This window comes from Sciurus vulgaris (assembly GCF_902686455.1).
Source record: "Sciurus vulgaris genome assembly, chromosome: 14".
Lineage (NCBI taxonomy): Eukaryota > Metazoa > Chordata > Mammalia > Rodentia > Sciuridae > Sciurus > Sciurus vulgaris.
Genome location: NC_136475.1, coordinates 59958085 through 60246442, shown reverse-complemented (window position 1 = coordinate 60246442; position 288358 = coordinate 59958085). Strand labels below are relative to the sequence as shown.

Sequence of the window (288358 nt, the reverse complement as noted above, 5' to 3'; positions counted from 1 at the left end):
AGAGGGAGCCGGAGAGGGGAAGAAGAGGAGGAGGCATCATTATTTGCCATGGTAACAAAGGAACAAGGAAGGGGAGAAAAAGAACAAGGGAGGATCTCAGGGAAGAGCAGTATCTGCTGCTCCTCCTTACCCCTGCACCCTTGACCCTTACCAAGGATTCTGCAGCCCCTCTCGTACTTCCCCACCTGACTCTGCTCCTTGCTGACGTGGAGTACTTACTATGAAATTAAGTCAAAGATGTTAGTTCTTAACACAGCTGGGATGAATGGGCACCTATTTAGTGAGCCTCTGGGTCTCCAAAAGGCCTCCTGGATTTAAAATATTTTCTCCTCTGTCCTGCCACAAAGACTATGATTTCACCATTAAGATAATATTTATTGGACCAAGACTTTGTTCATGTTCAGTAATAAATCCTCATTAGGAGGTTTAATATCTTGGCCATCAAATTCAAATTTTACACTCCTAAGGAGGTTATCATATGTACTATGAATCTCAGTTGCAGTCTAGGAATGTCCATACCAGAGCTTAGGTATATTCGACTCTGTAAGATACACTGGTGAAGCAGACACCAGCTAGGCCAGTTCCTGGGTTGGTTCCAGTGACATCTGCTGTGTGTGTCCAACATTTATTTCCCCTTGATTTTGTTTTTCGGGAGCTCCTTCTTCCTTGATCTTAGTCCATGAGATTGTGGTGAACTGACTTCCAGTCAAGAGCTGGGCCCAGGACTCAGACATGGTCAATCAAAACATTCCATCTTCTGGCCAAAATGATTGGTTCTAGTGTGGACACATGACCTAAACCTGCCCAATATGTCTCAAACATGGGACTTATGCTGGAACTCCTGAGAAAAATGAACTCATAATCTGGTAAAAAAATATATGTCCAGAGCTACTTGTGGCAGTCCTGTTCCATCTGGGGAAAGCCTCGCTAAGAATAAAGCTGACATAGAGAAACACAGAGTCAAGAAATGGAAAGGCACAGGCAGGGGGAGAACGGGAGTCTTTACTGAGCCCCTGAATCCACCTAAAATAAGAGACATCTTATTTATTAGCTAAGTGTTTTAGCTTCCACTTTTTCAATCTTTGATTTGAATTGGGTTTCTGTCACTTGCAATCAAGAGCTCTGAGTCATACACATGGATTCTCCCATTACATGAGTTGTCACCTGGGCTCTACAATAGCTGATAGAGGAGATATCACGGCATTTGCTCCCAGATGGTTAAATGGAGAAAGATGTGAATTTGAACCTAAACAAGTGAGTTCCAGGGGTACAGGGAGAAGCAAAGTTATTAGGGGTACATGTGAGAACATGTACCCTTCTGTAGGGAAGAGAGCCATTTCCTCACTTCTTGAGAGAAAACAGGCCTGCTCTGGTTCCCTGAGGGATGGGGCATTGATGCTGGTGCCAAGGGAAATAGTGGCAGGGACTGGCTAAGAGGTGATTCCCAGTGGGAAACTCCACAGGCCAGTGTATGTGTACACTGCCAACACCCAGTCCACTGCGCTCACAAGAGTGTCCTAGAAAGGCCTAGAAGAAATCTAAAACATCCACCCCCTGGTGAATAGATAAACAATATGTGGAATGTCCATATTATAAAATAATATTCAGCAATAAAAAGGAATAAAGTACTGGTTCCTGGTAAAGCATGAATGAAACTTGAAAACAAGTTTTGACATAATGCTAAGCCAAAGGAACAAGACACACAGGGCCACGTATCCTATGGCTCCATTTATGAAATGCCTGGAAAATCTATAAGCAGAAAGTTATTAGTAGTTGCCTTGGACCAGGGTGACAGGAAGACTGGTTCCTGTGTGGGGCAGGGGCAGAAACAGCTAAAGGGTATGGAGTTTCCAATTCTAAAATTGATTGTAATGGCTGTTAGCTGTACAAGTCTGAATATACTAAAAGCCATTGAATTGTATACTTCAAGTGAAATCATATGGCATCTGAATTATTTTTTTTTGATTTGTTGTTTTTAGACATACATGACAGTAGGTGTGCTTTGACATATACATACATGGGGTATAACCCATTTCAATTTTGATCCCATTCTTGTGGTTGTACACAATGTGGAGTTTCACTGGTGGTGTATTAATATATGAACATAAATAATTTATGTCCAATTCATTCTACTGTCTTTCCTATTCCCATCCCTTCTCCCTTCCCTTCATCCCCCTTTGTCTAATCCAATGAACTTCTAAACTTCCCTCCCTCCCCTCCCTTGTTATAGGTTAGCATCCCATTCAGAGAGAACATTTGACCTTTGGATTTTTTGGGACTGTCTTTTTTTACTTATCATGACATTCTCCAGTTTCATCCATTTACCAGCAAGTGCCATAATTTCATTCTTCTTTATAACTGAGTAATATTCCATTGTGTATATATACCACATTTTCTTTTTCCATTCATCTGCTGAAGGGCACCTAGATTGAATCCATAGCTTGACTATTGTGAATTGAGCTGCATGACCAACATGATCCTATAATAGGTATAATCAGAAAAGAGAGAAATTACACTCCATTTATGTCTTATCTATCAAAATGTATAAATGCATCCTACTGTCATGTACAACTAATTAGAACAAATTAAAAAATTTTTAAAAAGATATTATGCAGAAGGAAAAAATTGGTGTGGCTGCATCACTGTAGTATGCTGATTTTAAGTTTTTTTGTGTATAAGTTGAGCAGTGGGACAACTGGATCAAATGGTGGTTCCATTCCAAGTTTCCTGAGGAATCTCCACACCGCTTTCCAGAGTGGTTGCACCAATTTGCAGTCCCACCAGCAAAGTTTGAGTGTACCTTTTTACCCACATCATCACCAACATTTATTGTTACTTGTATTCTGGATAATTGCCATTCTGACTGGAGTGGAATGGAATCTCAGTGTAGTTTTAATTTGCATTTCTCTAATTGCTAGAGATGAACATTTTTTCATATATTTGTTGACCATTTATATTTCTGAAAACTTCAGACCAATATCCCTGATGAACATAGATGCAGAAATTCTTAGTAAAATCCTGGCAAATCACATGCAAAAACATATTAAAAAGATAGTTCACCTACCATGATCAAGTAGGGTCATTTCAAGGATGCAAGGTTGGTTCAACATATGGAAATCAATAAATGTAACTCATCACATCAATAACCTTAAAGACAAGAACCACATTATTATCTCAATAGATACAGAAAAAGCATTTGACAAAATCCAGCATCCATTCATGTTCAAAACACTAGAAAAACTAGGGATAGTTGGAATATACCTCAACATTGTAAAAGCAAAATATGCTAAATCCAAGGCCATCATCATTCCAAAGGGAGAAAAATTGAAAGCATTCCCTCTAAAAACTGGAACAAGACAGGGATGCCCTCTTTCACCACTCCTATTCAACATAGTCCTTGAAACCTTAACCAGAGCAACTAGACAAAAGAAAGAAATTAAAGGGATACAAATAGAAAAAGAGCTCAAACTATCCCTATTTGACCACGACATGATTCTATATTTAGAAGACCCAAAAAACTCCACCAAAAAGCTTCTTGAACTCATAAACAAATTCAGCAAAATAGCAGGATGTAAAATTAACCCCCTTAAATCAATTGCATTCCTATTCCTCAATGACAAATCAGTTGAAAGAGAAATCCAGAAAGCTACCACAATAGAAAAAAAATACTTTGGAATCAATCTAACAAAAGAGGTGAAAGACATCTACCATGAAAACTATATAACACTAAAGAAAGAAATTGAAGAAGACCTTAGAAAATGGAAATTCCTCCCTTGTTCTTGGATAGGCAGAATTAATACTGTCAAAATGACCATACTACTAACAGTGCTATATAGATTCAGTGCAATTCCCATTAAAATTCCAATGACCTTCTTTACAGAAATAGAAAAAGTAGTAATAATATTCATTTGGAAAAATAATAGGCCCAGAATAGCCAAAACAATCCTAAGCAAGAAAATTAATGCTGAAGGCATCACAATACTGGACCTTAAATTATACTGCAGAGCTATAGTAACAAAAACTGCATGGTATTGGCACAAAAATGAAATTGAAGACAATGGAACAAAACAGAAGACACAGTCATACCTACATAAATACAGTTATGTCATACTAGACAAAAGCACCATAAACATACACTGGAGAAAAGATAGCCTCTTCAAGAAATGGTGCTGGGAAAACTGAAAATCCATATGTAGTAAATTGAAATTGAACCCCTATATCTCACCCTGCACAAAACTCAACTCCAAGTGGATCGAGGACCTTTGCATTAGACCAGAGACCCTGTATGTACTAGAAGAAAAAGTAGGCCCAAATCTCATGTCGGCTCAGGAAAAGACTTCCTCAATCAGACTCCTAAAGCACAACAAGTAAAATCAAGAATCAATAAATGGGATGGCATCAAACTAAAAAGCTTCTTCACAGCAAAGGAAAAAAACAATGAAGAACATGAACAGAGAGCCTACAGAGTGGGAAAAATCTTTACTCTGCACCTCAGATAGAGCATTAATCTCTAGGATACACAAAGAACTCAAAAAACTTCACACCAAAAAAACAAGTAACCCAATCAATAAATGGGCAAAGGAACTGAACAGTCACTTCACAGATTAATTATTTCTTAATAAAGCTGTTACCAAAAAAAAAAAGCAAGGTTTCTGAGGTTCCTGCCCAGTCTATGTGTGGTGTGGTGAAGGGAGGGTGTCAGCCTCCAAAAGGCCCAGGCACATCATATAGCGATTGCCACTCTGGAGGCAGTGCTGCCCTCAGACTTGAACAAGAGAGACCTCACTCTGGCACTTTAAGAAGATTTAAGAAGCCTCTGCTCTGGCTTCCTCTGCCATGCCCTAACTAAGGAACTCAGTGTATGTGTCCATCATGCCCACACTTCCTTCTTCCTAGGTCTTACTCTGAGCATACAGAACCCTGGAATTCCTCACCCAAAAGGCCTAGAGCCTGTTTCTAGGAACTGCCAGCCTCTCCCCCACCCCATCCTCCCCAGGGAAGACTAAATTGTTAGTGAGTAGACAAGTGGGGTGGCTGGAAGTTGGATATGTAGTCTGGAGTGCCTGGATCAAATGCCCCAGAGGAGGAGGCAGGGCTGGGGGCAAGAGGAGGAGGCAGGGCTGGGGGCAAGAGGAGAAGAAGGGCAGACCCCTGGCTGCCAGTGTAGGTGGGGAGCAGGCAGGAAGGGTCCTGGAGCTAGCTCTCCCCACAACCACCCTGTTCCAGCAAGGAACATGTGAAGTGTGAGAATTCTAAATTCAAACCTGACCTTCCAGGTCATTATGAAGACTAATTGGTCAAGACAGGAGGCTAGAACACTTGAGAGGTTTTTAGTTCATTTATGGTTGTAACATATTTAAACAAAAGGCTTATGGACCTCTCTTGGTCCTCTTGTTCTGGGGCCCCACAAATGTTAGGAGCTGACATGCCAGGGGGTGCTATGTTTAAGAGAGAAACCTATCCAAGCTTTTCTTTCTAGTGAATCATAGTGTGAGGTTTTCCCAGGCTGCACTTACAGATTTGGAAACAATTCGTAGATTCCTTGCTCTGGGCTAAAGAGAAGCTGACCGACACATGGCTGCCAGCCACCTTGAGGAGTAATTGTTCCTCTCATCCAGGTCTTCTCTCCTCTCAGCTGAGCCCAGGGATTTGGACGTATAGTAAGGCGCTGACTGAGACAGGGGTGGTTCTATGAGTTGTGCCAAGGAATTCTGTGTCTGTCGGGCTCTCCTGACTTCTCTTTCCTTTTTTAAAGATCTGATATAATAGAGTTCAGTTGGCAGGAAATTTCAATGAAAGTTCATGAGAATCGTCTGAGAGGGGCAGGCCAGAGAGTGTCTGTTAATCTTTTTCTACATCTATCCTGAGTATCCATAAACACCAGGGGATGTGGCACTCAAGTGCCCTTGTGGATAGAGACCTACAAAATTGTCTGGCCTCCAAGAAGTCATCATCTGGTTGAAGAATTAACACCAACACATTAAAACACAAAGTTTGAAACACACACTCACACACACACAAGTAATTTAAGGTAAACAGAAAGTGTTTTGAAGACTGGAGATATAATCCAGATTCAACTTGACATTTGGACCAGATAATTCTTTGTGGTGTGTGTGTTGGTGAAAGGAACCGAGGACTGCCCTGTGCTTAGGATGTTTGCAGCCTCTCCCTACTAGATGCCAGCGGAAGACTCCTTGCCCCAGAGGGACAACTAAAAATATCTCCAGACACTGCCCAATGCCCCCTGAGGTCAATTGCGCCCCTCCATTGGGAACCATTGCTCTAGAGCTCCCATCATTTCTAGGGTAATCAATGCCTATTGACTCAAAATACCGCAGGCAGGCCCAGAAGGGAGAGGTGACGTGGGCTGGGGAAGCCTGAACTGGACCTCAAAGGTTGGGGCAGGGTCAGTTAATCTAGCTAGAGGGACACACTCCAGATGTGGAACAGTGTGCTCCAAAGCAGAGCATCAGGGACGAGCAGCGTGTCCCAAGTGGTTTGCAGTTGTGCAATGCCAAAAGGTGTCCAGCTGAGGGGACAAGTGGGGGCTGAATACAGCCACCCTTCCTGGCCAGGCCATGTCCCCTGGCACTGGCTGCATCATCGACCAGCAAGAAGGGGAGCCTTTTTCTTAGTACAAAGGTGTCTTGTGCTCCCCATCCTGTGGGCTCATGGGACTGCATCTGCCTACAGGGGGCCTTTTTCTAATGGCACAATGGTGCCTCAGGCCAGCAAAGACCACCCCTGCCCCGATGGCAAGGAGAGGCAAACCAGCAAAGAAAGGAGGCCTGCACTCTGCGAGGGTCCAACAGGATTCTAGATTTCCTGGCTCTCGTTGACTGCTCTCTGCTGCTGTCTGACTGGTCGGCAGTGGACCGCACCCTGCCCTCCAGAGCCCACATGGAAGAACGAGAACTGCTTTCCAAGCTCAAATTGGTTGAACAGAAAGGAGAAGGAAGGCTCTGAGAGAAGTCTGGGGCTGAAGGGACAGACAGCAGCGAGGGTATCTGGGGTTCAGATCACCATTGCTTTTGCCCTCTCTGAAGAAAGACCCTGCGGAGATAGAGCCACACCTTGTAGGGAGGGGCACTTCTACCCAAAGCTCCTTCCCTCCTACAAACAGACCTTCAGAACCTGTAGCCCATCACCTCCCTCTCCTTACATTGGTAAACACCAATGTAGCAGTGGGTGCCCTGGGGGATACAGGATGATTTTCCAAAGGGTACAGGTTTGGCCCTGGCTCATTTTGAGAGTCTCATGACAAGTTCTTAACTTTCACAAGGGCCCTCTTGTACATAGGATGCATGCATGCGGATGAGGATGTGACTGGTTTTCTTCCTGCCTCCCTTTCATGATCCCCCTCCCTTCCCCTATTTCCTTAAAAGAAAAGCACAACTTACCCATCCCAAATCTTAGCCTGGTCCAGTGACTTGGGAACAAAATGTTTGGTGCAATGAAGGGACAGTCTAAATCCTGGTGTCATGAGAGTTACTGAGATGACCGGGCAAATCTAGTGGCTTCCAATTCTCTGCTGTCATTCAGAGTGAAGGACAATCATTCTAGTTGTTAGATGATGGGTTTTTAATTATCTACCCATATGGGTATATAATTCAAAAGGAGCTACACAAGTGAGTGGCATTGCTATCATGGAAGTCCTTGTATTCCTTTGTACTTATGTGAAAAAGGTTTCTGAGCTTGTCCCACACATCAGTTAAAACAGAGAGAAAAAGAGAAATAATGCTGAATCCTGACCCCTCCTAGGAATAAATGATTCATTCATGGATACATGAACTAACTGGGGTGGAGGAGAACTTCATCTCTTTAAGAGATGCACATTATTGCCAGGTGCAATGACACACACCTGCAATCCCAGCTACTCTGGAGGCTAAGGCAGGAGGATCCTAAGTTTGAGGCAAACCTCAGCAACTTAGCAAGATCCTGTCTCAAAATGAAAAATAAAAAGGGATAAGGATGTAGCTCCATGGTAGAGCACCCCTGGGTTCAATCCTCAGTACCACAATTTTAAAGAGAGAGAGAGAGAGAGAGAGATGATTTTTATTTCTATGCTTCCTTATTACTTATCAGAAATCAGGACTGGGCTTGTGGCTCGGTGTTAGAGTGCTTGCCTAGCATGTGTAAGGCACTGGGTTCCATCCTCAGCATCACATAAAAATAAATATATAAAATAAAAGTATTGTGTCCATCTACAACTAAAATTTTTTTAAAAATCATAATAGCACTTATTTTGGTTAGTTGTATACTAGTTATTATGATATAAGCCCAGACAAAATGTTTTTTTAACACTAGAGTCTATGGTCCCAGGAAATTTTAGAAATAAGTCTATCTTATATAGTTTTGTTGGAGAGAAGTATGATAGGATGGTACATGATTTTCAGCCATAAAAAATAGAATTATGCCAAAATTCTGTAAGAGAAGTAGAATGGAAATATAAATTCAGAGAGAAAAAAATGAAATGAAAAAAGTCCAACTTCTCATGTATTTTTTAAAAAGATGATGATAAGTATCCAATCACTATAGCATTACTTTAGAAACATTTCCAGAGTACTTTAACAGTTTTATTTTAAAATGTCAATATTTGCAATGCGCCAGATAGCAGCCTCTATGTAGCTATTTAAACTTATGAAAAATGTTTAAATGTTCTTGCCTAAAAATGTGCAAGGGGGTACATAGATTTTTTAAATTCTTTTAGGAGTCTGCAAGAAAAACATTTGAGAGGATGGGGTCTTGGAGCCTGGCACTTGCCTGCAAGGGGAAGGTGTCTAGAATGAATAGAAAACCAAGGACTTTGAGCAACCCTAAGCCTTGGAAGACAGGTTGGCACTGTCAAAGGGGCAGGGCCACAACTCTCACTGATGGTGGGGAAGGATGCAAGGGGCTGCCCCTTCATCCTATTAATACTTTGCTCTTTTTGGGTTTTTGTTTTATTTTAAGCTTTCCTCCAAAATTCCATTTTCGGACTCCAGGTGCTCTGTCAGGTCCTAGGGAGTTCTGTTCTGTCTTTTCCCATCCTCCTTCACCCCTCCCTTTCTTGCAGGAAGATCCCTCCCCCCAACAGTACACCCAGTTCACCTGGCCCCAGCCTGGCTGCCCCACTCTCATTGACTGTCACTTTGGACCAGCCTTCACTCCCCAGCTAGATTCTAAGTTTTCTCCTGTGTGTCTGTCCCCCAGTCTGTTTCCTCAGCAGTAAGATGTGGATAATCAGAAAGCACCTTTCCTGGCCTGCAACCAGTTGCATTTAGCAAATAGTTGCTAATGGTAGGTTAAATATCAGTTCCCAGCGATTAGAGAAGTGCTGCCCAGCGTCCCCCTTCTTCTGCTCCCAGAGAACCTAGAAGCATTCAAAAGTCCCCAGGTCTCCTTTTAAGTAACTGGCCAAGTTGGGGCAATAAAACACCCTCTCGCCACTCCTCTGAGGTCATGCTCAGGCCATGTGACCTCTGCTGCATCTATCAACCATGATACAATAACTAAGACAGTCAGTCAAGGCGCTTATGACATTCAGACCTGCTCCCTACTCCTCTTCCACCTGCCTCTCCCCTGAACTGGCCCCTTTGGCACCAAGGGACCGTCTCGAAAGTCTACTAGTCTCAGCTGCACAACTCTCAATGCTACAACTTAAGAAAGGAAGGGAGAGAAGATGAGGTGAAGTCCAAGATTGCAATTCTTATTGCTGCAGTTTGAAAACCATGTTCAAGTCCCTGTTCTTGAAAATCTTCTCGGCCAAAGTATTTAGGCATATGTATTAACATTCTTTGAAAAATCCTCATACTATCTTTAACCCATTGATTACAATTCTAGGATGCTTTTCTATGGAAATAACCCAAGCTGGGCACAGATGCGTGCAATTCACTGCCATATTATTGAAATGAACAAAATGCATGATGAGATTCAATAAATTAGTACATTAAAGAGCAACATAATACTAGGAAGAAATTAAAAATAATGATTTCCAAAAATTTTCCTTAACATGGAACATGCATGAAAAAAACGACAGAGGCGGTATTTATGGACCACTTGCTATGTGCCAGCGGTTCTCCTCAATGCTTTCTATGGATTGATTCTTACAACTTTCAGAGGCAGATACTATTATTATCCTTCTAAAAACTGTCACCTAGAGAAGAAAACTGACTAAGGTTGACCAGATTAATCAAGTGTGAAAATTGAGGCTTAGAGTTTATTCAAAGGGCTAAGTGGCAGAGGCTGGATTTGAACCAGGTCTTAACTGTCCTGTCACAATAGTTAACTAGTAAGAAATCACCACATGCCAGGCATGGTGGTGCACGCCTATAATCCCAGCTGCTCAGGAAGTTGAAGCAGGAGGATTGCGAGTTCAAAACTAGCCTCAGAGGGGTTTCAAGATGGCGGCCTAGAGGGTGGCTGCATTTCATGTTGCTCCATGACTCAGGATTCAAAAGAGGAGATATTGAGACATTTGGGACCAACTCAAAGCAGCCAGGTGACTCTCTCCCGTTGGGGAGGCGTCCCGGATGGGACGGTAGTCCCAGAACGCAGGGAACTTTGTGAAGTAGAGCTGCCGGCGAGACGCTCCTCCGCCCGCTGGAGCAGTGAACTCGGACAACTGGGAGCGTCGGAGAGGAGGCCACTCAGCACAGCGCTGGGACTCAGAGCAACCACTGGGGCTCCGGCGGCTGCCCAGGGGAGGAGCAGCGAGGAGAGCTGTGTGGATTCAGAACACCGGGGCCTGCCCTGAGGAGGAGGAGGAGGAGGAGCGTGGCCACTTGGATTCGGAGTGACTGCACCAGAGCTACAGGGGGCGGTTGCCAGAGGAGAAGCTGCGCGGCGAGCTGTTTGGACTCAGGGCGACTGCTTCTGAACACCGGGGCCTGCCCTGAGGACGAGGAGGAGGAAGAGGAGCGCGGCCGCTTGGATTCGGAGTGACTACACCAGAGCTACAGGCGGTTGCCAGAGGAGGGGCTGCGTGGCGAGCTGTTTGGACTCAGACCACTTCTGAACACCGGGGCCGGCCCGGAGGAGGAGGAGGAGGAGGAGGAGGAGCGTGGTGGGTCGTTTGGACTCGCAGTGACTGCATTAGAGCTCCAGGGGGCTGCTCAGAGGAGGCGGCGATTGGTGAGTTGTTTGGACTTAAAGTGACAGCTCCTGAACACAGGGGGGCTGCCTGGAGGAGAAGCGCGGTGGGTCACTTGGTCTCGAGTGGCCGCACCAGAGCTCCGGGCGGTTGCCCAGACGATGCGTGCAGTGGGTCACGTGGATTCAGAGCCACTCAGAGCGACCGCTCCTGAACACCCGGGGGGTTATCTGGAGAAGGAGGAGGAACGGGGAGGGTCACTTCGACTCGGAGTGATTGATTGCCCAGGGCTACAGGTGGTTGGTGGCAGGAGGAGGCACGCAGTGAGTTTCTTGGACTCCTAGTGACCGCACCAGAATACTGGGCGGCTGTCTGGAGGAAGAGGCGTGTGGCGGGTCTCTGGGACTCAGAGCGATTGTACGGGGCCCCAGGTGGCTGCTCAGAGGAGGGGCCGCATAGCCAGGCGATTAGGTGCAGAGCAGGGTCCCAGGATCTAGGAGGCTTCTTGGTGGAAGAGCCGCACAGAGACAGGCTTAGGGGCGGAGCAAAGGTTCCAGGACTGCGGGCGGATTCTCTGAGGAGGGGCAGCCTAAGGAGATTCATCTGCGAAGGGTGAAGCTCCCAGGCCCAGGAGGTAGGGCCGGGCCCCTGGGAACTTTGCAGAGGAAGGCAGCCCAGCCCAGGCGGTAGCTGTAAATTGAGGGGAACCTCTAGGAGGGAACTGACCAGCGAGACCTCCCCACTGGGTGAGTCTTCCCTGCCGGGTGAGGTTTCCCCACAAGGATGGTAAAACCAAGACTCAGACCCAAACAGGCCTTGCCTCAGCCCGCAGCCTAGGTCCCCTTTGGATGACCATTGGTCAACAAGTGGAGGCACCTCTGCCCACTAGCAGGGATTATACCCCACCTGAAGGCCACCACTCCTAGAGAGGCAGCTTCCTTGTGGAGCACCGCATTATCAACTTCCTCCAAGACTTCAGCTTACTGAAGGCTAAGGGGGATATATATAGAAATCTTCAGGGACATTGTAAGTCAATAGAGGAAATCTGCAATATCTCAGCGGTCCACTGATACCTGAACAATATGGGAAAACAAGGAAAGAAAATGCTGCAAACAAATCTAGATGTTACATCAATAAAACCCAATGACAGCATGGCAGAAGAAATGACAGAAAAGGAGTTCAGAATGTACATAATTAAAATGATCATAGAAGCAAACGATGAGATGAAAGAGCAAATGCAGGCATTGAATGATCGCACCAATCGACAATTAAAAGAGCAAATACAGGAAGCAAAAGATCATTTCAATAAAGAGTTAGAGATATTGAAAAAAAAACAAACAGAAATCCTTGACATGAAGGAAACAATAAACCAAATTAAGAACTCCATAGAAAGCATATCCAGTAGGATTGAACACCTGGAAGACAGAACCTCAGATATTGAAGACAAAATATTTAACCTTGAAAACTAAGTTGAACAAACAGAGAAGATGGTAAGAAATCATGAACAGAATCTACAAGAACTATGGGATATCATGAAAAGGCCAAATTTAAGAATTATTGGGAATGAGGAAGGCCTAGAGAAACAAGCCAAAGGAATGAACAATTTATTCAATGAAATAATATCAGAAAATTTCCCAAATCTGAAGAATGAAATGGAAAATCAAGTTCAAGAGGCTTATAGGACTCCAAATACACAAAATTACAACAGACCCACACCAAGGCACGTTATAATGAAAATACCGAACATACAAAATAAAGACAGAATTTTAAAGGCTGTGAGAGAAAAGAACCAAATTACATTCAGGGGGAAACCAATACGGATATCAGCAGATTTTTCAATCCAGACCCTAAAAGCTAGAAGGGCCTGGAACAACATTTCTCAAGCCCTGAAAGAAAATGGATGCCAACCAAGAATCTTATACCCAGCTTATACCCAGCAAAACTTACCTTCAAATTTGACGATGAAATAAAATCCTTCCATGATAAACAAAAGCTAAAAGAATTTACAAAAAGAAAGCCAGCATTACCGAACATTCTCAGCAAAATATTCCATGAGGAACAGATGAAAAACAAAGAAGCAAATCAGCAAAGGGAGGAATTATCCTAAAGGAATTGTCAAATAAAGGAGGAAACAAGTTGTGTCAAACAAATAAATAAATATAATTTAAAAAATGAACCAAATGACCGGGAAACCAAATCATATCTCTATAATAACCCTGAATGTTAATGGCCTGAATTCATCAATCAAAAGACATAGACTGGCAGATTGGATTAAAAAGAAAGATCCAACAATATGTTGCCTGCAAGAGACTCACCTCATAGAAAAAGATACCCATAGACTAAAGGTGAAAGGATGGGGAAAAACATACCATGCACATGGACTCAGCAAAAAAGCTGGAGTATCCATCCTCATTTCAGATAATGTGGACTTCAAGCCAAAGTTAGTCAGAAGGGATAAAGAAGGTCATTTCATACTGCTTAAGGGAAGCATAAATCAGCAAGATATAACAATCATAAACATCTATGCCCCAAACAGTGGCTCATCCATGTATGTCAAACAAATCCTTCTCAATTTCAGAAACCAAATAGACCATAACACAATAATACTAGGTGATTTTAACATGCCTCTCTCACCACTGGACAGATCTTCCAGACAAAAATTGAACAAAGAAACCATAGATCTCAATAACACAATCAATAATTTAGACTTAACGGACATTTATAGAATATACCATCCAACCAAGAGCGAATACACTTTCTTCTCAGCAGCTTCTCTTCTCTAAAATAGACCATATATTATGCCACAAAGCTAATGTTAGCAAATACAAGAAGATAGAGACACTAGCATGTATTCTATCAGATCATAATGGATTGAAGTTAGAAATAAATGAAAGAGTAAAACACAGAAACTATTCCAACATCTGGAGATTAAACAATATGCTATTATATGATGAATGGATAACAGAAGATATTAGGAAGGAAATTAAAAAATTCTTAGAGATAAATGAGAACAAAGAAACATCATATCAAAATCTCTGGGACACTATGAAAGCAGTACTTAGAGGGAAATTTATTTCATGGAGCGCATTTAATAAAAGAAGTAACTCAACAAATCAACGACCTAACACTACAGCTCAAAGCCCTAGAAAAAGAAGAACAGAAGAGCACCAAAAGTAGTAGAAGACAGGAAATAGTTAAACTCAGAGCTGAAATCAATGAAATTGAAACAAAAGAAACAATACAAAAAATTGACAAAATAAATAGTTGGTTCTTCGAAAAAATAAACAAAATTGATAAACCTTTAGCCACACTAACAAAGAGAAGATGAGAGAAAACCCAAATCACTAAAATTCAGAATGAACAAGGAAATATCACAACAGACACGAGTGAAATTCAAAACATAATTAGAAGCTATTTTGAAAATCTATACTCCAAAAAATAGAAAATTTCGAAGACATCAACAGGTTTCTAGAGACATATGAATTGCCTAAACTGGACGAGGAGGACATACACAATTTAAATAGACCAATTTCAAGTACTGAAATAGAAGAAGTCTTCAAAAGCCTACCAACAAAGAAAAGTCCGGGACCAGATGGGTTCTCAGCCGAGTTCTACAAAACCTTTAAAGAAGAGCTCATTCCAATACTTCTCAAAGTATTCCATAAAATAGAAGAGGAGGGAACCCTCCCAAACTCATTCTATGAAGCCAATATCACACTGATACCTAAACCAGACAGAGACTCATCAAGGAAAGAAAATTTCAGACCAATATCCTTAATGAACATTGACGCAAAAATTCTCAACAAAATTTTAGTAAATCACATACAAAAACATATTAAAAAGATAGTTCACCATGATCAAGTGGGTTTCATCCCAGGGATGCAAGGTGGGTTCAACATCAGGAAATCAATAAACGTAATTCACCATATTAATAGACTTAAAGTCAAGAATCACATGATTATTTCAATAGATGCAGAAAAAGCATTTGATAAAATACAGCACCCCTTCATGCTCAAAACACTAGAAAAAATAGGGATAGTGGGAACATTCCTTAACATTGTAAAGGCCATTTATGCTAAGCCCATGGCTAATATCATTCTAAATGGTGAAAAACTGAAAGTATTCCCCCTAAAAACTGGAACAAGGCAGGGATGCCCTCTTTCACCACTTCTATTCAACATCATTCTTGAGACTCTGGCCAGAGCAATTAGACAAACCAAAGAAATTAAAGGGATACAAATAGGAAAAGAAGAACTCAAACTATCCCTGTTCGCTGATGACATGATTATATATTTAGAGGAACCTGGAAATTCCACCAGAAAACTCTTAGAACTCATAAGTGATTTCAGTAAAGTAGCAGGTTACAAGATCAATGCCCATAAATCCAACGCATTTTTATACATAAGTGATGAATCTTCAGAAAGAGAAATTAGGAAAACTACCCCATTCACAATAGCCTCGAAAAAAATAAAATACTTGGGAATCAATCTCACAAAAGAGGTGAAAGACCTCTACAATGAGAACTATACAACACTAAAGAAAGAAATTAAAGAACACCTTAGAAGATGGAAAGATCTTCCATGTTCTTGGATAGGAAGAATTAATATTGTCAAAATGGCCATACTACCTAAAGTGCTATACAGATTCAATGCAATTCCAATTAAAATCCCAATGACGTACCTTACAGAAATAGAGCAAGCAATTATGAAATTCATCTGGAAGAATAAGAAACCCAGAATAGCTAAAGCAATCCTTAGCAGGAAGAGTGAAACAGGGGGTATTGCAATACCAGATCTTCAACTCTACTACAAAGCAATAGTAACAAAAATGGCATGGTATTGGTACCAAAATAGAAAGGTAGATCAATGGTACAGAATAGAGGACACGGACACAAACCCAAATAAATACAATTTTCTCATACTAGACAAAGGTGCCAAAAATATGCAATGGAGAAAAGATAGTCTCTTCAACAAATGGTGCTGGGAGAATTGGAAATCCATATGTAACAGAATGAAACTAAACCCATATCTCTCACCATGCACGAAACTAAACTCAAAATGGATTAAGGACCTCGGAATCAGACCAGAGACCCTGCAGATTATAGAAGAAAAAGTAGGTCCAAATCTTCACCTTGTTGGTCTAGGATCAGACTTCCTTAACAGGACTCCCATAGCACAAGAAATAAAAGCTAGAATCAATAACTGGGATAGATTCAAACTAAAAAGCTTTCTCTCAGCAAAGGAAACTATCAGCAATGTGAAGAAAGAGCCTACAGAGTGGGAGAATATCTTTGCCAATCATACTTCAGATAGAGCACTCATCTCCAGAATCTATAAAGAACTCAAAAAACTCTACTCCAAGAATTCAAATAATCCAGTCAACAAATGGGCTAAGGAAATGAATAGACACTTCACAGAAGAAGATCTACAAGCAATCAACAAACATATGGAAAAATGTTCAACATCTCTAGTAATAAGAGAAATGCAAAGCAAAACCACCCTAGATTCCATCTCACCCCAATTAGAATGGCGATTATCAAGAATACGAGCAACAACAGGTGTTGGCGAGGATGTGGGGAGAAAGGTACACTCATACATTGCTGGTGGGGCTGCAAATTAGTGCAGCCACTCTGGAAAGCAGTGTGGAGATTCCTTAGAAAAGTTGGAATGGACCCTCCATTTGACCCAGCTATCCCACTCCTTGGCCTATACCCAAAGGACTTAAAATCAGCATACTACAGAGATACAGCCACATCAATGTTCATAGCTGCTCAATTCACAATAGCCAGACTGTGGAACCAACCTAGATGTCCTTCAATTGATGAGTGGATAAAGAAACTGTGGTATATATATATACAATGGAATATTACTCAGCCATAAAGAATGATAAAATTATGGCATTTGCAGGCAAATGGATGAAATTGGAGAATATCATGCTAAGTGAGATAAGCCAATCTCAAAAAGCCAAAGGACGAATGATATCGCTAATAAGTGGAGGATGACACATAATGGGGGGGAGGGAAGTGTTAGTGTTAGGGTTAGAGTTAGGGTTAGGGAGGGGGACAAGTATGGAGGAAGGAAGGACTGTATAGAGGGTAAAGAGGGTGGGAGGGGTGGGGGGGGAGGGAAAAATAACAGAATGAATCAAACAACATTACTGTATGTAAATTTATGATTACACAAATGGTATGCCCTTATGCCATGTACAAACAGAGAAACAACATGTATCCCATTTGTTTACAATAAATAAAAAAAAAAAAAACCAGCCTTAGCAAGACCCTGTCTCTAAATAAAATATTTGAAACAAGCTGGGGGTGTGGCTGAGTGGTTAAGCACACCTGGGTTCAATCCCTTGTACCAAAAAAAAAAAAAAAATCACCATATAACATCAGGCCAGGGATGTGTGTGTGTTTATGTAGGTATACACACAAGCACAGGAAGAGAAAAAAAAAAAGGAGAGGCAGACTCCCACATGTTCACCATGTTATCTGTTAGTGGCACAATTACTAGGGGTTTAAATTTTCTACAATGAATAGGTATTAATTGAATAATTAGACAAAATGTTATATACAGATTGATTCCACCAAAAAGCCATGGGCTAATTACAGCTTTATTCATTGTAATGAAAACTTAAAAATAGCTTGAAAGTCAATAACTATTAGATTAGTTAAATTAGAAAACTAATTTGTTGCAATAGTTTGCAGATATTCGAAATGAAAATCACAAAGATCCAGTGATGCCGTTCTGTGAAACATCAAGGTACAAAATGGTAGGCACAACATGCATAATTATGTGAGGTCATCAATCCAAAACCTCTAAAGAGAGAGAAAAATGATAACTGTAACAAATGGTGAAATTTAAAACTTGAAATTTAAACATGTTTGAAAGTTTAAAAGTTAAAATTTTTAAAAAGCTCAGAGTTTTGAAACTCTCTGAGCTAATGCAACTTCTCTATGTCTTGTAATAAAAATAATTTCACTAAGTTCAGGTTTAGTATCAAAATTAGCATGGAACACATGGACTCTTGTTTTTTTTTTTAAAGAACTTTCTGTTTTATCTCATTTCATTGTCAAAATGTCCCAGTGAAAGTAAACATTTCTCTCGCATTTTACCGATAGGAAAGTCAAGGCAAAGAGAAGGTGAGTGAGTTACTTGGAGTCAACCAGCAGATGAATGCTGACCCTCGGCCATCTCCCGCCCCAGTTCCCTGACACACTGATCTAGACACACTGATCTTTTTATATAGGGGCTGCCTTGTGCTGCCTAGAGAACACCAACTGCTCTTATTGAGACCCCACACTCTGAGATCTAAGTGTGGATCTCTCCAGTGGGTGATCCTGGAGGCGGGAAGCCCGCCCTATTCATGCTCTTTGTCTTCTTGGGGGAACACATAAGGCCCGAAGCCTTCTGTCACCTTTCCCAATGCCACCACCCCCTCTCCACACACACACATAAACAGGCTTCCTGGGAACATGCCCTCCCCTAGGATGGAGGCAGAGGCCAGTTAAATGCAGTTCATCCTCCCCCACGCTCGTCAGGGTTCAGCACTTGCTGCCCACAACTCTAGGAAGAGGAGCAGAGACCCCACAGGCCACTGTGTGTCAAATGCCAGTAACAAACCAGGTAAACGCCAGTGACACAAGCCTGGACAGAGAGACCAGAAGTGGTCGATGTCAGTGACAGCTCACCAGCAAAGGCGGGGCAGGATCTGGTGAATCCAGGAGTTGAACCAGAACACACTGCTGATGTTGTATGGCACTAGGCCAAGGCTTATCAATCCTGCTGGCCAGCAGGGTCCCCAGTAAGGAGAAAAGGAGGCAGGAGTGTGGGGGCGATGGGGCTTACAGACCAGAGGATTCTGTAAATGGTGCATTGATGTGTTTGCTTCCACCCCAGCTGTGAGCACCAGATTATTGGCTACTGCAGACAAAGGTGAAGTTCATTTTCTTTTGTAAAGAAAAGGGGTACCATTGACCCCAAATGCTATTTGGCTTTCGGGGGGGGGGGTGTTGCCTATGAAGAGACCCATGTGTTGGTCTGGGCTAGCTGCTCAATGGGCACCAGCTTCCCAGTTCTGTGGAGTTGGTGAGATCTCTTTTGAATAGGAAGGTGAGGGGCCAATGCTGTGTTGGGCACACAGTAAAATGAGGTCACACTTACAAACTCTCAATGGCATCCCATCATATCTAGAACAAATTCAAAGGCCTTCAACACCACTCTCAAGACCCTGTGAGATCTGGCCCTGCTCCTTCCCTCTGTCCTCCACTCACTCAGGGAAGCCCTGCGAATCTTCTTTATGCTTCTCAAAACTGCAGAGCTTTCCTCGCCTTGATGCCTTTATAGTTCAAGTGTGGTTCAGGTGTCGCTATCATCTAAATGTTTGTGTCCCCCTAAAATTCTTATGTTGAATCCTAATCACCACGTGATTATGTTAGTCAGCTTTTCATCACTGTGATAAATACCTGAGGCAAACAACTTAGAGGTGGAAAGCGTTATTTTGGTTCATGGTTTCAAAGGTGTCAGTTCATGGTCAGCAAGCTCCAAGTCAGAAATATCATGGTGGAAGGGCATGTCAAAGGAAAGCTCTTCATCTCATGGCAACCATGAAGCAGAAAGAGAAAATATGAAGGGACAAGGACAAGATATAATCGCCAAGGGTGTGTCTCCAAGGACCCATTCCTTCAACTAGGTGCTACCTCCCTTAGCCTCCACCACCTTGCAGTAGTCCATCCAGCTATCAATAATAATAATACTCCACTCATGACGTCAGAACTCTCATGATACAATCAATTCCCCAAAGCACCACATGTGAACATTACTACACTGGGGACCAAGCCTTCAACACATGACTCTGGAGGACCTTCCAGACCCAAAATATAACACTGCTTGCAAGGGATTAAGAAATGGGGTCTTTGGGGGTTGGTTAGGTCAGGAGGACCCTTGCCTCATGAATGGAATTAGTGTCCTTCTAAAAGATAGCCAGGGAAGTGCTGGGGAATGACTTTGGCCAAATTTTATCATTATGTTGTGTGCATGTATGAATGTGTAACAAGAAATCCCACCATCACACACAAATGTAATGCACCAATAAAAAATGTGAAAAGAGAAAAAGTAAATAAATAAAAGGCAGCCAGGGGGAGCTCGTTGGCCTCTTCCACCACGTGGGAACCCATAGAAGGTACCATCTATGGAGAATGGGTCCTCACCATTCATCGGATCTGCTGGTGCCTTGATCTTGACTCTGAGAAATAAATTTGGTTTGTAAATCATCTTATTTGAGGTATATTTAGCAACCTGGACAGAGTCAGACGTGTGATGCACTTCCGGTTCCCTCTGCTGAGGGTGCCCTCCTCATCCCCAGCTCCCCCACCCTGATTTTTATAGCTGCCTCCTTTTCATCCTCTAGAGACAAGGGACAGTTAGGAAGGGTCCTCACCTGAGCTGGGGTCACAGAAAGCCTCTCCATCCATAAATTTTTACTTTTTCTTTAGATAGACCTCAAGTCATCCACTGCCTACGTGTTTAGTGACCCCTGGTGAACTCTGACCCCTCCCATTTGTGCCTGCCCCTTCCATATTGGAATGTATTAGAATGCTCTTTTGTGAAGTCTGGGAACTTAATCATCCTGTTCACTACAAAGGACGTAGTGCCTGACCGAATGCCTGGCACTTGGTGACAACTCAATAAATATTTGTAGAATGAATGAATGGATAAGAAGTCTGCCAATGGGGGTCTAATTGAGTGAGAGCTCAAAATCCAAAGGGGCCAAGACAAAAGCCTTCACATACCCCCTATTGTTCTCCTTCCACCAGCGAAACCCCAACCATCTTGCTTCTGCTCTTTCCTTTCCTCCTCTGCCCTTCCCCTCTCTGCCTCCTCCTTCCTTCTTCCTTCCTTCCTTCCTTCCTTCCTTCCTTCCTTCCTTCCTTCCTTCCTTCCTTCCTTCCGTCCTTCCATCCTTCCTCCCGTCTTTCTCTAAGGTTCATCCACACCTGGCTCTGAGCCAGTCTGCTGTATCCTGGGCTCAACTCCCCACCCAATCATCTCCCCAATGTGCTCCCAGCACTCTGACCTTGTATAGGAACACTGAACCCTCAAATCACATCCCTGTGCAGTCACACACAGGCACCCCCATCTCTGTGGGCCCTCATTGTGACCGAGCCCTGAGGTCAGTATACCCTGGGAAGGACAGAAGAAGCCTTCTCCAAGGACCCTCTGTGACCATGTATTGCTGTCATATCTGTCCTGCTGGCCAGCCAAAGTTCTTGAGCTTCTATATGGTAAGTTTTTCATAAAATGAATGATGATAACTGAAGTCTTTTCAGGCTTTTTGTTTGTTGTCCCATGAACCTTATTAGCTAACTATGACCCTGGGCTGCTTCCTTGCTTCCTCTGGGCTTTGGACTCAAACCAACATTTCTTAAGGTTCCTTTAAGTTCCAAACCTTCTGTGATCTCCAAGACACAAGGTCTGGTAGCAGCCAGGATGAGTCCAATATCACCTTCTGCAGACTCATCTCCCCATGATTAAGAATATGCTCAATTCTGTCCCTCCAATGAGGTTCTGAAGAGGGTGCTGGTCTGCCATGGCTGAATCTCAGAGTTTGGGGTTCCCTTTTGCTATGTCTGCAGAGAGAAGTTACTTGTCTTCCAATAAAAAGAGTGCTATCCTCTAGAACAAGTCCATTGGGTGAGCCATGCACTCACTCATGAAGCATGACAGCTTGAGAGCAAGGGTTTCTCGAACTTGAAACAGAGCACAGGAGGTGGTCAATAGCAGGTGTGACTTCAGGGATCATGAATCAGAAGGGGTACAGAGATGTAGTGGGGGAGATAAGGAGTAGGGTAGATTACAGTGTCCCAGAGAATGCAACAAGGGGCCACGGTTACTTCCCAGAGGTTGGAGGTAGGGGGTTGCAGTTGGTCTGAAGAGTAGATCTACTGACCCGCTTCTGAGGGTGCAATGACCCCAGGGTCAGAGGGGAAGCCCTGCATTTTTGTGCAGTTGGTCTGCTCTCCCCACCTTCTCTGAGGGTCTACCACGTGGTCAAAGCATCAGTTCCATCTCTGACTCCTCAGGAAGCTCCAGATCAAAACTCTTATCTATTCTCCCCTCCACCAAGGGACCCTGGCTGAGGGACTTGACCCACAGGTTGGCAGGTGCCTGAAAAGGGCAGGATCAAACTGCTGTGGGTTCCGGTTCTGTTCCCCCAGCTCCCCCGCAGCGCAGCAGGGAGTGTGTCTTCAACACCACGTTACCAAAAGCAGAGCCTGTGCAACAGCTTCCCTTGCACCTCGGGAGGAAGTGTTAATGAGGAGAGCGGATGGGAAGGGCTGTGCCTGGCTGCGGTTGTCACAGTTTGCTCCTTTTGGCTTTGGGGACTAAGGAGCTTACACAGGAACACGCCTTCTTCTTAAGAGTAGAGCATTAATGTGAATAAAGAACGCACTCGGGTTTGCACCAGTTGACTGAATTGCCCAGAGCAAGCATTTCTAAAGGAAGACCCTGACAGGATGCAGCTGTCCCAGCTCTGCAGCCTGGCAACAGCAGCCTACCCCAGATGGCAAGCCTAGAACTGAAGGCCACACAGATGCTGAAACCTCTGCCATGACTAAGCCCCCCTGACAGGACACAGTCCAGGCCCATCCCCCAGAGCGCCCTGCTTGTGCACCCTGCTCCACAGCAAAGCCCTCCCCTCTTGCTTTCCAGGGAGGAAAGGGGTGCTCTAACCCCTCAGGCACAGCCAGGCAATCATCCATCCAGGATTGAGGTGAGGCAGCCAGCATTTTCTTAGTTGGTTTTAGGGGCTGCTCCCAACCACAGCCTTTCCCAGGAGTAGTACAGAAGGATGTTCCTCTAGAAAGATGAGTGCCCAGGTCTGTGCAGATGCCTTTCCCTCAACCTCCATCTCACATCCTTGCCCCTTTTTATGGGCAAGAGGACGTGCAACACCCTGGAGTTCTCCATCTGGAAACTGGGGCCAGGCCCAGAAAGAAGACTAGCAACCAACATTGCTTGTCCAGAGCCTCCCATGTGCGCACCATAGCACCGACCTGCACACGGGTCCTCTGATATATTCTGCTTTTCACACCTCCGGGCCTTTGCACATGATTTCCCACCCTTGCTTGGAGCTCTTTCCCCACACTCATGACAGGCGCCAGAGCCACAAGGCTGCAGGGGCACAAAGAACAAAGACCATTCCCTGCCCAGGAGGCACTGTCCAGAAAGATCAGGTGGATAGAAAAGTAGCTAACAGCAAACAGAGGCAGCACATGGAAAGTCCTCCAGGATAGGCACAGTCCTTGTGCCCAGGGCCTGGGAGGTCAGGGCTTGATAGCCACCAGGTTATTGTTTTGAGGGGTCATGGTGAAGGAGGAACTGGGAAGTTGAGGAGGAAAAGGTCAGAGAGAGAATGTGTGGCAGCTCTACTGGGAAAACAGATGTTTCGATGGGGCTTAGGGGAAGGTTTGCCCCATAGTCCTCAACTTTCCACAAAACTTTCAAAAAACCTACATGACTGTCTGTTTTGGTAGGAGATGAATTGATAGCAGGGGCAGAGTAAGACTGGCTTAGAGGGCCAGACTGGGGCCAGCCAAGATGTTCACATGCTCCTGGGTTATAGCAGGAAGTAGGGCCCAATTCCTGGAAGGCAAGGCAGCTGGAGGCTTGGTCAATTGGGAAGGGGACACTTTGCTGGCCTGCCTGGGAGAGAAGGGATGACTCCAAGAATAGGAGGTCTCGTGAGAAAAAATTTAAGGTGATAAAACCTTAAGTCCTGCACAAGTAAAGAGATGTTTGGGGGAGAGAGAGGGTAGAAGGCCTCTCCTAAGAGACCTAAGTATCCCTGAGTTTCACTTGCCTCAGAAAGGAGCTGGAGGGATTCTTCATCAACTCTCACTGAGGCTGATAAATAGCCCCCCAGTAGGTCTCTGACTTCTAGTCTCTCCCCTCCTGTGATGTGTCCTCCACATATAGTAAACTAAAGCAATCATTATTAAAGTTCTCATTGTTTTGCTCTTAAAGTCCTTTTAGAGGCCCCTCATCCCTCACCCAAAAGAATTACAGCCAAAGGTCTGAGCAGGGCACAGACATCAGGCCCTGCCCATCCCTGCAGCCCCATGGTGGTCATGGCCTCCTCACTCCTCACCCCCATAGCAATGACCAGCCTCTGAGTATATCCTGCTTTTCACATCAGGACCTTTGCCCATGATTTCCCACCGTTGCCTAGAGCTGTTTCCCCAGCACAACTGCCAGCATCCAGGCAGTCTTCCTGTGATCCTCTCTGCCTGTCACATTATTCCCACGGTGTCTTGAATCAGTACTAGGCTGGCACTCACCACATTGTACCATTACCACAATCATCATCTGTTTCTACATATATGACCCATTAAAAGACGGGATTGGATCATCTTCTCTGCAGCCCAGCTCCATCACAGTGCCTAGCTCATTAATGACACTTAGCAAGTGGGCATTGAATGACTAAGTTTGAAACTCAAAAGGACCCACACATAAGACACTCTTTGGGGAGTCCATTTAGCTGATAAAGCCTCCTTTTTCCCCTCCGGGAACTGCTTCAGACAACTGCACCAGAGGGTCTGACCAACTGGACCAAATGACTTCCCTTTCAGGAAAGTGGAATTGGAAGAGAAGCAAGTTTGTTTCTGGAACTGTCACATGTAAACTTTGGAACTGTGGAACATGCACACTCCACCATTGACATAGGGCAGTAGAGAAAGTCACTCTTCGAAGAAAGAAAATAAAGTGGCCTGGCTTTCTGAGTCCCAGTTCCAGCCCTCTGCTGGCTGTGAGAGATTCCTGTGAGACCCCTGTTTACTAATAAGTTGTTCCCTACTTTGTGGTGAGTTTCGTGGGGTTTCTGATCCTTACAGTATCCTGATTACACAGGCCACAATCTTTGCCCTCAAGAGAGATGCTTGGGATTTCTTCAAAAATCTTTAACATATGAGGCATGTTCAGGCATGGAGTAGACCCAGGCAAACCAGCCATGTAATTTGCAGGGTCCACTACAAGATAAAAATGTGAGATCCTTTTTTCAAAAAGCAGAACAAGGTGCCAGTTAAGGTACTACAGTACGAAGCTCTTTCCTTTTTTCTGCACTCTCCCCACTCTTTATGGTGTTTATTTCCTATTTAATGTCTTCCTAAGTAGAGAAAAATTAAAATTGTAAATTATTAGGATGAATTTAACGATCTTATACTATGTAATGCCCATATGCAAAATCAGCAAAATAGCATGATCTGATACTTCACAGGTCATGCACAGACCCTCAAAAACTCCTGAGGGTCCTGTCTTGTCACTTGAGCCGGGATGTCCTTCTACCAGTCACCAGACCTATGCACTATCTGGGCCTAGGATAGGGATGGACACCATTTTGGCTGGCCTTGAGACTGCACAGCCCACTCCAATCTGCTCTGCATGCCCACTAGGCCCTCTCCAGAGAGTGGCAATGTTCACTGGACAAGGGAGGGAAGACTGGGCCTCAGGACTGCAGGGGGGCTGGAAGTAGGTAGCCAAGAACCCATTTTGGGGAGATAGGTAGGCTTCAGGAGTCAGTAGCATGCATGAGCTGAAGCTCCAAAACCCTGGTGCATGTTCCAGTGTCCCACTGGGGCTTCACTTTCCAAACACTATAGAGCTAAACTGCAGGTACTGGGCCCTTGTGACAGTACTGACCACATGTCTATGAAGTTGGCCCTTTGTGATGAGGAAGACCTCAAAACTTATCACATAACACAGTGCAGGTAATGAAGCTGAAACCAAAGAATGACAACAGATTATGTATGTATATTGAAAGAAGAGAGCACAGGAATGCAATTCACATCTCACCCAAAGCTAAGCAAACATGCAGGTGTCATTAGTTCCCTCATCCAAGACTACAGAATGGCCCAGAAGCTGTTGTATGTGTGGATGAACTTGAATTTGATTTATGAGTATCAATTTGAGCTTTATTCCAAAGTTAACAATACATAATACCTTTAGCTATTCAAAGCTTCATGAAAGAAGATAGGACAATATTGGAGCTTTCAAAGAAGAGGAAACATTATTAGTTTCCTTTGCCCAAATAACTTACTTTTAATGACTTAGCAGTTTAACCCAAGTTTCACTTTCCAGAGCATTTATATAAAGAACTTTCTATTGGGATTAGCTCCAAACAAAGTCATTCGTATTTCTGGCATCTTTTGCTGGGCTGAGAGATCCAGTCGACTTTCCAGGGTATTGGAAACCATTATTTTCCGATTGCTGCTATAGATCTCCACACCTCCAGCAGCATTCACACCCAGGTATTCTTCTTGATCTATGTGGATATCCACATTTTTTTGGGTTACCTTCTTGTACTCAGGGATAGCTTTTTGCACCGCAGTCTCCACCAGGGGGAAGTCCTGGGGCCTGCATCGCACAATCATCACGGGCTCCAGCAGCTGGAGCATAGCCTGGAACACTAGTTTATCCAGCAAATCCTGGTAGGTTTTTGGGTCCGCCACAATTCTACTGAGTTTCAACTTTGCATCACTGAGCAATTCTGAGATGAGGTCATCTCGGGCTCTCAGGACTTTCAGCCTTGCCTGGTTCCTCATGGTGGACAACTGAATTTTCTTCTGCTGCTCTATCTGCTTCTCCTTCTTCTCATAATACTCCATGATCTTCAGTCGTTGGGTTTGCACAAGACGTCCTTTCTCAATGTTGAACTCCTCCTCAGCCTTGGCATCTATTTCCTCTGCCTTCTCATTGGCTTCCTGCTCGATGAAAGCCATCATGTGCTTAATCTGCTTCTGTACGTCAACATCACTCAGTGACATGGTTGCTCCCAGAAAGGTAGACAGAGGGAGAGTTGGTGGGCCCTCTGGTTTCTTTGATTTAGGGCAGAGATTCAGAAGTGTCTCTGAAGTTCCACTTCCTCAGCTGTGGAATACACAGAGAATGAAAGAGAAAGTCAGAGCCTAAAGGAAAAGAGCAGAGGAACAATCTACATACCTCTCATCTTACGGATGAGGAAAGTAAGGTCCAGAGAGGGAAAGCAATTTGTTTGAGTCTATATCCTAGAAGCATTCTGAGTCTCCAGCGCTCCATTCATTGTCTTTTTCTCATCAAGAATGATTGACAGACCTAGTCCAAAAGTTCCCCAGGCAGTTATAGTCCAAGACTCGGGAAGCCAATGGAATGGAAATACCAAATTAATTCATAAATGGAAAGAAATGGCACATTTTGTGGTGGAAAGGACTAGGAAGAATCACAAGACACTGTGGTCAGACAGGATTCAATCTAGGAAGTCTGAACTGAAGTGAAAGGATTTCAAGAGCCTTCCAAGTGATACAAAGTATAGAGTCCTGCTAAGGAGGTCATACACCTTGGGAAAAGCTGGGAGGTGGAGAGGCTGAAAGCAGTCTTTTTACTGGGAATGAATTTCAAACCTGTACATACCTGAATCACCAGGGAAGGTCTGGAAAGCTGTATTTCTTAAAGGTTCCCCAGATGAGGGGTCAATAAGTGTGTTCAATAAATCCAGGAAAATGATGTATAAACAAAATGAAAATGTAAAAAAGAATCAAATTTTGGAACTGAAGAATACAATAATTGAATTAGTAAATTTGTTGGAGAAATACAATGGCAGATTTGATCAGGCAGAAGAAAGAATTAGTAAATTCAGTCAGGCCACTTGAAATTATCCAGTTAAAGGAGCAAAGAAGAAAAAAATAAAAAGTGGAAAAGCCTAAGCAACTCATGAGAAACCATTAAATGAACCAATATTTGCATTATGGAAGTCTCAGAAGGACAAGGGAGTAAGGAAAGAACAGGAAGCTTTTGAGGAAATAATATCCCAAGACTTCCCAAAACTGGGGAAAGAAATGTATATCTAGATTCAAGGCATACAACAGACTTCCTCTAAGATAAACCCAAAGAGGTGCACACAAAGACATAATCAAATTGTCAAAAGTCAAAGAGAAAGACTTTTAAAAGCAGCATGAGAAAGAGTCTAGTCACATAGTAGGGAAGTTTCTAAGACTACCAGTGGATTTCTCTGCAAAAACCTTGCAGGCCAGGAAGGAGTGGGATGATATATCCAGAGTGCTGAAAGAAAAACACTTTCAGATAAGAAATACTATATCCAACAAAACTGTCTTTCAAATAGGAAAAAAAGAGGGTCTGTAGTCCCAGCTATTTAGGAGGCTGAAGCAAGAGGATCACTTGAGTCTAGGAGTTGAGTCTAAGAGTTCAAGATCAGCATGGGCAAAATAGCAATACCCCATCTTAAAAAAAAAAAAAGAAAAAAGAAAAGAAAAAGAAAAAGATACAAAGACTTCCCTAGATAAAAACTGAGTAAGTTCACCATCACTGAAACCTAAACCTGGGTTGCAAGAAATGCTTAAAGAAATCCTTCAGTCTGAAGTAAAAGGACACTAGATAGCAACATGAAAACATATGAAAGTAAAAACTTCACTGGTAAAATTAAATATTTTGGCAAATATAGAATATTGTAATAATGAAGTACTGTAACAGTGGTGTGTGAATCATTTTTAATTCTGGTATAGAAGGTAAAAGACAAAAAGTATTTTTAAACTATAAAAACAATATAAAAAGATAATTTGTGATAACAACAGTGAGTGTCGGGTAAAAAATAGTTTTTCTATATGACTGAACTTAAGTTGTTATCAACTTAAAATTGATTATTATAAGGTGTTTTAATACACTTGATTTTAGTCAAAAGGCTGAGAAGGGACCCATAAAATGTTTTAGTAAGCCCATGGCTACCTTGAAAAAAACACCTGCAGAAGATACACAAAAGGACCCCAAATGGCCAAAATGATCTAGAGAAAGAATAACAAATCTAGAGATCTCACATTTCCCAACTTCAAGACATATTACAAAGCTTAAGTAATCAAAAGTTCTGGGAATAAAGACAGAATAATAGACTAAGGGAAGAGAATGAAGAACACAGAAATAAACCCACACATTTACAATCAAATGATCTTCCACAATTGCACCAAGACTACACAATGGAGAAAAGATAATCTCTTCAACAAATGGTGTTGGGAAAACTGGATATCCACATGCAAAAGAATGCAATGGACTTTTATCTTACATAAAATATCAACTCAAATGGATTAAAGACTTAATTAAACTTAAGACTTGAAATTATAGAACACCTAGAAGAAAACAGAGAAAATCTTTATGACATTGGTCTTGGCTATGATTTCTTAGCTATAACACCAAAAGGAAACGGAGGAGGAGGAGGAGGAGGAGGAGGAGGAGGAGGAGGAAGAAGGAAGAGGAGGAAAACAAATGGGATTTTATTGAATATAAAAACTGCAAAGCAGACATCAATAGAATGAAAAGGGAAACTCTGGAATGGGAAAAAATGCAAAGCACATATCCGACAAGATGTTAATATTCAAAATGTAGTGCTGACGATATAGCCCATCTCGTAGTGTACTTGCCTTGCATGCACAAGGCCCGGGTTCGAATCCCCAGCACCGTGGTATTGGGGAAAAAACAAACAAACAAACAAACAAAATGTGTAAGAAACCTCTCCAACTCAGTAACAAATAATTTTTAAATGGGCAAAGGACTGAGTGGACCTTTCTCCAAAGAATACATACAAATGACTAACATGTATATGAAAAGATGTTCAATATTACTAGTTATGAGGGAAATGAAGATCAAAATCACAATGAAAAAAATTTTTTAATTAAATTAAAAGAAAAACACAATGGCTATCATCACCTCACACCTGTAAGGATGGCCATTGTAAAAGAAAGGAAGGAGGCAGGGGCGGAGGTGTGGATATGTAATCCCAGCAGCTCAGGGGGCTGAGGCAGGATGATCGCGAGTTCAAAGCCAGCCTCAGCCAAAACAAGGTGCTAAGCAACTCAGTGAGACCCTGTCTCTAAATAAAGTACAAAATAGAGCTGGGGATGTGGCTCAGTGGTCGAGTACCCCTGAATTCAATCCCTGGTACCCACCCCACCCCCTACCAAAAAAAAAAAAAGAAAAGAAAAGAAAGGAAAAAAGAGAGAGTCAGGAGGGAAGAAAGATAGGGGAAGGAGAGAGAGGGACAGAGGGAGGGAGAAAAAGGAAAGTTACAAATTGGCAAGGATGTGTAGAACGGAATGCCCTCCTTACTGTGGTTGAGAAGGTAAGATGATGGAGCACTGTGGAAACCAGTATGGAGGTTCCTCAAAAATCAAAAATGGTGGGCTAAGGATATAGCTCAGTGGTAGAGTGCCTGCCAAGCATGCATTGAGGCCATGGGTTCAATTCCCTGTACTGTAAAATAAATAAATAACTATAAAGAGTTGTTTAAATTAAACATAGAATTACCATGTGATCCAGCAATCCCACTTCTAGGTATGTATCCAAAAGAATTGAAAACAGAATATCAAAGAGATACTTGCATACTCATGTTTATTGCTATCACAATAACCAAGAGTTGGGAACAGGCTAAATGTTCATTGAAGGATTGAAGGATATAGAAAATGTGCTATATTCATAAAATGAAATAGCGTTCAACCTTTAAAAGGAAGAAAATACTGAACATGGAATGAACCTTGGGGACATTCTGCTTAGTGGAATATGTCAGTTACAGTGGGGGAAATACTGCATTTTCTACTTACATGAGCTATTTGAATAATCAAACTCATAGAAGCAGAAAAACAGAATGACAGCTGCCAGGGTCCCGGGAGGAGGAGGAACTGGAGAGTTGCTGTTCAGTATGTGTAGTTTCCATCATGCAAGGTGAGGATGTTTTAGAGATCTGCTGTATAATAATGTTCATTCAACTAACAATGCTGTACTACACTTAAACATGTGTTAAAAGGGTCAATCTCCCATTGTTTTTTAACACACACAAAAAAAGTGTGCTGTTCCAGAAAGATACACCACTCACGCTGAGCTTCATGGAAAATCAACCCAGTCTCGTGGCAGTCTACTGCCCTTGGGTTCAACCTTACACACTGTCATTAGAAGCCAAAGAGAACTTTTTCAATCCCATCTATTCCCATTATCTTAGGAGGTACTTTTTAAAAAATTATATTTTTGTAAAAGGAGCAAAATATTCTCTGCTCTTCAATAAGTCGATTAAATGGTTTTTAAAAAAAAAAAAAAAAAAAAATACAACTCCCTGAGTAACCCTGCTGATCACCAGCTGTGGGAGCCACAATCAATGAAAGTAGAGAAAGTGCAATGCAGGAAGCCCCAGGTTATGTGTGTGGAGGAAAAAACATCCCCTTACCAATCCCCTGCCAAGGACAGCCTTTGCTCTGGCGCCGGGAGTCTGTGCACAGAATGTGGAACTTGGAATGCACCCTGGAACCTGGCACTGTCACTTCCTTCGTTGTACAGGCGACCCTCACAATCTGACCAGCAGTCTGAATCCACAGAGCCAGGCTGTCACTGGGAACTGAAGGCCAAGTCTGCCAAGAGGAGGCCAGGAGGGATTTCCTTGGCAACGAGGCCATGACCCCGGCTCATTCTTGTACACTCCAAATCTCAATTAAGTTAGCACACAGTGGGCTCCACTCTGGGGTGGGCTCACCTTAACAAACGTGTGTGGACCCAGGCAGCCAGTTTATTAATTTACTAATGAAAAATACAGCTGTCGGGCTGGCAGTGCATGGCTTCCTTTTTCAGAATGTGAGTCGCATGGGAAGCCGAATCTGAAGGTTGTTTAATGAGAAAACAGCACAAGCAAAATTCTCCAGATGGTCTTTAAGAGATTCACACCCACCACAGAGGTGTCATGCTCCAGTCCACAAGGGAGACACCTCTTCATGCCCAGACAGGGTTTAAACGGGCATGGCCAGCATCCATGGTGAGGGCTCTGGAGTCAGACTGAAGAATGTCTAATTCTGCACTGACCATTTGTATGACTTTGGCAGAGTAGCCCAGCCCTCAAAGCCTTAGTATCCTTATTTGTATGATGGAAATAATAATGGCAACCCACATCGTAGAGTTATTGTGAGGATTAAATGAAAGAAGTGAATGTTTATCAAAATACTAGGCACATAGTTAGTCTTCATGCTTGGTAGTTACCGACATCACTACTCTCAATGTTACGCCACTCTGTGTGTAACAAGTAACTAGGACAGATTGGATGTCCCCTTCCTAAGTGGAAATATATCCTAGTCTTGCCTCTGAATCTTAGTACCCTGCCTGGATTTTAAGGATACCCCAATTCTTCGTGGTACCTTCACCCACAGTCTCAGGCATCAGCTGCATCCGTGGTGGTGATGGTGGTTGAATTTCCTAAATTCCAGGGCTCTTAGCTGGGGCCAAGGTAGAGTCATCTCATGGCCTGTCACATAGCCCTGTCCCTGATTCTGCAGTCCCCAGTTCTTTTGCTCTCCCTGCACCCCCACTTCTAGACAGCTTATCGGTGCCAGGACTTGGAGGCAGCCGCAGGGTGGGGCAGAGTTAAAAGTCAGGCTGGAGCAAATGTGTCTGCAGGAATGCCAGTGCCCATGTAATGTGTCTGGCAGATGTAACTCCCAGGCTGTCTGGGATGGGGATTATGAGGCCACATGGGCCTGGGACTTGAGCAAAACAACAAATCAAACCAAAGATCACATGTCTGCTCTTACACACCAGCTCAAACCGCTCTACTCCACCGATGTAGGGGTCCCTCAAAGTGGCATCCCTCCCTGTTGCCTGCATTTGGGACTGGGGACAGCAGGTAGGTCCCTCCAAGCCAGATTTATCACCCACTATCTATTCAGTACCAGATTTCTTTGTGTGTGTGTGTGTGTGTGTGTGTGTGTGTGTGTGTGTATGCGCACACGCATGTGCACCAGGGATTGAACCCAGGGGTGCTTAGCCACTGAGCCAAATTCTCAGGCTTTTTTATATTTTATTTTGAGACAGGGTTTTGCTAAGTTGCTCAGGGTTTCATCAAGTGGCTGAGGCTGGCTTTGAACTTGTGATCCTCCCACTTCAACCACCTGAACCACTGGGATTACAGGCATGAGCTGCTGGGCCTAGCCAGTACCAGGATTTCTTTGTTGCCCCCCAACCACATCAGCCCTGTCCCACTTAACAGCTTTTGCTCACACTGTTCTCTTAGCTAAAATGCCCTGCTCTGCTTCCCTCCACCTGCTAAATCCCACCCTCGCTTTCAGGCCAGTTTAAGCCCCACCACTTCCTGGGCCTCTGAATTCCTTTCAAAATAATGACAGCATGGTCCATTTTCAGAGTTGAATCCAGTGCACTTTGTTGTCCCAACTAATTTTGCTTCCTCCACAAAACACCTGGAAAACAGGACATCCTTTCCAGCAGGAACTGGTGCAGATAGATGCTCAGCAACCACAGTTGATTGGATTAAGGATCTGGGAGTAGGGAGAGAAATCAATCTCTCTCTCTCTCTCTCTCTCTCTCTCTCTCTCTCTCTGTCTCTCTCTCTCTCTCTCTGTCTCTCTGTCTCTCTGTCTCTCTGTCTCTCTGTCTCTCTGTCTCTCTCTCTCTCTCTCTCTTTCTCTCTCTGCCTTGTTTTCAGGGGAAGGGATTTGGTTCTGCTCAGATTGTTATAATTTTATGTGTCAGCTTTAAATAGCAGTGTGTCCTCAGCACATCATTTAGCTCTCCAGGGCCTCAACATCCTTCTCAAAATGGAAATGGAAAAACTTTAAGTTGGAATAAAGGAAGAGGATGCTGATACTATGCCAGGCATATTGTTATTGGTGAATAAGTTGTATTGATTCCATTTTAGACAGCTGTTCTCAGTTGGGGGACATTTGGAAAATATCCGGCTAATATCTGGTTGGTTTGCACAACTGGGATTCCAGGGTGGGACTGTGCTACTGGTGTCCAGTGGGTAGAAGCCAGGAGTGCCACCTAACATCATGCAATGCACAGGACAGACCCTCAGAACAATGACAAAAAATTACTTGGTCAAATATTTCAATAGTGCTGAGATTGTGAAATAGTGGTTTACAACAGAACACAACCACCAGTATGTCACTGTGGTTCCCATTTTACAGATGAATCAGCCAGCGAGCCAGAGTTAGCAATGGTGCCAAATACATCTGGTGCTTTCACAAGATCTTGGAGTTGATGTATGTTGAATATAAAACCTGATCTTTCTGAAGCCAACCACCATCCACCCACTTCCTAAACATCACAGGTATTGCTGGGGACAACTTACCTCTCTCCTCTTCTTGCCCTTGTCTTTGGGATTTGCCGTCCTTTACCTTTTTATTGTGAAATGTAATGCACATTTAGAAAAGTTCACAGAATACAAATGTATGGCTTAATGAATTATTAAGAGGCAAATATCCCTGTAACCACCACGTAGGTCAAGGACCAGAATATTGCAGCCTCCTCTCCCTATAACCTTGGAGGGGACGTTTCAAAACTGGAAATTTTCGTGAGTGTAGAAGGGATCCTTAGAGGAACTGTGAGCTTGGAGATCTCTTTTGGGGGGATCCTAGCCCAAGTGAGGCTGGGTGCTGGGGAGGTAAGGGATCCACTGCACCATGGGAGGCAGCAGGAAGAGGAAGGAGTGCCTGTTGGGCACAAGGTATCTGCCAGCCCTAGCTCTACCCAGTCCAGCTGGGTTTGTAAGCAAGTCTGAGGTCAGATATGTCGGATGTGGGATCCCTCCTCCCCCAGCTCCAGACAAAAGGGAAGCAGCACCAAACTCGGGCCTCCAGACACTTTGAAACAGCCTGAGGAAAGGAAGGGGCTTTCCAGAGATTGGAGCACGGGGCAACTTGTAGGAAGTGGTGAAGAAATTTAGGAAATCTTTTTGGCAATTTCAAATATTAACTAGGTGGGAGGGGAGCACCCCCTTTTCTGTCTTTCAACAAATATGTGTTGAGCAGTGGGGTGGGTGCTGTGTAAGCACCAGAAATGACAACAAAGCCGATGCTAGCCCTGCCTCCAAAGCCCACTGTGATGGGAGAGAGGATTTCAGGAGCAGGTAATCCCATGTCAGGCTGGTGTGTTGGGAATCAGCAATTTCAAGAGCACTAAGTGAATGAAAGCCCCCCTTCTGAGCCCCATCATAGGCTCTTTTATAAGGTTTTATGTTGCAGACAGTTAAATCTTGCAGGGGATGGTTTGGGACACTCCACTGGTGACCATAAGATACCAATGGGGAAGCAAGGGAATGATGAGGAATAAGAGGATATACAGCAATTTAGGAAAACTCAATATGAAATGGAATTTCAGAAAGAACTCTGCCTCCTGATCTCTAGGGGGAAAGCTGGGGAGAAAGCAAGAGTGAGAAAGTTTATTTGGTTGGGAAGTAAAAGGAGACACCTAGAGAGGAATCAGAAGTGCCTGAGAAGCTTTACCTCTGTTCAGTGCTGATTATTCAATAAGGGCTACATAGAGGCAGTCCAGGAGGCAAAAAAGGCTTTGATCTGGGCTGGGGAAGGCTAATGCTTACAAGGCCAGGTGGGTAACATGGAGGGTCAAGCAGGCAAGGACACATTTTTCCCCAAACAATTTACATTAATGATTCACAACTTCTCTGAAAACATCTGCAGCTTCAAAGCGGTGGGGTTCTCCCCATGAGCAATTTCCTTCAAATGTGCATAGCTAAAAGTTTCCAGGGATAGCTTCTACTCCGCAAAAAACCCACTTCCATCTCTGTCTTAAGGAGCACACACTACCCAGGCCCAGCCTTCTGCCATGCTAGAAAATGTAGATTTGGAGGTCATAAGATCTGATATTTTAGAGAAACTGGGAATCTCATTTTAAAAGTAAAACCCAAAAAGTATTTGTTTGATTGTGTTAAAATATACATAACATAGATTGTGTCATTTTAACCATATTTTAGTGAACAGTTCTATAGCCTGTGCAAATACCATCACTGTTCATCTCCAGAACTTTTTCATCTCATACTGAAACTTTGTGCCTCTGAATTTCATGTGTTGAAACCTAACCTCTAACACAACTGAATTTAGAAGGGGCCTTGGAAGGTAAATAGGTTTTGAGGATGGAGCCCTCATGAACGGGATTAGTGCCCTTAGAAAAGAAATTCCAGGGAGCCTGTTTACACTTTCCATCACATGGGGATGCCCAGAAGCCACCACCTATGAGGAATGGGTCCTCACCAGACATTGAATCTGCTGAGATCTTGATGGTAGACTTCCCCACCTCCCAAACTGTGAGCAATAATTTCCCACTGTTTATAAATTTTCTAGTCTAGGCAGAGAACCACGATATGACTTAGCTATACCACTCCTCAGTATTTGTTCTGAAAAAATAAAGGCATCATACTATAATGATACATACACAACCATGTTTATAGCAGCGCAATTCACAATAGCCAAACTATAGAACCAGCCTAGGTGTCCACCAATGGATGAATGAATAAAGAAAATGTGGCATGTGTACACAATGGAATTTTATTCAGCCACAAAGAAAAATGAAATTGTTATTTGCAGGAAAATGGATGGAACTAGAAATTATATTAAGTTAAATAGGTCAAACTCAGAAGAAGGTCAGGGGTCATGTTTTCCCTCGTATGAAGAAGTTAGGAAAAAGGAAAAGAAACATGGCAGCAGATCTCATGGAAATCAAATGGAGATGAGTAGAATAGAGGAAAGGGACCAAGGCATGAGAGGAAACGAGAGAGGGGTGAAGCACCAGGGAGTGATATTCAAATTATATTATTACATTGTATGCATGGACTAATATGTAACAGCAAGTCCCACCATTATATACAACTATAATGCATCAATTAAAAAATGTGTAAAAATAAGTTACCTAATGTATTTTGCTATAGTAGCCTGAATGGACTAAAACAACATGTCATTTCCATGTTTAACTTTTTGAAGAACCTCCATGCCATTTCCCAGAGAGGCTGAAGTATTTCAATCACACCAATAATGCACCAGGGTTCCAATATCTCCACATTCTTGCCAAAACTTATTATCTTCCTGGTTCTTGTTTGTTTTTGCAGTGCTGGGAATTGAACCCAGGGTCTTGGGCTTACTAGGCCAGTGCTCTACAACTGAGCTATACACCCCTTGCCCTGGTATTTGCTTTTGCGAACATTCATTCTACTGAGTATGAAGTGGCTTTAATTTACATTTCTCTAACAACTCTGATATTAAGCATCTTTTGTGTACTTATCCGTCATCTGTATATCTTCTTTGGAAAATGTCCATTCAGGTTCTTTGCCCATCTTTTAATTCTTTTTATCATTTTTGTTTTTTCTGTTTCTTTTTTCTTTTCTTTTTTTCTTTTTTATTTTTTTTCTTTTTTATTCTTTCTGTTGAGTTGTAGGAGTTCTTTATTCCTCTGTGGTTTTGAGCACTCACTTTCAACTTCAAACTACTGTACTTATCCAGCAAACAGCCTTACAGCAGGGTTTCCCATTCAGGATCCTTTAGTGGACTGTGAAGTCATTTGTGGGTCACCACTGCAAAAAAAGAAATGAAGCCAAATAAATGGGAAAATCCAGAATTCACTGCGAGTAGAAAGATTAAGTAACATTTTGTTTCACTTTTGTTTGTTTTATGTGTCTGTATACACGAACATACGTCATGTATACTGGTTCACAATGAAAAACGAATTCATTCCTGTGATTTGCAGTATAAAATGTTTGAAAAACACTACTCTAAAAGTTATCAGAATCTGCCCTCCTGGAAAGCAGTTAAGCAACCATCTATTGTTATTAAGCATAACTCACCTTGAAAGTTCTCATGTATCCCTTCGATTCATTTATCAAAGTACTCACCCTAAAAATCAGGCCTTGGCTGAGGTGGGGGTGGGGCAGGGGGAGTGGCCTGAGATTTGGCCACATGGCATTCAAGCAGTTCATATGGAGGACAACAGCAAGTGTGCACTGTGCTGGGTGGATGCAGGCATCACAGGATGGTAACTCCTCTGAGGTAGGACTTGCCTCTGCCCCTTTGTGAGAGTAGGAACCAGGCTGCCCCTGAAATAGGAACTGTCTCTTTGCCTTGGATGCTGCATGGGAAGTAGCTTGTGTCCTGGGAAGAGCACTGGACTTGGATCAGAGGTTCGGATAGGTTGGACAACTTAGATCAAGGTGCACCATCTGCCCAAATCCTCTTTTGGATGAAGACACAAACCTACATCTGTTAAAACCAAGATGTTAATGAGGAGTTAACATCCACAATGAAACTGTCAAGGCCAAAGGGCAAAGGGGTGACCAATCTTTGGAAAGTGCCTGATGAGTGTCAGATGTTGTTATTCACCAAGTACCACACCCCTGACCCTAGCTCCTAGCTGAGGGTGGGGATGAGGTCTGCAGGGAGCCATGGGACCTAGCCCTTGTCTAACATCCCACCTGCAAGCTGTGGGCAGGGACAGTCCCAGAGGGAGTGCAATGCTCTGCCTGCTCAGGAACACATAGGAGCAATGTCTGCCCCAAGTCCTCCGCTGCTGGTGATATAGGCGGATGCCAAGTACTGCTTTAATAGCATTTTACTCTCAGCATGACAAGAACTGGCTGGCCTCACCTCTGCAGGGAGTCAGCTCTGCACCTGGATCAAGGGAGGTTCTCATCTCCAAGGCAGAGAATGTATGCATCCATTCTATGTTGTTCTTCCTTCACCAACTATGTCTAGGGACTTTCTTGGAGACCTTGTTGGAAAGAGTACTGTTTCCAACCTCCTCTGCATTCATCTCTACAACACCCACAGAATCCAACATGCAGAAGAGGCCTAATCATAACGCTCTTTGAGGCCCATGGATGAATGGATGAATGGTGAGGACATTCATCCTCACCTCCATAAACTGCTAACAATCTAACAACTCTTTCAAAAGGAAAGAAGGATGTGAAGATGAGGTGATGCAGTGGTCTGTCCCAAGGGTCACCCCTCCTGTCCTGCCCACATCGCTAGATCACAGAACTCCACAAGAACTTTTGAATGTAAGTTATATAAATGAATTTGCTTGGGATCTTCCAGTTAAGTCTATTCTACTCAAAAAGGTGACTTGAAGGTCCATAAATTTTCCAATGATTCTAAACTATGCCTTAATCAAGATGACACTCTATTATTAAAAACTCAGTTATCAACAACTGACAACCAACCAGAGTGATCCTGCCTCAGCTGGAACAGAGTCTTGAAAGACTCCTGATCAGCTGGATATTAACCCTTAGATGTTGAATCAGGAGGTCAGAGGGAGCCAGGCAATGACCTGGTGTGACTGGGACACCCAGAAAATTCAGGGCAAAGAGTGTTTACCATGCAAGACAAAATTATTTCAGTATTTTTACAGCCTGTTTGGTCACACTGTTGTAAAAGGGGTAAAGGTTAGCTCTGGCTCTGTGGCATCTGTTGGAAGTACTCACCTCTATCTGAAAGTCTCAGAAACACACATTGCAGGACACAGCCCCTCTGTCTCTCTCATCTCCAAAATGAAGATGCTCAGTCTCAGACCACCTATGCCAAGAACCTTCTCTCCCGATGAGTCCAGATTTCCCAGGATCCTTGAAGTGTGTGAGACCAGAGTGGCTCTAGGAGAGGAGAATGAGCTGAACAGAAGCTGAGGGACAGCCAGGCCCATACACAGTGTGGAGATGGAGGCGGTGGGCGGGGTAGTCAGTTATATCCCTTAATTCTGCCACTAACTCAGGGTAAGTCAATCACCCACCCTCCCACCCCTCTGGAACCCAGAATCAACAGCCTCCTCCCTTCCCCAGCCCTCATTCAGAGATCAAACAGCTTGTTTTTTCAAGTCCTCAAACACAAAAATTCACACACACCCTGTTTCCACGGACAGTAGGGCCAGTTGCCCTGGACCCCTCCCTAGTGTTACATAGGATGTAACTTTCAACAAGGCCAGCTCTAAGACTATCAGCTCGCCATTTGCTTTCTATTCATTCCAGCTGTTCTTTATTTCTTTTTTCCTCTTTTCCTGGCTTCTTGATTTTAGTGGTGGTGCTGGTGGTACAATTTTTTATTATGAATTTCACAATAACGTAAAGTTAACCATATTAAAATATACAGTTCATTGCATTCAGTATATTAACCACATCTCTCTAAAGTCAAAATATTTTTATCACCCCAAAAGGAAATCCTGTACTCATCAGGCAGTTGCTCTCCATTTTCCCCTCCCACCCAGCCCATAGCAACCACCAATTTGTATGCTGTCTCTATGAATTTACCTGTTCTGGATATTATACATAAATGGAAACATACAACATGTGATCTTTTGTGTCTGGCTACTTTTACCTAGCATAATGTTTTCAAGGTTCATCACATTGTAACATCTAGCTAGACTTCGTTACTTTTATTGTTGAATAATATTCCACTGTATGTATGTGCCACGATTTTTTTGTTCATTTATCCATTGGACTGTCTCCACTTTTTGGCTCTTAATAACACATCGATGAACAGGATGGGCACATAGATGTGTAAGTACCTGTTTTCAATTCTTTGGGCTGTATACCCAAGCAGCATCATTGTGTTATATAGTAATTCTATGATTAACTTTTTCAGGAACCTCCAAATTGTTTTCCATAGAGACGAGCCATTTTACATTTTAATCAGCAATATATTAGGTTCCAATTTAATATCTTCTCCAAATCTTAAATTCTTTTTCCTTCTTTCCCACCCCTAGTTATAGCTATCCTAGTGGGAGTAAAGTAGACCTCCTTGTGGTTTTTATTTGATTTACCTAAAGACAACAATGAAATCTTTTCATGTGTTTGTAGTTTATTTGTAGATCTTGTTTGGAAAAAGTGTATTCAAATCCTTTACCCTTTTTTTTTTTTTTTTTTTTTTTTTTTTGGTACTGGGGATCAAACCTACAGGTGCTTTACCACTGAGTTATATCCCCAGCCCTTTTAATTTTTTATTCTGGGACAGGATCTCACTAAATTGCTGAGGCTGGCCTTGAACTTGTGATCCTCCTGCCTCAGTCTTCTTAGTCACTGGGATTACAGGCATGCTCTCTCATGCCCAGCGAAGTCCTTTGCTTATTTAAAAAACTGGATTATATGCCTTTTTATTGTTGAGCAATAGTAGTTCTTTATTCTAGATGCCAGACCCTTATCAGCTATAGTACTTGTATTTTCTCCATTCTTAATATTGCCTTTTCATTTGCTACTCTCCTTTCATGCAGACAAGTTTTTTTTTTCATTTTGATAAAGTCATTTATTCCTCTTTGTTTATGTTTTTAATGTTATATCTAAGAAACTCTTGCCAAATGCAATATTATGAAAATTTATCCCTGTGTGTTTTCCCCTAAGAGTTTATTATTTCAGCTCTTTTATGTGGTTGCTGACCTGTTTTAATTTTTGCATATTTTGTGAGGTAAGGATCCAAATTCATTCCTTGAATGTGTGTATCTGGCTGTGTGGCACCATTTATTGAAGACACTGTGCTTTCCCCATTGAATGGTCTTGGCATCCTCCTGCATTTCTTATTTATTCATTCATTTATTTATTTTGTATTGTTTTATCATCATTAATGGCTTATTGGCTATACCTCTTTTATTATTTTTATACTAGTTGTTCTACATTTTACAGTGTGCATCTTTGATATTTCCTAGTCTACTTTTGCTATCATTTTCTATATTCCAAAATATATGCTGGAATTTACCCGATGGTATTAACAGATGAGTCCTCTGGGAGGTGATTTAGGAAAGCAGAGAACTCATGGATGGAGTTAATATCCTTATAAAAGTGCTTGCTGATTCATCCTTTTTCCTTTTTCTCTTTGTGCCTTTCCACCATGTGAGGACCTTGTGTTTGTTTCTTCTCCTGTGGAGGATGCAGCAGCAAGGCACCATCGCCATCTTGAAAGCAGAGTGAGCCCTTACCAGACACCACGTCTGCTGGTGCCTTGATCTTGGCCTTCCCAGACTCTAGAATGATAAGAAATACATTTCTATTATTTATAAATTACCCAGCCTAAGGCATTTTGTTATAACCTCAGGAACGGACAAACAGCACTTCAAATACTATTATATCACTAATGTACGATGTAAAGATTTTATAAGAATGTATTTCTACTCCTATTTTTCTATCCTTGTGTTGTTGTTGTAGATTTTATTTTATACATGTTAAAACCATGATATATATTGCTATTATTTTTGCTTTAGATTGTATTTTAAAGAAATATTTAAATAAATGCCTCATATATTACTGTTTCTAGTGCTTACTTTGCTGTGTATAGATCCAAGTTTCTAACTGGTATCATGTCCTTTCTGTCTCATGAACTTCCTTTAATATTTCCTATAGAGCAGATCTTCTGGTTAAAAAAAAAAAAAAATCTTCAAACTCTTTGTTGTCTGAGAAAAACATTTCTTTTTCCCTTTTTCCTCCCTGGTCCTGGGAATTGAGCTCAGGGCATTTTACCACTGAGCTACATTCTGGACCCTTTTGTATTTTATATTTTGAGACAAGGTTCAACCAAGTTGCTGCGGCTGGTGTCAAACTTAAATCCTCCTACCTTAGCTTCCTGAGTAGCTGGAAGTACAGGTGGATATAGAATTCTAGATTATAATGCTTTTTTCCTTCTTGTTTTCATCACTATAAAGATGTTATTCCATTAGGTTCTAATTTGCATCGTTCCTGATAAGATATCTGCAATTATTTCTCTGTTTTCCAGTATATAATGTGTATTTTTCTGCTTTTAATTTTATCTATTTGTTACTGGTTTCCAGTGATTTAATTATGAACTGCTTGTCTGATGTAGTTTACTTTTTTTTTTTTTTTTTTTTTTTTTTTTCTGCTTTGGGTGTGTTGAGCTTCTTGGATCTGTAAGTTTATGATTTTAATTAAATTTGAAATATTTTGGGCCATTTTGTCTTTAAGCCATTGTTTAATTATGTGCATAACTTTAAATCATTTGACATTGTTTCACAGGTCATTGAGACTATTTCTCCTCTCTCTCTCTCTCTCTCTATCTCTCTCTCTGTATGCACGCATTTCTGTGTGTGTGCTTTCCTTTGGATGGTTTCTATTGTTATGTCTTCTGTGTCACAGACATTTCCTTCTACAATACCCAAATTGCTGTTAAGCCTCGTCAGTGAATTATTCACTTCAGGTGTTGTATTTTTCAGATCTTGGAAGTACCATTTGGTTCTTTTTAAATATCCTAAATTTCACTCTTCACTATGTTCATGTTTTCCTTTAAATCTTTGTGCATATTTTAAGTTTCTTTTTACATTCTTGCCTGGTATCTTTATTATCTCTGTCATTTTTGGGCTTGTTTCTATCTACTGAGTTTTCTCCTAATTTTGGGTTACATTTCCCTACTTATTTGCATGTCCGGTAGTTTTGAACATTCTGAATTTTATGTTGTTGGATGCCTGTATTTTGTTGCCCTTTAAAAAATGATGCTTCTGCTCTGGCTGGCACATGGTAGTGGGAATGAACTTGCTCTTTCTGAGGTTTGTTTCTAAATTTTGTTGGGGGGATTTTAGAGTTTGCTCTACTTCAGGGCTAACTCTGTCCTTCTGCTTATACACAACACTTATGTGTTTTCTACTGAACTCTAGACATTCAACAAGGTCTCTTCACATTGACCAGTTGAAATTTAAATGTCTCCCAACTCTGTGTGAGCCCAGGAACCAAACAACTCCCAACCCTCGGGTAGTTCTTTGTCTAGCCAGGTGGAGTTTCACCCTCTGTATGTGCAACTTAGTATTCCGCAACTTAGCCCTCTCTGCTGTCATATTCCCTCCTCTAAGATATGCTGCCTAATGATCTTGTCAGCTGAGCAAGACTGCTGTGTTCTGCTTGGGTCCCCTCTCAGTGTGCTTCCATTTAGAAAGTCTCCCCAGAGGAAGTCAGGGTGATGATTTGGCTTGCCCCATTTGTTCCCTTCTTTCAGGAACCGCAGTCCTGTACTGCCTGCTGTCCAATATCTGAACATAGTGATTTCATACATTTTGTGCCATTTTTGAGTTGCCTCCATCAGGAAGATAAGTCCAGTGTCAGTTACTTGGGCATGGTAGAAGTAGAAATCTCTAGTCTCTCTATAAGAAGAGCCTTCAATATAGTGATCTGCTTCTCCAACCCCTTCTCAGGAGGCTGGGTGCAAGCAGCAGAGTTGTCTATGGCTGATTAAACAGAAAAGGAATCTTCAAAGGGTCATAGGTAGCACACAGGATTGCAGGAGAGTTAGGGAAGCCGCTCAAGACTGGAATGGTGTCCACAGGAATAGTTCTGAAGAGAAAAAACATTTCTGATACCATTGTTGTCACCAAACTCTAGACAATACATGTGTACAGTTGTCACTTCTGAACCAGAAACTCAATTTTACCACATCCACCACTGCTACCTTCCCTGATGTGCCACTTCCTGTGTAAGGAACTGAATTGTGTACCCACCACTGAAGCTGCACCAAGGCAAAGAGAGGTTGTCTTGTATTTAACTCCAGTTTTACTAGCTCTTGAGTCTGACAAAGAAATCAAGAATCTGAAATTTCCAGCTCTTATAAGAGCTATGATTTTTCTTCCCATAAAGACTTAAAAAGTACAAGATTCTCCAACTTGAATGGTAGTTCTGACATTTAGTGACCAAAACATCTACTGTAGGGGAATAGCCACAAGTAATGAACTAGAAAAAAGGGTCTAGATACATTCCAACTGGAAATGAAAACCAGGTGAGGCAATGTTGTTGGAGTTTTTTAAAATCATTTTGATCATAGTGACCATTGACCTCTAGGAAATTGCTACAGTGTTTAAGCCTAACATTAATACCTTAACTCAAAATATTGTGCGATGTACATTAAATCTGAGTCTGAAGAAAGAATGATGGAGAAGGGAGGTGTTAGTGGGAAGGGAAAGAGGATGGCATATGACACAATGCTATGAAGGAAATCCTGAAGGGAGTCGAGTCTGGGAGCCGTGGGGAGTGAAGAGGCTGTAGTTTGAAGATACAGAGGATACGTGGCAGAAATAAGCATCATGGACAAGCAAGGCAACACCAGGGTAAAATGATGACATTCATTTTACTTCCTTATCAATAATTTCTAAGAAGGAGAAGGGGGGGGGGGGGGAGAGGGAGAGAAGAGTTAGACCAAGAATGGGGGATGGGGGATTTGGAGAGAACACCGGTTCCAATATTGACAAACGAACTGACATCTAGAACAATCCATGGATTTGACATGGATCCTTCCTACCTTCCTTTTCCCTTGACATCTGCTTCTTTCCTCAGATCCTTTATTTTTATTTTAGCTTGGTGGTGGGGACATTAAAAGGTAAACAACAGCAAGGTATAATGGATATTGCTGGTTACCTCCCCAGCATAGGTGTCCCCCCAGACCCACACACACCTGCTACCCCATTTGCAAGAACCATAGAATCTGGATAGGAATGAAACCCATGGGTGGAAATGACTGATAAACCAAATCAGGGCCCCTTGTCATCACGATGATTTATTATAACCCTGATGATTTATTGTACCCCTGGCCTAAGGCAATAGCCACCTGACTTTGGCTGGCCACTATGATTGGTTTAGGGATGAACTAAGTTGTTCAGTGATTGGGTCAAGAAAACCATCCCCCTAGGAAGTGTGTTAAGTGAGCAATGATGCAAACCCTCTCCATGCTGTGGTCAGACCCTGTAAATTCTATCATCTAAATACCACTGAGACCCATGCTCTCCTCTTCATGTTCATGGTCATGCTTGGTTCAGACTCACACGATCTCTCTTCTCACTCTCTGCCTTCACTTTCCTACTCTCCAAATCCATACTTCAGTCCCAGACTGTTCTTAAATGACAGACATGAACTTGTTACCGTCCTACAAAAACTTTTGGATTTCTCATCGGTGTAGAACATGGCAAGCAGCATGAGCTTTGAAGACACATCATTTTAAGATAACCGAGTAATTTTGGGCAAGTTTCTTAATCTCTCTGCCCATCCCCTATCTCAGTTATAATGATAATAGTGTAATAATTAGGATTCCTTTGGTTACCAGTGACAGGAAAGGAGAGATTTATTAACTTGAGCCACCAGTTTAAGAACAGCAGTGCACCAGGGTTTCAGGACTAACTGGGATCAAGAATTCAAAAGTGGCCTATTTCCTCTTTTCTACCCTCCCCTATTTGAAGGCAGGAGATCATCTCTCCATCTTCTCTTTGTAATTTCATTTCATTTCTTGGATTGGCTATTTCATGAATGGCCAGCAGCTTCCAGGCTCACATTATCCAGTTTAGTGAGTAAAAGAGAGGAAACTCTTGTGAATCCCAAATTCAAAATGTTCAGGAAAGGGTTTTGCTTCTCTCATCTTTCATCAGTACTCTCTTAGGGCCAATCCACAGGTGTCAGGGCAAGAGGTGTAAAATGGCAGCTTCCATTTAAACCACACAATTACACAGATGAAATCAGAAAGAACACTGGGCAGAAGCAATGGTGCTGTTCTCGATGGACAAAACAATAGTTACCCAGGACAGTGCCTGGCTACAGGACAGGCAAATGCTCTGCAAATTCTTGTTTCATCCCTCCATTACATTTTTTCTTCTGGGGCCACTGCTTGCCTCAATACCGACTTCATCTCTTGCTATGTAGTGTCACCCCTCTAGGTAGATGAACCCCAATGGGCACAGGGTTTGACAAACAGAAGTCACACCTGTGAAAAGACAAAAGTGCTCCTTATTGTAATGGATGTAGCCTTGAGCTAGAGCTGTGGGCCAGATTTCTCCCTCAATGGTGTCCTTTGTCCTAGCTTTCACTTTTGTACAGTACACAGACTGTCCAACCTGATGGGGTCCTGCTTTCAGAAGGCTTTCACACGGTTTCCAGAAGTCCATGGACTGGCTACATCATATGGTACACGGTTACATATAAATGGTTCCCATGCATCACTAACCCTGCCCTCTGCTCACCTGAGATGGCTCACTATGACCAGGAGGTTGTATTTGCTTCTTCTTGCCCTGGAGCAGGACCCTCTGCCCTTCCAGGCATTTTTCCTTTTCTCTTTTTATACCCCAGACCAATGACACTACTTCTATGAATCCTTTAGCACACCCAGGATATGCATAACCGCCTCCTCTAAACTTCCAGAAGTCTGTTCTTTATTTTCTACCGCAGCACTGATCACATTATATAGTAATTATCTGTTTGCTCATCAGTTCCTTTCCGCTCCCCCTCCAGTGACTGTGGCTTGCCAGCTCTTCATCCCCTGTCCAGGAATAAAGCCTGGCTTCTAGTAGACCTCAATACATGCTTGTTAAATGGAATACTGAATGAATCAATGACGAAGAGGAAGGAGGGAGTAGGGGAAAAAGAGAAGGAGAAGGCTAAGTAGAAAAGTTCTCTGTTCTCACACAGACCTGTGTCTGTTTCAACACTTGCAGTTCAAACAAAAGGAAAAAAAGCAAGCAGAGATCCTAGGAGATGCTTAGAAACAGAATTACTTCCTGTTCCTCAAATCCTGACATTTGAGAACTGCCTTTGTTTTTTATTTACCACTTGGGGCATCGTCTTTTGGGCCCTGGGAAAGCAAGGTTCCTGCCCAGGGCTGTTTGGTCCTCCAGTTAAAACAATCAGGGGCTGACATGGGGGCATTCTGAATAACCACTTCTTCACTCCACAGCAACACCAAGGTAGGACTGGTCCCAGAGCTCTAAGTATTCCTGGCAGACCATTTGGCATTGCTGTGGGCCAAAGGAATGAGGTCACTGTCGCCAGTGAAATCACCGCTGCATGATTCATCCCACATCAGTTCCCCATTTGGAGTGCTCTGACATTCCCAGAGCTTTTCCCAGAGCACCCAGAGCCCAGGGTCCCTGTGAGATGAGCTTATATTTATAGAACAGAAAACTGAGGCCCAGAAAAGGGAAATGACATTCTAAAGGTAACACTATTAACTCATGTCAGAGCTGGGACCAAATTCAGCTCTTCTGACTGAGTACCCTCCAGAAGTTCCTTAACTTCTTCTGGTAGATCCTCCTTCTAGTACAATAGCCCTGGAAACGCTGTCTGAGCCTATGGTCCTGCAGACAAATAACAGGGCAAACTCTCCTCTCTTTCCCTTTAAAAGAAAGTGGCAACCCCTGAATTTGAGGCACTGTACTGTCTTTCTTATCCTGTCATTCAGTGCATACAAAGTTATCTTCCGAATTTGCTGCATTAAAGGTACTGCAAAACCTACATTCAGATGCAATGAGTGGGGTCTGGAGAGATGCTTAATATAGATCCACAGGGAACTTCCAATAACCCTTGAAGTCTTCCTGGGAGAGTGGAAATCAGAATTAAGGGTTTGAGAACTGGGAATTGAGAAATGAGGGCATAGAAATGAGCATTTCCTAAATTGTGCATCAAGTCCTTGAATGGCAAGAGTAGCTAGCAGCCTTTTGGATAACCACATCACCTCTCTTAGCAGTTTACTCACCTAAAACCTAAGGGCCATGGTCTATGTGACCTCCATGCTGCCTCTCAACACAGCTTTTTCTAATGCTGTGAATCGATGAAAGGAAGCAATTTCCCTCAAGTCAGCAAACTGGAGATAGGGGTGCGGTGCCGTGTCAGCGTGGAGTGCACTCTTGCCTCCATTTCCCAGTGTTCAAAGCAGCATTGTTGGCTCGAGAACCGGACCTGGCCAGACCGGTTTTTTTGCTTTGCCAGATAGAGGGGCGGGGGATGCTGCGTGGATCACAGGCACGTGAGGGTATCACTTCTCAGACATCAGAGTAGAACACCTAGGAGGGACACTTAGGACCGAAAGAGGGCCTAGGAGAATGTCGCCTCCAGGGGGAGCACCGGTACGTGTGCAGCAACCAAAGCCTATGGATGTCCCTTTTCTGGCTGTTTGGGGGGTGCTTTAACGGTTCAACACGCCGTATCTCTTAGTCACCAGTGTTATAGAAAATGATTCAAGCTCGTGCTGTTAAAGGTGTGGGGGGGGGGTGGAGGAGACTAAGCAATAAACCAGGAGTCCTGCCTTTCAGCTCAGGACCCCCACCCCCATCCCCACTCCGGGCGCCTCCTAAATTATTTTTTAATCCTCTTGGCCTTTCCGCTTGGTTTCTAGTTCTATTGTGCACTTAAGAGGCCGATAGGATGGCTCTTGCCTTCCGGGTGGAGTTTAAATATATATGTAGAATTTTGCATGACTCTTGCGTCATCGTTGAAGTCGTCGTGGTTCCCCGAGCGGCCTCCTTGTCTTCTCCCGGCACCGGGGCCTGTAGACGTTTCCGAGCGCAGCGGGCACTTTAGCGAGGAGCCCTCGGCTCCCGGCGAGCGCTTCCCTCCGGCCCCCTCCCCCGCCTCGCCCTCCTCCCGCTCCTCCCGGGCTCCTCCTCCTCGCCCCTCCGCGCTGTCCTCGCGGGGAGTCAAGCTAGGGTGAGCGGCAGGCCGCGCGGCGGCCGCGGCGGCAGGGCGGGGGCGCGGGGCGGGCGGCCGCACTCGGGGGAGGCGCCGGGGCCCGCCCTCCTCCGGGGCCGAGCAGGGCGGGGGCCGGGGCCGGCGCGGGGCGGGGAGAGCCGCCTGGCCCCTCCCCTCCCTCCGCCGCCCTCCCCAAAGTTGCCGTCTCCCCCGGGGCCGGACAGTCTTATGATCCAGCGGATCCTCCTGGGGAGGCCGGGCCGGGGAGAGGGCGCGGGCGCCGGGCGGTGGGGGCAGAGGGCGGGCGCGGCGACCGGGGCCGGGCCGGGGATCCGGGCAACGACCGAGGCGGCGGCAGCGTCCCGGGCCCGCCGCCCCCTCCCCTCCGGCGAGGGGAGCCGCTGCATGGGGCCGGGGGGGTGGCCCTGCTGCGCCGAGCGGCGGCGACGGCGGCGGACCCCCCAGGCGGGCTGGGGCTGAGCCCGGGGCCGGGGCGGGGGCTCCGGGGGGACCATGCCCGGAGGCCGGCCGGCCGCAGCATGGCTCACGGGCCCGGCGCGCTGATGCTCAAGTGCGTGGTGGTCGGCGACGGAGCGGTGGGCAAGACGTGCCTGCTCATGAGCTATGCCAACGACGCCTTCCCGGAGGAGTACGTGCCCACCGTCTTCGACCACTACGCAGGTAAGCCTCAGAACTGCTGACTAAGGGGCCGCTCCCCGGGCCGGGAACTTTAGAGCAACTTTCACGGAGCCCCCTGGCTGCCTCCCCTGAGCGCACTCCCCACCCCTCCCCCGCCGCGCCCTCCACCAGGCGAACTGCCCACCCCCGAGGCTGTGTGTCTCTGGCCACCCCCTAGCTGCAGCTCCCACCCCTCTTTCTCGACCCCTCGCCCGCCCCTGCTCCCCACACTCCCCAGTCCCCTCCGCGCCCTCCTTGACCTTCCCACAGTTGCCTCCCCTATTGCCCCAAGCCCCTGGGAGAAACATTTGAGGGTTCCTGGCAAAACGAGTCTTTGGGACTTGGGAGAAGGGGATGGATAGCTGGGGACCACATCACATCTCAACTCATGCCACTTCACAGCGATCCTTGCGCAAAGGAAAAGGGGGTGACATCTCCCGGGGAGTGCCCACATGCCAACAGCTGGGTTGGGAGAGGAGGGTTCTGGTGGGGAACGAAATTGCCTCAGAGTCCAGGTCATTGTGAGCTTCTCTCCCCACCCCCACTTCTGTCCTTGCAGTCAGCGTTACCGTGGGGGGCAAGCAGTACCTCCTGGGACTCTATGACACGGCCGGACAGGTGAGTGTCTTGGCCTCTGGCCGACATCTCCTTTTCCCTGATTCTTTGTGGCGCTTAAGGGCTTTTGGAAACTGAGGTGTGTAGGTGGGAGGGTGTGTCTGCCAGGATTCCCTCGGGATCAGGTCTTTTCTCAAGTCAGGACATTAGGGGAAAAAAATGCACACAGACTGGCCCACCCATGTGAACCCCTGGACTATGAAAGTTTTTGCCTGTGTGGGTCCTTCTGTGTGGGTCCCAACTCCTGTTGCAAAGTGGCAGTGGCCAATGGTGAAGAGCCCTTATTTTTAGTTGCAGATGACCAGGTCTCCCCCTCACAGCCTCCGTCTGGTCCCTCATTGGTGAGTGGTCTGCCTGCCGGAGGAGCCTGATTGGTGGGAAATGGCATCATCTAACATGATGGGAAGGCATTTGGTCCTGGTTATGTTTATTACAACATCATTGCACTCTGGGACTCCAGTCCCTGGAAACGTAATTTGTGGTGTTACCCGAGGACCACAGGGAAAAAGAAAAGAAACAACAACCATCCAGCCACTCCCTGGGGTGGGTGTGGGGGAGAAGGGTTAAGAGTTCAGTGTGTATCTTGGAGGAAGAGCATTTTCCCCTCAGGAGGGCCAGGTGACTTTGGGTTTTCTTTGGAGAGATTGCAGTGCAGAAAGAAAATGCACACTTCTTCAGCTGCAGCCTCTGGCCAGTGTTTGCAAATCAGACTGTGCTCCTAAAGGAGTAAGGCCTTTTCTCTCTCTTCCTTTCCCACTCCACCCTCTTCCCAGACCCTCTTTTGCTCTAAGCCTCAGCTGATTGTGTGATGAAGTTTTGCAGAATCCAGTTCTATGATTTACCTGAAGACTTAAGCAGAAGTTTTCTGGTGTCAGACTGACTTGAGTTGGTGAGGGTATGTGAGCAGCTGAAAGGCTTAGAGATCTTTCAGGGGAAGCCAGTGGTAGTTTCTTTATCTGTAAAATGGGGTTAAAAAGAAAAAAGACCATCCCCCTGTGCAGATACCGTGTGCCATATGCCAACTGATGAGCCCAGCACATACTTGGTACTCAGTTAGGAGTGCTGTTCTTTGTAACTTGTCTAGATTTGGCTTTCAGAGTTGTGGTACTCAGTTAGCTTCTGTGTTGGATTCTGAAAATGACATGGGGGAGTACCTTAATGTGGTCTTGGCTTCTAAAACTGAAGATGGAAAACTGCTGGCAGTTCAGGGTGCCAGAAGCCACCCCCTTTACTGGCCCATCACTGCACAACAATTCTTGGCTTCCCAGGGCTCCTTTTGGTTGCCTGCCTGTAGTTGTTGTTCCTTCTACCTTTGTGAGAAGGTATGGAGGACAAGAGGCAGAACTCATTTAATGAAAGAAGATCAACTCTTAAGAAGTATACTAAACAAGAGGTTGGCGTGATTGGTTGAAAAATGAGGTTTTAAAATTTTTTCTCCAATTTTAACTTCTTTCATTACCTCTTCTTCCCTTATCTCTTTTACCTGTCACTATGATCATATTTTGACCATATATCCCATTCAACTCAACATGGATATGTCAGGGCTGTTCTGTGCGCTCTCAGAGCCAACTGATATTTGCAGAGTGCCTTCTACATGTCACTCTGAGGCAACCACTTGCAAATATTACCTTATTTACTCTGTGAGACAACTTTCCCTTCTGCAGATGAGGACATGGGCTCAGAAAGGCTGAGTTGCTTGCCTAAGGTCACATAGCTATTGAGATGCTATAGGGATTAAGATTATGTCTGAATCCACACTCATTTGAGGTGATTGTGCACATAGGAAGTCATGGGAAATGCTGAGATGCGTCCCCATGTCAGTCAGATTGTGTGCACGTTGATTTGATACCTGGAGTCTTCACAGCCATTCTCAGAGTGGGGTTTGTATGCCATCTTGAACTTAAATCCAAAGAAACACCCCAAGTGAAGCCCACTCATAGAACCAGGGATCTCCATATGTCATTCTAATTGTTCTCTCCAGCAGAGGATTAGAATATATATACCAAGCTCAACATAAGGCTTGTTTTTACTTAGTTGTGGGACACCTACTCTGTTGGCCCAAATGTGTGTTAGTCCCCTTTAGTGTTTCTCCTAGTGGCCAAGACATCTGTTTTGGGATCAAAGTTAGTGATAATTCATCTCTTTAACTAATAAGCCAATGATGAGACCAAGTGATAAGTGCCTTCTGTACACCTACTACTATATTAAGCATCTGGGGAATGCAAAAGAGTAAATTTAAGGTAGGGATCTAATGTCAGCATAAATAGAAGTGTCTGGATCACATACCTGTTCATATCTCTTACGTAAGAGATTTCTGTGTTGTACTTGGTCATTGAGACCCCATGCCTCTAAGGATCACTGTCAGATGGATGTTATAAGAATTATTATAAACAAACACATATACAAACATAGGCACACATATATGTATGTATAGAAAATTTTAAGCCTGATGGGCAGCAGAGGAAAGCCCATGGTATTTGAAACCATTAGTCACGTGATTCTAACGATGCTATTTACCTTCTTTATAATAGTAAACACATGGATAATGAGACTCTACACTGCAGAGTTGTAGGCTATCTTAAATTCTTTAAGGTATGTAAAAGTAGTTGACACTGTTCTTCATGTGCAGTAGATGTATAAAAGATAGTACCAGAAATTATTGTACTCTGCTCTGGGAATTTCATGGGGGGAAGGAGCCACAGGTGGAAGAGGACAGTGCATTATGCCTGGAGTTGATAGAAGGTTCACTAGAAGGCCAGATCTAGAATCTTTTCAGTGGAGATATGGAGCCTCACCCCTGTTTATAATATGAGAAATATCTAAGAGTTCTGTGCAGAATTTGAGAAGCAAGGGGCATATGTAGGCTTTAGCAGGTTTATTTTTCAGGGAGGTAAGATGTGCTTATTTTTCAGAGAGGAAGCTCAGAGTGCTAGAAAGCAGTTGCTTTCTCTCCAAAATGTTCACTCGTGCACATGGGCACCTGCTGGACCTGTTTAAATAACAGCAGTAGCACTTCCCCCAGGTTGGCACCTCTAGTCTACTTGCTTACTCTTGACCTTCTCAATGACCCCAGTCAAGTTGAAAGCCATACACAATTTACATATTTGGAATCTACCAATCAAGGAATTATTGAAGTAAGGTGACCTTTTTCCTTCTAGAGAAGAGTGCTTTTCACTAGACCTGTGCTGCTATTAGGAGAGAGAGAGAGAGAGAAAGAGAGAGACAAAGAATGAGAGTATGAGAGTTTGTGGGATGTTAGTCCCCATCATTTGCTTTGCCTGAGGACATTCCTCAATGTCCCAGCTTATTCACTAGCATTGCTGCCAAAGGGAAGCCCTTTCTGCTCTTGACTGAGCCCATGGGTGGTCCAAAGGCAGTGTAACATTTGGACTGCCACACATTTGGAGTGAAAGTTAATGGAAGCATCTTCCTCCTCACCGGGGGCCTCGCAGGGAGGTCTGGCTTTCTGCCAGGGTCTGAGTGGAGTTTCTCCTTTTTTGCCCAGCATTTAGAACTTTGGCATGGGCTCTGTTCCATCCCCACTGTCTTCTTGGGGATTGGAGAGGTGGGATTTTCCCTTCTGCCTCTGCCCTACTTGGAACAAGCGGGAACTGGGAAGAATTCCCTCTATACAGACAAGTCAGTGGGGAGCTGCTTGGCAAGCTGCTCTCTAGCCTGGACTCCAGGCTGATCTCTTAATCCTTGGCAGGAAGGCAGAACTTGATACCCTGAAGAGAGAAGGACTGAAGTCCAGTTTATCCCAGGTCCCAGAATACCCATATTTAGGAGGATGTGTGTTGGGGGTGAGTATGGGATCCCTAGAATTCCAGATTTAGCCACTGTCTCCGTTTGTGGAATTCCATTTGTATGCCTTTGGACGTGTCGTTTCTATGTCTCTTAACTTAAACACACAAGTTCAGGGATGCATACATGAGAGCTATAAATATCCTTTACTCCAATGTCCCCTGGGGTAGCTTTTTCAATGACAGGGGAGGTTTGTTTCACACTTGACATAGCCCAGCAGCTGTGGCTGCCCTGCCAGCCCTCTGGGTGCGTAGGGAGGCACTTCCCCTAGAGAAGGGAATCTCCACTGAGGGAGCCTCGACAGGCCCCTCCTACATCTCATGGGGCAGCGCCCAAGGGCCCAGCATGATGGGAAAAGGGCACGAGGAAGAACGAGGGTATTGCCACGCATCAGGTTCCTCTTCCCTTCAAGCCAGGCATGCTCACAATACCCTTCACAAAAGTCCTCCTAAGACTTTTCCCTTAGGAGGAAATGGTAAATGAGTGGGCTTATAAAAACCACATAGAGATGGGAGACTGCCTTTTTTGAGAGGACCTGCATGGAACACAAGTAGGACCCAGGAAATGCCCACTGGTGGCTTTAGCCCCACATTTCATCCCTAAGGGACCCAAAGAGCAGAGTCTGGGAGGAGCCACAGGGTTCCTTCCAGACATTAGCCACAACAGGTGAGATGCTGTCACTAAGCATCCTGGTTTCCCTTAGTAACCTACTGTAGATTTCTCGTCATGCATTTTGCTAACCTTTTTAGAAGCTATTAATATTTCCAGGCTGCACCGAATAACACAGAAATGCTAGACTCCTCCTCTGAGTTGGAACAGTGAATGGCCTTTTTCAGCTCCAAAGCCTTTGCTGATTAGAATGCCCTGTGTTTCCTCCTTGGGACTCTGATATCAGTTTGGGATGTGACAGCTCAGACTGTGGACTGGCAGGCAGGGACCTTGAGGTTGGGGCAGTGGCCCATCAGCTCTGATTGGCTTCTTGTTTTATTCCATCTGTGTCCATCCACTTCCCAGACCCTTTGTCTGTCTTTTTCACTTCTATTATAATTTTCCTGAGGTTTCATGACACTTCTACTGTTTCAAAAAGAGCTTCCCAATAGATGTACCAGGCATGAGGGTTACAGGTGTACTGAGATGCTGTCCCATCAGCTCTGAGGCACTGAGGGAGTAGAGAGCCTCAAAGGGGCAGAGCATATGTTGTCATTTGTTGTGTGTACCATGGTATGACAAAAATGACTTTTTATTTATTTATTTTCCTGGTACTGGGGATCGAACACAGGGCCTCACATATGGTAGACAAGTGCTCTCCCTCTGGGCTACACCCCTGGTCCATGCCATGATCTCAGAAAGGTATGAAACCTTGTTTTAAAACTTGTGGGTCAGAGGTCTTCTGGAGAATTGGGCTTTTGTGGTTTTGTTGTGGAATTGGGGGTTTCAGGAGATGTGACCTAATGGTGTTAAAACAAAACAGAATAAAACAAAGCAACTCTCCATGGGGGTATCAGTTTCCAGCAAGAACACGTGTGTTGGCAGCAGTGGGTACTACTGAGCACCTCAGACAGACCAGCAGTTCTGCAGAGGAGGAGGAAGGAGAGGCAGTTACAAAGAAATCAAGTGAAAGACCATTAGCGACCTTTTAAAAACAGCTACAATTTTTGATCGTGGTAGGCTGACTTCTTTCACCGGAGGGGCTTGGTTTTGCCCTCATTTGGCCTGCTGGGTTTGGGGAGCAGCTTTCTGTGCCCTGAGCAGCTTGCTGTTCCTCTTTAGTGCCGGGCACAGCTGCTCTGCACACAGGCTGCAGGGTGGCAGCACAGCCCTCCCTGCTCCCCAGTGGAGATCTCGTGGACCACTGACTGTCATATTCTCCCGGGCCGGTTCTTGCTCTCTCTGACCTCCATGAGGAAGGGACTGTGCCTTTCTCCATCACATCCCAGTGCTGGTGTGTGTGAGACCTGCTGTGAATATGTCTTAAAAGGAATTCATTCTCATTCAGCTGTCAGCTCATTGTGCTAAAAGGCTAACCAGTAACTATGGGGATAGCTGTTAAATAATAGCAGCAGGCACAACCCCTTTCCTGAAAAAGCTTTGTTGATACAGTAGAAGTCTCCAAGGGTCCAAGTAGATGTGTAGCAAGCCACCAGTTTTATCCCTACACAGGGCCAGCAGCTTCCAGGTCCCCAGGCTCAGGCTTTTGTATCTTTCTTGAGACAACCTGCTCCTGGTCTTCTGAGCAGGAGGCAGTCTGGCAGTGGAAAGACTGCGGCTTTGAATCTGCAGATGGAGTTTGACTCCTGGGGTTTCCTTGTGGCTGTGTCTGTTGGTAACCAGCTCACCCCTGTGAGTCTCTTTGTCCTCTGTGTGAGTTGGGAAGATAGTTTCTACCTTGCAGGATCGCTGTAGGGATTAGAGATCGTGTGTAGTTATGGCATGGTGGCAACTGAGAGTGATGTCCTGGACCAGTTGGCAGGTGGATGCGTTGGGGGCTATTCCACACGTCTTCACTTCCAGTGGTGTCCATTCTGGTGCCTGCTCTGTGTTCAACCTTCTGGGGGGAGAGTATGATCAGACCACAGGAAGGTCCCCTGCACAACTGGGAATGTATGTGTGAACCTGGATGCTACAGGAGTCTAGATGGGAAGAAGCAGGTGGTAGAAAGAGCTGTTTGGAAGATCTGGACCTACAGGTATTGAGGCAGGCAGTGGAGCACTGACTGCCAGTCTGGGTCCCCACGTTGGACTGCCTCTGTTGGAGGGTTGGCTTCCACTTTCCAGTGAGGAGCTTGACCTCTGGACTCCTGTTTCCTTATTTGGAAATGGGATTTTAATAATACTTGCTTTTGGTTGTTGGATGAGAGCAGAGTTTCTCAGCTCCCAGAGGAAGAACTTCCTTAGCTCTCAGGGCAGCTGACCAGGGCCTAGGGCAGCCAGAGGCTCAGTTGTTCCTTCTGGTTTGAGCAGTCTCACCTCAGTTGCTTACCCATGGCCTCCTGTCCCCACCCCAAGTGCGCGGAACACAGTGTTCCATGGAGTGAAAGTCTGGGAAGGATTACAATTGATGAGACCATACAGGCAGAGAGTGTGGGGAATTCATATTCTGAGTAGGGGGAGCAGTTGGGGAAAGCAGTCATGGGGGTGTCCCACAAGTGTCTTTGTGGGCCTCAGATCCCTGCTATCAGTGTCAACATAGGGAGTAAGCTTGAGAGCTAAATTATGGAGTTATTCACCCTGTGACTGACAACTTAGTAATTAGAGAGATATTAATCTGGTGCTGCCTTGCTTGTTGATTTTAATTGAAGGAAAAGAAAGTGGGGGGAGGGGGCCTTTATTGTTGTCACTGTTTCTTTTCACGTGGCTGGTGGGAGAAGTGAATCTGCCTCTCCAGGTCCCTGGATTGCAGGTATTCCCAGGCTCAGGGTAGAGCTGGGGGCTGAAGGATGACGCACCATTGAATGGCATTTTCAGAGTGCAGAGCATGCAGCATCTGGTGCCTCCCTGGGGCCTTCACCTGCACCATCACAAATGGAAACCACTGGTGTTTGTAAGTTCAGGGAGGTTTAAGTGACTTGCTCTAGGCCACACAGCTGTTAAAAGTCAAAGCCAAGATTCCAGGCAGTCCCTGGGACTCCAGGTCCTGGGTCCTTTATGTTAACTTACACTAAGCTTGGCCAGAGCAAACGTTTCCTTCTGGGGCATATGACCTGTTGTTGAATATTTCGAGTGAGAAATACACTTGCAGCACATTGCTTTTCTGGAGAGAAGAGCTGGTGGAATGGTTTCTGTGGGTGGAACACAAAGGGGCTGCTGCCAAAATGGCTCCTAGAAACACTGTTACCCCCATGAAGTGGGGGCTGTTCTGTCATTTTGCCCATAAACCCCTTAACAGGGGCATATCTGTGGCAGTGCTTGTGTGCATTGCTGATGAGTGTGTGGAGGCACCTTGGTGCCATTTGCTTGAAGGCATGGCCCCATGTCCTACGTTGAACTGTAAGTGGACTTTCCTCAGACCAGGGACCCAGTGCTCTCTCTGCCTCTTCAGGCTCCCTGTGCCCTATTCTGTTCACTAGCCTTGACCTGACTGATGTAAGCATATTGTTTGGGAATTGTCTGCAAATGATAGGTGTCCACTGTCCCATGGAGGCTACCCCAGGCCTTTCTTTTCTCTCTGAAAATTTTCTTATTTAGGAGAAAGATGCATCTTCAAAAATGTTTGTCCCTTTCAACTGAATATTCCCAGAATATACCCAGAATCTTCCTCTGCCACCTGCTGCTCATATTGTCTGCCTCCCCACCATCCCTGTCACCACCCTCTTGTCATGTACTCCTGCCTGGGTCACTTCCTGTGGTGGCTGTCAAGACTGGATGAGAACATTCAGCCATTCGGCAAATATTTCCTGAGCACCAGATCTGGGCTGGGTCCTGTGCTAGGGGCAGAGTTTACAAGGTAGGTCAGGCACACTTCTTGCCACCAGGAGCTCACAGGGTAGTAGTGGGAGGGGAACTGGGACCTTTTCATGGGGGCAGGAGGAGGCTGGGGTCTGCCTTTTTGGAGAGACACGCTGCTAGCAAGAGCCGAGTAAGGGTTCTCCAGGTGCAGAGAGCATTAGATAAGATTCCCACACTCACTGGTGTCTCAGCAAGGGTTTGAAGACACTGGTTCTCAAAGTGTGGTCCGGAGTGTGTCTCCTGGGGAGTTGTTAGGCATGTGTATTCTTAGGCTCCACCCCAGATCTCCTGAATCAAAAGCTCTAGGAAATGTCTGTTACTACAGGTCCTCTGGGTGATTCTGCTGCATACAGACATGTCAAAGGGACTGAGGCAATGTTTGTGTGCTTATATGTCTTCTCTTACCAAGCCACCTGCACCCCTACCCCAGCACATACACACACCATCCCAAGAGTGCAGAAGAAAATTCAAGAGTGCAGAAGATTTATTTATTTTTTTAATCCTTTGCCCTCCCAACACTCCCACCCCGCCCCCACTCTCTCCTTCTTAGATCTTACCCATTTGGGGCTCTCCTTATTTGTTACAATGAATCAAATCCTTCAGTCATTCAGGCTGCCTATCCAGCCTGCCTGTGGAGATGGGCCCTGGCACTGTCAAGAGAAAACAGCAGGATTTCCTTGGTCCATTGGAGTGCCATCTGACTTAAGGTTGTGCACACATTAGGCTCTGCAGGTATTCCTTGATGAGGCCTAAATGCCAAACCATTTCATTAAGAGACCAAACATACACTCTGATCATGGAGGCTGAAGCTGGCACTCTGACTGGGGTCAGATCCTGTGCCCAAGAAGGATGGCAACTTGGTTTGTGCTGAATTAGTTCCAAAGCATCAGATGGGCCATGGCATACCCATGCAGGTCCCAAGGAATGGGTGGAGGACGAGGAAGGGCTTTGTTCCTCCAACACCCACCTTGGCAGTGACTGCTTTCTCAGTGACTGACAGATGCATTCTGTGCCATTCTCCTCCCTTCCTCTGTTCTCCTGACTCTTCTCTTTAAAATGTTTTCTTCCTTCCTTCTTTTCTTACTTTCCCTCCTTTTCTTTTCCTTTTCTCTCTTTCTCCTCTTTCAGTCTAAAGAAACCACCCTCTTTCAAATGGCATAATGGTTGGGATTATAAATGAGTTGGTTCAATGTAGGCTTCCTCCAGGAGAAAGAATTTAATTCTGACCATCCTGTTCAATTAAAATTCCATTACTCTAGCTTAATTTTCCAAGGGCTGTTCTCCCCAGTCAGCCAGATCAGGACTCACACTTATTACCTGAAGGTGTTTCCTTGCCCTGAAAAGAGAAGATGGGGATGGCAGTGGATGTGAGGAGGGGACAGAGGCCAGAGGCAGAATGCCTGCTTCCTTGGACTGAGTCTTTGTCTTCCAATAGGCAGAAGCCTCAGACCTTTAACTGTCTTTTATCTAGCAAGTGAGAAGGTCATTCTGAGGCTGAGGGACCCATGGCTTCCTCCCCTCTAGAGGTTGATTCCTTTTTTGAATTTCAACTGTGTCAGTTGTGTCTATGCCACAATCTGGCAGTTGGGTTTTTTTCATGCATAGATCTTTACTTCCATTAAGATAAGAACCCCTGAGGGCAGAGGGCAGGTGGCACATTGCACTGGGCATGGATTTGGGGCCTTGGTGGGAACTAGGTGAGTATTGGCAAGACTATTATGAGAAGAACCTTTCCCCTGACTTTATCACCTCTTTAGTGACTTTCCTATCAGCTCATTTGAAAGGGGGTTCCAACCTGTCTAGACATTATTGAAGAACTTTAAAATCAAGTTAGAGGGGGAGGTTTTAATGCGATTGTTCATTATGTTGTTCATTACCGTGGGGCTGGTTAGCAGAAAGGCTGTCAGGTCCATTTGAATAAAATATTGGTGGTGAGTGTGGTCTACTCCAGCAGGCCTTCCCCTGCGGGAATTCTTCTCTGTGCTTTATGTCAGGTGTGCCTCCAGAGAGGCCTGTGGCTGGCTGTGACAAGTGGGGAGGAGGGGAAAGTGGAGAGAGCTGATTTGCTCAGCACTGCCTTGCCAGGGAGGGAGACCTGTGATCCAGATGGGCACATGGAAGTATCAGCAGCTAGCAGGTGGTCTTATGAAGAAAATGATTACACAGGGGCATTCCTGGTAGATCAGATTGTTGATATATACATTTCCTCCTCCTCCCTTTTAACCATTAAGATATAACTTATAGAACATTTTCATTACCCCAAAAAGAAATCCCGTACCTGCTAGTAGTCACTCCCCATTTCCCCTTTGCCTATCTCCTGGCAGCCACTAATCTGTTTTCTGTTTCTATGGATTTGCCTATTCTGGACATTTCATGTAAGTGGATTCAAGCAATATTTTCTCTTTTGTGTCTGGCTTCTTTCATTCAGCTTAATGTTTTCAAGGTTCATCTGTGCTGTGGAGAATATCGATATTTCATTCCTTTTTGACTGAATTTTCCTTCTGATTCCTTCTCTCTCTCTCTCTCTCTCTCTCTCTCTCTCTCTCTCTCTTTGGTACTGTGAAAGGAACCCAGCCCTTAACCACTGAGCTGCATATCCAACCCTTTTTATTTTTTATTTTGAGTCAGGGTCTCACTGAGTTGCTTAAGTCCTTACTGAGTTGCAAGTTTGACCTCAAATTTGTGATTCTCCTGCCTCAGCCTCCCCAGTCACTGGGATTACAGGCATATACCACCATACCCAAAATGTCAGTCTTTCTTCCATAGTCATTGTACTGATCTGGGGACCATGTTCAGGGTTGTAAGGCTGAAAGCAAAGTTCTGCTATCCTGAACCTTGAGCTCTCCCCTCTTCCTTTCCAGTATTCTTGTTCCCTCTGTGCCTGTGTTCAAAGCCTGTCTCTCCCCCATCTACACCCTAATTCATTAGCTATACAAGAATCCGTTAAACATAGGTGAGGCAAGGATCACAAAAATCCATCCATTAGGGTTTGTTCCCTGTAGGATTGGTTTATAGAGTCCATTGGGAAGAGAAAGCATGTACAGCTGACCAAAATGCAAGTAGAAAATGGGAGATGTTATAAAAACGATAACGTGAGAAATGTCATAAAGGTGCCAATGGCTGCTGACTTGGCCAGGTACTCCCAGATACTCAGGGTCTCCGTAGGGCCACCTCAATTCTGAAATAGTTTTATTGGAGCATTCTTGGATTATTAGATACACGGGTCCAATTTATGTTATTTCATAAGAAATCCAAGAATAAATGAGGTTGCCAATGTGTGTGTGGCCCTGGTGGAAAAATGGACAAAAGTTGTTAACCTGTAGCTCACAAAAGAAGAAAAGCAAATAGTCAGTGAAGACACACTCTGCAAAGATATGCAAATAAAACCTTTTTTTTTCCCCTATCAAGTTGGACAAAATGGGAAAAATTAATACCCAGGAGACAGGAAAGTGGATGCTCTACACTATTGTAGGGAGTAAAAACTGACACAACCATTTGAAGGTTAATTTAGAAAAGGTTCTTGAATTTGCAGTGATCCATTTGTATAAATTTGTGCCAAGAAAACATTCAGAGTACACAAAGATTTACATAAAATTATATTCTTCACAGTATTGTTAATAATAGTGATAAATTATAAGCACATTGATGCATAGTAAAAAGGGAATTGTTAAATCACAAAATGATGTGTTTTAGAATAGCCATTGAAAACTGCTTTCAACAAATATTTAAAGAAATGTAAAAGGCTAATGATGTGTTAAGTGTGAAAAAGCATGAATCAGAACTATATATAGCATGATTACAACTTTGAAGAATATGTATAATATTCAGGGAATAAAATTGGGACAAAATAGTCAAAATGTTAAAGTTGTTGACTCTGGGTGGTGATATTAAATAATTCTAGAATATTACTTCTTTGTACTTCCTTCTGGTTTTCTCCCAACTGGAAAAAAAAAAAAAAAAAAGTCATCTTTTTTTTTTTTTTTTTTTATCAAAGTCATAATGCAGATGATTTAAAGAATCAGCAATTCTGTTAGGTCCTACTGTGAAGTCACAAAAGATCCCTTACTGAAAAGAGGTGACCCGCTCCCCTGAGACATCCACTTTTGACTGTTTATTTTGGTAAGAGACACCCTGTGTTGACTTTGTACCATGCACCAAGGATGAGGCTTTGGCTTTTTCATCGGTCCCTGCCACTTCCCATCCACACTCTTCCAGTAGCTGCGTGGTGTTTTCAGGCTGACCGATGGTCGGTATTTCTGTTTTTATGACTCCGTGGGCCCAGCTGGGCCATGTAGTATACTATGATGACTGTCCTTCTTGTACCACTCTTGTTGCTCTGGAGTTAATGATGACCTTATTTCCCCCCTTATTTTTCACTGTATGTTTCTCTGTCTCACCTTTGATTGTCCTTCCACGCAGTCAGGTGTGTCAAGTGCTCTTTCAGAGTCTTCTTCCTGGGGACATCCCCCTGACCTTCTAGTCTGCTCCCATCTGCCTCTCATCTGCTGCATGGCTACTTCCCCCTCATCTTTGTTAGGATTCTTTTTGCTGCCATCTCTTAATTAGATCTTTGTGTTCAAGATCTCTTGTTTTCTTGGTTTATTTCCTCACTTTGATGGACAGTTTATTCTTTCTAGTTCCCAGAGAAAATATTCCTGGTGGGCAAATTTTTTTGACACCTAGTCTGTTTTTATTTCTTTCATTTCTGATTGACAGTTGGAAAATAGATTGACTTTTTTTTTTTTTTTTTCCCAGAATTTCAAAGGTGTTGTTCCATTAAGTTTATGCTGTTGAGAATCCCATACCAACCTGATTCTTGACTTGTCTCAGAAACCTCTTTTCTTCTCTGGAAACTCTTTAAGATTTGCTATTTCATCCTCCTAAAATTTCACAATCATAGATTTTAGGGTGAGGTCTAACTGGCTTTGGTGGCCCTTGCAATATGGAAATTCATGTCTTTCGGTTCTGAGAAATTTTCTTGGTTCATTTCTCTGGTTTCTTCACTTCCTGTTACTTCACTTCTATTACCCAGACTTAGAGGCCGGAGTTCCTGTAGTGCTCTTCTAATTTCCTTACATTTTTGCTCACTCTGTCTCTTTTTGCTCTGTTTGGGGGAGATTTCCTCAATTTTGCCATCTATATCTTATATTCTTTTTTTTTTTTTAATGTGATTCTATTTTTAATGTACAAGAGGTTTTCCTGTTCTCTCGATGTTCCTTTCCCCCCCTTTTATATGGCTTATTTTTTTGATGGAATAACTTCTGTAATTTCTCTGTGGATATTGATAGTTCTTTCAAATTTCTTTAAATTCTAGTATATTGTCATAATTATTCTATTATTATTATTTTAATCTCTTTGTGTCTATTTTATAAGTTAAACTTTATTATGTGTGTGTGTAGGAAGAAGCATAGACTATGTAGGATTCAGAATTACACATAAACTCAGGTATCTTCTGGAGTTTTGGGATGTATCCCTTGCAGATAAGGGAGGACTATTAGATAAGTATAGAATGACTAAATCTAATTAAAGCCTTTTTTTTAACTAAGTCTAATGTCTGTGTTTCTTCAAGGATGGTCATGGTAGATATGTTTTGATCCTTTGAATGGACCTTGTTTTCTTGTTTCTTTGTCTTCAAAGTTTTTATTTCCCTGCATAGTCTCTCATTTTGATCTCTGCCTTTTATGAAAGGATGATTTGACATTTCCTCATATTTAGGAGTGATACTTCAGCCTGTGAGAAATGGTATGTGAGTGGCATGGTTGACTTTGGTCTTCCCTGTAGATCAGGGTTTCTCAACTCATCATTGTTGATGTTTTGGGATGGACTGTTCTTTAATGTGGGAGGTTGCCATGTTCACTGTAGGATGTGTAGTGACATCCTTAACCTCTTTTTCCTAAGTGCCATTAGCACCCCTCCTGCAGTTGTGACATTCATAAAATGTCTGCAGACATTGTCAAATCTATCTGTAGGGCCTATCACCTCATAACCTCCTCCACTCCCAGTTGAAAACCACTATTGTATTATGATCTGTCTAAACCTGTTAATTGGAGGAATCCGAAAGGTCAGTAGGTTTTGATCTTTCCTCTGGGGGTGATCATATTCCCCAGAAAAGAATCTTCTACTCTTCTGCCTCAGGGGTTTATGCTAGGCTGGCAGTGTCCAGGATAGCTGGAAGAAGTGGGATGGGAAATCTCCGTTTTCCTGGCCTGGTGTGTTCAGTGTGTTCAGCTGGGCTTTGTACCCTGCCTTCCATGTAGCCTTTGTTCTGTCCTTTACAGAGAATAAATATTCTCTGCCTTTTCCAGGGTTGGGGAGTTTACCATAATAGAAAATAGGATCTGGAATTAAACGGCTTCATAGGTAGACTTTGGGTCCACCCTTAGTTTATGTCTCTGCCTTTGTCCCTTGTCCAGAACATGCTGCTCCAGTCCCCTACCTTCAGACCCTTGGGGTGCCCTGTTTTGCAGAACGAGCTACTACTTGCCCTCATTGCTGGCTTGGGCCTGGCTCCTAGGTCTACCAAATCAGTTCATTCATTCTTTTGTCTTCTAGCTTCTAAACTTTTCTTGCTATTGTCTCTTTTCCTGTTTGTTTTGTCCTTGTGGCTTTATGCTTTAAAAAAAAAAAAAAAATACTGTACCCCTTAGAGGATTTTGGAGGGATCTGAGATAAATGTTCCTGTTCCATCAGCTGCGATTTAGCTGAAGTCTTCCCCATTTTATAATTAAAAACATAAATATGAAGAACATAGTTATAGTGATGGCTCTTCTTTTCAGTGCCTGCCTCGAGATATCTGGAAAAATGAATTTGTAAGTAAGAAACTTGCTTGGCTTTTGGACTTTGGAGCAAAAGTAGTTGGATGTCATGGAGGAGATTTGTTTCCTTCATGACCTGGAAATGCATGATGGCCTTTTCCTTCCATATGAGAGCATGACTTTCTGGTGACTTGGAACTCTGTCCACTAAGTCTAGCATCCTACCATTGGTCCACTGTGTGGACATCAGTATTCCAGTTATCCTGTGCTAGATTCTGTGTAGGGTCTGTATGGACAATGACCATTCAGTAGACATATTTTTCAGATAGGCCAAAACATACTCTATTAGCTTACAGCTTTCTTTGGTTGCATTTCAGTCACTTCGATTAGATTTGGGTATTCTCTTATGTCTTAGTCTCCTTAATATGACCTACGCTACAGATGACCAATAATGGTGTGGCTTGATTTTCATTAATATGATTCTCAAAATGTATGTAGTCTTGTCTCAAATGGTTAGGTGTCTTCCTGTACACTGCCCCCCAATACATGTTGACTCTGCCTGCAGTGCAGGGACACTGGGAGGCAGGAAAGAACACGTTCTGCTGTGATGCAGGGGCAGTTCTGAACAGTTTCCAAGGTGAGGACATGCCATGGCTATGTGGATTTGGGGTGAGGAGAAGCAAGTATTCTGGGCTAAGGACATAAAAGAGGTACACGGGAGAGGTTGGGGGTGGGAGAGGAGTACGGGAGAGCAGCCTGTGTCCATTTCAGCAGCAGAGTGGGTGGCATCAGGGAAGCCATCGATGCCAGGGTTGGCAAAGGAGCTTGAAGACAGCTGTGAGTGGCCTAGAACACCCAGCTAACAACTGTGCTTTCTGAAGGGTGCAGTTGGGAGCTACTGACTTCTGAAGATTGGTGCCATGAGGGCGGGTAACAGAGAGGCACATCATCAGGTGCTTTCTCTGTGTAGCCTTTTCTAGTCCTCAAGAGTGAATGTATTTTTTGCACTGAATTTCTGTGGCACGTAGCACTTTTATCTCCTGCTATTAATCTCTGCCTGCATTTGAGGCCTTCTTTGGACCTGTTTATCCCATTCAGTCATAACATGTGATCTATGAGGTTGGTAGTATCATCTACCCACCCTTTCCATTTTTCAATAAATGAAAAAAAAAAAAAGTCTCAGAGACACTGAAAAGACTTGTACAAGTTTACACACGTGGCCTTTGAGAGGCAATACTAGGCCTCAGGCCAGGCCTTCAACTCCGATTTGTATCCCCCTGTTGAGTGACTTCCCTTTGATGCCTGGATCCCACCAGATTCCTTATAGCCAGTGACTCCTTAAAGGGAGCCACTGTTTGATTTTCCATGCAGCACAGAACACAGACTCCAAATGGACTGCAGGCTTCCACAGTCTCCCTTACTGGGTAACACAGGGCGGGGCTCAGAGCCAGAGCTAGCAGGCTCCTGTGCAATTTGGCCAGGCCACAGGCTTCAGTCTCAAACTTGAATCTACCCCTGTAGGTGCAGCTGCTCCAGGGGCTGTTTTACCACCACTTCACCTAGTGCCTGGGCTCAGCTGTTGCCCTCACTGCCCTGGAGAGAGGATGGACACAGGGATTACTGCCCCTGTCCCGGTGCCAACACCATGAGTTTTACGAGAAAGCACAAAAGAGAACAGGCTTGAACCGCGGCATGAAAGCGCGGTCTGTCTGGTGCTTTTCCAATCAAGTGTTGTGGTTCCTGGTTTCCTCATCATCTGAGTGTTGCTTCCCTTTGATTTCACTTCATGGGTTCTTGGTTTGCTTTGGTCAGTGTAACTTGGTTCCCTAGCCAGGTCTTTAGAGTAGATGATCAGCTCCTGGATTGGCTGAATTTGAAACACAGAGGATGCTGGTGTAAATGAGTGTCCAGTTGTTATTTTAATGTCAGCCACTGAAAGCGGCTATGATTGTGTGCAGCAACAGCCAGGCAGGGCCCGTGGCCACACCACAGCCTGTGTGCACCTCGACTCTTCACTTTTCTGGGCCTCCTCACTAACTTTCATTTTCTGAACACACTTTTGAGATATTTTGGTTTTGCTGTTTTCTAGCTAGCCATGTAAATGTGCATATGTTTAAACCACCAAAACTTCTAGGTGTGTTTTTCTCAAAGTCAATGTAATTCTCAGTTCTCATTTTCTGCTTATTTATTCCATATCTGGAACTGAATGGAGAAGGAACACACCTGGGCAGGTGTGGTTATAAATTAACAGCCATCACATGGGCTAATTGCCTTCTGTGCCTCAGTTCAGTTACTCTTCCCAGTAGCTTAAGGGGAGGATCCGTCAGTAGTCCATTTGATAGATGAAAGGAGCAGGAAAGGTAACGTGCTGGAGGCCACACAGCTAGCAAGCCTGACTCAGATTCACAAGGTTCATGCCTGAAACCTATGGTACACTGCCTACTTAGAGCTGATAATTAGGAGAACTGCCAGCGGCTCAACTTCTGCCCAGTTGACTATGTGACTTTAGACAAGTGTTGAACCTTCTTGAGATTCAGTTTCCTCATCAATAAAGTGGAAGCCATCCTATCTCCTGGGCTAATAGTGAAGGCCCAGTAAGACAGTTGGGGTTCATGTGAAATCAGGAACCAGGTAGTCTCCTGGGGCTGTGAAGTTAACTAGGCTGTAGTAGTATGATGGAGTTTCTTGTTCCAGGGCGCAGGAGCTCTGCGGCGAACTCCTGTAGTACAGAGAAGCCAGAGCTGGAGAGGGAGAGAAGAAGGAAGCAATTCAGAACAGGCAGGGGCATGGGGGTGGATCAGACCTGTGCTGGAGGATCAGCCACACTCCTCAGCGTGGAGGTGTGTAATGGGGAGTTACGCAGGGCGTGAGGGGTCGATGTGGGGCTCCCGGGGCTTCCTACCGGGTGATTCTGCTGCATTCGGCACCTTTCTGAATTTCTAAAGAACTCTATATGAGCGTTTGGGGGAAGGTGCCTGCAATGTCACTCCTTGGTACACTTGTGTATCTGTACATTTTTTTAAGTTTGAGGTTAAAATTCATACAACAAAAATTTAACTATCTTGAAGTATATAATCCAATGTAGCCACCACCTCATCTAGTTCCAGAGCATCTTCACCACAACCCAAATTGCATGTAATTTGAAGGGTCTGTCCATGCAGAAGTGTCTGTGAGCTGTGTCAGTTCATCCCAGTCTTGCCTACCTGCTAGGAGCCCACCTCCCCCACAGACAAACTCATGGTTTGGTCTGCAGAGGGTGACTCATGTTCTTAGATCCCAAATGGGTTTGTTAGTCACAGTGTAACTCCTCCATGCAGTTTGGCTGCCTTATCTGGATGTGGAGAAAAGCAGCTTTTCAGGCTTAATCTGAGAGTACTATTGATCCATGGTCTCCTTGGGGCACCATTCCAGAACCTCCCAGATCCTCAAATCCATGGATGTTTAAGACCCTTATATAAAATGCTGTTGGATTTGCATATAACCTACGCACATCCTCCCTTATACTCTAAATCATCTCTGGATTACTTATAATATGTAATAAATGTTAATTGTCATTTTAGGGAATAATAAGGAAAAAAGTCTGTACATGTTGAATATAGACAATTTGGTGTGTGTGAATATTTTCTATCCACAGTTTGCTGAACCTGTGGATATAGAGCCCACGAATAAGGAGGGATGGCTGTTCCTGGGGTCCTCTCATGGCTGCTTGACTGCTTGTCTTCCCAGTGTAGTAAAAGGACAGGTACAAGTGTGGGAGACTTCAGTCTCTGCAGACTGGGTGTGGGTAAGGGTGAGAGAGCTGTCCCTGGGGAAGTGTCAGGCCTGGTACTTTCATTGCTAGTTCTGGAGATTGGTGTAGGTTCTGTGACTGAGCTGTTTTGCATATACCAGCAGTGAGACAGACCATAGTACTCACCTGTGAGAACTCTGACCAGTCTCCATGAGCTGCAGTAATGGGCCAGAGAATAACAAATCCTTGAATGCCAAGAAGAGTGGGAGAGAGATGAGGGAAGTATCAGCTGCATAAAAGGCAGAAGAGGCAGGGTCCTCTTTGGACTATCCAGGAATGCTTCATTCTGATTGGACAGTTTAGGTCGCATATCCACCCAAGAACCAATGCCTACTCTGGGAAGGATAGGGAATGGGTGCTGATTGGCTTAATCCAACCAGGAATTTTTCTATAGCCAAATGGTGGGTCAGAATCTCCAGGGCCATGTGTCTAGGTAGGCCCTGTACTAAGTCAGGACTTTGGAAAGAAGGAAGCAGGGTGCCAGGTAAAGAGCCAACAATTTTTCCTTCATACTAGGAAAAATAAATGTGAAAACAATGAAAAAAAAAATGCTGTGTTGAAAAATAGTTGCAGGAACTAAAATGTGAAATTAGTTCACAGTGGAGTGAGTTTACAGCTGACTTTATTCAGGCAGGTGGGTTGGATCCATTGGTGTGCACAGAAAAAATAACTGTGATCACAGGAACCAATTTGATTTCTCACTGAAAATGACAATAGCAACCTGAGAAATTAGCCTGTCACTGAAGAACTCAGACACTTAATCCATCCTCTCGAGCTTTGAAATGGTAAAGGAGTGTAGGCCAGCACAGTGCAAGCCACCCGTGACCTGGCTGCAGCCTCCCTTTCTGACTTAGTCTTCCAAATGCTACCCTCCTCCGTTCAGCAAGAATTTAATAAGCAGATGCCATAAGCCAGACTTTGAAGACTAGTCCCCTGGCCTTAGAGAGTGCTATGGAGGAAACAGGTGAGAAAATAGGCACTCAGAGTGTTGGAAATGGAGGAGAACCCACAGTGCTGTGGAAGTACTGGAAGTATGGAGCGTGGGGATGCTCAGTCTGAATTGGGGGTTCAGGTGAGATCTGTTTTAGTCAGGTTTTTCACCACTGTGACCAAAAGACCTGACAAAAGCAATTTTTGAGGAGGGAACGTTTATTTACCACTCCTGGTTTCCGAGGTCTCAGTGCATAGGCTGCCAACTCCATTGCTCTGGGCCCAGTGTGAGCCAGAACATCACGGTGGAAAGGAATGGTGGAAGAAAGCAGCTCAGGACACAACGATTGGGAAGCAGAGGGAGCTTAAGCAGGGCTCACCAGGAACAAAATATATAGCACATCCCCAATGACCAACCTCTTCCAGCCACACCCTACCTGTCTCAGTTACCACCCAGTTACTCCATTTGAGTGGATGCACGTACTGATTAGGTTAATACTCTCAAAACCCAATCTTTTCACCTCTAAACTTTCTTGCATTGTCTCACACATGGGCTTTTGGGAGACACCTCATATCTAAACCATAACACTGCTGGAAAAAGCGATTTCTAGACCAAAACCTGGAAGAAGAGTAGGAGCTACCAGGTAAGGAAGTGGGGAGTGGGAGAGGGATGTGAGGCTCGCTGGGCGGTTGGCCGGCGGGGTGTGCATGAGGGGCTCATGCTCCTAATCCACTTGGGGTTGCTTGAGGACTTCCAGGTTTCTGGCTTGGACTACCTGATTGGGTGGCGATATTATTCATCAAGATGGTCAACACAGGAGGAATTGCAGATCTGAGGGAAAGATGGAATTTAGTTCAGAGATGTGGAGTCTGAGATGTTCTGGTTCAGCCTGAAGGAGGCAGCGAGCAAAGAGCTGGGTCTGGAACTCAGGCATCCGGTCCTTCTCACTGCTTGACCTCTCAAACTTAATGTGTCCAGCATAGGCCTTGAGTGTTCTCCTGAATGTACTTCTCTCCACCTCTGTCTTTCACATCTCTGTAAAAGATTCTGCCAGCTGCACAAGCCAGAACCTGGATTATTCCTTTACCCCACCTCCAGTCCGTCCCCCAGGCTGAGTCTACTTCCCAAATAGGTCTAGAAACCACCATTTCTTTACCTGTCAGCTGCTTTCACATGGTCCAAGCCACTGCCTTCTGTCCCCCAAGTCCCTGTAGCAACTTCTCTTATGTTCCTGTCCACTTACAGTGCCTCCTCAAAGCATCCTGGATAGTCCTTACAAAGTCAAGTGATATGGGTCCCTTGTCTCACCTTGTGATGACTTCCATGGCAGGCTGGCTCCATCTCTAATCCTACCTGTTACCCTGTCCTTTCCCAGAGCCTTTAATGTCTGTCAGGACCTTTCTGTGTTGGGGCTTTTGCACACACTGCCCTGCATCTGGCCTCTTAAGGTCCCTGTCAGGTCTCAGGTTGGAGGTCTTACCCTTAGAAGAGTCTTTCTTGACTGTCCAGAGGCAGCTGGTCTTCCTGGTTTTCCTCTCCTAGTACCTGGCTCTTCCTTCACAACACCCATTCCACTTTGCAGATGGTCATTTCTGTCCCAATTTTGCCTACCTCAGGACCTCAGCTATTATCAGAAACACCCCCGTACCTTTTTCTTAACCTTTTTACCCTTATCCTGTTGTTTTTTCTTCCAAGTGGAATCTATATAACCTCCCTAGACACATAAAATCACTATAACATCCTAGCCATAACACAAAGTAGAATGAGGGAAAGTAATTCATTATAAAAATATTTATTTCAGTAGTAAATTTCTAAATTCCAAGGGCTTATTATTCCAGAAATCATAATGGAGCAATGAGTTGTCCATACCTATAGGTATAATAGTTACAATTCTGAATGCACCAGCCATAATGTTTTTTTGGGGGGGGATACTGAGATTGAACCCAGGGGTGCTTAACCACTGAGCCACATCCCCAGCCCTTTTTTATATTTTATTTAGAGACAGGGTCTCACTGAGTTGTTTAGGGCCTTGCTAAATTGCTGAGGCTGGCTTTGAACTCGTGATCCTCCTGCCTCAGCCTCCTGGACCGCTGGGATTACAGGCATGTGCCACCACTCCCGGCTCCAGCCATAAATGTTGACTGACATAATTGTGTTTTATTGGTGATTTGGATACTCAGAACAATATTGCCAGTAGCATGTGATTTTTTTTTTTTTTTTTTTTTTTTTTTTTTTTTTTTTTTGGTGATAGTAGCAATTCCTGAAATGTTTTGAACAAAACAGTCTCTCCTTCAATTTGGACTGAGATTACCTTTCTAGAAAATTCATTAAAGCCAAGCTAAAATAAATTGTTTATTGTTTTTATATATTCAACCGAGTCAGGCCCTAGATTCATGTAATTATAAAAGGGATTTTCATGTTTTTGAATGTCTAAGAATACATAGTAATCATGTAGGTTCCAGGACAATTTTTCATCATACAGGTTGTGTAGCCCCCTAGCTCCCACCCCTAAATGCCAGTAGAGTTCCACCATTCATCCTGGCAATCAAAAGCCCCTCCCAGATTTCTAGCATGGCCCTCAGACACAGAGCCCCTTTCCTACTCCCCCATTATGAGCTAAATTCCAGGAGAGGCAGAGTTCATGTCTGCTTTCCCACTAATGTGTACACCGTGCTCATCACCTTTGTGCCAGATATTTTTTTGAAATGAATAAATATGAATGACGATTTCATCAATGTGAAATTTGTGCCATAAAATTTAGAAAAGACGTATACCCGCTGGAAGTAGGACCTGGCGTTTACCTTCTTTCAGTGCGCCTTAGGCCAGATGACCTCTGTTTTAGTGAAAGAGACTTATAATTACAGCCCCAGACATTGTAGAATTTCAGCTGTAAGTCCTTTACAACCAGGGGAGTCACCTCGCTGTGCACAAAAGCAATCGCGCTGGCTCTGAAGCTGTGGCTTTTCTTTTTTTGGAAAGGCAGCCTTGTCTGCTAGAAGAGCTCAAAGCCCTTGACCAGCTCTCTTCTCTCAACATGTGTAAGCTATATTTATTCTCCCTTCACGGATGGGGAAATGAAGCTTGCCTGAGTGCCATATTTAGCTAGGTCTTGATCCTTTGCCGTGTGGGGGTCAGCTTCGATAAAACAGACTCCTGAGACTTGAGTTTTATCCAGGAGTTTAAACCTCCTCCCACATTCAATCTGTTACTAGTGCTGCTCACAGGGTAAAAAGTTAGTGTGAGCGTTTTCTGTGTGATATGTGGCGATCTGCTAGTTTATTCTCCCTTCACAGACGAGGAAGTGCTGGTTCCTGAAGACACACAGTAAGATGACGGCAAGTCCAGTCCCCTCCCTGGTTGTCTTCCTGCCTCATCAGATACACATTTCCTCTCCTTTTTCTCAGGCTGACCTAGACAGGAGTTATGATCAGTCAGGTAGCTGAAAGGAAGGTAGCAATGTAAACAGCCCACCATCTGGGTCCCCAACTCCTAAAGAATTGGTACAGTAATGGGGAGACTGACATTAAAAAATCATGTGAAGATGACAGTTGGTGAAAGAAGCTAAACCAATTTTGAGAATTCTGTTACTAAGAGCTAATCAGGCTTGTAACATATAAATACCATTTCTCAACCAAAATGAAGATTAAAAAGAAGAAAAAAGAGCAGATAAATGAAAAGTTTTGAAAAATAGTTACCTCCTAGGAATTTATAGCACATTAAAAAATTGTTTTTTAGCTGGGTGTGGTGGTGCATGCCTGTAATCCCAGTGGCTCAGAGGCTGAGGCAGGAGGATCTAGAGTTTAAAGCCAGCCTCTGAAACTTAGCGAGGCCCTAAGCAACTCAGTGAGACCCTGTCTCTAAAGTACTAAAAAGGGCTGGAACTGGGGCACAGTGGTAGAATGCCTCTGAGTTCAATCCCCCGTACCAAAAAATGAAAAAAAAAAAATGCTTTTCATACCCAAATGTTCTTTGATCCAACACTACTAGGAGGGAGTAGGAGGGAGTAGACAAAGTCAATAAATTCATCACCAATGAGCTCTGAACCAAACTTATCAAAATGGTCCCAAGGGGACTCAACTCAGCTTCTTTGAAAACAGATTTTTGTTGTTGTTTTGAGGTGCAGGGGATCAAGCCCAGGGTCTGCCAGTGGTGGGCAAGCATGCTACCACTTGGTTATATCCCCAGCCCTAGAGTTATTTTTAAGGAGGTAAAAAGTGATATCTTCATTTCACAAAGGTAAATATGAAATGAACTGAAAAGTGGCAAAGTGACTACACAGAGGAAATGAGATTTCACCGAGTACCATTACCACCAATTAATGTAGAAAGATCTTCAATATTAATTTAGATAGAACACTTTCCATCTTCAGGAACTAATTTCAACACGTGTCCCCTGTGAGGGCCGAGGTGTTTCAAGAGTTCTGCTTGGTACCTATTTTGGGCTTCTCACTGGAAACAGATGTTTTTTTAGATGTTGATTTCTACTGTGTGCCTTAGAAGTGACAGAGTTGCTACTATTCATATACCACAAAGCCACCAGTTGTCAGGGTATTCTTATTTAGTTGTCAGATATTTTATATCGTCTCTGAAAGTAACCAGCAACCTTTTTAGACTTTGGAATGCTAGGGCTTGTCTATGAAAGAGTTCTTTAATTGTGGTCCCACTTTTTCTCATGCTGGGTCATTATAGAGGAAGACTCTTAGAGGTTGTGATTGATGACTATTTCCTAAACCAGAGTAAGATCCTGGGTTATTTGGGAGTATACTACATTCCTATAGGACTTTCTGGATTTCCGAGCGTTTGTTAGTGACATCTTCCCACTTTATGACAGAGAAGCAAAGGCTTCAATAAAGAACGGACTTACCCAAGGCCACATTTGTTGAATATGTTCTAATCCTCTCCATTCTGCAAGGCCCAAATCAAATGATTCTTGAAGAAGTCTTTTCTTCACGTCTCCTAATTACCACTTTTGGTATATACCACATTCTAACTTGTAATACATGTTCACAAACATTTTTCTCTCTTATCATGCACTCCTAAGAGCAAAGACTGTTACACATTTGAGTATATCTCCCCACCAGTCAGAATTCTTCCTCGATGGTACTAGCCTTTTGTGTCTTTCCACACCAGCCTGCCATTTCTTCTAGGCTCTGGCTTTGTGGTCTGCAAAGCCCTGGAGAGGTGCACAGGCACATTGTGGGTACTGTTGCTCATAGGAGCTCCTTGCTTTATTTTTCACGGACAGATATCTTAGAGAGCTTTTTAATGTTTGCAAAGTGTTTTTCAAATTAGATATTTGTATCTTGCCCTTCCTTCATGTCCCTGATGACTACAGCACCATTCTGGGCACTTAGTAGGTGCTTAGTAATAATTCTCAGATTAAGCGTTTATCTGTTCACCTGCTCCCACCTCCACCTGTCTCTCCTGTTGTATGACTTTTTCTGTTTATGTCTTGAATTCCCAACTAAACTGTAAGCTCCAGACTGTGCAATTTTGTATTCTCTGTGTGTATGGAGTCTTATCTTCCATGAAGTATAATCTCAATAAATCCTTACTGATTGCTTCAAGTGGCCCATGCATGGTAGCACACCAGCTAACAAAGCATGGCCAAGGCTACCTTGTCCATCATAAATGCATGTCCTAGATGGGTATTTTAAATAGACATACACAACCTGAAACATGTATTTTAAACAAAGAGCAGCAAAGTAGGAAGGAGTACCCAGGTCCACACGAATTGGGTAAGAATAGTACATAAACATGCTCATGGGCCCTGCTGGCTCGCCATACATAAACAGGGGTCATGACTGATGGGCATCTGCTGGGTTTCTCCATTGTTCCTGAAGGTCTTTTGTTTCCTCTCAGAGTGCATTTCTTTGGTTCCTTGTTGGTGATTTTTGTCTGGTGGCAAGTGTGTAATGTTTTTAAGGGTTACAGTTATCATCATCCCAGATCAAGAGTGTCATCACTGAGCTACCAGAACTCATTCCTCTGCTACTTAGCCAGTTAGAAAGAAGCTCAAGAATTACTAACTGAGCAGTTGGTAAACACAATGACCAAACTCACTATTTTTTTTTCATGGTTTTGATGTCAGATAGTTGTCTTTCATACACTTTTCTGTACTCCTGACAATGTTCCAGTTAAGTGTTTAAATACCTACTTTTTAAATTAGAACTAAAATATCTAATTGGTTTGTTAATTAGGAGGACACTGGAGAGTTGGCTGGGAGAAGTTCTGACTATGATAAGTAGTCATCTAACAGTAAGGGCAGTTGTTCCATATTTAACTCTTTTTGTGTTGTCAGATTTAAAATATATAGCTCAAAATGAAAGATTCTGTAAGCTTCCATCCATTTATTCCCAAATCTGGCATTTCACATTAAGTTCACTCAAGATATGGTGTAGTGAGTATAAATAGTTTAATATGATGCTGGGCACAGTATGCATAGGGGATAATATATTTTTTAAATTTTCTGTCTATTATTAGATTTCTAATTACTCAGGCTGGATGGAAACAGAAAGGTCTTATTCTTATAATAACTGCCAGTTATTTAGCTGGAGGTGACAGGCAGGAGGAGTTCATTTAGGTAATTCAGACTTAGGAAGTAATGTTTTTTTCCAAGGAGTTCTAAACATGTTTTTGGTTTTGTTTGTAACCCCAGTTTTCCACATTTAATTATTTTAACAAATCTGCAGTTAAGCAATTTCCTGGAAATGGTTGGCCTAATCGCCTTCCTTTGTGCCCACATGTTTCTTAGCCAGGAGAGTCAGGATTCACTGTGGTTAGGAGAGGAAGCTGTATAACAGACATATGTTCTGTGGAATATTTGGATTAATATTATTAAGTATTAATACTTGGAGAACTTTGAATTCAGCTCCTTGAAATTTCTTGTCCTATCTCCATAGAGAAGAGAGTGCACAATTCTATTTCTCTCATGAGGTAAAGTTGCTTCAAAGGTAAAAATTTCATTAAAATATCTAATTTGGCATTCTTGAAAAATATAAATCTTCCTTGGAGGTATTTTAAGCAGTCTCAAAGCTGTTGAGTTCCAAAATGACTAATTAGTACAGTCATAATATATCATTCTCTTTTTATTAATCTGAAATTTTTATTTCTCACTAAAGGAGTTTCTTCTGGGATTGGAGGGAGATAAACAAAGCCAGGAAGGTGCAGGACTCTGTGACCCTGTGTGGATTTGCAGAGGAAGGGAGAGTCAGCTTGCCATGGGATAGAGAATCTATGTTAAAGCATTGGGCAGATTCTCTCATGTGCCACGGGTGATGCTGAGTGCTTTATAAAGTTGTATTATTTCATTGATCCCTCATAATCCTATGGGATAGTACCCTCATTTCTGTTTCTGCGAAAATTGGAAATCTAAATATGGATGAGGAGTGATGTTTAATGAGAACATCCCATTCTGGGACCAGGCCAAGCACAGGTTTGCTCAGAGCACAGGGCTGCTGGGTAGGATGCTGAGCCTGAATACTGTTCTTTTTATTCTTTTATGGATTTATAGTTTGAAAAAGGCAGTAGAGTGCAGAAAGTATATTCTTTACACCTGATCATACTACTTAACACTCAAACTGATATTCAAAACATGTTATATGTATTTTTTTAAAAGTTTTTTTAGTTGTCATTGGACCTTTATTTTATATATTTATATGTGGTACTGAGGATCAAAACCAGGGCCTCACACATGCCAGGCAAGTGCTCTACCACTGAGCCACAACCCCAACCCAAAACAATTTATATTTTTCATACTAGTTTTTTCATAGTAACTGGCTGGGGTGTGATGGGTTCCATAGCTATTCTACTTGATCTGTTCATTACTAATGTCTTAATACTAGGGCACAGCTTTAGTAAAAACCAACTTGAGGCCTCCACTTTTAAAAGTAAAGGGTACAGAAACTTGGGGAGGGTATTTCTCCATTGTCCCAAGACAGCCAGCACCTAAGAAACGTTTCAGTGCCCACAGCTCCAGGATATAGGTATAAAACTTTGCAATAATCCATAAGGGTTAACCTCAAAGAGTGCAAGATGAACACAGTCAGCACCCCCCCCCCCCCAATATCTGCAGGTTCTGTGTCTACAGATTCAACCAACAGAGGATTGAAAATATTTAGGGAAAAAAAGAGTCTGTATTGCATATGTGCGGACCTTATTCCGTCATTACTCCCCAAGCAATGCAGTATAATAGTGATTTACACAGCATTGGCATTGTACTGGGTATTATAAGCAATCTAGAGATAGTTTAAAGTGTATGGGAGGATTGAGGAGGTTATATGCAAATACTGTGCTATTTTATATAATGAGCTTGAATATCTGATAATCAGGATCTTGGAATCAATCTCCCACAGATACTCAGGGATTATTGTATGCTTGAGTTGAAAATGATAGTAAGAAATTGTCAGATGATAATATGAAAGGAGAACTGTTCTATGAGGGATAGAGTACTGCTAAACACTGAGTGGAAGATACTTTAAGGTTTTCTTAGTTTCATATTTGTGCTCTTTTGGTACTGAAGTGGGTCATTTGAAAGTGGAGGAATTGTAGGCCAAAAAGTTTGCTTGAAACCAAATGTGAGTCTAGTCAAGACAAAAGTAGAATTTTGATTCTGTTCCCTCACTAGAATGTAAAAGCAGAATTTTGTGCCACATAGAACAGTCCATGCAAAATGAGACATTCACTGCCTTTTGTGACAGAGACTAAAAATCCCACCAGGAAGATAGCCAAGAAGCAGCAGTTTAAAACAATACAGTGGTCTAGGGGGTTCTGATTAGAGAGCTCTCCAAGGACATACTCAGTAAGGGAGATGCAGTACATGTGTTCCATGATCTAGTTTATGTCTAGCTGTGTGAACATATGTAGTTGCAAGTGTATATATGCTTAGAAAAAGAACTGGATGGATACACATGAAAACATTTGGGAAAGGATATGAAAGGTGGAGAGAGAAGGGAGGTTTTGATGGATTTGCAGTAGATTTTTCTCTCTTTAAATTCTCTCTTATTCACACACAAATTAAGGAAACTACATGGAAAGCAAAAATTGTGGGTCTTAGTGGAGATGTATAGACACGATAAGGCTCTGGAGTCAAACTTGTGAGTTTGCATCCCAGTTCCTTTATTTACGACTGTACATCCTTAAAACAAGTTATTTGCTTTCTGTGCCTCTGTTTATACAGTTCTGTGACATACAGTTGTTATAAGGATTAAGTAATCCATAAAAGACCATATTGATCAGTACTTGACATATAAGTAAATATTCAGGATGTCGTTATTAAATTATGATACTTAGTGTCTAGTTCTCCTCAGTTCTTCCTGTAGACTTTTTAGTTAAAAAGGGTCCCAGTGACAGCTTTAGTAATCACAATGTATTTTCTTTTTTCATTGGAGTCTGTTAATGATACTTTCATAATTTTACCCCACTGGTTTTCAGGACTTCAAAAAGAGAAATAGTAAAAACAAGTGGAATAATCTTGCTTTATGTAGAGTGTCATACATTGCATCTATGGAGTACTCCTGAGTTGCCTCTTTGGCCGTGGGATCTGATGTACATGTCATTGTGGATTGTAGATATGTAAATGTGAACAGTGAGTTTTGTCTTTCTTTCCCTTAGGAAGACTATGATCGTCTGAGGCCTTTATCTTATCCAATGACTGATGTCTTCCTTATATGCTTCTCTGTGGTAAACCCAGCCTCGTTTCAAAATGTGAAAGAGGAATGGGTACCAGAACTTAAGGAATATGCACCAAATGTACCCTTTTTATTAATAGGAACTCAGGTATGTCTCCTTTGATTTTACCCATTTAAGAATAAGCTGTACAGCCAATCTTTGGGGGTTGCTCTCAAACTGTCCAGCATTACCAAATAACATATGTGTGTTTAATCTCAGTTGCAAGTTAATAAGTTATTTCTTATTTTTGGAAAAAGCAGTGCCAAAAGAAAACAATTATATTCATAGTTTTTAAAAGTTCAGTTCTTTTATTTTTATTGATTGATTCATTTGTTTTGTTATATGGGGATCAAATGGGAATATATGCATTGATTTCTCTCTAAAGACTTGTAATATTGTGGGACATTATTGACTTTTCTTAATTAGATTGATCTCCGAGATGACCCCAAAACTTTAGCAAGACTGAATGATATGAAAGAAAAACCTATATGTGTGGAACAAGGACAGAAACTAGCAAAAGAGGTAACGGAATATTTTCAGAATTTAGAAATAACTGTAAAGATAGTAGTAAAAGCTAACTCTTACTGGTATTTATGGTATGCTGGGCACTACCAAGTGCTTGACATGTGTGATCTCATTTAAATCTTGTGCCTACTCAGTGAGGCAGGTTTGTCTGTTCTCCTTGTTGTAAAGAAGAGAATGTAGAGGCTTGGATGGCAGGGAACTTGCCCAAGATCCCACAGCAGTGGTGGCAGAGTCAGGTTTCAGTCTAAAGCCTGACTTCAGGGCCCAGGCTCTTCCACCTATGCTACCCTGCCAACAGTATTTTCTTTAAAAGTCACCCAGAAAGAGGCATCAGAAGCAGGTGCTGAGACTTCAAGCCCCTCATAATTACCTAAATATTTGAACTGTGCAGATCAAGCTGTTTCCAGTTAAGATTCTGGAGTTAGATGGTAGAGTGACAGAGGAAGCCAGTTTAAACCTGTGGCTACAGTCAGAAAATTATGTCCAGGTTTCTAAAAAATATATAACATACATAAACCTCTTAACTTATATTCTTCCTCATCCTGAAGCTAGGTTTGCTTTTTTCTCCATTTGGCCCTAACATTATTGGGTTCTATTTGTTAAATGTTGTGACTTTAATAGGACTTCTGTGGAAACAGAATTTCATAAGGCCTTTGAAAATGTACTATTAGGAGATAAAAGAAAGCCGAAGAACTTTCTGGGGGATAGTTTTTTTTCCCAAAGAAAAATATAAATGGTATCACTAACAAATTATTTTAGGAATTCCTCGTATTCAATTTTGTAATCATGGGGAAAGAAAGAATTTCTAAATACCATAAAGGGAAAAGTCATAAATGAAGATATTGATGATTTAGCTACATAAAAATTTAATACCATATCAAATGCCAGAAATTAAAAATCACACAGCAAATCTCATACGTATAGCAGAAAAATACGTTAATACCCTTAGTATACAGAAGCCCCCGGCATAAAATTAATTCTTCAGAAGAGGAAATAAATCCTAGTAGAAAATAGGCTAAGAACAGCAATAGAATATTCACCAAAAAATGCAGATTACATTGAAGATTGACTCATTTAGGAGTCAGATACAAGTTCAATTTCCATATATAAAGTTGGCAACGAATGAAAATGTATTATATTCACTGTTCCAAGGGTGCAGGAAAATAGGCACTGGGTTATATTGGTGGTCACTGAATAAAAGCAGTCTTGGCAATATGCAGAAGCCTTAAAATCATGCACACTTTCTATCAAGTAATTCCTGACATAGTGATTTATCCTAAGAAAGCTGTTAGGATATTGGTCAAAGAGCACAAAGTTTCAGTCAGGAGGAATAAGTTTTTTGAGATTGTACAACACGATAACTATAGTTATTAAGTGTATTCTGTAATTCAAAATTGCTGAGAGTAAGTTTCAAATGTTCTTACCACCAAAAATAGTAAGAATTTGAGTTAATGGATACATTACTTAGCTTGATTTATTCCTTCAACAGTGTACATTATATCACTTTGTACCCTATAAATATATGCAATTACAATGCCAATTTATAGTTAAAATAACTATTAAAGAGATGACTACAGGTGCTCAGTGGTAGAGTGCTTGCTTAGCATATGTGAGGCACTGGGTTTGATCCCTAGCACCACATAAAAAGAATAAACAAAATAAAGATATTGTATCCATCTACAACTAAAAAAAAATATATATATATATATATTTATAAAGAGATGACTACAGAGATGCTGCCTTGTACATAATGATCAAAAAACCTTGCATCTATTAAAAATTCATTGTAGTTAAAGGACAAAAAATTAACTCCAAAACAATATATTCTCATTTATAGACCATCAGCAACATTAGGCATAGTTGGTTCCTTTTTCTTTTTCTTTAAAAAAAAAAAAATCTTTTTGTGGTGCTGGGGATGGAACCTAGAGTCTCCACATGTTAGGTGAGGTCTCTACCACCACTGGACCATCCTCATCCACCTCCAAGTTGGTTCTTTCCTAAAACACTTTCCTCATTCACTTCCTTGAGCACCCTCTCTTGGTTTCTCTCCTCTCTTGGCCCCTTCTCCATCTCTTCATCTGCCTGGGCCCCAGAGATCAGCACTTTCTATAGCCATAACCATTCCACAGGCCTAGGGAGCTTCTATCAGTCTTGTGACTTGCACAATGTGTAACTGAAGATTCCCACATTTCTATCACCAGTCTGCATCCCTTCCCTATACTCAGACGTGGACATCCAATTGTTGGCTTAACAAGTCTCTGTGGGTGGCCAAGCATCTTAAAATTAACATGTCCAAAACAGAATTCTTCATTTTACCCTTCAAGCCTGTCTTCCCAGTTACTTGAGTCATGCTTGACTTTGCTCTTTCTGTCATACTGTACATCTAGTCATTCAGCAAAATACATTTTTCTACTTTGAGAACAGATCCAGAACCAGACACGTCTCCTCACCTGTGGTCTGGATTACTGGAACAGCTTCTAGCTCACATTTCTGCTTCTGTCTCTGCCCCATGATAACCTGTTCTCAACACAGAGGCCAGAGTGAGTCTTAGGTGTTTAAGGTCAGTCAGGTCACTGCTCTGGCCGTCCCCGTGCACTCAGAGTAAAGGCGAAAGCCCCTCCCACGGCCCATAGGCCCCTTTCCCTCTCTACCCACTCATTGTATTCTAGCACACTGATGTCCTTGCTGTACCCCCTAAATTCTGCCATAGGGCCTTTGTACTCTGCTGTTCCCTCTGCCTGAAGTGGTCTTCCCTGTGTGGACATTATTCATTCTCTCACTCCTTTCAGGTCTCTGCTCAAATAGCACTTTCCCAGTGTGACCCTGCTTGATTTGTCCCTGCTCCCTACTTTATCTTCCTTCCCATTTTTCTCCAGACCACATATTACCTTTGGATATTCTCTATTCTTACTACTTCATGGTTGGTCTTCTCTAAAATGAAGTAAGTTGCATGAGAATAGGGACTTATTTTTCTCTGTTGTGTTCTCACATTTAGCAAGTGAGTGTTCAGTAACTTTTCAATGAATAGTTTCCCTCTCAGAGAAGCCCACAATTATGTCTTCGAAGCTGCCCCACTGACGGTACCTCTTACACTGCCTGATGCCATTTGCTGATACTCTGGCTCGCTCACTGTTCCGGAATACTCCAAGCCTGCTCCCACATCAGTCTTTATGTCTGTGGCCCATCTCTCTGGCGCTGTCTCCCTTGGAAGGCCTCACTGCTCAAACCTGGCCTGTTGAGAAGCCTTCCCTGACCACAGCCATGCTCAGCACTCCCACCTCCCTCACGCTGTTTTCTGCATTTACCACCATCTGCTCCATATTCCTTTCTTTGTGTGCTAGCTCTACTCCATGGAATGTAAGCAGATGTAGGTGCCTTAGAGCAGGGTACCTTTGCTCTTTGGTTCAGTTCACTGAAGTATCCCCAGCACCCAAAGTGTTTGACCATAGTAGGTACCCATAAATATTTGATAAATGAAAGAATTTTTCATAAAGAATGTCTAGAAGGACATACACTAGTATGCTACCTCTTGGTATTATAAATGTGGATAATGAGTTTATTCTTGTTGCATAGCTATATTTTACAGTTTCCTTATATTATGTGTCATACCAATTGTGTATAAAACAATTTTATATATTTATAATTTGTTTTTTCTCCCTTCCAGATAGGAGCATGCTGCTATGTGGAATGTTCAGCTTTAACCCAGAAGGGACTGAAGACTGTTTTCGATGAGGCTATCATAGCCATTTTAACTCCAAAGAAACACGCAGTTAAAAAAAGAATAGGATCAAGATGTATAAACTGTTGTTTGATTACGTGAGAAACATCTACAGTGGCCAAGGAAACTGTCAACTTCTCTCAGAAAGCGTGTGAAAATGGTACAGCTATACGAGACCTCTCTTAGATAATGAAGCAATTTAAAACTTGAAAGGAAAAACAAAACAAAACAAAACAAAACCTGTCCTCAGAATTCTATCAAGTTCATTAAGAATGTTTCTTAAAGGTCTAAGAAGCAGCAAACAGCATCTGAAGCCACAATCTATTATAAATACTTTATTTCAACTAGAAGGTACAATCTCTCAGGGGTTTCATAGTTTAAAAAGCTACAATCACATCATGTCGAAACTACATAAAAAAACAGTGCTGTAAATGGAACTGCTTGGCTTTGACCACACACATTTCTGCACAGCCCTTGTGGAATCTGCACAAAGAAATATCTTCTCCCTTTGCTCTAATTAATTGTTCTTGTACGTAAGTTGCTTTCTATTCCAGTATATCCAGAGTGGTGAAATAACAAGGCCAGCCACGTAGCCAAAGGTCGCTCCAAGCGTACAGGAGATGGGCCATACCTAAGGAGAGAATGTATGAGATCAAAAAAGAACAAACGTTTTATTACTACTTGAGCACAAGTTAAGTGTAACCTAAATATTTCTATATTAAAGCTTAATGTGCTTTCTTAAAGAATGCCAAAAGTGTAATAAGGTCATAACTGCATTTATCATGAACACTAAAAATGGACACATTTTAGTTAATGTGCATTAAACTGTAACAAGGCTTCTGACAATTGTAGATTTAGTTTGATGCTTCCCAAACTGCATGAGATACATGCTGAAATTACAAATTAAAATTTTGGGTCAGACTTTGCCATAATACTGGACTTAATTTAGCTCTCTGAACTAGCTGGTTATTTTTTTAAAATTCCCACATTAGCTGTGTATATCAAATGATGTATGCTGACCAAATCACAAGGAACTAAATTGTGTTAAAGAGGAAAGACGTAGAATCTAAGCATGTTACATGGAATTTATAATAGAGCAGCTGCTTCCACAAAATTGATATCACCTTTCAGATACAGATATTGGAACCATAGCAGAAGTTATAGAACCACTGCTTATGTACACACCTAGAGTGTAAATTAAACAGAATAGTACTGGCTTCCAAATACTCACTTTCTCCAGCTCTAGTACATTTCACAATATTACATTAAGCCAGTAGTAAATAATGTATTTAATTTATTTAATCTGCAGGCAGTGTGTTTTGGTCCCTAGGTGAAAGGCTCTGCTTGGAAAAAAAAAAAAAAAAAAAAAGTTGGAAACAGATTTTCATGTTCATCTGTAAAGCTTGGTGTACTGGAGCCATTTATAATCTTTCTCTGTGGTAACAGGCCAGAGAACTGTGTTAGAGGTGAACCATCTTATTAACTGATTCTGTTACCTAATTCAACTTCCTTGTTTGGTCTGCTCTGGATCTGCCTTATTCCAAATGCCATGCAACTGACAGTATGTTAGACACAGCTTCAGCACGAACCACCTAATGCAGTTTAGAGAAGCATAAGCTAATCTGTAATTTTTCCCCCTAGCCTTTACACATTTAAACTTGCTGTTGCCTAAACTATGCTTTCTTTGTCTTTGGTGAGCTTCTGTTAACTTCCATGATTTATGCTTAAAGCTCTGTCTAGCGCACCAATTGGGTAATGGAACACTAAACATTTATACTTGAAAATTACAGCCTTAAATGCTCATATCAGTCACAAATCTAGAATGTACTGTCTTGTATGTGAGCTTTGTAGAGATTTTTTTAAAGTATAAGCATCATCTTCCTCTTTGAAGAGTGGAGAGTCTATTGGATAACAGGTGTTTTCTTGTGGAATTGGGTATCAGATGTCTTCTTTCTTCCAAGAAAGAGTGGTTCACATTGTCATGGCCTTATGTATCAAATGGAATCTTCTGTAACTTTCTCATTTAATTTTCATCCTTTTAGTTAGAATTGAAAGGGATTGTATAAATCAATTAACATACTGAGTTGCTAGACACATGGTATGAAGGAATTAAGAAAGTAAAGTATTATACACTTCCAAGTTGCCTTTGGGGATTTGATGGGGAATTTTTCCCCCAAATTTACATCTCTGAAACCCTTCACACTTGGTTTACTTGGCATTGAAAGTTAAAGTCTAGAATACATTCTTCCCTAAGAGAAATGGATTAAGAATCTGGAAATGCAAGCTGGTGTGTCACCTATTTCTTGTCTGGGCCTCAGTTTCCTCATCTTGTAAATATGGGAGGTAAAAGATGATCTCCAGTGTCTCTCCCATTTATTAGCTCTTATCATTCTCTTCTTTCTAATTCACAATAATCTTTGTTGGACATCACCTTTTTCCACTTCACATTCTCCAGATGGTAAGAATCATGTATATAGATTATTAGAATTCTAAGCAGAGACGACTGCATCATCCGCACCTGAGGTGCCTTAGGTACTCTATTGACCTTGAAGGGGTTGGAGTTTCCCATTGCTTATTAAGAGCTTTTTAATTGTTTTGGGTTATTTAGTATTTCTTTTTGCAAAATCCTTCCTGCCACTTTAACCAAAAAACCAAAGATTTGTTTTCTATTCATAAGTGGATTGTAGAAGAATTGCCTTATTTTCAGAAGCATGTCTTCACTAAAGCATAGGTTTTCAAGAGAATTTGAGACAAATCTCTGGAGTGACTATTTCAAACTAGTGATCTGGGAAATAATTAAAAAATATTTTACTGACATGAATTTTACAAATGCATTATTGCTTCACATGAGGTCATGTATGAAATAAAAGAAATTTGTAGTTAATCAGTTTTTGCATATAGAGAACTAGTTTTAAAGTTCTTAAAAATAATTTTAGAGGCTCCCTGAAAACTTATTTAATACTTTGCTAACATATGCCCTTATTCTATCTCTATTGGTACATTTAAGTTACCCACATTGAATTATCATATTTCCAATAATTAGAGCATGAATTAATGGTATTTGTCATGAATTATCTTAGTTACTTTAAGCAGTGCTCAATTTGATTTTTAATTATTAATTTTAAATACCAAATTAAATGCTGGTTTGTTGACTGTTGCTTTCTAAGTGATTGTTACTTTAACAGTGTCCCTTCTTAACATATGGGGTTACAAATAAAATGATATGTATAGTTTACTCTCTATGTAAAGCACTGAACTTCTTACCCTAGTAGTTTTTAATACCCTGTGAAAACATTTAGAAGAATACTCTCTCCTCTCTTTTCTCTGCTGTGGGACTGCTCATCACTGGCAAAGTGTGAGCACCTGCATTCAGTTAAAAATCTCACTGTCACAGTGTATATAGAATAATAATTCCTCATGAATTCCAGCCAAATTCCAATTTGGGTTACTAAATTCTATTTTAATCATGTTGTAAGTTCAGTATGGCTCTTTGTTCTCAAACACATACATACACAAGCAGCATACATCCTTTGAACAGCTGCTATACTTCACCTCTAATGGAATGCCAAAAATGAAATCTGTTGGTTAGAAAGTTTTGCTAATGAGGGGTTAAGCTTTGGAACACTTGTGATTCAGTGTTAGGTCAATCTCAAGAAATCAATGCCATCAGCACATTAAAATGTGTACATGCTTTTAAGACAGCTAGTGATGGATCAGGCTTTGTACTTACAGGAGTACCTGTTTGACTTTCCTAAAATAAGTAGTCCTAAATTGTAACATAGTCCTTTTTTAAAGATACTTTTCTTATCTAAGGGCAATTTTCCTGGTTTTTATAGATGATGATAGGGAATGGTAGAAGGAGTAGTTGAGGGAGGTTGCCCACAAGTAAACACTCCTAAGCAATTTCTTCCTAACTCACTTATCATTGCTTTAAAATTTTAAAAACATTATGGCAATAGAATTCTTACACATTGATTATGTGTCAAAATAAGTGTCATCTTAAGCATCATCTTGGTTTGATTATGTATTTTAATAATTAGATCTTAAAGTTTTCTATTTAAAATTATTTCCTTGTCTTACATATAGATGTTTTTATTTAACACTGTTCATGCGATAATTAGGAATTAAAAAAAAACATGGTATCAAACAGTTCAGCTGCATAAGTACAAATATTTCTCCAAATTATGGTAATCTGGAATGGCTGTATATAATTATTTTGTTTTGGTTAAGGAAAATAGGAAACTGAGAACAAAGACATTCATGTAAAGAAAATCATTCACAAGTGCTAGCCACCAAAATGACAATCATTTTATTCAGTTCTTAGAAATTTAAAAATTTTTAATCACTATATAGAAGAAACAATTCATATTGCATAACAAACTATAATACAAGGCAATTGGTTAAAATTATTAAAATTGCCATTAAAAATAAAAACCTATTTTAAAAGGTAAGTGGCTAGATCATATGAAAAAAATACCCTGCCTAGGGCACCATTATTGTCCTTTCCACCTAATCTTTCTGTGCTTTGGTTTTCTCACCTGCAAAATGAGGACTTCCATAACTTACCTTAGGGTTTGATTCTGTAAATCAAATGACTCCTTATGTATTTTTCATCACTTAAACCAAAAAAAAGTACAGTGTTCTCTTAAAATAATCAACGATAATAAAGGTCTTATATTCCATAGAATATGGTCTGAGTACATGGTACCGGTAATGTTTTTTCTCTCAGAAATAAAATAATTTTACCTTCCTAAGCTAAAAAAAAAAAAAATCATATTACATCTTATTTGTTTTCTCTCTTATGCAGATCAGTATTATTGCTTATGGAAAAACACTTCAGAATTATAAAAGCGTATTTCTACCTGAAGACCATACTGCTTGTTTGTTGTTGTTTTGTGGGGTTCTTTGGTGGTGGTTCTTTTTGGTGGTGCTAGGGATTGAACCCAGGGGCATCCCTTTTTCATTTATTGATTTTAAGACAGGGTCTTGCTAAATTGCCCAGGCAGTCCCTTAACCTGCAATTCTCCTGCCTCAGCTTCCCAAGTAGCCGAGATTACAGGCATGTGCCACCAGGCTGAATCATACTTCTCTTTTTGATCAGACATTGCTACAGCACTCTCTGCTTACACTTTAGGTAAGGAATATGCACCAAAATATCTATACATTGTGTAATATTCCTCAAAGCATATTCTAAGTAGTACAGAATAGTAATTAAGAACACTGATTTGGTACCAGGCAGTGGATTTGAATTTTGGTGTTTACTATGTGACCCGGGGCAAGTCATTTAACTTTTCTGTTAAAGTCATTTAACAGAAAAAAGGTTAAACGACTTGTTAAATGGCTTTGATTTCCTCACCTGCAAAATGAAGATTGCCATAAAACTTACCTCAGAGTTGCTGTAATGATGAAATGAGGTAATGCACTACGCATTCTGTAACCATGATTATAACAGTATCTGGCATACAGCACAAGTGACCAGTACATCTGAACTCTAATTTATCATAATCTTTTAGTTCATAGTCCTTATAGGCACATATAACTTGCCACTACAATCCAGAGTAGCATCATCCCCCAAATATACCACTTCTAGAACTGCTCCTATAAGTACTTTAAAAAGATTTTTTACAATTACACTTAACAGAATTCTTGGTTCTTTATTGCCAAACATGAATCTCAGATAATAAATCTGCATATATTTTCAGGGGTTCACAGACCTCCAAAGCTCATCTATGGACTCTTGGTTAAGAATCCTTGCACTCTGCATTGCTCTATCATAACAACTACAAGTATTTTTTATTAATCGTGACCCTTTACCTTTTGGGTTTCAGAATTTTAAATCATGAAATTATATGACTTAAGAGGAAACCACTGAAATATACTTTATTATAATATGAACATTCTTTAGGTTCCTTTAATACATATTAAATACAAACAGATTTTTTAAAAATTATTTTAGTTGTAGATGGACATAATAGCTTTATTTTATTTATCTTTATGTGGCGCTGAGGATCGAACCCAGTGCCTCACATGTGCTAGGTAAACACTCTACCTCTGAGCTACAAGTCCAGCCCCTAAAGAGATTTGAAAACTTGTGATATCCACAACTTTTTGATCCTCTACATAACAGTTCTTTGGTATGTCATTACTGACTATGGCAGTTATAAGCTGTTACAGGTTTCCTATAAGGATGATCATTTGCAATTATGTAAGGATAATATTTTTGAAATTAGTTTAATGTGTTCAACAAAAAGTTTCTAAAAATAATTATTCTAAAATAATAAGCCATTTTTTCTTTTTTTGTGGTGCTGGGGCTAGGCAAACACTTTACTACTGACTACATCACCAGCCCCTATTAAGCTAACGTCTAAAATATATCATATTTTACTTTATTTTACATAAAGTTTAATATATCAACTTTACTTTGCTTTTCTTGGAAGCAGCATGAAACACTGGAGTGAATGATCTGAGTTTCAGGGCCAGTTCAGCCATATGATCTTGGCCAGATCACTTACTAAGAGACTTAATTTCCCAATCTGCAAAACAGATGCAATATTACCCATTGTACTTAAAATGTGGACTATTTTATCAGATGAATATACTACAATGTGTCATAAAAGTGTAAAGTACCATGTAACATGTACCACTATTATCCCATACATTATAACTCAAACAAATTGAACTTACATGAACACTAATGTATTTCTTATGTAATTGACACAGCTAGATAATAAGGAGAACCCGCGGTCTAAAGAAATAAAATAGTTCACTAGTAGTGTTATACTGTATAGTAGAACTATTCCCTTACCCTTTTATGCAATCTTGAATACATACTATTCTTCACATGAACTGTCTGAGGAGTACAAGGCTTACAAAATAAAGTTCTCAGGAACTATACAACATACTAGCATTTGTCAACCATTGTAGCCTCACTTCAGAAATAGAGAAATTACCTGCTCTTAGTTAACATTTTTCATACACTTGTCTTTTTTTTTTTTGAAACAGGGCACCACCAAACCCAGCTCATTTTTCATAAGTCTTAAGAAGCAAAATTAAGTATCAATATGGGGTTTAAACCAAATACTTATAGAAATTTGTATTCTTTTTTTTTTTTTGCTAATTGCCCAGGCTGGTTTTGAACTGTATTCAAGAGCTCTCTTGTCTCAGCTTCCTGAGTACCTGCAAATAAAGGCAGATACCACTGTTCTCAGCATTGGATTTTAAAAGTCTCATATGAAGGACTTTGTTCACTCAAAATTAAAATTATTTATTGAGCACCTACTATAATCCAAGCAACAAAGGTGAAAATTAATGTTAAAGCATTTAAATTGGGGGTAAATTTTAGTATAAATTCTTAACAATGTGTTTCAACATAATAAACGTACTTATGTGTATGGGAAGTGGCATATACCATCACAGATAACATGGAGAAACAGATAAGTCAGCTGATGAGAACATCTCAAAACATTTAGGACAACTCAACCATTAGGATTGATGATAAAGGAAGATAAAACCCAAGCAGCTAGTTCTAAATCTCACAAATCACTGGGTGTTTTGTTTATTGTGCTTGCCACAAACTTGTTTTACATTGAGTGATAGCATCATCTTTCAAAGCCTGTGACTTTCTACTGGCTTTTACCGATGATTTATATTTTCCTCAGAATTTGGTCTTGAACTAATAATGCTCAAGGAAATGATGTTGCCTCCCTGATGGAGAAACACACGTACAGATGAACCTGCTCACCTGGCTACATTTCTGTAGTTGTAAATCTGCTCTGTCCACAGATTTAGGAAGAATTATTTGTGGAGAGATATGTAGTTACTGGTCTGGAATTCTTGTTAAAGGCACACTAAATGGTCTTGGCCATGTTCATGTAAATGAGTTAACCTGGCCAGCATTATTCTCTTTCAGATGAGATTCCTACTATCAGAACATATCAACACAATTACCCTACAGTGAACACACTTTTTAAATCCAGAACCATCTCTGTCAGTTAAGTATTATATATTTTTCCACATGCATGAGGCATATAAATCATACTAATGAATATTTTATTTTGGTCTAAAATGGTATAATCCTTTGGGCAAAAAAAATACCAATTAACCTAAAAACATGCAATTCTTCAATCAAATCCATAATCTTAGTTTTATCCCTCCCTCTAGCATTTTGCAATAATTTATAGTTATAATCCCCTATGAGCTCTAGTTTCAAATTATAAAAGAATTATCTGTGACTTTAGAAAATGAATATATTTTTCACAAACATTACATTTTTAACCTGGTAAAACTGAAGGAAAAAAAGGATTTTTAAATATAACAGTGCCTCATTTATCTGTTATCTGCTGGGAAGAAGTGCAAATATTTTTAAATAATTGAAAACTGTTTCATTCTCCAGCATTTAAATTTTAAAAGGTTCAAATTCAATTGTTTAGAGTACATTTTGCTTTTAAGAAATAAGTATCTGGGCTGGGGATATAGCTCAGTTGGTAGAGTGCTTGCCTTGCAAGCACAAGGCCCTGGGTTCAATACCCAGCACCGCAAAAAAAATAAATAAATAAAAATAAATAATGATATAATAATAATAATATCTTACAGGAGACTTGATTATTTGGTTCAATTCCTTTTAGAGATGGTAGCACTGAAGTTCACAGTATAAAGGCATTTGTGGGGTTCTCAGGCACAAAGGCATTGTATATTAGCTTTGAATACTCTCCTACAAAACGTATTAAATTATGTTCTTTTTTCTGTAGGGTAATTTTTATCAGTGCATATTAATTATACCAGAACAGTGGGGTTTCATTGTGGCATATTCATACATGCATGTTTTGATCATTTCTAACCTGACCCTCCCCTCCATTTTGAATTCCCTTTTACACAGGGTAAGAGAGAGTGATCTAGTTCATTCCTCCATATATGGACAGCCAGTTTTCCCAGTGGCATTCTTTAAAAATTTTTATGTATTTTTATTTTTACAGACTGCATTCTGATTCATTGTACACAAATGGGGTACAACTTCTCATTTCTATGGTTGTACACGATGTAGACTCACAAATTATGTTCTAAAATAGATATCACCAAAGAGGTCATGGTATTTAGAGGAAACAATGTGGGGAAAGAAAGCTATTTAAAATTTCCAAAGACACCTCAACTATGACCATTCCAAAAAAGAAAAGTTGTTTCAGTCTCTAGCAATGAAGAGAATCATGCTTGTAGTAGGGCTTGTGTTTGAATCCTAAGTCTTCCTCTTACCAGCTTAGTAATGTCAAAAAGATGTTTACTCCTTCCCTCCACACCTGAACTTCCCAGTGTATAAAAATGGGACTCAACTCTACTTACACTACTGTTCTCTGGATTAAGTTATTCTGTGACAGTGCCAAGCCTCACGTCTAGTACAGAGAGATCTACAAATGTATGGTTTTCTTTCTACTGTCATCTGAAATGTCAGACAGGATTGAAAATTATGTGAAAACCAAATACCCTAAATTGGTTTAACAAGATACCAGAGAAATAAAAAGAGAACTTAATAGTCCATTCTAATAACTGTTAGACTGCTGGACAGGAAGAATAAGACAACAAATTGAGACAAGTGAGGCACTAACACGTGAGAACTCAATAAATAATGGAATTCACTTTTTTTTTTTTTTGGCTTGTCAAAGGAATAATCACTAAACTACTGCTTTTGTAAATCAGAAATGCCTACCATGTACAAATAGAGAAACAACATGTATCCCATTTGTTTAAATAATAATAAAAAAAGAATAAACGAATAAAAAAAAAAAGAAATGCCTAGAACATTAAGCAGTAACTATGTGTCAGATGCTGAACTAAGTATTTCAGAATTTTATTATTTAATCCTTACCAGCAAGTGATAGAGCCAGGATTTGAATCTAGTAATCTGATGCCAGAGCCCTTAATCATTATCTGCCTAACTATTAGTAAAATATGTGGATTTAAAAACCTCATAGTCAATTTTTTTTGCTGAGAATAACCAACATTTCTTAACCTCCCACTAATGTTTTATAACATAAAATACTAGCCATGCTTGATAAAGAATTAAGACATTTTCCAAATGAAAAACTCATAGCTACCTATTCTACAAAATATATAAAGCATATTAAATCTGAATCAAAATTATTGCTAACAAATCATTAAGTTCCAGTCCTGGATAATATTTAAGTATCTTATTATACTTACATAGACTATATGCTTTGCACATAGTAACATACTTATTGATTACTTAATTACCACAGATAAAGAATCAAATTATAATGTAGAAAGGTTTTCTGTAGTTTGAATATTTATCAGTAACTATAAGCTTTCTCTAGCAATGAAGAGGCTGACTCATTTTGAATATTACACAAAACAAAGATGGCCAGTGGTATAGTATATATCCACTCTACCAGTCTCTTTCACCAAACCCCAGTGCTATCTTCTATAAAGTGAAGGCCTCCTCCTCCTCCTTAAAAATACCTACTATCTTTCATCACTTGTTATTACCTAAAATTAGAGTTCATATTAAGTGAAAAAACATTTACATATTTTCAATGGGTCCAGTCACTTAATGAAGAAATAATTCTAAAATATAAACATGCTTGAAATTTCTCAATATAGAATTCATATTATAACCTTATGCCTGACCTCAGGAACATTACACCAGGTCAGATTTGAGTTTGAGGTAGAGTAAAGGGAATTAAAACATACAGCAGTTTTTGTGGGGTTCCAGTGTGTACATGTGTTTTTTTAAAGAAAGTGTAACTGATTAAATATTCCTGTTTCTTTGACTAGAATAAAACAGATCACAATCTAGAAAAGCTTGTTTACCACAAACATCAAACCTGTATTGGGCTACAAGGAACAAAGGACCAAGAACTCTTCTTAATACATGCTATACTTTAGATAATACACAGTATTATCTTCTCATAAAATTTTGCTCTAACAAAAACCTCCATTTTTAGGGAATGCCATATCAGCTTATCTGACTTATTGCTTCTCTGGCAGATTCTGTCAGGATCATGAGTTCTGTATAGTCAGAATTATTAAACACACCACACACACACACACACACACACACACACACCAAAAAAAAAAAAAAAAAACATTGTTTGCTGAAAATAAAGAGTGAAAGAAAAATGAAACTTCATTATTTCTTTTATTAGTAAATACTCCTACAAGGGGAGCAAGTGAGTATTACATGAATAAAAGATTTTTAATTACACATCAGTTCCATCATTCCCCCATCAGTATGTATCACAATTTAAAAGTCTGATGGTGAGTGAGTGGGTTGTTAACTTGGAATACTCTAAAAACAACCCAACAGTAATGAGAGCTAAACAGCCAGTAACATTCCAGCTGAAGGAAACTTCTTAAGGATGAAGACCAACAACTTGTTACATATTTAAATTGGCTAGCTAGAAAGTCTTCTTAAAGGTTAATACTTCAAGTGGAAATATGTTAATTTAAAAAAATCTGATAACATCAATTTGGATACAGCTTACTCCTTACTGAAAATAAGCAGTAAGGCTAAAATATGAGCCAATTGCTGAAAGCCTGAACAATTCAAAAATGAATAACTGGATTGTAAATAATTAACACATATTTTCTAAGCAAACCAAAACCCACATTTTACAGAGTGTATCTACTCCCCATGATTCAGTTTATACTTCCATAAGTCTTATAACAGAGAAGACTTAAACATGATGTGTGTAAAAACATTACGCTTTGACACTCTAAAATATTCCATGTATATACAGACTGATACATTAATCATATATTATTTTACCAGCTTATTAAAGCTGAAGACGCATGGTGCTTTTGTTTTTCAGTCCTTTGTACTTAGATTTAACTGCATTACCTGAAAGTAATCAAACTACTACAGTTCAAAACAATTTTCTATGTATACTTTTAAAATAATATCCTCTAATTTAGAAATCACTGACACTCTACTGAATAAAATCAAGCATGAATCATGCCAAGTTGATCAATGAGGTGGCCAAGGAAATATAAAGGAAACCTTTATTAGCATTAAAACCTTGGGAAGGTTATCAGCAACATTACTGTGCTATAGAAATCACCTCCAGTGATTTCTATAACATAGTGAATGAATGAATAATCAAAATAGGGCAAGTATACACACCAAAATTATTAAGCATGAAAAAAACAACTCAACTGGCAATACGACATCTGACTGACAGCATAAAGAATGGACCTAACAGTGAGCAGTCAGGAACAGGACACAGAATCCAGATCCCACAAATATGCACAGATGCATGGTTGAGTATGACAAAAACCACAATAATAATAAAATATTAACAGTGAAAACTGAAAACCACCTAAATGTTCATTCATTTGAAAATATGGCATATAATTTTACCCAAATAATGGAGTATTATTACATACGTATAGGTGTTCATTGACATGGAATGAGTTCCATAACATAGTGTTGAGGTGGGGGAAAAAGAAGAGTAAAAATAACATGTATATCATGAAGAGTTATACACACGGGGAGAGAGATGCAAAAATTACCACCAAGATACAAATAGGTGTATCCTTCAGGTACATGAAAAAAATTAAACAGTAATTTAAATTCTCTTCTTTATTAGTATTGCTTACATTTTAAAAATATATATTCTATTTGTAATCAGAAAAAAGTTATCTTCATGTTAGAAAAGAGTGTATTTATCTTTTAATAATATAATTCTATCTGGGAGAAATTACCCTAAGAAAATAATTAGAAAAATTCATGAAGCTATAGACTCAAAGATGTTTATCACAGCAGTGTTTATTATAGTAAAATATTAGCAATAATCTAAGTGATCAATGGTAAACAATAATTATAATTATAATGCTATAATAATTATAGCATACCAAAAAGTCACTAAAAATTAAAAATACATCCATCACCTTGTAGTTCAGTGACTTTTGTCTTCTACTGGTCGGTTTCCTTGTCAGTAAAAAGGGGATGTAAAGAGCTCTTCCCTGGTTCCATTTTCCCTAGCCTATCACCTTTATCCGATCATAATAGGAAATGAAAAATCTGATGTTTGTGAGTTTCCTCTGATATTACATATCTCTACTTTAAAAATTACTTTGCTATGTGCTTTTGAAATATATTTCAAGATCAACATTCAATTTGCCATCAAGCAAGATGGCCATCGAAATTTAGGCTTAAAGAGCAAATAAACTTATGCTAAAATGAATATAAAAGTTTAAAACAGAGCCCGTGTGGTAGCACACGCCTGTAATCCCAGCTGCTCGGGAGGCGGAGGCAGGAGGATCACAAGTTCAAAGCCATCCTCGGCAATTTACTGAGGTCCTAAGCAACTCAGTGAGACCCTGTCTCTAAATAAAAATATAAAAAGGGCTGGGGGTTTGGGTTTGGCTCAGTGGTTAACCTGGGTTCAATCTCTGATACCAAAAAAAAAAAAAAACTTGAAAATGGAATTTCTATAACTTCTAGCCTAATTGTAAAAACAAAAAACATATAAAAAACTTCCTATATATATTCACAAAATAAGTTTGTTTATTCACCTCTACATGTAGCAAAATAGTGTTGGAAGACTGTCCACCTGTCTTCCTTAATGATCAACTTAGATGCTTTGGTACTGGGACAGGCCCCAATAAGAGGTCACCTCGATTACACCAACAGAAAAACTGGTATCCCTACTTAAGTGAACAACAAAATTTATACATATGTACTAGTTTCCTTCATTACTTTTATTATCATCATACCAAAGTATATTTTGTTGCTTTAAATAATTAAAACCTACCTGCCATGGTCTTTCCCAATCCAGTGGAATAGGAAATGCTCCAAGCCATGCTCCTACAAAACTAGAAATTGTAGTGATCTGGAGACTATTCTCCCAAATGGATGTAACTCTGTAAAACACACAGATGCAAATCATGGGTGGTCTATATTTTAGCTGTTGAAGAATCAATTGGGTAGCACAAATTAACACTATACATATATTAAGTTCATTTAAAATGAGCATCTCAAATTGACAGATATTTACCATGAACTATTTATAACTAACTGGTAAAAAAAAAAATACAAATATATTTTCATTGGAAAGGTAATAATATATGCACAGAGTGAGAGTCCAAAAATACAGAAGAGCATTTTGCAGTGACAACAAAATCTTCTTCCCACCTGTTATCATCAATTCCTGGTTTCTTTCCCCAGAGGCAACTGCTATTTCCAAATTACTCCATAACCTTCAAGAGATATTTTCTACATGTACAAATAAACACACAATTTTGTTTGCATAAATGAATATTACAAATATACATACATGCATATTTGCATAAATGAAGTGTACATATGTATATAACCTTCAAAACAAAATTCAAATTCATCATGCTATAAACCCAGTTTATCTTTTTTTGTTTACCTTTGTTAACAGCTACAATAGTATTCCAGGCACATCACTTCCTGTATTCCAATATAGAAGAGTTGTGTATTACGTACAGGTTAGTCAACATTTGTCAGCTACACACAGTCAAAAATTACTAGTGAGTTTCTTCAACTAGCATTCAGCAGAACAGAAACTTCTTCCAAAATTAGAGGAAGAAGAAAATTAGCTGAGTTGAATGCAAAAAAAGAATTATACTACTCAGGCAATGTTAAGGATTCTCTAAGGTAATCTGACTATATGTGGCTGACAAACAGTGACTAGCTCCCATGTAACACATGACTATCACACACTTCAGTACAAAAAAAAAAAAAAAAAAAAGTGATGTGCCAGGAGACATAAAGCTGGGAGAGATTGAAAGCAAGATTCAGTTTCTGCTGGGAAGAGTTTATTTCTAATGTTTTATGAAAGAAGAGGAAGTTCAGCTGGATTTGAAAGAACAGGTAGGTTTACACCTTGAACCAGAGAAAGAGATGCAATGCAGAAAAGAGAATATAAGTAAAATTGGGAGAGGCCAAGTGGAAGAACAGGAAATGAGGCTGGAAAAGTAGGTTAGAGTTGGAAATTTTAAAAGAACACCTTTATTAAGTATAGTACACAAATGCTAGAAAATTTTTTTTCAGTCCTACTATTCACCCATTTAAAGTATACAATTCAATAGTTTTGAGTATATTCACGCAGTTGTGCATAACCATCACCACAGTCATTTTTAGAACATTTTAATCACTCCAAAAAGAAACCATTAGCAGTCACTCATTTCTTCTCTCTCCCCCGACGCACCTCTTATTCCCCAGGCCTAAGCAACCACTAAGCTACTTTCCAGCTCTGTGGATTTGCCTATTCTGGATATTTCAAATAAATAGAATCATACATGCAGTCTTTTGTGACTGGTTTTCTCTGACAGAATAATTTCAAAGTTCATCTAATGTTGTAGCAGACATCAGTGTCTCATTGCTTCAAACATTTTATGGCTCAATCGTATTGCCCTGTATAGATATTTTATTTATGCATTCAACAGCTGATGGACATCTGGGTTGTTTCTGCTTTGGGGCTATTATGAATAATGGGGCTATGAATATTCATGTGCAATATTCTGTGTGGATGTGTATTTAAATTTCACATCAGGTTATACTTAGGAGTGGAACTGCTGGGTCATCTGGTAATTCTGTTTAATCATTTGAGGAACTGCAGAACGTGTCCCAAAGCAGCTGAACCATTTTACATTCCCACCAGTGGTGTAAGAAGGTTCCAATTTTTCCACATCCTACCAGCACTTGATGTTATCTGTTTTGATTATAGTCATCCTAGTGAATGTGAAACAGTATCTCAATGCTTTAGGGTTAGGATTTAAGAAAAGGTTTACATGCCATTCTAAATGAGCCACTGAAGGTTTTAAAAGAAGGCAGCAATATGGTCAAGATGTTTCAATAAGATTTGTGCAGATATCTTCTTTAACCTCTAGGCTCCAAATTCATTGGACTAAGGGGCAAGAAACATGTTTTCATATTTTTCATTGTTTCAGCACACTTGTGGCAAACTTATGTTTATTTAAATAAAAATGCAAATATCCAAGAGGTTATCCTCTATTTAGGTTGCATGGTATATCCAAGAGTATTTATGATTCTGCATATAATGAATATAGAAAAAATAGAAGCAAGATCTAGTTTAAAAAATACAAAAACTCCAAAGGCTATCTTTTTAAAATTAAAAAAATTATATTTATCAAAGCAGTATATGTAATACCTTTAAAGTAAAGGACTACAATTAAACTAATAACAGAAACAGTCTCCCCTTTCATCTCTCCCCACTCCTGACTTCTGCACCCAAATACTTTCAATTCTTCTTGCTGTTTCTTCTATGTACCTCAAACTTTAAAAACGCATTTTAAGTGTTGATTTTTTTCAAGATTTAGTTACTTCCTGAATTTTACTACAGGAGATGGCTTAGCTCCTTTCGGCTACAAGCACCCCATCTCCACATACACACTTCTCCCTCTTTGTCCCCACTTCAATGGTAACATCTCTCCTTTTCAGCTAAATAGCAGTGTCTCCATGAACATGATTTTGTAAATGCTAATCACTGAACCACACAGCAAGCCACAATCACCTTTCTCTTCTCTTAGTAAACATGATTTTTAATTGTCTTTGAATGTTAAAAACTGCCTCTCCCCACTCCCAGCTGTTTATGTACCTGCAAAATCATCTTCAAATAGTCCAAAAAAAAAAAAAAAAATACCTCTGCTAAATGCTCTCTCCTCCCTTCCTTCACCTGTTCCTATATGAACTGGTTTCTCTAGGCCTGCTGACAGCTGGGGTCCTATGATGTCCCTACACTACCATCTTGAATTCCCTTTGCCTCTCAGTTCTGGTTCTCCTGGATTCCAAGTCTCCTTCTCTCCCTCCCTCCCTTCCTCCCCTCTTTCTCTCCTTCCTCACCCTCTCAGTTCCTTCAATGGATTACTAAGAAAAGGTACCTGGAAAATAGATTTTTAGCGATATTTTAAATCTGAAAATGACTACTCTAGTAGGTTGGAAATAATTTTTCCTGAGAATTTTGAAAGCATTGCTCCATTGTTTTCTGATTTCCACCTGAGAGGTTCAGTGCCATTCTAGTCCCCTGTCCTCTGTAGGTAACTTGTTCCTTATTTCAATCATTATGAGTGAAATATATGGGCCTTAGTCTAGAATTTCAGTTCTTTGGGTTCTTGAAATTTTCCTTAGACCAGGTGCAGTGCCACACACATCTGTAATCCCAGCAACTCAGAAGACAGGCAGAAAGATCACAAGTTCAAAGCCAGCCACAGCAATTTAGTGAGGCCCTAAGCAACTCAGCAAGACCATACATATCTCAAAATAAAAAATAAAAAGGGCTAAGGATGTGGCTCAGTGATTAAGCACCCCTGGGTTTAATCCCTGGTACCAAAAAAATTAAAATGGCCAGACACAGAGGCACACACCTGTAATCCCAACATCTGAGGAAGATAAGGAAGGAGAATCCTAAATTCAAGGACAGCCTCAACAACCTAGTGAGGCCCTGTCTCAAAAAATAAAAAGGGCTCGATGCAGCTCAATGGTAAAGTGATCTGGGTTCAATCCCCAGTACCAAAAACACAAAAACAAACTTTTTCTGCCCAAAATCTTAGAAATTTTGCTTTTCCTACTCTTTTGCTGGAAATACTATTATTTTGAACCAATCTCTGCTTTTCTTACCTTTCACTCATTTTTCACATCTTTCTCTTTTTATTTGAAGAATCTTTTCATCTCACTATAGTATTGTAGTGATAGTTGTACAACTGTGTCTATACTAAAAATCACTGAATTATAATACACTGAAACCAGGTGAATTTTATGGTAGGTAGTCACATCTAAAAAAAGCTACTTTAATACAACAACAAAGTAAAATCCTTAACAGCTGACAGGATGCTTACTCTATATGAGTAAGATGATTCATTGTTCAGTATGTAGAATTTCACTTAATCTATTCCCTAAAGAGTTTGAACAAATATCTCAGCTTCTAGGGATAACTAGACTAGTTGAGGATGTGAGGAATACAAATATGTTTTCTCTATCTTCTCCCATGGTATAATCTTTATTGCTTATATTATTTTTATAGAATTTACATTCTGTTCTGTGACCCTAATTCATTTGATTATTTTCTTAACATAGTGAGCCCCTTTAGTATATAAGCTGAATAATTCCTTCATTTGGAGAACTGTCTTCTATCACATCTGTGAATTTTTTGTTTTGTATTAGGAGCACTAACTGGTCTTATGTCTGAATCACCTTTGTCTCTTCTCTATATTCATCATATTTTCTCTAATTATTTTATTCCTTCCAACCCCTTCCCTACTCCTCATTCATTTTGATTAGCTCAAATCTCTCCTCCCTAGTAAGATTTAATTTTGCAATTTGTCCATATTTATTGATGTTTATAATCTATGATCTATAATAGGGTGGTTTGGATTTTCAATTTATCTCATCAATTTTGCAACCTCTTCCTCTCCCTCATTTTGTTTCATTTTTTCATCTTTGCTTTTATTTTATTGAATTCATCATATCTTCCATAACATATTTCTGTGGTAAACTGTGGGAGTTTCTGTTTTTTTTTTCCTTGGGTAGTATTTTCCCCCAAACTGGATTCTTTGTCTTCTGCATAACCTTCCTGGACCCTTCCTTCTTTCACAGTGTATTTTAAGGTTATTGTGTGATTTCTATTCATCTTGCTCACACTTCACGTTGGCAGGCTGTCTAGACTACCTATTTGCTCAGATGAGTGAATTATCTTTGAAGCTGTCTTTCCATTTAACTGGTGCCAATTTTTTCTGTCTCAAAGATGCATTTTGAGAACTGGATGCTATTTTCTGTCCGGTTTTCTGTAACATGAGGTAAGGGAGAGAATGGAGGCAGGGCAAGGTTAATGCTACCTCTGTAATTCAATCAGTAATATTTAGTTGACATTTAATAAATGGTGGCTCCATGAATCAAACTTTTAAAAACTAGTAGCCAGGGCTTTATGCCTCCTACTCAAAACCAGATGAAACTATTGTATCACATAGTCTGCCTTCTCAGTAGAGCCCCAGTAAGAAGATGCCCTGTTTTGTTAAAAAATAAACAGGTCTGATGGTCAGTGAGGGAACCAGCACACTGTTGGTAAGACTATCTACATAGATATATACACATTCTTCAAATTTAAACTTAAGTTTGGTAGTGTCTATGAACTTCCTTTGATCTCCTAACTCTACTCCAGGAATACAGTTGACAGAAATCTTTGCACAACTATACAAAATTACATAGAACAAGTATGTTCATGAAAAGATTATAATCATGAAAATCCAATAACATTCAATAGCAAATTAAATAATCGTGGTACATGGAATACTTGTAATGAAAATTAACTGCTCAACATTCATCTTACCCCTGATAATTAGACTAATTCAATCATGGAATCCCATTCTCCTTCCCAATGATGAGTTTAGGAATAAGTGAGAAAGATAAGCTGCTGCCATCTCCCTCCCAGCCTGAGGATCCAGGAGAATCCCTATGAAGCGTAGCTACACCCTATCTATATTTAGAACCACCCAAACTGTATGGACATAATTGGTTCAAAACGACATAGGCTGGACTTTTATTTTACTTAAGGACACACCAACTAATGGTACTATGCAAAAAGAGGTAGATTATACTCATACAAATAAAGATGTTCATAATATATGAATGGAACAAAAAGTTATAAAGCAGTGAATAAATTCCCCATTTTGTTTTAAAATTACATTTGTTTTATGCATGGATGAAATTAGAAGAACATATAAAATCTATTTGTAATCACTGACTCTTCAATAGAATTATTAGGATCTTTAACTTTCTATGTTTTATTATTATTATTTGAAATTTTCATTTGAAATACATAAAAATATGCATATTTTAAAATATGCAGTAAAAATAACATGCATTCTTTTGTAATAAAGAATGAAGATAAGATGAAATGAAACAGGTAAATTCAATTTGATTAACTAATTTCTTACAGCATTGACATTTGTTTATTCTCATTTCATTGGTTTCCATAAAAATGTCATCTAAATTCTATGGTTATTGGCTAATTTTATCGTAGTTAGAGAATTTGCATTGCATATAGAGTCAATAGGGCTGAGAATAGAAATGGCTTGCTGTTCTGTGAACAAACAAGAAGTGATCAAAATAATGTTACAGATCAATATTCATGCAGGGTCCAAGTACCTGTCCTAATTATTTGTCTCTGAAATTAATTAGACCAATACCAATTCAAATAGGCCATTCTGAGTACCTCCTATATGCCAGATGGCGTATCATGTATCTGAGAGTAGTTAATAGTAAATGCCTCATGAAAACAGTATCTGTTGAATGGATTCGATCTTCTTAACTGTTCATCTTTTCATCTGAAAAAGAAACTCTACAACTCCTCCTAGTGGCTAAAGATATTTGACACAATTCTAATAGAAATTTCTCTTTCCTACTTAATAAATATTAGAATCAATGCCTCTTTGCCACTAAATATCTAAATATTTGTATGTATATTCAGATTAAATTGCTTTTTTTTTTTTTGAGACAGGATCTTGCTACCTTGCTCAGGCTAGTCTCAAACTTGCAGGCTCAAGATACTGCTGGCCTCAGCCTCACAGGTGTGCCACCATACCCAGCTCTACATATTACATATTCTGTGTGTTTTTTTTTTTTTTTTTTTTTTTTTTTGGCAGTGCTGGGGATCGAACCCAGGGCCTTGTGCTTGCAAGGCAAGCACTCTACCGACTGAGCTATCTTTCCAGCCCCTATTCTGTGTATTTGTGTATTTGGTCATTCGCTATCTTTTCACTCTTATTGTCCACAGTGTTTTTTCAATACAAAGTGTGTTTTTCTCTATAGAAATGAATCTCAGTATTTCACCTTGCAAAATCACGGATTTGTGTTTAATTGTATTCAGAAATTTTCTCAGTTCACCAAAGGTAATCGGGTTCTAACTTACACAATCATAATAACAGCATAAAAAAACTAATGAAACCAAAAGCAAACTTCACTGAAAAACAGGTCTGTGGTAATCAGATTACTACTTTCCTTTATAAGACAGTCTACAAATGAAAAAAGAAAAAAACCCATGGTAATTGTTAACACTAGGAAAAAAAACCTGAATTAAACTAGTACAAATTAAGTATATTCAGTAAAAAATACACCAATAAGAAACTGGCAGAATATTTTAAGAAGCTGAATAATTTTCCTACCAATTTTCTTTATGATAGCATTCTTTTGTTCTCCTGGAATAACTTTATATTTGCTTTAAGGAAAAATCTTGTTAAAATAGTATCACTTAATTCTGTATTAAATGTCAAAAGTATCAGAATTGATCCTTTACTTTTACAATGTTAATTACTACAAACCTCAAAGTTTTTGTTTTCAGTCTTCATGATTATGATCTGCTCAATATTAAATTTCCTATAAATGTGCAAATAAATACATTAAAATAACACATTTATATTGATTCAACATTATGAGAGATGTCATGCCAATTCAAAATTAGTCTATTTCTACTGAAATCCCACTTAGTCTTATTTCAATATTGCAATACCGAAAGGGCCAGCTTTAAATTAAAAAAAACTACAAAACGCTACTGTGTTTTTTAAAATTAAACACAGGATGAATAATATTTAAGTCTCTAAAATCTTCAATATTTTAACATATTTAAAATACCTTCAAACCATAGCATAAGAACTTTTTAAATTAGAAATTAATTTCTGCTCTAAATCGTTTGGGGTAAGAAAAATCTATTTTGTATAACTTAACAATAGGATTCTTTAGAAATAGAATTCTTTGAAACTAAAGTTGAAGCTCAATATGAATAATGGTAATGGCATACTGGGACAACTGTAGTGTAGCACCTAATTAATTGGGTTTTGTAGATATTTCATTTTATCATTACAGAACCATCAGATCTTCAATTTTTTAAACATTTTTGCATAAAAATAAACATTTAAACAGAAACAAATCCACAAAAATACAGTCATCTGGTCCTTGACAAAGGTGCCAAAAGCATACACTGGAGAAACAACGAGAGCTAGGAAAACTGGATATCTCCATGCAGAAGAGTGAAACTAGATCCCTACCTCTCACCCTGCATGAAGATCAACTCAAAATGGATCAAAGACCTAGGAATTAGATCACAAACAGTGAAACGGCTGAAAGAAACACAGGGGCAACACTCCCAACATTGGTGACTCCTTAATAAGACTCCTAAATCTTAAGAAATAAAACCAAAAAGCAATAGATGAGGTAGTATTAAATTAAAAAATTTCTGCATAACAAATGAAATAATTAAGGGTGTGAAGACAGAGCCTAGAGAATGAGAGAAAATCTTTGTCAGTTACTTTCTGACAGGGATTTAATAACCCGAATATATAAAGAACTTAAAAAACTAATAAATCATTCAAAAAATGAACATAAGATCTAAAGAGACACTTCTCAAAAGAAGAAATATAAATAGTCAACGAATACATTTCAAAAGTCTCAACATCTTTAGTAATCAGGGAGATGCAAATCAAAACTACACTTAAAGTTCATCTCAACTCAGAATGGCAATCATCAAGAATACAAATAATGATAATTGTTGGCAAGGATATGTGGAAAAAGTTACCTTTACGTGTTGTTGGTGGGACTGTAAATTATTACAACCACTTTAAAAGCAAGACCAGAGTTACTATGAATATACTTGTTAAAAGAAAAAAAGCAAGACCAGGAATGGAATCATCATATGACTCAACTATCCTACTCCTTGATATTTATCCAAAATAACTAAAATCAGCATACTATAGTGATACATCATACTGATGTTTATGGAAGCACAAGCCACAAAAGTCAAGTTATGTTACAAGCATATGTGTCCATCAATAGACAAAGGGATAAAGAAAATGTGCTATATATACACAATGGAGTTCTACTCAGTCAAAAAGGAGAATGAAATTATGGCATTTACAGGTAAATGGACAGCACTGGAGAACATCATGCTAAGAACATTATGAAATAAATCAGACTCAGAAACTCAAGGGTCAAATGTCTTCTCTCATATGTAAAAGTTAGAGAGAAAAAAGGAACAAAACTGGGGGAAGTCACAAAAATAGAAGGGCAATCAGTAGAGAAGAAATAAGGGAATAAAGGGGCAGCAAGGACAGGAGGGAAAAGGGAAGAACAAGGAAATGAAGTTTACTAAATTATGCCATGTGCATGTAAGAATATACCACATTTCATTCCAATTTTATATATAACTATAATGCATCAATTTAAAAAATAAATAAATAGAAGGATGACCAAAAGAGTAGCAGGAAATCAGGGGAGGGAGAAGAAAAAATGGGTAGTACTGAGGATAGAAATGAAGAAAATTATGTTATATGCATTCATGAATATGTCAAAATGAATGCCACTGTTACATCTAACCACAGTGCATGCACTAAAAATTTTTATATACATTTTTTAAATGAAAAAAATATTGAAAAATCTAAAGAGAGAAAGAAAAACACCTGGCAATACCAAACACTGGTAAGGAACTCTCATGCACTGCTGTCGGGCATGCAAAATAGTATGGCCAACTCGAACAATAGTTTGGCAGTTCTTTACAAAGCCAAACATAATCTTAACATACCAGCCAGCAATTGCACTCCTAGGTATTTACTGAACTGAACTGGAAACTTATGCCCACACAAAATCTACACGAAAATGTTTAGAGCAGCTTTACTTAAAATAGCAGAAACCTAGAAGCTGCCAGGATGTCAATAGGTAAACGGATAAGCAAACTATATCCCATACAATGGAATATTATTCAGTGACAAAGAAATTAACTCTTGAGTCATGAAAAGACCTGAATAAAACTTAAATGCATACTTTAGGTGAAAGAAGCTAGTCTTAAAAGGTTATATGCATACAGTATGATTCCAACAAGATGCCATTCTGGAAAAGGAAAAACTACAGAGATATTAAAAAGATCAGTGGGCCAAGTGTAGTAGCATCTGTAATCCCAGCTTCACAGGAGGATTTCAAGTTCAAGGTCAGCTCTGGCAACTTAACAAGACTGTGTCTCAAAAAAAAAAAAAAAAAAAAAAAAATTAGCAGGGTGGCAGACACCTGTAATCACAGCAGCTCAGGAGGCTGAGACAGGAGGATCACAAGTTCAAAGCCAGCCTCGGCAAATTTGCAAGGCCCTAAGCAACTCAGGGAGACCCTGTCTTAAATAAAATACAAAAAAAAAAAAAAAAAAGGCTGGGGATGTTGCTCAGTGGTTAAGTATCCCCGAGTTCAATTTGTGGTACAAAAAAAAAAAAAAAAAATTAAATTTAAAGGGTTGGGGTATAGCTCAGTGATAGAGCACTTGCCTAGATGTGGAGACCCTGGGGTCAATCACCAGTACAGGAAAAGGTGATACACAAGTGAATACACAGGGTATTATTAGGTCAGTGAACCTACTCTGCATGGTACTGTAATGATGGATACATGACATGCATTTATAAAAATCCACAAAGCTGTACAGGAACTTTAGTTAACAATGTGTCAATATTGGTTCACTAATTATAACAAATATACTAATTAATGCATGAAGTTAATAAACTGCCAGTGGAGGAAGTATATGGAAACTCTGAACTATCTGCTCAATTCTATAAATCTACAACTGTGCTAAAAAATAAAGTTCAGAATTATTTAAAAAAAAAATGAACATTAAAGAAGGTCACTCAAAAGTTAAACTACCACATTAGTTATTTCCTAGATCATTAAAAAAAAGTGACATGTTTTCTACACTAAATTCTTGTAATAAAAGTGTTAGGAAGAAATTGAACTATCACTAGTTAAATTATGATGTATGATTGAGATATGAAGACTTAGGCTCCCATCTCACAACAAAGTTCAAATGAACTTCACACTAAATTAACTGCAAAAACCATTACTCCTCTGTGGTTGTCTAGGCGCTAGAGTCCTTGGTCTGTTATCTGACCTAAGAAGACTGAGACAAACCAGTCAGGATTAGAAGTATAATATATAAAGATGCTCCTTGACATTTGTTAATCCACTTGACAAACATTTCTTGAGCACCTACTATTGATTTCACTTATTAGCTTACTCAGGTCTGACAATAACCCTGCTAAGTACATATTAGTTTTATTCTAGTCATGTTATACATGAGGATCTATGAAGCTAAGTGCTTGTCTAAGATCATTTGGCCACTGAGTAGTGAAGACCAAGAATCCATTTTCTGACTCCCAATATTCTATATGGTATATCAGATGATCTAGACTCAAGTCCTAGTTCTATCAATTATTAGCTATCACCTGTTAGTTTTCCAGCAACCTCATGTATAAAACAATGAAAATAGGAATATCTCACTAGATTGCTCTGAGAAATGCCATAAAATTCATGAAAATGCTTTAAAAGTTACTAAAATATTTTCATATTATTACTATTTCATGTCATGTCCTGTATGATATTAAATGTTTTGTATTACAAAGTGATTATTTTTAGAATAGTCCTCTAGCTACTGAATTGTTCTCCGATTGTATGATGGAAATTTTAGAAGAATAACTTTTGCAGTCTATTGAAACAGGTGGTATCAAAAAATCTTGTACTTGACACAGACCTAACTTTCAATAATCAAACAGGTTAAGTACTGGCAAAAATCTTCATTAATATGTTTCAATTTTTAAAAGACAACAAAAGGGATTCAGTGGAAAGTTGACTTAGTTGGTCTCCTGGCCTACACAGAGACAACCAATTTTTAAAAAAATCAGATTCTTATATATCTTCTAGAAACACATAAGTATATATATTCCCCTTACCACATCCTATGTACATTTTTTAATCATGCTTTTTTCTACCTAACATAGAATAAATAAAGGAGAAAGAATGTGTGAGAGAGTATGTGTTTGTAGCTGCATAGTATTGCATATTGTGCATTAAATGTTATTTAACTGTACCTTTTTTTTTTTTTTTTTTTATGGTACTGGGGATTGAACTCAGGGGCACCCAACCCCTGAACTACATCCCTAGCCCTATTTTTATTTTATTCACAGACAGGGTATGAGTTGCTTAGCACCTCACTTTTTCTGATAGCAAAGATAGCACCTTGCCATCCTCCTGCCTCAGCCTCCTGAGCTGCTGGGATTATAGGAGTGCGCCACTGTGCCTGGTTAACCATATCCTTTTCTAATGGACATTGAGGCTATTTTCAATGCCAAAATGAGTAATCTTATGCACTCAATATTTTGTAGATGTGTTATAAATGTTACCAAACTGTACTTCATAGAATCTGAACCAATTTACCCACCAGAGACTTTGGCACTTGCTCCTCCAAACTCTTGACACTATGTATTATTAAAATTTATTATCTGGGCTGGGGCTGGGGCTCACTGGAGAGCACTTGCCTCTCATGTGTGGGGCACTGGGTTTGATCCTCAGGACCACATAAAAATAATAAATATATTATGTCCATCTACAACTAAAAAATATTTTTTTAAAAATTTATTATCTTTGCCAATCTAGCTAGAAAATGTAATTTCTCTTCCAAAAGTTTTTAGTTTTACTTCTGTTATAGATCCTTCTGAGAAGAGATAAAGTGCAACAGGCATGCAAACAACATGCCAACAATTTTATTCACCAAATCTCAGAAGTTTCAAAGGCAAATTTTAAAATGGATTTTAAAAGTTTTTTACTCAGGAGAATACAGGCATGCTTCAGTCTATAAGTAGAAAGAGAATTTTAAAAGGCCATGGAAAAATCTATACATATGAAGTCCATAAGTTACTATGAAAAACTAGGAATAGTTTTTTCCTCTGTTTCCCTTGAGACTTAACATTTAACTTTTTTCAATTTGGAGACATTAGGAACTTATATCCATGGCTATGTAATGCTTGCTTTGAAGATTCAAATTTGGTACAGTTTGATATATAGGGGAACAACATGAGCAACTTCATCCAGAGAAACACTACGTAAACATGAAAAACTGCACCCAGATGTACTATGAGATACAGGAAAACACGAAATGTTTTTACAGTATGCCCCTCAAACCTCTACCAGCTAGTCAAAATAGCATTGTACTAGCATGTGGATAAACATACAGGTCAATGGAACAGAACATATAAAAGCATGTTCTTACGATCATTCAATGGGGGAAAAGAGTCACAACTGGTGTTAGGACAATACCATGTAAAAGAAGGAAGGTGAACCCTTATGTCACACCACATATAAAAACTAACACAAAATGAGGTGTGTGGCGGGGGGTGGGAAATTAACACAAAATGAATCAAAACTTATAATACAAGAGGTTAAGTCATAAATTTCTTGGAAGAAAACATAGATGTAAATCTTTATGACCTTGATTTGGCAATAGATTCTTGGATATGACATTAAACATATGAACAACAAAAGAAAAAAGATGGATGAACTAGGCTTCATCAAAATTTAAACATTCTGGGCTTCAAAGGGCACAATCAAGAAAGTGAAAAGACAAAGATAAAAAATAAATAAAATAAAATTTTTTAAAATTTAAAATTAAAAAAAAAAAAGAAAGGGAAAAGACACTATAGACTGGGACAAAAATTTTCAAACCATGTATCTCATGAGGAAGTTATAGTAAGACTATATAAATAACTCTTACAACTCATAATAAAAAGACAACTCAATTTAAAAATGAGCAAAGTTTCTGGAGAGACATTTCTTCAGTGAAAATATATACTGGCCAAAAGGTACATGAAAAGATTTTTTACTGTCAGCAGTAAATGTAAATAAAAACACAATAAGATAAAACTTCATACCCATTAGGATAGCAACAATCAAAAGATCAGATAACAAGTATTGTTGAGGATATAAGAAGAATCAGAACTTTCAAATAATAACAAAAAGGTAGAAAGAACCCAGATACCTATCAATGAATGAAGGAATAAACACACTGTAGTACACACCAATACAACAGAATGTTATTCAGCCATAAAAAGAAATGAAGTACTATACATGCTACAACATGGATGAACCTGAAAAAAAAATACACATTGTATGATTCCATTTACATGAAATGTCTGAGATAGGTAATTATATAGAGATAATAATAGATAAGAAGTTATTAGGGCTTGGGAATGGGGACCTAAGGAGATGAAAGCTAAAGGATAAAGGGATTGTTTTTAGTACTGAGGACTGAACCCAGGGCTTCATGCATGCTAGGTGCTCTACCACAGAGCTTACAGCCCCAGCGCACAAAGTTTCTTTTTGAGGTGATTTAAATGTTCTAAATTTGACTCTACTGGTAGTTGTACATGTCTGTGAATACACTAAAACCATTAAATTGTTCACTTTAGGTAATGTGTATGGTATGTGAATTACATCCCAATACTATTTTAATATCATCTTTTTGGAGACAGGGTCTTACTAGGTTGCCCAGGTTAGTCTCAAATTTGTGGGCTCAAGACTCTTGTCTCAGCCTCCTCACCAGCTGGGACTATAAGTAGATACCATGATGCCCCAGCTTCAATACACTTTTTCAAAAAGTATTCTCCCAGCTACCTCAGTTTACCAAACATCAAGTCATACTCATCCACATCTGGGGTTAACTTTGGGTCAGATTTCCAACAACCATTCTTCACTACTTCACAGTAACTCAGAAGAGACAACCCTTCCCATGTCTACTTTCAAAGGCAAACTTCAAATTTCTTCCTAGGAAAAGAGCTATATTTTATGTAATATTTATGTATTTCTTAACCACTTAACATGTCAAATGGTGCTACCATTTTCATTAAGTTTCTATCTTTATTCACGCCTGTTCATCCCAGCAACTCAGGAGGCTGAGGCAAGAGGATCGCAAGTTCAAAGCCAGCCTCAGCAACTTGGTGAGATACTGTAAAAAGGTAAAAAAAAGGCCTGGGGACATGGCTCAGTGGTTAAGTGCTCCTGGGTTCAATCCCTGGTACCAAATTTAAAAAGTTCCTATGTGTCACTGGCCAAGTTTTTGAGTGTTCCATCCCTAACCCCATCGTTCCCACAAGTTTTATGTTTTTTACTATCCAATTTTGCTAAATTCAGTGATTTTTATGAATACATACACCCTGTTATACCAGAACTAACTGTAAAAATCAAATGACAATGTCCCCTCCAAATATATCATTACCTATTAGAAAAATTCAAAGCTTAATTAATCAGCAGTACAAACCAGTAAGATTGCAACCAGTTTCCACTGTTTAAAATTTCAAACTAAGAAATTAAAAGAAATTAATTTAAAATGCCATGGTAATAATGCAGGAAGATATTTTCAGTTGTTACACTTTTGTTTTCTACAGTCTTTATGAATAGAAAATAGTTCTTAAGAACACAATCATTTCCCAAGGAATAAGACAGTAATTTACGGAACCAAACACTCAGCATGCATTCCCTGCTCTCCTTTAGCTGTTTGTTCCCTTCCAAATTGCACAAAAATACCATTTTCATTTCAGTTTTCATCCATTCCCTTTGCACAAGGTATCTTTTCTTCCTGGTCTCATCAAATCTTTTATTCCTGACCCAAGATCATTCCCCGCACCAGCCCCATTCTTCACTGCTCCCTATTCCTCTGAGTTCCTACAGCACAGATTGTTCAATTTACAGTTTTAGTTTCATACTATTTGTTCATTTCATTCTTATCCCTTGAATGTTGCAAGCTCCTCAGGGGGAAAAAATCTTCCTAATATTTTGAAATTCACATAGAGCTTAGCATGTGGAGGACAGTAAGTACTCAAGACGTTTTTGCTGCTAGGTAACAAACAGAACAAAATTACAGGTACCAAATTATCTTCTGGTTTTCTTAGTTAGAACTCCACCATCTCTGGTAAGTATTATTTCAATGTCTTTGAAGAAGCTAAATTTTTAACTTGGCTTTACTGAAAATATTTATGGTTGCTAAGGAAATAAAATCTGTTCAATCTGCACTCCAATATTTTTATCATGACAAAGGACAAACAAGAAATTCTTGCTATTACATGAAACATTTTTATAAGTACACCATTTGCATATTACAAAATATATGTAAACAATTTTATTTGAAGCACTTTATCATAATGCCAAATCATCCCAGTGATTTCAAAAGCTTTCTTTTGGTAGCAGAAACTTTTTTTTTTCCCAAACAAAAAGTAAATTCTACCATACCGAAAAAAAAAACATACTCGATTTTGCTAATGTGGAGGAAGAGGGCTATAGTCTGCCTGCTTGGGTCCCTCTCAAACCATCTGTTCTCTGCCTCAATTCCCCAAATTCACTGGCCCCTTTTGGCATTTTTGAGAATCACACAGTGCTGAGAAACATTCATGGAATAATCAGCACACTGTCATGAATAGAAAAACACTTTATTAATTTTTTTTAAATTACTATTCACAAAATATAAAATTAAAACTTACCCATTTCTACTGAAAACTCTAAGCCAGGCTTTGAGGTTTGGTCCTAACAAACATAAACAAGGTACAGTAGTAAAAGTAGACAAAAGAACTGCAAATAAAAATGTTTCCAACACCAACCTAAAAAACAAAAACAAAAAACTATTAATTTCTTAAAGAGTGTTGAAAATGCACATACACACATATACAAAATCTTTATCACATGAGCAGATTTAATATAAAAATATTTTCTGATATTTTGAAAGATTACATGAATCCCATCAAAATGACTATAATAATTTACCACTAACATACAAACTTTAAAAGCCAATCTAGGAAATATCATGTTTTCATGGTCAATTTCAAAAATGTGAAAAACCCTAAGATCCATACTGAAACTTCCATTTCTAAATGTTAGCTTTCTTCTGCAACAATCACCAGAACTTTCTCTACAACCAATGATTCAACTCTTATTTCTAGTCTATGCTGGATTAGACAAAAGCTATCATTTCAGATGATAAAGGTCTTGTTCTCCTCTCTCTAGAAAAGAATAAATCTGTTAGTTTAATACGTATATGTACAGTTACGTATAAATATTTATAACTGTATACATAATTATAGATGTATGTGTATGCATATATATGTATATATATTATTCATTTCACCATGATCATTAATCACTGCTAAACTGAAGTTTTCCAAACTTAATAAACATTATGTAAGAAAGATTTATTAGTCTCCACTGATTTGAAATTGGTTAGTTTTGAAAAAGTGTTAATTTGACCTATATTAGCTTAACTGTTTAATTATTTTTTTTAATTTTTTACAGAATGGATTTTGATTTTAATACAAACATTTATTGACTTTCCTTAGGAAAACAAACTCTTTCAACTACTTCAGAATCACATTTGCTAAGAACTGATATGTTATTTATAACCAACTTACACATATCATGACAGTGAGTTCCCTTAGAGGTTTTAAAAGAAACATATTACTATTTTAATATTAATTAGTCTTTTAAATATACATACACACAGTTCCTCTTCTGCCCTCCCTCCTTCCAACATGTAGTTGGGTAACAGAAGACTAAGTAATAGAAGCATTTAATGAACTAAGTTATGAATTGTGCTAAAGAAAAAATGATGTTGTTCTTGATTCATTAATCATACCACAGTTTTTCTCTAATTGCCTACGGAGTTAGCACATTGTTTAGTAAATCAGTTTTCTAAAATATAAAGTTAAAGTACACATTTCAAACTTACTCTATTAGTGGTGCTCCATAGAGAACAAAAATCACATGAAAGGAAAAGCAAGACATAAGAAAGTAGATACAACATTTCAAAACTCTGGTTACCTAAAAGAGAAATGAATAATGTGAAGACTCAAGAGACTAACTAAAGGACAAATTTTTCCATTTTATCTACAAATACAACTTTTTTCCATAATGTGTGAAACAGCTGAATGTTCTAAGAGGCAAATATCATACACATCCACATTCTACCCACCCATGAGTCAAATGGATTTCTGTTCCTATAGTATGTATTGAGCTATTCTATTAATCCATGTAACGGAGTGCTAAGATATAAAATATACACAGTACTTATTATGTAACGCATGAAAGCACCGCAAAATATAACGTTTTTTTTGTTTTGTTTTTTCATTTTAAAACAAAACTCCTGGGAAAATTGCAACACAAAAACAAAATACTATATAATTTTCTAAGTCACATTCATATTACTGTATGAATCACATGAAAAAAGACCAGATAGATATGTGTATCTGTAGATGTGCTATCTACAAATAGCACATGTGGGACTCACTTGATTAGGAAATTAAGAAGATATAATTATAAATATACATTAAGCTTTTAAAATCATAAGGCAGTAAAGATGTTAAATTACCTGAGAGTTTATACATAATATTGAATGTTAAGTGAGGACTTTATTAAAGTAATAGTGAAGCACAGTGAATATTCCAGAAAATTGATTCTCTGAAATATATTTAACTGTTTAATCAAGGAAGACTTGTTTGAAACAATTACCAGTGACTTCTTTTGTAATTCCTGAAAAGTACGCTTTCTTTCAGAAATGCAAAAGTAAATGAAAACAAACTGCAATGTCTTCTAAAATAAGGTTTAAAGATAGCCATATGTATTTATCTTCAATGGTAATGTCAACCAATGGATTATACAGGCTCACAGTGCTATAATATACACTAAAGAAGTCATAATTCCACAATGAATGCACAGCAAGGATCCATCAAACATGGTGGGTACAGCAAACAACAAGCTACTGATTTGAAAAAAAAATCAGGTTTCTTTACATGCCTTAAGTAACCCAAAGAGGACAAACACTTTATTCTTTCATTAAAAGAAACACAACTTCCATCCAATAATTGCTTAAGTATAAGCCTTACCTTATGTGATAATGAACTTCTTTTAGAAGACACATTTGGTTTCACTACCAAATATAATACTAGATTGACAGCAGTTACAAAAACAGAACAGATACACAACCACGTCAAGTGTGTTTCCAATATTGAGAAGTTCTCCAAGAATACTGATGGAATGAAGATGCTTAGGATAATTGAAAATATGCATAAAAGATGGGTATACAGCAGTCTCTTGATATCTGTATCTTTCATGGTGTTTTCTTTGGTGACTATCTAATGAAAAACAAATTAAGAAAAGAAAGACATATGTAATAATGATTTTCCCATTATCCTAAATGTTTCAACCTCTAAAAAGAAGCAATGAGCTATTTACTGTCTTTAAATACATATGTTTAAATTACAGGGAGCTTATGTATTATACTGACTAATGTTAAGTGAGGACTTTGTATTAAGAAATTATCAATAGGTTACATTGTGGTGAATAACCCAGAAAATTAAAGCATCCCAGAAAAATATAACACACACGTGTGCACACACGGAAGTGGAGGGAAGGGATGCACAAATGTGAAAGAAAAACAGGTGAATCTGAGATTTGTACTAATGGTCCTCATTTAATTCACACAAATCATTTTTCAAAGGCACCTACTTTACTCATAAGAAAACAGGATGAACTAATTAGGTGACAGGTACAAGGTTTCACACGATTGTCATTTCAAGCCCTAGCCTCTTTGCTACAAAGATACACTTCCAGGGATTGGGAACACAAGGGATGGTAAAATACAACCAAAGTTTCTTCAAGACGCTAAGCTCCACTGACAGCGGGTCGGGCAGGGACAGAATCAGGAAACCCTTTGTATACAGATTCCTTCTGAGCCACTCTTGGAATCCCAGCTACCATCTGCAGATGTGGACGCAAGAGAGCAGTAAGCACCCACGCTCAGAGGCTTACTGGATGAAGTAGGTGAAGTGTGCACCCTTCCTCGACACTGGCGCTGTCAGGCCTTAGAGCACGCCAAACATCGCGAGGCCGCCGCCTCGGCGTTACGATTCGACCTGACCCAGGTGGGCAGGCGTGGCGGCAGAAAAAGCACATTTGAGCTATCCCAGAGCAGGCTTCGCGGGGATGCTGGACCTTCAGTTACAGACCCACCTCACGCTGGTCGCTCGGGACTCTGCCCCAGCCTCAGCCGGCCGGGTTGTAAACATCGAGAAAATCAGTTGAGGGGCATAATCTAAGAATACAGGTGCTGGACACAAGGGAACACTGAAGGACAGAGACAGAAACTCGGATCCGAAAGAGGGTCCCTTCTTCAGGACAGCCCCTGGGTCACGCCGAAAGGGTGGCGCTCGGGCGGCGGGTGGGCTGCGGCCGTGGGCACGCCGGGCGCGGAAGTTCGCAACCACTCCGGCAGTTGGCGAAGTGATGTGCACCCGCGAGAGGTGAGTGGGCCGGGGGTGTCCATCAGGGCTTACCTAACTCTCCCGCCCGCGGAGGGGAAGGGGAGGCACTGCCTCCCACTGTCAGGTGAGACGGGCTGCCATGACCTTCGCGCAGGCGCAGGCCCAGGAGGTGGAGACCCACGGCCGCACAGCCAATCGCAGAGGGGAGTAGGTGGAGCCAACGAGACAGCCCCACCCACCTGCTCTCGTTTATTCCTCCCGCGGTTTTCCAGGCGTAGGGTAGGCGGAACCTAGGGCTTAGAGACGGAAGTAGGGTGACGTAGCCGGAAGGGGCATCCTTCTCAGGCAGTAGTGTTGTTTTTGGATTGCTACTGCTTCGGCGTTTGAGGGAACCGTAGACGGAAGGATGGTATGCGAAAAATGTGAGTTAAGGACCTGCTTCTGAGAGAGGAAAAGGCTAGGAAAAGCTGACTAGATTTTCTTGGGAACTTGACCTTATCTGTTTTTCCCACAGGGCTGAGTCTAACCTTTGTCCTCCTGCCTTGCCCCTCCCCAGGGACCATTTAGTCCTATGTATTATGTGTTCAGAGTGGTCTCTGTTCTGCATCTCTATTTCCGTTTCCTCTCCTTCCCCCGAATCTCGTTAATTTCAGCTTATTGACTGGCCCCCTCAGGCTTCAAATGAACCTTCAAAATCGGTTCAGTGGCTTCTGGAGTTCCAAGATACAGCAGGAAAGAATTCCGGATGCTCACTTGACAATAACGAATGATTTCTTAGTACTGTGTTTGTCCCATGCAATATGAGACGGCTTTGTGTGCTGTTTTTTCCTACAGTAAGTGCCATGTGCCCTGCAGTAATTAACTTAAAAATTAATTGGTTACCTGAAATTTAAATTTAGCCGGGCTTCCTCCGTTTTATCTGGTAACCCTAAGTCAGCATCCAATTCAATGTCACGTAAACTCTTGGCATGAGTATACACAGCACTGGGATAGGAGAGCCCGGAAGTCTCGCCATCTTCAAGGAAGTCTGTAGGCATCCCTGGCTTTTAGAAAGGTCTTTCCCCTGTAGTGATTCTAATGCATACTCTTGAGATTTTTAGAAAAGATTTGATGAAGTTTGCTTGTTTTAACCTCACAGTCTGTTTATGTTTAAAAACAGCTTTCATATTTCCAAGTCTCTGTTTTCTCGGGTTAGATATATCTGGATCTTTTGTGACAAGGTTTCAACTCCTCTTATCATGTCAGGTACTGTCTAATGGACATGATCCATTTTGTTTGTGTCTCCTCAGTAGTAAAACTTGAGCCATAGACACCCATGACTTTCCTTTCTTGTATTAAACACTGTTCATGGATGAGCCACTTAATATTTCTTAGACCTCATTTTCTCACCTGAAAAACATAAAAACATATTTATGTCATTTTGTGAGAATTAAATAACATAATGTCTAATACAAAGTGCTAAACTTAATAGGTACTCAAAAACTGATTATTTCTATCATAACCTGCCCCTTATGTATGTGGCATTCAGAATTAAACAGCACCATTCTGTGTGGAGCATAGTGAAACTAATACCCGCCTCTTTTTAGTTTATATACCATATACCATTATTGTCTTAAATTAAAATTTTAAGCCAGACACAGTGTCACATGCCTGTAATCCCAGCAACTTGGGAAGCTCAGGCTAAGGCAGGAGGACCACAAGTTTGAAGCCAGCCAGCCTCAGCAACTTAATGAGGCCCTAAGCAACTTAGCAAGACCCCGTCTCAAAATAAAAAACAAAAAGGGCTGGGGATGTGGCTCAGTGGTTAAGCGCCCCTGGGTTCAATCCCCAGTACCAAAAAAAAAGATTTTTTAAATAATAGTAAGAATTGATGTAATTAATACACCATACAATTCACCCACTTAAAATGCGTTTTCTAGTATATTTGCAGAGCTGTACAATCATTACCACAATTTTAGAACATTTTCATCACCCCCTTACACCATGCTTTTTGAAACTCCACCCGTAAGCAGTTTTTGGGGTTTTAGATTAAATGGGTGTTTTGGGGGTGTTAGATTAAATGTGGCTTAAATGTCTTTAGAGTATGTGCCTGCTCTGATGTCTTTTATGGTGTACACTTCTTAAATGTGTAACTTGGGCCTTATTTGTAATTTTTGTCAGTTCTATAATTTTTACTTTAGGAGACAAGAATTCTGCCTAGTTTTACTTGTAATTCTGTTTACATTATACGTACTTTGTCCCAGGGGAAATTAAGAATACTGGGGAAATTGTGAGAGTTAATATCCCAAGGCACATAAAATTTTGAGAATCCAAGATCCAGTGTGGTTATTAAAATAAAATTGATATATTTGTGGAATATGATATGTATCCTAAAGGTCATTCCCTCTTACTATTTTCTACTTCTCCACTCTTCTGAAAAGTCTAACACTCCGTTGTTTTTGATGTCTCAATCTATCAGTTTATTCCATTCACCCTATAGGTAAACAGATTTCTGTCATACATTAAAAAAAAGTCTACACACCAGCTTTCTCTCTTACACGCTTAGCTGTCTCTTTCCCTGTATCATACAATGTTTTAAGAGACTTGGTTTTGTTTGTTGCCTTCAGATTTTCATAATTATTTCTTAGCACTTTACAAACTGACTTTCTACAACACTAATAATTTTCAAAAGTTTACCAGCAGGGCTGGAGTTGTGGCTCAGTGGTAAAACACTCACCTAGTACCAGTAAGGCACTGGATTTGATCCTCAGCACCACATAAAAAATAAAATAAAATAAAGTAAATATAGTAAAAATAAAGTAAAATATAGTAAAAATAAAATAAAGTAAAATAAAGGTATTGTGTCCACCTACAACTAAATCTATCTATATAGATATGTATATATCTATATAGATAGATAAGTGTGTGTGTGTGTGTGTATATATATATATATATATTTACCAGTGATCTCCTTATCACCAAGTTCAAGATCCTTTTGGGGGTCTTTAATCCTCTGACTCCATTTGACTCTTTCAGAAGTGTTTGGCTTCAAGTAGCACATCCATACCAATGAAATGTCTACTTCACATCTCCAGCCTGACTTTGCTCATACAGGAAAAAAGAACCCTGACTGTTTTGGAGCCTAACATTCATGTCTCTCCACAATAAGGCCCCAACTTCTCTCTCCCAGCCTCATATTCACTAACCCTTACCCTTTTCACACTTGAGCCAGCCAAATTACTTATGTGCTTGTATGTACCCTGAACTTTCCATGCCTTTCCTTAGGATGCATCCTTTATCTAGTTTGATTTCATTCTCTTTCGTCCTTTTTCACAGTGTCATTTCTACATATTAAAACCCTCTCTATAGTATACTCCTCAAAGCATTCCTGAGCTTCCAAAACTAGGTTTATTTCTACCTGCTTGGAATTTCTCCTACTACTTTAGCACTTAATTTATTTTAGCTCACAGTTGTACTTTTTATTTTCCATCTTATATTTTGGTTGAAGTGTTTTTAACTCTTTTGGAAGTCTCTGGTCCCTTTGAGACTCTGACAAAATATATAGACTTTTACTGGGGAAAATAAAAAAGACTCCACATTTTTTAATTATCTCATAACATCTGCCTGTGGAACTCAAATTAAGAACTGTTAGAGAAACTAATGAACTTAGATATATGTTTCCTGAAATGTAGTGCTTTCTCTGATTCATGGTTTTATTTTTTTCAGCACTTTGTGTAGTGGCTTGTAGATCATAGAGGCTTGTTCAGTAAATGTCTATGAAATGAATTGATTTATCAGATTTGTTTAAAGTATAAACAAACAGTGAAAGTCTATTGTAAACCATCTTGTTATTCTACAAATTTTACTGAGGGTCATTTATCCATTACCTACAATTGATATCTTGAGTCTCAATTTACTGACCCATAGCATTCCCAGACTCCTACTATAATATGACTGTGTGATACCATTGTGACCCTTAGGCATGGTGTAGTATATTTATTAAATAGTGAATTCTACTTTCCTTTTTACTATCTTGTAACAGGTGAAAAGAAACTTGGTACTGTTATCACTCCAGATACATGGAAAGATGGTGCAAGGAATACCACAGGTATTTTTTTCTTTTAGAAAATAGAAATTGAGGACCGGGTTTGTAGCTTAGTGGTAGAGCTCTTTCCTAGCATGTGTGAGGCACTGGGTTCAATTCTCAGCACCACATAAAAATAAATAAATAAAGGTATTGTGTCCATCTACAACTAAAAATATTTTTTAAAAAAAGAAAATATAAATTGAATCAAATACTTCCTGTGAATAATATTTTAGCTTTTACATTATTTGTAATATGAAGTGTTATGTGTTCAGTGTATTTCATCTGTTAAACACTAAAGAATACTGAGTCCCCAATAATTTAATATCTTTTCATTTAGTTCTCTGAGTTACATGTATGAGATAATGTAGTAGGCAGGAGATTGCAAAATCATTAAGTGATCTTCAAATGATGATTTCATTTCAGTATTTGATGTGATTTGTATTTAATTTCCCCCTCACCTAGTTTTTAATATTTTTGAACAAATTTAAACAGTTTTCATTTTTCTTATCATGAAATGCATAGTGAATTATATTTTCAAAAAGAAGGAAAAGAAACACTTTCACTGTATTCATAGTCTATGACACTAAAGTAGAAACTTCTAGATTTTGCAGTAGACCAAGAAAATGTAGATCCTTCTAAAGTACTACTTTGAGAAATAAAATGATTGCATTTTATGTAAATTTTCAGATTTCTTAATAATTGTTTTCTTTTTAAGTTGTGTCTTAAGAACTTGGCTATTAAATAAGTATTTTAAAAATTTATATATGGGACATTCTATTGAGAGAAGGTCAAAGAATGAACTTTTAAACTATTATATACTGTATGTAAAATGCATAGAAATAACCCACTAAAACATGTATATTTTGATACAGAAAGTGGTGGAAGAAAGCTGAATGAAAATAAAGCTTTGACTTCAAAAAAAGCAAGGTGGGTAAGAGCATGAATAGAGGAGTTGTAAATTTCCACTTTCTTTTAATATTAAGCCTATTGAATTAAATTTGTTGTGCTCCATTGTGATAAAACAGAGTTAGGGAGTTCCTGTTATCCAGAGACAAGATAGCTGCTATAACCTACTAATTTCACTGTATCTTTACTGCATCAGTATATGAAGATATTAGTGCTACTTCATTTATGTAATTTCATCAGAAAATGTTACTTTCTACTTCTTAATTTTTCTATAGATCATAGGCAACAGGGAAATGTGGAAAGATGATAACCTTTTGAGCTAGAACTAAATTTGAGTCTGGGTTCTGTCACTATCCTGCCCTGTGATCTTAAGCTAAGTTAAACCATTATCTTAACCTTTATGAACTTCACTTTTTCATTAGTGAATGGGCATAAAAATATCTCCCATCTTAAAAAAAATTTTTGACACTGTGCTTTATTATATCTAGTTTTTAAAATTTCAGGAACTCTTCCAGCTGCCACTGTTTTCTTGCTTCCAGTCAGAAGTTTTCAGAATCCTTATCTAGATACTTTCTCAATGTCCTTAAGTTCCATTCTCTCCTGCAGCCATTCTAGTCATGCTTTCATCCCCACCACAGCCTTAAAACTGTTTTTGCTGGGGTCAAAGTTACATTTAAAACTGAGGACCACTTGTCTGTTCTTATCTTTCTTCCCCCATTAAGTCCCAAGTTTTCAATTCTAATTGAATTTCAATTTTAATTGAATATTTCAGTTAAATTGACACAGGTGGATTAAAATGGGTTGGGAATCATAATCTAGTGCTTATGTATTTTTTATTATCATTAAGAACAAAAATACATTGCCCTATAAATACGACATTGGGCTGGCACCATTGCGCACACCTGTATTCCCAGTGGCTTGGGAGGCCAAGGCAGGAGGATGGCAAGTTCAAAGCCAGCCTCCGAAAAAGCGAGGTGGTAAGCAACTTAGTGAGTCTCTAAATAAAATACAAAATAGAGCTGAGGATGTGGCTCAGTGGTCAAGTGCCCCTGAGTTTAGTCCCCAGTACCCTAAATAAATAAATGAATAAGACATTCGGACAATATATTTATCTTTTTTATATGTATAAAGCATCCTATAAATAGCACTTTGAGAAAATATATCTGGGATATTGGAACAAAATGGGTTAATAACTCACTATTTGGGCAACACTTTATTCTCTTGGTCTGGAATACCCCATTTTCCTGGTTTTTCTCCCAACTCTGTCTGTTCTTCTCAGTCGAGTACCTCAGGACTCAGTACTAAATAGTTTTTCCCCCCATTTATAAATTTATAAACTGTCTGTCCTAATGTGACTTCAGGTCTTTGGTAACTGGTTTCCTGAATCACCTAATTTGATGTCTAAGAGAGAGACTCTTTCTTCTTCAGTCTTCTCATCATAATTACGGGCACTACTGCCCAATCCATTCTGCCCAATCAGACCAAAAGCTACTGATTACTCCTTTACCCCCACTTTGCATATCCATCAGCAAGTTCTGTGGATCTGCCTCTAAAATATAACTTGAATCTACCTGATCCTGTTCATTTCACTGCTCCTACGCTTTTCCAAACCACTATATTTCTTACTTGAGTTACTAAATAATTTTCTAGCTATCACCCTGCTTTTTGTCTCATTTTCTGCAGTTGTCTTATAGTAATCAGAATGGTCATGTAATTTCTTTGCTTAAAATTCTCTAATCATTTTTTTTTTCACATAGAATAGAATCTAAACCCTCTACCGTGATATGACCTCTCCCTTTCTCTGGACTTTTTTTGTACCACACTCCTCTTCATTTATTATATACCATCCTCATTAGATATGACAAGCCAACTCCATCTAAAGAGGTTTGTACTTGCTGCACCTTCCTGTGCTCCTTCCTCAGAGCTTACATATCCAACTATCTTACTTGAGTCTAGGGTGAACTGTCACCTCCCCAGAGATGGGTCCCTAACTAACTAATCTTTGCTCTTTCCCTACATCTCCATTACAGTATTCTGTTGAATTTTCTTTATAAGACTTATCACTACTTGAAAACACTTGTTTTTATTGGACTATCTGTTACTACTTGTTATTCTTCATTTCCCAATAAGATATCAGTTTGGTGAGAGCAGGATTTTGTCATGTTCATCTTTGGTATTTAGAACAGTAACTGGCACATAGTAGGCACTCAGTAGTTATTCACTAAATCAATAAATTTTTTATGACATTATCCCAAAAATTAGAAATAATAACAATAATAAAGCTTTTCCTACATACAATATCTGGCACATAGTGGGTACTTATTAAATAATGAATACAAAACAACACAGTAGACTTATTCTTCAAAGCAGTATCTCACTGTCTATTGTTGACCAATTTATGTCTACTAAGACAAATTTTTATTGACTTGTTATTTGTTCAAATTGTATAGTTTTATGTACTTTGTTTTATGATCCCAAACTTACTCTAATAACATTAAAAAGTAGCTATTACCCTTTGGAATATGTACCACTGTATTGCATTGAATCTATAATAGCATTATTTATGAAGTGCATCATTACTTTAATAAAGAAAAAACTGCCAAGTAGTTGTAAGATTTCAGAGATTGAAATGTGTATCTTAGAATGATAAAGTACAGTTTTTTAAAAAAGTAATCTCTAGATGTACAGGTCAAGACAAAGTGAGCGTATTGAAAAGAAGATGGTCTGTCTTTTGAGGAGTAAAATGATATTCTTCTGGGTTTGGAAAAGTTGGCGTCTGAAAATCAGCTGTTGTGCTATACCCCAAGAGAAAATACCAGCGTCTAGGACACTATGTGAGAATATTATAGAAAATCATTTTGTAGTTATGGAAGCAGTTATAAATCAAAGTCTTGCTGTCAGTTTAAGAGGAACTATTTCTTCTAAAGTTATTCTGCACTCCAGTCATCATTTTTATACAGAAGCCCTGTTATCCAAAGAGATTAGGCCTGTTAATTGAAAATATCAATTCAACCAGGCAGTCATTAAAAGACACACTTACCTCACTTATACATAACTATAGATGGATTTATCCATCATTTGGTGTTAAGATAAGACTTTGAGTATCATTCTTCTGACTAGAGTTCTACATCATCATTCTTGCATAAGTCATAACCAATTTTTTTTTGGTATTTTTAGAATAGAGCAAAAATTGACACATTTGAAAGTGTGGAATCCTTTCACTTATGATTTCCCCCAGTTTTTAACAGTTGTCTTATGCATACATATTTCCATAGCAGAGTTAATGGTTCACACTAGTCATCCTAAAGCACTTAGTTTTTATGGAATCAGTCACTCTTTTGCACTCACATTTTGTCATTTTTCATAATATTTATGTCACACAAATAGAATGACAAATTTAAGTGACAGATTTGAGAATAATTGCAACTAACTCTTCATAAAGCATACAGCTTACATGGAAGGAGCAGAGGTGTGTGACAATAGTCGCCCACCCAATAATAGTTGACAAGAGTATGCGTGTCAACTATAGAACTGGATATAAGGAATGGTGAGCATGGATTAATCCTGAATGTTAATTAAGTAGGGTTGAAAGTGTTTCTATTGTAGTATACATTTCTAACGTAGTATACATTTTTCTTTCTTTAAAATCAAAACTGTAGATTTGATCCATATGGAAAGAATAAGTTCTCCACTTGCAGAATTTGTAAAAGTTCTGTGCACCAACCAGGTTCTCATTACTGCCAGGGCTGTGCCTACAAAAAGGGTAAGTTTTTTTAAATTCCATTTTTCTATTCCTAACTTAATTCATGACAAAATAGAACTGAAAACATGTTCATGATTAAAAGTGTATGTTTTTTTTTTCCAATTTTCTGATGCTGGTAAATAATATTTTAAACTTTAGGATTGACATAAATATTCCAAACAGTTAGTATTATGATTTGCTTACTCACATGTTTTCTTTTGTTTCAGGCATCTGTGCAATGTGTGGAAAAAAGGTTTTGGATACCAAAAACTACAAGCAAACATCTGTGTAGATATATTGATGAAGTTACTGGCTTTCTGTGATTTTCCTTTCTGCTTTGAATTTTCAAGGCTTAACATAGATGTTCAACTTAAAAATAACCAATTTCGGAACAAAGGATTAAGTTTTAGTGAGGAAAGTTGATCAGTACTCATTCTTTTGCTCTCAACAAGTTCTCAATGCAACAATGTAACTAGTATTTGCTTTAAGTGGTTTTCTTATAAGCATTTTTTTTAACTAAAGTAACAAATTTAATGAAAAAGTATTTCTGAGTTCTGTATGCACTTTTTACTTAACATTATTTTACTTATCCTCTCCATCTACTTTTATTTATAGATATCGCAAAAGTGAGGAGATTATTGATATTTTGCTTTGAACTTGGCATCCAGATTGAGAATTCTTACCTCATTCCCTTACTGGTGGCATAGTTCTTGGAGTCAGCAGTCCCTTAATGAATTGCAGTTTCAGAGGATATTTAAATGTTTGAGGCCATTATTGCTGAATGGTTCCTTAGTAATTAGTCTAGACCCAAATCAAAACAAGTTGGATTTGTGATTTTCAGTTCTTTTCATATGTGAATAAGAATACAAGGAGTACGCATGTGTCCAAATGAATTCACTGGATTTCAGAAAAACATATTACACATATTGATTGCCTTGAATTCAAATTGTCATGAAAGCTATGAGAACAGTGTTCATCCATGTTGATGTATATTGAAAATGAATCCCCCCCTCCTTTGGGAATGCTCTTTGAAGCAAGTAACAAACTTTTTTTTAACCTCCTTCCCACCCCTCAAAGAAATAAAAAGAACAAAGCAAACATCTTGACTCTTTTTTATAATGTAGATAACTGAGAGATTACTTTGAGGTTACAAATAAAGCTCTTTCTTATACAAGTTCAGAACTTCTTTTAAAATTCACAGCCTATTATAGATGACCAAAAGGATATTTCCTATTTCCAACTGTAATATGTATAAATTTGTGTCACTATAAAATATGTAGAATATTGTAGATAATGTGATAATATGCATGGTAAAGACATTGCTTCTATTGTCTTAAATTACTGTGAAAAATATTTAAAGTTTTAACTACAAGATTTTTGAATAGTATGTTTTAAGATACATTGTTATTTGCATATATCCAGAAAGATTATAAGAATAATGAAAAATAAATATCTCTGAGAGCGAGAAGTATCCTCCCATGCTTGTACAACTCACCTTTTATATATGCTCCTTGAGTAGCCTCCTTCCTTGAGTGGTTCCAATGGGCAGACTGGAGTTTTTTTTATTAGTATTATACCTCAAAACAAAATACGTTAGTAATCTTCATATTATCTAAGTAATGGTAACGTAACTGTTGTAAATTGACTAGAAGTAGCTACTAGATGAGAATTAAAATTCCAAAACAGAATGTGAACATAAAAAGCTTTTGTAAAGAAAAACAAGCAAAGATTTCAGAATTAAGGCCAAACATAAATTTTATCAAAGTAAAAGTGTGAAAGAACTTATTTTTTAATTTTCATTTATTTATTCTGTGATGCTGGAAATGGAACTCAAGTTCAATTATTGAGCTATATCACTAACCTTTTTTTATTTTTTAGTTCAAAGATAGAATCTTACTAAGTTGCCTAGGCTGATCACAAGTTGCCAACTTGTGACCGTCCTGCCTCAACCTCCCAAGTAGCTGGGATTACAGGTGTGTTACTGTGCCTGGCTGAACCTATTTCTTAAAGTCTCAGATTATATTTTTAAAATACTAGAAACTACCAGTAGAATACTTCAGTAGATTTTTATATTAATCAGAATATATAACAACCCAAATGATGGAATTACACGTGTGCAGAAATTTATGTATACTTATAGAAAACACTGGAAGCTCTTAATACTGTTTTCTGCGCAAGAGACAACCTTGTCTATCCTATGCCAACCTCCTCTTTTAGCTTCTAGTTCCCCTACCTACACAAAGGAAAATACTAAAAATGTTAGTATCCTAGGGGTACATGTTTACATGTACATACATTTGGGGGATTTTAAGTAGAAGAGTAATGTATATGTTGTTCTGCTCTTTGATTACTTTTTTAATGTTTCCCATATTTGTCATTTTCTCTCTTGCTCATGATATGTGTTTCTCCCATTGGAGAGTATGCTGCAGACATCATGCCCTTTACCTTTTAATATGTACTTCGTAAGAAGCAGTCTGTGTTCCATTGGTTTTTATTTTTTTGTTTTGGTGGGGGCGTTTTTTGGTTGTTTGGTCCCATGGACAACTTCTTTTTAGCTATAAAACTTAGTCCAGGATTGTATGTTGTATTGTCATGACTCTTTAGAACAGTTTCTGAGCCTTTCTCTGTCTTGTAATATTGATATTTTTGAAAAATACTGAATACCTAAAGGGAAGAATATTCCTCAGTTGGGGCTTTTCTGATGTTTTCTTATGGTTAGTGTTTTGTAGTGTGACTGGGAATATTGTAAGTGATATCTCCCCCCATGTTTCCAATCCAGAGGCACAGACGGTCCCTTGGCCCCTTATCTGTAATAAGTAATTTTGATCACTTGAATAAGATGTTGTCCAGTTTCTCCACTGTATAGTTAGTTTTTCCTTTTGCAACTAAAAGGTAATTTGTGAGGAAGAACTTGAGACTGTGTTGATAATTCTATTCTTCATCATATCTATCCCTCTTAGATTTAGCATACTTTGATAATTTTTACTAAAATGTTTGCAAAATTTGATTTTCCTAACTTCTCTTTCTGTACTTATTAGTAGTCATTTTGTAAAGATGTTTCCCTTTATCTGTCATCAGTTTAGAATAAATATTTTTTTCTGAAACATTTTAATGTTTATTACAGACATAATGTCTCCTTCCCCCTAATACTTAAGAGCAGGGATGTTCTCTTTTATAATCATAGTAAAATTACAAAATTGCAGTATTAACATTAATATAATACTTTTATCTATTCCTTATTTCACTATTGTTTCAGTATTGTCCTTTGTCAATACTGAAAAAAACATCTGGCCTGGGATCCAGTCTAGGATTATACATTACATTTAGTTGTCATGTCTCTAATTTCCTTTAATCTGGAACAGTTATTAACCAGTCTTAAAAATGGCAAGGTTAAGAAACACGTAGGCCAGTTATTTTATAGAATGTTCCTTAATCTAGGTTTTTCTGACGGTTCTTCAAAATTAGACTGAGCTTATGCATTTTGGGTAGAAGTGACACTATCCTTTTTACTACATCTTATGGTATTAGTTGTCCTGTTAAAAGGATGTTAATATTTTTTAATACCTTTATTTTATTCGTTTTTTGTGCAGCACTATGAATCAAACCCAGTGCCTTACACATGCTAGGCAAGCACTCTACCATTGAGCCACATCCCTAGCCCTAAGGATGTTAATTTTAATAACTTGTTTTAGATGGAATCTACTAGATTTTTCTGTTCTAAGTTTCTGGGTTTTCTATTATATTAATAAATGTGGGGATATACTTTTAGATTATAAGTATTCTATTTCTCAATAATTTCACACAATAATTCCAGTGACATTTCTTGACTGAATTGTTATTCTAGTGTTTATCAAATGATTTTCCAAATCTATCATTTTTTCTACATTTATTGGGTGACATTCTACTGTAAGGAAAATACTTCTATTTCTCTCATTATATTAGTATAAATTCGTAGATTCCTGTATTCAGTCTGTTACTATGATTTGTTTTGATGTCAGATTATTCCAAATTTGGCCAGTGGGAAACCTTTCAAGCAGCTCTTGGGTCTTTTTGACATGTTCTTGTTATTTTTAGAGCACCTCCTTATTTTCCAACACAGGATATTACAAGTTCATCTTGGTTTTCATTTGTTATTTTTTTCCCTCCCACCCCTGTCCCAGAATTATTTTTCCCAATATCCTTAGTTTCCTTTAATGGAGAATGGTGTTTAGAAACTAAGATCTGGGCTTCTTTGGTTGTCATTGCTTTTAGGCCCCTTGATAGAAAGAGCCAGGAAACCTACATATTAGAAATCACAAGTTTTACTGATACCTCTATTTTCATTCCAACCCCGCAGGGTTCTTCCTTGCCTTTCCCTATTCCATAGTGAAAACTCTAGTTCTCAGCGTCACCAATATGATTTCTCATTTGTAGAACTCTTAATTTTTTTATATTGGAGATATATATATATATATATATATACACACAATTTATAATTAAAATTTGTAAGTCTTAAAAAGTATTTGGGCAAGCCACAGTAGGTTTCCACATGGTAATATCATTTATCAGTCTGTCATAGAAAAAAAGCTTGGGAACTTGTGTACATACACTATTTCCCAGATAAATTTAGCAAATTGTGGTATTACTTTTTTTTCAGTTGAGCCAACATTTATTGGACTTATTTATTCTTATCCTTAGTCAGACTGGTTATTGATTTCAAATTTTTTTATCATATGCAAGTACTTGATATTCAATGCATCAAATTAATATAAAATTGTAAAAGTAATGTCTGTCAATAGGAACAAGGAAAATATTTTGAAAGAATACTAACTAAAAGGAGAGACCAATTACAAAGCAATGATAATACTTACAAAAGAGAAATGAACAGAGGTATTTCTGGGAGAACACAAAGGGAGAGATTTGAAAGAAATTCAAAAGATTTGAAAGGACTCGATTCACTGGGGGAAAATGAGACCCCTGTGAGTGTCAGTCGGCCTTATCTAAATGTAGCAATACTATGTCTCTCCACCAGATGGCAATGATGCTCTGCGTTTTTAACTTGCCACGGTGCTAAAAGATTTGTGGTTATAGCAATTTAAAGATCAAAATGAACTTAAGTTCTCAATAATACTGTGAATAAGATTGCCAGAGAATTTTACTATACAACAATAAAAAGTCCAAGAAATACATTTGAGCATATACATATAGGAAAGATATACACATATGTACTTCAAAATATGACTGATTAAATGAGCAAAAGTTAGGGATATGAAAAATGGATTGAGACAGACATCATTACCCTATGTACATGTATGATTACATGAATGGTATGAAAAATTAATAAATAAATGAGCAAAAGTAAAATGGTGACCCTTGGGGGCCAGAAACAGAAAGTACAAGTTTAAAGGGTAAAGTAGCAACAAACCCAGTGCTCATATTAGGAATGTCCAATAATACTTGAGGATCTAAACCTGCATTTGATTTGATTTTTATAGTACTGGATATTAAACCCATGAGCACTCTTATCACTAAGAAACAACCCCAGTCCTTTTTATTTTTTTATTTTTAGACAGTACTCACTAAGTTGCCAAGGCTGGCCTTGAACTTATGATCCTCCTGCCTCAGCCTCCTGAGTAGCTAGAATTACAAGCATGGGTCTCTGCACCTGGATAAATGTACATTTTAAAGGGCATCACAGATTCTAACCAAAAGAAAGTAAAAAGTAAGTCCTAAGATCCTAAGGTATAAAGTGTTACTGGAGGTAAAGATCATTACATGATACAAGGTTCAAGTTTCTAAGAAGACAAAATTCTGATGATAATATAGCTTCAAAATATACAAACAAAATCATAGTGTAAGATATTCCACATTTCTTACAGTGATTGATAGAACAAGCAGTCAAAAGATAATTTAGAAAGATTTGAACAATACAAGTAACAAGTTTGATCTAATGGTCACATACAAAGTATCGTCCCAGTAAGTATAAGCACATTCTTCTTAAGCATACAGGGAACATCTACAAAAAGTAATCATGCACCAAGTCATCAGGTCGAAATTTGATTTTAGAAAAACTAGTTTTTAACCACAAATATTTAGGTTAGAAGTGGATAGCAGAAAGACAATTTTTAAATATTTGGAAATTTAGAACACTTTCAATAACCAATGAGTAAAAGAATCAGGAAATTGAGAGATACTTAGGATCAATAACAATGGAAATATTTTGTCAAAATTGAAGAATCTAGAGGGAAATGTTTAGCTTTAAATACTTACATAGGAAGAATTACTGATCTAGAAAGTAGAATTTGATAAAAATAAGAGCATAAAAGAATCCCATGTAAAAATTCATTAGAGTTCAGCAAACAAAAATTTGGTTCTTTGACTAATACAATTCTAAAACTTCTAGCAAGACTGGTAATGTCAGGAAGGGTTAGTTTTATGAATAAATGGAACATAATTATAGGTGCAGCAAAGGCAATATGAGCTATTTTGTGTCAATATATTTGAAAATTAATCCAATGTAAAAATATACCAATTGAAACTGATGAGAATAAATTAAAATTTTGGAAATTCTGTTATCACTAAAAAACTTTTATCAGGTATTAAAGACATACCAGAATAGAGTAGTTTTGCAGGCAAATTGTACCAAAATTCAAGTAGCAGCTAATTCCCATTACACAACTTTTTCAAACAATGAAAAAAATGGGAATATTTTTCTATTTACTTATGAGCCTAATATAACCTTGTTACACAAATCAGGTAAGTACTTTAAAGAAAAGAAAATCAAAGGTGGTTATCACTCATGAGCAAAGATGGGAAATACTAGAAAATTAATCCAGCAATGCATAATAGTTAATAATACATTGTGATATAAGAATGCAAGCTTGGCCCACATTTTTATTTTTTATTGGTTCTTTTTATTAATACATGACAGAATATAGTTTTATATAATTATACAAGTATGAATATATCTTATTCTAATTAGAACTCCATCCTTGTGGATGTACATAATGGTGAGATTCACTGTGGTGTATTCATATATGTACATAAGAAAATTATGTTGGATTCATTCCATTGCCTTTTCTTTTCCTATCCTTCCTCCCTTCCCTTCATTCCCCTTTGTCTAATCTTCTCCTCCTCCCCCTTTATTGTGGGTTAGCTTCCACATATCAAATAAAACATTCGACCTTTGGGTTTTTGAGATTGGCTGTTTCACTTAGCATGATAGTCTCCAGATCTATCCATTTACTGGCAAATGTCATAAAGTCATCTTAGTAGCTGAGTAATACTCCATTGTGTATATATACCACATTTTCTTTATCCATTCATCATTTGAAGGGCACCTGTGTTGGCTCCAAAGCTTAGCTATTGTGAAGTGTACTGCTATAAACGTTGATGTGGCTGCATCACTGTAGTATTCTTATTTTAGATCCTTTGGATATATACCAAGGAGTGGGATAACTGGGTCAAATGATGATTCTATTCCTAGTTTTTTGAGGAATCTCCACCCTCTGCTTTCCAGAGTGGTTGCACAATTTGCAGTCCCACCAACAATGTTTGAGTATACCTTTTCACCCTATCCTCGCCAACATTTATTGTTACTTGTGTTCTTGATAATTGCCATTCTGACTAGAGTGAGGTGAAATCTCATTGTAGTTTTAATTTGCATTTCTCTAATTGCTAGAGATGTTGAACATTTTTTCATGTATTTTTTGACCATTTGTACTTTTTTCTTTTGAGAAGTCTCTGTTAAGTTCCTTTGTTCATTTATTGATTGGGTTATTTGCCTTTTTTTTTTTTTTTTTTTTTTTTTTTTTTGGTGTTGTTTCAAGTTCTTTGTTTATCCTGGAAATTAATGCCCTATCTGAGGTGCAGGTAGCAAAGATTTTTCTTCCATTCTGTAGGCTCTTTTTTCACACTCTTGATTATTTCCTTTGCTGTGAAGAAACTTTTTAGTTTGATGCCATCTCATTTATTGATTTTTAAAATCTTACCTCTTGAACTTTAGATGTCTTACTAAGGAAGTCAGTTCCTGAGCTGATATGTTGAAGTGTTTTGACCCACTTTAAAAATCTGTTAAATCAACCACATTAAGAAATTATAGGAAAACTATGTGACCATCCCAATAAAAGCAAAAATATTTGATAAAATTCAACCATCATAAGGAAAACTATTAGAAAACTATAATAGAAAGACATTCTTTAACCTAAAAAGGGTAATGTGAAAAAGCCTATAGTAAATACATCAAGTGCTAAATGTATTTCTTGAGGGAAAAATGTGTTGGACTTTGATCTCATGGGGAATATGTTCGGTTAAGTTTGTTCTTTTGAGGGATGTTTTACTCTAAGCATAGGTTAGTCCCATTCTGAAGGTGTGGCCCTTCTAGGATCCCTACTAAATGCCCTGATAGACCAATGAGGATTCTTTTTCACTCTGTATGTTAGAATTTTAAACAGTTTTCTGTCTCATGTGAGATCTGGGCACTGTTCTGCTCCCAGTTCACCTTTTGTTCTTCCTCAGCCTTGTGGACTCATGTTACACATGCATAGCCTAGTTAGTATTCAGCAAAGATACAACAGTATTTCTTTGAAAAGTTTCTGGAACTTTTTTCTATGTAGTTGTACCCTCTGCAAAACTCTGCCCTACATCTTTTGTCTCACACTGCCTGAAATCATCTTTTTCTTGACTTAGTAAGATTAATAGGATCTGCTTGGATATAAAATGTGCCTCTAGGACACGCCCTCTTAGGAATCAGTCCTATGCTGCCTTTTGTCTAATATCAGAAAACAGTTTTCTAAATTTTGTCCAGTTTTCCAGTTGTTTAGAGCAGGAAAGTAAATCTGATCCCTGGTATCATGATCACAAGTAGAAGTCTGTTACAAATGGACTAAGACTTATAATGGAGTACTCATCTCAATAAACTCATTATAAGTTGAATAGATTGAAAATCAAAAATGCATTTAATACACCTAACCTCCAAACATCACAGCCTGGCAACACAGTAAACTGAAATGTTGGTTGTTCATTCTTGTGATCTCATGATGGACTGGGAGCTCCAGCTTGAACTGCTGCCCCCTATCTCCAGAGAGCATCGTACTACATATCACTAACTAGCCTGGGAAAAGGTCAACATTCAAATTCAAAGTGCAATTTTTATTGAATGTGTTTGACTTTTGTACCATTTTAGTAGCTGGATAAATCATAAACCATCCTAAGTCAAGAACCATCTGTATAGTTTTTTCAACTTTTCCTCCAGAGTCTTTGTCTTCATGTTGCTTTTCTATCTGTTCAGATCTCTGTCTTGTTAAAGATTTTCTTCAGCTGTCTGATTTTTTTTTTTTTTTTTTTTTTTTTTTTTTTTTTTTTGTCTGCTTACTCTTAATAGAGTGGGGACACTGTTGGATTGTTTGGCAGTTCTACTCATACTGGTGGGCCTGTTGACCATGGGGTAATTTAAGGCAGAGTTTCTTTACAGTGTCACTAATGACAGTTCTGACTGGATAACTCTTTGTTGTGGGAGGCTTTCATGGTGCACTGTAGGAAGAATGTTCAGCAACATCCTTGCCATCTATGCACTAAATGCCAGTGGCACATCCCATACCATTGGTATCCCCAGCCCCTGGGCTCGTGGCAATTCAACATGTCTCTAAAGATTGCCATAGCCATCAGCTGAGAATCACTGATGTAGGATGATCTGTCTGGGGTGTTTGTGAGCGGATTCTTAAAGTCAGTATCTCGGTATTCCCCATTGGGTAGTGCTCTAATTTCTCTTGCCTGAAGGATAAAGTGGAAGAAGAGAGGAGGGAGTCTTGGTGTCCAATGTAGACATTCACTGAATAATCCTGTTTTAAATACCCATGCCCAGCCTAACCTGTGCCTGGTGCTCCTTCATCTGAAAACTATCTAGTTTCCCTTCTCAATAGCCTACACCTCTAGACTTTAGCCAGAGTGTGGGAAGAACAACCCGTGGTAAGGAGTGGGATGAAAGGAGAAATCCAGGAATTTACGTGACTGTCACATATACTTAATTTAATCAGTCTTCCTTAAGCCAACGTTCCCAATTCACTGCTCTTCCAGAGGTGCCATCAGTTCCTGAGCCCATTGAAGATTCTGGGGTGCATGTTGAATTTTTTTCCTATATTAAGGTCACTTTATGACTTGACTCTTCGTGTCTGTCAACTGCTACCAGTTGTCTCTCTGCTTTCCACACTTCAAACTTTGGCTCTTTTTTTTTTTTTTTTTTTTTTTAATAAAAAAGATTTTAATAAAAAAAAAGGCATTTAAAAAAAAATGTCTTCTCGTCACCTTTTAGCCGTCTTAGTTACAAAACCAGCTCCCCCTTTTGGTAATCTCAAACTATTTAATTATGCTTCTCCCAGCACTGCTTCTGGATTAATCAGGAATCAGGCAGGGGAAATTTGGCTCTTTTGATACCGTCTTTAACTCTCTTTATCCTTAGGGTTCATGACACTTCCCTCAAAATACCTTTGATGTAATTGTAGAAGGAAAAGTTGAAAAGGAGCAAAAGTAGACATGTTTCATTCTGTTAACTTTTTCCAGAAGCTTTCATTTCATACACATTCCTAATTTCATCACATTCCTAATCGTCACCAGTTATTTGGGGAAGTTGGTTGTTCAGAGTAAAGAGACACATGTAATCCATTTTCTTCCTACCCTTTCTTGTGCCTTGCTGGAGCTAGAGCTCCATGGTAGAACACGGGTTCCCCAAGGCCTAAAGTCAATCCACAGCATAAAAAAAGAGTTAGTTGTAGTCACCAACCAACAAGTCATGTGGAAAAGTAAGCTATTAATATTGAGAAAAGACCCACTCAAGACAGCTCTTGAATGAAAGAAGAAACTGGGTGCAGTGGCATATGCCTATAATCCAAGTTACTCCAGAGACTGACACAGGAGGATGACAAGTTCAAGGCCAGCCTAGCCAACGTAGAAGACACCACCTCAAAAACAAAATTATTAAAGAATGGGGGGGGAAGCTTTTATAAATCCAGAGTGATGACATTGGAATGTAATGATTTTTTGAAGAGCAACCAGCCCTCTTGGATTATAGAACAGGAGAGAAACTGAATGATTTCTCTCTTTTACTGTTACTTTTTCAGTGAACTTTTTTTTTTTTTTTTTTTTTAGCACCCAGGATTGAACCCAGGTTTCCTTTACCACTGAGCTACATCCCCAATCCTTTTTGAGAGTGGGTCTTGCAAAGTTGCTTAGGGCCTCCTGAAGTTGCTGAGGCTGGCCTTGAACTTGCAGTCCTCCTGCCTCAGCCTCCCAAGTCACTGGGATTTCAGGTGTGCACCATTGCGCCTGGCTCAGGGAACATGTCTTATACAAGGCCCATGAGTAGAGCGAATATATTCTGGCCCCTGAGTCCACATGACCCTCCTGGCTCCACTCTGCCACCAACAACATCTTTCCTCTTCTTTCAGTTCAAATTACTGAGAAAGAATTATAGCCTAGCTCCATATTTCTAGACAGGGTGTAAATTAAACATAACCAAGTATCAGCATAAGGGGAAGTGGCGGGGGTGGGGATGGTGCTTCCCAGTCATATACATTCAGCAGGGACCCTGAATATGACAGGAAAATGGACATACCCAGGCCTAAATGAAACATTTGTTTTAATGAATCTGAACTAGAACAGAAGCTAGAACTTTTGGGTGTACAACCTTAACTTTTGAAGTTGGTATCAAGTGCAGATTCCCCATGTACCTCACAAAGCCAATGTCAAGGTGAAAGTGTAAAGAGTATGGGATTGGCTTAGTGTGGTGATTCCTTTCATCTAAGTAGTTTGCACCTCAAATTAACAACTCTCCATGATTCTAGCATCAAGTCTGCTACCTGCTGAGGCATCTGGTCTCTGACAGCCCCAGTCCTCAATCTGTATTTTTTACCTAATGTTTACAAATTTCAAAGCACATGGTCTACAAACCAGCGGTGGAGTAATGCCCCTTCACCCTCACAGAAACTGGTCTGCTATGGAGTTCTAAGGAATTCACTATTTTTCCAGAATAACGTATAATGTTTCTACATCTATGTGATTGTTCAAAATCAAGGGTCAAAAATCTACAGCCTGTAGGCAAGTTGCCTATTTTTTCAGATGAAGTTATATGGGAGCATAGCCACGACCAGTCATTAACATGTTGAATAAGGCTGCTTTTGTGGCAAAGCCTAAAATATTTACCACTTACCCTTTAAGAAAAATTTTGCAGACCCCCCTTCTTGTTAGTTCTAGAAATGATCATCATGTTTGGGAAAACTTTGGGTTGATGTAAAAGGTTCATAGCTGCATAATAGTGGTACAATGTTTTCCCAGGCTATTTTTATTGTTTCTTAATTCCTTAATCACTTTATGGATTAAATTTAGAGCCAGAAGTCACTCAGACATCTCTAAAGATTATCTTACTGGCATAAGCTAAAGCACATATTATTGTACATTCATGGACTGAAATATTAAGTAATTTGATCTAGATGATTGTTTACAGTTTAACTCAAATGTACTTAGTCTGTTCTGGTTATTTATTCAAGCATTATATTTTCTTGCCACATTCACTCAAGAATAATAGTATGTGATCATTTCCTGTGTGATCTGGAATGTGGGGACCTCTCTCCAAATGCAGCCCTCTGATTTGTTTCCATGACATGGAGTTGGCCTTTAGGTGATGTGACTGAGGTTTCCCAAACAGGATTTAATTTTCACTCTTCACAGCTGGTGAAATAAAATCCTTTGTATGATTTTGTAGGCTCAAGAGCCTCTTATCCTCTTACACTCTTTAATTTATAAAATAAACGTTAATTTGGTTTCTTTGTGCATCATTTGCAACAAACATGTATTTTTTTAAGGAGCTTTCCCCAACTCAGGCAAGCATACTCAGTTAAGGCAGCCTATTTGGAACAAGTGAGTTTTAGCCAAGAGTTTAATGATAAAAAATACATTGCTTGCAAAAGTTCTAAGCAGCACTCTGGTGCCTCCTACACAGTTTTGCCAACAAACTCTTCTTTGCCTGAAATACAGAATCTTTAAGGCAGGGTCCACTCTCTCTCCAAGAGGGAAAAGGAAAGAAACATTGTAGCTTTTGCAATGCAAAGGACTGTCCACTGCACTGTCCTCCCCCAGGTTCCTGATTCCCACAGTACAAGTTGAAAACGGGAAAAGAATCTTCGTGCCAAGGCATGCAGCAGTTAACTCTTTTGAATGAGAAAAATGTGTGTTCATGACCACCAAACTGAGACATAGCCATCACTGCTACTGGAAATTGAGAACTGGGTCTGAGCCAGAGCAGCTGCTCTCTGTGCCTTTCCTGCTTAAGAGGAGACTAGCCTGCAGCCTGGCCTGTCATAGCTTGCCCTGCCCCAGGACGCTGGACTCCCTCTCTGAGGTTTCCACTTGTTCCTTCCTGTACCCAGGAGACCATCTCTGGCACCTCATCTTTGCTAGGTATCGTTCCTTGGTGTACCCTACAACGTGAATTTTCTCCAACATAACATTGGAATTTCTTCTTTACCTATCTTTCCCTGGCCTCTTCCCTCCCCCGCCTAAACTGTAAGATCCCTAAATCCAAAGACCATTTATGTTTTGTTCAACAACAAGACTCTTAGATAAGATTGCCAAAATTAAAAATCGGGGTTACTTATTCCCCAATATGTGACCCTACCAAAGGAATTTGATAGTTTTGAACAAAAGAATAAATGAATGAATGAAGGGACTTTAGACCTGAATGCGGCAAGAACAGCAGAGTTACAGGCAGCTGCATTTCCAACAGCCCCTGGAGCAGGAATTTGCAGAGTTTGAATGGAAAGAAAGCCCAGGAGGGTGACCATGACAGTGAGCCTCTGCTTCCCCTTGCTCTTTCCCCACCAAGACTCCCTCAGGCTAAGCGCTACAACACATGACTGATGGAGATTTTGTTATTCACCCAGTTCTTAGGAAAGATCCCTTTATTTCAGCTTTGTGCCAACAGTCCAGGCACTTAATTGCAGATGCCACTGTGTAGAACATGTTGGGAGCCTATAGAAAAATTGTACCCGTGTGGGGGACTTATTTTGATTATCCTCTAAAAGTTCACATTTCGCTCTGTGTCTGATTTCTAGACCCTGGATTCACGAAGTCTATATAATTTCATGTATGTGGGAGAATAGTATTAGCCTATCCTTGCCGTGTTGACCCTTCTTATTCCTTCCTTCACCCAGACAGCTGGCCTAGTTTGTGTTCCTTACCTCAAAGAAGACATGCGAGAGTAAGAGGCAGAGAAAAAGTAGCTGCCCTTGAGGGAGGAAAATCAAAAAGTGAATGACATAGGCAAAATATGGAAGAAAAGATAATGAGAGTAGAAAGGAGGGAAAAAAATTATTGGAGAGAGGAAGTGAATCCATAGGAAAATAAAGAGGGAAGAGATATTGTGGAGTCCTGTGCCCTGCTCCCCAGGCTCACTCAGAAAAGTCACAGTTCCAAATGTCTTTGAGGGACTTGTTCCTTAGTCCTCAGTAGAACCCCAGGAAGGTGGCAAGACCCCAGAGAAGAAATGCGTGCATGGTTCGTCCCTGCTAAAGGGAACTGAGGCAGACAGATGTGCTGTTTTCTAGCCCCTAGTAAGACCAAAGAATGCCTTCTTGTGACCAAGAGGATGACAGAAATGGAGGTACTCCTGGGCCCGAAGGGGGTCATCCAACTATGAAGGATGTCTCAGTAAAGGCCAGTGTGGAACAGTGATCTTGAGGCCCATGCTCAGTCCCTCCCCTCCTCCTCACCGACTGCACACCTTGCATCTCGTAAGCCCATTCCAGAAAGGCTTTCTCTAGACACAACCCCAGGGAAAGGAAAGGTCGAAAGCCATGAGTTCACGGAGGGTCGGTTTCTACCAATTGAAAGAAAATGGAGACTTGAAGTCAGAAGTAGTTATAGTTCTCACATCAGCTTGTGGAACTGTATCCCCGGCTTGCAGCTTACTTGTATTCAGGGTTGCTATTTCTCATGAAAGAGTGGTGCTCAATTAGCCACTTAAATGTCTTCTCAACAGGTGATCAGGTTCTAGAAACCAAATGATGGGTATACTATCCACCATACGCCATGAAAACGGAGCCAATGAACAGGGGAAATGTTCTCTCCTAATAGCAATGGGTCTCGGTTCTCTGCCCCAAGAATCAAGACAAACCATTTGCCAAGTGTGGAAACTGCATTTCAACATTAAAAAATAAATAAATAAATAACCTCAAGCATGATCCTAACTTCACTTTTAGTATCAGTTGATTAAGAAAATATAACAGGAAGCTAAGAGGTATTCAGTAACATTGAGAATTTTATTTTATTCATCATAATGACATTTATGCATATTCAGAAAGTAACCAATATAGATGAGCACATTTTGCACTCAATCTACAGAGAGAACACGCACTTGGGTTTGCAGATCCCTAGCAGTAACTCTATAGCACCTAGGGGTCTGAGGTCCACAAATTGGAACCTACTGCGCCAAATTATTTTAAATTGGTCTTGTGTAGAAAATGCAGAATGTAGGATGACAATGTCTTTGCAGAAATCTCTCTTCGTATTCCAGTCTGAGGACTCTGGCAGAAGTAATAGCCTGCTGCAAAACGGATCACCCTTTTTTGTTTGCACAGTCTTCATACCAGCTGAATCACAGCTTGCTTTGCACTTCTCGTAACACCTTGCAACATCGCAAAATATTTGCTGGAGTTTGGGGAGGGCGGCTGCAGAATTAGTAAACTGAAAGGAGGCCTTCCTTCACTCCCACCCCTGTCAGCACCTTCTGTTCCAGCAGACCGAAAGGCAGCTTGAGAACCCTGATTGCTTCTCCAGAGTATGACGATTCTTGGCACTGAAGCCTGGGGCAAGGATGGAAGCAAAGGAAACATTATGGAGTTTTGCAGGTGCCAGTACAAAATATCGTCACTTTACAATTGAATGTATAAATGACTTCACAAAGGTGAGTTGCTATGGCAACTAGCATTCTCAACTTTTATATCTGGAAGTAAGGATGATGTGGGCCATTTCTATTTAGACTACATATTCTGAGTTTAATGAGTAACTACCCATGCTCCAACTCCTAGGTAACCAGGCTCCTGCAATGCTAGACCAGGAAGGGACCTTAGCAACCATCTAGTTCCACCTTTTAGGTTTGTAGACAGAGAACTGAGATTCAGAGAAGCGACGCTGCATCACTAACATGTGTTGGCCCTGAGCCCATGTTTCCCCACTTAGTTTTCTGGTGCTCTGTTCTTTATATTGCACTGCCTTTCTGAATGAACTCACCCAACGTTCATGAGTAGATAAAGAGAAACGGGACCACAGGTGAATAGAAGGTCGCTGTCATTTCTCAATGGTATGTTAAATCAAGTCCTATCCAGGTCCTGGTGTCTCAAGGATGTATCTTCATTAGAGGAATCCCAAATTCCACATTCCAGGAACTTTTCCATATCCAGCATGATGGACAGCTTTGAGGAAGTAGGAGCAACTTGAGGGGACTTGATCTAGTTTTATGGTTCCAAGATCTACACAGGTTAGCAGTCTGCAAAGAATCAGAATATACCCTACTTACAGTGAATTTAAGGTTAACTTCCTTTAGTGATTAAAAATATATATCCTTTAGGTTTTTTTCAAGACCTACTTTCTTGAGTAATTCTCACATAAACACATGCAAAAATACTTTGTACGAAAATGTATCCAGGGCTGGGGTTGTGGCTCAGTGGCAGAGCTCTTGCCTAGCATCTGTGAGGCACTGGGTTCCATCCTCAGCACCATGTGAAAATAAATAAATAAAATAAAGATATTGTATCCATCTACCATTAAAAAAAAATGTATCCAGTTAATAAATCACCAGCCCACAGAAAATTTAACTGTTAGAAATTTCCACAGTTTCTTGTAGAGAAGAAAGGCAGACGTTTAGAGTATTTACTACCATTCTTTCAAAAGCAAATCAGAATCCAAAGTTGAAACTAAAAAAATGAAATTAAAGTGTTAATTCATTTTAAAGATACACATGAATATAAACATTTGGTCCTCAAAAATCTTTAAACATGTGAAAATCACCTGGAGATCTGACTGACCTGCAGATTCTGGTTCAGAAGGTCTGGGATAAGAGTTTGCATTTCTAATAAGCTCTTGGGTGGTGTCAGTGCCTCTGGTCCTTGGTTTATACTTTGAGTAGAAAGGGGCTAGTTTACTTGAGGTCTCCCTGGATTTGTTTTCTTTTAACGTCAACTCTGACTTTCAGATCTATGACTACCCCAGTCACAAGAACTTTTCTGTATATGATATACGTTATCTACATGGCACTTAGGTGCTGCTGTGTATCAACATGTCCCATAGGTGCATATCATATCGCCAATCAGATCATAACCCATCTGCGTTTGCTCAGCCCCGTATGTGCACATAGTTGCTGAACGAAGAACTATTGATGATTGATTGATCCACCAAAGATGATTTCCTCCTTTCGCAGAATGCTCATCCATGAACTCAACTTCAAATACAAAGAAACATTGAGTGTATTCTTGCTCTCATTTTCCCTCCTATATAAGTTGACTTTTTAGAAACCAATGACTATGCGGAGACTACTCATTGATTCTGTAATAAAATAATGAGTTTCGAGGATTTCTTAAAGGATATATCACAACAGGAAGCACAGTTACTGGTTGTAGTAGGCCATCAGAGTGGAAGCACTAGAATACATGGGAAGCACACAGCTTGGAGGTCAACAGACCTGGATTCACAGTCTTAGTCTCTGGCCTACAAGTTGTGTATCTTAAGAATAGTTACTTAAAATTCCTTAACTATAGGAATGAACTGTAAATTGCCTAACCTTGTGCCTCATAAAAGACAGATGTTATAATCTCAGCAGAATCTCTCCCAAACAGATCTGGAAATTGAGTCTTCACCACCTTCCCTCTGCCTTGAGAGCCCTGGGATAGTTTACATGCAGGGCATTAGCGCCATCTTGTGGTGTATCACTGCCTAAGTGTCCTTATATATGTCTTAGTACCTTTGAAAGGTCATAATTCGTTCATTTCTTGCAACAGGCATTTATGAATGCTTACCATGTGCCATGCACTGATTTGACTGCTAAAAGTACAATGGTGAAAAGATAAACATACTCTTTCAGGGAGTCATCAGGTAGAGAAGTTAGAAATTAAATAATTACCCAAATAAAATTTGAATTCATCTTGTGAAAAGTACTACTAAGGAGTATAGGATCCTGTGGATGTGTAATAAGGTTGTCCCAGGGAACTGAAATTGAAGGATAAAAGAGAACTCGGCCAAGAGGTCACATTGGGCATGTGCCAGCAAACACCCAGTAGCATCTCTTTCAGCACAACAACCCCCATTTAGGCTGCCAGTCCACAGGGAGCTTCAGTCTTGGTTGGGCCTTTTTCATTAGTCACTTAGTGTCTATGGCATCCCACTCTATGCAAGTCACTTTACATACATCATCACTGATTTTTTTTCCATAATATTATCCTTTTGTGTGGAAAGGTTAAGAAAGTTGCACAAAGACATAAAATGACATATCAGAAACAGGATTAACACTCCATCGCTCTGCCTGTAAAGTCTATGCTCTTCCCTCTACTTGTGCTGTCTCCCTAATGCCAAGCCCAGCTCTCTTTATGCTGCATGATGCTGCAGAAAGGAAACCATTAGAAGTGCTCAGGGAAAAAGAAAACGCAGAGAAGGAGGAAAAATATGACAATATCTCAGTGGGTCACGTGTGAAGGACCGAGAGCAGACTGCTGACATACCTAGTTATGCTCCTGGTTTTAGAAGAGCAAATCCAAGAGGTCTGCTCTACCAGGAAAGCAAATATCCCTAATAATGCTCCTATGCTCTTGTGCTTCGAAATGGGCTATAGCTGCTACTAAATTAAATGATGTGAGATCATTTAGAGGAAAGTAGTGATTCTCTTTAAATCTATAGGAAGATACAAAGATTACTAAGCACCAAGAACCAAAGCGTCATTAGGTCAGAAAATACTCACAGGACTGAGAGGTGTCTTGCTACACAGGACTTTCAACTTTAAGGTTGGGTCATTCCCAGGCAAATCATGACAGTTGGTCATCCTACCAGTGGGCCAGACTGGGAGGGTCTGATGTACTTAGGGAGTTAGGCCAAGGCAGATATGAAATATAGGGTTTAGTGCAAGGCTTGGTCACAGGCCATGGCAGCAAAGCTGAGACAAGGGAGGTCCAGGTCCCTCAGTATGCTCCTTGGTGCTCTGTGTTTAGATTATCAGCCCAGAGCTCCAGCTCTGGGCCTTGGGGGCAGAAATGATTGACTCCAGGCTCAGGTAGAGGACAAATAGGGCAGTAGAGTCAGACCAGTCTGTACCTCAGCTTCCTCATCTGTAAAACAGAATGAATGGCAGCACCTAACACTGAAATAATCTGTGAATTCTACTAGTTAATATGTCTGAAGTGCTCAGCGTGGTGCCTGGTCCCTCAGAATACAGGAAATGTCACCATAGAATCCTCGGAAAGAGAAAACTAGCGGATGGCCCTGGATGGATCCCATCCTCTAAAGCTATTTTCCCCACCCACAAAAGGAAAATCAAAATCCCTGACAAAGCTTTCAGAAGAGACAGAACAGGACACAACCATCAACAAGGAGAGAAATCATGGAGAATAGTTAGGAACTTATGCTCTGGAAGCAAATGAACTGGGTCACAGACAGCTCTGCAATTTAGTTGTTCATTTATTTATTTAACAAACATTTATGAGCCAGGCACTATTCTGAACACTTTATACATACCAGCTCACTTAATTTTCATGACACTCTTATGAATAGGAACTGTTATTCCAGGTTATAGTCAAGAAGACAGAGGCACAGAGTGGTTATAACTTGTTCAACTCTTGCAAGGAGCCAGAACCTAGAGCAAGTTAATTAACATTTCTGTTCCCTTTGTTCCCCTTAAGAAAATAGGGATAATACTTTATGATATCTCTCTCATCAGGTTGTTATACATATTAAATGACCTAATCTATATAAAGTACTTAGCAAAGTAAGCCCTTATACTTAGGTTAGGTAGTAGTTAGTAATGAGCATTGGAATGCAAATCAATAATGTGGCAGGGTCACAAGCTTTCTTTAAATTGCTTTTAAGGCTAATAAATAAGAGTAACTTACAGAAAAATAACAGGTATACTAACTCTGAGAATAAACATGCAGAAACAAAGGGAACCAATTAAGAAATACGTCAAAAAAGGAACGATCAATGGGACTCACTCCTGACAGGGTCTACTGAGGTCAATGTAGAGTTAGGATTTATGGCCAAAGTTTCTCAATGTATTTCAAAAAGAGAAATTTCATTAATAGCATCGGCCCACTAAAATAAAGTCTGCCAAGTCATTGACCCTATCACTCACATTAACATAGGATTGACTTGTAGATAAAGCCTCCTCCCCCCACCCCCATGGGCACTATGACTGTTCCAGAAAGGACGAACCAAGGTCAAAAACTCCCCCAGCCGACTGGAGGAGTTGAACATCTGGTTCGTGAAGACTGCAGAAGGTGGACCCCAGTTCTCCTGAAAACATCAAACAGGAGTAAATTTGGAAGCAGCATTGTCTCCTTTGTCACCCTCTGCTTGGAGATGGCCCACTCTCTCTCTACGAAGAGTGTTCTCTGCTTGAGCCTTACTTTACTTTCCCTCACAATAAAATTCTCTTGCTTGGCTTTTTGTGTCTGACTTTAAATTTTCTTTTGTCAGGACACAGAACGGAAGTTTGGAGCTTTAGCTTTCCCCTGTCCTGTGACACTTCTACCCCAAGTAACTTACAGTTTAATTGGAATGATAAGATATATATTCTGTAACTATCAAATATATAACTGGCATTTAAGAAAATGGTCAAATAAGCAGTAAAAATCTGGCATGGGACAAGGAGTTTAGGAGCAGAAGGGGGACTAAAAGATCCTGCTTAAAGAATTATCAGCCTTTGAGGAGAAATGGTGAGGACTTAAAGATTGACAATTGGTTCCCAAACTCCAGCTTTAAACTCTTGCCTTAGGGAAGAAGTCCTGGCACCCAGAAAGAGAGCTGAGGCATGCCTGGAGGATTCACACCTGGGGCCAGCCCTGCACAGGCTGGGCAGGCCCACAAAGGCAGCCCATTTTTGTCTCCTACTGCACAAAGCCCAGGCAGGGTCATCACTCCAACTCAAGGTCTGGATTTCTGCCATCACAGCCTCCTTCCTGTTTCAAAACCACTGCACTGATTGCCATTTCCTAGACTCCATCCTTCTAGAAGCATCTTTGGCTTATTAACATTGGCCTCTCCACTCACCTGCTCTATTTTTTTATTGTGTCTCCCGGTTCCAGGCAAGACATTCCATTTACCGTATCAGCCCCAGGTTGGGGAGCCCGTGGGCAAAGAGGATAGGCCAGAGACAGGGATCATGATGAGGGGACAGGAGTATCTCTTATCAGAGATATGACAATGCTACTCACGATTACCTCTAAAGTCCTGCCACTTACCCACAATCTTCATGAGGGGGAAGGTAAAACCACATATTGAAAACCTAGTAAGACTTGTAATTAGCAGCAGGAAAGAACAAGGCCCCTTCTCCAGAGCAAAGTGACAAGAGCAATAAGCATTGGGTAGACAGTGCTGTCCAGTCAAGCCAGGATCGCTTTCCTCCTCTCCCACCTCTTAAAAAGGGACAGGAGCTATGCTCTTGGTTTCGGAGAATTCTTATCAATGGCACTGTTTGCCTCTGAATGGATTCTCTGACTCCTAAGCCCTTTGGATAGATGGGTTTGCTGCTTTAAAAAAACAAACAAACAAACAAACAAACAAAAAAACACCAGGCTGAAATTTTAATGGCACTTGTTTTCAGTTTCTATGTATGATATAGATGAAAATATCTATTACACAAATCAAGGAGACTGCTCCCCATTGCCAAGCACCTTTGACACGGGGCCTGTAACACAGAACCATTTTTAGAATTGCTACTTGGTGGCTGGCATAGGACTGGCAGGTCCCTCTCCACCAGGCCTGCAGGAACTCGGGTGTGTTCTTTCCTTACTTAGCTCATGCACTGCAGGAGAGGGTGGTGTCTCTCTGAACTTCATTGTCAGGCAGCCATGCTTGGGAGGACGGAAGCTGAATGCCCTGATTGCCTCTCCCCAGGATCTGCAACTGCTCTGTAGTCTCTGGCCTTGCTTAAGGAAACTTCCACCAATGATTCTAAGACATAACTCTTCCTGCAGCTTCTATCATCGGCTTTCTCTCAGAGTCCTCTTCTCAAAAAAAAATTTTTTTTCTTTTTTAAACGAGGAAGAGAAGCACTTCTGACCTTCCTTGTGGGGAGACCTTTTCAATCAATTCATACACCACCCCAACCTCATATCTGGCTCCTGCCCATATCTCCTTTCATCATGCCCTTGACTTACCTGGGCTGCCTAGGATGTTCCCATTTACACTACATTTTAATGTGGGTCTGAGTTGAGCCATTTATGAACCAACTTATTTTATTTTTGTTTATTGTGATTTTTAAAGGGCAAGGAGGAAGAAATTAATACTAAGGGAAGTAAAAGGGAATGGACATTTATTGAGTCCCTAGAGTCCTTGAGATTAATGCCTCACACACATTGACTTACCCATCCTTTCAATGATTTGGGGAGATGTTAATTCCCCAATTCATGGAAGAGGAAATAGAGATTAAATAACTTGCACAAAGTCTCAAAGTCGGTCAACAGAGAAGCCGATTGCTAATTTGCTCCTCACTTAATGTAAATTTAGTGAAAATTTTCTGAATGTTTCAGTGTTAAAAAACAAACAAACAAACAAAACAACTTCATGAAGCAGTCCATCAAATAGGCTGGGACCTGGGGCAGTCAGTGAACCTCTCTGAGCGGTAGTTTGAACATCTTTAGACTCAGGAAGCTGTTCTAGAGTACCCTGGGCTTCTGATCCAGTCTTTAATTGCCCTTGCAATGAAAAAAAATTACTTCCACCAGTACAGTCCAAATCTCTCATGAACCGAAATAGTACTACCAGGAAATAAAAAGGAGTACATCAAGAGTTGCCTCCTTGATCCCTGTGGGGCAGCAGCTCTGCTAAATCAGGATCTGCCAGTGGGCAGGAGGATGAGAAAACAGAACCAAAGAAGCCCGGGTTTCTAATCACCACCCTCCCCCACCACACTGCTCCTCCACCCCAGCCAGTGCAGCCTGCATACCTGGCCCCTGCTCCCTGCATTGGCTCCCCATGCAGCTTGTGTGCTCCCTGTGGCTGGCTGCCAGCACCCCTGGAAAAGCCAGGCCTCACTGTGTATGATCCCTGGTAAGGCCCAGCTTCAAAAAGTGGGCAGAACTTGCATGACCTCCCTTGCCCCTGCATGAGCCTTGTCCATATGGAGGAAATAAGATAATATTTATGGAAAACAATGAAATCTACAGCAGTATTGCATACCTTGAAATTCTGGAGACCATAAACTGAAAGGGCATTTTTGGGGAGGGGGTATTGAACTTAGAGGCACTTGACCACTAAGCCACATCCCCAGCCCTATTTTGTATTTTATTTAGAGACAGGGTCTCACTGACTTGCTTAGTACCTTGCTTTTGCTGAGGTTGGCTTTGAACTTGCCATCCTCCTACCCCAGCCTCCCAAGCCACTGGGATTATAGGCTTGCACCACCGTGCCCAGCTGGAAGGGCATTTTTATACAAGCGTTTGTGCTTGCCTGGCCTAGGCAGGAAGAAGATCACACACACACTCACACACATACATACACACACACATTTGCTTGTATGTATACTGTCTCTTGGGATTTCCTAAGCCTTTCACATGAAGCCTCCACCAGCCCCAGGAAACTGTACTTATGAACTCCAATTCCACTAGAGTGTGCCAGCATTTCAAGGCCAAGTCAAGACTTTTAAATAGCTATGGACTAGAGTCTGACCTCAGAGCAGAGTGGACAAAGGAGAAGCCAGGGAAGCTGAGATAGCAGGGAAGCTACAGCCTACCCCTTGCACATTCATGATTTTCTCTTTTCCCCAGATCCCCTCACCCCACACGGCAAAATAGATGAGGTTTCAGAATGAGTAACTGCATATGAGAAAGACAGTGGTTGAAGCTCTTTTCATGAAAGCGTGCCTCACTCTTGATTTGGGATGACCACCAGAGGCAGTATTACAACTTAGGTCAAGTTTTCTTTGGCACCCTGCATCTCACTGCTTATCCTCTTTATTCCCATCCCAGCCCTCCTCAGGCACCTAGCCAAGCAGGTCTGTGCAATTCAACTAAATTTATAGGACACTACACCACTTGGCGCCATGCTGAGGAAGACAGAGTCATTCTGGTACCAGGTCTGTTGCAAGCTCTGTGACCTTGGGCTTCCGAGAAACTGTGTTCTTGCTCCACCTTACAGAAACTGGAAAGATGCGAGAAAGAAGAGAGGAAATTAGGCTCAAATAAAAAGCCCAGGCCTCTCATGCAGACACTGGCAAAGAAACCCATGTATGTATGCTTTCATAAGGCAGGTGGGTTTTATTTTCTTTACTTTTTTCTGAGACAGGGGTCTCACTGTTGCCCTTAGTGATAGTTCTGCTCTCAACAACTTTTTCAGTTGACCACAATATAGCAGTCCCCTATATCTTTGGTTCAGCTTTCCCCTCAAATGCAGTCCAGAAATATTAAATGAAAATTCCAGAAATAAACAGGTCATAAGTTTGAAATAACTTTAATTATAGTAGATTATTATGATTGTTCTACTTCCAATCATTTATTGCTGTTAATCTCTTATTGTGATTAACTTAGAAACTTTGTCATAGTTACATATGTATAGGAGAAAGCATAGCAAATATAGGGTTCAATACTATTTGTGGTTTCAGGCATACACTAAGGATCTTAGAACATATTTCCTGTGGATGAGGTGGACTACTATAGTCTCAATGGTATTCAATGACAACTTCTGTGATAATACCTTAGTTCTATTTTTATTAACAGTTAGTTTGTAAAGGCTATGGAGATACTGTGTGCTGAGCATCCTGGAGGGGTACAGCTTGAGCCAGGCAGGTTGATGTGTGGAAGGACCAGGCTGGGGAAGGACACAGGGCATTGGCCCATGTCTAGGTGCAGGAACTAGTGGGGTAGGGTCAGGGGTCAGGGGCATCAAGCTGGTCAGACCTCAGGAACCTGTAAAGGATAAGCAACAGAATGTAGAATTGGATAGGTAGGATAGAGGAGAGGAAAATGTATTTATGAGGCACTGGTAAGTGTAGCATGTGATTCCATACTGTGCATAAATTTATTTCACCATAACGAGTACATGAGAAGGGTATTATTATCTTGATTTTCAGATGAGAACCAAGACCCAAAAGGCTGCCAATGTAGCAGGACTTACCAAGCTGGGAGAGCAGTGGATTCCCTGCCTCTGACAGGGTTCATGGAGGAAGTTAATTTATTTGCTTAATCTGAGATAGTTAACAGTAAAGCCTAGATTCCAATACACCTTTCTGTCTTCAGTGCCAGAGAATGCTCTCTTCATTTTGTCTTACCTACCTAGTTACTATTTTGTCAACTTGCTAAAAAAATTTTATGAATTGGGTTATGTCTGCATATGAATATAAACTAGATATAACTATGTATCCATGTATTATGTATAGATTCATCAGTAGATAGATAGATAGATAGATAGATAGATAGATAGATAGATAGATAGACTGATAGATCTACATAGTTGAAGAAAAATAAAGCAAGCACCAGTGACCCTGCCACCCACATAGGACACAGAGCATTGCCAATGCTATTAAGCCCCCATGTACCCCTCCCTACTGGCAACCCTAACCCTTCCCACACAGAGAGGTGACAACAATGCTGAAATGTGTACTGGTGATTCTTTTGCCCCTTATAACGTTCTCACATATATTTGCTGCATAATTTCCATTTGCCCCTCCAGATCCATTCCCCAACCTTGTCCACTCTGCCCTGTGGCCCCTAAGGCTGACAATCTACTGCATGGGGGGATCCTTTGAACCTGGGCTCCCTGATGGGTTTTGCCAAAGTGAAGCAATGAAAGGACAGGGAGAGGGAGGTCCGGGCTCTGTTGCCCTGCTCCCTCCCTGCTGGGTCACAGACAGCCCTCTCTGAACAGGCCTAGATGTGGGCTCCTTCAGGCCTGTGGATTCATGATTGCTCCATGAATCCTAGGGTTCTGCACCATCCCTTGCCGTTTTCCTCAGCTTAGTGTTTTTTGGCCTTTTCTAATTCATTATCACCTCCCTAATTGGCCTTTCAGAATTTTTTTTTTTCCTAATCATCTCCCTGACATAAACTCTTAGTCCCACACATATGCTATTTATCTATTTATGTATTGTATATATACCTGTGCTTTATATATGAAAAGAATATTATTTTTGCCCACCACTCCCAGGAACCAATTTGCAATCCTTGGGAGTGATATTGTACTCATCGAGAATGCATGCTTTAACTCAAGCCATGTTTTTGTAGAGTCTGCTTAATAAATTCTCAATCTTCCAGTTTGAGTGTGCCATCTCCATCTTGCCAGGACACTCACTAATTCATATACCAATATGATAATCTGTGTTACCAATATGACAATATATTAAATAATACATATTTATCAATATATTGGAAACAATATATTTTAATTTTTTCCAGGCTTTGTTTTATCTTTATGTAAATGAAAACAACAGCATATTTTTCTTCATCCTACTTTTCTCTCTCCATATTTGCGATTTTCAGCCACATTCATGGTGCAGTTATTGTATGTAGGATTGCTTTAAAAAACACACAAAATTTATATGTTCATTTAAAGTGATGGAAATCTGGGTTTGTTATTCTGAACATGTGGCACAGAACATTCTTGTACACATATCATGGTTTAGATATAAATATCTGTAGATACAGATTTACACACATATTCATGGACACATATAGGGTCTCTGGGGTGTATAGCTGGTAGCAGAATTGCTGGTTCGTATGTCCCGCCTACTTTTCTCCTTATCAAGAAATGCCAAATTGTTTTCTGCAACTGTAACAATGTACACTCCTACTAATAGTGTATGAGAGTTCTAGTTGTTCCACATTTTCCCCAGCATTTGTTATCATCAGACTTGTTAATTTTTGCCTATCTTTTAGGTATGAAAAAGTTATCTTGCTGTAGATTCACTTATTATTGGCAGGTTAGGCACTGTGTTCCTTATTTGGTGGCCATTTGTGTTTCCTTTCCTGTGCATGTCTATGTCTTTTTCCATTTGCAGTTGAGATGTTTCACTTTTTGTCACTAATTCATTGGTGTCCTTCATATATCCTTGGCCCGTTACATAGGCAGCAAATATTATTCCCAGACTGCATCATGTCTTTTCAATCTCTTTATGATGAATCTTGATGAATATAAGTTTAAATTTTTAATGTAGAAAAGTATATGAATCATTTCTTTTATGGTTTGTGTCTTTTGTGACTTATCTGAGACATTCTTTCCTATTCTGAGTTCTATAGTTTCTTTTAAAATGTATTTAAAAATATGCGTTTTAAGCCAGACTTGGTGTGCACACCTGTAATCCCAGCGGCTTGAGAAACTGAGACAGGAGGATGGCGAGTTCAAAGCCAGCCTCAGCAACTTAGTGAGGCCCTAAGCAATTCAGCGAGATCCTGTCTCAAAATAAAAAAATAAAAAAGGGCTTGGAGATGCGGCACAGTGGTTTAGTGCCTCTCTCAATCCCTGGCGCACGCGTACACACACACACACACACACACACACACACACACACATTGTGCCTTTTACATTTAAGTTTTCATTTTTATACATGGTTGGGAATCATTTTATTTTTTCCACATATATGGAAACTAATTTTCCAGGGACACTTTTTGAATGTAGCCATCATTCCTTTTTGATTCCTCTGTCATATATTTATACATGGATGGTCTGTTTTTCCTGTTTTCTCCTGTTCCTTTGGTGTATTACTGTATCCCTACACCAACAACACAGCTTGAATTTCTTTATTTAATTTTTTTAATTTAAAAAAATTTTTAATTTTTTTTTTAGAATTCAATAGACCTTTTATTTTATTCATTTATTTTTTACATGTAGTACTGAGAATTGAACCCAATGCCTCACACATGCTAGGCTAGTGCTCTACCACTGAGCCACAACCCCAGCCCCAACAGCCTGAATTTCTAAAGCTTAGTAATAAGTCTTGATACCTGGTCTCTTCCTTTTTTAATGGCATCTTGCCTGTTCTTTGCTCTTGGCTCTTCCCTGGACACATTTTTAATGGTTAGTCAGATTCCAAAAAGAATGTCATAGGTCAACAGCAAAGATACCTACATGCAGAGCAATGACACTGGGGTAATGGTTTTGGGGCAGAGTAGCATCCAAACCAGGACAGCTGGTGTCAGAGACCCGGGCATGTCTGAAGTCAAGGGGTCAAGGCCTCTGAGAGCCAGAACATGACCAACCTATATATAGGAAAGCTTGGGCATTGTCAAAATATGGTTTGTGCCCAGTGACCCAAGGACATCATGAAAGTATTCAACCTTTATTATAAGCATCCTTATCAAGAGGCTTATTAAGGAACTGGATTTATTTATTCTGAAGAAGGAAAAAAAGCAGAAATGACTTAATTGTTGAATACTACTCTAGCTAGGAAGATCAGTGAAAATGGAAACAAGACCAGAGTTGGGGAGACCCATAGGGATCAGTTAGCACCATTAGGAGAAAAAACTGGCTGAATCCATAGCAATGGCCTGTTTTCTCCCAAAGACAATGAAGGTGGTTCAAATCCAAAACCACACCCTTTACTGGGGTATATTTTATTTGCATGTAAGATAACATTTACTATTTACCATGGGCCCAGCTCTCTAAGCCTGTAAACTGATTGATTTATTTATATATTTTTTAAATATATATTTTTAGTTGTAGGTGGACACAATACCTTTATTTTTTATTTTTATATGGTGCTGAAGATTGAACCCAGGGCCTCATACATGCTAAGTGAGCGCGCTACCACTGAGCCACAACCCCAACCCAGTATCAACTGATTTAAATGACTCTCCACCCCAAATCAACTCCAAGTATGCATCTGACTGGTGATTGATAAGTCAGTATTTTTTTTTGTGAAGAATAAGTCACTGAGGAAAGTTGAAGGATATCCTTTATGTATAGTCCTTTGGCAATCACTCCTTATTCTGCACTTCTGGGCATTTTCCTAGTGAATTGTGCTTATTTGACCTGCATGGAAAAATGTAAAGCCAGGAGCCAGGTTATGCCATTTAAAAACTGAAACAGGCTCCTGGTGACTACATTTTCTCTGTGGAGATAGGCAAGAGGAAGGGGGGTACAGGAAGATGGATATTCTAGACCAAAATGCCTGGAGTACCCATTATGTCCTCCACAGAGGCTGTGTGAACAAGGACACCTTGGCCCCTTGCTCCAGGCCAGGAAGTGCATGGTATCAGACGCCAAGTCTTGGCATCAAGGATTTTCCAACAAGGAAGGCAGCCGCCTAGAATCTTTTGTGGAGCAAGACAGGTTATAAATAGACCTATAAATTTTTTTTTTTTTTTTTTTTTAACCAGAAGGCAACAGGCTTAGCACAGCTATTCTTCCCTTTGGTTCCCCTCCCTGCTTTGCTTTGCCTATCAAATCCCTGCTACCAGGCAGAGCCATCTGCCTACCAGCCAATCTGCTGCAGCAGCCTCAGGAGGGCCAGGCTGGAAACTGCTTCTTTGATGACTTCAGGTTGTGACCTTGCTTGTGGAAAAGAATAAATCTTCCTATCTTACCTCTGGCTAATTGGGCAGGAGGTAGAGGAGACAGAACTTGATTATACAATTTGCCACCTGTGACTAGATCACCAAGGTATCCCTTACAGAGGCAGGCTTTGGTTTTAGCGACAGAGCAGAAAAAGGCCCTGAGCCCTGGAACATGCAGCCCAGAGCTGCTCAGGAAGGTTTTCACTCTGAAAGTAGAAGATGGGTATTTTACTGGCCAAGTTATATGTGGCTTGTGGTTTGTGTGCATATGTGTGAGAGACAAAGACAAAGATAGAGAGAGACGGAGACAGAGAGAAAAACAGATTGATTTCATTTGCATTTGAGCATGCAAAGACTAGAAAGTCATTTAGCTTACTGCTTCTCTGTCTTTGTTGTACATCAGTATCACCTGGAGGCTTGTTAAATCACAGATTTCTAGGCTTTGCTCCCAGCACTTCAGATTCAATAAATCCAGGTCAGGACCTGAGAATCTGCATTCCTTCTGAGCCACCATGTGATGCTGATACTGCCAGTCTGAGGAGCATACTTTATAAGCCACCAACTTAGTTCGACCTCCTGATTTTACAAATGAGGATACTGCAGCCCAATAGTTAATGAAAATACCTGAACAAAGGTGCACAACTGGTTATTGGCTAAAGCCAGACTAGACTGGAAGCTCCTAGATTCCTATTTTGGTGCTTATCCTACCACTTCAGACTGGCACATGACCAGGATGCCAGGGAGGTGCTATTCTAATAATAAACATGCCTTCCTTTATGACTGGAGATGGCCAGTCTCCATGCTGTTTCCTCTTCCTCTGCCTTCACTAGTCCAACATAACTGGCTCTGCTGGCTCAGGACATAAATAGCCCAGCCCAACCCACTCACCCACCGTCCAGTAGAGTTGAGAATCAGATCATGTTCCCACAGCCAGGTGCCCACTCCTAAGGACCTTGTCTCTACTTTAATCCCCTAGTGTCCTTGTTGATAAATGAGCCAGGATCAGAGGCCTCTGTAGTGACCACCGGGCATGCACATTGGCCCTGTCTCTTTCTACATCCTCCATGTTCATCATCCTCCATGAAATATCAGATGTAGTGTCTGATATATTGCTTCATTGCCCTGCCTCTTCTGAAGCTGAAACTCTCCTCTGGATAATCCCCCCATCGTGAGGCACTAGGATTTTGTTGGTTCTCACCTCTGGGCTGGAGCGTTGACTTATACTCAAACCTAATGACGGGGCCTATAGTACACAGGTAAACCTCTTCCATGGTGTCTGTCTACCTAGAGGTCTTCTGAGTTCTGGCTGTCCCTTAATTCCCTGGGACTATGTTCTGGGATTAGAAAACTCAGGTTCAACCTGATATGAAATCAAAGCTGAGATTGGCCTTAAAGTACTTGTCCATCTGTCACAGGCACTTCCAGGTCAGCTTCTGCATTGGCTAAGTTCCCAAGTCCCTTCCCATCCTAGCCACTCTCCTTGTTTTTATCAGGGAGATCTGGTACAAAAATGTTCCACAGAGGGCAAATGCTTCAAGTGATTTTTCCCCAGAATGGGGAAGGAACAAATGGAAACCATCTACAGTAATACCTTGGAGGCCTCTTTTGATATGGAAGATTATGGTCTGGAAGAAGACAGAGTTGGTTACATTGTTCCGTATTAAGAATTGGTAGGAATTGGGGATTTCACTCAGTGACAGAGTGCTTGCCTAGCATGCACCAGGCCCTGAGTTTGGTCCTGAAAAAAAAAAAAAAAATTGGTAGATATTGGAGATGATAGAGTAAATACCAAAAAAGATACTGGGGAAGGTTGATATAGTTTGAGCAACACTGGTGGTTAGAATCTGGGTGAGCAAGTAACCAATGAGAGAGTCCTTACGTGAAGTGGCCAGAGGATTTTCCTTGCTCACTTTTTCTGCTATGGGACAATCTGATCTCCTCCTAGCTTCAAATCTTAATAGGTTTGTACAGCTTTTGTGTGATGGCATGGGGTGAGAGAACAAGGCAGTCCACAGGTGTCATCTGCTCCAACCCACATGTGGCTAGCAGCTCTGTATCTTGCTTCTTGGCGGTAATCTGCTAGAACATCAGAGGAGTGAGTGGTCGGCAATTGTGAGACTAGAAGAAGTAGGAAAGAGTGCTTGACACAACTGCCAGGTGGGGGCTGGCACGAGATGGATATGAAACATACCCTCTGTTTGCTGATGGCACTGGAAGCTTCTAAGGCTACTTTGAAATGCTGGTGATGGGTCATTCTGAGGTTCATCATTCACTCTAGACATTTGAGAGAACTAGACTGATGAGCAACACAGTGGACTCTAATGGAGATCCAACTAAGTTGGAATCTGCTCCCTCAGGGGAGGGAGCTCCTTGGGGGAGATGATTCTCCCCACCCCCTGACTGTGAGAAAACAAATCAGGAGTAGAAACAAGGTGGCAGGAAGAATATTTAGACTTTGTAAAGGAATAATTTGTTACTAAAAAAGTTTACCAACCTAAAAAATAATTTGCAATAAAGTCATTCATAATTTGAAGGGACTTGTGGTTTTAAAGAAGAAAATTTTAAACCCTCAATCCTTTTTCGAAATCTGGTTTGAGGATAGTTCCAAACCTCTTCCCAACCCCTCTAGATTTAATCTCCTTAATTCTCCCAAGCAGGCCTTGCACAGTGGGGAAATGATATGGAAAGGCTGGTTGCCATTTCTAAAAGGCTCCCCAAAGCACCCTGGAATGGGATACATTTTCTTTCTCTTTTCCAAATAAGTGTCAATCATCAGGGCTGGAGTGGATGGTTGGGATATTGCAGTGGGAATAAAGGGAGGTAGGGAGAGAGTTCTTGCTGAAAGCATTCCCCTTCTTTATTTGTTCCCAGACCAAGGGCTGCTGGAAAGTGTCTCTCAGTGCACCTTGGTCCTTTTCCTGAGAAAGCCAAACTTGGAAGTGACTAGCCGGCCTAATTGTGCCTCTGTGGAATCCAAATTCTGGAAGGAGTCAAAGAGAAGTCTGGAGGCCTCTGTCTGGAGAGAGCCTAATGGATTAAATCCAAGCCTTGCTCAGACCCAAAAAGCTGTCAGGGTGCCTGGGCAGCGCGGAGCCGATCTGGACGATGCATTCCAGATGGTTCGCCCACTTTCCTTGAGTTTGGGGCCAGTTGGAGCTCCCGGGCGGTCTCCCAAGGTAGCCCCCCAGAGGGCTCTGGGCAACTGTCCAGATGGGAGGGACCAGGCTAAGGATCACTGTGGCAGGCTCAGAGTTAAAGGGACAGGCCCCCTCCTTTGTGTTGAGCATCTGGATATCATTTCTCAAGCTACTAAAAACACTAACTCTGCTAAATACAGCCAATTCATTTAAAAAAAAAAAAAAAAGGCACTTGGGGGATAATTTCAGGCCAAGCAGTTGCCCCCAAATGGACCCAAATAATTTGGGGGTATATGATAAGCTGAAGCTCAGAGAAGGGGCTCCAAAACTCTAATGGGCATCCAGTGGACACCCCACCCCCCACCTCCCAGCTTCATCAACCAGTGATGCCACCAAGTGCAGAGACCCCAAGGCAATGCCAGGACTTTGTGATTTATTTTACTGTTTTTTTTTTTTTTTTTTTTAGCTTGTACAAAATATACAAGACAGATGTGGAAGATTTTCTTCCACATTCAAGGCTTTCAGACTAGGTTACAGAAAATAAGCACAGAGAGAAGGGACAGGAAAAGTATGTGAGAGAGCAGAGAGAAGGAACAGATCAACATGCCACTTGAAATTCCCAGTGGACTCCATGGTCTGTGAATCCTCTCCAGCCATGATAAAATTCTTTCTTGTAAAAAGCAGGTCATTTGCCTGTGGTCCTGTTGCAGCCACTTGGCTGGATGGTAACCTGAATCCAGTCAGCTAAGAGCCTCTTCTCTAAGGGACCTGGGATGGGGGGAGGCAGGAGGAGACTCTGCCCCATGAGTATTCATAGTTAAATGGGAGAAAAATCTCCCCTGCCTTTAGAAAATCTTGGCCTATCAGGCAGTAGTTCCCAGTGTCAGGGAGTATATTCACAGTACCTGCTAAAAAAATTCCAAGGGAAAGGAGTCCACGAACATCAAAGACATACAGTGTGAAGGAGTGTGTGAAGCAGGTTGGGATCATTTGGAAGGAAAATTGTTGCTAAGAGAGAAAATCCTTTAAAACCCAATAGTTGTATGTAAAGGAAGTCCAGCCCTGCCTCACCACTCCAATTTCTATTCTGTTGCCTTTGAACTGTACTTTAGTGAAACTATATTGGACCCATATCTAGAAGGTACATATCAGAGAATTAATATCTCATATATTCTATTAATTCCCTGAAGCTGCCTTGCTTAAAGAGTAGACATGTCATATATATATATATACAGTAGTCCTCCCTTAAACAATGTTTTGCTTTTCATGGTTTCAGTTACCTGTAGTCAACCAAAGTCTGAAAATATTAAATAGAAAATTCCAGAAATAAACAATGTACAAGTTTTAAATTCTGCATTATTCTGAGTAATGTGATGAAATATAGCACTATTCAACTCCATCCCTTCCAGGATTTGAAACATCTCTGTTCAGTGTATCTACACTGTCTGCTACCTGCCCATTAGTCACTTAGCAGCTATCTCAGATATCAGATTGACTATTGCACTATTGCTCAGTGCTTGTATACAAGGTTTGGTATTATCCTTGGTTTCAGGCATCCACGGGGGGTCTTGGAACATATTCTGTAAATATAAGGGGGAATCCACAGTATATCTCCCAACTCTACAAACCACCAATGATGGTGAAAAGCATGTCATGTTTCCTGAAATTTTTATCCTAATTCACATTGGGAGAAAATAATGACATTCAGTACATCAATGTCTATTGCGAATATATCAATATGCAAAAGCAAGTAAACTAATAGATCTATATACTGCAAATGTAGTGATATAACCTTATGTGACATATCCACACATTCCTAACTGCTTAATCCAAGTCTTCGTGAGTCATTTGAGAGCATTGTTACCCCCATTATTCAAAGACCTAATTTGACCCTGGATTACCTGGATACCTCAGCATGCAAATCTATAATCTCAAGCTCAGATCCTTGGCAAGGACTTTTCTAGGTTTCCCAACAATTCCTTCAAATCTCTGCTGTACACCAGGATTTTATTGATCAATGTGAATCCCACTCATGCTTTGCTGTGAAATACCAGTCCTGTTAATAGTTTGGTGTTGGAGTCTATTCTTGTCACCTTGGAGTCAGAATTCAGACCTAAACTCTCTCTCCTTTTACTATACTGGAAAATTGATAGGCTCTCAAATACCACAAACAATGCTTCTCTGAAACTCATCCCCCTCATGGCAGCAGAAACATATCATAAGCATCTCCCAATCCTTCTGAAATAATATTGTTGTAAGTGACAGACACACAAGGAAATGACAAGTATTTCTTACCTCGGATTTAAAGGAGGGTATTTTGATTTTGTTTTCCAGATGGGAAAACTTACATGATGGAGAATCTCCTTAGACTGGTTGTCCTTTTTCTTTCTTAGCTGAATTTTTCAAGGGGTCCAGATAAGCATTGTTTTCCTGTAGTTCTTTACATGACCTTGTCTTGCACATCCGCGGTAAATGGCAGCATTGCTCTTCTGCAGATACTAGGTACTTTCCCACTCTGGCTGTGTTACTGGCAGTGGTTCTGGGAATCTGGGGGTCATGTTGTGTTTCTCAGCACTTATGTTCTTGCATAAGAATATTTTAAGTAACATAGTGAAAGTACATAGAGGTTTATTAGAAGAGAAAGGAGAAGACATGCTCAAGGGAGAGAATGGGACCTCTCAGAGAGGAAAACAATGTGGTGTCCCTTTGTTTCTTAGTTTTATTGGGGGTTTTAGGAAAGTTTCTAGAGAGTATTACCCAATTACCACCTCTCAACTTTTGACTGACAGTAGGATTGCATCAGAGTTTTAAGTCCCAACTGTGCATGAATTTACCCGCAGGTACCCTAATAAAATCCATGGATCCACGGCATGTGTTGGAGGGGAGGGGTGGATTTTACTATTATAATTACATGCTAAATTCAAAGGCAACTTTCAGTCACATTGGCCCACACTGACCCATCCCAATTGGAGTTTGTTTGCTGTTTTTTTGTCTTTTACAGATTTTATGTTCGGTGGGTTTTATTTTTAATTATTCTGTTTTCCTGGGTCTTGGAATCTACAGTATATATAAAGGTCACAAAAGTCCCTCCTTCAGGGTGATTTGTGTTCTTATCGGCAGGGAGGAGTCTTAAATTCCTTCAGGAGAGAACTTACATTCCTTGACCCAGAGGGTATCTCCAAGAGTAACAGGTTGTTTGTCAAAGAATGTAACATCCTATTGACTTAAGCTAGAGCAGGGCCAGAATGGCCTTAGGTAAATTTCTTTTTAAAAGAAAGCATGTGGCTGGCCACCAGGTAGGCCAGACTATGGAATTATCCCCTTAATTTCTTGCTCCTACTCCTTATATCTATCTGCTACCTATCAGCCCAACTTCTCCCCTGTAACTCTTGCTTCTCCATAAGATGGGCCACATTAGATGGAAGAGCACAGGATCTCCAGAGACACATGACTTGGCCCCAAATCACCTTGCATAGGGAACAGAGCTAGGTGGCTATAGTGTAGAAAAAGATGCATCTCTGCCCAGCTTCGAATTCCCTAGGCCCCCCATTTTTATTTTCTTTTTTGAAACTGTCTGTGAGCTCTACCTAAGATGGAGATTCCAGTGTTTGCTTAGAAATCAGATGCCTTGGGAGCTACACCACAACGGACACAGGAGTCCTTGAGGCTTTGCCTCACAGGGGTTTGGCCCAGATTTTCTAGGACAACTCACTGTGCTGGGGGAAATAAGCTCATCTGGTCACTGATGGTGACAGATGGCAGGGACTCTGATTAAGAATGTCAAGAAAGGCTCCCCAGAAGATTGCTACTCCTTCCTGTGGCTTTCGTGGCAGTGCCACATTGATGGGTCTGTCCACCTGGTAGCCTTCTCATACTTACAGAGCATAGGCATCAAAAGAATATGGAATGTCTCAGCAGACAGCTGACCCGATTTGAGTCAGCAGAGGAGAATCTGTCAAGCTAAATCTTATTTGGAAAATGTGGGACTCTTCCGGTAGAATCCATCCTAGAACCTAAGAGCTGAAGAAATTTGACTAAAAAGAGCAACACTCATCCAAGAAGCTGTCATGGAAGCACACATCATCCTGCCCTGGTGGCTGGCTGCCAGAGTAGATTGGTTCCAGGTAAGTCACTGGCAAAGAAGAATACCTCTTCCTACTTTGCATCAGAACCTGTGGCCCAGGTCACGAGCTGCTGGAGCAAGGTATGGTGTACATTTGGAAGAACATCAGGAGGTTTTTACTATCTGATGGTATTACTGGTGCTCACTGAATTTCGTTCATCCAATCTCCAACTTCCAGAAGGCTTCCTCCCCAGCTTCTCTCTGGGTGTCATGGGGCCTTTCATTTGATATTGAACAGCTATTTCCACATGGTCGCTGTCCATGCCTCCATCTGAGACGCTGTCATATTGTTGGTTGACCCAGGTAATCACAATCTGGGCTTTTTTTCCAGCTTCTCTTGCCTGTTACTGAGGAATTAGATTAGATCAGATTAGATTAGATTAGATTAGATTACCTTGCAATAAATACTCTAGAAAGAAGGTATTCACATCTGTTTTTACCAAGAGTACCCAACTTAATTATTTTTAAAATATTCTTTTAGTTGTAGATTGACACAACACCTTTATTTTGTTTATTTATTTACATGTGGTGCTGAGGATCAAACCCAGGGCCTCACACATGCTAGGCAAGCGCTCTACCACTGAGCCACATCCCTGGCCCCCCTAACTTAACTTTAATTGGTAGCAACTCCTGCTAGGACACAAGGCACAGCAGTTTTTCTATTCTGAGACTTTTTCTTCTCATTGTTCATTTTGTTCTTGTAACTCTTAGGATCACATAGGGACTAGTCCATTTGATAGCTGAGGACAATGTAGCCCCTGATGACATGTCCAAGGGATCCTGAAGAATCAGTGACAAAGGTGACTTCTGGGTTCCTGATTTCCATTCTGGTTTTTTTTTTTTTTTTTTTTTTTAACCAATCATTTTATTTCACTTACCCAATGCAGAAATTAAAATTTAAAAAGCCTACTACATGCCATGGGAAAAATCAGGCTTCTAGTCTTATCTCCCACAGCCCGCCCACATGAACCATCTGTCCAACCATACCAAAATAGCATTGTGTTTTCCAGCTCTGCACCTTTGCTCCTGCCCTCCTACTTGCTTAAACTGTTGAACTGCCCTCCCCCAATTCTCTGCTTAATGAAATTTAATCATTCTTTAATCCCAAGCTCAACTGTCCTCTCTTGTATATTGCCTTCCTGATTATTGCAGCAGGCAGTAATTTCTCTTACTCAGAATGCAATTAAAAAAAAAAAAAAAAAAAAAAAGCAATGGTGGCACCCTCATGCTCTGCCTCGGATAGTAGTGTGACTTTCATCTCAAGTAAACTGTGAGACCAAAGAAGGCAGAAGCTATTTCATGCACCTTACATATTATATAAGTTTAATATTATTGAATCAGCAAATAAGATATGGGGAGGGAAAATGACTTTCCCACAGTTTCATGCTATTGAGATTTGAATTCAGAACTCCAGAATCAGATCTCCATGTTCTTTCCACCAAACCATGCTGAGAGCAATGCAGTTTCCACTATGATTATCCTCTCTAGAGGCCAAACATAACTGATAATAGGCTATTTCATATGGTGCAATCTAATCCAATGCAGGTTGAGCTGTCAGAAAGAATAAGAGTAGTTTGAATGATTGGGCTTGAAAAACTGACTTCCTGTGCCTTTGACTAGCCTGAAACAAATAGCCCCTCCCAAGGATGCCTCCTCTTTTCATAAACTCTAGTTGATTCTCAACATGAGTAACATAAGAATTAAAGTATAGAGGTCATAATGTGTCTTTAAGGACCAAACCAAGAAAATGGGGGAGTGACCCAGTGTTATCTTTCTTTGAATCATCTATTAACCACTTCCATAAGCATTGTTTGCCCAAACTGAGCTAGTCATTGTGGATACAGAAATGACACAACATCTCTACCTTCATGGAGTGCCAACCTACTGACCATCCATGGCCACTGAAAATAATTTAAGTAAAAATCTTAAATGTCCATAATAATTTTTCTCACTCTTGATTTTAACTGAAGAGTTGAATCCAGATATTACTCTGTAAATGAAATGTACACTGAATCTGTATATTATATATTAATTCAATATGTATACCGAATTAAAATAAAATAGAGCTAAGTTGTACCCCTTAGGAACCTCTCAGGAAGTTACTTGGGTTGGTAGTGGGAGGCTGAGGCTCCCGAGGAGCTGCTCAAGTAACAGCAGATGTTCATTCACCTGCCTTCAAAGAGGCTGCAGAGTTCTTGTTCTGTTGAGCAGAGGGTACATGTTTGAGTCAGTGCTAAACTATTAAAGCCTATCCGTTGAACTATTAAAGATCCCATCTCCTTTCCCTCATGCTTGTTGGGCTATCTTTAAATAAATCATAAGCACATATTTAAAGAAGATAGGTCAAAGCAATACCAAATTTTCCTATTAAGACTGTTGTCCATCTTGGTCTAGACTTGTTTATCTGTGTTGATTTACTTATCAAAGGGAATGAACCATTCCTTGGGCAGTAGCAGAAGCCACAGGGCAACCCAAGAGTCTTAACCCAGTCTTGCATCCTGTACATTAATATCCCATTGCTAATAGCAATTCATTCCATGTATTTATTTATTAATGATAATTATCTGCACTGCTCAAATAGCTTCCTCATCCAAATTAAGTATTAGTATGTTAGGTTAGCAATGTCAGTTTTTGGAAGATGATACTTCTCTGAAGTATATAAAGGAGATTCAACAAATTAAACAAAGACCAAAATCTACTTCCCACCAGGCACTGTGCTAGGGTGTATAAGACTTTGTATAGTTCATTCAGAAGATTACTCTGAAAGACAAACCAAGAAACGTCTGGGGGAAGGATAAAAATAATCTTCATTACATCAGCTTTACTAAGTATGGACATATGCAAAACAGCCTTTACTCCCTTTAACAACTCATTGTGAGTACTTTATTCATGCAGCTATCAAAATCCCTACAGCTTTATTTTGTTCATGTCTCTAGTACTTCTTGGTATTTATAACTCAAGAGTAAAATAGTATATCCTTTTTTATGTTTAAAACTACTGCTTTCAAAGATCAAGGGCTTCTACTTAAGTTTGAACAGTGAACCATTCCTGATTATATATTATATAAACTTCATATTTTCATAAAATTGAATCACGTTCCTTCAGTCTTTCTTCCACAGTGCTTTACCCTCTGCAGTAAGTCCTTGACCCCTAAGTCATTTCTGAGAACTTCATGGAACTTTTCTAGTTATTTATGTTTTTATTGATGCGCCTGGTTGTCAGAAGAATAGGCAAAGAAGTACAGGAGCTAAGCTACTGTGATTCTATATATATATCCAGATTAATGTCTATGTAATTTTTTAATAATAAATAATTCAGCATTTCACACAACCATTTATCATTAATTCAGGTTTTCAATTCAGATATTTCCTTGCTGTTTGACATTTCTTATTGCAAAAACAAATAAACCAGCCCTACTGCAGCAAATAGCCTCTATCATATTCCTTTAAAAACTCTTTATTGCCACATTCTCTTCCCTTATTTGGGTTTTCCATGTACTATAAATTGGTTACTCATTTATGTGCTCAATGGCACACACCTGTAATCCTGGCATCTCAGGAAACTGAGGCAGGAGGATCTCAATTCAAAGCCAGCCTTAACAACAGGCACTAAGCAAGTCAGTGAGACCCTGTCTCTAAATAAAATACAAAATACGGCTAGGGATGTGGCTCAGTGGTTGAGTGCTCCTGAGTTCAATCCTGGGTACCAGTCCCCTATCCCCCACAAAAAAGCAAACAACACAAGAAGTAAATATAACATTTTGTCCTGTAAAGCAACACATAGCAAACCCTCTTCTTATTCCCTACACAGCCCCATTTTCTCTTTAACGTACATTAACTCCATTTTTTTTTCTTTTGGCTGGTAGGGGTTCTTGCTCATCTTTTCTTCACATGCTACATATTAAAAAGAAGAAAATACCTCCCCTTCCCCAGTTGAAGTATAGTTAATGCAAAGAGGAATAAATAGTTCTCGTAAAGTCAAATAAATTTTAGCAATTAATAGTATCTTATGTGGAGGGAACTTAAAAATAGAGCTTTTGACATTTCACACTTCACAATGCCAATTGCAAAATTTGCATTTAGGTAATAATTAACTACTTTAAAACTAGACTCTATAATGTTAGAGATGATTTATTGTGGTGCTTTGGGCATAGGAAACACCTAGTAAATACTCAATGGATCTTTACTCTGATAACCATATAAGAAATGCCCCACCATCCTGTAGGTTGTACTTCTTAATACAGGTGTCCAGTGAGCATTCTGTTAGTTCTATAAATGTTTTTGATGGAAGGATGAATGGATAGAAGGAAGGAAGGAAGGAAGGAAGGAAGGAAGGAAGGAAGGAAGGAAGGAAGGAAGGAAGGAAGGAAGGAAGGAAAGAAGGAAGGAAGGAAGGAAGCTGTGGTAGACTGGTAAGGAATGAGATGGAGTGTATGGGTTTTAAGTTTTTAGGAGGTAACAGTCCTTTGGGACTATCTAAACGGTCTATGGGATAGTAATCTGTACAATTCATATGAATCTGACAGAAAGATACATTTAATTAAATTAATGAGTTCTACAATGAAGCTTTTTGTTGTTTCATTGGTGTATCTTTGAAAATGGCAGCACTGAACTCTTTCACTTAGGTGAAGCTGATTTTTAAAAAAAGGATGAAAATTGATAGTAGTGGGTACTCAGAGTATTCACTTTTACTGAACTGATCAACTGTGAGTACATTTAATGTAGTCTAGAGAATCATCACTGGCCTAGAACTCCTCCAAAAAAAGTCTCTACTGAGTTTTCATCCTGAGTTTCTAGTGACAGTTTCAAGGCCAGCAGAACTGCAGAGATGTAGGTGGGAACCTCACCTTTACATAATCAGGCCACTGAGTAGGTGGCATCACATTTCAGTGAGTTGAGAGTGAACACAACATTCTCAGAGATAAATGCTGACCCAAGCATAAGCAAGGAGATGGCCAAATCTAATATTCTGAAATAAATAGTCAGTCAATGACCATGAACCCATCTACACATCAGTCTGGAAGTCAAACACAGAACGTTTCCTTCTTCTATCTTAAATATCTGAATAAGTTGACCAGTCAGTACTATTTCAGTTGCTAGTTTTAGAGGCCTTAGATTTATTTTTACAGTATACACATAAACCAAACATGAGGTTCAAAAAACTTGTTCTTTTTTGAGAACATAACTAAAAATTCCTGTCAGAAGCTGTTTGTTGTTAATAAGAAGTCTGTTGAAATACAGGAATAAATAAAAACCAACTGTCTTTCCCAGCTGACTTATGTTTTGTAAAAAGCTGAAGAAACACAGACATGTGACCTGTGGTTTGAGAAATGCTTGAATAAACTTCTCCAACATATTTGGATCCAAACTTGGCCCTACAGAGATCTGTAGTTTCTACTTCAAAGATGCTATGCCTTATAGAAGAATTCATATGTATCTGCCTCCTGATTGGGTCTCTAAAAGTCAGCATGCTCCCTGTCCTTCACCTGCATTAATCATCTCAGAGCAGCCCACAAGGGTTCTGCAAAGATTCTAAAGACTTTAAAATCCCACTAGCCCTTATTTACAAAATTCTTTTGACTTTTGATTCAGAATGTATAGCCTCTTACATGGATGTTCCAATGTTTTCCTTTTACTGTTTAGAATAGGAAGTCCTTATCAATTTCAAGCAAATGTTCACATGAAGCATGTCCTTCTCTAGGAAATCAGTATTATTTATCAAATTTTAAAATGAGAAGGAGAATTCGAGAATGATGGCAGAGAAGGAAGCACCTTTTAAAATTTCCCTGAATCCTTTCATAAAAAGATGAACCAGACAGAAAAGTCAAAAGTTCTTAGAAATATTTATGATAAAGCTAGGTGACTAAGCACCTTTATAAACTTCAAAACATTAGCAAAAGGGGATAGCAAGTGACCTGCATGCCATCAACACCAATCATAAAAGAGAGGGAAGAATGTATCTAAACAGATATAGGTACAGCAAAGCCCCCAAATAGCCAAGATCTCCAATGGAAAGTGTAGCAGGCCAACATGGCGGCAGCAGTTGACTCCGGAGGAATTTTTACCTTTTCGATAGTGGATGAGTGCATGCAGCCCCACAGTGAGAAGATCTTGAGGGACTGAAAGTCTCTCCTCTCTGAACTCTTGAGACTGAGGCATCTTTTCAGGACAGGGACTTACACTAAGGATAAATTTTTAAAGATAGAACCAAAAGTAAGCTGAATTAGAGGAATAGAGACAAGGAAAGAGAAATATCAGATCAAAAGAGGAGAAACAGAACCAGGAAATCCCAGAAAGCTATTTTGTTGTTGTTGTTGTTGTTGTTATTTAAGTTACAAAATGGGGACCTCTGTGAAGTTAGCTTTTCTGACTTTTAAACCATGCCCCTTTCTGAAAGTCCAGGAAAACTAATTTTACGTAGAAATAAACAACCAAAAAGTATCAAGCTCAAATCCCATACAAACATTATTTGATAAAAGAGAATAAAGAGCTGAATAAGAAAAATTCTCAAACAAGATCAAAACTATAACCTACCATTGGAAAGTGAAATAAAAGGCATTAGAAAAATATAGCATAAATTAAAAGTAGAAATGAGGAGACAGAATTTAGAAAAGAATCTGAAATTTTTAAAAAATTAGTTTAGAAATATAAACAAGGAATGCAAGAGCAAATAAATATGACAAACAAATATATATACAGTAAATGGAGTATAATCTTTAAAATAGATGTCAAATGAAGAAAGAATTTAAAAAATTCAAGAGAAAGTTACAGATAGGGATGGTAGGCAAAGAAGATCCAACATACAACAATAGGAATCCCTGATGAGAGACTTAATGTAAGGGAACAGCACAAATAATACTATAAAAATGCTAACAGAACTCTTGAAATTAAAAAAAGATAGGTATAGAACTATTCAGAAAAGAACACATTGTGTATCTGGATATTGACTTAGAAATACACTACACCATTTTCTACTAAAATGACTACATTTTAAGAAAAATAAAAAGTTCTTTGAGTATACAACTTTAAAAGATGTCGGCTTTTAAGGGAAAGAAAAATAGCATCTGATGTTTCAACTCTTATATCTGAAGGAAATGGAGATTCATAAAAGATTTATTTAAGATTCATAAAAGAATATGAACTGTATTTTATATGCAGAAAAATGCATCTTAGGCAGAATTATTACAGACTGTCATGGATAAGTAAGAACTCAGAGAAATTTGTTCCTATGAACCCTTTCTGTGCATCTGTTAAAAACAAGTTTCAGAATGACCAGACACATCAACATGAAGACTAGTGGTAAGGATGAACTACGTATCTACTTATAGAAGTAGGATTAAGTGAAGAATAAAAGGTAGCATGTTTTCTATGTAATGGTTGTATACGCTGACAATATAGATACAGTAAAAATTACTTATAAAAAATAGCAGTAAATGTGGAGAACAAATTTTTAAAATGTAACTCTTAGTAATCTTATTGGTTGTGGTACTACTGGTATTACTCTGAGCCTTTTGCAATTATAATAAACTAATAGTATTAAACTTGAGCTGGAATATCAAAATGAACTCATGAAGTCTTTTCTCTTTAAAAATAGGTATTTTTTAGCTCTGCCCACTGAAAATGCCTATAAGTCATGACCAACACAGTAGTGATAAACATACCTTGTGGCTAGATTTTGGTTTTGAAAATACCATTTCCCACTAAAAGAAACCATGGCTTGCTGGAAAAATGGCAGATTCCAGATCTGGGACATCAGATATACAATGAGAGCCTAGAATATTTGGTCATATCATATAATAAGGAAGTGATCAAGTATGTTAAGTCATATCAAAAGGATTCAAGTGCTAATAGAAGAGGTTTCCAATGGCCAAAGATGGAAAAGATTGAGCTGCCATAAAGAAAATGACTGCAGTGACTCAAAACAATAAAATATGTAGAGTACATGTGTGAATACTTGCATACATGAATTAACTATAACCAATATAAAGTTGCTTTTGTAGGATGATAGGAAACATTATCTTGAAAACTGCTACATAAATGAGAAGAGTCAATTACTTTGCCTTTCCTATCTTATACCACTGATTAAAAAATAAATAGATGAAGGCAAGTATCTTTTATAGAACTATTCTAACCAGTAAATGAGAAATTAGAATATTCTGCAGAATGAAATGAGAATTAGAATATTCTGCAGCCTGTAATAAATTAACAGATCTAGGCATTAACCATCAATATCTGCTAAAGTCAGAAAGAGAGATAACCAGACATCACATGCATCTTGAGGTACTTCCCAATCGTCATTGTCTTGCCAAAGGGATTGAACCGGAGTCTCATCAAGTCTCCTTTCCTGTTGCTGGTTTGCAGGAAATACAAAGGGCAGAGGAATGTGCTGAGCCCTATCAGGAACCAGAAATTAACACAATCCAGGAAACATTAGGTCAAACGTTCCAGGTTCTTTGACATTACCAATTGTACAGGAAATTTTGGAGGGGGAAACTGTAGGTTTAAGGAGATTTAAAAGACATATCAGAGTTCTAAAAATGGACGAAACTACACTACAGTGTTTAAGGATCCTATTTTGGGTAGTAAAGTCACAAAAACCATAGAAGGAATTCAGTACTGTGGTTACTTTCAATGGAAGGGAGACAGTGGTGATTGTGAGAGAGCATGCAGAGGGCTTCTAATACGACTGACACATGTTCTGTCTCTTGATCTGGCTGATGCTTAAAACAGCACTGCCTCAGAACAACTCCTTAAGCCCTGTATTTTTTGTCTTATTTCCTATATTTGTATTATATTTTAAAATAAAAAGAGGTTTTTAAAAGATTTAAAATGTGCATATCCTTTGGCATAACAACTCTACCACTAGGAATTTGTCTATAAGATTAACTCAATCAAATCCACAAAGATGGGTGTGTCCACTGCAGCATTATTTATAATAGCCAAAGAACTGGGGTGGTAGTGGTGAAAATAAATGTTAGTTAAGGACTCTTGAATAAATCATGGTACAGCATATGATAGAATATTATGTAGCCAAAAAAATTAACATAGGTCTACATTGATTCCCAAACATATTATTAAATGAAAAAAAAAAAAAAGAATAAGGGGTAGAACATTATTATGATACCATATGTGAAAATAAAAAAATACATGTTATATTTGCACTGAAAACATCTGGAAGGCTACCTAAGAAACTGTTAAATTCATTACTTTTGAAGGTGAATGGGACTGGGACTGGGGTCAAAGGATAAGAATTTACTGGTAATTTTCTATGCTTTCATATTTGAAAAATATATTTGTATTTTGTTTTAGTTTTTTTTTTTATTTTTAGTTGTAGATGGACACAATGCTTTTATTTATTGAACCCAGTGCCTCACACATGTGAGGCAAGTACTCCACCACTGAGCTACAACCCCAGTCCATGTATAGTTTTTAAAACCAGGGTTGATTTTTTTAAAAATCGTGGTCATTTCAGATAATGGATAATATGCCACCAAAAGTAAGATTTATTGAAGGAAAAAAATCCATTTTCCATTTATGAAAAAATGGAGTTAGGGCATTGTTTATTAGAAAACCTGGGTTGTTACAAAGTTGGTAACTGGCTGGGACTGTCTTTGGAAACCCCAAGTCATAACAATCTCTTCCCTCTCCTCTTGGATACAAATCCAAGTATTTCTGATGCTCAGTTTCTAAGAGAGTATAGTATAGTCATGATACATGACATCATAGTAGACTACAATAAATAGAGTTAAAGCAATTCATTTAACTACATCTACTAGTGTCAAACCTTATGATAGACACTGGGGATACAACAGAAAACATGACCGATAAAGTCCCTGCCTTCACAGAGCTGGATTCCAATTAAACAAGTGACTGAATATTTCCTTCACTGATTAAAATGGCTTGCCCTCTGACTAAGAAGATCTGGACCTCTCAGTGGCACATGAATCATTTAAGTAAATAGAACCATTTACTGGTGAAAGCAAGAGACATGAATCATATAGATTTGGTGAGCATTTTTCTCCAAAGAAAATATTTTTGCTCTTGAGATGGCAGTGTATTATTTATATGCTACATGATTAGGGTTGATGTGGTAGGCAGCTTTGAAGGTGGTTCCCAATGATCATGCTTTGCGGACTTCACATCCTAAGATCCCCTTCCCTTGAGTGTGTGCTGGTCCTAGTAAATTCTAACGAAGAGAACACTGAAAATGTGATGGAAGAACAATTCTGAGATTAGGTTACAAAAGACTATGAGTTCCATCTTCCTGGCTCACTCTTTTGGCTTTCTCTCTCACATTTGCTTGGAGAGAAGCTGAATGCAATGCACTGGGAGCTGGGAGAGGACTTCATAGCACATGGCATAGAATTGTGACAGCCTCTGGCCAACAACCAGGGAAGGAGTGAGGTCCTCAGACAATACCCCACGGGGGGCTGAAAGCCTGGGTGAGCTGGGAAATGGATCCTTTCAGCTAACTGGCTAAGCAACTGGCTGATGCCTTGATTACAATCTCAGGAGAGATGCTCAGCGCTCAGCAGGAGGAACCAGCTAAGCCACACCTAGAGATTCCTGCCAGAAAGGAACAAGGATGCTGTTGTTTTAAACTTTAGGTTTTGGGATATTTGTTACACAGCAATATATAACTAATAGGGTTAACTAAACAATCATTCCTCTTTGGAAAGAGACCACATAAAGCAAGATATTTGCCTTTGGAAGCACCCTGCGGCACATGGGGCAGATGTGGCAAAGTCATAATGTAACATATTCATCTGAGTCACTTTGCTTCATTTCAGCTTCTTCCAATGAGCTGACCTTGTCTCAGAAGGCTCTTAGTTCAAGATGGGCTTTAATGAAAAGGAAAAAGAAAAATAGATTTTGTTTCATTACCTTTTCTGGCAATGAGTTTTTTCAATCTCATACTTTATTTAAAAACTTCAGTTTGAATGAGACTTCATTAAGAATCATCCCAGATTCTTGATTTATTACCTTATGTATTTATAATTACATTCTGTACTCCTCTGCTTTACTCTGTTTAGAGCTTTTCTTCATTCTTCAGCTTTTGGTTAGAGCATAAGGATCTACTTGAGTAAGATTTCATATTGTTTCCATCTTCAACATTTTCTTTCTTTTCTTTTTTGTTTTTGGATACAACTACATTTCTTTATATTATAGTCATATCTCTGAAAATTTTGTATGACTTCCTGTTATTTCTCATTGAATGAAGAAAGGAAAAAATAAATTTGAGAATTTTAAGTAGTTTCTACTGGGAAAAGACAATTTGCATTATCTCTTTGTAGAAATTTTAGATCCTTGAATGACAGAGGTTAACCTGATTTAGGAGGTCTTGAATTACAGGGAGGCTTTTGCTCCCCCAGTATAATGATGCCTTGGCTAAACAGGAGATCTTAGAAGGATAAAAGAGAGAAAAGGGAAGATGTGGGTAGTATTTTACGTTGTTTTCCAAATTCTGAGAAAGCCTATTTGGCATGAAACACAAAGTGATACAAACATTATTTTGACTGAATCAAGAACATAAGCTCTCTAAATTAAAAAAAGACAAATAACAAAACAAACATTACTTTTTCTCCTAAAATATTTAATATGAGAAGCATATTAAGGAAAATAACCTTAAAAGAACATAGCAATTATTTATGTCTTCTCAAGAAAGAGAGAGAGAGAGAGAGAGGACGAGAGAGGAGAGGAGAGAGAGAGAGAGAGAGAGAAAGAGAGAGAGAAAGAGAGAATGTCAAATAAATGCTTTCAGAGATCAAAAAAGCTGGCAGTGCCTGTGCTAGGCTTTTCCTTGCATGAAGTATTTTGCCCCTTTCCAGCTGCAACACAGTATTGGAACTACAATATGCCCATCACCATCAAACCACAGCAGCAACAACAATTTTTTTAAAAATTGCACAAGAGATTTTTTAAATTGTGTTTTATCAGCAACTCCAAGAAGACACGTAACCCCAGAGAATGAGAGGACCAAAGACCTCTGGTTATGTGGTGTGACCCTTAAGTTGCTCTTCTGACATGAGGTATATGTTATTTGGCATGAAAGACACTCCTTTTCAACTTGGAAGAAAATGTTCAGGGACTTGAGAAAGGACACCTGACGTTTTTCAAGATGTTACCAGCCTTTCTTTTTTCCAGCCATGGGAAACACAGGGCCCAGAAAGGGCTGGTGTGGGAAAAACATGACATGGATGGCTGACAAATGCCAACCCTTGATGAACTGAGTCTGAAGAAAGCACATCTTCTATAGTGTTCAAGATTTGTTTAGGCTCAGTTTCAATACATAATGAAGAGACACAAATTAATTAAACTAATGGTCATTTCACCACGTGGCTCTTTTAAGATCTTTAGAGTATGGTAATTCGATTTCCCTGCTGGATGACAGGAAATTGAATTTGGTTCATTCCTGGAGTATCTTTGTATTCTCACTGAGGACTGTGGCCCTCTTAAGAAGAACTGGAACATCTGGTGGCTCTTCCCCATTAGTCCATATGGGCAAGTTCCAATCTGCAGGATCCCTTTGGATTTACCCATCTGCTATTTTCTAGATAAGAGGATTGTAGTAAAGACCTAGCCTCCTGGAGTCATACATAGGAAGGGATACTGCCAAGAAGTAGGAGGACGTCCTTGCTGTTTCTGGAATCATAGACCTTTCTAGTTTAGGGAAATATGACTCTTCTCAAACCCTAACCTTCTCTATAGATATATTCAGAAGCAAAGCATGCCTCTTGAAGCAGACCCACAGAGCCATCTAGAATGGAAAGAGAAAGAACATAAGGTTTTTTTCAGAATTTTTAAAATGAAATTCCTTTTATTGTAGTGCTCATTTTAGAGTTGAGACACTGAGACATGGGCATAATGACCAAAGGTACACAAGTAGTTACTGATAGGACTGGCTCTTTCTACTGCATTATATAGCACCTCTTCATTTTCTCATTTCCAACTTCTGTTTTGGTCTAAATCTGCTGTGTTAATTGAGACTTAAGTCTCTGCATGTAGAGTTTTAGACATATTTGGAATTGCCTTTTAAACATGTTGATCCACTCAATACTGACTTATTTGTGATAGCAAGAACTACTCCACCTTGGGGCATATCCAACAGGATGAAGATGCAGAAGGAAATCACATTGTGTTCCATTTTTCCTGGCTTTCTCAATATTTTCACACTAGAGAAATCCAGTTTCTCAGGGTACACAAACTCCAAATGGCCACCATACAAGTGGAAGGCAAAGTAACAGAGGTCTAGTCGCCCTCCATAGACACCCTAGAATGCCCTTTGGGGACCTGATTCTTTCTGTGCCAATGATGCACTTGGTCTGGGTGTTTTGGGAAAGGCATGTTATTGAATTATTTGTGTGTGGTTGTTTTTGGTCTGTTAGTATTAGCTGGCAAGGGCATGTCCTCCTCCTGTGGTATTCAAGTGTCACTGTTTAGCAGAATGTAAACAAGGAGATAAAGAAGGAACAGTGTTGTGTCTAATTTTGAGAATAGGCATTAGTGTAGCAGGGTGCAATGACACATATCAATGACCAGTGCAGGAGCACGCTGGGTTGTACAGTTGTCTATATATTATAGGTAGAGTTCAACCCTTTCTCAAATTCTTTATTCTAAAAATGAACTGCATGATAACAGGGTATACCATTGTGTTTTATAATGCAGGCAGACAATACAGGTATTGGCTAACTTGGTTTGACATGATCAGTTGCATATTTTTTTTTTTTACCCCAATCTGGCAAAAAAGAGTTGGACCACTGTGTGAGTCTCATGAGTCTTTCCAACACTTTTCTGTCCAGCCCATTAATCAGCAGCAGAATAGCCAAGGGACCATGTTACTTCCCTGTATCACAAACAGGTCCCTGGTTGTGAGTGGGAACAAAGTCCTATCATTCCAATTCTAATTGATTAGTGCTGAAGTCATTGCTAAATAATGATTACCAGTCCCCAAATCCACAAATGACTCAGTGGGTGAATAAAACCTAAATCAAGCAAACCTGGCTCTGGGAACACAGATTTTTTTCTTGCAACATGGGGCAGAGGCGTGGCAGTGGTAGGGAAGGAGGACAAATACAAGATCTGGCTGAAGAACTGAAGAGAAGTCTTGGGTACTGCCCTTCCTACTGCTTCCGCCAGCTTTCTGCATTTACCAGCTCTCTGCAATCAGATTGCCTCCCAGTGTTGCCACCACAGTCCCTCTCTTCTATCACAGGTTCCCCTGTCTTCTCATGTAACTTCTGACACCCCCCCCCCCCGTTGTCCCCAAGGTTTTCCTGTCCCAGATTTCTAAATCCCATCAATTCTTCCCATTTACTTCCTCATTCCATATCATTCTCTTTACCCCCTTTTCTCTGGATCCCTTTTTGTATGGCTCCCTTGTCCACGTGTCCTGATGTGTGTAAGGGAGAATGTGAGGTTAGATTAGTGTATTTCTACTAAATCCTAGACATAGAGAGGTAGGTTTTTAGAGTTGTAAGAATGTTTGGACAATATCAAATTTAAATACTGCTTTGCTGTTTGTGGTTCTTTGAGACATATCCAAATAACTAATGGAAAAGATTTTTTTTTTTTTTTAAGTTTTAAATAAGCTCTGCTTGCTCCGCTGTCAGCAACGTTTAAGGCTGCTTCTTGCCAGCTTTCCACTTGGTAGAAGATGCTTCCTAAAGATGCACTTTTGTGAAGCCGCTGCAGAACCAGAATAGACAGGGCCAAATCATGAATTAAAATTCTTGCTGGCTTCTCCTTTTGCCAGTGTAGCCCTGTGTTTCCACTTGGTAGAAATATATCTCCCTGTCACTGTTTTAGGATGCACGCCAGCACCTTTTTGATATTACAAACTCACAGTGTCCCACTTCAAAAATGCCAGCATTCATAATTTTCAAGTCTAAAATTTTTATGAAATGAAAGCCATTGAATTTCACCACATTTTAAAGTTGAAATGTTAATATTACACAGCTAGATAGAAATCCTAGCTAGAAAGTAGGATTGGCAATAACATTGTTTAGACTAAAAATGGGTCCTTCTAAATCCATGACTGTGTACCAGTCCCAAGTTGTTTCTGACATTCTTTAATTTTTAGCCACTTTGGTTTTTGTCCCAGAAATTCTGAATGACTGAGAAGATACAGAAATTTACAGAAGTTACAATTGAAACAAAATGTTTCAAAACTCAGGTAGACATAAATTATGTTTATTACTGTGAGGAAAATACTCCTAGTTGCAACATCTCTTACTGGAAAGTTTTTGAATTTTCTAGATATGACTAATAAAGATTTATGAGGTACAATTTCACAAGGAAAAAAGCGTTTTGAAGGTAAAATAGAAAATCACAAGAGGAACAAATGAACTTCTATAGAAATCATCTACTACTTACTTGAGCAAATGAAATCCATTAAACTTTTGAAATGCAAACATGCATGTTTATTATTTTGTTTCTGGTATTGAGTTCTTTTTATTTTCCTACAGAGTCACTTGTAGAATCTATTATTTTGAAACCTGCTATTAGAACATGGACTGTCAGTAACTTGATCCTGGTAATAAGGAAAAGAAGGTACTGAGTTAGGAACCAGATGGCTTGGTTTTTATTCTCATGCTGCTACATAACCTGATTTATTACTATAATGATTTTTTTCTAACACTTTGGACCTCCATTTTCTCATCTGGTCAATGGGAATAATAAATACCTAATTTCCTGGCCTTTTAATATTGTTGTAAGGATCAAATAGGGTCCTACTTGATAAATCACTTTGAAACTATAAAGTGCTACACAATACACGGCATCCTGTTCATTATTACCTCAGAATTCCTCTCAGATTACATTGCCTCAGATGCATTATTTAGGAAAAGCACAAACTTGAATGCCATATGGAGTCCTTGTTGACACTGCAGATGTTGGTTAATTTTAGATTCTAAAAGAACAAAAGAACAGAAGCACTACCAGGCAAATTAGCCTCTCTTTAGCTTTTTCTTCGAAGTCTCCTATTATCCAAATACTAAACTAAAAATGGCAGGCTAAGTATTATAGAAAATTACATCATTTGAAGCATTGAAATTCTGTATATCCAAGCCCTTTTGTAGAACACCAGTTTATTCCCTCCAAAGCATATTGCCAATGAATTTAATGCTATAAGATTATTATTATTATTATTATTATTATTATTAGAGACCACATAAAAGGATTAAATCTTAAACTTTAAATAATACAGAGCCAGGGGAAACATTAAAGTCTCAGAAGAATCACAAAAATATATGCGATCCATTCAGGTGGCCATAGTCTCTCTTAAACTAATGGAAAACTGAACTAAGCTCAGTGAACCTTGGGATCTGATTCTGAAGATCTATTCATATTTATAAGAGGGAATTTGTTTGTAGGAGAACAGGTGTGATAGATGCACACATGCTCAGGACACTTGTTTTATAGGCCCATCGAGTTTAGAAGACCTGTCCTGTTCCCATGTGCCACCTGTATAAGACATTTATTTTCATCTTATCCAATTCTCTGCTTACACATGCATAAGAAAGAAGTGTTTTTGTAAAATATATAGATGGCATCTGTCACTCTATCTTTTGTTTGCATACCATCCATTCACAAAAAGTATCCCAGAACAAGCTGTTTTGTAAGTGCCTTGAAATTTTGAAAAATTATAGAAGCAGTGAAATAAAGCATACTTCATATTAAAGGATATCCATCCAGATTACTTGAAGCAGTTTAAAAATGGTCCAGTTGATGTCTGAGCCTACATTTAAAAAAAATTTTTTTAGTTGTAGATGAACACATAACTTTATTGTATTTATTTAATTTTATGTGGTGCCGAGGATCGAACCCAGTGCTTCACACGTTAGGCAAGCAAGCGTTCCACCACTAAGCCACAACTGCAGCCCCTGAGCCTACATTTTGATGTCATTTTCCAGAGATTAATTCACCCCAAAACTGTTTACTTAAGCCCTAGTGCCTTAAAGCATTATTAGACTAACTCTAATTAGAACTAATATTAGAGGCCATAAATATTTTGCCTATAAAAATGTTCCTCTAAAAGAAGCAACATTGCAAAAGATATTTTAATCTGTATTTTAGTAACTTGATACTATATATTCAAAGAATGCTCTTATGTGAATAAGAAATATTAAGTCCAAAGGATAGGCTTTTGATACTGCTCATTTGGATGTAGTCTACACTGGCTTTTATTATTAAGAATATTATTAATCTACCTACATGGGATAGAAACAAAGAAAAATTCTACGTGAAGAGTTAATTTTATTTTTTTAATAATGACAGAATTGTGGCTGGTTTTTTTGTTTGTTTGTTTGTTTGTTTGTTGTTTTGTTTTGTCTTGTTTTGTTTTGGTACTGGGGTTGAACCCAGGGATGGTTTACCTCTGAGCTAGCTACACCTCAGCCTTTTTTATTTTTTATTTTGTGACCGGTTCTTGCTAAGTTGCCTAGGCTGACCTTGAACTTGTGATTCTCCTGCCTCAGCCTCCAGAGCTGGGATTTCAGGTGTGCCCTACTCTGCTTAAGTTACCTTAAGGAGGTAACTTCTTAAGAGGTACAGAATTGTTAAAGAGGCAGCCCTCACTGCTGTATCACTGGTATGTATTTTTGCATTTGTATATGTTCTCCCATAGAACTCATGTAACTTAAGTACCCTAGAATTCTTCCATTCAGGTCTCATATATCTGGAATCTAGTAAATAAGAAAAAATCTTTAGTGGTGGGGAAAAAATAGTGTAAAGATAGACCATTTACTCTTCATGACCCAGGTATAAAGTGCATTTACAAAAATCTACCCACTTCATCAAAACCTTAAACCTATTTTCCAAAAGCAACTATGAGAAAATAAAGAATTATTAAGGGAAATAAAAAGGGAAACTAGTAAAAAATGGTGAAAGGGTAACTGACTCTGGTATGAGGGCAGTACTAGAACTTTCTGGGTCTGGGTTCATTTTACAAGTTCTCAACTCCAAATCCAACATGTCTGAGACTTCATTCCAGAGATACTTTTGTATGATGGATTAAGAAAATTCAGGTATTTTCTAGTGCTTGCAATTCATTAACATTTTTATTTTCTCTTGGGTCTTTACCTTCTCCTTCTTCTTCTTTAAAAGCATCGCTCCAACTATTGTTGATTTCAGGAGATTCTGATTGAAAATAAAAATGTTTCCTTATTGGAAAAAAATACAAAGATGTAATTTACAGGCCAAGAATGAGGAACTACTCTTAATGGAATGTGAAAGTTAATCCTTGGAAAGCTGAGGCTCTAATTTGGAAACCTAGTCACACCATCTTAGAACATTCCTTGGAAGGTTTTATTAAAGTTTATTAAAGTTTGGGAGACTTCTGGGAATTTATACTAAGGATATTCTTGCTTACATACATGCTAGGTTATTCATTACAGCATTGTTCATAATAAACAGCAAAGAGTAGAAACAACCCAAGTGTTCATCAATGGGGGAATGGTTACATAAACTATGTACGGCATATCTTGCAGTGCAATCTATGCAGCTGTTTAAAAGAATGAGGAAGCTCTACTAGTACTGATAGGAAAAAACTCTAAGGTACATTGCTAGAGGAAAAAGCAAGATGCAGATCAGGGGATACAATTTGTCACCTCTTATGTAAGAAGGGGGAAGAGAAAAAAATAAAAACATTGTTTATATTTTCTTGAAGAAACAATGGAAGGATACACCGAGAAACCAATCTTAATAGTTACCTCTATCTATGAGGGTCAATGAGAACCCAGCAGGAGAGGCAGGATGAGAGAGACACTTCACTCTGTACCTTATTTTCTTTTCTTGATTTGTGAAAAATGTGAGTATATTGGTTGGTCAAATATAAATACATACTAAAAAGAAAAAAAGCTTGAGAAAAGTCATTCAGAAGTCATATGGTAATTTCATAAAATTTTTAGTTCCTATTACTCAAAAACAAAAACAAAACCTGAATCAATGCTCAACCAAAGGCCCACCATTGGTAGGGCTCAAGTGGCAACTGCAGAAGTCTACACCATACTGATTCCCATTCTCCTTAACTGACAACCTTGCTTCTGCCCAGTATTTTTGATGTCCTTGCTATTTTTCAATTTCTTTTTTCCTCTTCAATAGATAAATAAATTGAAGACCCAGGAAGGTGTTGCTAAGGAGGATCATACTTTATTGACTCCTAAAACATTACATTAAAGGTTTATCTAGGATGTAGATTGCTGCACATATTTATAAATGCCAAGAAAGTTAACTAGTTCTCCTTCCAAGAAGGTAGACTTCACTTAGCTGGACTGGACTAGGTGTTCCTTCTGATTCTCTCATTGTAAACTGGGCATAGCTTTATTGTTGTGCTTAACATTCCATTGAAATTACTAGGCTAGGAGACAATGTTTCCCATCTTTTTTTTTTTTTTTTTTTTTTTTTTTGATAAGGAATCTTATTCTTTGAGCTCTGCATTCTTAGCGCCTAGCACAGTGACTGCCATGGAACTGGAAATCTATGAACCAAACTTTCATCTACCTAACTGCTCATCTCCCATTGGTTGCACCTTTTAACTATACAGATTAGAATCTTAGTTGGTTTGTGTTTATTGTTCACCACTAAATGTTTTATGAGAGCTACAGTTCATTTCCACACGCCCAAGTGTCTAGAACAGGGCATTGTTATGGCTTTCAAAAGTTTTTGTTCAGTAAATAAAGGCCTCTAAAATGTATCATGAATAAAATATTTATTTTATCCCTTCAGAGACCTTCTTGTGTGACCATTTAATTATAAAGGAAATAAACAATTATACAAAGAAATGAAGATGTCATGATTGACTTTTGAAGAGACATTACAGAAAGTAGGCTAAGAGAATAAATTAAGGAAATAATTGGGAGAATATAATTCTACAAAAAAATGGTAATATCTATCATAAAACAACCTATGGAACAGGCAGACACAGGCACTATGTTTAGAAAGAATAGAAAGATGACCAGATGTTGGGTTTTGCTCTCAATGTGCTCAGAACCCATAGGGATACAGCTTTGTAATTATAGTTGTTTTATTACAATCCTGTAAGTGAAATAACTGAGGCCCAGAGAGGTTTTGTGATTTGCACAGTGCATGACCAATGAGATTTTCTGTCTTCTAACTCAGCTCCCCAGTTCTATTTCACCATCGAGTCTATTCAGTGTGATAAATGTGTGGTGCAACATGCCAGGAGAGGCTAATTGTGACAGGGAGGAGGACTATTTTTATGGTAGAGGACTGGAAAGGCGTCACTAAGGAAAAGTCACTTAAACAGGCCTGTGAAAAATGAAAAGGAGGGTTTATGTGGAGGAGGAGGAGGTGGCACAATACAGGTAAAGAATGGATGAAAAACACAGAAAGATGAAAATGAATAGAGGACTCCCTGTAGTGAGGAGCAGAGGAGTCCAGAATGGAGGTAAAAGATTTTCAATGCCATCTTGCATGAAGTTGTGCAGGCTATGAAAGCAGGGGATTGAACGATCATACAGATCTAGGTTTCCAAAAGAAAATCAGAGTGGCAGATTGATGCGTGAACTGGAGCATGAAGAGAGGAGTCTGGAGTTTTTTGCAATCATGCAACTGAGATGAGTGTCTGAACGAAGATGGTGGAAATGGGAAGGATCTATTTTTAAAAAATGTGTGTATCCATTATGATCATGTATTGACTTTAGGAGCTGGAAGAGAGGAAGAAGAAGAAATTCTTCTGAAAAACTTCTAGAGTACATGACTTGGTAGATGAATACCCTCAAATAAACTGGGGAATTTTAAAAAAATGGCTTGGGAAGGAAATGGCAGGTGGGAGATGGGAGTTCTGTTGTAGTTAAAGCATTTGCCATTAGTCCTGTTTGGTTTGAGATACCTGCTTTTAACATCCTTGTTGACAAGTGAAGTGAGTAGCTGAAAATGGGGATCTAGATGTTGAAAGCAAGGTCAAGGCTATAAATCAAGCTTTTGGAGTCATCTAAATATAAGGTGAAGACTAGGTGTCCCTCAGTGGTAGAGTATTTGCCTATCATGTGCAAGTCTGAGGGTATGATCCCCAACGCTACCACATACACATAAAAAATTGAATTAAAAATCCTATTGCAACAGGGCACAGGAACCATTTGGAAGAATGATAGACTGTTCTATTCCATGATTATGGTGGTGGTTTCAAAAAGACATATGTCTCAAAACAGATCAAATAGGTACACTTAAAATCAGTGTATTTTATTGAATCTTAATTCTTAAAAAAAAAAAAAAAAAAAAAACACCAAAATAGCAGACATGAATTGTCTTGTGTGACATAGTAAGTACTAAATAAACTAAAAATTGTTCACTGATTTATATTTAAAAAGAAGAGAATGGGAAACTGTACAGCACCTATCAGTTAAAAAAAAGTGATTAGCAGCAGGGAGTCTGCCACAGTTTTAGTTGTTTCAGAAGCTAATGCTAGATGTGCCAGTTTATTGGCATTTGGGGGGTTCTGCAATCAAAATATTCCCTCCTTGGTCTACCCTTCCTCAGCCCCTGCCTCCCAACCAGAATCACATGGGTTGACTTCCTCATTTGGAGTAGCTGAGACAATAAAGGTACTTGAAGAATATAATATGACTCATCTCCAAACAAGAAATCTCCCTTATTGATTGATTTCAGGTTTATGGCCAATTTGGCCTCCTTCTTTGGCACCATTCCCTCAGAATCACTTCCGAATTGTCCTTCCAGTGCTCAGTTTAAGTTCTACTTTGTGCAAGCAACCATTTTTAATCTGACAGAAAGAGGTGAAATCTGAATACAAATTCAGCTACCAGTATGGACAAATCTGCTATGAGTATGCGATCACCAAATCTCTGTGTTTATGTTGGACTCTGAGCTCTGTCATTTACTGCCTTTATGACCTTGAAGAAAATGGGGATAATGAAACCTCCCTTGCAGAGTGGTATGGGTTAAGTCAGATAAAACAGGTGAAAATGCCATATGGCACTGTGTAGTTGTTCAGTAAGTGCAGGTTTCCTGTCAAACCTGACTATGCTTTCTGAGTTATTTAGTTTATACAATAAGTTTCTTGAAAGTAAAAGCACTCCTTCTTGGGTTTTGTACTCCCACCCTAATTCAGTGCCCTTTAACCTCAGCAGACATTGTAGAATGATGTTGAGAAAGGAGCAGGTCAAGGATAAAGTTGAAAAAAAGTTTCTGCAATAAATATGTAGATGAGAATGGCTGTTAATTCAATTCAGAAGTGGTGGCAAAGGTCTTTCTTTACATTTCCTCTTTCCATTCATTTAAAATTTTATCTTGCCAAAAAGAGGGGACAGAAGGTCTCATCTTGATGAATGTGAAGCTGTAAAACTATGTGCCAATACACCTGGTATTGATTCATGCCAGCTGGGAGAGGAGCTTGGCTTCTCAGTGTTTTACTACTGTGGTTTCCTGGGCTGGGCAGCTGGGTGCCTAATAATGAGAAAAACCATAATACTTCATAATTATGTACTGCCCTTTGCCAGAACTAGGATTTAATTACAATGACTATGACGGAACTGGCAACATCCCGTTCCCTGTTGGGGTGCAATACCCAAGGGCCTGGAAATACAAAGTGAAGTAGCAACTGCAACCTTCCCCTGCAGGGCCTAACCTGGCAAAACACCCAGAGTTCTCTGGGTTTTGAAGCTCATCATCTGATACAATGAATACTTATAAATTGCTCCACGTACTTTACAGTCTCAAGTAAATCAGTATTTATTAGGTAACTAGTGCAATATATGAGGCACAGTATTGTAGAATCCCAGGCCTGGAAGGTATCAAAACACGTGATCTCATTCATAATCCTGTCCCCTGCCTCCAGATATCATTCCCATTCCATCAAATTGATGAATTCATGGATCTTCCCATTCCGATATGGGCTGGAGATGCTTTTGTAGTATCTGATTCAGGTGTCAGGGGACTCACCAATTCATTTAATACCCATTCATGAGCACTGCAGGGATACAAAGATGCATAAGATATGATCTCTGATCTCAAATGGCTTATCATCTACTTGAGAGATTTGCTGTTTGGGCGGCTATAACATAACAACATAAACACCAGAAAGTCCTGGTAGATGAAAGGGAATGAAATCAAGACTCCAGGTGAAAGGATCAGGACAAAGGATCCTTGAAAAGAAGAAGAATGAGAAGGAAGAGGGGCAGGGAAAGTGCATTGAAGAACTGGGCAAGGACTTTGAGGTTCTGATAGGTTTCCCTATTTTATTGTCTTCATAACACTTATCAGCCTTGACTTGTTTTCTTTAGTTATAATTTATCCATATACCACTCGTCTCACCCCATTCAGCAATACTGTCAGTTTTGTTCACTACTATATCCTGAGCATCTCAAACAATGCCTGGCACATACTAAGTAAATATTGGCTTAATGAATAAATGACAGTGGAAACAGACAGGAGAAAGCATTTAATAAGCATAATCAACATAAGAAAGTGTCGTGTTGACCTGCTTTCCACCACTCTAATACCTGATATGATCAACTAATGAAGAAAGAAAAAAATGCTCTCTACATGTAGAGATTTGGAAGCAGTGAGGAAAAGGATGGAGGATTACTCCCAGGTTCTAGACTTGGGAAAGTGAGTGGATGTTAATATTATCAAAGAAGAAAAGGAATAGAGGAGAATGAGGGGATTTTGTGGACTTCAGAAGGCAAAGTAGGTCCAATTTGGAAATGGTGTTGGTAGGCAAATGAGCTGTCCCAAAGGCACATATGCAGATCTGGATCTCACTAAATGTATATTCAGCTGTTGCAACCATGAGAACGGTTGGATGGCTTAGTGTGTAGAAGAAGTATGAGCCACCTAATACTGAAGGTCATATTCTGGGCTTTTAAGGATTCAAGAGACTGAGGAAAATTACCCGAAGAGAAAGATAAATGGGGCAAGGGGTACGAGGGCAAGACAAAAATCTTCAAGAAGGATGCAGTACACCTAATCCACTGCAAGAGATTACGTGAGATAAAGTCTAAAATGTGAGCCTTGAACTAGATCATATGATGTCACTGCGGTGGCCTAAGGAGGCTCACTCTCCGGTGGACTAGCAGGTAGACTAATTCAGACTTATTGAGGCACAAACTGAAATAAAGGATGAGAACTTGCCAAGGTGTCACAGGCAAGTTTTTTAGTTTATTGGAGACTTTGGCATGCAACCATGGATGTGTGACTCTGTGAATGACGATCAGGTTTCTAAAAGGCCAGATGGAGAGTCCTGTGGGCGTCACGATTCCTCAACTGTGCTTCTCTTCCTCTACCCTTTCGGCCATTTCTAGGGCGGGGGCCTCCCGCATACAGTGCAGGCAAAAAGAGGGAGACAGACCATCCCTCCCTCCGATTTGTGAGTCATCTTTGTGGCGGCTGAGAGTGGGAATGGGACTACTTCAATTAAATGAATGCCCGGTTTCCCGTGGATCCTGAAATTTTGTGACTGAGTGGCTCCATGCTGGAGGGAGGTAGGGAGGCTCATTCACATTTTCCTACACAGCACTCACACCCTCCATTCAGTATTTTCCTCTTCTCTCTAACGAGGGTTGAAAACTGGGACAAAGCCTTCTCCCTGCTCCCACCTCAGTTTGACCTTCCACCCCCAAACCCACCACTAGCCCCTTCTGCATCCACGTGACTCTCAGCCCCGGTGACTCTCTGCCGCCCACCCCTCCCCTCCGGCAGCAGCCCGCTTTACTCCGCCCCTCAAGCCCACGTGACCGCTTCTCTCTCACCTGACTGGCTCCTTCCTTTCCCCGGCTGGACCCGGCCGCCGTCGCAGCTGCCCGACTTCAAAATGGAGGCCGCGCACAGCGCGCACCCGAGCGGCCGGACCTCCCAGGCTCCCGGGCCGCCCCCTTCTCGTTCCCTGCCTCCCTCCTTCGGCCTTCACCTACACGCCTCCGGATTGGCCGCTGGGAATCCCGCCCCACCAAAGCCCCGCCTGCTATTGGTCACGGTAGGCTGCCCTTCAGAGAGGCGTGCCCCCGCCCGCCCCCCGCCCCGGGAGGTATTTTCCATTCCGGTGGGGGTGGGGGAATGGGGGAGGGGAAAAGGGTGAAGAGGGGGAGGTGGCCGGGGAAGGGGGTGGGGGCCAGGCGGGGGCATCCGGCGGAGCTGGGGTCCCCGGGCTCCGTCCGGAGGAAGCGAGGCGGCGCTGGCTGGGCAGTCGGAGGGGACGGGACGCACCGGCGGGCGAGCGGACTCGCCCTCTCGGTGACTGCGCCGTCCAGGCCCGTCCTGCCTGGCCGCAGGTGCCCTGGATGAGGCGTGCGCCCCGGCCGGTGAGTGTCCCCGCGGTAGTCCAGCCGGCCGCCTGCCCCCGTTCCTGCGCCGCCGTTAGTGGCCGCCTCTCCTTGCCCCGGTGCCCGCGCCCGGCGCAGTCCGCCTCTGGCCGGCGCCTCCGCACCCTGCGGAGGTGGCGCGGGCCCTGGGGCCGGGATGGGTCGGCCGGGAAGAGGACCGCAAGCCCGGGCCGCGAGCAGATGCAAACCGCGGGGCGCGTAGTGGGAGCTTGCGCTTAGTAGGCTCTCAATGCATTTCTGAAGAATTCCTTTTCAGTTTGGAGGAAGGTAGGGCACCTAAAGGGAAAGGGGTCGTCCCGGGTATTGGGAGGGTGTTCGTGATCTGGGTCGCGGGGAGGCCACCGGGTGCCGGCTGAAGGGAAGCGGGCACCGGCCAAGTCATTTTGGGCTCTACTGCTTGGAACTGGGGGTCCTCAAGGTCGACGAGGAAAGGTCCACTGAAGGATGAAGGATGAAACCAGCGAGTGTGGATGGGAGAAGTGACTGGAGCACCTCTGGCGGTTTAACCCGAGGTGGTTAGGAAAGGATGCGGAGGCGGGCTCTGGGAAGACCCCGCTGCTGCTCTTTGGGCTCCTAAGATTCTTTGGTGCTGGGGGTTTGGGCATTGGAGTAGCGGAAGCGAAGTGTCTTTGTGGAGAGGGAGTTGCGTTTAAAGGATGCTGAGAAGCACTGTAAGTACATCTTGGTTTGGTTCCGAACTTTCAAGGGCTTGGGGGATCAGAGTCACGAGTAGGTTTGACATTTTCTTTTGGCATTCCAACCGAAAGGTGGCTCGCCGCTGGACTTTGTCAGTGATCCTTTATTTTAAATTGTCTGTATATGTTTGATGGTATTTTGTCAGTTACTAGTTTTGCTGGACATTCTTGTAACTACACCATAAAATTCTTGTAGCAGCCACTCTATACTGGTGACTTACTTCCCTATTTAGTGTTTAGTCTGAACTGGATTATTTTAATTTATCACTGACTTTTATTCTAAAAGATCAACTCATGCTTTTTTCTTGCTTTTGTTTCTTTACAAGGTCATGCAAAATTGAACTACATATTTCATAGAAGTTTTTAAGTATTTTCATTTTAAGTGTTGAATTGGGAAGATGTTGGTAAGCTAGCAGCTCTTGAGAGGTATACTAAAAAATCAACGTGAGTTGTAACAGCTAGGAATCTTATGTCAAATGCACAGTTTAATTTTAATGATCTTACATTTACATAACTCTTGAGAATGGACTGGGAACAGAGACAAGGCATACCAAGACTAGGCAGTGGCTGTTCACAGTGGCAGTCTAAGAATGTTCTTCATTTCACTAACAAGAGTAAGCTAATAATTGCCCTACCAGATCTTTAAATCTTTTTTTCCCTCTTTCTTTCTTCTAGTGTGTGTGTGTGTGTGTGTGTGTGTGTGTGTGTGTGTGTACTGAGAATTGAAACCAGGGTCACTTTACCACTGAGCTCCATCCCCAGCCCTTTTTGTTTTTTATTTTGCTGGGTTTGGCAAAGTTGCCCAGATGGGCCTCCAACTTGCCATCCTTCTGCTACAGCCTCCCAAATTGCTGGGATTACAGGTGTTGGCCACCACACCTGGGTTTAATTTTTTATTTTCTTAATCACCAGTATTACTAATTCTTTATATTTGTTGCATACTCTACAGTTTACATAATGAAAGCTCATTGATTAGGGAGTACTTAAACATACTTTTTAAGAATTTCTAGATCATACTTTGCCCTTTAATTCATTAGAGAAAACATTTCTGCAGTAAGGTGCTGTAATGTTTTTGGTTGGCATTCTTAGTTCTTGAATAACTAATGAATAATCATGTATTTTTTTTTATCCCTGTTGTCCTTGAATTTTACTATTTGTCCTTAGGGAGAATGTACTGGCATACAAAACAGTAGCCTAAAATATTGAAACCTAACACCTTTTAACATATGTCTCCTCCATTATTCACCTTGAGAATTGTCTATGGCAAACCAGTTGTTGGGAAGACTCCCTTCTCACCTTGATTAAATTGGTCTGTTTTCTCCTGCTGTAGAACTAAAGAATAATAATGCTTACTGGCTGCGAAGTAATGGTAATAACTAAACAGAATGAGAATGCAAAGCTTGGAAAAGATATATGTGTATGAGTCACATTTTTTTTAGAGTTGGAAGATTAGACCATGGAGATGATTGTTTAGCAGATCAGGAAACTAAGGCCTAGAACAGTTGAAGGGACTAAATTGCTAGTTAGTACTGGATACAGGATTGTTGGGCAGGGTCTCTGGACTCTAGTCCAGAGTTTTTTCTACTTTATCACATTCACACTGTTTGTTTCTAAAGCATTCTAGTGCCAACTGTAAATAGTTTTTGGATTATTTGTGATGATGTTCCCTTCTAAGGATGGGAGAAGTTTGGTTGAATACTTTTCCATGTGAAATGATGTAAAGTTGGATTAGCTTTTATTTTGAAGTTTAAAATAATTTGCTGTGTTGTTAGTGGAAATGCTGATGGTTTTCTCATTGGAAAGAGACAAACTGTCATGTAGATTAAAATATTAGATGAGCATCTCAGAGTAGGCTAGCATTCTGTAATTTTTATGCCAAAACTAATTGCTTAAAATTTTAGAATTCAAAAGGCTTTTATATTTTTAAAGTGAATTATATGAAAATTATTATTTGCAGTAAGTGTTGTGGTTTTGTTATGGTAAGGTAAATTTTGGTACCTTTAAAGAGAATAGTAGTAGAGTTATAGTTATGAAAGCATAATTTTTATCATTAATTATAGGGAAAGAATTTGTATCTCAGCCACTTAACATGACTCTCAGGCAAGTGATTTAACTACTGTGTGCCTACATTTCCTCAAATGTAAAGTGTGGTTATTGAAAGTACATGCCTCATAGCATACTAGTGAAGATTAACTATGCCTAGCAATAGTAAGGGCATAGCAAATACTAGATATTGCTTTCTGTGGTTCATTAGGTATAAGTAGGTATTGTACGTTCATTTGTTTCTTTGCTGTTAACTCAGTCACTTTTAGGCTACAAAAATATTCCCATCCAAATATATGGTCAAATAATTAAGGGGCACTTAGTGTAAATGATGTTCTCTTGGTTTTTGTGTTATTGTTGTTCTCCTTCCTCTGCTTACCTTGGACCTTAATTAGAGCTGCATATCAAGTTAGAGTTAATGTGTCTGTTTTTCTGAATGTTGGGCAAGATTAAAATATGCCACCAAAGCGTGCTTCTTTGACATATTTCCAGATGGCTCTTCAGAGTGGCTGGAGACACAGGAATAGCTATGAAAATTGTCCCTTTGTCAGGGAGAGTTGCATCTGTAGAGGAAACCTACATTAGTGAAATAAACAGCTCTGCAAACAGGCTTTCTGTGAGGTCCCCTTATCTGCCTGATATGGATCTTGGAAAGATCATAGGACCACTTCCTACTCCAAGACCCTGATATTTCCACAGAATTTCACATATTCTTTTGAGGCTCTTACCTGAGACACTAACTGTATGGGGCAGCATCTTTGTTCCCAGTGCATTTCTTCTCTTCACCAGAGATAACCTGTTGTTACTATTGTCACTTCTTCCAGCCCCCCACCCCCCAATATTCCCAAGCTCCTATTCCTTTCTGTAGCTCAGAATGCTATTTGAACTTCAACCATAGGCCCCTTTTAAAATTTTTTGTGGTGCCAGTCATTGAATCCAGGGCCTTGCACTTGCTAGCCAAGTGCTCTGCCATGAAGTTATACCCCCAGCTCTGGCCTTTTTCTGAGTTCCATGTTTTGTGTGGTGCTCTAATAATTATATATTATTGCACATAAATAATTATGCATGTCATTTCTCATAATGCCAATTTATTATCAGTTTATTTTATAGACTTGAATATCAAACTATGGAAGGGGGAATTTCATTCTTTTCTACATGTTTTTGGAAACCTTGCTTCAGTTCATTAATCTAGAGTGTTGATTTGCAGATATTCTAGTTAAAATGCAGCCAGTTTTAGATGCCTAGCTGGTAAGCTTAAGTCAGGAAGTCAGGAATTTGTAAGGTTTGTTATTGATTGCACCTCTTTTCTGCCAGTGGAACCTTAAAAAATACCATTGAATCTTTTTTTTTTTTAATATCTTTTAGTTGTCAATGGATCTTTAATTTAATTAATTTATTTTTATGTGGTGCTGAGAATCGAACCCAAGGCCTCACACATGCCAGGCTCCACCACTGAGCCATAATTCCAGCCCCTGAATCTTGTTTTACGTGAATGTTTTGATTACTTTATTCATTAAATTGTTAGGTTTAAATGATAATTTGTGTATCTCCAATTTTATAATATAGTTCTTATTACTTTGCTGTAATCCAGGTCCAACTAACGTAAGGACCTTGTGGTTCTGATGGTGACAGTTTTGAGTCATTAGCTATCTCAGAACTCTAATGGTGTGCCACCTAAAGCATGGTGGATTTCTTCTTGGTATTCTTTGGTTCTGCCTTCTCAGATTCTTCTGTTGCTTTTATAGCACTCTTCTTCTTCCATTTATGGGCCTCTTAACTTTGATTTTCATTCATTTTTGCAGTTTTTTTCCTTCTGATAATATCTTTGCCTCCTGTCATAACACGTATCTTATTGGTTACTCATGTGCTTAATTTTTAATGGCTTTTCGAATATTAATTTCAGTTAATTTTTAAATGTATCTCACTTTATTTTAATTTCCCTTATTTTTAGCGATTCATTGAAGTGAGTTCATTTTACATTTGAGGGATAAAAATCAGAAAATAAGTTATAGCCCAGAAGTAACTTTGTTAATGCTAGCAGTAGAGTCACACCAATGTCAAGCAGGCATACCATTGGTGGATCACTTTGTTATACGATGCTAACAGAGCTAGGAGAGTTGTTACATGTAGCTTTCAAAAGTTTCTAGGCAGGTAGCTCAGTGGTATGGCATTTGCCTCACATGCATGAGATCCTGGATTTGGTCTCAGTACTGCTCAATAAGTAAGTAAATAAATAAATGGTTTCTATGGTCATATTTTTCTTCCACTGAAAAGTGACCAATTCCTGATCTTATTTTGATTATTATAAGAATTAGAGATTATCATGATTTATTGGATACTTTTTTGGATTCATGGCTTACATTTAGAGACTTTGAAGAACTAAGCCATGACAGATACTTTTTTCAGGTCTATTACATATTCTAATTATATGAATACATTATTTAGATAAATATGAATTTAGAAGACATCAGAAATACCATGCCATGTTAAAATATAACACCCGCTCATTTTCTCATTAGGTTGGTGTTTTCTCTGTATATTAAAAATAATTATGGCGTTGTGAAAAGTTATTTTTCAGGGTACTTGGACTGAGTATATATAGACTGTGCAGATTACATTTTTAGTTTTGGTGTGGTCCTAGATAGGGAAAATAGGAAGTATTCACCTTGTCCAGTTTAATTCTTCATCTGCATTAGCCAACTATTCTACTTTTAAGGAGGACAACTTATTTTGAATCTAGAGCAAAATAATCTTGAAAGTGTAGTTAATGTTGAATAAATTTGCATTTGAGTAGTTTAAGTGAAAATTATTTGCTTGCCTTTACATACAGATGAAAAGTTCTACGTGATGATTTTAGAGAGGTTATAATGATACTGTTAAGAAATATAGTATAGTAAGAATATATCCACAGGTTCTTATATGCTGTTTAACACTGTGAAAATCAAAATATGCCACTCCTAATATATATTTGGCATATTTTGAGATGGTTATTTAGAGAAACTGCAAACACTGAAATAGTTCTGAAGAGCTGTCCTTTGTAAAAGAAAATTTACATCAATAAAGGAAATCTGCACTAGTAAACAGTGGCTTAGGCTTTCTCCGAGGTCCCCTTATCTGCCCAAGAAGAATCTAGGAAAGATCATATCACCGGAAAAGAGATTAGAGGTCTACACCTCACACTGACAGAGATTGCCACAGGCCCTAACCTTTTCTTTTAAGGATAGCTCAGACCACCCGAGAGACTTTATTGGCACAACAAGACAACCCGTATTACTTGTGCATTGCCCCATCCCATGACTTGTTGCCACCTATCCTCAAGAAACCCCAAACCCCTGTTTTTCCAGTGCATGTGCATGTACTGTCAACCCTCCTTGTGCACAGGTTCTTCATCTGTGTATTCCACCAACCTCACATCGAAAATATTCAGAGGCCTGCATGGTGGCACATGCCTATAATCCCCCCTACACAGGAGGCTGAGCAGGAGGACCAAGTTCAAGGCCAGCCTCAGAAATTTAGCAAGACCCTGGCCCAGAATAAAATATAAAAAAGGCTGGAAATGTAGGTAATACCCTGACCTAAATCTCCAGTACTGCCAAAGGAAAGAAGATTTGGAAAATTACATCGATCTGTACTGAACATGTATAGACCCTTTTTTTCGTTGTTTCGTAAACAAGACCATATGACAACTATTTACATAGAATTTATATTTTATTAGGTATTACAGATGTGATTTTAAAGTACATGTGAGGATGTGCATAGGTTATGTTTGCATATATTATGCCACTTTATATAAAGGATCTGAGCATCTTCAGTGTTTGGTATCCTGAGGGTGGAGAGTGTCCCAATTCCACTCTAATAGCAAGGATGACTGCAGATTCTAAAGCTAAAGAATTAACTCATTAAACATTAAATATAATCTGTTAGGAGATGTCCAAGTAGTTTCTTAAGGGTGAAAGTATGTGTGTAGCCAAATGGGGAGCTGACTTATTTGGTTATTTACTTAGTCTTTGACTTTGGCTATTTACACGAGACAGCAGTCTAACCCCATTACCCTTCAGGTGACCAGTGCTAGGACCAGTTTTATTAAACGCTTAAAAAATGATTTAAAAGACACACTGGCAGTGAAAGTTGCCAGATTTGTAGCTGACTCCATGTGCTGTTCCAGGTAGTTAAAAGCCAAGCCAACAAGGAGAAGCTACAGGAACATCCTTTGATGAGTGGCACAGAACAAGATAATGCATTTATGAGAAGATATTCCAAATTATATTTATAGGTTCTGAGTTGTGACCCAGGAAGGGGATCCAGAAGGTTTGTAGATAGCTTCCTTGAAGGCATTTATTGTAGTTATTGCTGGACCAGAAAGTCTAAGAATCCATTGAGTGTGGTTGGGCATGGTTCTGAAAGCACAAATGATGTACACAGAAATAATTATGAAGAGGATTACCCTTCTGAATTATTTGTTATGTTCCAGGCTAAGTGATTTATAGTCTTCCATTTAATTCTCTTAACAATTCTGAAAAGTAGGTAGCTTATCCCATAAAAGAAGAGGAAATTTGACTCAGGGACAAGTGACTTTCCCAAGTCAGCCATTACGTGGTGGATTTGGGCTAGGGCTCTAGGCTTTTGATTATTAATCCTAAACAACTCTCAAGATGTTAGGAGACATCTTTTAAAACTTCTAATACTTTAATTTAGAACTTCTGAAGTGCTCCTTAACTCCTTGCTGTGTTCATCTTTGGATGTCAGTTACCACAAAGATAGTGTCTAGATACTTGTAGAGGATTTAGAGACATTCTTTAAATTCTTTCTTTTAAAGGAAAGCTGGGAATATTTTGGTGTAGTTTTACCCCTTGTAATTGGCACACCATTTCTGGCTACCCATAAAACATTTCTCCCCTATGTATAAAATGATGGATTATTAATATTCATTAATAAAGATAACCTTAATTAACAAGGAAAATGTTGTTTACTAGAAAAAGTCATCAGGGTAATCTAGAGACCTGGATTCTTCTGGATTCTTCTACTGGATAAAATAATGAGGTAAAAAGCATTAGAATACAGGTATAACATTCTTGTTCTTTTTTTTTTTTTTTTAGCTGTGGATGAACTTTTTAAAAAATTTATTATTTATTCTTTTTAATTTTTATGTGGTGCTGAGAATTGAACCCAGTACCTCACACGAGCTAGGCAAGTTCTCTACCACTGAGCCACAACCCCAGGCCAGCATTCTTGTTCTTGGAGTAGAGAAATGCTTAAGCCGTGTCTTGAGAGACAAGCAGGTGACAGAATTAGAGTTGTAGGCAGAGGTTATAGCTGCATGTTTTGTAATTCCATAAAATGAGTTTATAAGGACCAAGTGAATAGGTGTGTATGAAAATCCTTTGTAAATTTTAAATGCTGTTCAAATGAGAGTGATAGAGGAATCCTGATGTTCTTGTGAAGGCTGGACAATGAGGATGCAGTGAAAACAGATGACAGGAAAGAAAGTAGAAGAGGAGAAACAAGTGCAGAAGGGAGATAGTAAAGATGAGAGAGGAAAAAGATGGAAGTAAAATAGTTTGCTTTGTGTTTGTCATATTTAATAAGTCTGTAACTAAAGAGTTATCATAATTTACTGTAAGGAAGAAACTCAGGTAGTTTAAACATTTTATTCACTTTTCCTTTTAGGCTACATTGACCATGTTAATAAGGCCATGAAAATAGACTAATTGAGAGTTGGCTGTATTATCTGATTGTTTCTTCACTCATTATTTCTGTACAGGTTTAGTTAATGGCTTTAAATAGTGTAAGGGTGCTTATAAAAATAAAAAAGCTGGACTGAGTTACTGTTTATTCTGGATTATTAAAAATGAAAGGACATAGTGTGTTTAAGGAAAAGAGAGAAGTCTGATCTTTCTAAATGAGTGCAAAAGAAAATTAGGAAATTATATTAGGACTAGGTAAAATGGGAACAAATTGTGAAGAGTCTTTTATGTTCATACTAGGGGTTTGGATTTTTATTTAGTTTTATGAAACAGTTTTGTGTTTTAGAAAATCAATCATAGCCATACTAAAGAGATTTGGCTGGAGGAAAATATATTGGAGACATTTACTCACCTAATAATTATTGGACAAAGAATACATATCACAGGTCTTGTGAATAAGGGGAATTCTCTCTGGCTTCTGGTAGGTAGATCTCACCTGTTAAGGATGCCATTTAAGGCTCTGCCCTATTTCAGGAAAAGAGATTATGTGATGATCTGAATTAAGAAATTTGTAGTGCAGATAGAAACAAGACCTCTTATTTCAGAAAAACTTAGAATATTTAAGTCTGCAGACTTGGTCAGTATTGGAGGTAATAGAAATTGAAGATGGGTCTATGGTACCTCACCTGGCAGTAGGATAAGATGGACAAGTTTGTCAGAAGGGGAATACTGAATTTGAATTTGCATTTAGATAAGTAATAATATGACCAAGATATCATTGGACGTTTAGTTCTAGATCAGGAGTCTGGTCAGTTTTATAGATTTGATTTAGAAGATATATATTTATAGTTGAAAATCATGAAATTGTACAAATAATGACCATAATTTCTAAATGATAATGCGTTCAGAACAAAAAGTAACTGGCATTACTGACACTTACTTCATGAATGTAAACATTTTAAAAAGTATTTACCTGTTATCTACCATGTAACCTTACAAAAAATATATAAAAATATTTACTATCAGAAAACCAGAAATAGGTTAGTGTCTGTAAAACAGTGAATCAGTTGGGATTTTCCTTCCTCTGGTGGCCTGTGTAGCTATCCAGTTTACAGTACAGGGAATGCTCAGATCAGTATACCTCCTTATTCCTTACTAGAGTTTCTTTTGGAATCCCCATTTGCTTTCTGGGGCTGGTAAGGTAATCTGTGCAGAGACTGAAACTCAGAGACTTTTTTTTATCTTCTTGAAAATCTATTCCAGATCATCCCTAAGCTGCCAGTTTTTTGCCTCTTTCCCTCTTGTCCTTCCAGCACTTCCGAGTGTAAGACCCTGGCAACCCCAACAAGGAAAAGTAAAGATAGCTGAGAGAAAGAACCATGAAGAATGTTGTGACTTTGCAGTTCTCCCCTAAAAGTTCTGTATGGGATGGAGTTCATGAGTCATTAAGATGAGATGTCCAATTTCAGTTTCATCTGTTAAGGATAAGATTTTCAAGTGCTGAAGGGTATGTAAGAAGAATCCAACTTAGGTGATTGAGCACTTAGTGGAAAACATAGGAGTTTTTTGGTTCAATTTTAAAGGAGGTAGAAAGACAAGGTTGAATCGTGAAAAGTAGTGGGGGAAACAGTACTAGGAAAGAAGAACATTAAGGAAAAAAGTAAAGAAACTGGTGAACAGAATTCCATATCTAAAATGCATAGTTTTAAGTTGGAATTAATAAGAAATTAAATAATTGAAGGCTGTGTTTTCATTACTGTAATAAAATATCTGAGACAATCAACTTGTAAAGAGAAAGGTTTCTTCTGGAGCACAGTTTTAGAGGTTTCAGCCCATGATTGGTTGGCCCCAGTGCTTTGGGCCTGTAGTGAGGTAGTACATCATGGCAGGAGCATGTGGCATAACAAAACTACTTGTCTCATGACCAGGAAGCAAAAAAGAAAGAGGAAGAGATTAGTGTCCCACAGTTCCCCTTGAGGTCATGCCCTCAGTGACCTAAGGACCTCCACAGAAGATCCCACCTCTTAAAGTTTCTACCACCTCCCAATAGTGCTACAGGGACCAAGTCTTTTGATACCTGTGCCTTGAGGGACATTCAGGATCCAAACTAGCAGTTTGAATTGAAATTAATAAGAATTAAGAGTAGTTAGATGATTGAAGACCAAAGTTGAAATTGAAACTCCTTCAAGTATATGAGTAGAAAATTAAACTGAACAGGGTGGTAATATTACTTAAACAGCAATTTAGCACTTAAATGACTTTATAGTTCATAAAGTATACGGTACTTATTACTTAATTTTTATCTGAATCCCTTGTGTTTTCATGTGTGTTGTGTATATAAATAAGCAAATGTTTTTAATTTGATGAAGTCTTATTTTAAGCAATATTTTATGCTAGTGTTTTCTGGGTACTGAGTTACCCCACAGTTGTGAAGATAGTCTATGTTTCCTTCCAGATGCTTTATAGTGATAGCTTTTATTTTTAGGTGTATAAACTGTCTTGGATTGTGTAGTGGGGTTGAAGTATTGGTTGAGGTTAAATGTTTTCCTCCTTATAGATAGCCAGTTATTTCAGAAAATTTATTCAAAAGGCTTTCCTTTCCCTTTTAGTTGCTTTAGTCAAAGATCAGTTGACACAATATAACTGTGGATTGGTTTCTACACTGTGTTCAGTTTGTGTTCAGTTTGTCTATTTTTCTATCTTCTTGCCAATATGCCATTGTCTTGATTATTATATCTTTTTGTCTTGAAAGAAGGTAATGTAAGTCCTCCAACTTTTTTTTTTCCTTAAGATTCTTTAGGCTTTTCTAGGTACTGTGCATATTCACATAAATTTTAGAATCAACTTATAAGCATCTACCAAAAACAAAACCTGCTGAAATTTTTATTAGAGGTGCGTTGAACCTATGAAATTAGAACTGACATTTTAGCAGTATTTTTTTTTTCAATCCATGAGCAGAGTGTATCTGTTTATTTTCTTGAGCAATTAATGTATTTTACTGTGGATATATTATTTTCATCAAATTTGTGAAATTCTTATCTTCAAATTTTTTGTTTTTCAAGTATCTTTTTTTTCTCTTCAGACTCCAGTCCCACATATGAGCAGCCACTTAATATTAACTGATAGGTTACTGAGATTCTGTTCATTTTTCTTGTAGTTTCTTTCTTTTTCATTCAGTTTAGAAATTTTCTGTTGCCCTCTCTTCATGTTCACTGATTTTTTTAAACTTCTCCTTTGTCTAATTTGCCATAATGCCTGTCAAAGTTAATGTTTTATATTAGATATTCTTTTCACTTCTAGAATTTGTGTGGTTCCTTTTTCATATGTACAGTTCCCACTCTGGAGACTTTTTGTTGTTGCTCATTATGTTGATGTTTTTCTTTAAGTCTTTGAACTGTTTTCTAATTAAGATCTGTGTATTCATTTTAATCTTTTTATGTTATTATTTTTGTTATTATTTTAATCAATATTTTAAGTTAGTGTTTTCTGGGTCCTGAGTTACCCCACAGTTGTGAAGAGAGTCTGTGTTTCCTTCCAGATGCTCTGTAGTGATAGCATTTATTTTTATATCTATGAACTTGTCTTAGATTTTGTAGTGGGGTACTGCCATTTCTGGGTCCTAATTATAGGTTATAAATGCTTTTTCTTGTGTTTGATTAATTTTCATAGATTTTATGATATCTTTTTTTAGGTGATCTTTCTTGATTGCTGTGTTGTTCTGTCAGGCAGCTTATGTATAGATCAACTTGATTTTCAAGTTTTGTTTTCAGGGTTTTTGGCTTTAAGAAGTTTTGTTTGTTTTAGGCAGTTCTACAATAACTTTTAGTTTAGGACTAGTTTGTGACCATAACTTAGACATGCCCTTTCTTGTATCTCCTTTGATTGGCCCCATGTATTCATCAAGGTTTGTTTGCCCTACCTGGTAGGGACTGAGTGATCCTGGCTATGTTTGAACTCTGTGAGTTCTTGAATGAGATCTTCCCAGTATTTGTTATTTTCTTGGGCATTTTTTTTTTTCTGTCTAGGCTTGTGGAGTTACACACCACACAGACATAGATTGGTATTTGGCCAGAAACTCAAGAAGGCCTCTTTTGTAGATTCTTAAAACATTTTCTTTCTTCTTTTGTGGTACTCTGCCCTGCAGATTCTTGCTGCTTTGGGGTGCTCCAAAGTCTTTTCTGGCACCTCAACTCAGTCAGACTCCTTTTGGTTTGTTTGTTCCTTCCTACCTCCCCTCCCCTCCCCTTCCCTTCATCTTTCCCTTCATCCATGTTGTGGTTCTAGGCAGAAAGCTGGAAAATCATAGGACTTGCATCATTTATTTTCCTTCTTTCAGGGATTGTTTGCATTCTGCCTATTATCTGATCTAAAAACTATTGTTTGGTAGTTTGTCTAATTTTCTGCTTGCTTGTAGCAGGAGGGCAATTCTGGACCTTTTTATTGCCTCATGACCAGAAGGTAAAGTCTTTTGCCTCATCCCAATATAAACTCATTATAAATTGAAAATATGGTTGTCAAAAATGCATGTAATACACTTCACCTATTGATTATGATAGCTTAGCAACACAGTACGCTGTGAAGTTACTGGTTGTTCGCCCTTGGAAGTTGAGGCTCGCTGTCACTGTCCAGCTTTAAAAGGGTATTGTACTATATTCCACTAGCTTAGGAAAAGATCAAGTCAAAGTATGTATTTTACTTAATGTGAAACCTTATCTTTCACACCATTGTTAAAAAAATAAACAAGCTCTTAAGTTGAACCATCATAAATTGGGAACCATCTGAACTGCCCACATTTATTGTTTATAGTAGCAGGTCTAGCCCAGAACCAGTTACTCCATCATAACTGGACATGGAAATATAGAAATTTTACTTTTTTCTTAAAAACTTTATAATTTTTGGTATCTTGCACTTTTTAGAGTATGACTTGATTTTTAAAATATAACAGCCTGTCTTGATTTTCAGCTGATATAGAGAGGTACAAAGGAGGAAAAAATCTTTTGAAAAAGGAAAAATAACTAAATAAAGCCCAGAGTTTATAATAGTTATCTGAACATCATTTCATACATCTTTTATTGAAAATAATATATACATAGATTAATTTTGTTTAAAACTTTTTTTTTTTTTTTTTTTTTTTTTTTGGTGGTGCTGGGAATTGAACTCAGAGCCTTTTGCTTGTGAGGCAAGCACTCTACCAACTGAGCTATAGCCCCAGCTTGTTTAAAACTTTAAAAAGAGAAACTTGTCCTCTTTTTATTAAAAAATATTTAAGTTTAATTAACAAAGGTAATATGTTAAATGGAAACAATATTGGAAAAATTGCTCAACCACAGATAAGTGTTTATTTACTAAAAGAACTATCACTTCCTATGGAGGAAGGAGGGACTGTATAGAGGGAAAAGAGGTGTGGGATGGGTAGGAGGGTAGGGGAAAAAAATAACAGAATGAATCAAACAACATTACCCTATGTAAATGTATGATTACACAAATGGTATGCCTTTACTCCATGTATAGAGAGAGAATCAACATGTATCCCATTTGTTTACAATAAAAAAAAAAAAACTATCACTTCCTAAAAGATCTTCTTCTAAGCTTAAGAAATAAGTTTCCAGAAAAAGTCTAAAAGGCTAGAGTCATTATGTCATTAACTGCATGCTCCAGTAGATCTCTCACATAAAAAAGAGTCAAGTGTTGGCATATATTGGTACAACTTTCTAGATGGCAATTTGGCAATATTCAGAATCCTTTACAACTTTTATACTCTTTGCCCAAAAATTCCATTTTCAGGAATTGATTCTAAGGAAATAAAAGATGCACACAGATGTGTACATGTTATTTACTCATCATGATGACACTTATAATGTTAAAAAATTAGAAATTTAATCTTAAATGATTAAATTATGCTGTGATAGTACAACCAAATACCATTAAACCATTATAAGTGATGTTCCTTAAAATTTTTGTTTAGTGTGCTGATTATACTAATTGGCAGGAGATTAAAAAATTATGAGTGTTAGGATGTTTAATGGTAGAAGAAAGTATTCACAATTGCAGTGAATGAAAAAGGTAGGATGACACTTTTGGAATCCTTAAAAGGAAACATTTACTTTTAAAAATAGGATATAAACTTTGATAGATTTTTTTTTATCATCTTGTCCTATTTAATATTTTTGACTTTTTCTATAGTAAGCATATACTGTGTTCATAATCATTCAAAATACATAATTTAATTTTAAAATTTATATAAAATTGATGTTTGGGAGGGTAAGGAAAGAATTTAAGTGAATTTAGTTTTTTATTAACTTGATGCCTTTTTTCCATTTTTGCAGATAGTTTAGGTTAAACTATTTTTTTAGATTTAATGAGACATTTATTCTTACATGTCTAATATGTATCCTAAATTTTTCCCAAAGTAAGATAATTTCCCGTGTTTCATAGTGTAATATTGAATTTCCATAAAACACTTCATTATGCACTTGAAGAAATATAATATTGCTCTCTTTCTTTGCTTTTTTTCTCCCCAAGAGCTGTTTTGAAGAAGTTTTGGTCTTGCTTTCTTGGCCATTGTTAGTGCCTACCTTGTTGCAGGTATTGATGTCCTTATGTTAAAGAAAGAATGGAAGTCAAAGTCTGTGGTAGTATTCTAAATAGTATACCATATTTGGTGGCTGTCCCTTTCACTTAAGCCTATGGACCTACTCCTCTGCGGGAAGTCAGTGTAGTGACTCAGCTTCATATATTTTGCTGTATATAGAACCTGTTAGAAATCCAGAGAAGAGCTGGGCACAGTGGTGCATGCCTGTAATCCCAGTGACTCAGGAGGCTCGAGGGTTCAAAGCCAGCCTCAGGAAAGCAAGGTGCTAACCAAGTCAGTGAGACCCTGTCTCTAAATAAAATACAGAATATGGCTGGGGAAGTGGCTCAGTGGTCAAGTGTCCCTGAGTTCAATCCCTGGTAACCCCACCACCAAAAAAAAAAACAAAAAAGGAAGAAAGAAAGAAAGCCAGAGAAGAAAGTTAATGAACCAAGAATTTGACTCAACAGCTACTTTTTAAATTTATATTAAGATTAAACATGCCATGAGTTAAATATCAAGCCACGATAGTCTGGTGGTTTACATCTTTATTTTAAGACTGTTTTCCCAAAAAATTTTGAGTAATTGTGTCCAGGGATCAGAACTTACTGACGTTTTCCTGAAGGCTTGTGACAGTGGTTTATTCTTCTGTTTTATTTTAGGCTTTGTGAAGGGTTCTGAAGGTGTGGACAAATTACTTAACCTCTTGAGCCTCAATTAATCATAATATCGAGTAATAACTAGCTACCTCATAGGATTGTTGAGAATTAAAGCAATTATGTAAAATGACTGGTACAGTGCCTAGCAGATTCTCTCTATTGTTCAGGTTATTTGATTTCTTCTACTTCTAGATCTGAAGTCTGGAATTTAAGAAGGTGTACTTGATCTTTTCTTGTTCCCTGCAGATGTTGCTGGGAACTCTACTGTTTTGGTATTACAGAGGTACTAATATCACTTCATTTACAAGAGTATCATTGTTTGGAATAGAAATTTAAACTCAAACTAGTGAAGAATTATGATGAATTTTTGCATAGATTATGTTTCACTGTGAAAGCTACCTCTTAATAAGATTCTTGATAAAAATCTTTAAGAAATTCACTTATGCTTCTTTTTTTCAATTTGACATTTCCAAAACAACTGGATGTTTCTTATAAAACAAATAAGTATAAATCCAGATAGCAAATTTAATAAGCTGTTTTTACTTATAACTGACAAATTTGTTAGGTTTTTGTTCTACAATTAGTATTTTTAATTCACATTTGTAGATTATGATGTTGTAAGAGATCTGGTTCAATTCCCTGGGCTTATAGAGACAGACAGAACCAGAGTGAAGGAAACTAAACCAGACAGCTGATATATCCTAGGGAGTCCTTGGGACTGTGAGGTGCCAGTGCAGCTGGGCCTAGGACAGGGAGGCCCTTGATATAAGTGTTTGTCTCTGGAGGAAGCAAGAAGAACATCTAGCTCTTCCTTTTGGGTGTTAGTATCTTTTCTTTCACATCTTTGTGAATTTAAGTAGCAAGATTGCTGTCCCAAGGTGCAAACATCCTGAGGAAGACTCTCCAAGAAGGAACCCCTGCCTGCCCTCCTTTCTTCCTTAGTCAAATCCAAGTCAGAGGTGAAATAACAGATGTCCATTTTGGGTCAGTGTCATGTCTACAAACTAGGCACTGAAGAGCATTTGAACTCGGTTTGATAATGGCAGAGCTGAGACAGGTCTCTGGACTTAAGTTTTTCACAATTACCTCCCTGCTTCAGATGAATTTATTTTCAATGGGAAGAAATATATTTATTAAGGAGAAATAGATTTATTAAAAATGTTTTGACATCTATTTAGATGCTATTTGCTAATTGTACTGTATATTACTTTATTATATACAGTTTGATATTTAATTATCTTACAGGTCTTTGTTACCTCCTTGGCAAAGTCCCTGAGGACCAGTATCATTTTGATCTCTCCTTTGTATGACCTTTAGGGTGTGGAATATTTTAAGCATTCAGTAATTAACTTGTTGATTAGTGGGTAAATATTTGTGACAGTTTTTTTGTTTGTATCCAGTTTCACATTTGAACATAATAGAACACATATATAGACAAAGCCAGATTTACTTCAGGCTCACATCCTTGGGAGATTTAAGTTACACAGGCATTGTTGTTAATTGAAAAGAACCTAGTGCTTAAACCTAATGCATTTAACTTGTTAAGAATTAGGGAATGTTAGGGACAATACGATAGTTCATTGTAGGGTGTGCCAGGCTAGCTCAGGCGCAGGTAAGAGCGGACTGAGTCAAAATCCAGACCCCGGGAGTCAGTAAAAGCAGGCTTGTGGCAAGCAACCTGCAAACTCATTTATTGTAGGAAAAACCATACATTTTATAAACTTTTGCCCAATCACAATGTGCCATGGGGGATCAGATCACCAGGCCCCTATACAGGTTCCCTTGGTAACACTAGGTCAATTTGGGGGCAGTTGTTTACTTTCCTAGGTGGTCAGAGCAGAATGCTCCTCTCTGCAAGTTTACACACTTGAGACATTAACTGCTGCGAGTCAAGAACTAGTATTTCTCCCAACAGTTCACTTATTTAAATAAATGACTTAGTGATCTAGTTGTGTGTATGTATTTTAAATCACAGTCTAAGAAGAGCTACTAACTTTTAATGTACTGATTTGCTCTGTGTTTATTTACTTAGGGAAAAAGGAAATATTTCATGCCTTCTTAGACTGGTTTACAAAGTAGTGCAACTGTGGTCAGTTTTACTTGATCCTAGTCAGCATTCTTCAGAAGTGCATGTTTTTGGTGTCAAGAGGAATTAGATGAACCCATCCTGGCAAGTGGCATCACCGATAGAGAAGAGCTATAGGAACCAGGAGGCTTCATACATGTCCCCAAGAATGATCTCTGAGGAATCTCAGCTGACTCTTAAGAATAAGTAGGAACAAGGTCAGTTTTGACCAACTTGGTCTTAAACATCTAGCAGGAGAATATAGCCTGAGCACAGTCCTACATGGACATTTTAAAGGAAAAACAATGGTTTATTTAAGTGGAACTTAAATGTACACTTGTGTCAGCCCTACCAAAAGTAAGTAAAGCTGGAGGCTGTGAAGAAAGGGTTTTTGTGTGAGAGTGCCTAATAATAATGATCACAAGAATCACAAATTTGTCCTGAGTTAATTTGAGTCTGATTTCATAGACCTACAATATTCCTAACCTTCTACATTGATGAACTTGATCTGTTTTTCACTGATAAGATTATGAGTTACTATCCTCATGGTTTTCAGAGCCTGGCTGAAATACTAATTGTTTTTGTGCTAATTATTTACAAAAAAATAATGCTTTGCTATCTTTCTTGTTGTCTTAGCATGATCCCTGCCCTCTTTTTATCTTGTCCAGTCACCTGCCATCTGCCACTATGGACCTCTGGATTGCTCCCATGCTGAATGCCCTTAACTGTCCATGCCCGACCTGATAGAGAACAAGAACTGTGTTGCTTCCCCCAACTTTGCCCCCTTTCATGTGAAAGCAGTTTGGAGATGTTGTTGCCCATTTTTCATAGAAATGGAATGTCAAAATTGACAGTGGGGAAATGTAACAGTAGTCCACTTTATGCTTTATAGTCCTTGCTGCTCTCCACTGCAACTTTTTTTCTTTAATCCAGTTCTTTTTTTTTTTTTTTTTTTTTTTTTCCTGGTGTACTTTATTTTTTTTCACATTTTTTATCTAAAAAAATTTTTGTATATGTACATAGTAATATAATATGCTTCCCATTCCTACTCCCCCACCTCTTCCTCACTCCCCTCTGTACAATCTGAAGTTCCTTCATTCTTCCCTACCCATCCCCCACTATGGATCAGCATGTGCTTTTTAAGAGAACATTCAGCCTTTAGTTTTTTGGGATTGGCTTATTTCACTTAGCATGGTATTCTCTAACTCCGTTCATTTACCTGCAAATGCTATAATTTCATTCTTCTTTAAGTCTAATATTCCATTGTGTATATGTACCATGTTTGCTTTATCCGTTCATCTGTTGAAGGGCATTTAGATTGGTTCCGTAGTTTTACTGTTGTGAATTGAGCTGCTATAAACATTGATGTGGCTGAGTCACTGTAGTATCCTGATTTTAAGTCCTTTGGGTATAAACTGAAGAATGGGATAGCTGGGTCGGATGGTGGTTCCATTCTGAGTTTTCTTAAGAATCTCCATATTGCTTTCCAAAGTGGTTGCACAAATATGTAGTCCTACCAACAATGTATGAGTGTACCTTTTCCCCCACATCCTTGCCAACTTTATTATTGCTTGTATTTTTGATAATTGCCATTCTGACTGGAATGAGATGAAATCTTAGAGCTGTTTCGATTTGCATTTCTCTAATTGCAAAGGATGATGAGTATTTTTTCATGTGTTTTTTGATCAGTTTGTGTTTCTTCTGTGGAGTGTCTGTGCAGTTCCTTAGCCCATTTATTGATTGGGTTATTTGGTTTTTTGGTATTAAGTTTTTTTGAATTCTTTATGTATCTTGGAGATCAGTGCTCTCTGGGGTGTGTGGTAAAGATTTTTTCTCATTCTATAGACTCTTCAAATTATTGTTTCCTTTGCTGAGAAGAAGCTTTTTCGTTTGAATCCATCCCATTTATTGTTTTTTTATTTTACTACTTCTGCTTTAGGAGTCTTGTTAAGGAATTCAGGTCCTAAGCCAACATAATAAAGATTTGGGCCTACTTTTTATTCTGTTAGGTGCAGTGTCTCTGTTTTACTGCCCAAGTCTTTGATTCACTTTGAGTTTGTTTTTGTAAAGGGTGAGAGACAGAGGTTTAATTTCACTTTGTTACATATGGATTTCCAGTTTTCCCAGCACCATTTGTTAAATAGGCTATCTTTTCTCCAATGTATATTTTTGGTACCTTTGTCTAGTATGAGATAACTGTATGTATGTGGGTTTGTTTCTGTATTTTCTATTTTGTATCATTGATCAACATGTTTTGGTGCCAGTACCATGCCTTTTTTGTTGCTTTGTAGTGTACTATTATTCTGTAGTATAGTTTAAGATCTGGTAGTGTGATGCCTTCTGCTTCATTCTTCTTGCTAAGGATTGTCTTGGCTTATTTTTCCAAATGAATTTCATGATTGATTTTTCTATATCCATGAAGAATGTCATTGAAATTTTAATAGAAATTGTATTGAATCTGTATAACACTTTTGGTAGTATGTTCATTTTGATGATGTTAATTCTGCCTATTCAAGAACATGGGAGATTTTTCCATCTTCTAAGGTCCTCTTCAATTTCTTTCTTTTAGTGTTCCATAGTTTTCATTGTAGAGGTCTTTCACCTCTTTTGTTAGATTGATTCCCAAGTATTTTATTTTTGTTGAGGCTGTTGTGAATGGGGTAGTTTTCCTAATATCTCTTGCAGTGGATTTGTTGCTTATGTATAGAAGTGCATTTGATTTATGGGTATCAATTTTATATCCTGCTACTTTACTGAATTCATTTATGAGTTCTAGAAGTTTTCCGGTGGAATTTTTTGGAGCTTCTAAATAGAGAATCATGTCTTCGGCAAAGAGTGATAGTTTGAATTCTTTTCCTATTTGTACCCAATTTCTTTCGTCTGATTGCTCTGGCTAGGGTTTTAAGGATGATGTTGAATAGAAGTGGTAAAAGAGGGCATCCCTGTCTTGTTTCAGTTTTTAGGGGGAATGCTTTCAATTTTTCTCCGTTTAGAATGATGTTTGCCATGGGCTTAGCATAGATAGCTTTTACAATGTTGAGGTATGTTCCTACTACCCCTAGTTTTTCTAGTATTTTGAACATGAAGAAGTGCTGTAATTTGTCAAATGCTTTCTCTGCATCTATTGAGATAATCATGTGATTCTTGTCTTTAGGTCTATTGATGTGATGTATTATGTTTATTGATTTCTGAATGTTGAACCAACCTTGCATTCCAGGGATGAACCCCACTTGATCGTGGTGCACTATCTTTTTAATGTATTTTTATATGCAATTTGGCAGAATTTTATTGAGAATTTTCAGATAGTGATCTGAAGTTTTCTTTCCTTGATGTGTCTTTGTCTGGATTTTGGTGTAAGGGTGATACTAGCCTCATAGAATGAGTTTGGAAGTGTACCCTCCTTTTCTGTTTCATGGAATAATTTAAGGAGTATTGGTGTGAATTCTTCTTTGAAGGTCTTGTAGAACTTGGCTGAGAATCTGTCTGGTCATGGGCTTTACTTGATAGGCTTTTGATGGTGTCTTCTATTTCATTGCTTGAAATTGATCTGTTTAAATTGTGTATGTCCTCCTGCATCAGTTTGGGTAGATCATATGTCTCTAGAAATTTGTTGAGGTCTTTTAGTTTTTCTACTTTATTTGAGTATAAATTTTCAAAATAGTTTCTATAGCTTCTGTAATTCAGTAGTATCTGTCATAATATTTCCTTTTTTATCACGAATTTTAGTAATTTGAGTTTTCTCTCTCTTCGTTAATGTGGCTAAGGATTTATCAATTTTATTTAGTTTTTCAAAGAACCAACTTTTTGTTTTGTCAATTTTTTGAATTGTTTCTTTTGTTTCAGTTTCAGTGGTTTCAGCTCTGATTTTAATTATTTCCTGTCTTCTGCTTTTGATGTTGATTTCTTCTTTTACTAGGGCTTTAAGATATAATATTAGGTCATTTATTTGTTGACTTTTTATTCTTTTATTGTATGAGCTTAGTGCAATGAATTTTTCTCTTAGCACTGTCTTCACAGTGTCCCAGAGATTGTGATATGTTGTATTGGTGTTTTCATTTACCTCTAAGTATTTTTTTATTTCTGCCTTCATTTCTTTTGTCCATTCATCATTCAATAGCATGCTATTTAGTCTTTAGGTGTTGGAGTAGCTTCTATTTTTTATTTTATCATTGATTTCTAGTTTCATTCCATTATGATCTGATAGAACTCAGGGTAGTATCTCTCTTTTTTTGTATTTGCTGAGAGTTGCTTTAGCCATAACATATGGTCTATTTTAGAGAAGGATCCATATGCTGCTGAGAAGGAATTGTATTTGCTGAATGATGGATGAAATACTCTATGTATGTCTGTTAAGTCTAAATCATTGATGTATCACTTAATTCTAAATTTTCTTTGTTTAGTTTTTGTTTGGAAGATCTACCCAGTGGTTAGAGAGGTGTGTTAAAGTCACCCAGTATTATTGTGTTGTTGTCTATTTGACTCTTAAAATTGAGAAGGGTTTGTTGATATACATAGATGCTCCATTATTTGGAGCATATATATTTACAATTGTCATGTCTTGTTGGTGTATGATTTCCTTAAGCACTGTGAAATGTCCTTCTTTATCCTTTCTGACTAACTTTGGTTTGAAGTCTACTTTGTCTGATATGAGGAAGAAAACCCCTGCTTGTTTATGCAGTCCATGTAAGTGATATGTTTTTTCTCAACCTCTCACCTTCAGTCTGGATGTCTTAGGAGGTGAGTCTCTTGAAGGCAGCATATTGTTGGGTTCTTTTTTTTTTTTAAATCCAATCTGCCAGTCTGTGCCTTTTGATTGATGAATTTAGGCCATTAACATTCAGGGTTATTGTTGAGATATGATTTGTATTCCCAGTCATTTTGGTTTATTTTTGGTTTTTAACTTGACTTGGATTCTCCTTTGATTGTCCTTTCTTTTAGTGTAGTTTCTCCCTTTGCTGATTTTCATTGTTCTTCATTTCCTCCTCATGGAATAGTTTGCTGAAAATGTTCTGTAGTGCAGGCTTTCTAGTTCTGAATTCTTTTAACTTTTGTTTATCATGGAAGGTTTTTATTTCATCTTCAAATCTGAAGCTTAATTTTGCTGAATACAAAATTATCGGTTGGCATCCATTTTCTTTTTTTTTTTCTTTGTTCTCATTTACCTCTAAGAATTTTTTAATTTCCTTCCTAATATCTTCTGTTATCCTTTCATCATATAATAGCATATTGTTTAATCTCCAGATGTTGTGTTTTACTCTTTCATTTATTTCTAACTTCAATCCATTATGATCTGATAGAATACATGGTAGTGTCTCTATCTTCTTGTATTTGCTAACATTAGCTTTGTGGCATAATATATGGTCTATTTTAGAGAAGGATCCATGTGCTGCTGAGAAGAAAGTGTATTCGCTCTTGGTTGGATGGTATATTCTATAAATGTCCGTTAAGTCTAAATTATTGATTGTGTTATTGAGATCTATGGTTTCTTTGTTCAATTTTTGTCTGGAAGATCTGTCCAGTGGTGAGAGAGGCGTGTTAAAATCACCTAGTATTATTGTGTTATGGTCTATTTGGTTTCTGAAATTGAGAAGGATTTGTTTGACATACATGGATGAGCCACTGTTTGGGGCATAGATGTTTATGATTGTTATATCTTGCTGATTTATGCTTCCCTTAAGCAGTATGAAATGACCTTCTTTATCCCTTCTGACTAACTTTGACTTGAAGTCCACATTATCGGAAATGAGGATGGATACTCCAGCTTTTTTGCTGAGTCCATGCGCATGGTATGTTTTTCCCCATCCTTTCACCTTTAGTCTGTGGGTATCTTTTTCTATGAGGTGAGTCTCTTGCAGGCAACATATTGTTGGATCTTTCTTTTTAATCCAATCTGCCAGTCTATGTCTTTTGATTGATGAATTCAGGCCATTAACATTCAGGGTTATTATTGAGATATGATTTGGTTTCCCGGTCATTTGGTTCATTTTTAAAATTTTATTTATTTATTTGTTTGACACAACTTGTTTCCTCCTTTATTTGACAATTCCGTTAGGATAATTCCTCCCTTTGCTGATTTGCTTCTTTGTTTTTCATCTCTTCCTCATGGAATATTTTGCTGAGAATGTTCTGTAATGCTGGCTTTCTTTTTGTAAATTCTTTTAGCTTTTGCTTATCATGGACGGATTTTATTTCATCATCAAATTTGAAGGTAAGTTTTGCTGGGTATAAGATTCTTGGTTGGCATCCATTTTCTTTCAGGGCTTGAAAAATGTTGTTCCAGGCCCTTCTAGCTTTTAGGGTCTGGATTGAAAAATCTGCTGATATCCGTATTGGTTTCCCCCTGAATGTAATTTGGTTCTTTTCTCTCACAGCCTTTAAAATTCTGTCTTTATTTTGTATGTTCGGTATTTTCATTATAATGTGCCTTGGTGTGGGTCTGTTGTAATTTTGTATATTTGGAGTCCTATAAGCCTCTTGAACTTGATTTTCCATTTCATTCTTCAGATTCGGGAAATTTTCTGATATTATTTCATTGAATAAATTGTTCATTCCTGTGGCTTGTTTCTCTAGGCCTTCCTCAATCCCAATAATTCTTAAATTTGGCCTTTTCATGATATCCCATAGTTCTTGTAGATTCTGTTCATGATTTCTTACCATCTTCTCTGTTCAACTTTGTTTTCAAGGTTAAATATTTTGTCTTCAATGTCTGAGGTTCTGTCTTCCAGGTGTTCTATCCTATTGGATATGCTTTCTATGGAGTTCTTAATTTGGTTTATTGTTTCCTTCATGTCAAGGATTTCTGTTTGGTTTTTTTTCAATATCTCTAACTCTTTATTGAAATGATCTTTTGCTTCCTGTATTTGCTCTTTTAACTGTCGATTGGTGCGATCATTCAATGCTTGCATTTGTTCTTTCATCTCATTGTTTGCTTCTCTGATCATTTTAATTATGTACATTCTGAACTCCTTTTCTGTCATTTCTTCTGCCATGCTGTCATTGGGTTTTATTGATGTAACATCTAGATTTGTTTGCGGCATTTTCTTTCCTTGTTTTCTCATATTGTTCAGGTATCAGTGGACCGCTGAGATATTGCAGATTTCCTCTATTGACTTACAATGTCCCTGAAGATTTCTATATATATCCCCCTTAGCCTTCAGTAGGCTGAAGTCTTGGAGGAAGTTGATAATGCGGTGCTCCACAAGGAAGCTGCCTCTCTAGGAGTGGTGGCCTTCAGGTGGGATATAATCCCTGCTAGTGGGCAGAGGTGCCTCCACTTGTTGACCAATGGTCATCCAAAGGGGACCTAGGCTGCGGGCTGAGGCAAGGCCTGTTTGGGCCTGAGTCTCTAGTTTTACCGTCCTTGTGGGGAAACCTCACCCGGCAGGGAAGACTCACCCGGTGGGGAGGTCTTGCTGGTCAGTCGGCATCCATTTTCTTTCAGCGCTTGATATATTTTATTCCAGAACCTCCGGGCATTGAGAGTCTGGGTTGAGAGATCAGCTGAGATCCAAATTGGTTTTCCCCCTACGTGTAATTTGATGCTTTCCTCTCATAGCCTTTAAAATTCTATCCTTATTCCGTATATTAGTCATTCTCATTATAATGTGCCTTGGTGTGGGTGTGCTGTAGTTTTGTACATTTGTGGTTCTGTAAGCCTCTTGTAGTTGATTTTCCATTTCATTCTTTAGATTTGGGAAGTTTTCTGACATCATGTCATTGCAAAGATTGTACATTCCTTTGGTTTGTATCTCCACACCTTCATCTATTTTGATAAATCTTAAATTTGGCTTTTTCATGTTATCCCATAGTTCTTGGAAGTTCTGTTCATGGTTTCTTACCATCTTCTCTGTATGGTCAACTTTATTTTCAAGAGTATATGTTTTGTTTTCATTGTCTGAGGTTCTGTCTTCCAAGTGGTCTAGTCTGTTGTTGATACTTTCCATTGAATTTTTAATTTGGTTTATTGTTTCCTTCATTTTGAGGATTTCTGCTTGATTCCCTTTTATAATCTCTGCCACTTTATTGGAGAGATTTTTTTTACTTCCTGTATTTTTTCTCTAATACCATCCTTTATTTTGAAGATCAATCTAACCATGTATTTTCCAAACTCCATCTGTCACATTTCTTCTACTGTGTTGTCTATGGATTCTGTTGTTGGGATATCTTGGTTTGTTTGAAGCACTTTGTTCTCTTGTTGTTTGTGTGTCTTCTCACCTAGCAGTATGGAGCTGAGGCAGTGCAGATTCTACCCTGTAGTCTTTTAACATCCCTGAAGGCTTCCAGTACCTCACCGTTAAGGGGTGGACCAATATTAACAGCACCCAATGCAAACAATATACCACCTTAAACCATATGACTCCTATTAAGGCGTTTACATTTTTGTCACAATAGACAGAAATGAAGTGTTCAATTATTGTCTACAGTATAAACAGTAAGTTTGCTAAAAGGGTTTGTTGTTTCAAATGAAGGACAATGAGTGAGCAAAAGTAGTGTAAGGCGTGATGTTTATGAGGGAGAAGAAGATAGAGGTAAAGATTTATAGTAAGAGCAAGGGGAGGAATTAATAGAGGTTGGCTGGTAGTATGAGAGAAGTGAGAAAGAGAATATGGAGACAGGTAGGTGAGAGAAAAAATTAAGTACTGATTTTTTTAAAAAAGTAAAAATATAGGAATACATAACAAAACTGTCACATGCTATTCAGTCATCCCATACTCAATAAATTGATGCATAAAAAATATTTGGATTCAAAGATAGTACAGGTGTGAGAGCAAGGGCTAAAAAAGAAAAGAAAAAAGGAGGGAAGTCTCAAAGGAAAATTGAACGATTGCTTCCATTGACTCAAAATTTTTCTCAGCTTCCCTTCTCCACCAATAGGTGGGGTTGTCTGAAGTTAGATGTTAGTTCCAGTCTAATGAGTGCCAGACCAGTAGGGTAGGTGATAGCAAGATGTCCTCACACCCTCTTACAGTCTACCCACCCATTGTAGCTGGCCCCTTCCATCCCTGCACACTTTAGGACTCACTGAACTGGAGAGAGCCCAGTTTTCTCCAGTTTCTTCAACCTGTGCTCTTCCCAGGGAACTGCCCCCAGTCTCTAGCTTTCCTCAGGCTTGCCAGACCAGACTGGTCCACACAAACCCAGCTATAGTCTGATGACCAGAGCTTCAGCTTCCCCAGGCCCTGTCTTGCTGCAGTACCAAGACCTCAATGCCCTTTCAGTTTGCAGAGATACCACCAGGGATGCCCTCCCACAAGGGAGCGACCCTGCAAAGAGGCAGACAGATGGCAGCCACTACCACACCAAGGAGAAAGACCTCAGGTGCAACCAGACCTGCAGGCACCCCAGTATATCTCCAGGCCCTGTCCTGAGTCCCCAGACTGAGGTGACCATGCCCAGAGATGGCAGTTGCCTCAGTGGCAAACTTGCAGACACTGGTTATTATCCAAAAATGGTGGCAGCAATGTGTAATGAAATCTGCTGGTACTGTGACAATGGACTTCCAGGCAACACGGACAGCAGGCAATCTGCTGTTGGTCTGCAGGTGGTCTGCCAACTAATGGTGGGCGATCAGTGGGTGGATGTCAGGTGGTGGGCCATGGGTAGGTGAAAGCTGGGCGATGAGTAGGCAAGAGGTAGGCAAACAGGCAAATGGAGGATGATAGGTGGCAGTGGGCGATCCACACACAAAAATCAGGTGATAATGTGGCAGACAGCAGGTGATCACAGTGAACTAATGGGATAAACAGCAGGGGATCTGTGGGCAGTGATGACTGCCTCACAGAGAAACAGTGTTTCCTCTGCTTGAGTCCCAAGTTACAAGTTAGGGAACCAAGGAATGCAGCCTTCCTCTAGTCGGTGGTCTTGGATCTCATGCAACTTATTTTTAAAGTGGACATTTTTTTTCTTTTCCTTTCTCCTTGCTCCTCCCTAATCTCTCCCCCCATCCCCAATCTCAGAAGAAAGAGGATTGCCTCTCTTCCCCATCCTAGATGGAATTATCTGTCCTCGAGCACGCATACCACCATAGGAAAGTAGTCCAGGCTTAGGGGATGGTAGCAGATCTCAGAAGTGACTGTCTCCCAAATTAATAAGTGAATTATGACTCCCAACAGAGAACACGTGCAATGTAGTTTTGAATTACCTCTTCAAAAGTCCCCTGTTCCTGCTGATGGGCAGAATCACAGCTTTTGGGATAGGAGTCCCCTGTGTTTCTCCTTTGCCAGAAAAGCAATAAGCTTTCTCTTTCCTTTTTCTCAAAAAGAAAAAAAGAAAAGAATTATGGATAAATTAGTATAAAACTGAAACTGCTATTGAAAAAAACAAGATAGTATTAATGATAAGGGATAGTATTGTCATTTCTATTCCAAGAGTCCAATTATTATATAGTATGAATGTGAAATATTCAAATTTATATTTGTGCATATCATATTTGTATCATCTCAAATTATCTTTTTATGTGGTACTATTTAAATATTTGGTTTTGATATTAGGTGTTCATAACCTCTGTTTGTTGAGACATTGTATTAGCTTTCAATTACTATAACAAAATATCTTGAGATTGTCAACTTTAAAAGAGGAAAGGTTTATTTTGGAGACTTTAGTCCATGACCAATTATTCCTATTGCTTTGTCCTATATGCCTTTAGTGGCATATAATTGTGGGACACCCTGTTTGCTTCATGACAGGGAACAAAACAGAGGAAGAGATCAGGGTCCTTCAGGTCCTTTCAAGGACAGGCCCTCAGTGCTTTGAAACTTCCCACTAGGCCCCATATTCCAATAATACCAAACTAAGAACCAAGACCCTTAAAACAGGGCCTTTTCCAAACTGAGTCTCAAATTACTTTAAAAAATTTTAGTCTACTCAACTGCCTCTTCATTCTCCCATTTTACTGATGCACACATACTCAAAACATTTACTTTTGAGATGATTTATGAGGAATTAGAAAGTCTAAGATAATTTATACTATGTACTTTTAAAAATCCTTGAATATTTAAAATTAACATACAGCAAAATTGATTATTTAGTGTATAGCTCTATAAATTTTAACTTCTACATAAATGCACAAAACTACCACTACAGGCAAGATAAAGAAGCCCTCTATACCCCCCAAAACTACCTGGTACTCTTTTGTACCACATTCCTAGCCCCTGGCTTTCCTGCCATAATTCCTGATAACCACTGATGTCTTGTAAATTGAAGCACTCAATATGTTTGTTACCTTTTAAGACTGGCTGCTTTCACTTAGCGTGACTTTGAAATTCATCCAAATTGTTGCTTATATGAATGAATGATTCTGTTTATTGCTTAATAGTGTTCCATTGTATGGCTGTACTACATTTTATCTCTTCACCTGTTGAAAGATATCTGAATCATTGCCAGTTTGGGATGATTATGAATAGAACTGTTATAAACATTTATGTACACGTTTTTGGGTGAACACAAATTTTTATTTCTCTAGGATAATTGCTAATTGTTGGGATTGTTAAGTCATATGTTAAGTGTATGTTTGACTTAAGAAATTGCAAACTGTTTTCAAGAGTGTCTGTCCCATTTTGCATCCCCACCAGACCTAGGAGAGTTCTACTTGCTCAGCATCTCCGCCAGCATTCAGTATGTAAAGTATTTTTTATTTTATCTGTTATTAATTTATTTTGGCTTAATTAGGATTTCCTCAATTAAATGGATAACAATGTTGAAAACATCTTTTTGTGTAGTCAGCTGCCTTTCATCTACCCTTCTTGGTGAATGAACTCTCTGTTCAAGTCTTTTGCTTATTTTGTATTTTGTTGCTGCTGAGTTTTGAGCATTCTTTATGTGTTCAGGATACAAATTCTGTGTCAAGTATGCCATTTGCCAATAGTTTCTCCCAGTTCGTAGTTTGTTCTTCATTCTCTTGACAGTGTCTTTGATAGAACAAAAAAATTTATGTGTCTGTCCCTTCCCCAATACCATATTGTCTTAATTCCTGTAGCTTTTTAAGTTTTAAAATCAGATAGTGTATTTCTTTAATTTTATCGAAAATTGTCTGACTATTCTAGTTTCTTTGTTTTTGCTTTTTAGAATTAATTTGCATCGACAAAATGTATCTGGAGGTAGGGGTTGATTGGAATCATATTACATCTGTAGATCAAATGGGAAGAATAGACATCTTTATGTTAAGTCTTCAAATCTTCAAATGTTATGCATGTTTATTTACATCTTTGATTTCTTTTATAGTGTTGTAGTTTTCAGCATACAGCTCTTGTACATGTTTTGTCAGATTTATGTCTTAGTACTTCAGTTTTTTGGAGCTATTGAAAATGGTATTTTAAAATTGCAGTTTCTAATTGTTCATTGTCAGTTTATAAAAATAGGATTGACTTGTGTGTTTACCTGTATCCTACAATCTTGTAACCTTACTCATTAGTTCTAGGGTTATTTTTTTTTTTTTTGGGGGGGGGGAAGGGTTCTTTGGAATTTCTATATAGACAAATATGTCTGCAAATGTAGCTACTTTTATTTCTTCTAATCTGTGTGCTTCCTCCCTGTACACTTTCTTGCACAAGGTAAGACTTCATATATAGTATTGAATACAAGTGGCGAAAGTAAATATCATTGATTTGTTTGCAATCACAGAGGAAAGCATTCAGTCTTTCATGATTAAGTTTGAGGTTAACTGTAGGAATGTCCTTCTACTTGATTTGGGTTTATTTACTCTTCTAGCTTTTTGAAGTGGACACTAATAGTTTTGAGAATTTTTTTTGGGGGGAGGTCAATATGAGCATTTAACACTATAAACTTTTTTCTGGGCATTGCTTAACTGCATCAAATAATTGTTGATGTGTTTTTATTTTCTACTTGCCCTTGACACTTCCTCTTTGACCTGTGGATTACTTAAAAGCACATTCATTGTTTAATTTCCAAATTTTTAGAGGTTTTTCTGTTATTTCTAATATAGATTCACTATAGTCAGAGAACTATGTTACTATGAACTGAACTATGTTACTTCAGTTCTTTTAAATTTGTTAAAATCTGTCTTATGACCTTTGAGATGTGTTCATATTGGTGAACATTCAGTGTGTACTAGAAAACAAAAAATACTTTGCTGCTATTGGGTGGAATGTTCTGTAATTGTCAGATCCAGTTGGTAGTAGTGTTGAATTTTATATTCTTGTTGATTTTTGTGTGTGTGTGCATTACATTTTTGTTACTTAGATTGCTGAGAGAGTGAGAGCGTAGAAATCTCCAGCTACGATTATAAATACCTGTTTCTCCTTGAAGTTCTGTCAGTTGTTCCTTCTGTTAATACATTGAGGATTAGGTTGTTTGTGGTGAATTGGCCCTTTATCATTGTGTTAAGAGTCCTTTTTATGCCTCCTTATTTTCTTTGCTTTGAAATTTATTTTGATAATAGCATAGCCACTTCAACTTTTTTTAATTTTTAATTTTTTAGTTGTTGATGAACCTTTCATTTATTTATATGTGGTGCTGAGAATCAAGCCCAGTGCCTTATGCATGCTAGGTAAGAGCTCTACTACTGAGCCACAACCCCAGCCCTCCATCCTCTCACTTCTAATCTACCTATTTCCTCATATTTGAAATGAATAGGTAGCATAGAATTGGGTCATCCTTTTTAAAAACAAAAAAGAAAAACAAAAAAAACTAATCTTTGTTTTTTTGTTTTTTTTTTTATTTTGTATGTGGTGCTGGGAATTGAACCCAGGACCTCATGGCAAGCGTGCTTTACCATTGAGCTATGCCCCCAGCCCTTTTTATTTTTCTTTTGGGACAGGGTCTCACTAAGTTGCTGAGGCTGGCCTTAAACTTTTACTTCTCTTGTCTCAGCTTCCCAAGTCACAGGGATTACAGGTGTACACTACTGCTCTGGCTTTGCCTTGGTGTTTGTAGATCATTTACATTTAACACATTTAGTCATATGCTTTAAATTTAGCTCTACTGTTTTGTTGTTTGCTTTCTTTTTTTTTTTCTCTCTTTGTATATTGTTCTTCTTTTTTCCGTTCTGCCTCCTTTTGGATTATTTCACATTTTTAGTATTCCATTTTTTATCTGTTGTAGGTTTTTAAAAATTGTAACTCATTATAGTGTGAGAGTACCTGTTAGTATGTGCAGTTGCTCTCAGGATCATATTATACATGTTTAAAATTTTATAGTCTACTTAAAAGTATTTTTCCACTTATGTGGGATGTAGAAATTGTAATACCTTGTTTCTTTACCCGCCCCCCCCCTTAAGTGTATTGTCTTCTATATTACATACAAGCATGGAAAGCCATACTAGACAATTATGTAGTTTTTGCCTTCAGCTGGCAAATATATTTTGAATTCAAAAGCAGAATAATGTATTATATTACTCAGATGGCTACCTTTTTAAAAATTATTTCTTCATTACTAATGTTCCAATTTTCTCTTTATATCATTTCCTGTATGTTCTTTACTAATTCTTGTAGAGCAGATCTTTTGGCAATAAATCCTTTTTGTTTTACCTTCACCTGAGAGTATTTTTATTTCACCTTCATTCCTAAAGGAAATTTTCATTGGGTATAGAAATTTTGAATTGCTAGTTCTTTTCTTTGAGCCCTTTAAAAATGCACCCTGCCCTTCTGGACTCCATGGTTTCTAGTGAGAAACTTAATCATTCAGATTGCTATTCTCCTATAAGCAATTCATCACCTTTTTTTTTTTTTTTCTTGTTGCTTTCAAAATTTTTTCTTTAGTTTTCACTATTTGGACTACAATGTGCCTGGGAATGGGTTTCTTTTGTTTGATTTCTCTGAGTGTCTAGAATCTTATATACTTGTGCTTTTTACCAGGTTTGTTCAGTTTTCAGTCATTGTTTGCTCAGATATTTTTCTCCTTTGTATTCTTTCACTCCCTTTTCAGGGAACTGGTTAGACCTTTGATATACCAAAGGTTCTTGAGGCTCTGTTCATTTTTTTTTTTTCCCAGACTAGATCATTTTCATCAGTCTGTCTTCAAGTTCACTGACTCTCTTGTGTTATCTCCATTGTACTTAATAACTGATTAATTTTAGTTGTTCAGTTTTTCAATTCTAAAATTTCCATTTGGTTCTACAGTAGTCCTCCCTTCTCCATGGTTTCAGGTACCCATGGTCAACCATTGTCTGAAAATATTAAATGGAAAATGCCAGAAATAAAACATTCATAAATTTTAACTTGGGTGCACCCTGAGTAGTGTGATGAAATCTTATGTGAAATCTTGTGTTAATATTCATTCATTAGTTAGTTACGTCGTAGCTGTCTTTTATTGGATTGACTGTCTCTCAGTGCTTGTCTGTGGAATTTGGTACTACCACAATTTCAGGCATTAACTACAAGTCTTTGAATGTATCCCTGGAGATAAGTTGTGACTACTGTATTTCATAGTTTCTGTTTCTTTTCTGAAACTTTGTTTATTTCACAAATGTTGGCACAATCTGTGGCCCTACCTTAGATTTACTGAATCAAATTCTGGGAGTGGAGTCTGGTAATTTGTTTTGAAAAGCCCTCTGCTAGACTGATACATGCTAAATTTGAGAATTATTCCTCAATGTCATATGACTTCAAAAGCACTCAGTACGGCTTAGTTTCTTAGCAAAATTTTAATTCAAGAAGGTAAAATTATTTTTCTCCATTGTTTGATACATGCTAGTATGCTCAGATCTAATTTATTGCCAAGATCTCTAACACATAGATTGAAATTCACTCTTTTCTTTATTACCCAAGACAACATTAAATAAATTATAAACATCATGACTTAAAATTGTTGAATACATATATATAAAGAAATTAAACTTAGGTGTAATTTTTGGTCAATAAATCACTTAGTCTCTGACAATTACTATGCTATAAAATGTCCTGTATTTCAGATTTCAGGATGCTAGTATTGTTTGCTTTAGATTTCAGGATAACTTTTAGATTTAGGTTGGGTTGAGTAAAATGGCCTATATTTGGAGGATGGGTCTTATTCTGTGTAACTTCTTCTTTTTTTTTTTCCCACAAAAGATTATATATATGCTTGTTACGCATTATATGTAAATTCATCATTCAGGAGAAAAATGTCAGTCTTATCTCAAGAATCTGTTTTTTAATTAATCTATAATTCACATAGATCTTGAGGGTGTATTTAGTTTAGTGGATTAGATTTGTAGGTCTATGAGGATATGTAGGAAGTAATGATGCATTGTTTCTCTTGTGATAAACTTTGTGATCAGAAACACTTGTGTTCAATTCCCAGATCTTTTATAATGGGGTTGATGGGGTTGGGGAAATCAAATATTATTAATTTTCTATTATAGAAATAAATATTATTGTCTATTAACATTTGTGTTAGATTTCAAATCCATTACCTCATGGTTTCTGCATTAGCAAGAGACTTCCTGTCTGCTGAATACTATTCAAGGAATATCAGTGTTAAGGAAAAAGGGATTGCTGTATACGGAATCTTGTATCTTCCCTAAATTCATGTGTTGAAGTCTAATACCCAGTATTAGGAAGTAGAGCCTGTGGGAGGGGACTAGGTCATGAGAATGGAACCTACATGAGTGGGATTAGTGCCTTTATAAGAGGCCAAGGAGATGAGAGTTCTCCCACCATGTGAGGTTTCAGTGAGAAAATGACTATCTGTGAATCAGAAAGCGGGCCTTCCCAGACACCAAATCTGCTGGAGCTTTGATTTTAGACTTCCAGCCTCCAGACTGTGAGAAATAAATTTCTATTTTATACAAGCCACCCAGTTTTTGGTATTTTTGTTTTAACAGCTATAGAAGACTAAGACAAGGGCCCTGCCCTCAAGAATCTTACTGTCTATTGGAATAAACAGGAAAACAGTTTATTATGCAAAAGAAATGATTGTTATGATGAAGGTAAGTGCACAGTACTGTGGGTGTGGCATATTGGAGCCAGGTCTGATCCTGAGAGCTAAGCTGTTTGTAGTTTGAAATCACCTGGTAGTGTATACACCATAGAAACCCACAAATGTGCATAGGAACATTTCATTCCTAAAAGTCACCAAATATAAGGAAAAATGGGATTAGGGCATAACCTAATAAAAATGAGAGCTTAGTTTTTCATGTTAAAATGGTTAAGAAAAAGGAATATTACAGTAAACATGGTGTTTCACATTGAAAAAGACCTGAAGTTGGCTTGTGGAAGTAGGCATGGGAAAATTGCCTCTTGTGGTTATTGTGAAATGGTAGAAGGTTGTCAGAAATTCAATATAAAGTTAATACCAGATGTAGATGGGAGTTACTGATAACACAGGTGAACTGAGGTAGCTGCGAGGTATTTGGGGTGTGTGTTATGTGCTGTATATTCCTCTTAGAAGAGAGCCCTGGGCTACAATTGGGTACAGTTTTCTGCATTCATCTGGTGTTCAATGACACATGAGCAAATGGGATTTGTATTTGTATTGTTGTCATATTTTTCCCCAAGGTAACATGCACATTGAATCAACTTGGAGTTTTCAAAACCAATGTTGTAGCAGAACTTAGTGTGTCGGCATTCTGCCCATTCTGAGAGCTGCTTTATAACATGCTACTGGATGGGACTCTGAAGAGACTTGAGAAATGAGTCTAGTATTTTGTCAGGTATTGTAAATGGAGGGGGAGGGCATTCCAGAGAGAGGGAACAGAAATGTGTGAAAGCATACCGAAATAAGCTTACTGCATTCAGGAAACTTATGTGGTTAGAACTTGGAAGGAAGGAAAAAGAAACTCTGTTAATAAAACTTAATGATTAGTCAGGGGACAAATTCACAATGACCAAATATGCTACTTACAAGAATTTACATTTTTATCTCTCAAGGATTAGAGACCAGGGAATTTTGAACAGAGAATTGTATTTTCTAATACGATTTATTTGACACTGTCTGGTGACATTATGGAATATAGTTTGAAGAAGACCCCACTGGAGAGGTCAGAAGAAATAAGTGTGTGTCTTTCATAGGCTTGACCTCATTGAAAATATTTTAAGAGCTATAAATGCTTACTGACAACAGTGTCCTTTCTTTGTTCCTAGTAATCATTATTATTGTAATTCTGTTTCTTGATTTTAAGAGCTGGGGCCATGAGCAGGTGGTAATGAGCAGGTGAATTTATAGCCAGCTTTACAATAGCTATTTTCACTGTTAGCGTTACTCTTACAATGTTTAAAAATGGTGTGGTGAATCATCATTTGAAGAAGTTTTAACATCTTAATGTGCATTCATTGAAAAATAATTATATGGTCAAAATTCTCTTTGCTCACTGGATTCCTTTCTTTTGGGGGGTAGGCAGGACTGGGAATTTAACCTGGAGGCAATTAACTACTGAGCTACATCCCCAGACCTTTTTCTTTTTCTTTCTTTTTTTGAGATAGAGTCTCACTGAGTTGCTTGAGGCCTTGCTGAGTTGCTGAGACTGGCCTTGAACTTCAGGTCCTCCTGTCTTAGCTTCCTCACAGGTGTGCACCACTGTGTCTCGCTAGATGCCTATATTTTCCCACACCACTTTATAAGAGATGAAGAAATAGCAGGTGAAAAATCTCAGGTTTTTTTTTAAGCTATTACTAGATTCTTTCAAGCGAAAGTTACATTTAGATGCAAATGATTTGAGTAACAAGTCTAAATTAAGAAAAACTTTTATTCTACCCTTTATAAAATTGTTTTCTCACAGTGTACCTGCACCAGTGTTTTGATGTTTGTTACAGAGTAGTGTACTTATAATCTGGTGGAAGATACCAAAAGCACACTAAAACCATTTGAAAACAGGAATATAAGCTTAAAACATAAAACCAGGCTTATAGCTTCCAGGTACTTAATTCACATATCTCATACTGTATTGAGGGTATGGTTATTATTCAGCAAATATTTGTTAAAAGGCTAAAATGCAGTACTTAAATTTAGGGATGTTTAGAGAAAAGCAATGGAAAGATTGCAAAGCTTTTTTTTTTTTTAAGAATTTTTTGATTTGAAACTTTGAAGAGTATAATTAATAAGTTATGGATTCACTGAAGCCATATACTCTTGAGTTATTTGTCTAATATTTCTGAGGCAATAGTTGCTGTTGTTTTATTTTCATAATTGGACATTGATGGAATTTTTTATTTTTATAAGATTTAAAAGTTAGAAAAATTACACGTGATCATCACAGAACAATAGAGTATACTACTTGCTTAAATAAAAATTAAAGTTCCTCATATGCTTCAAGAGTGCTGATTTTGTTGTTGTTGTTGTTGTTGTTGTTGTTCCTTGCCTACAACCCTTGGATAGGGATCAGATCACCAAATACCAAGTTCCTACTATAGATAAGATAATGTTCAGCTAAGACTTACTAATCTATGACAACCATTTGTGAAAAGGAACCATGAATGTGGGCATATAAAAATGAAATTTATTATCAGTAGGTGATTATAGTTACAACATAATTCGTTTGCGTGTTTACTTTAAAGGCAGAGATATTCCAATCCTTACTTAATTTATGTAAGAGCCCAGAAACCACTCCGGACATGGGAACTCACATAAGAGGGTTTATTAAGCAAACAGAGTGTCTCCCTGCAGGGTAAGAGAGAAAATGAGAGGAAAAGAGAGAGCGCACAAGAGAGAGTGTGAAAAGTGAGATGGAGAGAGAAAGAAAGTGAGTTGGAGAGAGATAGCATGAATGTGAGGAGAAGAAGAGAGAAAAGCGAGGAGAGAGAGAGAAATGGCGGCGAGCTATCCTTAAGCAGTCAAATTCCGTGGGTTAACAGGATCAATAACAGAAGAATACTTGCAAGCTGACTGATGAACCAATAGCTAGCTAGGATGTTCACAGACTGACAAGAAGTTGGGAAGCGGGAAAATGACTACAGCGGAAAGGGTGGGGGAGCAGCTTTATACTATAATCTAGACATTTCCAAATTATGTGTATTGTCCATATTCCTCTACCTTAATTTTCTCAGACATTTTATTGTTTTCTTTTGTGCCAGTGAGTATTTTTTCTAGTCCTTTGCTTTTACTAAAACAGTAATGTACCTTTCTATCATGAAGTAAGTTTTTTCTTTCCAGTCCCTGTCCTCATCATACATTGGTTCATACTGCTTTGTTTTCTGACTGATCTGTTTGGCTTTTCTAAAACATGCAGTGAATTATCTATGGAGTCATAATCACTTGTAAGACAAAGTCAAAGAATAAAAGCACTTTGCTTAGCATGACATGTAACACCCTTTAGTCTCTCTCTTCTCTGCCTTTCAGTTTGCTTTTTCTTTTACTGTACCACATCTGCCCTGTACTTCAGCCATTGGAACCCCTCTCTGCTTCTGGGAAAGGCAGGTCTGAGTCTGTGCTTTTGCAGTGTCTCTATCCGAAATGCACCTTTCTACCTGATGAGTAGTCATTCTTTAAAACCTAACTCTAGATCCTCTTGTCTATGAAGCCTGCCTGTTCCCTGTGGATGTTAGATTTAGGTGCATGTAGCAAGAAACGGAAACCCTTCCAAAATCCCACCAGCTACAGACAGCATTAATTTCTGTAGGAGTTCAGAGTTCGTAATGTAGGACTAAAATGACAGCTCTGCTCCGTAAAGTCATTTTTAGCTCATGCCTTCAGAATGTCCCAGATTTGACCCTAGTCCTCATAGTCCAAAACTGGGGACTTTATTTTAAATAGCAGGATACAGGAAGGAAAAAAAAAAAAAAAAGAAGGAAAGAAAGGAAGGAAGGGCCTGTGCCAGCTTAAGAAAGCTTTCCAGTCCTTCGTTCTCTCTGATATGCAGATGCTCACACACGATAAGTGGGGCAGGGAGAATGGAAGTTCATCGGATTAGACAAAGGGGAATGAAGGGAAGGGAGGAGGGACGGGGATAGGAAAGACGGTGGAACATATCGGACATAACTTTTCTCTGTTTTTACCCGACCAGTGAAACTGCACATCATGTTCAGCCATAAGAATGGGATCCTAATTAGAACTAAGTTATACTCCATATATGTATAATGTATCATAATACACTCTACTATCATGTATATCTAAAAAAAAATTTTAAAAGAAAGAAAGCTTTCCTAAAGCTTCCACCATACATATGTGCTTCATTTCACTGGCTCAGACTTCGTTCATGGCTGTGAAGGTGATTGAGAAATATAATCTTTATTCTGGGTAGCGCTATACCAGTTAATTATATTATCATGGAAGAAAAGGAGAACAGGCTTGGGGACTAGCAGTCCGCCACACTCCCTCAACTGGAGGTAGTTGCTTTGTGCTTTGCATTCCCATGGCACTCTTTAATTCACACTTAAATTGTATTATAATTTGTTTCCCTTCTGTACTGAATTGTATACTTCTCAGAGACTGTTTTTCATCTTTTTATCTCCAGCACCTTATATAAAGTTTACCACATGGTCCATGGCCCATGTTGAATTAATGAATAAAGATTTTCAGGAAAAGTACAGCAAAAATACCAGAGACCCATGCAGATAGCATTATTTAAATACCCATGTAAACCAGGGTAATTGCTTCGGTAGACATTGGTGTCTACTTCTTATACTTAAATTTTGTTTTTCTTTTCTTCATTACATGAAGAGTAGGTACTGCCAGTTGTAAAGGGCTTGGCTTATCCTTTTAAATATCTCAAGATGGATTCACCATATAGAACATGAAGTTATTTAAAGGGTCGCATAGTTCTTCTGTGATACTTTTTTTTATTGGACTAAAATGTGCATAAAATTTGCCATTTTTAAGTGTACAGTTCTGTAGCATTAAGTGCCTTCACATTGTCATATAACCATCATCACCTGTCACCAAAACTTTTTCATCCTCCCCAACAGAAACTTTCTACCCATTATACACTATTATCTCCTTCCTCTCCCAGCCTCTGGAAACCACCTTTCTCCCTTGTGATTCTATGAATGTGACTACTCAGGGGACTTCATGTGAGGGGAGACATACATATTTGTTCTTTTGTGACTGGCATATTTTATTTAGCGTGAAGTCTTGGAGGTTCATCCATATTGTACCATGTATTAGAATTTCTTTCCTTTTTAAGGTTGAATAATGTTCTATTTGTACCAGTTTTTGTTTATCTGGCCATCTGTCAGCGGACACTTGGATTGCTGTGTTACATTGTTTTTTGGAAGGCTTTTGTTTTCCCACAAGTATTCTAAGCATTCAGGTAGTGTCTTGATCTGTTGTAATTCTACCATCACTACCCCCAATCACAAACCACACACTTAACTTATGTTTTTTTAAAGGAAATGTAATACAAGTGCAAATAAGATAGAGACAGTCTATTCTTCAGAGGTACAAGAATGGAATGAGAAGCAAATACAGTAACATTTCATGAGAAAAAAAAACTAGATTTTAATATTCTCTTTATTACATGGTAAAAGACACAGGGGAATCCAATCGTTGAAGTACAAAGGTTCTTAATGATTGGACAATAAGAAGAAATAGTATAACTGCAGCTTCATGGTTTTGCTCACTAATTTTCTGTAGCATTGATCAGAAAAGAGTTCTCACTGGGTGGAGTAAGAAAAATAAACTCCATTCCTCCTACTTGACCTCCTTTGTTAACAGATAGAAATGAAGATGTAGTGATAGTGATTATTAAGTATTTGATTGCCAGTAATTTTTTAGACTACATATCCAGTGGTTTAAATAGGATCTCATAGAAGCCTTCCCATTGAAGCTAATTGTTCGGTCAGTTTGGCAAAATGGTGAGCCATGCTTTAACTAATCAACTCACAGACCAGCTGTTGATATACTCAGTTACCTGAGCCAAGACCAAAACACCAGAACAAAATAGAGTACCTTGGTTCTATACCTTTTTGTCTTTTTCTTTAAAAATCTGAATGTAAATTTTTATCCCTTTCTTAGGTACTTGGGTTATAAGAAGTAATATAAAACCATTCTTTGTCTTTTGAATCTTCTGGTACATTTGCAGAGATAAAACTGACACATGCCTGAAAGTGATCTGAAAAAAAAAAAATTGTAGGGTTAACTGTAAACCCTTTTAGAGAAATCAACAGGTAGATATTAGAACTTGATGTAGATGTTAAAAATAGAATGGAGGAGGTGCTTCAGAGTAGGAAGAATTGTTTGGATAAAGTGGGGCCTAATTATGGATGGCAGTGAGTGAACATCAGGCACCCGATGCTGTAACTATTAAATGTTACAGAAAGGAAATAACTGGCAGAGTTATGAGTCTAGGAAGACAGGAGAGACTAAGGTGTTGTAGACAGGGAAGAATGTGGCAAAAGAAATCTGGACAAGGTTACTGGCAGTGAAAATAGAAAAGATACATTTGAGAGACTTTTTTTAAAAAGCTGATGAACGAAGCAGTATTAAATATGATAATGTTAAGTGAAGGAGGAGTAAAATACTCCTAAATATTTTCTAGCAGTTCAGTAGAAACATGGTGATGACTTCCCAGTTTGGGGAGAAATGTTAATTTTTATGATACAGTAAATTTGACGTACATTGGAGGACATCCAAAGTGGGCCAGACTTTGAGGCTGTTAATGGACTGAGGAATGTCATACAATTAAATAAGGGAGCCAAGTTCAAATTGCTTTATGTGGCTAGTAAGCTGCAAAATGGACAATAACATTAAAGATGTTATTCTTTAATAAAGAATAACATCTTAGAATTAATAGATAATTGTAGCAGAATAATTTGTCAAGGAGAATTACATTCTTAAAAATATTCTTATTGAAAGTTGTTGAATTAACTATTTACTATATAGTTTAATTTTATAACATTCGAAGTAATTACCAATGTATAATTGAACGTTCTATGTTTTCCTTTAGTGGAACCTTCAATTGGATTGGCTGTGCCAAATATTTGTGGCTTTCTCAGAATGGCAAAACATATATAACCATATTGAAGTCAAGTAGAAAAAAATTTGGCAGAAGACCAATTTCCATGATTATTGGATTAGAGATTGTCCTAAGATATAATATCTTATAGTAATGATAATAGAAATAATAGTCCATTGTGGGGCTGGATCATTATTTGGGTTTCACTGAACACGCCAGGTGATCGTTGGTAGTACTTTGCTGTTGCCTACAACAAATAACTGCTTTCTTTGCTCTCTCATGTATGCTTTTTATTTTTTATTTTTTGCTCTTTATTTCCCTTTTTATGATAAAATGTGATATATATTTCTCCATATATATACACACAGATAGAGAACAGTGAATACAAGATAGCTTAATGAGCAGTTATAAGGCATATTTACTGCCCAGATTAAGTAATAGAATATTGGGAATATACCAAGAGGCTTGCTGTATTGTCCCCTTCCAGTGAACACTACCTGTTGCCACTCTATCCCAGCCCTCAGAAGTAAGCATTTTTATAATTTGGCAAATAACGTTCTCTGTAAAGGTTACCATCTATTTGTATCCCTACATGATATAGTTTTTAATTTTGTTTTTATTTTTGTCTTACTTTGTTTTGGTACTGGGGATTGAACTTCTGGTCATTTTACCACTGAGCTACAGTCCCAGGTGGTTTTTGAGACAGATTCTTGCCAAGTTGCTGAGGCTGGTCTTGAACTTACATGAACATGCCACAATATATGTATTCTTCATTCTGTTTCATGATACTGAAATATGTAGCTATGACTATTCTAGTATATGTTTGTTGGTGCACATAGGCACCAGTATCTTAAGTTTGTACTTAGGAGTAGAATTGCTGCGTCGTAGAAAATTTCATATCTTCACATTCTCTGGGCAATACCAAACTATTTTTCAAAGCAGTTAGGCTAATTTATATTCACCTCAACAGGTAATATTCCTATTGTTCTACATTCTTGCTGTCTCATAGTATTGATAAAATCAAAGTATTTGGGGCAGAAGAATGTATCTTTGTGGTTTTTATTAAGAAGGATGAGCCTCTTTTCATATTCAGATTTCTTCTTGGGAAGCATCTGTGAAAATCTTTCACCCATTTTCCCATCTTGTGATCTTTTCTTACTAATTTTTGTAGGAGTTCTTTATATTTTCTGAATGTCTATTAGTCTTTTATCAATATTTATTAAAAATATTTCCTACTTGGTAGATTTTTGGGGTTTTTTTGTTTTCTTTTCTTGTACCGGGGGTTGAACCCAGGTGCACTTAACCACTGAGCTACATCCCCGGTCCTTTTTATTTTGAGAGTTGCTTTGGGCCTTGCTAAGTTGCTGGGGCTGGCTTTGATTCTCCTGCCTCAGCCTCTTGAGCCACTGGGAATACAGGCATGTGCCTGGCCCTACTGGGTGTTTTTGACGGACAGAAATCCTTCATTTTAATGTCACATAATTTATCATTACAAATAATGCTTTTTTCCTGCAAAAATTTGCAGATCTTAGGTATATCCTAGGTATTTCATACCACTGAGGCTATTGTAAAAGATACATACTTTTACATTTCATTTTGTTACAAACATGTGGGAGTAAAATGCATACTTTATATATCGATTGGAGCCTGCTATCCTTTTCAAATTCTTACTAATTCTTAAAATTTGTTCGTTGATCATTTTGAACTTTTGGAGTATGTAATTATAGCATACAAACATGATATTTTTGTTCTTTGCAAAATTATGAGTCTAGGGATAAAATTAATCAGTGTCTTTTGTTTCTTTCTTAAGCTGGTTAGTATCTTCATCACAATGTAGATAGGGCATCATTATTTTGAAGAAACACTTAAATCTCAGTGGTTTCACTCAGTGCTTCATCAAGGATATGATGACATCTGTTTTTTGGAAATTCTTTATCGAGTTAAGTAAAGTTTATTTTTCAGTCTAGTTTGCTTAAAAGTTTTGATCACAAATGGATGCTGAATCTTACAAAGTGCTTTTTCTGTATCTAATGAGATTAGCATATGCTTTTTATTCTTTATCATTGTGATAATTTCCATTAGTTGATTTTCTAATGTTAATCCAACCTTGCATTCTGAGGCTGTATCCAACTTGATCATTTTTATATATTGCTGGATTTAACTTAATGTTTTGTTTAAAAAATAACATGGAAGACTTGTATCTGTATTCATGCCTGAGGTTATTCTGTATTTTTTGTTCTCATAGTGTACTTGTTGGGCTTTGATATTAGGTTATGCTAGACTAATAAAATAATATGGGGAATATTTAGGAAAAAAACTTTTTTTTTTTTCCCAAATGATAGAATTCACCAATAAAAGCATCTAGACCTAGAGTTTTCCTTTGGGAAAAGAATTTGACTGCAGATACTTTTATTTGGTTCTTGCATATCTTCCATACTAATTTTGTCAGGTTTTACTTTTATTTAGTATGGTTGGTAAGCATTTTAGCATTAAACTCTGAATCTGGTCATTCTGATAACCCACAGTAACTGTGGAACTATCCATTCCTGTGTACACTTACTCTTATCCATGATGATTTGGTTTGTGTATGCTAGATTTGATTCTGTTGTTTATTTTTCTTAAAATTACTTGTGGGTATTCTTTGAGACCTAGAATGATGTCTTCCTTCAAAGAGGGTTTATGTTTGCTTCTACTAAAATGTGTACCACTAGCCCAGGAATATTTTAAAAGAATTTCACAGATGGAAGTTACCTGGATTATAATATAAGTCCATGCAAACCCAGACTGCAAATCCTTGTTCCATTCTTATTTCTCTTGATTCTTTTGGGGCTTAAACAACCTTCCCCGAAGTCTCTTAGGGGGTGGCATTGAATTCAGGTTTGATTATAGTTTACCCTCAACTGAGGTCATAGCCCTTTGAGATTTCTAGTGTGGGGAAGAAGTTCTGTTATGGTTTGATTCTTAAATGTCCTGAGAGTTCCTGTGTTGAAGACTTGGTCCCATGCAGCCGTGTTTGGAGGGTGGGGTCTTTGGGAGGTGACTGGATCATAAGGGCTCTGAACTCATGATCATGGATTAATCCAATGATGGTTTCATAGCTTCATTGGTTTCAGGAGACAGACTTCCTTGCAAAAGTGACCTCTCCCTTTGTTTCCTGGCTGCCACAAGGTGAGCAGCTTTGCTTCACCTTGTGACCCTTGTCATGATATTGCTTCATAATAGGCCTGGAAAAATGGAGCCAGCCACACATGGATGGAAGTCTCTGAAACTGTGATCCAAAATAAATGCTCCAGCTTTTGAGAAATCTGTACCTTGACATTTTAAAATTTATCATCTGAGGCCATTGAAAACACTTAATTGAAGTACATGTACAAGTGTGTATCAGGGCCAGGGTCTGGTGGGATGGGGGCTGTTCCATGACCTCTCTGTGTTCCTACTTGTTATCATTTAGTTCGTCATTTTCCACTATCTTGTCAACTTCTTATTTTGAGATTTAAAAAAAAAAAAATTAATTTTTGTATGTAGGATTTTTAGTTTTTTTCAACAAGAGGGTTGCTGTGTTGTTAGCAGAAATAGTAGTCCTGTTTTTATTTTTCCATTTAGTCCTTTATTTCCCATTTTCCCTTCAGCATTGATATTAATGACTTAGTTTCACGAACATTTGTATATTGAGCATCTAATATATACCAAATATGGCACAAAACAAAGACCCTACTTTCTTGAAACTTAAATTGGTTTCTGGATTGTGGGGATGTTTGTAGTACTATAGGACAGCATTTTTCAAATTGCTTCACAGAGTGTTAGTCCTGTGAGATCTTAATAAGGTTGCCATTGTCAAATTTGAGAAATAATACCCAGGAGGATATTTTCTCTGAAAACTGATGCATTAACTTACTCAAACTGAAACCTTTATTTGTAGAATACCTCTTAATATCCTGTAGTATCTGTTTCCAAGGGAAACAATATGTGAAATGCTGAAGTACAACCTGAGGTATCAAAACATTTCTATGTTGTCACTAAGTAATTCATTTGCTGCGGTTCCACAGTTATGTATAAGGGGAACACTTGCCAAGGGAGAAAGCCAGGTGTCCATACTGTCTTATCTCACTTGGCCATGGGTGGTTGGACTGGTGAGAGTACCTAAATTAAAGATGGCAGTCATGGGTTTAGCCACCAGCCCCATCTGGGTGCACAGGCAAAGAAAGTTTTGTCCAGATGGGAATGAGCTTCACCAGTCTTGGTTCTCACAGGCCTTATGATTGACTAAAATATAACTCTTGCTTTTAATTTAAATTTTTTGTGGATATACTCAGACAAGTGGTGGTTCCTATAAGTATACACATAATGATGTGTATCATAAAACTCACAAAAAGAAACAGAGCTCGGTAGTTAAGTAGTAGAAGCAGAATTTGAAAAGTCAAGAGAAGGAGATAAGAGGGGCCTCACCCAATAGTTAGTGAGAAGTATAAGAAAGTGGCACCTGTGAATAGAAAAAGAAAACAGAACCTGAAAACAGAGATACCAGCTGGTGACTGGAGGCAAATCCGATTCCAAAAGCTGATACCCAGGGAGTTACCTAATCCCAATAATGACCAGAGCTCTTGAATGAGGATCCACCAGCCCCTGTGGCTCCTGCTGTCAGTCCCTAGGGCAGTCCTGGTGGAATTAAGCCAGGTTCTCAAGTCCAGTATCTGTAAGGGCCAAGCCCACTTGTGTTACTTATTTTGTTGTTGGATTTCTGTGACAATTCCTGTTTCCCTTATTATTAAATTCATGCTTATCAGCATCCTCTCCCACCGCACACACACGCACACCTTTGTTGATCTACTGAGTGTCACAACCTTGCAACCAGAAGAGACTGATAAATGAGTAAAGTTGGGTTCATAAGTGACTGACATGTTAGCAGTTGAATTCATATCAGAATGCTACTGACACAAAAAGCATTTTTAAAACAATGGAATACACCACCATTCCTCCAACTGCTTTTTCTCTCGTCTTCTTTTTATTACATTTTGGAAATTGTCACCTAAGCTCAGCTGTACTAGTTGATATTATACATCACATAGTCTGTTTCTGTTGGTTGACCTATAAATAGTATCTCTGTATACAAAGGAATGCACATTACTTCCTACTGGCACTCTCTTGGAAAGTGTATTTCCTATGTGTCAATCCATGTTACCACTAATCCCCAGTACTGTTTGAGAGTTTGCCAAAAATCTGAATTTGTTATTCTTTTCCTATTAATTGTGTTTCTTCCCCTGTCCCAACCTTCATTTCTGTCTTTCCTCACTGTTGTTCCACTTTTTCCTTAAAAAGTTTACTCTGCATTTTACATATAACTTTGGATTTATAATATGAAGTCAGTCTTTTTCAAGATACACTTCCTTTTTGAAAATACAAAAAAGGAAAAAAATAAAATAATCAAAAGCTGACTGGAGATGACTATTGGTATTCACTACTCATAATCTTTGTGCACACATTATGATTATACATATTAGTGGGGTTCATTGTGACATATTTATACATGCTCATAACATAATTTGATTAACCCCATTATATCCCCTTGCTGTTTCCTCCTCCATCCCTGATTTCCTTCTTCAACTCTACTGGTCTCCCTTATATTTCATGAAATCTTTTTTATTTTATTTTTTTTTTTCCTCTCTAGCTTCCATGTATGAGAAAGAACATGAAACCCTTGACTTTCTGAGTCTGGCTTATTTGTTCAACACAATGCTCTTCAGTTCCATCTATTTTCCTGCAAATGATATAATTTCATTTTTCTTTATGGCTAAAAAATCTCCATTGTGTATATATACTCCCTTTTGTTTATCCATTCATCTGTCGATGGCCATCTAAGCTGGTTCCATACTTTGCCATTATGATTATGTGTGCTATAATTATGCCTACCCATACTCTTTTTAAAAATATTTGTATGTATGTGTGTATATGTTGAGCTCAGTTTAGATGTGCTATTTTATAATGTTAGTATTCTATTTTAATTGAAAAATAGTATGATTGGAATTAGAGTTGTCACTGTTGTACTGTTAGATCTTAAAGAGTATTTATGGAATGCTATGTTTTTAAAATTCTAATATTAAAAAAGGAATCACAGATCTTTGAGGTTAGCTAATATTCAGTTTACCTGTAGAGGAAGGACTACCTCAGCTGGCTAAGAGCATTGCTTATCTACTTAACATCTCCTATGAAAGATTCTTCACAAATCTCTTTTGGTTGTTCATTACATTTTTAACATTTGAAATATTAATTTTTTCCTGAAAGGTTTTGTATGTGTATGTGTGTGTTTTCAGAAGGATTCAAGAATAGCCAGTAAGAATTCTTTTAGAGGAAGTTTTTTTTTTTTTTTTAATAATAAACAACCATTTGATCACTTTCATTTTCCAGGTGATTTAATTTCAACAAATTATCCTCATATTCTTATAGTACTCTTAGTTGGGGTTTTTGCTCCTTTTGTGCACAGTTCTTAAAATGTAGAGAAAGCAACCAGACACAGACTCCCTTGATTTTTTTTTTTTTTTTATTTTATATTTTTAAATTTTTATTCTTCAGTGCTTGAAATCCTAGGATCAATATTCTGGAAGACACTCCAGAGGGAAGTGAGAGTGGAGGAGGTAGACTATACAGGCAACTGTTGCAGTTAGTCCATTGCAAATGATGATGAAGACTGGACCTGGAAAGAGGCCAGTGGAGGAAGATGGATGGACCTGTGTGGCTGAGGAGTAGATGGAGACCCACGTTCTCATAGTTCACCACTCCCCAGGAGAGCATAAAGGCAGTGGTGACTAGGGCAGCTAGCATAGTTTTCACCTGCCATTTTGGATCTCATCCTTTAGGGGCATAGAGAAGTTAGAACTCTTGCTAACGGAAATGTCCTATCAGGCGCTTTCTCTTTATCCTTGCATTTCTTTTAGTTTGTTTTCCGTGTTTTGTTACTGGTGTGTAGTTTTTTGTGATTGATTTTCGTGTGTTGATCTCAATTACAATTCAGTTCAGGATTTTGGCTTTTGGTTTTTCTTTTTAAACAATTCTTTAGGCGTTTCCATGTGGATGATCATGTCATTGAAAATAAAAAGTTTTTTATTTTTTCCAATTTGTATGCCTTTCTTATTCTTGCCTTATTGAACTGGCTATTATACCACCTTGACCTCTTGCCCTGGTCATTTATTAATTAGAAGTCAGAATTGTTAGATAAATTGACTTCTTCTGCCCAGAATATCTGCCGGGGTTAATGTGTTCCTTGTGCAAAGATTTTAATTACTCCTTCAAAGTCTTTAAAGGTTATGGTCTATTAACACCACCCCCTACCCCCTATGCTGGAGCTTGAACCCAGGGTCTCGCACATGCTAGGCCAGTACTCTGCCACTAAGCTACATCTCCAGCCCCGTCTATTGATTTATTTCTTATCAAGTCAACTTGAGTAATTTGTGTTTTTTCTGAAAATCTAGCCATTTAAAAAATAGTAACTTCCTGACTTATAGCTGTTCATAATGTTCTCTCTTAAATCTTTGTATCTCCATGTGTTCCTTTTTCATGTCCTACAGTGTGTATATGTGTACTTTGTGTCCCTAGCCTACTGTACTTATGGTTTCTTTGGTCTTTGCTTGCTCTGGTCATTGTACTTGCATGTACCACTTTTGTCCAGCCACACTCCACCCCTTCTAATTTTCAGTTTCTAAGTTGCTACACAGTGGTGTCCAGAGAATAAAGTTTGCTTAAATTGTGGGCCAATTTAGAGTAAATATGCATAGAGCGAGGGCTTTGAGTATTCTCATGTGAGAGCTTGAACTTTATCATAATGTTTTCCACATGTGGTACTCCCCAAATGTTAAAAATGAATATTTTTGAAAAAAATCTCTTCAGTTTACCTTATTTTCTGCATTTGATAGGTGAGGTTTTTATTTCAGTTCTGTTAACTAGCTAAGGGTTTTTGATTGTCCTATTTTAAAATAAACTAGTATGTACATGATGCATAGAACAAAACTGAGGTATATTATTGTTTCTATTCTGTAATTTTTGACCAACCTAATTCTTTTTACATTCATTTCTAAATGATTGTTAAAGCACCATTCTCAGAAACCTCCCTAAGAACAGGACTAATTTTGAGATGTTAATTTTTTTTCTTATGGTGGTAGAAAAGCTACCTCAGAAAAAGAGAAGTGTCCCTGATTGTTTACTTGCCATTTGTTTCATTCTTTTCCTTTCTTTTTTGATTCATACACAGCTGTCAAATTGTTTGAAGCCAGTTCGTTTTTTTTCAGACCTAATATTTGTTCTGGAAGAAAGTAGGTATCCTAAAGTTGTAAATGAATAATAATGTATGCAGTTTTAGATTAAAATGTATAAGGAAAATGTTATCATAATTTATTTTATTTTAAGTCCTTAGAGTCCTTTGCATTTTTTGTGATATTTTATTTAAATTGCTGTGGTTATAAAATAGTTATCCTTCCTAGAGGAAGGAAATGGTCCAGAATATATTCCACTCACTGTTTTCCTTGTAAATTATTAGCCAGGTCACAATGAGCTCACTGTTAAGCATTTCCCCAAACTCGGAAAGACTTTTCCAGATTTAAGCTGCCCACTAAGTTCCTCCACTGAGAGTTGTTGGGGTTTTCTTGTTTGTCTTTAACTGCTTTTGGTGCGACGGGAGGACTTTGATGCCCTTTGGGAAGCATGACCTATAGAGGCAGTACTAAACACATAGTTCTAATGCTCAGTACAGTTTACTTGATGTGCCTCCCTGGAGGTGGAGATGAAGGCAAGACATAACTAACCCGTAATCTTACCTCCCTACCCCTGCCATACAACAGCCTTGCTTTTGCTGTTATCACTGAAATGTACCATCCCTTTCTTGGATTGGTGTATATATCAGAAGTTACCAATTTTGAGGCTCCTATTATATACTCAACTGTACTTATATTACCATTATGGTGTAAGAGGTGGTAATTGTTCCTATTTTTAGATGGAAAGGCTAAGACCTAGATCTCACACTTCCAGTCCGTGCATGAATGGATTTTAGGTCCTGCTAAATCTAAAGCATATGTTATTTGTATCCTACCCCATAGTTTGCCACTCGTGCTGGCCAGATAAGAAACATTTCAGTGACTGGTATATTGTTAGTATATTACCTAAGATATTTTCTCTATGGAAAATGACGCTAACTTTAATGGGGTTTTATGCTTTTCTAGTATAGAGTAAAATGGTTAAATTGATAGCAGTGTTTTATAGACTTAAAAGAAATTTTGAAGCCAAAAACAAATGAATAAGTTACTATGTGTCCTAGACCTTGCCCATTACTATACAGATTAGCTCCCTTAGTTTATAGTTGTAAATTAGCTGCTGCTTTAACTGCTCAGAACATGGAAATCTCCATAGTGTTTCCTAGGAAGTAATATAGATATTTAATGATCAATACGACTTTTGTCAGCAGATGTTGACATTTGTGGTATGACCCACAAGAACTGAAAGGGAGAAATTTTTTTTTTTTTTAAATAAAAAAGCTAAAGATTGCTAGATAGTAATGGTAATATTTTAAACCTCCTGATATTTTAGTGTCTTCTGGGGGCCAGTATATATTATTTCTCAGTCATCATATCCAATCCATAAGTGGATACTCCAGGAAACAAATTCATGTTCAAGAAATGTAACGGAATACATTCAAGTTCATAGCATTCTGAAATGGTAAAGCTAAAATCAAACTCCCCTTCACAGCCCTCAAGTGTTAGACTAGTTCATGTCTGTGCCCTTTTCATTCTACTTCCCTAAGCAAAGTACAGGCAATGTCTATACATTGAGCTTGGGCCAAAGAATAGGGTGTAAGCTGGACCTAGAGCACCTCCTACATGATACTGCAAGTCAGAATTGTCTGGGTAAAATTAAGACATGAAAATATAAAATTTAAATATTTGTGTTTTAATTAGGAAAATAGCCTTAAATTATCCCTTTTTTTGGGGGGGGGGGGGTTATATGGAATCTTTTATCACTGTGACTATGCTTTCTTTTAAAAATGTCTCTATTTCCCTTAATGTGGAGAGGGGAATATAAGAACTTTTAAAACCTCATTCCTTGAAATTAGGTTAGTTACAAACATATTCTTAACTGACCATATGGTTAAAAGTAATTAATTCTTGAAAAGCAGTAAAACTTAGATCCGTTAGTCACAACAGTACCAGAACATTCTGAGAGGTATACAGTCCTACTTTAAGGATTAGGGTTTTATAATAGATAGGCATGGAGTGTAAAAAATCAAAAACACTTTAAGTAGGCCTGCGAATATATCTTTACTCTGGATTCTTTTAGCCAAATATCATTCATTAAAATTAAATAGGCCAGTAATTTTTTGTGTGCTACCTTTGTCATATTTTAATATTAGAGGTTCTGTTGGTGGGTATGTGTACTAATTCTCCAGACAAATTCTATTGTTATGTTCTCCAATAATTGAAAAAGATATAGAAATGATGGGTTCTTTGAGGTTTATAACGAACATGTTATATGACATTGCTAGGACTTAAAGTGTGTTCATAAAACAGTTCTAAATGATTCAAGAAGAGGTGGAAAACCCAGAAATTGGCCCTGAAAATAGTGGAAGAAACAGAATTAGGGTTTGTTATTAATCTCTTGGTCTATTAGCTTCTTCATCTATAAAATTGAGATGGTTATTACTTGTAATTATTGGAAGAAGGAAAATGCATTTATCAGGTGCATGGCACAAGCTTAGCCGCCCAGGGCATGTAAATGTCATTGTAGCTGTTGCCATCATCTTCATCATTCCTTTTTGTCTAAATTACGTTTTTAGAGGTGTAATGTTTATGCCTCACATTAGGGGACTCTTGGATTTATCATTTAAAAAATGTAAGTGCCAGAAGTGTTTCTCTTTTAAGTTGCTAATGACATCTCTGACAAAGCTAACCAAAAAATAAAAAAGCATTTTACAGAAAATAAGAGAACTAGATGACTCAATAGACATGAAGATGTTTAGCTGTAAGAGAAGATTGTGTATAGCTTTTTGCATAAGAGACCATCTGAATAGTCAACCAAATTTATCAGTGATTATCTCTGGATAGTGGAATTTCAAGGACAGGATTAGATTTTTTGCATGTTTCTATGGTGTTTTAATTCTTCTCTAATGTGTATATTATTTTTTTTACAAGAAACAGTTTTCAGTTTTTTCACTGTTTTGCTCTAATAACCATCCATGTACCTTTATCTTTATGCACTTTTTAAGATGAACTTAGAATAATGGGTCCCCAAACGGTTCTATAGAAGTGATTGTAGTCAATAAACTATGACCTACCTCTTGTTTTTGTATAGCCCATAAGTTAATGGATTTTATATTTTTAAATTGTTAAAAATAATAATATTTTGTGACAAGTGAAAATTATATGAAATTCAAATGTCACTTAAAAATAAAGTTCACTGACATGTAGCCATACTTAGATATTTATATATTGTCTGTGACTGTATTCATTGCTACAGTGATAGAATTCAGTAGTTGCCACAGAGACCATATGGCCAACAAAGCCTAAAATATTTCCTATCTGGTCTTTTACAAAAAGAGAGAGAGATGAGAACACGAGAGAGATGAGAGAGAGAGAACGAAGGAAGGAAAGAAAGAAAGGGAGGGGAAGGGCGAAGGAAAAAGGAAAATTTTGCTGAGCCCTGTACTATATCAGGGAACTTTTTTTGTGGGGGCGGGTACTGGGGATTGAAACCCAGGGGTGCTTAACCACTGAACCACATCCCCAGCCCTTTCTGTTTTTTATTTTGAGACAGGGTCTCACTGAGTTGCTTAAGGACTTCACTTAGTTGCTGAGGCTGGCTTTGAATTTTCAATCTTCCTGCCTCAACCTCCTAAATCACTGGGATTATAGGCATGCACCACCATGCCCAACTACTTTTGGTGTTTTTTTTTGTTTTGTTTTTTAACATTGCTGTCTTTACAGTAACCATCTAAAGTATGTAATAGCCAAGTTAAACGTAAGAACATTTTAACTGTGATGAATTTGCCATATAGAAAAATTAACCCATATTATTAATGTGCTATTTTCTAAATAGCTTTTTACTTTTAGTTTTACCCTTTTACCTAAGAGTTAAGAGAGCATTTTGTTTGCCTTAGTTTTTTTTTTTTTTTTTTTTTTTTTTAATTATTTCAGTATTTGGTTATTCCATTGTGGTAAAAGCATGGCCTGTGTAATTGTAAAAATTTTATTATGCAGTGTGTCATACATAGGAAAGAGTGGATAAAATTATCAGGGTACTTTAAGGAATATTTAATAGGCCAAAAACCTTGAGCCTACTACCCAGGCTAAAAAATAGAAAACTTTCTAGTTTTAGAACCTCTCGTGCTTCTCCTAATTCTGTATTGCTCTTTCCAATAAGCAGCCATTATTGTTGCTGACTCTGACATTCTTTTTGCTTTTTATATTTATTAGGTGTGTATATATATTTAAACATACATACATAATATGTATGGTTTATGAGTTTGCTTGTTTAAAAAGTAGATTTATTCATCATGAATGTGTTCATCTTTCTCTAAGCATTTTGTTTGTGAAGTTCATAGGCATTGATGCAATAGCTGTAGTTGTCATTCTTGCTATTTTCGTATTCTATTACACAAATATATACCAGTAGACTAACGAGTATTCACTTAGATGTCCCCACAACCTGCATCTTTCAAAAATTAAATTCATTAACACTCCCAAATTCCCACTTGCCAAACACTCTTCGATCTCTGAAATAGCGTCTCTGTCCATGCATCTGCCTGAGTATTATTTTTGACACATCCCTCTTTCTCATTCTGCAGGTCCAGTCCAGTTTCAACCCTGTAGATTTGTACTTCTAAAACTCTATATCCATTTTCTACTATCACCACCCTAATGAGTTTCATACTTGGACCTCTGCTTTGTCTTCAGTGCAGAGTCAACTAATATCCATTCTTGTTCTCTTATGTCATCTTGGTACTCTCCCCTTCCTGCTAGGTTGTTATCCATGCCCTGAACTTTCCTGCTTTAGGACATTTGCAGATTCTGTTCTGTGCCTACAGAACTCTGTCCAATTCATTTCACTCATCTTCTGAACAGAATTTTGAAATATCCACCTCCTCAGAGAATGTCCTTGTTCACCAAAACCCCAACTAGGTCATGTTTCCTGTTATCATGAGGACATTAGGCTCGTCTATCTTGGCAACAGATTTTAATTTTAATTTTAATTAAATAATTGTTGAGGAAAGGCTTCTTACCTTATACAACCTAGACCAATTATCTAAAAAGTTTAATAACAAGAAACCATGAAAAGGGATGCATACCTTAAATATTTTACTCTACCTTTATGTTCATTTGTCAGTCTCCTCATCCCCCAAACCTCAGATTGAAGCCAGGGGCATTTAACCACTGAACCACATCCCACACGCCCTTTTATTTTTATTTTGAAACAGGGTCTTGCTAAATTGCTGAGATTGGCTTTGAAGTTGAATCTTCCTGCCTCGACCTCCCTAGCCACTGGGATCATAGGTGTGTGCCACCAACCCAGCTCATTTGTCAGTCCTGGTTAAAGAACCAAGATCTAGAGTAGATCTAGTTGCAGATTCATATTTTCAGTCTTGCAGGAAACTAGACCCATAATGTATCACATAAGATTCCACTTTGGTTTTTTAAGTAGACCAGCACTTTAAACTCTTCCAATGCTTTCTGAGTTTAGAATCCTTATAAATTCTTTGTCATATTCTTCTCAGTTCTATTTTCATTATTTCAGAGTCATTCAACTTAGTCAAACTTCCAACCCCCTCATTTTCTACTATGTTCATTAGCATTTAATCAAATCATGTAATTATATAATACAAATAGCATGAACAGGGTTTGGAAGCCTAACATAACTAACTCATTAAATGTAAAAGTCAAACAGTGAGAAGGAATATCTGGGCATGTTATGATTGAAGGGTTCCATGTTTTTTCTGAGTGTACATATACATGGTCTACTGTATTACTATGTTATGGCACACTGCATTAGTGTAACTCTCAGCGATTTATGTGGTTCACCCTAATATAAATAGTAGTGTTAAGGCAGATAGCTGTCTAGCTGGATAATACAGACAAAGTCCCAATTCAGTGTATAAATAATTAACAATAAATAGTTTTAAAAGGCAGATGGGTGTTCAGATTCTTCTAAGGAGCTATAGATATGACAGCCAAGCATCCCAAGAAATTAAGTCAATCTTAATATTAATAGTACTGTTGTCTTTTTCCAAACACTATTGAAATCCACCAAATATCAGTGAAACCTTTAGTCTTCTAAACTGCTCTTGTACCTGAATTCAACATAGAAATACTTTAATCAGTCCACTGTTTCAATTTTTGTTACTGTGATTGAAGAACCTTTGTATTAGAAAAATATTATCATGGTTAAGCAATCTAGGGTGGACTCTGAACAGTAGAGGAAGGATTTGAATTGGTGCTAAGTCTTCCTTTTTACCCACAGTGGCATGCAATGCTATCTTAAAACTTGTTGAATTTAATTTATTCCTCATAAAGCTTTCGTTATATTTCATTGAAATGAAGTCCTGGGAACTATTTCAATTATTTCGTTTTGTGGAAATTTTATAATAGATACTGCTTGGCATTGAAGGGACCATTGACTGACTGTACTTTTAAATTTTTGTATAAGTAAGCTTTTGTAGTAATGGAATTTGACCTAATTTTCTTTAATTCTGATTTATAGCTTAGCCTGTTAAATACAATTTTTCAACAAAAGTTCATGTAACTTAGAAAAGCATTATAAAACCAGTTTCAAATTATGATTCCTTGGGGGAAAGTATAACTTTTAGGAATTTGCTTTGGATAGCTTTAAGGATAGCTAAGCATGTATAGAAATATGGAAGATCATAATGGTTGATGAATTATCATTGTAGAGTCAATACAATTGAAATCTAACACTCTTTTTTAGCCCAGTATACATGTAAAAAAAATAAGGAAATAGAGTTGTAAAGTAATAGAGTTATAATTTAGACCTCAAAGGATTTCAGCTCTGTCCTAAAATGCATATCTGAGAATTTAACCAAAAAAACTCAAATCTGACATTGTAAATATTAAAGTGGCTGAAATACCTTGTTTCTTAAGTGACTTATTCTATAAATCACTGTTAGTATGTCTTATTTCCCATTAATACAACTGCCCACACAGCATTCCCATGTCAAGAAAAATCCACTTTCTTTCCCCAAGGAGTATGGAAGCATAATAGCCTTTCTTTAAATGAGAAGATGTCACAGTGCATTCTGGTAACAATCTCCAGATTAGGAATAGAGAAATAACTGTCATGCTCTGTGAACCTGAACCAAAGGTTGAGTGTTAGAGAAACTGCCTTCACTGCCCTGGCAAGTACAGCTGTTTTCTGCCTATAAACAACTGTATAAGATGAATGGTTTTTAATTTGGTCATTTTCTAGAACAGTCATTTTTCAGGTTTAATTTGCTCATCAGAAAAATTATTTTTGGAGAGCTACAAAATTTATAAACATGAAGAAGAGGGTTAGACTTCTGGGTTTCCTGAGTATGACTCTACTAGTGTCTAGAGTAGTAGTATTAGTTTATTATCTCACATATGTACTCTACACTATTACCAGTAAACTTTTTCTGAAAAGGGCAAGATAGAAAATATTTCAGGCTTTTGCAAGCTACATGTGGTCTCTGTCATATGTTCTTTATGGGTTTTTATTTGGGTTTTGTTTTTTTTTTTTTTTTTAAAGCCCTTAAAAAATTTAAAAACCCATTCTTATCTGGTTCACACAAAAACTGGCTATGGACCAGATTTGTCCCTCCGCCTCTATTTAGCAGACTCCAGCCCTAAAGCAGTATTCTTCAGTAGATATATAATCCTAACAATAAATGTAATTTATATTTTTCTAGTAGCTCCAATGAAAAAGTAATAAGAACAAGGTAAAATTAATTTTAGCAATATGTTTAACAAATTACAATCCAAACTATTATAGTTTCATTATGTGGACCAAACCACAGTTCAGGGATCAGTAGCCACATAGATTGGACAGCACAGCTCTAAACCATGACTACTCAAAACATGGTCTATGAACTGATGCCAGTTCCTCCAAAGATAATGTCAGGGAGGGCTGAAAATCTATATGTATGAGATTCCCACATACCTTTACTCCTTTACCCTCAATAGCCAAGAGACTGATCTTCCTTTATTTTGGGTAAAACTGAAGATTTATAGCTTGGCAAATTTAATCTAAGATTCAGTCATAGCTAAGGTTGGGGTATCTTTTGAAAATAAGCATAACTTTTGAAAAAACAGACTTCAGTGCAAGTCTGAATATTGAGGATAAATATTGAGGCTCCTATTTCCCTGTTCTTATAACATAGTAGTCAGGTGCTATGACCTATACAGGAGATCAGAGGATTTCTCTCTTGAGATAATTTACGAGCTAACAGTTCCTTTTGGGGGTCTCCTAATATAAAAACCAGCTCATTGCTTCATCACACCTTTGTAGTGAAGCCAACAGTTCAGAAGCCCCACCCATGCACACAGAGCTTCTAATCAGCATTGTAATGCAGACAGCCAGCCAGAAAGCTTCAGACACTTGTCAGAAGCCTCTAAAATGAAAAACAGATCTAAAAATTCAAGGGGAAAAACGGTGTAAAGAAGAAATGGGAAATATAAAGGTATTAAAAGGAAAAACAAGAAAATACTGTAGAAGTGTGCATCTTCAGAGAAATGAGATATTATATCCAAGAAACCAAATAAGATGTTATTAAAATGAATGTTTAGAGAACACGAAAATGGTCTTAGAAATTAAAGTCATCTTAGGAAGAAGTATCATAACTATAATAGAATTGTTGGAAACTGAAGTGAAAGAAATCTACCAGAATGTAAAAAAGGGAAATAAATGCAAAATAGAAAAGAATATAGAAGATAATCAAAAGACTATCAAAGAGGTGTAGTGTCTAAGGAAAGGACTTTGAAAAGGGAGGAAGGAGGGCAGAGGTTAATGGAAAAGGCCCACACTAAGAAGGAGGAGGAGCAGCAGCTACAAATATTCAGAAAAAACAGAAGAGTGGAAATTGGTGTAGTCTGAGACCTTTTGACAGCTACACTAGAGACTAGAAAATAACGGGGTGATGCCCTCAAAATTCTGAAGATAAATTGTTTCTAACCTAGTTTTTTCCCAAAAGAATAAAAAACATGAGGATGAAGTAGAACATTTTCATGAGAAGAAAAAGGAGTCGCTAGAATAATGGCTAAGGAAGGTCATAGGATAAGCACTGTATAGGCATGTGTAACCTTACTGAGAGTCGTTTTACAATTCTGTTAAAGAATTTGAGAAAGAATGCAATAGATACAGAGAAAACCAAGCAAACCAAAAAGAGGCTGCTATTCTAGGAAAAACAAAATGATTATATAAGAAAAGAAAGTGGCTTAACTACAATATTCATATGGTCACAATAAATATTAATTTAACCAAAAGATATTTTAACTGTTTTAGGGAGGAGTAAAGACAAAAGTATATTAATACTATGATTAAAAGCAATCTAAAATCATTATATTGTGCATATCATATTTGTATCATCTCAAATTATCTTTTTGTGTGGTACTATTTAAATATTTGGTTTTGATATTAGGTGTTCATAACCTCTGTTTGTTGAGACATTGTATTAGCTTTCAATTACTATAACAAAATATCTTGAGATTGTCAACTTTAAAAGAGGAAAGGTTTATTTGGAGACTTTAGTCCATGACCAATTATTCCTATTGCTTTGTCCTATATGCCTTTAGTGGCATATAATTGTGGGACACCCTGTTTGCTTCATGACAGGGAACAAAACAGAGGAAGAGATCAGGGTCCTTCAGGTCCTTTCAAGGACAGGCCCTCAGTGCTTTGAAACTTCCCACTAGGCCCCATATTCCAATAATACCCAAACTAAGAACCAAGACCCTTAAAACAGGGCCTTTTCCAAACTGAGTCTCAAATTACTTTAAAAAATTTTAGTCTACTCAACTGCCTCTTCATTCTCCCATTTTACTGATGCAACATACTCAAAACATTTACTTTGAGATGATTTATGAGGAATTAGAAAGTCTAAGATAATTTATACTATGTACTTTTAAAAATCCTTGAATATTTAAAATTAACATACAGCAAAATTGATTATTTAGTGTATAGCTCTATAAATTTTAACTTCTACATAAATGCACAAAACTACCACTACAGGCAAGATAAAGAAGCCCTCTATACCCCCCAAACTACCTGGTACTCTTTTGTACCACATTCCTAGCCCCTGGCTTTCCTGCCATAATCCTGATAACCACTGATGTCTTGTAAATTGAAGCACTCAATATGTTTGTTACCTTTTAAGACTGGCTGCTTTCACTTAGCGTGACTTTGAAATTCATCCAAATTGTTGCTTATATGAATGAATGATTCTGTTTATTGCTTAATAGTGTTCCATTGTATGGCTGTACTACATTTTATCTCTTCACCTGTTGAAAGATATCTGAATCATTGCCAGTTTGGGATGATTATGAATAGAACTGTTATAAACATTTATGTACACGTTTTTGGGTGAACACAAATTTTTATTTCTCTAGGATAATTGCTAATTGTTGGGATTGTTAAGTCATATGTTAAGTGTATGTTTGACTTAAGAAATTGCAAACTTCAAGAGTGTCTGTCCCATTTTGCATCCCCACCAGACCTAGGAGAGTTCTACTTGCTCAGCATCTCCGCCAGCATTCAGTATGTAAAGTATTTTTTATTTTATCTGTTATTAATTTATTTTGGCTTAATTAGGATTTCCTCAATTAAATGGATAACAATGTTGTAAAACATCTTTTTGTGTAGTCAGCTGCCTTTCATCTACCCTTCTTGGTGAATGAACTCTCTGTTCAAGTCTTTTGCTTATTTTGTATTTTGTTGCTGCTGAGTTTTGAGCATTCTTTATGTGTTCAGGATACAAATTCTGTGTCAAGTATGCCATTTGCCAATAGTTTCTCCCAGTTCGTAGTTTGTTCTTCATTCTCTTGACAGTGTCTTTGATAGAACAAAAAAATTTATGTGTCTGTCCCTTCCCCAATACCATATTGTCTTAATTCCTGTAGCTTTTTAAGTTTTAAAATCAGATAGTGTATTTCTTTAATTTTATCGAAAATTGTCTGACTATTCTAGTTTCTTTGTTTTTGCTTTTTAGAATTAATTTGCATCGACAAAATGTATCTGGAGGTAGGGGTTGATTGGAATCATATTACATCTGTAGATCAAATGGGAAGAATAGACATCTTTATGTTAAGTCTTCAAATCTTCAAATGTTATGCATGTTTATTTACATCTTTGATTTCTTTTATAGTGTTGTAGTTTTCAGCATACAGCTCTTGTACATGTTTTGTCAGATTTATGTCTTAGTACTTCAGTTTTTTGGAGCTATTGAAAATGGTATTTTAAAATTGCAGTTTCTAATTGTTCATGTCAGTTTATAAAAATAGGATTGACTTGTGTGTTTACCTGTATCCTACAATCTTGTAACCTTACTCATTAGTTCTAGGGTTATTTTTTTTTTTTTTGGGGGGGGGGAAGGGTTCTTTGGAATTTCTATATAGACAAATATGTCTGCAAATGTAGCTACTTTTATTTCTTCTAATCTGTGTGCTTCCTCCCTGTACACTTTCTTGCACAAGGTAAGACTTCATATATAGTATTGAATACAAGTGGCGAAAGTAAATATCATTGATTTGTTTGCAATCACAGAGGAAAGCATTCAGTCTTTCATGATTAAGTTTGAGGTTAACTGTAGGAATGTCCTTCTACTTGATTTGGGTTTATTTACTCTTCTAGCTTTTTGAAGTGGACACTAATAGTTTTGAGAATTTTTTTTGGGGGGAGGTCAATATGAGCATTTAACACTATAAACTTTTTTCTGGGCATTGCTTAACTGCATCAAATAATTGTTGATGTGTTTTTATTTTCTACTTGCCCTTGACACTTCCTCTTTGACCTGTGGATTACTTAAAAGCACATTCATTGTTTAATTTCCAAATTTTTAGAGGTTTTTCTGTTATTTCTAATATAGATTCACTATAGTCAGAGAACTATGTTACTATGAACTGAACTATGTTACTTCAGTTCTTTTAAATTTGTTAAAATCTGTCTTATGACCTTTGAGATGTGTTCATATTGGTGAACATTCAGTGTGTACTAGAAAACAAAAAATACTTTGCTGCTATTGGGTGGAATGTTCTGTAATTGTCAGATCCAGTTGGTAGTAGTGTTGAATTTTATATTCTTGTTGATTTTTGTGTGTGTGTGCATTACATTTTTGTTACTTAGATTGCTGAGAGAGTGAGAGCGTAGAAATCTCCAGCTACGATTATAAATACCTGTTTCTCCTTGAAGTTCTGTCAGTTGTTCCTTCTGTTAATACATTGAGGATTAGGTTGTTTGTGGTGAATTGGCCCTTTATCATTGTGTTAAGAGTCCTTTTTATGCCTCCTTATTTTCTTTGCTTTGAAATTTATTTTGATAATAGCATAGCCACTTCAACTTTTTTAATTTTTAATTTTTTAGTTGTTGATGAACCTTTCATTTATTTATATGTGGTGCTGAGAATCAAGCCCAGTGCCTTATGCATGCTAGGTAAGAGCTCTACTACTGAGCCACAACCCCAGCCCTCCATCCTCTCACTTCTAATCTACCTATTTCCTCATATTTGAAATGAATAGGTAGCATAGAATTGGGTCATCCTTTTAAAAACAAAAAAGAAAAACAAAAAAAACTAATCTTTGTTTTTTTGTTTTTTTTTTTATTTTGTATGTGGTGCTGGGAATTGAACCCAGGACCTCATGGCAAGCGTGCTTTACCATTGAGCTATGCCCCCAGCCCTTTTTATTTTTCTTTTGGGACAGGGTCTCACTAAGTTGCTGAGGCTGGCCTTAAACTTTTACTTCTCTTGTCTCAGCTTCCCAAGTCACAGGGATTACAGGTGTACACTACTGCTCTGGCTTTGCCTTGGTGTTTGTAGATCATTTACATTTAACACATTTAGTCATATGCTTTAAATTTAGCTCTACTGTTTTGTTGTTTGCTTTCTTTTTTTTTTTCTCTCTTTGTATATTGTTCTTCTTTTTTCCGTTCTGCCTCCTTTTGGATTATTTCACATTTTTAGTATTCCATTTTTTATCTGTTGTAGGTTTTTAAAAATTGTAACTCATTATAGTGTGAGAGTACCTGTTAGTATGTGCAGTTGCTCTCAGGATCATATTATACATGTTTAAAATTTTATAGTCTACTTAAAAGTATTTTTCCACTTATGTGGGATGTAGAAATTGTAATACCTTGTTTCTTTACCCGCCCCCCCCCTTAAGTGTATTGTCTTCTATATTACATACAAGCATGGAAAGCCATACTAGACAATTATGTAGTTTTTGCCTTCAGCTGGCAAATATATTTTGAATTCAAAAGCAGAATAATGTATTATATTACTCAGATGGCTACCTTTTTAAAAATTATTTCTTCATTACTAATGTTCCAATTTTCTCTTTATATCATTTCCTGTATGTTCTTTACTAATTCTTGTAGAGCAGATCTTTTGGCAATAAATCCTTTTTGTTTACCTTCACCTGAGAGTATTTTTATTTCACCTTCATTCCTAAAGGAAATTTTCATTGGGTATAGAAATTTTGAATTGCTAGTTCTTTTCTTTGAGCCCTTTAAAAATGCACCCTGCCCTTCTGGACTCCATGGTTTCTAGTGAGAAACTTAATCATTCAGATTGCTATTCTCCTATAAGCAATTCATCACCTTTTTTTTTTTTTTTCTTGTTGCTTTCAAAATTTTTTCTTTAGTTTTCACTATTTGGACTACAATGTGCCTGGGAATGGGTTTCTTTTGTTTGATTTCTCTGAGTGTCTAGAATCTTATATACTTGTGCTTTTTACCAGGTTTGTTCAGTTTTCAGTCATTGTTTGCTCAGATATTTTTCTCCTTTGTATTCTTTCACTCCCTTTTCAGGGAACTGGTTAGACCTTTGATATACCAAAGGTTCTTGAGGCTCTGTTCATTTTTTTTTTTTCCCAGACTAGATCATTTTCATCAGTCTGTCTTCAAGTTCACTGACTCTCTTGTGTTATCTCCATTGTACTTAATAACTGATTAATTTTAGTTGTTCAGTTTTTCAATTCTAAAATTTCCATTTGGTTCTACAGTAGTCCTCCCTTCTCCATGGTTTCAGGTACCCATGGTCAACCATTGTCTGAAAATATTAAATGGAAAATGCCAGAAATAAAACATTCATAAATTTTAACTTGGGTGCACCCTGAGTAGTGTGATGAAATCTTATGTGAAATCTTGTGTTAATATTCATTCATTAGTTAGTTACGTCGTAGCTGTCTTTTATTGGATTGACTGTCTCTCAGTGCTTGTCTGTGGAATTTGGTACTACCACAATTTCAGGCATTAACTACAAGTCTTTGAATGTATCCCTGGAGATAAGTTGTGACTACTGTATTTCATAGTTTCTGTTTCTTTTCTGAAACTTTGTTTATTTCACAAATGTTGGCACAATCTGTGGCCCTACCTTAGATTTACTGAATCAAATTCTGGGAGTGGAGTCTGGTAATTTGTTTTGAAAAGCCCTCTGCTAGACTGATACATGCTAAATTTGAGAATTATTCCTCAATGTCATATGACTTCAAAAGCACTCAGTACGGCTTAGTTTCTTAGCAAAATTTTAATTCAAGAAGGTAAAATTATTTTTCTCCATTGTTTGATACATGCTAGTATGCTCAGATCTAATTTATTGCCAAGATCTCTAACACATAGATTGAAATTCACTCTTTTCTTTATTACCCAAGACAACATTAAATAAATTATAAACATCATGACTTAAAATTGTTGAATACATATATATAAAGAAATTAAACTTAGGTGTAATTTTTGGTCAATAAATCACTTAGTCTCTGACAATTACTATGCTATAAAATGTCCTGTATTTCAGATTTCAGGATGCTAGTATTGTTTGCTTTAGATTTCAGGATAACTTTTAGATTTAGGTTGGGTTGAGTAAAATGGCCTATATTTGGAGGATGGGTCTTATTCTGTGTAACTTCTTCTTTTTTTTTTTCCCACAAAAGATTATATATATGCTTGTTACGCATTATATGTAATTCATCATTCAGGAGAAAAATGTCAGTCTTATCTCAAGAATCTGTTTTTTAATTAATCTATAATTCACATAGATCTTGAGGGTGTATTTAGTTTAGTGGATTAGATTTGTAGGTCTATGAGGATATGTAGGAAGTAATGATGCATTGTTTCTCTTGTGATAAACTTTGTGATCAGAAACACTTGTGTTCAATTCCCAGATCTTTTATAATGGGGTTGATGGGGTTGGGGAAATCAAATATTATTAATTTTCTATTATAGAAATAATATTATTGTCTATTAACATTTGTGTTAGATTTCAAATCCATTACCTCATGGTTTCTGCATTAGCAAGAGACTTCCTGTCTGCTGAATACTATTCAAGGAATATCAGTGTTAAGGAAAAAGGGATTGCTGTATACGGAATCTTGTATCTTCCCTAAATTCATGTGTTGAAGTCTAATACCCAGTATTAGGAAGTAGAGCCTGTGGGAGGGGACTAGGTCATGAGAATGGAACCTACATGAGTGGGATTAGTGCCTTTATAAGAGGCCAAGGAGATGAGAGTTCTCCCACCATGTGAGGTTTCAGTGAGAAAATGACTATCTGTGAATCAGAAAGCGGGCCTTCCCAGACACCAAATCTGCTGGAGCTTTGATTTTAGACTTCCAGCCTCCAGACTGTGAGAAATAAATTTCTATTTTATACAAGCCACCCAGTTTTTGGTATTTTTGTTTTAACAGCTATAGAAGACTAAGACAAGGGCCCTGCCCTCAAGAATCTTACTGTCTATTGGAATAAACAGGAAAACAGTTTATTATGCAAAAGAAATGATTGTTATGATGAAGGTAAGTGCACAGTACTGTGGGTGTGGCATATTGGAGCCAGGTCTGATCCTGAGAGCTAAGCTGTTTGTAGTTTGAAATCACCTGGTAGTGTATACACCATAGAAACCCACAAATGTGCATAGGAACATTTCATTCCTAAAAGTCACCAAATATAAGGAAAAATGGGATTAGGGCATAACCTAATAAAAATGAGAGCTTAGTTTTTCATGTTAAAATGGTTAAGAAAAAGGAATATTACAGTAAACATGGTGTTTCACATTGAAAAAGACCTGAAGTTGGCTTGTGGAAGTAGGCATGGGAAAATTGCCTCTTGTGGTTATTGTGAAATGGTAGAAGGTTGTCAGAAATTCAATATAAAGTTAATACCAGATGTAGATGGGAGTTACTGATAACACAGGTGAACTGAGGTAGCTGCGAGGTATTTGGGGTGTGTGTTATGTGCTGTATATTCCTCTTAGAAGAGAGCCCTGGGCTACAATTGGGTACAGTTTTCTGCATTCATCTGGTGTTCAATGACACATGAGCAAATGGGATTTGTATTTGTATTGTTGTCATATTTTTCCCCAAGGTAACATGCACATTGAATCAACTTGGAGTTTTCAAAACCAATGTTGTAGCAGAACTTAGTGTGTCGGCATTCTGCCCATTCTGAGAGCTGCTTTATAACATGCTACTGGATGGGACTCTGAAGAGACTTGAGAAATGAGTCTAGTATTTTGTCAGGTATTGTAAATGGAGGGGGAGGGCATTCCAGAGAGAGGGAACAGAAATGTGTGAAAGCATACCGAAATAAGCTTACTGCATTCAGGAAACTTATGTGGTTAGAACTTGGAAGGAAGGAAAAAGAAACTCTGTTAATAAAACTTAATGATTAGTCAGGGGACAAATTCACAATGACCAAATATGCTACTTACAAGAATTTACATTTTTATCTCTCAAGGATTAGAGACCAGGGAATTTTGAACAGAGAATTGTATTTTCTAATACGATTTATTTGACACTGTCTGGTGACATTATGGAATATAGTTTGAAGAAGACCCCACTGGAGAGGTCAGAAGAAATAAGTGTGTGTCTTTCATAGGCTTGACCTCATTGAAAATATTTTAAGAGCTATAAATGCTTACTGACAACAGTGTCCTTTCTTTGTTCCTAGTAATCATTATTATTGTAATTCTGTTTCTTGATTTTAAGAGCTGGGGCCATGAGCAGGTGGTAATGAGCAGGTGAATTTATAGCCAGCTTTACAATAGCTATTTTCACTGTTAGCGTTACTCTTACAATGTTTAAAAAATGGTGTGGTGAATCATCATTTGAAGAAGTTTTAACATCTTAATGTGCATTCATTGAAAAATAATTATATGGTCAAAATTCTCTTTGCTCACTGGATTCCTTTCTTTTGGGGGGTAGGCAGGACTGGGAATTTAACCTGGAGGCAATTAACTACTGAGCTACATCCCCAGACCTTTTTCTTTTTCTTTCTTTTTTTGAGATAGAGTCTCACTGAGTTGCTTGAGGCCTTGCTGAGTTGCTGAGACTGGCCTTGAACTTCAGGTCCTCCTGTCTTAGCTTCCTCACAGGTGTGCACCACTGTGTCTCGCTAGATGCCTATATTTTCCCACACCACTTTATAAGAGATGAAGAAATAGCAGGTGAAAAATCTCAGGTTTTTTTTTAAGCTATTACTAGATTCTTTCAAGCGAAAGTTACATTTAGATGCAAATGATTTGAGTAACAAGTCTAAATTAAGAAAAACTTTTATTCTACCCTTTATAAAATTGTTTTCTCACAGTGTACCTGCACCAGTGTTTTGATGTTTGTTACAGAGTAGTGTACTTATAATCTGGTGGAAGATACCAAAAGCACACTAAAACCATTTGAAAACAGGAATATAAGCTTAAAACATAAAACCAGGCTTATAGCTTCCAGGTACTTAATTCACATATCTCATACTGTATTGAGGGTATGGTTATTATTCAGCAAAATATTTGTTAAAAGGCTAAAATGCAGTACTTAAATTTAGGGATGTTAGAGAAAAGCAATGGAAAGATTGCAAAGCTTTTTTTTTTTTAAGAATTTTTTGATTTGAAACTTTGAAGAGTATAATTAATAAGTTATGGATTCACTGAAGCCATATACTCTTGAGTTATTGTCTAATATTTCTGAGGCAATAGTTGCTGTTGTTTTATTTTCATAATTGGACATTGATGGAATTTTTTATTTTTATAAGATTTAAAAGTTAGAAAAAATTACACGTGATCATCACAGAACAATAGAGTATACTACTTGCTTAATAAAAATTAAAGTTCCTCATATGCTTCAAGAGTGCTGATTTTGTTGTTGTTGTTGTTGTTGTTGTTGTTCCTTGCCTACAACCCTTGGATAGGGATCAGATCACCAAATACCAAGTTCCTCTATAGATAAGATAATGTTTCAGCTAAGACTTACTAATCTATGACAACCATTTGTGAAAAGGAACCATGAATGTGGGGCATATAAAAATGAAATTTATTATCAGTAGGTGATTATAGTTACAACATATTCGTTTGCTTGTTTACTTTAAGGCAGAGATATTCCAATCCTTACTTAATTTATGTAAGAGCCCAGAAACCACTCCGGACATGGGAACATCACATAAGAGGGTTTATTAGCAAACAGAGTGTCTACCCTGCAGGGTAAGAGAGAAAATGAGAGGAAAGCAGAGAGCGCACAAGAGAGAGTGTGAAAAGTGAGATGGAGAGAGAAAGAAAGTGAGTTGGAGAGAGATAGCATGAATGTGAGGAGAAGAAGAGAGAAAAGCGAGGAGAGAGAGAGAAATGGCGGCGAGCTATCCTTAAGCAGAGTCAAATTCCGTGGGTTAACAGGATCAATAACAGAAGAATACTTGCAAGCTGACTGATGACCAATAGCTAGCTAGGATGTTCACAGACTGACAAGAAGTTGGGAAGCGGGAAAATGACTACAGAGCGAAAGGGTGGGGGAGCAGCTTTATACTATAATCTAGGACATTTCCAAATTATGTGTATTGTCCATATTCCTCTACCTTAATTTTCTCAGACATTTTATTGTTTTCTTTTGTGCCAGTGAGTATTTTTTCTAGTCCTTTGCTTTTACTAAACAGTAATGTACCTTTCTATCATGAAGTAAGTTTTTTCTTCCCAGTCCCTGTCCTCATCATACATTGGTTCATACTGCTTTGTTTTCTGACTGATCTGTTTGGCTTTTCTAAAACATGCAGTGAATTATCTATGGAGTCATAATCACTTTGTAAGACAAAGTCAAAGAATAAAGCACTTTGCTTAGCATGACATGTAACACCCTTTAGTCTCTCTCTTCTCTGCCTTTCAGTTTGCTTTTTCTTTTACTGTACCACATCTGCCCTGTACTTCAGCCATTGGAACCCCTCTCTGCTTCTGGGAAAGGCAGGGTCTGAGTCTGTGCTTTTTGCAGTGTCTCTATCCGAAATGCACCTTTCTACCTGATGAGTAGTCATTCTTTAAAACCTAACTCTAGATCCTCTTGTCTATGAAGCCTGCCTGTTCCCTGTGGATGTTAGATTTAGGTGCATGTAGCAAGAAACGGAAACCCTTCCAAAATCCCACCAGCTACAGACAGCATTAATTTCTGTAGGAGTTCAGAGTTCGTAATGTAGGACTAAAATGACAGCTCTGCTCCGTAAAGTCATTTTTAGCTCATGCCTTCAGAATGTCCCAGATTTGACCCTAGTCCTCATAGTCCAAAACTGGGGACTTTATTTTAAATAGCAGGATACAGGAAGGAAAAAAAAAAAAAAGAAGGAAAGAAAAGGAAGGAAGGGCCTGTGCCAGCTTAAGAAAGCTTTCCAGTCCTTCGTTCTCTCTGATATGCAGATGCTCACACACGATAAGTGGGGCAGGGAGAATGGAAGTCATCGGATTAGACAAAGGGGAATGAAGGGAAGGGAGGAGGGACGGGGATAGGAAAGACGGTGGAACATATCGGACATAACTTTTCTCTGTTTTTACCCGACCAGTGAAACTGCACATCATGTTCAGCCATAAGAATGGGATCCTAATTAGAACTAAGTTATACTCCATATATGTATAATGTATCATAATACACTCTACTATCATGTATATCTAAAAAAAAAATTTTAAAAGAAAGAAAGCTTTCCTAAAGCTTCCACCATACATATGTGCTTCATTTCACTGGCTCAGACTTCGTTCATGGCTGTGAAGGTGATTGAGAAATATAATCTTTATTCTGGGTAGCGCTATACCAGTTAATTATATTATCATGGAAGAAAAGGAGAACAGGCTTGGGGACTAGCAGTCCGCCACACTCCCTCAACTGGAGGTAGTTGCTTTGTGCTTTGCATTCCCATGGCACTCTTTAATTCACACTTAAATTGTATTATAATTTGTTTCCCTTCTGTACTGAATTGTATACTTCTCAGAGACTGTTTTTCATCTTTTTATCTCCAGCACCTTATATAAAGTTTACCACATGGTCCATGGCCCATGTTGAATTAATGAATAAAGATTTTCAGGAAAAGTACAGCAAAAATACCAGAGACCCATGCAGATAGCATTATTTAAATACCCATGTAAACCAGGGTAATTGCTTCGGTAGACATTGGTGTCTACTTCTTATACTTAAATTTTGTTTTTCTTTTCTTCATTACATGAAGAGTAGGTACTGCCAGTTGTAAAGGGCTTGGCTTATCCTTTTAAATATCTCAAGATGGATTCACCATATAGAACATGAAGTTATTTAAAGGGGTCGCATAGTTCTTCTGTGATACTTTTTTTATTGGACTAAAATGTGCATAAAATTTGCCATTTTAAGTGTACAGTTCTGTAGCATTAAGTGCCTTCACATTGTCATATAACCATCATCACCTGTCACCAAAACTTTTTCATCCTCCCCAACAGAAACTTTCTACCCATTATACACTATTATCTCCTTCCTCTCCCAGCCTCTGGAAACCACCTTTCTCCCTTGTGATTCTATGAATGTGACTACTCAGGGGACTTCATGTGAGGGGAGACATACATATTTGTTCTTTTGTGACTGGCATATTTTATTTAGCGTGAAGTCTTGGAGGTTCATCCATATTGTACCATGTATTAGAATTTCTTTCCTTTTTAAGGTTGAATAATGTTCTATTTGTACCAGTTTTTGTTTATCTGGCCATCTGTCAGCGGACACTTGGATTGCTGTGTTACATTGTTTTTTGGAAGGCTTTTGTTTTCCCACAAGTATTCTAAGCATTCAGGTAGTGTCTTGATCTGTTGTAATTCTACCATCACTACCCCCAATCACAAACCACACACTTAACTTATGTTTTTTAAAGGAAATGTAATACAAGTGCAAATAAGATAGAGACAGTCTATTCTTCAGAGGTACAAGAATGGAATGAGAAGCAAATACAGTAACATTTCATGAGAAAAAAAACTAGATTTTAATATTCTCTTTATTACATGGTAAAAGACACAGGGGAATCCAATCGTTTGAAGTACAAAGGTTCTTAATGATTGGACAATAAGAAGAAATAGTATAACTGCAGCTTCATGGTTTTGCTCACTAATTTTCTGTAGCATTGATCAGAAAAGAGTTCTCACTGGGTGGAGTAAGAAAAATAAACTCCATTCCTCCTACTTGACCTCCTTTGTTAACAGATAGAAATGAAGATGTAGTGATAGTGATTATTAAGTATTTGATTGCCAGTAATTTTTTAGACTACATATCCAGTGGTTTAAATAGGATCTCATAGAAGCCTTCCCATTGAAGCTAATTGTTCGGTCAGTTTGGCAAAATGGTGAGCCATGCTTTAACTAATCAACTCACAGACCAGCTGTTGATATACTCAGTTACCTGAGCCAAGACCAAAACACCAGAACAAAATAGAGTACCTTGGTTCTATACCTTTTTGTCTTTTTCTTTAAAAAATCTGAATGTAAATTTTTATCCCTTTCTTAGGTACTTGGGTTATAAGAAGTAATATAAAACCATTCTTTGTCTTTTGAATCTTCTGGTACATTTGCAGAGATAAAACTGACACATGCCTGAAAGTGATCTGAAAAAAAAAAAATTGTAGGGTTAACTGTAAACCCTTTTAGAGAAATCAACAGGTAGATATTAGAACTTGATGTAGATGTTAAAAATAGAATGGAGGAGGTGCTTCAGAGTAGGAAGAATTGTTTGGATAAAGTGGGGCCTAATTATGGATGGCAGTGAGTGAACATCAGGCACCCGATGCTGTAACTATTAAATGTTACAGAAAGGAAATAACTGGCAGAGTTATGAGTCTAGGAAGACAGGAGAGACTAAGGTGTTGTAGACAGGGAAGAATGTGGCAAAAGAAATCTGGACAAGGTTACTGGCAGTGAAAATAGAAAAGATACATTTGAGAGACTTTTTTTAAAAAGCTGATGAACGAAGCAGTATTAAATATGATAATGTTAAGTGAAGGAGGAGTAAAATACTCCTAAATATTTTCTAGCAGTTCAGTAGAAACATGGTGATGACTTCCCAGTTTGGGGAGAAATGTTAATTTTTATGATACAGTAAATTTGACGTACATTGGAGGACATCCAAAGTGGGCCAGACTTGAGGCTGTTAATGGACTGAGGAATGTCATACAATTAAATAAGGGAGCCAAGTTCAAATTGCTTTATGTGGCTAGTAAGCTGCAAAATGGACAATAACATTAAAGATGTTATTCTTTAATAAAGAATAACATCTTAGAATTAATAGATAATTGTAGCAGAATAATTTGTCAAGGAGAATTACATTCTTAAAAATATTCTTATTGAAAGTTGTTGAATTAACTATTTACTATATAGTTAATTTTATAACATTCGAAGTAATTACCAATGTATAATTGAACGTTCTATGTTTTCCTTTAGTGGAACCTTCAATTGGATTGGCTGTGCCAAATATTTGTGGCTTTCTCAGAATGGCAAAACATATATAACCATATTGAAGTCAAGTAGAAAAAAATTTGGCAGAAGACAATTTCCATGATTATTGGATTAGAGATTGTCCTAAGATATAATATCTTATAGTAATGATAATAGAAATAATAGTCCATTGTGGGGCTGGATCATTATTTGGGTTTCACTGAACACGCCAGGTGATCGTTGGTAGTACTTTGCTGTTGCCTACAACAAATAACTGCTTTCTTTGCTCTCTCATGTATGCTTTTTATTTTTTATTTTTTGCTCTTTATTTCCCTTTTTATGATAAAATGTGATATATATTTCTCCATATATATACACACAGATAGAGAACAGTGAATACAAGATAGCTTAATGAGCAGTTATAAGGCATATTTACTGCCCAGATTAAGTAATAGAATATTGGGAATATACCAAGAGGCTTGCTGTATTGTCCCCTTCCAGTGAACACTACCTGTTGCCACTCTATCCCAGCCCTCAGAAGTAAGCATTTTTATAATTTGGCAAATAACGTTCTCTGTAAAGGTTACCATCTATTTGTATCCCTACATGATATAGTTTTTAATTTTGTTTTTATTTTTGTCTTACTTTGTTTTGGTACTGGGGATTGAACTTCTGGTCATTTTACCACTGAGCTACAGTCCCAGGTGGTTTTTGAGACAGATTCTTGCCAAGTTGCTGAGGCTGGTCTTGAACTTACATGAACATGCCACAATATATGTATTCTTCATTCTGTTTCATGATACTGAAATATGTAGCTATGACTATTCTAGTATATGTTTGTTGGTGCACATAGGCACCAGTATCTTAAGTTTGTACTTAGGAGTAGAATTGCTGCGTCGTAGAAAATTTCATATCTTCACATTCTCTGGGCAATACCAAACTATTTTTCAAAGCAGTTAGGCTAATTTATATTCACCTCAACAGGTAATATTCCTATTGTTCTACATTCTTGCTGTCTCATAGTATTGATAAAATCAAAGTATTTGGGGCAGAAGAATGTATCTTTGTGGTTTTTATTAAGAAGGATGAGCCTCTTTCATATTCAGATTTCTTCTTGGGAAGCATCTGTGAAAATCTTTCACCCATTTTCCCATCTTGTGATCTTTTCTTACTAATTTTTGTAGGAGTTCTTTATATTTTCTGAATGTCTATTAGTCTTTTATCAATATTTATTAAAAATATTTCCTACTTGGTAGATTTTTGGGGGTTTTTTTTGTTTTCTTTTCTTGTACCGGGGGTTGAACCCAGGTGCACTTAACCACTGAGCTACATCCCCGGTCCTTTTTATTTTGAGAGTTGCTTTGGGCCTTGCTAAGTTGCTGGGGCTGGCTTTGATTCTCCTGCCTCAGCCTCTTGAGCCACTGGGAATACAGGCATGTGCCTGGCCCTACTGGGTGTTTTTGACGGACAGAAATCCTTCATTTTAATGTCACATAATTTAGCATTACAAATAATGCTTTTTTTCCTGCAAAAATTTGCAGATCTTAGGTATATCCTAGGTATTTCATACCACTGAGGCTATTGTAAAAGATACATACTTTTACATTTCATTTTGTTACAAACATGTGGGAGTAAAATGCATACTTTATATATCGATTGGAGCCTGCTATCCTTTTCAAATTCTTACTAATTCTTAAAATTTGTTCGTTGATCATTTTGAACTTTTGGAGTATGTAATTATAGCATACAAACATGATATTTTTGTTCTTTGCAAAATTATGAGTCTAGGGATAAAATTAATCAGTGTCTTTTGTTTTCTTTCTTAAGCTGGTTAGTATCTTCATCACAATGTAGATAGGGCATCATTATTTTGAAGAAACACTTAAATCTCAGTGGTTTCACTCAGTGCTTCATCAAGGATATGATGACGTTTGTTTTTTGGAAATTCTTTATCGAGTTAAGTAAAGTTTATTTTTCAGTCTAGTTTGCTTAAAAGTTTTGATCACAAATGGATGCTGAATCTTACAAAGTGCTTTTTCTGTATCTAATGAGATTAGCATATGCTTTTTATTCTTTATCATTGTGATAATTTCCATTAGTTGATTTTCTAATGTTAATCCAACCTTGCATTCTGAGGCTGTATCCAACTTGATCATTTTTATATATTGCTGGATTTAACTTAATGTTTTGTTTAAAAAATAACATGGAAGACTTGTATCTGTATTCATGCCTGAGGTTATTCTGTATTTTTTTGTTCTCATAGTGTACTTGTTGGGCTTTGATATTAGGTTATGCTAGACTAATAAAATAATATGGGGAATATTTAGGAAAAAAACTTTTTTTTTTTCCCAAATGATAGAATTCACCAATAAAAGCATCTAGACCTAGAGTTTTCCTTTGGGAAAAGAATTTGACTGCAGATACTTTTATTTGGTTCTTTGCATATCTTCCATACTAATTTTTGTCAGGTTTTACTTTTATTTAGTATGGTTGGTAAGCATTTTAGCATTAAACTCTGAATCTGGTCATTCTGATAACCCACAGTAACTGTGGAACTATCCATTCCTGTGTACACTTACTCTTATCCATGATGATTTGGTTTGTGTATGCTAGATTTGATTCTGTTGTTTATTTTTCTTAAAATTACTTGTGGGTATTCTTTGAGACCTAGAATGATGTCTTCCTTCAAAGAGGGTTTATGTTTGCTTCTACTAAAATGTGTACCACTAGCCCAGGAATATTTTAAAAGAATTTCACAGATGGAAGTTACCTGGATTATAATATAAGTCCATGCAAACCCAGACTGCAAATCCTTGTTCCATTCTTATTTCTCTTGATTCTTTTGGGGCTTAAACAACCTTCCCCGAAGTCTCTTAGGGGGTGGCATTGAATTCAGGTTTGATTATAGTTTACCCTCAACTGAGGTCATAGCCCTTTGAGATTTCTAGTGTGGGGAAGAAGTTCTGTTATGGTTTGATTCTTAAATGTCCTGAGAGTTCCTGTGTTGAAGACTTGGTCCCCATGCAGCCGTGTTTGGAGGGTGGGGTCTTTGGGAGGTGACTGGATCATAAGGGCTCTGAACTCATGATCATGGATTAATCCAATGATGGTTTCATAGCTTCATTGGTTTCAGGAGACAGACTTCCTTGCAAAAGTGACCTCTCCCTTTGTTTCCTGGCTGCCACAAGGTGAGCAGCTTTGCTTCACCTTGTGACCCTTGTCATGATATTGCTTCATAATAGGCCTGGAAAAATGGAGCCAGCCACACATGGATGGAAGTCTCTGAAACTGTGATCCAAAATAAATGCTCCAGCTTTTGAGAAATCTGTACCTTGACATTTTAAAATTTATCATCTGAGGCCATTGAAAACACTTAATTTGAAGTACATGTACAAGTGTGTATCAGGGCCAGGGTCTGGTGGGATGGGGGCTGTTCCATGACCTCTCTGTGTTCCTACTTGTTATCATTTAGTTCGTCATTTTCCACTATCTTGTCAACTTCTTATTTTGAGATTTAAAAAAAAAAAATTAATTTTTGTATGTAGGATTTTTAGTTTTTTTCAACAAGAGGGTTGCTGTGTTGTTAGCAGAAATAGTAGTCCTGTTTTTATTTTTCCATTTAGTCCTTTATTTCCCATTTTCCCTTCAGCATTGATATTAATGACTTAGTTTCACGAACATTTGTATATTGAGCATCTAATATATACCAAATATGGCACAAAACAAAGACCCTACTTTCTTGAAACTTAAATTGGTTTCTGGATTGTGGGGATGTTTGTAGTACTATAGGACAGCATTTTCAAATTGCTTCACAGAGTGTTAGTCCTGTGAGATCTTAATAAGGTTGCCATTGTCAAATTTGAGAAATAATACCCAGGAGGATATTTTCTCTGAAAACTGATGCATTAACTTACTCAAACTGAAACCTTTATTTGTAGAATACCTCTTAATATCCTGTAGTATCTGTTTCCAAGGGAAACAATATGTGAAATGCTGAAGTACAACCTGAGGTATCAAAACATTTCTATGTTGTCACTAAGTAATTTCATTTGCTGCGGTTCCACAGTTATGTATAAGGGGAACACTTGCCAAGGGAGAAAGCCAGGTGTCCATACTGTCTTATCTCACTTGGCCATGGGTGGTTGGACTGGTGAGAGTACCTAAATTAAAGATGGCAGTCATGGTTTAGCCACCAGCCCCATCTGGGTGCACAGGCAAAGAAAGTTTTGTCCAGATGGGAATGAGCTTCACCAGTCTTGGTTCTCACAGGCCTTATGATTGACTAAAATATAACTCTTGCTTTTAATTTAAATTTTTTGTGGATATACTCAGACAAGTGGTGGTTCCTATAAGTATACACATAATGATGTGTATCATAAAACTCACAAAAAGAAACAGAGCTCGGTAGTTAAGTAGTAGAAGCAGAATTTGAAAAGTCAAGAGAAGGAGATAAGAGGGGCCTCACCCAATAGTTAGTGAGAAGTATAAGAAAGTGGCACCTGTGAAATAGAAAAAGAAAACAGAACCTGAAAACAGAGATACCAGCTGGTGACTGGAGGCAAATCCGATTCCAAAAGCTGATACCCAGGGAGTTACCTAATCCCAATAATGACCAGAGCTCTTGAATGAGGATCCACCAGCCCCTGTGGCTCCTGCTGTCAGTCCCTAGGGCAGTCCTGGTGGAATTAAGCCAGGTTCTCAAGTCCAGTATCTGTAAGGGCCAAGCCCACTTGTGTTACTTATTTTGTTGTTGGATTTCTGTGACAATTCCTGTTTCCCTTATTATTAAATTCATGCTTATCAGCATCCTCTCCCACCGCACACACACGCACACCTTTGTTGATCTACTGAGTGTCACAACCTTGCAACCAGAAGAGACTGATAAATGAGTAAAGTTGGGTTCATAAGTGACTGACATGTTAGCAGTTGAATTCATATCAGAATGCTACTGACACAAAAAGCATTTTTAAAACAATGGAATACACACCATTCCTCCAACTGCTTTTTCTCTCGTCTTCTTTTTATTACATTTTGGAAATTGTCACCTAAGCTCAGCTGTACTAGTTGATATTATACATCACATAGTCTGTTTCTGTTGGTTGACCTATAAATAGTATCTCTGTATACAAAGGAATGCACATTACTTCCTACTGGCACTCTCTTGGAAAGTGTATTTCCTATGTGTCAATCCATGTTACCACTAATCCCCAGTACTGTTTGAGAGTTTGCCAAAAATCTGAATTTGTTATTCTTTTCCTATTAATTGTGTTCTTCCCCTGTCCCAACCTTCATTTCTTGTCTTTCCTCACTGTTGTTCCACTTTTTCCTTAAAAAGTTTACTCTGCATTTTACATATAACTTTGGATTTATAATATGAAAGTCAGTCTTTTTCAAGATACACTTCCTTTTTTGAAAATACAAAAAAGGAAAAAAATAAAATAATCAAAAGCTGACTGGAGATGACTATTGGTATTCACTACTCATAATCTTTGTGCACACATTATGATTATACATATTAGTGGGGTTCATTGTGACATATTTATACATGCTCATAACATAATTTGATTAACCCCATTATATCCCCTTGCTGTTTCCTCCTCCATCCCTGATTTCCTTCTTCAACTCTACTGGTCTCCCTTATATTTTCATGAAATCTTTTTTATTTTATTTTTTTTTTCCTCTCTAGCTTCCATGTATGAGAAAGAACATGAAACCCTTGACTTTCTGAGTCTGGCTTATTTTGTTCAACACAATGCTCTTCAGTTCCATCTATTTTCCTGCAAATGATATAATTTCATTTTTCTTTATGGCTAAAAAAATCTCCATTGTGTATATATACTCCCTTTTGTTTATCCATTCATCTGTCGATGGCCATCTAAGCTGGTTCCATACTTTGCCATTATGATTATGTGTTGCTATAATTATGCCTACCCATACTCTTTTTAAAAATATTTGTATGTATGTGTGTATATGTTGAGCTCAGTTTAGATGTGCTATTTTATAATGTTAGTATTCTATTTTAATTGAAAAATAGTATGATTGGAATTAGAGTTGTCACTGTTGTACTGTTAGATCTTAAAGAGTATTTATGGAATGCTATGTTTTTAAAATTCTAATATTAAAAAAGGAATCACAGATCTTTGAGGTTAGCTAATATTCAGTTTACCTGTAGAGGAAGGACTACCTCAGCTGGCTAAGAGCATTGCTTATCTACTTAAACATCTCCTATGAAAGATTCTTCACAAATCTCTTTTGGTTGTTCATTTACATTTTTAACATTTGAAATATTAATTTTTTCCTGAAAGGTTTTGTATGTGTATGTGTGTGTTTTCAGAAGGATTCAAGAATAGCCAGTAAGAATTCTTTTAGAGGAAGTTTTTTTTTTTTTTTTATAATAAACAACCATTTGATCACTTTCATTTTCCAGGTGATTTAATTTCAACAAATTATCCTCATATTCTTATAGTACTCTTAGTTGGGGTTTTGCTCCTTTTGTGCACAGTTCTTAAAATGTAGAGAAAGCAACCAGACACAGACTCCCTTGATTTTTTTTTTTTTTTTTTATTTTATATTTTTAAATTTTTATTCTTCAGTGCTTGAAATCCTAGGATCAATATTCTGGAAGACACTCCAGAGGGAAGTGAGAGTGGAGGAAGGTAGACTATACAGGCAACTGTTGCAGTTAGTCCATTGCAAATGATGATGAAGACTGGACCTGGGAAAGAGGCAGTGGAGGAAGAGGATGGACCTGTGTGGCTGAGGAGTAGATGGGAGACCCACGTTCTCATAGTTCACCACTCCCCAGGAGAGCATAAAGGCAGTGGTGACTAGGGCAGCTAGCATAGTTTTCACCTGCCATTTGGATCTCATCCTTTAGGGGCATAGAGAAGTTAGAACTCTTGCTAACGGAAATGTCCTATCAGCCTTTCTCTTTATCCTTGCATTTCTTTTAGTTTGTTTCCGTGTTTGTTACTGGTGTGTAGTTTTTGTGATTGATTTTCGTGTGTTGATCTCATTTACAATTCAGTTCAGGGATTTTGGCTTTTGGTTTTTCTTTTTAAACAATTCTTTAGGCGTTTCCATGTGGATGATCATGTCATTGAAAATAAAAAGTTTTTTATTTTTTCCAATTTGTATGCCTTTCTTATTCTTGCCTTATTGAACTGGCTATTATACCACCTTTGACCTCTTGCCCTGGTCATTTATTAATTAGAAGTCAGAATTGTTAGATAAATTGACTTCTTCTGCCCAGAATATCTGCCGGGGTTAATGTGTTCCTTGTGCAAAGATTTTTAATTACTCCTTCAAAGTCTTTAAAGGTTATGGTCTATTAACACCACCCCTACCCCCTATGCTGGAGCTTGAACCCAGGGTCTCGCACATGCTAGGCCAGTACTCTGCCACTAAGCTACATCTCCAGCCCCGTCTATTGATTTATTTCTTATCAAGTCAACTTGAGTAATTTGTGTTTTTCTGAAAATCTAGCCATTTAAAAAATAGTAACTTCCTGACTTATAGCTGTTCATAATGTTCTCTCTTAAATCTTTGTATCTCCATGTGTTCCCTTTTTCATGTCCTACAGTGTGTATATGTGTACTTTGTGTCCCTAGCCTACTGTACTTATGGTTTCTTTGGTCTTTGCTTGCTCTGGTCATTGTACTTGCATGTACCACTTTTGTCCAGCCACACTCCACCCCTTCTAATTTTCAGTTTCTAAGTTGCTACACAGTTGGTGTCCAGAGAATAAAGTTTGCTTAAATTGTGGGCCAATTTAGAGTAAATATGCATAGAGCGAGGGCTTTGAGTATTCTCATGTGAGAGCTTGAACTTTATCATAATGTTTTCCACATGTGGTACTCCCCAAATGTTAAAATGAATATTTTTGAAAAAATCTCTTCAGTTTACTTATTTTCTGCATTTGATAGGTGAGGTTTTATTTCAGTTCTGTTAACTAGCTAAGGGTTTTTGATTGTCCTATTTTAAAATAAACTAGTATGTTACATGATGCATAGAACAAAACTGAGGTATATTACTTGTTTCTATTCTGTAATTTTTGACCAACCTAATTCTTTTTACATTCATTTTCTTAAATGATTTTAAAGCACCATTCTCAGAAACCTCCCTAAAGAACAGACTAATTTTGAGATGTTAATTTTTTTTCTTATGGTGGTAGAAAAGCTACCTCAGAAAAAGAGAAGTTGTCCTGATTGTTTACTTGCCATTTGTTTCATTCTTTCCTTTCTTTTTTGATTCATTACAAGCTGTCAAATTGTTTGAAGCCAGTTCGTTTTTTTCAGACCTAATATTTGTTCTGGAAGAAAGTAGGTATCCTAAAGTTTGTAAATGAATAATAAATGTATGCAGTTTTAGATAAAATGTATAAGGAAAATGTTATCATAATTTATTTTATTTTAGTCCTTAGAGTCTTTGCATTTTTGTGATATTTTATTTAAATTGCTGTGGTTATAAAATAGTTATCCTTCCTAGAGAAGGAAATGGTCCAGAATATATTCCACTCACTGTTTTCCTTGTAAATTATTAGCCAGGTCACAATGAGCTCACTGTTAAGCATTTCCCCAAATCGGAAAGACTTTTCCAGATTTAAGCTGCCCACTAAGTTCCTCCACTGAGAGTTGTTGGGGTTTTCTTGTTTGTCTTTAACTGCCTTTTGGTGCGAAGGGAGGACTTTGATGCCCTTTGGGAAGCATGACCTATAGAGGCAGTACTAAACACATAGTTCTAATGCTCAGTACATTTACTTGATGTGCCTCCCTGGAGGTGGGAGATGAAGGCAAGACTAACTAACCCGTAATCTACCTCCCTACCCCTGACATAACAACAGCCTTGCTTTTTGCTGTTATCACTGAAATGTACCATCCCTTTCTTGGATTGGTTATATATCAGAAGTTACCAATTTTGAGCTCCTATTATATACTCAACTGTACTTATATTACCATTATGGTTGTAAGAGGTGGTAATTGTTCCTATTTTTAGATGGAAAGGCTAAGACCTAGATCTCACACTTCCAGTCAGTGCATGAATGTGATTTTAGGTCCTGCTAAATCTAAAGCATATGTTATTTGTATCATACCCCATAGTTTGCCAATCGTGCTGGCCAGATAAGAAACATTTCAGTGAATGGTATATTTGTTAGTATATTACATAAGATATTTTCTCTATGGAAAATGAAGCATAACTTTAATGGGATTTTATGCTTTTCTAGTATAGAGTAAAATGTTAAATTGTAGCAGTGTTTTATAGACTTAAAAGGAATTTTGAAGCCAAAAACAAATGAATAAGTACTATGTTCCTAGACCTTGCCCATTACTATACAGATTAGCTATCCTTAGTTTATATTGTAAATTAGCTGCTGCTTTAACTGCTAAGAACATGGAAATCTCCATAGTGTTTCCTAGGAAGTAATATAGATATTTAATGATCAATAGAACTTTTGTCAGGCAGATGTTGACATTTGTGGTATGACCCACAAGAACTGAAAGGGAGAAATTTTTTTTTTTTAAATAAAAAAGCTAAAGATGCTAGATAGTACTGGTAATATTTTTAAAGCCTCTGATATTTTAGTGTCTTCTGGGGGCCAGTATATATTATTTCTCATCATCATATCCAATCCATAAGTGGATACTCCAGGAAACAAATTCATGTTCAGAAATGTAAAGGAATACATTCAAGTTCATAGCATTCTGAAATGGTAAAGCTAAAATCAACTCCCCTTCAGCCCTCAAGTGTTAGACTAGTTCATGTCTGTGCCCTTTTCATTCTACTTCCCTAAGCAAAGTACAGGCAATGTCTCTACATTGAGCTTGGGCCAAAGAATAGGGTGTAAGCTGGACCTAGAGCACCTCCTACATGATACTGCAAGTCAGAATTGTCTGGGTAAAATTTAAGACATGAAAATATAAATTTAAATATTTGTGTTTTAATTAGGAAAAATAGCCTTAAATTATCCCTTTTTTTGGGGGGGGGGGTTATTATGGAATCTTTTATCACTGTGACTATGCCTTCTTTTTAAAAATGTCTCTATTTCCCTTAATGTGGAGAGGGAAATATAAGAACTTTTAAAACCTCATTCCTTGAAATTAGGTTGTTACAAACATATTCTTAACTGACCATATGGTTAAAAGTAATTAATTCTTGAAAAGCAGTAAAACTTAGATCCGTTAGTCACAACAGTACCAGAACATTCTGAGAGGTATACAGTCCTACTTTAAGGATTATGGGTTTTATAATAGATAGGCATGGAGTGTAAAAATCAAAACACTTTAAGTAGGCCTGCGAATATATCTTTTACTCTGGATTCTTTTAGCCAAAATATCATTTCATTAAAATTAAATAGGCCAGTAATTTTTTTGTGTGCTACCTTTGTCATATTTTAATATTAGAGGTTCTGTTGGTGGGTATGTGTACTAATTCCAGACAAATTCTATTGTTATGTTCTCCAATAATTGAAAAGATATAGAAATGATGGGTTCTTTGAGGTTTTAAAGAACATGTTAATGACATTGCTAGGACTTAAAGTTGTTCATAAAACAGTTCTAAAAATGATTCAAGAAGAGGTGGAAAACCCAGAATTGGCTGAAAATAGTGGAAGAAACAGAATTTAGGGTTTGTTATTAATCTCTTGGGTCTATTAGCTTCTTCATCTATAAAATTGAGATGGTTATTTACTTGTAATTTATTGGAAGAAGGAAAATGCATTTATCAGTGCATGGCACAAGCTTAGCGCCCAGGAATGTAAATGTCATTGTAGCTGTTGCCATCATCTTCATCATTCCTTTTTGTCTAAATTACGTTTTTAGAGGTGTACTGTTTTATGCCTCACATTAGGGACTCTTGGATTTATCATTTTAAAAAAATGTAAGTGCCAGAAGTGTTTCTCTTTTAAGTTGTCTAATGACATCTCTGACAAAGCTAACCAAAAAATAAAAAAGCATTTTACAGAAAATAAGAGACTAGATGACTCAATAGACATGAAGATGTTTAGCTGTAAGAGAAGATTGTGTATAGCTTTTTGCATAAGAGACCATCTGAATAGTCACCAAAATATTATCAGTGATTATCTCTGGATAGTGGAATTTCAAGGACAGGATTAGATTTTTTTGCATGTTTCTATGGTGTTTTAATTCTTCTCTAATGTGTATATTATTTTTTTTACAAGAAACAGTTTTCAGTTTTTTCACTGTTTTGCTCTAATAACCATCCATGTACCTTTATCTTTATGCACTTTTTAAGATGAACTTAGAATAATGGGTCCCCAAACTGTTCTATAGAGTGATTGTAGTCAATAAACTATGACCTACCTCTTGTTTTTGTATAGCCCATAAGTTAATGGATTTTATATTTTTAAATTGTTAAAAATAATAATATTTTGTGACAAGTGAAAATTATATGAAATTCAAATGTCACTTAAAAATAAAGTTCACTGACATGTAGCCATACTTAGATATTTATATATTGTCTGTGACTGTATTCATTGCTACAGTGATAGAATTCAGTAGTTGCCACAGAGACCATATGGCCAACAAAGCCTAAAATATTTCCTATCTGGTCTTTTACAAAAGAGAGAGAGAGAGAACAAGAGAGAGAGAGAGAGAGAGAACGAAGGAAGGAAAGAAAGAAAGGGAGGGGAAGGGGAAGGAAAAAGGAAAATTTTGCTGAGCCCTGTACTATATTCAGGGAACTTTTTTTGTGGGGGGCGGGTACTGGGGATTGAACCCAGGGGTGCTTAACCACTGAACCACATCCCCAGCCCTTTCTGTTTTTTATTTTGAGACAGGGTCTCACTGAGTTGCTTAAGACTTCACTTAGTTGCTGAGGCTGGCTTTGAATTTTCAATCTTCCTGCCTCAACCTCCTAAATCACTGGGATTATAGGCATGCACCACCATGCCCAACTTACTTTTGGTGTTTTTTTGTTTTGTTTTTTAACATTGCTGTCTTTACAGTAACCATCTAAAGTATGTAATAGCCAAGTTAAACAGTAAGAACATTTTAACTGTGATGAATTTGCCATATAGAAAAATAAACCCATATTATTAATGTGCTATTTTCTAAATAGCTTTTTACTTTTAGTTTTACCCTTTTACCTAAGAGTTAAGAGAGCATTTTGTTTGCCTTAGTTTTTTTTTTTTTTTTTTTTTTTTTAATTATTCAGTATTTGGTTATTCCATTGTGGTAAAAGCATGGCCTGTGTAATTGTAAAAATTTTATTATGCAGTGTGTCATACATAGGAAAGAGTGGATAAAATTATCAGGGGTACTTTAAGGAATATTTAATAGGCAAAAACCTTGAGCCTACTACCCAGGCTAAAAAATAGAAAACTTCTAGTTTTAGAACCTCTCGTGCTTCTCCTAATTCTGTATTGCTCTTTCCAATAAGCAGCCATTATTGTTTGCTGACTCTTGACATTCTTTTGCTTTTTATATTTATTAGGTGTGTATATATATTTAAACATACATACATAATATGTATGTTTATGAGTTTTGCTTGTTTAAAAAGTAGATTTATTCATCATGAATGTGTTCATCTTTCTCTAAGCATTTTGTTTGTGAAGTTCATAGGCATTGATGCAATAGCTGTAGTTTGTCATTCTTGCTATTTCGTATTCTATTACACAAATATATACCAGTAGACTAACGAGTATTCACTTAGATGTCCCCACAACTGCATCATTTCAAAAATTAAATTCATTAACACTCCAAATTCCCACTTGCCAACACTCTTCGATCTCTGAAATAGCGTCTCTGTCCATGCATCTGCCTGAGTATTATTTTTGACACATCCCTCTTTCTCATTCTGCATTTCCAGTCAGTTTCAACCCTGTAGATTTGTACTTCTAAACATCTATATCCATTTCTACTATCACCACCCTAATTGAGTTCATACTTGGACCTCTGCTTTAGTCTTCAGTGCAGAGTCAACTAATATCCATTCTTGTTCTCTTATGTCATCTTGGTACTCTTCCCCTTCCTGCCTAGGTTGTTATCCATGCCCTGAACTTTCCTGCTTTAGGACATTTGCAGATTCTGTTCTGTGCCTACAGAACTCTGTCCTAATTCATTTCACTCATTCTTCTGAACAGAATTTTGAAATATCACCTCCTCAGAGAATTCCTTGTTCACCAACCCCAAACTAGGTCATGTCTTCCTGTTATCATGAGGACATTATGCTCGTCTATCTTGGCAACAGATTTTAATTTTAATTTTAATTAAATAATTGTTGAGGAAAGCTTCTTACCTTATACAACCTAGACCAATTATCTAAAAAGTTTAATAACAAGAAACCATGAAAAGGGATGCATACCTTAAATATTTTACTCTACCTTTATGTTCATTTGTCAGTCTCCTCATCCCCCAAACCTCAGATTGAAGCCAGGGGCATTTAACCACTGAACCACATCCCCAGCCCTTTTTATTTTTTATTTTGAAACAGGGTCTTGCTAAATTGCTGAGATTGGCTTTGAAGTTGGAATCTTCCTGCCTCGACCTCCCTAGCCACTGGGATCATAGGTGTGTGCCACCAACCCAGCTCATTTGTCAGTCCTGGTTAAAGAACCAAGATCTAGAGTAGATCTAGTTGCAGATTCATATTTTCAGTCTTGCAGAAACTAGACCCATAATGTATCACATAAGATTCCACTTTGGGTTTTTTAAGTAGACCAAGCACTTAAACTCTTCCAATGCTTTCTGAGTTTAGAATCCTTATAAATTCTTTGTCATATTCTTCTCAGTTCTATTTTCATTATTTCAGAGTCATTCAACTTAGTCAAACTTCCAACCCCCTCATTTTCTACTATGTTCATTAGCATTTAATCAAATCATGTAATTATTATAATACAAATAGCATGAACAGGTTTGGAGCCTAACATAACTAACTCATTAAATGTAAAAGTCAAACAGTGAGAAGGAATATCTGGGCATGTTATGATTGAAGGGTTCCATGTTTTTTCTGAGTGTACATATACATGGTCTACTGTATTACTATGTTATGCACACTGCATTAGTGTAACTCTCAGCGATTTTATGTGGTTCACCCTAATATTAAATAGTAGTGTTAAGGCAGATAGCTGTCTAGCTGGATAATACAGACCAAGTCCCAATTCAGTGTATAAATAATTAACAATAAATAGTTTTAAAAGGCAGATGGTTTTCAGATTCTTCTAAGGAGCTATAGCTATGACAGCCAAGCATCCCAAGAAATATTAAGTCAATCTTAATATTACTAGTACTGTTGTCTTTTTCCAAACACTATTGAAATCCACCAAAATATCAGTGAAACCTTTAGTCTTCTAAACTGCCTCTTGTACCTGAATTCAACATAGAAATACTTTAATCAGTCCACATGTTTCAATTTTTGTTACTGTGATTGAAGAACTTTGTATTAGAAAAATATTATCATGGTTAAGCAATCTAGGGTGGACTGAACAGTAGAGGAAGGATTTGAATTGGGTCATAGTCTTCCTTTTTACCCACAGTGGCATGCAATGCTATCTTAAAACTTGTTGAATTTAATTTATTCCTCATAAAGCTTTCGTTATATTTCATTGAAATGAAGTCCTGGGAACTATTTCAATTATTTCGTTTTGTGGAAATTTTATTATAGATACTGCTTGGCATTGAAGGGACCATTGACTGACTGTACTTTTAAATTTTTTGTATAAGTAAGCTTTTGTAGTAATGGAATTTGACCTAATTTTCTTTAATTCTGATTTATAGCTTAGCCTGTTAAATACAATTTTTCAACAAAAGTTCATGTAACTTAGAAAAGCATTATAAAACCAGTTTCAAATTATGATTCCTTGGGGGAAAGTATAACTTTTAGGAATTTGCTTTGGATAGCTTTAAGGATAGCTAAGCATGTATAGAAATATGGAAGATCATAATGGTTGATGAATTATCATTGTAGAGTCAATACAATTGAAATCTAACACTCTTTTTTAGCCCAGTATACATGTAAAAAAAATAAGGAAATAGAGTTGTAAAGTAATAGAGTTATAATTTAGACCTCAAAGGATTTCAGCTCTGTCCTAAAATGCATATCTGAGAATTTAACCAAAAAAACTCAAATCTGACATTGTAAATATTAAAGTGGCTGAAATACCTTGTTTCTTAAGTGACTTATTCTATAAATCACTGTTAGTATGTCTTATTTCCCATTAATACAACTGCCCACACAGCATTCCCATGTCAAGAAAAATCCACTTTCTTTCCCCAAGGAGTATGGAAGCATAATAGCCTTTCTTTAAATGAGAAGATGTCACAGTGCATTCTGGTAACAATCTCCAGTTTAGGAATAGAGAAATAACTGTCATGCTCTGTGAACCTGAACCAAAGGTTGAGTGTTAGAGAAACTGCCTTCACTGCCCTGGCAAGTACAGCTGTTTTCTGCCTATAAACAACTGTATAAGATGAATGGTTTTTAATTTGGTCATTTTCTAGAACAGTCATTTTTCAGGTTTAATTTGCTCATCAGAAAAATTATTTTTGGAGAGCTACAAAATTTATAAACATGAAGAGGGTTAGACTTCTGGGTTTCCTGAGTATGACTCTACTAGTGTCTAGAGTAGTAGTATTAGTTTATTATCTCACATATGTACTCTACACTATTACCAGTAAACTTTTTCTGAAAAGGGCAAGATAGAAAATATTTCAGGCTTTTGCAAGCTACATGTGGTCTCTGTCATATGTTCTTTATGGGTTTTCTTATTTGGGTTTTGTTTTTGTTTTTTTTTTTTTAAAGCCCTTAAAAAATTTAAAAACCCATTCTTATCTGGTTCACACAAAAACTGGCTATGGACCAGATTTGTCCCTCCGCCTCTATTTAGCAGACTCCAGCCCTAAAGCAGTATTCTTCAGTAGATATATAATCCTAACAATAAATGTAATTTATATTTTTCTAGTAGCTCCAATGAAAAAAGTAATAAGAACAAAGTAAAATTAATTTTAGCAATATGTTTAACAAATTACAATCCAAACTATTATAGTTTCATTATGTGGACCAAACCACAGTTCAGGGATCAGTAGCCACATAGATTGGACAGCACAGCTCTAAACCATGACTACTCAAAACATGGTCTATGAACTGATGCCAGTTCCTCCAAAGATAATGTCAGGGAGGGCTGAAAATCTATATGTATGAGACTCCCACATACCTTTTACTCCTTTACCCTCAATAGCCAAGAGACTGATCTTCCTTTATTTTGGGTAAAACTGAAGATTTATAGCTTGGCAAATTTAATCTAAGATTCAGTCATAGCTAAGGTTGGGGTATCTTTTGAAAATAAGCATAACTTTTGAAAAAACAGACTTCAGTGCAAGTCTGAATATTGAGGATAAATATTGAGGCTCCTATTTCCCTGTTCTTATAACATAGTAGTCAGGTGCTATGACCTATACAGGAGATCAGAGGATTTCTCTCTTGAGATAATTTACGAGCTAACAGTTCCTTTTGGGGGTCTCCTAATATAAAAACCAGCTCATTGCTTCATCACACCTTTGTAGTGAAGCCAACAGTTCAGAAGCCCCACCCATGCACACAGAGCTTCTAATCAGCATTGTAATGCAGACAGCCAGCCAGAAAGCTTCAGACACTTGTCAGAAGCCTCTAAAATGAAAAACAGATCTAAAAATTCAAGGGGAAAAACGGTGTAAAGAAGAAATGGGAAATATATAAGGTATTAAAAGGAAAAACAAGAAAATACTGTAGAAGTGTGCATCTTCAGAGAAATGAGATATTATATCCAAGAAACCAAATAAGATGTTATTAAAATGAATGTTTAGAGAACACGAAAATGGTCTTAGAAATTAAAGTCATCTTAGGAAGAAGTATCATAACTATAATAGAATTGTTGGAAACTGAAGTGAAAGAAATCTACCAGAATGTAAAAAAGGGAAATAAATGCAAAATAGAAAAGAATATAGAAGATAATCAAAAGACTATCAAAGAGGTGTAGTGTCTAAGGAAAGGACTTTGAAAAGGGAGGAAGGAGGGCAGAGGTTAATGGAAAAGGCCCACACTAAGAAGGAGGAGGAGCAGCAGCTACAAATATTCAGAAAATAAGCAGAAGAGTGGAAATTGGTGTAGTCTGAGACCTTTTGACAGCTACACTAGAGACTAGAAAATAACGGGGTGATGCCCTCAAAATTCTGAAGATAAATTGTTTCTAACCTAGTTTTTTCCCAAAAGAATAAAAAACATGAGGATGAAGTAGAACATTTTCATGAGAAGAAAAAGGAGTCGCTAGAATAATGGCTAAGGAAGGTCATAGGATAAGCACTGTATAGGCAGTGTTTAACCTTACTGAGAGTCGTTTTACAATTCTGTTAAAGAATTTGAGAAAGAATGCAATAGATACAGAGAAAACCAAGCAAACCAAAAAGAGGCTGCTATTCTAGGAAAAACAAATGATTATATAAGAAAAGAAAGTGGCTTAACTACAATATTCATATGGTCACAATAAATATTAATTTAACCAAAAGATATTTTAACTGTTTTAGGGAGGAGTAAAGACAAAAGTATATTAATACTATGATTAAAAGCAATCTAAAATCATTATTTTCCATATTATGAAGTTAATAGATATTGTTGAAAACTGAAAAAACAACAAATACTAGTATGAATATGTATCTAGAAATGATGAGAAAAATACCAGCAGAAACAGCTAAAAGAATTTAAAGTAATTTTCTTGAATTCTAGAGAGTGGGAATCAAGGATGGGAAGATTATTGTAGGTGATGCTAATTTTTTGTTTGAAGCCTTATAGTAGGATTTGATCTTGAAACTATAAATATATGAATTGGGTAAAAATGAAAAACATCTTTAAAATAAACAAGAAAAAAGAAACTGGGTTAGAAAGGGAGGGGCTAAGGATATTGGAAGAGCATAGCTACAAAGATAATGGTCACCGAAAAGGTGGCTGGAATGTGGCTGTACATAACACAACTGCGGGCAAGGAACTGAAATCTTAATTTAACAAGCCTTGAGGCGTACAAAAGATTTTTTACAAGGGGATGGAAGCAGATATTCTAAGGGTTTAATGAGATTTTATAGTTCCATCTAATAGATTTTGTTAGAACAGACGTGCCAGCTTCCATGTGAACTTCTTGTATGCCTAACCATATGCTTTACCTTTTATATCAACAAACATAAATTCTCTATGTTGGTATTGCTGTTAGTTTCAGATTTCTGTAAGAAAGTAATGAGACAATATAGAATTCATATTAAGAAAGTTTATTCCTATTGTTTTCTTCATTCTAGTTAGCTTCTTGAAAATGCATGTATTTAGGAGAGAAAATTAATCAAAATTATGGAAACATCAGCTCTGATGACTCACTACTGTAAAAAAAAACATATTCAAGTTGTTTTCCAATACTGATGCTAACCTGTGAAGTGTAGTGCAGTAAGAAGATAAATATAAATCAAAAAACTGAAAAAAGTTGTGCAATATTTATCAAATGACAAATTAGACACCCTTTTTACAAAGCTCTCTGCTGTTACGATGTGACAAAATAGTTGATCCATGTTTAATCCGTATGTTTTGATTTTTCCATTTCTTCTAAAAATGTCAACTTTCCAATTACTGAATGAGATACAGTATGTGCCTGTCTTAAAAACATTTTTTAAAGTAACATAAACTGCCCACCCCTAGAGAAGCAAGAATACAGACTGTAAATTGCATAGGTTTTGCTTATTTTTTGCTAATTACTACAACATAATTACTACTTTTTCTATTACTCTTTTAGTTTTGCTCTTCCAGGATTAATAGTTGAGAAGCTCAGGGATACCTGTTTAAACCTAAATATTCTCTTTTCTCCTAGTTCCCTTTCTTTTCAAACTGCTTCTACAATTGTGGATAAATTGTGATTATTGAATGGAAAGGGAAGATATGGGGTTATAACAAGTGATTAACCTGTTAACCCCAGGGAAGAATCTAATGAGTGAAATTGGGGAAATTCCTACTTAAAGGGTTTTGATTTTTTTTTTTTTTTTTTTTTTTTTTTGACCGTGGGAATTGAAACCAGGTCACTTCACCAGTGAGCTGCATCCCCAGCCCTTTTGATTTTTTTATTTTTAGACAGGGTTTCACTAAGTTGCTTAGGGCCAAACTAATTTGCTGAGGCTGGCCTCAACTTGCAGTCTTCCTACCTCAGCATCCCAAGCCACTAGAATAATTACAGGTGTGCGCCATTGCACCTGACAGAACTAATTTTAATATGTTGGCACAGATGTGGTTCTGATTATTATAACTTTTGAAAAGTTAAATACAAATGTGTTTCAATGACATTTTCCCTTTGATGTATTTGAGACAATATTCAAGTTACTCAAAGTAAAGAGACAAAAATCAGTGTGATAATCAAATTAGGTTGAGGCCTAGGAAAAAGAAACCAGATTTTAATTGAGAGGAGTTGTTTCCTTTCATCTGAGTTCTGAGTGTTCTATCCAAAAGGAAATGGAAACTGATGACTGGCTGAAGTCATGGCCATTGCCTCTGAAGGACCTGGGAGGCTTACAACCACCACACAGAAAGTTTGTATCATCACTTTAGTGGGCAGTATAAGGCAAATTCTTGACTGCATCACTGACATGCCCAGTTTGAAGGGGCATAGAGTACTTACTGCCTTACCTCTTTTCACATGCCACTTTGGTTAATTTGTTTTTTTCCTTTTCCTGTTTTGTCTTTAGGTGTTATAATCGATGGATAAAGTGGGGAAAATGTGGAATAACTTCAAATACAGGTGTCAGAATCTCTTCAGTCATGAGGGAGGAAGCCGAAGTGAAAGTGTAGACATGAATTCCAACAGATGTTTGTCTGTCAAAGAGAAAAATATCAGTCTGGGAGACTCAGCTCCTCAGCAGCAAAGCAGTCCTTTGAGAGAAAACATTGCCTTACAACTGGGCTTAAGCCCATCCAAGAATTCTTCAAGGAGAAACCAAAATTGTGCCACTGAAATTCCTCAAATTGTTGAAATAAGCATTGAGAAAGATAATGATTCATGTGTCACCCCTGGAGCAAGAATTGCACGAAGAGATTCCTACTCTCGGCATGCCCCGTGGGGAGGGAAGAAAAAACATTCCTGTTCCACAAAGACCCAGAGCTCATTGGACACTGATAAAAAGTTCGGTAGAACTCGCAGTGGTCTTCAAAGGCGAGAGCGGCGCTATGGGGTGAGCTCTGCACATGACATGGACAGCGTTCCCAGCAGAACTGTGGGGAGCCGCTCTCTGAGACAGAGGCTGCAGGATACTGTGGGCTTATGTTTTCCCATGAGAACTTACAGCAAGCAGTCAAAGCCCCTCTTCTCCAATAAGAGAAAAATACATCTTTCAGAATTAATGCTTGAGAAATGTCCTTTTCCTGCTGGCTCAGATCTAGCTCAAAAATGGCATTTGATTAAACAGCATACAGCTCCTGTGAGCCCACATTCAACATTTTTTGATACATTTGATCCATCTTTGGTTTCTACAGAAGATGAAGAAGATAGACTTAGAGAAAGAAGACGGCTTAGTATTGAAGAAGGAGTGGACCCCCCTCCCAATGCACAAATACATACATTTGAGGCCACTGCACAGGTTAATCCATTATATAAACTGGGACCAAAGTTAGCTCCTGGAATGACGGAAATAAGTGGGGATAGTTCTGCAGTTCCACAAACTAATTGTGACTCGGAAGAGGACACAACCACCCTGTGTTTGCAGTCACGGAGGCAGAAGCAGCGTCAGGTATCTGGAGACAGCCATGCCCATGTTAGCAGACAGGGAGCTTGGAAAGTTCACACACAGATTGATTACATACACTGCCTCGTGCCAGATTTGCTTCAGATTACGGGGAATCCTTGTTACTGGGGAGTGATGGACCGTTATGAAGCAGAAGCCCTACTTGAAGGGAAACCTGAAGGCACATTTTTGCTCAGGGACTCTGCACAAGAGGACTACCTCTTCTCTGTGAGCTTCCGCCGCTACAACAGATCACTGCATGCCCGAATTGAACAGTGGAACCACAACTTCAGTTTCGATGCCCATGACCCATGTGTGTTTCACTCCTCCACTGTAACAGGACTTCTAGAACATTATAAAGATCCCAGTTCATGCATGTTTTTCGAACCATTGCTTACAATATCGCTGAACAGGACTTTTCCTTTCAGCCTGCAGTATATCTGCCGTGCAGTGATCTGCAGGTGCACTACATATGATGGAATTGATGGTCTCCCTCTCCCATCAATGTTACAGGATTTCTTAAAAGAGTATCATTATAAACAAAAAGTTAGGGTTCGCTGGTTAGAACGAGAACCAGTCAAGGCAAAGTAAACTCTTCTGTCCCCTAGGACATTAACTCGGTCTGCTTTCATGTGCATCAGACAGTACACATACAGGAAGCACAGTGTCAGTGCTTGGTTTTTCATACAGTGTGTAAGCTTAGTTATTAGTCTCCGTCAGATGCAGTCTACTGTTAACTCACTCAGACAAATGTGGTGCCTATTGAAACAACAGGATAGAGCTGCAGGTGTTCAGTAAGGCTATGAAAACGTTTGCCCATTTAGCTAAGTTTGGTTTTTAATGGCTATAGTAACTAATTAAGGCAACTCTGGGGCATTTGCTATGAAGAGTTCTATTTCTTATTAAAGAACAAATTAATAGTAGATGAGTATTTCAGCAGTTGACTAATGTTTGAAATTATTTTTTCTAAGAATTTTTTATAACCTTCCAAAAGTAGTGATGTTTGTAGTTACTGTAAGTCAAGCTTTGGAAGTCCAAAATAAATAAATAAATAAAAAGACTGCCTTCCTTTTTAGGGGAAAAAAAAAAATGCAATTTTCTGGCCACAAGGGCATAGTGCAGTTCACTTAAGTGTTGACGTAGTTTATAGTCAGTCTCCTTTTCTCTTCTGCAGAAGGTACTGTTAAGTAAACCAGGTTTTCTAAATAGTTGTTCTTAAAATTTCAGACTTATAAAGTTAGTAGTAGAGTTTTATTTAAAGGCCTTAGTTATTCATTTTTTAAATGAGTGGCTGCTGCAATTGTAGTCCTGTGTGTGATTTTTTTGAGTTGACATGTTCAGTCTAAACATTGTTCCATTAAAGTTGGATCTTTTCCTGTGCCCAGGATGAGTTTGTGAACCATGAAGAAAATGAGACTAGAAGATGCCCAAACAAGTCAGATAATAGTAACTACAGTGGTTGCTGGTGTTGAGGTTATTGTTAAACCATAATTAATAATTTGGATGGCAGTATTTATCTTTGTTGTAAACTCTCACAGCTGAATCACTTAAGTATAATTTAATAGGATTTCAGTGCAGTTAATTCTTAATGGGAAAATCTGAAATCTAAATTGCAGATTTAAAAGGTACTGTACAACCATTGTATCTGTAAATAACTTTACTTAGCACCTTTTTGTCACTTAGAATAGTATGTAATACAACTTGAGTGAGTGCTTTGGGAAGTATTATCAAGTCTAGTGGTTGCTTCTTAGTGTTGAACTGAATTTTCAATTCTGTCCTAGACATTTTGCACTACAGTAGCCAAATCCATTCTCATGTCTTTTTGTTAATGTGCTCTGTGCTGCTGGGGAGTGCTCCTTAGTTTCCTTACCAGCTGCTACAGAAGGTTATTTTACATCCCTGTAGCCATTTCCAAGGCTACAAAAGAGAAAAGCTATATTTGTATGCAACACTAACCCTTTGACTGCTAATGTATGTTTCTGCTTGCTGTGCCTTGTTATGGCTGCTTTTTTGTGCTAATAAAGTATGTTTGGTGTTCTCCTTGTATATCTGCTGTTTCATACATTTACAACAGTTTCTCTTGTATGTGGAATGGTTTGGGGTTTTTAAATAAGTATTATCTGGCAACCTGCTATAGTTAATGCAGATTTACCTAGTCTAATATTGACTTATCAGAATAAGCTAACTCTAAATTTAATGCTTTACATCTTTCTAACCATAATGACATATACTATGGAACAGTATCTATAGTTACTGGAAATTACTGTACAGTTTAGGTTACAGCAGAAAATTTACAGAAAAATGATAAACCTGTTGACTTCTCTGCTTGTAAGTGAAAGATTAAAACTTAATGACTTAGTATACTAAATGAATATTTATAGCCTCCAGCTGCATCAGAAACAGGTTAAATGAAGTCTTGTAGAGTAATAATACATCAGCACCATTTATTGGTTTGGGGACCATTTTAATTGATAATAAATACCCAAAATGTAGAACTTTAACCAAAGACTTGTCCATTTTTAATGTAAAATGGGGATTGAAGGGACTTGTAATTTCTGTTATTTCTAATAAGTCCCTGAAGAACATATACCAAAGTGTCTGAGAACTTCATCCAAACCTACTTTAAAGCATTATGTGCAATTAAATTGTTAAGACATACTTAGATTGCATAATTGTTAGGTCCGTTTTCTTGAGCTTATAATGTACCTGGAAAATAAACCTCTTGAAAAAAAAAGTCCATACTGATTTTTGGAGAAGGACTATATATGCAAGTAAGATGGTGTTGTGAAGAGGTAACTTGAAACTCCAAGAAAGCACTTGATGTTTTTATATGCTTGTAGCAAATTGTTCTAATTGTAGTTTTATAGAAAGTATTAATACTTTTATGTATTTTAGAACTTTCATATGTTAAATGGACATTGTTTTAAATGTGTAACTATGAGTTTATGTAAGCATGTATACACTGTGCAAAAAGTCACTTATGTTTCAGTTTGTGTATAATATTAATATGCAACTTTTGGTTTAAATTTTTTTCTTAAAATATTAGTGGCTTACATTTTAAAAAAGAAAAATCACCAGCATGAAAGTGCACCTAAGTCTATATTCACTGTGTCTTTTTCTGAATCCCATTGTAGCCTGTCAACTAAATTTTGTGTTTTTATGGTCTTTTTGAAGTGCATTTTATTATAAACCAGGAAATGCTTCAGAAGTTGGGGCACACCTTCTTAGTGAAATAATTTACCCAAGAAAGGGTGGAAGAGTTGCTTTGATTCATATCCTTTCTCATCCTTTCATTATTATTTCCCTTTCCCTACATACATGAGCATGTGCACACACACACACACACACACACACACACACACTCCTTTCTCCCCTTACCCTCCCTCTCTCCATCTCTCCATATATAGATATACATAATGTATGTGTAATTTATGTATGTATATATACATATACATTTATGGTATTAATATTATTTTAGACAGTAACATTGTCATCTGATAAAAAATCATCTAGAGGCCTTGTTCTATAGATACTACCTGAGAAATATTCTTTTTGCGTGTGTGTGTGTGGTTCTGTAGATTGAACCCAGGGCCTTGCACATACTAGGCAATCGTTCTACCACTGAGCTATATGAGAAATATTCTCATATCATTCAAGTTTTATTATATGCTTCTGAAGTTTATCCTTGCCACTGTAGTAGTATTTGTAATATAGTCATCTTACAGAGAGAAACAAATTCATTGGTATTTTCTTTTCTGACTAAACAGTTAAAAAAAATTGAAGAAGAAATAGCTTGTAAATATAGTTATTAAGAGTCATAATTAAATTTATATTTCTTAGACAAGAGTTGATCCCAAATCATTCTTAACAAACCAGTCTACATTCTTAAAGTCTTTTAGAAAGTTTATATAAGATTTGTAATGACTCAAGCCGTAAAAACTGATACTTGAATACCAAACTTCATTTTAACAAAATCCAAAGTTTATGAACTTTTTTATTTGACATTTTGATCCTGGTTGCTATTCATTTTCATCCCAAAGCTTCCTTTGCTCCCTGGCACTAAACACTAATCTGGTAAGTTTTATTGAGACTGGCTTTAAACCTTATTTTTATAGCAAATAACAAAAATTGCTTTTTGGTAGAGGCGAAGAGCCCATGAGTGAGTCAGAATCCTAAGTAAAAGAGTCAAATCCATCTCTGAGAGTATGTTATCAATAAGGGCGAATCATACCCACTTGTTCACTTACTTACCAACACATGCTGTTGTACTTACATGGAATTTGATAAAAATTGCACACAGAACTGACTTAAAGGTGGGAAAAGTTTCAAAAGGGACAATGCTACTTGGTATATGTGCATTACAAAACTGAGTATGTAAGAGGTGCAGGTGGTTTCATGTTTTTTTTGCAGTAGCTGATAGGGAATTTAGACTTTCATTTAATAGCATGTGCCTAGGAGTTTGAAGGATTTTTTTGTGGGAGGTGGGGTTTTTTTGTTTGTTTTTTGTGGTTTGGGGATGAGTTGTTTTCATATTTGAGAGTCTTGATTGAATATTTAGAGTTTTTATTCATTCATTCAACAAAGGGTTATTGAAGACCCATGCACCAGTCAGTGTTTTAGATAATGAGTGTACATAGGGGTACAAGACAAAGGCTACTTTACATTTTAGTAGCTAAGACAGCAATGACATACAAACGAAATCTCAGAAACCGAATAAAATAAGTCAAAATATGGTGATCAGGGCATAATTTTATAGGCTCACCAAGAAATAATAACCTTGAATGATGAGAGAAAATTCACACCTGTGTCAGAGAACAGAGTATGCTGGATGAAGAGAATAACAAAGCCAAAATCCCCAAAACAGGAGTTTTTATGCTGAGAAAGAAAATGCCAGGAAGATGAGTCCAGTGAGCAGGGTCGGGAGTGGTAGGTGATGATGTTCTTGAGATCGGTTAGGTCTTGATCATGTAGGGCTGTAAACCCTCAGTAAGGAATTCAGATTTTCTTCAAGTGTGATAAGAAACCATTGAAGGGTTTTAAACAAAGGAACAACAGTGGTCTGCTTTATATTTCTCTGGTAGGTGAAGGATAGATTGTAGTGAGGCAAAATAAATATTGCAGTCATCCAGGTGAGAGCTTGTGGGAACCTGGGCTGGGGCAGTAGTCATGGGGACAAGTCAGTTCAGGGTATATTTTAGTGGTAAAGTGCCTAGGATTTGGTGGTGAATTAGATATGAAAAAAAGAGGAGAAAAAAAAAATGACTGCAGTATTTGGTATGAGCAAGGATGCTGATAACATTAGCTGAGATTTTGGAAAACCAGTGTAAATTGAACCTGCCTTGAATATGCTGAGTTCTGAATATGCTTAATGAAGACATTGAGCAGGGAGTTGGATGTCTTTTGAGTATAGTTCAGGGGAGAAAACAAAATATAGGGAGACAGGAATAGTATTTAAGACCATAGGAGAGGATGTCAACAGGGATTTTGCAAAAGATTTTTTAAGTATTTGGGGGAGGTAATTGTAGTAACATTTAGTTTGTCAGTTTAGAGTTCTGTATTGTTAGGTTTGGTTTTTTTCCTTAAAATCATCTTTTTTCAATACAGGATTTGTCATTCAAAATGTTTAAAATGCTGAAATATCAAACCGCACCAAATTCTAAAACTTTATTCATATCAAATTAGCTTAGTGTGTATCTTAGTATGAATTTTATAGGATAAATACAAGTTCATTATGAAACTAATGATGACAATCACCGCCAGAAAAGTGCACAATATCAGTTCCTCTACCACCATAGCTCTGCCCCTGTACCTCCCAAGGCTCGTTTTATAATTTGGGGAAGCTAACCACTCTATAAGCATTTGTTACATTCCCTTCCACTGTTTTCTCAAGTAATTTTATCAGTTAAAAGACCAAATTTAGGTAGGAAAGAATTGTGAAATACAAAGACATATAGCTAGGAAAAGAATGTATATATGTGTACACACAGAGAGAGAGAGAGAGAGAGAGA

The 288358-nt window shown here is 38.3% G+C and overlaps 5 protein-coding genes and 1 long non-coding RNA gene across 16 annotated transcripts; 3 read left to right on the top strand and 3 right to left on the bottom strand.

Moving 5' to 3' along the window:
• Positions 1–26114: 26114 nt before the first annotated feature.
• ATP6V1E2 (ATPase H+ transporting V1 subunit E2) lies at positions 26115–26937 on the bottom strand. Its single transcript, XM_079111155.1, has one exon. It carries the CDS (start codon positions 26886–26888, stop codon positions 26208–26210), a length of 681 nt encoding a protein of 226 aa, XP_078967281.1. The 5' UTR covers positions 26889–26937; the 3' UTR covers positions 26115–26207.
• A 22654-nt stretch (positions 26938–49591) lies between these two features.
• RHOQ (ras homolog family member Q) lies at positions 49592–84474 on the top strand. Of its 2 annotated transcripts, XM_079111232.1 has the most exons (5): positions 49604–49966; positions 50523–50581; positions 79914–80078; positions 80397–80492; positions 84160–84474. In XM_079111232.1, the coding sequence occupies exons 1-5, from the start codon at positions 49825–49827 to the stop codon at positions 84313–84315; spliced, it is 618 nt and encodes a 205-aa protein (XP_078967358.1). In that variant the 5' UTR covers positions 49604–49824; the 3' UTR covers positions 84316–84474. The 2 variants fall into 2 exon arrangements, with proteins under 2 accessions (XP_078967357.1, XP_078967358.1); XM_079111231.1 differs by lacking the exon at positions 80397–80492 and having other exon boundaries at positions 49592–49966.
• A 48-nt stretch (positions 84475–84522) lies between these two features.
• On the bottom strand, positions 84523–118507 carry PIGF (phosphatidylinositol glycan anchor biosynthesis class F). 3 transcript variants are annotated; one of them, XM_079111229.1, is made up of 6 exons: positions 118369–118507; positions 116920–117168; positions 115767–115858; positions 114529–114645; positions 97977–98085; positions 84523–84844 (listed from the first exon to the last, which is right to left on the bottom strand). In XM_079111229.1, the coding sequence occupies exons 2-6, from the start codon at positions 117145–117147 to the stop codon at positions 84731–84733; spliced, it is 660 nt and encodes a 219-aa protein (XP_078967355.1). In that variant the 5' UTR covers positions 117148–117168; positions 118369–118507; the 3' UTR covers positions 84523–84730. The 3 variants fall into 3 exon arrangements, with proteins under 3 accessions (XP_078967355.1, XP_078967356.1, XP_078967354.1); XM_079111230.1 differs by lacking the exon at positions 118369–118507 and adding an exon at positions 117845–118331 and having other exon boundaries at positions 97973–98085; XM_079111228.1 differs by lacking the exon at positions 118369–118507 and adding an exon at positions 117845–118324.
• Positions 118508–118581: 74 nt separating this feature from the next.
• Positions 118582–128108, top strand: CRIPT (CXXC repeat containing interactor of PDZ3 domain). Its single transcript, XM_079111233.1, has 5 exons — positions 118582–118718; positions 122318–122383; positions 123235–123289; positions 126928–127031; positions 127238–128108. Exons 1-5 carry the CDS (start codon positions 118703–118705, stop codon positions 127300–127302), a joined length of 306 nt encoding a protein of 101 aa, XP_078967359.1. The 5' UTR covers positions 118582–118702; the 3' UTR covers positions 127303–128108.
• Positions 128109–142267: 14159 nt separating this feature from the next.
• Positions 142268–188836, bottom strand: LOC306643817. 3 transcript variants are annotated; one of them, XR_013759067.1, is made up of 5 exons: positions 188700–188836; positions 162151–164325; positions 143799–143950; positions 143268–143449; positions 142268–142840 (listed from the first exon to the last, which is right to left on the bottom strand). It is a non-coding gene; the product is annotated as an uncharacterized lncRNA (long non-coding RNA). The 3 variants fall into 3 exon arrangements; XR_013759068.1 differs by lacking the exon at positions 143799–143950 and having other exon boundaries at positions 143268–143523; XR_013759069.1 differs by lacking the exon at positions 143799–143950.
• Positions 188804–285515, top strand: SOCS5 (suppressor of cytokine signaling 5). 6 transcript variants are annotated; one of them, XM_079110117.1, is made up of 2 exons: positions 188804–188923; positions 281319–285515. In XM_079110117.1, the coding sequence occupies exon 2, from the start codon at positions 281331–281333 to the stop codon at positions 282939–282941; it is 1611 nt and encodes a 536-aa protein (XP_078966243.1). In that variant the 5' UTR covers positions 188804–188923; positions 281319–281330; the 3' UTR covers positions 282942–285515. The 6 variants fall into 6 exon arrangements, 5 of the variants coding, with proteins under 5 accessions (XP_078966243.1, XP_078966241.1, XP_078966239.1 ...); XR_013759066.1 differs by lacking the exons at positions 188804–188923; positions 281319–285515 and adding exons at positions 189048–189536; positions 223743–225308; XM_079110115.1 differs by lacking the exon at positions 188804–188923 and adding an exon at positions 189055–189248.
• Positions 285516–288358: the final 2843 nt, after the last annotated feature.

Bases quoted from the DNA above. Each gene is read 5' to 3' on its own strand.
- CRIPT (XM_079111233.1), top strand. The intron at 122,384-123,234 runs GTATTTTTTTCT...ATTTTGATACAG, and splicing joins TGGTGCAAGGAATACCACAG to AAAGTGGTGGAAGAAAGCTG. The intron at 123,290-126,927 runs GTGGGTAAGAGC...TCAAAACTGTAG, and splicing joins TTGACTTCAAAAAAAGCAAG to ATTTGATCCATATGGAAAGA.
- SOCS5 (XM_079110117.1), top strand. From the start codon at position 281,331: ATGGATAAAGTGGGGAAAATGTGGAATAACTTCAAATACAGGTGTCAG.
- ATP6V1E2 (XM_079111155.1), bottom strand. From the start codon at position 26,888: ATGTCACTGAGTGATGTTGACGTACAGAAGCAGATTAAGCACATGATG.
- PIGF (XM_079111228.1), bottom strand. From the start codon at position 117,988: ATGTGCTTTTTCTGCCGCCACGCCTGCCCACCTGGGTCAGGTCGAATC. The intron at 115,859-116,919 runs GTAAGGCTTATA...TTTCTCTTTTAG, and splicing joins GAAGTTCATTATCACATAAG to GTAACCAGAGTTTTGAAATG. The intron at 98,086-114,528 runs GTAAGTTTTAAT...TGTGTTTTACAG, and splicing joins AGAGTTTTCAGTAGAAATGG to AGTTACATCCATTTGGGAGA.
- RHOQ (XM_079111232.1), top strand. From the start codon at position 49,825: ATGGCTCACGGGCCCGGCGCGCTGATGCTCAAGTGCGTGGTGGTCGGC. The intron at 50,582-79,913 runs GTGAGTGTCTTG...TCTTTCCCTTAG, and splicing joins TCTATGACACGGCCGGACAG to GAAGACTATGATCGTCTGAG. The intron at 80,079-80,396 runs GTATGTCTCCTT...TTTCTTAATTAG, and splicing joins TTTTATTAATAGGAACTCAG to ATTGATCTCCGAGATGACCC.